General features: G+C 39.4%; 2 protein-coding genes across 2 annotated transcripts in view; one reads left to right on the plus strand and one right to left on the minus strand.

Annotated features, from left to right (window-relative positions):
- LOC121866802 (hornerin-like) overlaps window positions 1–74400 on the plus strand; it is a 96400-nt gene extending 22000 nt beyond the window's left edge. The window contains exons 2-6 of the mRNA XM_042366537.1: window positions 50773–50949; window positions 63285–63481; window positions 64701–67217; window positions 67573–69145; window positions 69187–74400. Coding sequence (XP_042222471.1) covers window positions 50869–50949; window positions 63285–63481; window positions 64701–67217; window positions 67573–69145; window positions 69187–74109 — 9291 coding nt within the window. The 5' untranslated portion in view covers window positions 50773–50868 and the 3' untranslated portion in view covers window positions 74110–74400. The remainder of the gene's footprint in view (window positions 1–50772; window positions 50950–63284; window positions 63482–64700; window positions 67218–67572; window positions 69146–69186) is intronic.
- Window positions 74401–98031: 23631 nt separating this feature from the next.
- Window positions 98032–219277, minus strand: LOC121866803 (hemicentin-1-like). The gene is made up of 7 exons (XM_042366539.1): window positions 219228–219277; window positions 175235–175422; window positions 135779–135855; window positions 133492–133628; window positions 113346–113514; window positions 106807–106943; window positions 98032–98837 (listed from the first exon to the last, which is right to left on the minus strand). The coding sequence occupies exons 1-7, from the start codon at window positions 219262–219264 to the stop codon at window positions 98716–98718; spliced, it is 867 nt and encodes a 288-aa protein (XP_042222473.1). The 5' UTR covers window positions 219265–219277; the 3' UTR covers window positions 98032–98715.
- Window positions 219278–287500: the final 68223 nt, after the last annotated feature.

Here is a 287500-nt window from a genome sequence, read left to right on the forward strand (position 1 = left end):
AACTCTCCCCTCCTAAGCTCAAAGCCTGACTCACTCTCACCCTTCGCCGCAGTGTTGGTCTTCTCTCTGTTATATACGAGGGAGTGATGGAGACTATTGCCTTTTGATTTATATTTCTAAAACTGGATGAGATATTACAGAAGATTATGTAAAAAAAAGTTAATTTTGTTCCATAGTTTGACCTCTACTTCTTCATCTCTACGATCCACACACCTCTGCCAATGATCAAGTACTTTCTTTATGTCTTGATACTCACGTCATCACAATTTCCCCGTACACAAATTTTATTCGCTGATCAGTGCCGATAGAAGGAATATTCTCTGTAGTCTGAAACTCAATAACTGCTCGGTATTTTTTATCTCACTAACAATGTGTTGCCACCCTCCGTCATGTTGATCGGCCTGTCTCTTGGGACCTCTGGTGATATATCTAAGAATCTTCGCAACAATATGTGGAACGTATATAATGTATGTATTGGTTTCACTTCAGTTTATCTAGCTATGTGAACCTGTTTTGGTGGAAATAGGAGGCATTACTTTTCAACTCTACTTTCTTTCAACTTTCAAGAGCTGATTTCATGCTACCGTTCTACAGATGCTCCACAAGCCTCTCAGTCACGCAACACTTCGGTGGAGGAGGTTAAGCAGCGTCTTACCCTCCACTGCTAAACTTTTCCCCCAACTCTCTACCATCTTACGTATATCTAATCAACTACGACTTATCCTCCTTTTAGAGAGCAACAAGTCTCCCAACACACAAAGATCCCCTAAACTATTTCAATCCAGCAGACGACGAGGATATATGATCGTGTCTGGAAGTATTTATGATAAAGAAGATTTAAGAACAACAACCAAATAACCCTGAGCTGTCAATACTACTTTTCGTGTTAGTTCACCTTGTTAAGTTCGCTCTAAAAATGTGAATGGCAATTGGCCTTCCTTAATACATCTTCTTTCATGTCAACAAAAGCTCTTGCGAAAGTTACCGAAAATTAGAGGAAGCGACACGAAACAGGTAGCTGAGCCCAGGTAAATAGCTCCCTATTGTTGACGAGAGAGAGAGATGGCAAGGAGGAAACAAATTTATAATGAAAGGATGCATAACAGTAGCTAGCACAAATGTATAAATTCTTCTCTTCTCTCTCTCTCTTCTCTCTCTCTCTCTCTCTCTCTCCCCATAAACTATAAATAACATAAATGATGGGACACAATAATGGAAGGAGAGGGGAAGGAAGCGAGGAGGAGCGAGGGTATATGAGTAAATGATGGGAGAGGCAGAGGGAGAGCGGTGAGAGGCCAACACGAAGGGGAGAGAAGGAGGAAAAACGGGGAATAAGTGTGGACACAGAGATAGACGGTATAAGGGAACAAAGTCAACAGATAAACATAGGATGATGGAATGGAACGAAGGCGGTGATTCTATCCAGCCAATCAGTGATTTACTCGTGTAGTCAGTCAGCGAGTCAGTAAGTCAGTCAGTGAGTCAGTGAGTCAGTGAGTTACCCAATCAGTCAGTGAGTCACCCAGTCAGTCAGTGCGTCACCCAGTCAGTCAATGAATCACCCAGTCAGTCAATGAATCACCCAGTTAGTCAGCGAATCACTCAGTTAGTCAGCGAGTCATCCAGTCAGTCAGCGAATCACTCAGTTAATCAGTGAGTCATTCAGTGAGCTACCCAACACACCAACACCAGACAGTCCTTCACTCCTAACCAACACAATGCACAACCTACGACTCTCTCTCTCTCTCTCTCTCTCTCTCTCATAATGTCTGGTGTAAAGCATTAGTGTTGGGTAACAGGTTCATGAGAAAATACTTAACAACCCAAATACCGTTATTTCCTCGCTTCAGGTTACGCTTGTCATTAACTGTTTTCTGAAGCAGGTATCTTAATTCACTCACCGATACTCCCACGGGGTGTGTGTGTGTGTGTGTGTGTGTGTGTGTTATGGGCTTATGTTCCTTATATGGAGTTTAATTTGGGATTTATTGATACGTAAATACACAGACAGACAGACAGACAGACAGGCAGACAGACAGACAGACAGACAGACAGACAGCGATTACTTTTACTCTATGTTAATATTCCTCATCAGTCGCCTTCATTGTTAATCTTCCCCAGCGATAATCTTCCCCACTGACACTCATCCTTACCGACCTCTCCAGGCAGTGAGTCATAAATCTTTATAACCTTACGACATAAAACACCTGTGTAAAAACTAATTAATAGAGAGTGAGGTGTGTTTACGACAGGTTAGGAGAAATTTTTATGTTTACCTTTCTCTTTTCGTTGTTTACTTCCGCCTCTCCTGTCCTATTGTTTACGTATTATTATTATTTATTATTATTTTTTGTTATTATTATTATTATTTGTATTATTATTATTATTATTATTATTATTATTATTATTATTATTATTATTATTATTATTATTATATTATTTAATCGTCGTTTTCTTCTTATTTCTTATTCCCTGTTCGTCCTCCTCTCCGCATTTCTCTCTTATCGTTGAAGACTTTCCTTTCTCCCTTCCTGCTCTGTTGTTTATCACCCATTTAATTATCGTATGTCTCCTTATTCCTTCTCACCCTCCTTCTGACTTAAATATCCGGCTGTTATCAATTTCTTATCTATTTATCTTCTTTATCTGTATTTTGTTGCGATTTTGTTTCTTTGTTTGTGGTTATTTTTTTATTATTTATTATTATTATTAATTGACTTGTTTTATTTGTGTTTATTTTAATAATTTCTTTGTTTCTTTTGTTTCATTTCTTTTCTTTGTCTCCTCAACATACCTTTTAGTTGTTTTATTTCATTCTATTCATTCTATTCTTATTTACAACACAGGTTCTTCCGACTCCAACTTCCCTCTTCTTCCCTTCCTCCTCTACCTCCTACTCCCCTTCCTCCTCTACTCCGTCTCCTCCTCCCCCTCCTTCTCCTCCTTTCTCCAACAAGTGACAAATGTATGAACACAAGCACTAGTAAGTAAGTCAACCGGAGGAGGAAAATTTCTGACAGACCGATGAATAAGTCAATATTGTCTCCATGCTTTAAAAAACTCCTGTCATGAACGAGCGTCAGTGTAGGCAGAAGGCGGGCGAACATTCATCTGTTGTGGTTTTTGTAAGTGTGTGATTTCAAGGTCGTGGGTGTTCGCCAGGCGCTGTTGATGTCTTAAATTGGTGACTTTTTCATAGTGGTGGCCATATTGTGAATTATCTTTTGGGGGTGTTACTGTATTATAGACGATCGCCAGTGTAAGCAGCAGGCTGGAGAACGATCGTCTGGCATAGCTGTTCATCTCTCGTGGTGGTGACGACCAGAGTTTTGTATTTAGTTGATAAAGTTAATCGTTAAGTTGATGTTAAAGGGATAAAAAAATATGAAATTATATAATGGATAAACTTAATACCTCGTAGTCGAAAAATAGTAAAAATACATGAATTTGTTGAAATGTGAGGAACATACTGAGAGATACAGTAGATAAACAACCGATGTGTCTCACTCAGAATTTTCCTCCTTGAGAAACATTGTGTTTTAAGGTACGCATTGTAGTGTTTATATACTGTGTGTGTGTGTGTGTGTGTGTGTGTGATTTGTAGGGTTTGAATAAATCTTTTACTGACCAAACCTCACTGTCACACACACACACACACACACACACACACACACACACACATATTTAACCAGGAAACTAATTCAGACTTTTAATAACGTGTGTTCTTTTAATTCCAGGTAAACAACAGGTGTAGGAGCCCAGGTACACGAGTGCAGGTCAGGTAGGAAAAGCTGTGGGTTGAGGTGCTTGTAGTAGCGGGCTATCTCAAGGAGCACCTCGAGCACTCTCCCTCCCTCTGTCTCTGAGCTCTCTCTCTCTCTCTCTCTCTCTCTCTCTCTCTTAGTGTATTGTTACCACTTTCACCTTTTCATATATAACATTTAACGACTGCAGTTGTATTGTAATATGCTCTTATGCGTTTAGTTCTCCTCTCTTGTAAATGTTCTCGTATGGAATAACTGTTTACATCCTGGTGCACACACACACACACACACACACACATATTCCAGTTTAAAAAATATATATATTTATCCCAAAAATCTGTAGCGAGTTTGTTGTATATTTGGCGAAAGGATTTACCTCATATCAGAACATTAGCACTAAAAAAAAAATATTCCACAACAGATAATATCTCTCGGTATTTTGATGAAAGTGAGTTCATTACACCCGCGGCCTTGGTGGAAATACGATCTGCCTTTTTGGGGAGGGGGCAGTTTAATGGGACACTGCCAGCCTTGTTGGTGTCATAAATCACAACACATTTTTAAATCCGGTTATAAAGCTTGTTTGTCTCACCAGTTGGTTGTCATCTCTCTCTCTCTCTCTCAAGTTGTTTCATTATATTTTCACTTGATCAAACTCGACTAAATATGTTAACCTGTTGATCATTGTTGCCTGTTTATGTGTTGACGAAGATATATGATGCTTCTTACACCTCTGATCACTGTGGTACGCTTGTGTCTTATGCAGATACACTTAATGGCCAAGAACAATCGTTGTGTGCTAGGTGAAGTCTAAGTTCAAAGGGCTGATATTTTAGCCTAAACTTTCTGAGTAGATTTAGGCCGTAATGACCCAGGTGTTGACGGTCAATACATCATGTAAAGAGGAATTGAGGAGAAGGTTTATAAAATTCATCTCTGGGATCTTAAGGCTAAAGATGGGGGTCAGTCACAGCTCGAGAACCAAGTCACCGTTTGTATCGCCAGGTCAGAGATTACTGGAGGGATTATTATACTATCTCCTACACAGTTTATGTTATTCTCTTACAAACTTCACATCGCATATATTCGGTCGACATTTTTGTAGATTATTTTGTTTCGTCATATTTTTCTGAAAATAAAGTATACACAACGGGTAGATTGGACAGCCTGTTGATATAAAACTGTTTCCTGTCACCATATATATAAAACCCTTTATTTATTTTTAAATCACCAAATTTTGCTGACTGAAATGAGATCAAAAAGTAGAAAACGAGAATCCCACCAGTTTAGGTCAAGTGTGTGTCGGGAACAATGGCAGGGTCTCTCTCTCTCTCTCTCTCTCTCTCTCTCTCTCTCTCTCTCAGACACATACACACTGTTAGGAGTGGCTCTCTCATGCATTATGCAACCATTACACTACCCAGGATATTGCTCTTAAAATTTACTACGACACAGATAAACTGTTGTTAAATCTATTACTACAACACGTGAATTAGGTAAATATGTTACTAGCTATTCTTTAAACCTGTGTGTCGTATGTTGATGACTCTATTATTGAAGATACTTACATATTTATATATAAACGTACGTGTGTGTGTGTGTGTGTGTGTGTGTGTAATCCGATCTTCTGTGTATTAATACTAAAATAAAAAAAAATTAAAAGAAACATTGACGAAGTTTAAATATTCGATAACTATTAAGAAAATTAATAAAAAAAAAGTCAATAAAATAATGAAAATGTATATCCTCGATTTTCAATGACAGAAAGTTGAAAGGCAGAAGAGGAGCCAGGTGGGAGACAAGTGAGGAGAACAATGTCTGGAGAGAGAGTGCCTGGGGGGAGGTAGAAGGGGGAGGAGGGGGTGATGGGCTGTGTGGCTCTAGGATAGACTACTAGATAGAGCGAGGGACGGGAGGGGGAGAAGGGGAGGGGGTGAAGGAGGGGGGGTAACGAGTCCCAGAGTACTATAGCTGAGATAAGAAAATAAATGAGAGATAGTCACTAGGAAGAGAAAGCGAGAAGGAAAGAGAAAGGTGTTGTGGACTCTACACTGTGAGGGAAATGACCGGCAGTGGAAGGAAGTGGAGTGACAGGAATGAGTGAGAATGATTATATACTTGAACTACTTACAGAGAGAAGATTAAGACAAATTAATGTGGTTCAAAAAGAATAAAATCCATTTGTAAATATATAAATATGTGACGATAAAAAACCTACTGTGGTTGTTAGACTAAAGTGTGTATGTCTGTGTTGGTAGACATATACACGTAAAATGTCTGTCAATTAGGTGGTAAAGTAACAGCTAATGGAAGGTTCAAGGGGAAACAGATTCAAGAGACGTAAAAAAAAATAAATAAAAAATAAAAAAATAAGAAAATGTGGGAGAAAGATTTAAAGAAATTATTGAGATAACGTGGTCGGCGGGGGGTGGGGGGTGACATGGCAGTAGCTCAAGAGTTGAAGTCCAGCTCCTCTAACACTCCCACTCACCTCTTCTCTCCTCTCACTCGTCTATTTTCTTTTAATTTCTCTTATTTTTTTGTCTCTATATGCGAATAAAGTCCTTTTATTGATACACAATAAGATCAACATACAGTACCTCTCTCTCTCTCTCCTAATATCATCCATTTTTATGAACGATATCCTGTAACCTAACCTAACCTAACCTAACCTAACCTAACCTATCAACAATTTATGGTAACTTGGTTTTCTTTCAGTTAGTATTATTACTTAAACTGTCATATTTTCTACAAACAATTTCTTCCGTGTGTTTCTGGTCTTTTAATCACAGAAATGGTCACTAACTCTTTGTAGATAAAAGGAGAATCTCAGACAATATTTGAATCGGGTTTTAATGCCTTTCAGTTTTTTTGTTAAAGGTTTATTACAGAGAAGAGTATCGTTTGAACTTTTACCTGTGTGTGTGTGTGTGTGTGTGTGTGTGTGTGTGTGTGTGTGTGTGTGTGTGTGTGTGTGTGTGTGTGTGTGTGTTGAGTTGCCTCGTAGATGGATGTGTTTGTGTCAGTCTGTTTGTATGTAGTATTATGGGTCTTAGTTATACGTGTTCCTTTAATATATATTTGTGTATTTTTGGGTAAGGTCTTATGGGTATAATGCTGTCGGCTGTTCCTTTCTCTTTCACTTTTATGTTTATCCTGTGAAATAAGACATACATACATATATACATACATACATACATACATACATACATACATACATACATACATACATACATACAACGTGCCTCGACAATTCCTCTTTTTTATTGTCGTGTTTCCTCTTTTCTCACTTTTCTTTATCGTCCGTCAGCTTTACTCACTGTGACTAGTTGCATTGTTCCGTGTTATCCCGACGAAATAGTTTACCTCGGTGAGTTGGAGGGCAGATGTGGTACCAGGCTCACTCTTCCCTCTCTCACCCCCACCAACAGACGTCAGCTGCCCCCCCGCCCGCCGCCAATGTTCAGTTCATTGTTAAAGTGACCAGCTTGCCTTCCCTAAATATTTGTTCTGCTCTTGCTGGGTCCTATTGCTGTGTTCCCTGCTGTTGCTACCGCTGTTGTTGCTGTTATTGGTGGTGGGATTGTTGTTGATGGTGATGCTTTTAGGGATGAGAGTGGTGTGTGGCTGTGTTGCTACTGCTGTTGGTGATGGTATAATGTTCCTGTGTTGTATTACTTTTTATTGCAGGTTCTGTTGTTATTTCTGGTAATGCTGCTGCCTTTATTTGCTGTTTATTTCTACTAATGATGTCCTCTTGGCCACACACACACACACACACACACACACACACACAAACACACACACACACACACACACACACCTCGGCAGTCACCACCACCACCGCATTTGTGCTTTCTTTGCCCTGGGCTCCGCTCCCTCTGCCGCAATGGTAGCATCATGTTTGGTTGGCTCCTCGCCTTCCCAAGTCCTTCCATGTGCCTTGGATCTCCACCATGATAGGGGTAAAAAGAGACCTTCCTGTTACCCATCATAAGGTCCAGTATCCCGCACTCCCTCACGGATCCACTCGCCAATAGCTTAAAAGTGTAATCCTGTAAGAGAGAGTTGTTGGTGGTGGTCGGGTATAGAGGTGCCAAGAAACGTGAAAATTTGTGACTGCGTTTCCTGGTGGTACAGGGTCATGCCTCTCTGAATATACACTAAAAATCTTCTTTATTTTTTTTCCAACGCCTTAGGATCATAGGAAGATAATATAGCTATATCTATGAGTTATATTTCTTCCAAGTGGAGATATTTTATTACACTGTTCTAACATATTCCTATAAGGATATATTTGACGTCAGTATATAAGAATGCATACACAAGGGCCTTGCACTGCGTCCCTGGGAGTTATTGAGGCTGAATGACGACATCTACATATCCTGTTAGAGGGCATTTCTATTACCATATCTATAAATTCCTCTTGAATGAGGTTTGGGGGGCAGGCAATACACGGAGAAGATTACCGAATATTGAGGTTAACGAGAGAATATCTAACCCAATATCTGACTATTTATCTACAATGTGGCTGTGGGAGAGAGAGATAATATGAACTTTTATCTTTTCTCTGTAAGATAATGTGGGTTAATAATGTACATTGTTCTGGGGTATTGTTCTGTACTCTGTATAAAGTTTCCTACTGTACAGGATGATGGTACACGATAATGTACATCAAATCAGATCACTGTTTACGTAGACTCATATTGTAGTTTGAAATCTCTTTACTTGTGCTTGTAATTTTATTTGTACCTTTACTGCTGTTTATATGTAAACATGTAGATGAAATAATCGAGGATAAGGTAATGTGTTAAACCAGGTTTCGTAGTTTATTTAATTTTACGTAAGTTGAATTTCTCCCGACGCGCGTGTGTGTGTGTGTGTTGGCATAAAATAGTAATCTCAAAGAAAACTTAACGTAAGAGCCTTTCAGATTCCGAGTCTCTAAACTAAGAGTCTCACAAGGCCAGGAACTGTAGGAACCCTTGTAACTGGACCACGTAAGGTACCAACACACAGCTGGTGGCCAAGATGCTGCTAAAACTCCTCCTAAGACTGTACTTTTACCAGATGCGTTCTCTTAATGCTACTCACGAGAGAAAATTAACCGTAAGAACCATTTAGAATTAGAGCTCAGATTGTTGGTACAGCAGTAACAGGAACAATAGCGTGGCATTATGTTGACTTAGTGAATGACCCGCCGCTGTGTTGTGAATTTGGACTTGGAGGAGAAATTTTCATCTTTGTTTTTCGTTTCTTCGATGGGGAGATGTAGATGATGGCTTATAGGGTAATATCTCTATATTTTCATTGTTAGATTTATCATTTGTTTTCTTATTTTCTCTGTTTATCTGTTTCTCTGTGTCCTTATTCATTCGTCCCTTTAAATTTATTCCTGTATTCTGACTGGTTCAAGTCTCTTTCGTGAGGTCAATGTTAAGAGGACCTACAGTGTATTCCCTCCTGCACCACACAAGAGTCATGACATCATAACCCATTTGTCTGCCGGATGTATGACCCCCATCATGGAAATGTGGCCACGCCTACTTCCACAACCACAACCACGCCCACACGCCTCTTAACCTTCAGTCACACACACACACACACACACACACACACACACACACACACACACACACACACACACATACACACACACACTGAGTAATCTATCTCAGCAGCTAACGGCATGCAAGGTACTTCTCTCTCACTCGTTCCTAGACCTTGTATGTATCTCACGCTGTCTCTCAGAGAGGAACACAGTGAGAGGCGTGCCACACCCTCCCTCACCAGATGGATGCCCTCGTATCTCACCTGACCAACTGCACTGTGAAGGGATAAGAAGATGGGCACACTTACCCTACCCTGGAAACCTTTTATATGACTTACGAGTGACTTATGAGTGTGTTATGAGTGTATTATGAGTGTATTATAAGTGTTGTGGGTGTATTATGAGCATTATGAGTGTATTAAGAGTATTATGAGAGTATTATGAGTATATTATGAGCATTATGAGTGTATTAAGAGTGTTATGAGTGTATTGTGAGCATTAGGAGTGTATTAAGAGTGTTATGAGTGTATTATGAGCATTATGAGTGTATTATGAGCATTATGAGTGTATAAAGAGTGTTATGAGTGTATTATGAGCATTAGGGGTATATTAAGAATGTTATGAGATTATTATGAATATTATGGGTGTTTAGTCGTATACGCTAGACCTCTGTACCCCAGTTGACACACATCCATGAACCATAACCAAAAAATACATACTCCTCCCTCCTTCCCCCCCTCTACACCCAGTCCTGCCCTACCTACACCCATCACTTGAACTCATATCACACCTACACACGACATCCAACACCGATCTCACTAAAAACATTGTCGTATACCTATTTACACCCGCCCCCTTAACTACGCTCACACTTTCCCATCATCCCCGTTCACCTTTCAACCTAACCTAACCCACACCCATACAAGGTACCAAAACCACCGTCATTAAAATGTTCCTTCGGTTACATCCACATTCAGGCTACACCCAGGGCTATAATGGGTGTAGCGAGGTGTTCCCTGGACTACCTTATGTAACCCACCACAAATATCCGCCTATTGTTAAGGATTCTCACAAACCTGCCCTGAACTCTCACCCCACCCCACCCCACCCCACCCACCCCACCCCACCGACACATCCTTTTCACCCCTCTCTTTTCCTTTCGTTATCTCACCTTTCCATTCTCCCTTTTATCCCTTCCTCTCTTACCACATTCTATCATCATCGTTAAGTCTGGTATTCACCCCCATTATTCTCCATTCCTCTCCGCCCCAACCCTTCCCTTCTGTCCACTTATAAATGCGATCTGGCAACAGTGGGGAGTAGAAATCATATTTAGTAATGGATGAGAAGTATTGCCAAAGCGCCACGCCCCCCCCCTTCCTACTTCCCCTCTTACCCCGGGAATAAATGGACCTCCCTCCTCCCTCCCTTCCCCTCCCTCTCCTCTCCTCTCCTCTCCTCTCCTCTCCTCTCCTCACGTGACATGTAGTTTACTCTGCCATTTTGTGAAGTAATTTCTTAACGCTAGATCACGGCAAACTTACTGTGAAAACAACGCCAATATGAGCCATCAACAACACCTGGAAGTAACAGACGTATAGAAGCTACAGTACATCCAAGCAAATGTTCTCCCACCTTTTGTGTTCATCGACGTTCGTATAAGTAGCGAGAGCAACAAGATCATTCAATTATAACCTTTATGCTGCATTAAATATCTGAAAGTTTTTTTTTGTTAGAAGTTAAGATTTACAGAATAGTGCTTAATGACATTGGTGGTGGCTGCTGAACCACAATAATTAATAACAAGGTATAAAATCAACGGCACAAATTGGCCTGGTCTTATGACCCTATAGAACAACAGATCAAATAAATCATCCAGAAATAAAACTCATCCCTAATGACGAATCATGTCGAGGACGTGTTGGAAAGTATTGCCAATTTAGAGGAACAACCTTCATTCCTGCACTATTTATATTATCCTATTACTCGCCCCCTACGTTTTATTTGACAACACTGATGGACACAGACCTTATTTATTACTGACTGGAAGGATTAATCTTGACCTAAGAATGAGAAACGAGAGACAGAGTCAGAATATACTCAGAGGTTCCTACGTAAACTTTTTCCCTTAACTAGAAATGTAAAGAAGACTCAATCTTCATTTTACGGCACAAAGTTCGATGCTGATAATAACATAAAAAAATTTCCCCTGAAACTTTATCGTAAATATGCACGTTTGTGAACTTTCATTTAGGGAAAAATGTTAAAACTAGGGAAATAAATATGAGAACCCCGAGAGTGGCGGGGGAATTTAACCAACTGTGTTGATCTTAAGCGATTGGGAACTTTAGGGAGTGACGGAGAAGACGGACTGAGGTTAATGAAAGTAGCCCACAGCTGTTGAGAATGGAGGGTGGTGGAGGATGGGGGTGAGGTAGGATGGAGGGTGACGTAGGATGGAGGGGAGGTAGGATGACGGATGGAGGGTGAGGTAGGATGGAGGATAGTAGGATGGAGGGTGGATATGGAGGATGGAGGATGGGACGTAGGATGGAGGGTGAGGTAGGATGGAGGATAACGTAGGATGGAGGGTGAGGTAGGATGGAGGATAGTAGGATGGAGGGGTGATGGAACGTAGGATGGAGGGTGAGGTAGGATGGAGGAGGATGGGGGGAGGTGGGATGGAGGATGGGATGGAGGGTGAGGATGGGATGGAGGATAGGTGGGATGGAGGGTGAGGTGGGATGGAGTGTAGGATGGAGGTGAGGTGGGATGGAGGGTGGTGGAGGATGGGGTGAGGGGATGGAGGGTGGGATGGAGGGTGGGGTGGGATGGAGGAGGGGATGGAGGAGGGTAGGATGGAGGGTGGTGGAGGATGGAGGGTGAGGTAGGATGGAGGATAACGTGGGATGGAGGTGAGGAGGGTGAGGTAGGATGGAGGTGAGGTAGGATGGAGGATAGTAGGATGGAGGGGTGAGGTAGGATGGAGGGTGAGGTAGGATGGAGGGGTGAGGAGGTGGAGGATGACGTAGGATGGAGGGTGAGGAGGGTGGAGGATGAGGGTAGGATGGAGGGTGAGTGGGATGGAGGATGGGGGATGGAGGGTGAGGTAGGATGGAGGAGGCGTATGGAGGTGGTGGGATGGAGGAGATGACGTAGGATGGAGGTGAGGTGGGATGGAGGTGGTGGAGGATGGAGGGTGAGGAGGGTGGGTGGGATGGAGATGACGTGGGATGGAGGGTGAGGTAGGATGGAGGTGAGGAGGGGTAACGTGGGATGGAGGGTGAGGTAGGATGGAGGTGGTGGAGGATGGAGGATGGGAGGATAGGATGGAGGGTGAGGTGGGATGGAGATGAATGGAGGGTGGTAGGATGGAGGGTGAGGTGGGATGGAGGATGGTGGGATGGAGGGATGGGATGGGTGGTGGAGGATGGGGGTGAGGTAGGATGGAGGATAGGATGAGGATGGGTGGTGAGGTAGGATGGACGTAGGATGGAGGTGAGGTAGGATACTAGCGTATGGAGGATGGAGGGTGAGGTAGGATGGAGGTGGTGGGGATGGAGTGTACTGTAGGGTTGGATGGAGGGGGGGGTGAGGTAGGATGGTAACTGTAAACTGGGCAACACTAAAAATATGTATTTAACTTGTGACAGAGAAAATATAAGATGCTCCTCCTGCACCGATCGACTGTCATTCGAGGTGTGGGTCAGGAGGCATTGCTGGGAGACGTCTTAGTGCTAACTGCTGTCCTAAAATTCTATATACCATTGAAACTGTTGACGAGATAAAGTATGATATGTAGTTGTATGCGAAGACAGGTATACTCTTTGATATAAATTAATGACCGATTTTACCGATTTTTTTTCGATTTTTCACATTAAAACAAATAACTTTCTCATTACTGAATCATTAACCCTAAAAAAAATACGTAACATTTCTGTACTGTATTAATGATCTTTCGTTTTGGGGAAAGATACACCAGAAAAGAATATAAATTTCTCACTAATTAAATAATGATGCAGGAAATGAAATAGTAATCACAAATATCATACTATCCGAATTTTTTCACATCAAACGGAAATTAATAAATGAACAAAAAACATAAAGTTCTTATCACCGAATCATACCTCAGAACACACACCAAAAAAAAAATCATAAATATGGGACCTGTTTACGTGGTATAATTTCAAAGTAGAATCTCTCACGGTATAAGAGTGTCTTTCAATTAACGTTACTGAGTCTATGATATACATATTCATCGTCTGGTTTTTTTTTTATGTAGAAACCACAAACTATTTTTTTTAATGCATATGATTTTCCTGATGAATAGTGCGCCATTACAATCACGTGAGAGGCAAGCTTAATTATTTTTTCTTGTCCCGTGAACATAAAAAAAAATGTTTCTCAATTAGGGCTTTCTGAGGTGTGTGTGTGTGTGTGTGTGTGTGTGTGTGTGTGTGTGTGTGTGTGTGTGTGTGTGTGTGTGTGTGTGTGTGTGTCCTAGGTCATTTTGCCCGGTTTGTTTAATGGGCTCCTAACTTAGCCTTGGTTAAGTTGGCTTCGGTTCGGTTAGGTTAGGTTAAACATATGCAGTATTTCGTATCCAAACTAACATGCCCTACATTCAATACTTCACAGCTCTTGTATATATCCAACCCAATCCTAATTATCCCTTATCCAAGCTCCTATACACTCGCACTATATCCAAAATCCATGTAAATTATACCATACAAATATACACATTAGTTATAGACCGTTTCCAGACGCTATATAAATCGTCTCCAAATTTATATAGTTTAATAGACAGAGCCATATAGGTATGTATAGGATTAGTGTCGAACCCGTGATCCACCAGAGTGTATAGCGGTCACGTCTAGCCCAGGGTGTATGTGTGTGTGTGGGGGTCGGTGAACCTGTTATGAAACAAGGCACACACACAGACACACACACAGACACACACACACACACACACACTATGTTGAAATGAACTGTAGTTTGAGCTTTTCCACATCTAGTTATTATATGTCTTATTTGTGTCACTTATGTTACTTGTATATTATTTGTAATTCGTAACCCATTCCCCAAATATGTAACTGTATATTTTCAGCCTTCTGGCTGCCAAGCTCTTTCAATAAACCGTTAGTGTTATGTATTATTGTACACACACACACACACACACACACACACACACACACACACACACACACACACTTAGAGCCAAGAGTGTGTGGTGCCTCAGTATAAAGTGACTGGTCAGTGTTCACGAGGCGAGACGGAAAAACAAGGGGTAGTTTTACAGTGAGTAGTGAGGTTGAGGCCAGGTGAGGAAGAGGAGGTCAGGTGAGGAAGAGGAGGTCAGGTGAGGAAGAGGAGGCCAGGTGAGGAAGAGGAGGTCAGGTGGGAAAGAGGAGGTCAGGTGAGGTAGAAGCCAGGTGAGGAAGAGGAGGCCAGGCGAGGAAGAGAGGAGGTAACTCAAAAAGAAAAAAAAAACTGGTGTTCTATCTGTACGTCTGTTTACGTCGGTGTCTGTCTCTGTTTACGTCTGTGTCTGTGTCTGTTTACCTCATGTCAATAAGAAGTTTTATCAGGACTGCTGGCATGTCACTTAGTAATAAAGGAGTGATTAATATTTCCGAACTTCTGTGTATACTAGAATTGAGAGAGAGAGAGAGAGAGAGAGAGAGAGAGAGAAATATTGGCTCATAATTTAACCACGTTTAATTACACAACCATCCTCCCCACCCAAAAAAAAATCCCCCTCCACCCCTTACCCCGCCCCACGTACAACCTCTCGGGGAGTCTGGTGGCCCCCAAAAGCTAATAGAAGTTTAAACTCTCGCTCTATTTGAAGTGCTGACGAAATTGCCTGACGATGGTGTAAAGCTAAAAAAAATTAAGAAAAAAAAAGCAAGGAAAAAAAAAGCTTTCCCCTCAGGTAGAAACTGTGGACCTGATCAATCTATTTTACTTTTCAATGAAGGTTTCCCACACGGTAAGTAAATTGGGGGAAGGGAGGATTAAAATTGGCAATGGGGGGGGGGGGGTTAAATTTAGGAATATTAGCTAAAATTTGGGATAGGTTAAAATTGGTAAGGGGTTAAAATTGGATGGAATAGTAAGCACTTGGACGAAACATCTAAAATTGGGAAATGTGATTACAAATTAATAGGATAGTACTGGTATGGGATGAAACCATTGGAAGAGGAATAGAAAATGAGAGAGAAGTTAATATAGAGAAAATTACTTAAATAAAACACATGGATAATTGACTGATAATATAGGAAACAGCACTTGAGGGAAATATGAATTGTGTGATCTTTAGAATAGGGGAAGACGTATAGGAGAGAGAGACAGACGGACGGACGGACGGACAGACGGACTGACTATATAAATGTGGAAATCGAATAGTAAAAACAGAAGAAAACTAAATATAATATGAACGATAATAAACAGCTAAGGATAAAATGTAAGAGTGTAGAATATTGTGTGAAAGTATTGGGTGCTGGTTGGACCTGCCTGCGGTAACCTCCAGGTGAAAGAGGTAGTTTTTTCCTCGTTTTTACACCTTTGGTCAACTTTCTAATTAACTTTTCCTTTGTTTCCCCTTTCCCGAGGCTAAGAATGTTATACGTTTTAAGGATAATAAATAAAATAATCCTAAAAAAAAAAAAAACCTAACCTAACCTATTTGTAATAACTGTTAAAACTACATATAGAGTAGAGCGTACATTATGAGTTGCTTCGTTATTTTAATCAATCGCTGGGTTGTATCGTTGAAGGCTGTGTTTACATATAAGACGTTCAGTGTCCTAGCGATAGTGGAGTGCTGCTTACAATCTTGACAGAGGTCGGTACTTCGTCAAAAACACCTTCAGTATATCTTAAGGTGTTGTCTCATGGTAACGAAAGGCGCTCAGGTATAGGCAGATAGGACTCTCAGTATCATTGGAAATATCAACAAAATTGTGAATAATTTGGGTTATATGATATTTGGGTTTTGTACCATGACGAATGATAGTTTTGTCTCGTTAATAATGTTGATGTGACTGTGTGTGTTCGTGTATGTATGTATGTACGTATGTATGTATGTATTTATGTATATATGTATGTATGTGTCATTTCTCTGTGTGTGCTCGTGTGTCTTTAATATTTGGAAGAGGGATAAAAATATAGAACCGACGCCGTTCAGTTTAAATGGAAGATAAAAGACAAACACGTGAGGAAAACGAACAGGAAAAGTAAACAAGTGTAAAAACTATGAAGAGAAAGAAGGGGAAAAATACTATAAAAACAGCGAAACAATAACAGTTAGAGGAAACTATCAGAAAAAATACACCCCGTTATATTTGTATTTAGTATATCAATAATTTCTTTCTCAATCAGTGAAAAATCTATTGGAAAAGGAAATATGAATATAATGTGAATGACAGTTTGAGGAAAATACAATGAGTCTTATAGTACCAAAATAATGTATAAATGAATAACTTCGTAAATAAATAAAAAATGTGGGCAGTTTATATAAAAGATAGACGATAAAACACAGACACAAAATAACACAGATAAAAAGTTATTTTATTTAAAGATCCACCAATGGTTTTAACTCTTTGATGGTGATGGTTTGTGTTATAATCCTTTAAGAACGATAGCTGAAGATATAAACATTTATAGAACACAATGGTTTAGATTATACTTCTTTGAGCTCGATGGTTTTAATTATTATTGCCAAGAGGTTTAACATGTCGTCATCAAAGGGATAAAAAAATCGTTTCAGAGTCAACATGAATCTGTAAAGCAATTTTTTCACAAGTGTTTATCGCCATCACGTCATCTCGTATGCCCAGCAACTACAGATGAAGCTTTTATTGTCTCCTTTCAAAATTACTCACCAATCGTTCGTCTCTCTTATACCTTCTAGCTGTATAATGAACCAACCTTCCTAGACCTTAGTACTTATTCTATAATGATTTATTCTATCACTTCATCATATCACTATCCTCTCTCTTAAGTAAACATTCATCATTTAACCAAAACCACTTCCTTTGCCATCCCCCTTTACCTCTCATACCTTCCCTGACCTCCCTCACCTCTCATACCTCCCGTGACCTCCCTCTTCTTTAACCCTCATACCTCCCGTGGCCTCCCCTTCCCTACATCTGAGTCCACCCCAGGCCTCCTTCCCCTACACCTCAGACCTCCCCGCCTACGTTCTCACAGTAGATTTTAACCCTTTTGCACGACGCAGTTCACCTTGAGTCAGAGTAGCTCATCCCTTCACCTGGTGCCTTAGTACCTGACCACCACGCTGACCTTGTGTTGGCCCAGAGGATGATTGGGGACGAGGAAGACGTAAAAGGTAATGGGAGGGGCTAGACATGGGGAAGATAGGGTGGGAGAGAACGGGACGTCGTGGGAAAGAGAGAGGTATGGATGGATGGGATTGAGCGGTGGATGGGAAATAATGGGGAAGAGAGAAGAGGTGGTGTGAGAGATGGATGATATGGAGAAGATGAAGGGGGAGTTGAATAGGTGGGGGCAGCTGAGGAGTTGGGGACCAGGTGAGGGGGGCTAAAGTATTAATGAACCTAGGTTCCGGGACCAGTTTGTGGCGGTGACCTCAAGTTGGCGTGGCGCATCTTCGAGGTGACCTTCTGACTCTGCACGACCCGGAATCCTTCTTCTTCTTCTTCTTATTCTTATTCGTATTCGTATTATTATTCTTATTATTTTTCTTCTTCTTCTTCTTCTTCCAAACTAAAATAACACCCTTAAAGATAATAGGTTTAAATCACACATACAATAAAACAATTAAATAGATCAATGCCAAAAAATCTATATAATTAAACTGAAATAAAGTCAGAAATCAAATAAATTTCCCCATAATAAAAATCAGCTGTTCATTGACGGCTAAATAGGAATCTCAGTTTCTCGTAGTCAAATTCTCAGTGAGTCTGGTCTCGTGGCGGGCGGCAACGGTACGTAACCTGGCTTTAATCATCCCCAAGTCAACAGTCGGTCTCAGAGGGCCCCCCAGCTCGCTAAATCCGGGCTTGACTTTGGTTACCTGAGGACTCTGAGCTCATTGATTTCTCTTTGTGGTGATGTGACATGTTCTGAAACCTTATCTCCAGGGGGTGAATATTATGCTTGTGGCAATACCCGTATACCGTGAGCATATTTGTTTTGTATCTATCATGTTAGTATCGGCTTGGTTATATTCGATATTTTCTCAACAATAGATATTTTAATTGACAGTCTAACAAGCCGTTATATAAGCTGCAATAATGAACTTAATGAGTTAATTAATAAGGGTTTAGGTGATTAGTTGGTTTGCAGGTGGTTAAGTGTTTGTTGATACCTTCAGTGAAAAGTTTAATTAATTTATAAGATTTTCAGGTGTGATGTTCGTAAGAAATTTAGTATGATAATGGATGGTTCAGAGACCTTCCACCGCCATGAAGATCTGCTATACAAAGGGATAGATAGATAGACAAACGGACAGACAGACAGAGAGATACACAGACAGACAGAGAGATACACAGACAGATAGAGCGAAGCAGATCTGTAGAGAAACACACACACAGAAAGAGTCAGAGATGAAGAGAAGGAAGGAATAAACAACACGGAGAAAAGTAAACCAAATATTCAGTTTCTTGTAACGAGGTACAAAGAGAAACCAAAGAAATTAAGACGAAAACACAATTCGAAATCTCTCTCTCTGTCTCTCTCTCTCTCTCTCTCTCTCTCTCTCTCTCTCTCTCTCTCTCTCTCTCTCTCTCTCTCTCTCTCTCTCTCTCTCTCTCTCTCTCTCTCTCTCTCTCAAAGCATTACCTGCTACTGGTGTGTGTGTTATGCCGCTTTCCACAAAGGTGTAAAGATGGATGAAGGCATCAGAGGTAGTTACGGGTGACAGTCTATTCTGATCGGTGAAACCTCTCTGTTTGTCGAGGGTGTAGGGCTGTACCTCTGAGCGAGACGATGGATGGAAGATAATGTGAATGAAAAAGAACGAAAGAGAGAAGAAAATATGAAAAAAATGGACGAAGAAGGTAAAGAAATATATGAGAAGAAAAGAAGAATAATGATCAGCCTCTTGTGGGAGGTTCCACCAGCCTGGTCTTGACGCTACGGTATAAATTTGGTGGAAGCAGCAGCGACCATCCAACCCTGCTGGGCAAACTTTTAATTGTCGTCAAGGAACTCGGCTCTAACTTTTCCACCCGCCCCCTCCCCTCCCCCCCCTCCCCTCCCCGGACCTCCTTCTCTCGTCCTTCCCTCCCAAGGGTAAAAAAAAAAAATATCCAGGCACCTGAGCATGATAAATTGCTAATGAATGTATTACTTTGCCTTCATTATGATAAATAGAGAATGGTGAAAAAAGTCAAATTATTTTTTTCAACCAACATTTTATGATTCTGAGAAATTATAATGACTTTGTTTACCATGTTTGAGGTCGCTGATACTGGCTTATATGTTTGTTGTTTACTGTTGTCATAATCCACAGCTTCCTACTTTTAATTCTTCTGCAAATGTTGATATAAAACATCTAGGACGGCTTCAATTGTTTATTTTGTTATTAACCACTCAAACTGGAGGGTGTGTGTGTGTGTGTGTGTGTGTGTGTGTGTGTGTGTGTGTGTGTGTGTGTGTACAGTCGTCAGTAGTGTACATTCACCACAACACCCTCACAGATGACACCTTCATTGATGAAATTTGAATTCTGTCTTTATGGCATATTTGTTTTTAATTTTCTAGTAGCTTGTATGACTGAGAAAATAATTTGAGGTGATATGACAGTCAGACTACATCCATGGCAATGTTATCTGGATACTCAACGCCTTGTATTGCTAAAAAAAAATAATCCCGTAGCTTGGGTTTAGACAACGTTTTTAATTACAATATATTCTCAGTACAACTTTAACGCTATATAGCCGACCATCTCTGTGTTGCTGCCTTAGTGAGCCAGTTGGGTATATAGAACTAGTGAGGAAGAGGAGAGTTTGGGAACCTTTGATAATCCCGACTGAGTACATCAAGCTAGCTGGCAGACCACTTGATCCCCCACCAGGAGTTGTGTGTTCCAGACTGTTGTATTTTAGAATCTAATATAATAACTTTATTTTTATTTTATTGAAATTTTAACTCAACATCAGTAAGATAATTCACATTCTTCAGAGAGTAATGTGAGATTCTTCATGCTTCACTCACAATAAAGACGATCTGTGTGAGTAATAGAGACGTGTATCTGAAGGTCTACGTAATATTATAATGTACAGTTCAAGCGTCAAGGTGTGGGTTGAGATGACTAAGCGTAACCAGAACTCGTACCAGTATTTGAGCGTTTAAACCACAGTGCTAAAAATAGTGAGGAAAACAGGAATTACCAGTTGTGTGTGTCCCTCACCCTGACACTGGTAGTGCTCGTGTTTATGACTGTTTGTCCTTGTGTGTGTGTGTGTGTGTGTGTGTGTGTGTGTGTGTGTGTGTGTAGGTCTATGGCTGAGTGTTGGTGTGTGAGTGAGGGAAGCGAGTCTTCAATTCCCCTCTCCCGGCAAGTTTACTGTGACACTGCAACACATAAACCGTGTAATTAGACGTGTAACATAATCTGTGGACACAATATATATAGGGTGTCGCAGAAAAATGTCTCTGCCTCCCTTCCCCCTGCTTCCCTCCCTGCCTGCTCTGGGTGCTCCCTTCTCCCTGAGACACTGTGAGGGAGGCAGGGGCATTATTCTGGGACACCCAGTATAGACCTTAAGTCTTTCCTACATTATACTATGCATCATATTTACTCTTGACTCTCTCCAGTATGTTCATTACACAGTGCCAGTCAGCCGTAATTAAACGGGTGAACATTAAAATAACACATTACATTCTTGTTTGATGATGACTAATGAAATGCTGAGTTAGGAAACATAGCTAATTATACGACTCCCTGCTGACTACACCGGCACGCCATTTACACACAGCTCATTAAGAAAAAAAAATAAAACCTTTTTTTTTTAATCCTGCTGGAAAAACTCACACGTAAATATATTGGGAAGCGACCAAATATTAACCCAGGTAAAAACCAACAGAATATTAGCGAGGCGGACATCAGAGGGGGAGGGTGTAAATTACCTTTTGCTGAAACTGAAGGATAGTTGGAGTAAATCTGGAGGAAACGTCGGGGATGTCTACTTGAAATGGATGGAATAATTGAAAGGGAGAGAGAGAGACCCGAACATTAACACTGATCTAGAACACAATATTAGTTAACCGCGGGAATGGAAGGCGTAATTAAGCATTTATAATTACATGCTTCATATGACCTTATCAGATAACCGGAAGTAGAATATTGATTACCGTCAGTTTAGCCGTACATTACCGGCAAGATATAATATTTAATTACCAGCCTCAGCATTACAGGTGTGAGGTGTTTCTGCTAATAATCTTCCATTGTTATTTGTTTAAAGGAATGCAAGACTTATTTTTTGTGAATATAAATAATAAGAAAAGAGTAAAACACTAAACATAAAAACAGTAATTATATAATGACAACAAACGTAAATAATAAAAACAAAAGGAAAACGAAAAATAATAGAAAAGAACAAAATGATGATGATGATGATGAATAAAAAAATAGACAAAATATAAAAGCAAGACGAAGAAGTTTGTTAAAAAATAAAAATCAGTAAAACGAAATCGTCTTTGGTCATGTGGCAAATTTAAGCGAAATATCGACACTACAGACGCTGGTGCAAGACAATAGAGGTCTGTCTGTGTGCAGTTATGGCTCCCTTCATGTTGTCATCTCTCAGTACATTTCAAATATATATAATTTAGCTGATAAATATGTATTTGTTTATACATCCAGATATTAAACTGTATAAACAAGCTGGGATTTTCGTATTCAGGAGTAAACACATAAATAAGACGGTATACACGCATGCGTTACTGTAGATGTTAATATTGAACTTTATACATGATTGTGTTTATATTCTCTGAACACACACGGCAACAACAGGTTCCTCAATGTATCCTTGGCCGCTACACCACCACCTGGCTCACTGCCCTCACCTGCCACAGGAGGGAGGGTGAAGACGTACTCTGAGGCCACGACTATCGTGTTGAGTCCTCTTACACTGGAGGTCTTGCCGCTGAGTCTTAAATAATCTTACTTTATTTTTCCCGTAACTGTAGGCGTGGTGACATAGTTAACTAAGTCACTAAAGGTCCCAAAATGTCGTAGTTGAGATTGCAGAGAAAGTTTTCATTAACGAGACTACTTTAGGTCATCTTCTCTCCCTCGGTGTGGGGCAAAAAAAATTAACGCTCGAATCTTTGACCGCGACCTTTGGCCGGGTTACAGGACCTTGGGCCGGGATTTAGGAAGCTGTATGCCATTCAACCATATCCTGTTTCAACAGTGGCTGGACACTTCTTATAACAGGTTCTGTTACTATGGGGTCGACATGATAGTCTACCATGTGTTACTGGTAGATATATATTCCTTCCTCGATAATATTGTGAAATATCTTCGTATACTTTGGTGACACAACTTTAACGCCAGACACCTGCGACCTGCAATATTTCTCTCCACTTCCCTGATTCAAAGGATTTTATTTTCCCCTGTAATAAAAATGAAGATTTCCTTAAGCCAGCATTTAACTCCAAGATAAATATTTTTAATTAGATATACTTTTTGACGACTGATATACGATAAATCTCTTTTACTTCCTTGAAATTTTAAAAGGAAAACAAAGGTCTGAGTTTTAGCGTTGTTTAGCTTGTAAAAATGTTTAAAGGGCTAATTTCTGACATTTGTTCGTAATTATGTTTACTTTTAACCTAGAACACACACTTCCTCCCATCTCTTATTTGTTTATTTTTCGCATTAGATTCTCTCGTCAGGTTAAGTTAGGTTTGTGTACTGATCAGTGATGGAATAAGGAGGCCACAGATTGACACATGGCCAGTCCGACATACTGTATGGGAGGGAGGGAAAGGAAGGAATGGATGAGGGGGGGGGAGATGTGAGAAGGAGAAATATAAGTATAACTAGAGAGAGAGAGAGAGAGAGAGAGAGAGAGAGAGAGAGTTAAGGGAAACTAAGAATAGGGGAAAGGAAAGGGAGAGTGAGGTGGCGAGGGAAGAAAGTGGGACAACAGGAAACGAGAAGGAGATGCTTAAGATAGAAGGAGCAAAAAAAGAAGGAAAGAAGCGAATGAGGGAGAGGGAAGTAGAAGGAACGAGAAGTAAGGGAGAGGGGAGATTACGTGTAAATTGTAAGAGTGGGAAGGGAGAAAAGGACTGATGAGAGGGTGGAGACAGAGAGAGAGAGAGAGAGAGAGAGAGAGGAGAGAGAGAGAGAGAGAGAGTTAAAGTGAATGTATTGATGGAGAGAGTAGAGAGTGAGAAGAAGAGAGGAGGGAAGATTAAGAACGAATAGAAGACTAGAGAAAATTGATGAGTGATAAGGGAGAGGAGAGAACGAGGACAACTGCTGAAGAAGGAAGGAAGGAAGGAAGGAAGGAAGGAAGGAAGGAAGGAAGGAAGGAAGGAAGGAAGTGAGAGAGATAAGAAAATGGGAGATAAACAAGATGTATGTTGAGGAGAAATGAAGATTGATATAATAGAAAGAAGAGAATTAAAAGGGTGAAAAAAAGAGAAGAGTGAAGGAGAAGAAGAAAAAAAAAGGATTATTGGTGAGTAAGAGGGAAAGGAGAGTAGGGAAGGAAGTTAGATTAAAAGGAATGTGGGAGGAAGGGAGAGACAGACAGACAGAGAAAGAGGGTGAGAAGTGATTAAGTAGGATTACCTCAGAACGTGATGCAGGGAGATTGAGGGAGGATCATTATACAAATAAATTAAAGGGAGGGAAAAAAAACTACTAATGATCAGGCATAGTCAGGGAGAGTACGTGAGAGTGAAGGGTAAAGGGGGAGTAGCGCGTAAGGGAGATTGACGAGTAAGGGAGGGTAGCAGGAGACTAGTTATAAAGGGAGATTGGTTGTTATGGGAGAGTGGTAGTAGTTATTTAGATTACACCAATCCTTGATAGTGAGTCCAAACAATCCGTCGATTGGATGAGACAAGTCATTTGATTTAATATATCGACCAATAAGATGTCAGGAACGTTGTCTACCTCTCCGCCGATTGATGAAACCTCAACCAATCACCTGATGGCTCGCGTGACGTCATTAAACCACAAAAATGAATTAGTTTACATAAATTTAGAATTAATTTATTATATTCTCGTGGTTAATTTACATTCTAATAATGTTTAAAAAGATGCGTAACCCAATTAAGTGACTTACAAAGGAGAGGACAGAGAGAGAGAGGAAAGAGGTGATGAATGAGGGAGGGAATGGTTGAAAAGATATGAAAGGAAACTGGATAAGAAAGAGAGGGATAGGGGAAGGTGTTAAGAGGAGAGGAAGGAAGGTCTTTGATAAATGAATAAGAATATAAGGCGAAGAGAAAGAAGGTCAGGAAGAGGTTGGGTAGATAGAAGAGTGTAGAGAAGTAGAGGAATAATAATAATAATAATAATAATAATAATAATAATAATAATAATAATAATAATAATAATAATAATAATAATAGTAATAATAATAATAATAATAATAATAATAATAATAATAATAGTAATAGTAATAATAATAATAATAATAATAATAATAGAAACAAGAATAAGGAAAAAGGATGTTATATAATATTTAAAAAAGAAAGAAAAAATAAAGTAGAAAAAAATAGTGATAAGTGGTAGTGTTGCTATTGGTTAAAGTAAGATTAATAGTAGTAGTAGTAACAGTCTTAGTAGTGATAATAGTAGTAGTAGTAGTTGTTGTTGTAGTAGCATTAATTGTTGTTTTTGTTGTCTTAATAGTAATAATAATAATAGTAGTAATAGTGGTAGTCGAGGCAGCAGCGGTAGCAATAGCGATAATACTAGTAGTAATAGTCTCAACAAAACATAAAAGAACTAGTGTTAATAAATAAGAACAACAATAACATTACAATTATCAGCAAGGAAACTAGCCAGGCGGGTCGAGGGTTAAAACACACTAGCCAGGCGGGTCGAGGATTAAAACACACTAGCCAGGCGGGTCGAGGGTTAAAACACACTAGCCAGGCGGGTCGAGGGTCGAGGGTTAAAACACACTAGCCAGGCGGGTCGAGGGTTAAAACACACTAGCCAGCCGGGTAGGGCCAGCCAGGCGGGTCGAGGGTTAAAACACACCAGCCAGGCGGGTCGAGGTTAAAACACACCAGCCAGGCGGGTCGAGGGTTAAAACACACTAGCCAGGCGGGTTGAGGGTTAAAACACACTAGCCAGGCGGGTCGAGGGTTAAAACACACTAGCCAGGCGGGTCGAGGGTTAAAACACACTAGCCAGGCGGGTCAAGGGTTAAAATAGACTCACAATCTCCGTATTTGATGTAACTCTAGCCTGTAACCTAAGCCTCATATCCTTGTCTTGTGGTTAAAATCTCATCTACGGGGCTATGTCGCCTCTGGAGATTGAAACAGATGTGGCAGATGAGACAGTATGCACACCGTCAGTAGGGGGAGCCTCCAGTCAGGTCACACACCGTTTATTCTCCTGCCGGTGCTAAGGGTTTGTGGGTTAGGTTAGGTTAGGGTTTGTAGATTTGTTGTTTATGGTTCGAATAAGGGGTTTGTAAGCTTAATTCTGGGTCAAAGCTTTATAGTCTCTGTCTGGATTACATACATACATACATACATACATACATACATACATACATACATACATACATACATACATACATACATACATACATACATACATACATACATACATACAGACATACATACATGCATGCATACATACATACATACATACATACATACATACATACATACATACATACATACATACATACATACATACATACATACATACATACATACAATTCTTACAACCATTTCGACTCTTTTTTTCAGTCATTTGTGTGTTTTAGCTTCAAGTGTCTCGCCATCTATGGAGGAAAAAAAAATAATCGTATGAATGTTTAAGATTCAGGCATTCTCGTATGTATAACACTGTATTCCTGTGTATTCCTATGTATTCATGAATTACAATACGCTGTAAAAACACACATTAAACGTTCATAATTACCCACCCATGTACCACCTTCACTCCTAACTCGTCCAACATAACGATAAAAAAAATCTTAACTTACGAGTATTTGAGAATCTGGATGATGTGATGTTTGACTCCTGATGTTATGGACGATGTTGTCTTAAGTTAACAAAACACTTATCACTTTTTACTTAATATGTCTCCTTTTGTAAGTGATTGTCTACTTATATTTATCTTATTTATTTTCTATCCTGTATTTCTAATTTGGTTATTTGTGATTTATTTTATTATACACTAATTCATATATTCTATAACGAAAAAAAAAATCATTATATCGAGAACAGCAAGAATTAAGGATTTACTCGCAATGGTTTACTCAGAAAAAATCCCAACTGAGGGTACGAGAAGCCATTTAATTGACCCAGTTAACACAATGTCATAAAGCGAAGGGTAAAAATGTATTTTAAATTGCGTTGTTAAATTGAGTTGTTCTATGGAGAGTCTGTAAAGGCCTTGATATTGTAGGTGAAAATCTCTAAATTGTTTTCTTAAAGGAGAGAGCCTCATGTGTTCAGCCTTAATGATCCCTGTGTTCTCCAGGATGAACGACTCAACCTTATAAAAACATAAACTTTACGTTGGATTCATTGTAATATATTTTCTTTTTTCTTTTCCCAGGTAAGATCTCGGTGGAAGGCGTTGTCAGGGGAGTAATGGAGGTGAGATAGTGAGAGAGAGAGAGAGAGAGAGAGAGAGAGAGAGAGAGAGAGAGAGAGAGAGAGAGAGAGAGAGAGAGAGAGAGATTTTCCTCTTACACAATGAACGAGAAAAGCTGAAACTAAAACCAAAAGGTCATTAGGATATTACAATTATATTTAGAGGTCAAAAGGTCAACGGGGGGTCAAGTGGCTATTATAAGGTTTAAGGTGTCTTGAAAAAGGTCTTTAGGTTTTTAACATTATTTAACATTCGAAATTAAAGAGAAAAACGTAATCTTAATATTCCCGTGTTAAAAACTTGTTCTCAGCTGACCGACTGGAGCAACAGCTTAACTCACTCATAGACGCCTATCGTGAAGCTAATAGCAGCTTAATGAGATAGTCGCGTCAATGGTAATTAGACTCCAATGACTTTATAGTTTGGTAATTAGTTTATAATCATGGGATAAGTGAGAAATTTATTAGAGGCTGTAGTGTTTAATTACATTTTGTAACTTAGAGAGAGAGAGAGAGAGAGAGAGAGAGAGAGAGAGAGAGAGCTTGGTTTTATGCAGGTGAACAGGTAAGAAAGACACTTGATCAATGGCCGCCTTAGTAACACCGACTTCACACCTGGAGAGAGGGGGGGGGGGGTAGGATGGGAGAGTGATTAAATAGGTAGAGATAGAGTGGAAGGGGAAGACAGCGAGGTGGAATGACGACATTTTTGTGGTTTTGTGATGTAACGACACAGAATTATTCCTCTGTAGCCTTTATATAATGACTGAACTTTAATGTAATGTAATAATGATAAAATGATTATTATAATATAGACGATAATAATGATCGTGATAATTATATTAGATATTTTAATGACAAGGATAACTATAATGATATTGATAACGATACTACTACTACTACTACTACTACTACTACTACTTTTTTTTTAAATAGTGGCCTCCAGCCTGCCCCAATAGCCACACCTTCGCCACCATTTAATTACCTTAATATTAAATATCCTAATACATAAGTAGCTATGCTATCTGTGTTAAATTAGTTGAGCCGCAGATCTATGCGGCATTCAGTGACAGTAGCCTACTACTACTACTACTACTACTACTACTACTACTACTACTACTACTACTACTACTACTACTACTACTACTACTACTACTACTACTACTGCTTTATTATTATTATTATTATTATCAGTAGAGCTCAGGCCGTGATCCTCTCTGCCGTGGGACTTTGCTCAGGAGTTACTTGTGGGTAATTTAAACTTTTAACAACTTTAAGGAGTTTATATTACTTATTGAGTTACTTGTGGGTAATTTAAACTTTTAACAACTTTAAGGAGTTTATATTACTTATTGTTTAGCCTTGTCATGATGCTGGACACACACACACACACACACACACACACACACACACACACACACACACACACACACACACACACACACACACACACACACACACACACACACACACACACACACACACACACACACACACACACACACCTGCCTTTGCTTAATATCTATGAAACACTTCCTCTTATTCCTTCAATAATCACCAACCCTCTTAACTCTCTCTCATCCCTTCCCCCATCTTCCACTCCTTCATTTTTCCCTATTCCTCATCATCCGTCTATGGCCAAATTAGCGCCCCCTCTAACGATAAATTACTGATGAAAGGAGGGCGTGTAATCTAAACAGAAGGGTCCTATGTCGCAAAACTCAGAGACAAACGTTACAGGGAGGGAAGGGGAATTCAAATTGGATGTTGTTAAGCCTTGTTACGGGTTCCTTTTAACGTGTAATATGAGATGGTATTTTTTGTATGGCGTTTATTCCCGGGTTCTGCTATATAGTCCGGGGAGTTCGTGACGGTGTTGTGTTCGGTCTATGTAAGGAAGCTTGTATAGGGTCTTTATGGAAGTGGTAGGCGTAATGTATGTTGTAGTGGTCCTGAGTTATATTATTTTTTTTGTCCTTCCTCTTGAGAGTGAGTCGTAAAGTGGTCATGTCTCTCTCTCTCTCTCTCTCTCTCTCTCTCTCTCTCTCTTCAGCTTGGCAGGGGGTTGTGTTCGGGAGGGCGCTATCACATGTCTCTCAGCTCGTGTCTATGTCTAGTTCCCTGTTGCTATGGTAGCCATTTGTCTATCAACACCTCCTTAGGAACAACTTCTTTCTTTTTCCTCCAGGATGAACATAGACGTTGTGAACCTCTTAACACTAGAATGACATGTGTTCTCTCTCTCTCTCTCTCAAAGTGTCTATGAGTGTCGTTCCTTTATTTCCAGAGCCATATATATTCTTTTAGTTCATTAGTGACCTTTCTCCAGTACCCCACAAACTCTCCCTCTCATTGTTTTAGGTTTCCATTTAATTTCAGGAGTCAGAGGTGAAGCCAACAGAACAATGACATGAGTTGTTTGTCTTGTTTACACGCGTTTAACAGGAGGGTAGAGTAACATAACTTGGGAAGACTATGAGTAGTTACTAAAATGATACCCTTCCACCTTGACCTCCATTGATCTCCCTTAACCCCGTTTACCTCCCCTTAACCCCCTCTTAACCACCCTTAACCCCCCAAACCTCTAATGTTTTGTATCTCTCTGGGGACTCAGTTTTTAATTTAATTCATCCATCCCAGTTTTTGTCTTCCCCTGGTCCTCTTACCATCAACTTTTCAAATTAATAGTGATGTTATTATCCCCTATCCCTAATATTATAACTAAAGTATCTCATTTTCTTTTCTTTTTTTATGAATTGTCTATAATTTTTCTTTGTCTATATTGGTACTTCATTTGGTTTTCTGTCAGTGTAACTTTTTTTGACAGCCGCCTATAACACCACATTTCAAAGGCCTCTAACCTCTTTCTGGTGTGTGCTGAAACTGTCCACGCTTCTGACCCATACACCAGACGTAACCATACATAGTATTTCAGCAGCCTATTCCTCAAATTGAAGTTAATGCATAAAGACACAGGCTCTTACAGATCAATGCAGAGAAATTGATGGAATTTCTGTAGTTGTATGATACTGGATGGCTGGGAAAAGTGGGGAAATATCTTTACTTTAATCCAAAATATCGACATCTGGAGTTACGGTAAACACGTGTAGTAGGCATAAGAAATAGTAAAAATAAAAGCAAAATATATTATGGAAAAACGTCCTACAGTAAGATATAAATTTCTAAAACACAATAAAAAAAATCTAAAATCGTGTGGATATGTGAAAAGAGAGAAATGAAAACGATGCAAAATATTCAGTGTCTGAAAGTTGGAATATTTCAAAAACTCGATGGATGGGCGTTTGTACCAGCAGGTGTAAAATCTACGTCGAAACCCTGAAAAATCCTGACAAAGGCGGCGCGAACAGGAAGGTTTTGACGCCAATTAATCCGGATTTGAAAGACTGTTCCCGCACCTGGTAGAGTGACCGGGGGGCTTACTATGCCTTCATAAACTCCTCTTCCACATTGTTCTTTCTTTACGTTCACTCTCCTCCTTGTTCTCTGGCTCGTGTCACTGGTTCGTTTTTCCTTTCATTTCCTTTTCTATAGACCTAATTCTTTATCCTTTGTTCGCTTCTTTAATCTTTTTCCTTCAATAACTTTATAGTTTTTCTTTGTGTGCACGTGTGTGTGTGTGTGTGTGTGTGTGTGTGTGTGTGTGTGTGTGTGTGTGTGTCAGAAGCTCCACAACCTTGCCAATAAGGAGACAAAATTGTGATCATTGAACGGCAAATAAATTAATAAAAAATCACGTATGGACGGAGGTACGGACGGACGCATGAAAAACACGAACAAAGGCAAACACACGGACGTATAGGTACAGCCAAGTACACGTGGGAGAAAAGCAAGCAATCCTACAACCCTGGGATGGGAGGCAAGGAAGGAGTAAAAAGGATTGACTCTTCTATAATCCTTTCCAAGTCTCAGAGGAAATCAATGTCCATCTATTTCATCCCTATTAAACTCCCTGTTGGTCGTAAATAGTGTTCTTTTATGGGATGGAGCCTAATGGAGAGGTAACTATGGGGACTAGAAATTGTGTCTGATACATCTCTCCTTCACTGAATTAAAGGAAAAGACAAGAAATTTTTAATTAATCTCACATCTCGGTAGAAAATTGCAGGCGTAAATTTTTGCGACGGAGAAATGGAGAACTACGTTTGACTTTCTCGGACTGGGAGAATTTCTTAAACTTTTGGGTTGGCTGGGTAAATTAGAGAGAGAGGAGGAGAGAGAGAGAGAGAGAGAGAGAGAGAGAGAGAGAGAGAGAGAGAGAGAGAGAGAGAGAGAGACTTATACGCCGGGCAACATAATACAATACTTAGAAACAGAGAAAAGATGTATGTAAAGGTGTGTGTGTGTGTGTGTGTGTGTGTGTGTGTGTGTGTGTGTGTGTGTGTGTGTGTGTGTGTGTGTGTGTGTGTGTGTGTGTGTGTGTGTCCCTATATAGGAATAATCGTGGGGTTTTATCATGGACAAAAAAAAACTCTCCTCTGCTCAAGAACCATATCTAAGATTAATCTACTCAATAATCTTACTACATTAAGGTGGTTCCATCGGCTCCCTTCATCCCCTGTTTTACTACACATATCCCGAATTGAAATAAAAATCCCAAACTTCTTCCCAAGATTTCCCGGAGCATTTGGTATATTAAACGGGGCCGCCGCTCCCTCACCGGGTATAAACCTTTCCTACACCTCGGCTCTAAATCTTTCCCTCAGTCGTTTTTTTACGTCGGCTGTAAATAAATTCCTTTATCTTTATTCTTCAGTGAGATGTGACGTAATAACACACAACGATCCAAACTACTGCTGCATCTGTTAAAATTTTTTAAGTATGTATCTGTAATTGATTTTATGCATATATATTGAGACCTCCATATAACGTACTTCTATCTCCATATATTCCGTTAGATGGGGATTTCACATTTAATTGACCTTCGATATAACGGATTTTCATCTCCATATCGTCCGGTAAATAGAGGTTTCACTGCACTGTAATCCGCAAACAGTAACCTCACTTGACGGGAATCGAACCCTGGACTAATACGTGTAATCTGTAAGTGTATTTGCATTTCTTTCTTTAACGTTACGTGTGTGTGTGTGTGTGTGTGTGTGTATGTGTGTGTGTGTGTGTGTGTGTGTGTGTGTGTGTAAAAGTGTGTGTGTGTGTGTGTGTGTGTGTGTGTGTGTGTGTGTGTGTTGGTAAAGGGTGATTTTTTTATCCGAGAACCCTAACTAATTCCCATTACACTAAAAACTACATCAGTTAAGAACCTAATATATTGGGGAAATGTAGATACAAAGAGCTAAAGAGGAGAGACAAGAGAGATAGAGATGTCTCACTGTCAGAAGAATTATCGAAACATGTATGAATGAAAGATAAATGTATTAATGCGTCATAAACTTATCATACGTAGATGAGTTAGAGAATTAAAGAGATATGAGAAAATGTATGGAAGTGAGAATTTTGAATTTATCTCACGAACAAACGCAAGAAGTTATGAACCAGAAGAGGAAGTCAAGATGTCTCAAAAACAGAAGAAAGGAGGCTTAAAATACTTAATAGTGTAAGAAAGAAGTCAATATATCCCAGAAAAAACGAAAGAAGTCAAGATTAAAACAAACAAAAAGTCAAAATAAATCAGGAGCAAAAAGAAAAGTCAAAACACATCCCAGAAACAAAGAAAGAAGTCAAGACATCCCAAGACGTGGAGGAGACACTCTGAAAAGGCAAATTAGCAAGATTAATATAACAATGAAAGGCCCTTGAGAGATGCCCTGGTGAGCTGTTTCTTCCCCACCTTGTTTATTCCGAGTTCTTCTTCTTCTTCTTCTTCTTCCTTAACCCTCTTCCCCCTTCCTTTTTACCCTCTTTGTTTTTCCTTTTCAACCCTTTCCCCTCTCTCCTTTCTTTTCCTTAAAGCATGAACCGATGAATATGTGGATAGAAGAAAGATAATCAAGGATAAAGAGAGGGGTAAAAATCCACAGAGGTTGAGAGGGAAAATAGAGATTAAAATGGAGGGAAAGGGAAGAGGTGAATGAATAGAGGGGTGAGGAGAACGGATGAAAGAGAGAGGGGGAGAGAAAGAATCTGAAGGGAGACCGAATAGAGATGATAATTTAGGTGCAAAAGAGAAAGAGAATTGAAATAAAAGAAGAAAAAAAATAAATATATGTATGGGTGGATGGGAGGGAGAGATGCAGATGGGTGGTAATGGGTGGAGGGGAGAATTGTAAATGGGAAGTCAGGAGTGGAGGGGAGTGATATAGTACATTGGAAGTACAGTACAGAGTGGAAGGAGAAGTACCAAGGCAAAGTAATGGGTGGAGGAACAGCCACAAATAGAGGTGTATAGAATGGTAGGTGGGATTGACTGTTTCCTTAAGTGACAACAGATAGAAATAAACATATGACAAGTGACAACACGAGCAACACATCTTAAGGAACATGTTCGTATAAGTTTTACCAGACAGAGACTGACAGACAGACAAGATGATCTCAACCCCAGCCCGTAATGTCGTTCTTTAATGGTCGAGGAATGGAGGGCAAAATACCAGTGGATTCTTACGTGATACTAAAGTTTTACTCAAAGTGTGCTACAGGCCCTTTAGAACCTTTACTGCAACGGAGAAGTAACATGGACAATTTACAGGAGTTTACAAGGAACTTAGATCATTTACAGCGATTTACAACTCATTAGAAATTGTACACGAAAATGTAAAAGTACCATAAAAGTTATACAGAAGGTTGAACATATTATGAAAGCTTTACAGGTGTGTACAGGTAATACAGACGATTTACAGAAGTTACACGTGAGTCGGATTTGTTTATAGAGAGTGTTGGGATATACGAGACCACTTCAGTATAATTATATGAAGAACTTGACACATGATATAACAATTTACTTGGAATATGCACTTTTAATTGACACTGTTAGGACACTTGAAACACACTTGAATACGCTTCTCGTCGCGAACCACTGGGAAAATCCATTATGGTGAATCAAAGGACAATTGTTTTTTTGTTTTTTTTTCCTAATTACTAAATGTGATTCATTCTACATTTTCATGGGCAGATAAAGTCGTTGAGTGAGCTGACAGACTCATCAGTAATTAGGTCAGTGGGTTTTTCTACTCCGCCTGGCTGTCCAATTATTTTTTTTATTATTTTTTTATTATCGCGAGATTATTTTTTTTTCATATACCAGATGGATTTCCTGAAGCTCTTGTTGTTTTATCTTTAATCGGTAATTTATTTAGTGTTGTGAATTTCTACCATCGTTTTCCTCTCTCTCTCTCTCTCTCTCTCTCTCTCTCTCTCTCTCTCTCTCTCTCTCTCTCGTTCGTTTATTGCTCTGTCGATTTTAATGACGAGCAAATACTGTCGTTTTTATTCGTCCATGTGTGAGTTACTCCATGCCTTTGTCCTGTCATTGATTCCCATAACTCAGACGAATCAACACTTCCTCATTACATAATTTTTGTTTAAATATTTAATTCTGTTCTGTTTTCCCCTGCTCTCACCAGCACAGTTTGGAGTCACCTAACCTAACCTAACCTAACCTAACCTAACCTTACCTTACCTTTCATACCCTGTCATACAAACCAATAACAAAGCGAAAACAATAAGTGTTGCTTCTACAATCCTATCACTTCAAATCCATGTATTCTGAATCCACAAATAACTATTCTTTTTTTGGTCAGTACCCGAGTCATTTTTCAACAACTTTTTCTAAGCCCCCATTCCATTCCCTTTCATCAGTCCTCAACTTAAAAAGAAAATAAACTTCAGAACTTAAGATAAAACTGGTCCTTTAGTTTCCACAACTGCCCAGAATTTTCAACCTTTAATCACGATAACAACTTTTTCTTACTATCTACAACATCTCTTAACCACCTAAACTTTATACCTATATAGTAATCCTTTTCTTTCTTTCCATTCTACTCCCATACGAACTTCCAGGAGCTGATGGTATTTTACTTCTTATATCTCCCCCCAAAAAGTATCGGGACCCTTTTTTTCCTACCTGTTATATGTTTTTCCTTTTCTTTTCCCCTCATAATTCTTCCTCTTTTGTGTAAATTAGCCACTGTTCGGTCTATTCTTTCCCCTTCCAACCTCCTTGTTCAAATCTCAAGACAGAGCTTTCACTTATACAATGGATGTCTGTCTCCAAACCTGTGGCTGTACCTGTAGTAGTGTCTGTGTCTATGTCTGTGTATGTCTATATCTGTGGTACTTATGGCTATCAGGAACTATACTTTTGTTTCTGAATTAATATAAACGAAATAAACCGGTATAATAAAAGTGGTGATGAATGCGTGAGGAATCAGCATCAACAAAAGGCCAGACGATTCTTCTTATTTTTCGCTGATTAACAAGAAATAAATCCGTAATATGGCCGAGGAAAAAAACAAGGAAGAGAGAATTAAAGACTCCCATACCTGTCACTGCCGACGTTGTAACTCTGATAAACAGGGATTTTTTTTTTTATCTGACTGATAGTAAATAACAGCTGAGTAGGGGAGGACCAGTCACTAGCCGTCCACTAGTTGCCCACTAACCTATACTAGCTTCCGTAGAGAGAGAGAGAGAGAGAGAGAGAGAGAGAGAGAGAGAGAGAGAGAGAGAGAGAGAGAAAGATTCCTCGTACTTAAAAGAGAAACAGAAAAAGACCTAGATCTCTCCTACATAGAATAAGAACAAAAGAGAACTCTAACTCACCTCGGTTCACCAAAGAGACGTAGCCACCAAAACTTATGTAGTAGAGTCGACCAAGGAATATATCCAACTCTCTTAAAGGAATTAGGTTTGGATCATTTTACTGTACTTTTATCATTGGTGGTTCATCTGGGTCTCTGGTGTTCATACATAGACACTACTACTACTACTGCAGCTTTTACACTACTCCATTATTATCTGTTCCGGTTTTTATTCCTCCACCTCTCTCCTTCCCTCCATATCTACCTCCATTATCTAGTTGTCATCCCTCCTTCCCTCCAACTCACTCCCTATCTACCTTCACCACTCCCCCCTCTAGCCCTTCCTTCCTTCCTTCCCTCCTTCCTTCCTTCCTTCTCACCCGACTTCTCTCCTTCTCCCTCACCTCTCCCAGGTCAGCACAGACGGAAGGTAGACGAGCCAATCCAATTTTCCGGCATTAAGGTGTGTCACTGACGCCTGGACCTGTGGGTCTTGTTTACTGCTGCCACGACCTTCTTGAGAGAGAGAGAGAGAGAGAGAGAGAGAGAGAGAGAGAGAGAGAGAGAGAGAGAGAGATATTAAATGATGTTAGAATAGAGACATTTGGAAATACACGCAAATTACTGTATATCAAGGAAAAAATTATCATTACTTTTTATTATTTTTTTCTTTATATATCATCCTTCAAGCAGATCAGTCACCAGGAATCAGAATATACATTAAAACACCTTCATCTCAACACACCTTGAACACAGAACAATTTATATACTACAAAAGCGGCCCTGAAAGAGTGTGTGTGTGTGTGTGAAATAATTAAATCTTTCCACTCAATGCATTTATCTCGTTCACTTCTTGTCCCTATATGAATTTGCCTATTTATTTATTTTTATTTCTCTCTTATCTATCTTCATTTATTTCCACCTTCATTATTTCCCCTTCATCAACAGTCCACCAAATCACCCCAGAAAATATTATCCCCTTGATGTAGTTCCCTCACGCTCTGCCGCCGTTCACCGTCATCGATCTAGGATGCATTTTCGAAGCCTAAACGAAGACTCCCCCAAGAATATGAGATGATTAAGTGAGCGCTAAATGAGGAACCTCTGTGTCAAATAGACGCAATTACCCAGCTGGCGTAGGAGATCTGGGGGTAGTTAAGGCCAACTGATGTACTGTAATTGTCGCCCCATTGGTTTAATAGTGGTTATAGAGGGGGAAATGGCGGTGAGGGATCGCCTGCGCCCAGCTGATATCACCTCCTGCCGCCTCGTCACACACCGAGACGCTCCGGATCATAATATGAGACAGTGAACCAGTGAGGATTCCATATGATACCGTGAAATACCTCGACTTCCATACGTGATCATTAACAGGGTGGCGACAGCCTTATGCAGTAGGGATTAGTTTCCAATCTTAAATTATTTCAAAGCTCATTAATTAATGTCTATTACTCGATTTTTAACAATCTGAACCCAGATCCTTAACCAGCATGTGAAAGAGTATTGTATTAATTTTGAACATAATCCACGTGTGTGTGTGTGTGTGACTAACCAGTATCATTTTTACAGGCAACAGTTTAAGATAAAAAAATCGTAAAAAATGGTCATAAAAAGTCTCTCTCTCTCTCTCTCTCTCTCTCTCTCTCTCTCTCTCTCTCTCTCTCTCTCTCTCTCTCTCTCTCTCTCTCTCTCTCTCTCTCTCTCTCTCTCTCTCTCTCTCTCTCTCTCTCTCTCTCTCTCTCTCTCTCTCAGAGCCTAAGTCCCTCACCTTTCCAAAAGGCTCTTTCTCTTCTGGAGACTCTTCCGTCTGAGAGCTATTTCCTCTCTTGCTTTCCCTCTGTTTGATAGATGTTCACTCTTTTCTACACCTCCAGGCACTCTCTCTGTTTCTTCCCCCAGACCCTCTCCTAGATTCTCTCCCTGTCGCTCTCCCTTCTATGGTGTGCACTAGTGGTCCGGAAACTCGGAGGAGGCGCTGACGCTGAGAAGGAAGTGTTAGGTTAACTGTGTGTGTGTGTGTGTGTGTGTGTGTTGTGGAGAACGATGAAGTGATAATATACAAGAATACAGAATAATGATATTTAAAGAACTTTGGTTAGGAATTTGTTGCTCCAGCGTAAGACTCCAGGATACTGACCTAACCTAAACCTTAACCTAATCCAGCTATTATAATTTAAACCTATTAGACTTTAGTTCCAGATCTGATGGTTAGGTTTTTTATGGCCTATTTGGTCTGGAACTCATTTGACCAGTCACCCAGAGAGTTCACCTTTGAGTGGCAGCTTCGGCGTCCCTGTCACCATCACCTCCTGCACACGTTATATTCCGAGACAAAACTCCCGTCACAAAAAGAGCACAGAAATCCACTAGGCATTGTCAGCTATCCTAAGACACTATGTGAGGGGTGGTCAGGGGTTTGCCAGGGCCAGGATTCTCAAAGGTTCTCACGTTCAGATTTTTTCCTTGCCTGGAGACGTGAAGCAGTGTGTAAGTGGCTCAGTTAAGCAAAGGCACAACGATAAATTCTCAAAGGTTAATGACTTAATTGTTCTCATAATTGCATGTGTAAGACTGAATAGTTACTGGCTCGCTGAAGTTAAGGCACAAAATATGGCAGCCAAAAAATGGAGTGAGAGTTGTATTGAGACTGTAGTGAAGGAAGAAAGGTTAGAGTATCGAGTACTTAACGTACACCGACCTACCTATAGTGGCGTCTATCTATCTATCTATCTATCTATCTATCTATCTATCTATCTATCTATCTATCTATCTATCTATCTATCTATCTATCCTGGCTAATAATAACCTTTTCCACGTCAAGCTATCAATAACTCTGACCAAATTAAACCTAACAGCACTCATTCATGCTAAAACACGTCAAACTTACCCCCAACAAGCCTTAAACAACACACCAAACCACAGCAACCCTTCCTGTAATAAACCACAGCAACCTTACCTACATCAACCACACGACCATCCCCCCCCTCCCACGGGAAACCACGACAAACTTACTGATGCCTAGACATAAATCGTTCCAAAGTCTCAGTGCCTACTTATGACCTGGAAGGGTAAGGCATCGGAATGACCTTTGACCCATTGACTGCACAAACTTTAACCCAGGTCACACGAAAGGTCAACGTCAGAATGGGTTGTCTCTTTATGCTCTGTCATGGTCAGGAGAGGAGGGGGAGGGGTCAGGGTTGAAGAGGGAGATGAAAAACAGGAAGAGGTGAGGGACAACTGGAGAGAGAGAGAGAGAGAGAGAGGATGATCTTTTCTTTTTTTATCAAGATCGATGGCTCCCTTGCCTGGGGTCACTTATTGACCAAGCTTACGTTAAATTAGATTAGGTTAACTAAGGTCGTCTTAGTTGGGTTGGGTTAAGTTAGGTTTTTCGAGTACATTACATTGAAAAACTCAATATTTACTGAAAAAAATTACTCAATTTTGTACCTACCAGGACCAGGGTCTCGATAGATCTGAATAACTTTCCTTGTGAAGTTTGATGAGAATTAAGTTCCATAACAACACATGGATAGTGAGGAGGGTGTGGAGGGAAGAAAAGGAGGAGGAAGAGGAGGGAGGAGGAAGGGAGGAGGAGGAAAGGGGAGGTAGAGGTGAAGGCTGTAAGGAGAGAGAGAGAGAGTGTGATGTAACGGTAATAAAGAGTGATGGGATACTTCATGGAGGGGAGGACAAGTGGAGTTTGTAGCTGAGAGGGAGAGAGGTGATGCTCTCTCTCTCTCTCTCTCTCTCTCTCTCTCTCTCTCTCTGAAGTTTATGTTTTCCTTCCATCTCTCTCTATGTCCTTCTCTTATTCCCCCCTCCTCATCCCATTTCATCTTAGCTTACTCTTCTTATCTTTTCCTCTCTGCCTAAAATAACCTATTCCTTTCCATTCCTATCCTTCTTCCTCTCCCCTTCACCTATCCCATCCTTGCCCATCTCTCTCTTCCCTCCCGTTCTTCTTTTATTTCTCCTTTCTTTTGCCTTTTTTTTCCAGGGCAATATATTCTTTTCTCTCAACTTTCCCTCGCCTTTCTCCCTCTCTTATTCCAGCCTACTCTCACTTCCCTGTCTATGCTTGAAAGTGATCCAGTTAGATGCATTAATGGTAGACACGTCAATAATTATAGCAGTGAGGTCAAGTTATTATAGGTTCGAAGGTTATTTTGTACCTCTACTAAGTATAGGTGAAAGAAAATCTCTAAATGGCTCACTTAAGTTAAGACACAAAGTTGATAGACCAGATGAAAGTTGATAGATCAATTAGACTCTACCATTAAAGTACAGTTAATGGGGAAATTTTAACTTGCTAACTTCTTTTATTTTACGAATCCAAGAACTGAATTCCTGATTAACAGACGTCGTAGGAGGGAGGAAGGGAAGGAAGGAGGAGGTGGGTTGCTGGCTAAGTTACGTTCGTGTTTTATGATGCAAATCCGTCAGCTTCCAGCGTTTTTGTAAATCTGGCAAGTGCTGTGTGTTCTTTTTAATACTTCTATATTAATTTTCATATATTATTGTATTATTGTATTGTATTGTGGGGGAAAGTGTATAAATTTGTTGTAGTTTGAGTTTATTAATTGCCTTCTTTCTTATCTTCAACCAAAGGAAAGATGTGTTTTAATAATCTTGAGCAATTTGAGCCGAGATTTCAACCAGTGTTCATTTTTTCAGTTTTTTAGTTTTCAATGTTATGTATAGCTCTATCTTGCCTTACTTGATCTCCATCTGTCTGTATATCTGTCTGTGTTTTGTCTGTTTAATAATATAACTTTAACTAAACTTCTTTAACTACCCAACCCATTCTATAACCTTTTAAAGTATTCTATTTCTTACATCATAATTTCCTATCTATACTCATTTACACCAATCTCTTAAACACCCTCTTTAACCCCATCCCCACTAATGACCTGACCTACACCTTAAGTATATACCTGTAGAGTATAGGATCGAAACGTGAGTCTTTATATATTATTCTCACTTCACTGTACAGGGTATGTGAGCTTCCCTAACCACCACTTTAAAATATGTGACCTTTGCCACTTCTCTATGGCATGGATGACCTTTTGACCTTCTTTAACCTCTCACGATTATCTTCTCTGCCCAGTTGTGTCTCCTGTGTTACCTTACCTGGTCTTTATTACTTATTCTCCCGCCGCTGGTTGGAAGACACATAGGTAACAACGACGTTCGGTAATGATGATAACAAGATGGAGACGTGAAAGGTTTACTGGATATAACTTGTTTGTTTGTTATTCTATGCGTCATCAGCCCCTGGAGCCAGTTTTCTTCAGTCTACCCTCACCCCACACACGTTTTCCTTGGTTACCTGCCTCACCTGTACTCTAGTCCCCACCCCGTCTTCTTACCGAGAAAAACACACACACACACACACACACACACACACACACACACACACACACACACACGGGTATACTGAAGTGTTTATCTGTTCAAATACTCGATTCTGTCAACAAGTTCCCGACATGAACAAATATCAGTACAGACCAGGTGGGCGGCGCGACATTTACACTTCATTAGTTTGCCACATATGGAATATTTACAGGTAATTATCTCTCTCACATAATACACCATGTCTTCCTAACGTGGGCTTCATTAACAGTTATTAATATTTCTTTGTAAACAATTATTAACTAAAGACATTATTTCACTTTTAATTGATATTCAGGTAACTTTATTTGTGTATTCCTTTAAGGTTAGGTTAGGTGTCAGGAATATTGAGCTTCTGTGATAACCAACATCTTAATCCGTGGGTCAAGACAGGCAATACACTAATCAAACCGGGTCTTATTTGTTGTTCCCGGTTGTCAGGACGCTCGGCCAGTCGTTTAAAAAAAAACTTAACGATTTTAAGAGATTTCATGTACTGGTCTGTTAGTACAGTGAAACCTCTATTTAACGGACTATATAGAGACGAAAATCCGTTATATCGAAGGTCCTTTGGATATAAAACCTCCATCTAACGGATTGCATAGAAAAGAAAGTACGTTATATCGAGGCTTCACTGTAGTTGTTCCCCTGTCGCTCGCTGAATGGAATAAACCAATTGTCCAACACAGTAATGCACGTGGCACAGGTCAGCAGGAAGGTCACCAAATGTCCTTCATTACGCGGGTTTACCATTTACAGTGATGAGAGTTTATTCAAGCCTGAAATTTCACTTGCAATTACAGTAGTGGATGAAGGACACGTGACGTTAGTTGTCAGGTAACTCAGCCAAATATTACTTGATGACAGTGAATAGATTATCATTAGTTTCCGGAAGGTTATGTGTGTGTGTGTGGGGGGAGCTGGTAAACATCTTCGCTTGTAATCATTTCGACCTTATTAAAAGATATACAATAGAAGGCAACCACGAATTTATTTCCACCAGCCGCGTGTAGCTCCATGACTCATCTCATTACAGTCCCAAGGTTAAACGCGACTTATGGTTCAACAGCAATTTTACCCATTAAACAAAATACAATGGGAAATATTACGAACAGTGAAACCATAAACACTGTACTTGTAAACGCACAGCAGTATGTCAGCGTCTAAAGTGAGTTACACAAATTACTGAGACATTACAGAATAAGATAATATACATCATTATCTTATCCAGGTAAATGTTATTAGAATACGCTTAACAAGATCCCTCTGAGAAATATATCCTGGGTATATTTAACAAGAAGATGCGGCTAACAGTCTATGAATATATATCACGTATTGTGTTTTAGAGGCTATTTGACTCACAATACAGGTTTAATACAGGTTTAGTATAGGTTTTTTTTAAGCAAGTGGAAATTTACTCACAAACGTCTGTTCTAATCTGATATAACGTGTAGTTAGCTTATACTACACTCAGGGGTTTATCAGGCTTATCTCTCTCTCGATGCTATACACGTAAGGAATAAACCTCCAAGAGAAATAGTGTCAGTGAATGGACAACATAGCATCGAGTGTTTGTTTTCTTTGGGGTCTTAGTGTGTGTGTGTGTGACCTTGATTCCGATCTTGACTGTTACCTCTCTCCTTCACATCTTCCTCGTCAATCCTCCCACGTTACCAAAATCCTCCCCTTCCTTCCTTTTCACATTCCACATCCTTCCTCTTTTCTCTATCTCCTAATCCTCCTTTAGACTCCATTATCTCCCTCCTTCACCTTCCTCACTCTCCCTGCCTCTCCCTCGTAAATTATTCTTCTTCACTATTTACCTCATTAATACATCACATGAGTATGTTGTATGCTGTATATACATGTACATATAAATACACATACTTTCACATATATACGTACAAACCTACACACACCATAATAAACTATACACGTATATACTGTAAGCATGCACAGAAAACCATACATACTCACAAGGAAACACACACACACACACACACACACACACACACACACACACACACACACACACACACACACACACACACACACCACACACACACACACACACACACACACACACACACACACACACACACACATCAGAAGCGCCGACAGCTTAATCTGGGATTAACCTGTGCGTAAGCCAGTGAATGGGAGGCCAAGTGGGGCAGGTGGGAGGAGGAGGTGGGGGGTGGAGGTAAGGGAGGTGGGGGTGGAGGTAAGGGAGGTGGGGGTGGAGGTAGGGGGTAGGTGGAGTGGAGGGGATGAGACATGACTTTGTTTACTCCACCGTAATTACATCCTACAGGGAGGTAGAGGTAGGGAGGGAGGTAGGGAGATAACAGGGGGAGAAAGTATGGAGAAGGGTGGGACCTGTTGCACCTGAGAGAGAGAGAGAGAGAGAGAGAGAGGAACCCATGCTTAGAGAGAGAGAGATAGAGAGAGAGGATTCCAAACTTAATAAAGCTCTCGAATGGACGGGAACCTAATGTGTCGCTTCTGTGGCTCTTCTAATTTCACCCTATTAAAACTCACTAGGGACGGGTTGTAATGGGATGCTAAATGGTGGCGTTTGAGGGAAGGGAGAACCGTTTAGCTGCCCGCCTACTCAATGGGTAAATTGAAAGAAAGTGAACGGAAAAGGAAATTGGTGGAAATTGACGGAGTTGAGGGTGGGGGGTAGGGGGTGTGGAAGGGGTGGGAAGGGGGGGTATGATGGTATTGGGTATATGGGAGAGTAAAGGGAGGTAAGGGGTTTTAAGGCAGCTACAGTAAATGGGGTGAATGGGGAGTAAGATAAATGATAATTAAAATAAATGGTTAATAAAGTAAATGTATTAAGTGGTTAGTAAAGTAGTAAAGGCTAATTAAGTAAAGGATTAGTAATGTAGATGGTATTTAAAGTAAAAAAATAGTACTAAAGTATATGTGAAGTAAATTGTTAAAAAAATGTGTTGATTGGTGAAGCAACTCGTAATTTTTCCAGTTAATGAGTCAGTCAGTCAGTCAGTCAGTCAGTCAATTCATCGGGTCATGATTCTAAATAGATAGAATGGTGTAAGATACAGCACGTGAGTAGGCCAAGGTCGAGGGATAATTATGTCTGTCTGTCTGTCTTTCTGTCTGCCTATCTGTCTGTCTGTCTGTGTCTATCTATCTATCTATGTCTCTGTCTGGCTGTCTGTCTATCTATCTATCTATCTGTCTGTATGTCTGTCTGTTTTTCTGTCCGTTTGTCTGTCACTAAAGGCATTCAAAGAGCTAACTTAACCAACTAAAGAATAATATAGAAAACGGGAGATGGGAGGAGATGTAAACATAAGTCTTGAGTCGAGGGAAAATTTTTGAAAATTTTGTCAGAGCGAAGGAGAGAAATTCAGAGATAAACTGATTAGCGGTGGAGGACGTAATAAAGATAGTGGATGAACGAAGGAGGCAGACGAGAGAGAGAGAGAGAGAGAGAGAGAGAGAGAGAGAGAGAGAGAGAGAGAGAGAGAGAGAGAGATGACAAAAACAAAGGAGCCAAGTATAAAAATAAACAGTAATAAGAGAGCGAGAAACACAAAAGAACAGACAAAAAAAAAAAAATCCAAACAGATAGAATGAAAGATATAGAAGAAATTAAAAAAAAAAAGGCGAGATTGAGTTGCAGTGCTTCACCTCCTTGCCATTAAGGAAAGAAAAGGAAGACAAATATACGATTGAGTTTTAGGTAAGAGCCATCATGAAGAACCAGTCCATTAGCTTGGCTCTCTCTCTCTCTCTCTCTCTCTCTCTCTCTCTCTCTCTCTAGGATAAAGTTATAGCCTGGGATGCATTAAAAGGCCAGTAGGAACCACCAGTCGTATCTTATTGAAATTTTTACCGATAATGTACCGTCTTTTGCTTGGGTTAATTTATCGCTTAAGTTTCCTTTAAAAAGAACTATCATTCATGAGGCCATATTGGGTGGGTGGGTGGGTGATGGATGTGGGTGGGTGGATGAATGGGTGGTTGATATCACTGGTGGATAGGAGGTGGGTGGCTGGGTGAGTAGGCGGATGAATGGATACGTTATTCAATGGGAGGGTGGATGAGTGGGTGGAACTAATGGCTGGTATTACTGGTGTGGTCGAGGGAGTGACTGGGTGAGTTAGTGACCGAATGAGAAAAGAATAAAGGGAATGAAAGGAATTGGTGAAAAGAAAATAGAAAAGAAAGATCACAAGAAGGAACGAAAAATGGTAAATTAGCGTGAGGAACGGAGAGCAAGAAGTGGAAGAGAGAAGTGGGAAGGAAAATAAATTGGGAAGGGTTTAGATAGGAGAGAGAGAGAGAGAGAGAGAGAGTTTTATAGCGAATAGAGGAATTGTAGAAGAGAGAAGGAAGGGAGAGAGAAGAGGATGGCAAGAGATTGGAATATGAAGAACAAGAAGAAAGTAGAAATGAAAATACGAAAAAGCTTACACACACACACAGACACACGCACACACACACACACACACACACACACACACACACACACACACTTTCTCCGCTATTGGTTGTATAATTCCCTGGTTAGTATTCGCCTGACCATGACAGTACACACAAAATAAATAACCGGCTCAGCAAAAATAAATAAACAAATATACAATGACGATAATAGTTAACTCTGGCATAATGAGTCTCAGCAGCAGATTGTGGTGAGGCATTTTTACACCGAAATATATACCTTAATTTTTTGTTGGATAATGTGGAAAGACGATGACCAGACACCAAATGTTTACTGATGGACGAACGCATCATCTAATAAATTATCATTCTCTCCCACCTTGCCTTTCGATGAGGGAGTAATAATAATAAGGTACTACTGATGTTACCTTATTAACTCTACCTGTTGATTAAACTAATACCTGGACTATTGTTTCGAAATTAATCTGAATTCATATTTTCACTCAACGGTAACAAAAAATAAAAACACAACGAAAACAAATGAAAATCGTATAATACACAAGACGAGAGCCGCCTCCAGCCGCCTCACTCTTCCTTTAGGGAAAAAAAAAGGAATAATTTGACAATGTGTACTTGTTATTTTTTTAGATTCTCTTTCAAGTTATATCTCTCAAATTGGACGTATGCAAACAAAGGGCCACACTATTATTATCTTGGAACTGGATAGGCGTTTTAGTGTGGGTGTGAGAAGACCAGTGAACTGTGGGTGGTAACGACAGCTTTCCAGGGGTGAAGGAGGGTGTTGGAGGAAGGGGAGGGGATGTTTGGAGAGGGATAAGGGAAGGGGGTATTGGAGGAGGGAGAGGAGAGGGACATGTTAGGAGAGAGTAGTGGGAGGTCAGAGAAAGTTGGAGGAGGATGGAGGTTACGGTGGAGAGAAAGAGAGAGAGAGAGAGAGAGAGAGAGAGAATGTGTGGGGATGGTACAAACTATTGAGAGAAGAAGGGAAGAAGCAAGGCAGGAGGGGAGGACGAGTGGAAATGGACAAGTGATAAGTGGTAGAGCAGTAGTTAGGGAGTAAGGAAGAGGTGGACAAAAGGAAAATCGGGAGAATTACTCGGAAAAGGGAGAGGGAAGGAAGGAAGGGAAGATACAAAGTGAATAAGAGGGACAAGGAGGAAGACGGGAATTAAACCGCAATGAGGAAAGTGGAATACGTATAGTAAGTAGTGGGAAAGAGGATGGGAGATGGGGAGGATAGGAGAATAAGAGGGTATAGGTATGATAATGAGAGAGAGAGAGAGAGAGAGAGAGAGAGAGAGAGAGAGAGAGAGAGAGAGAGAGAGGTGAAAGTTGACAGTCAATGAGGCATGGTAAGGCTAGAGTGGCCCCCGCGATGACACCTGATCTACCACTACTACCACCATCATTATTACCAGCACTGCCATGACTACCACCACTGCCAATTCTACCATTTCCACTATTACCACCACTGCCACCACCATCGCTACCACCACCACCACCATTACTTTTACTAGCAATATCATTAATACCACCAACACCAACTGCCACCACTACTACTGCTACTATTATCACCACTACTATTACCACCATTGCTACCACCAACACCACCACCTCCACCCCTACCACCATCACCATTATCACCACTACCGCTTGACCTGCCAACCTCCAACTCAACCTGAATGTTATTGTGTTTACAGTAGTCACCCATTCACCCCCCTCGCTCCCTACCTCGTAGATTTTAAGGCCTACGGTATTTACTCAGAGGAAAAAAACAAACAAATATATTTTCTGGATCTTCTCATTCTCGACCCTGATCTGTAAAATAGATAAAATGTTCCCCTAAGATTGAGATTGTATATTTTTTCAAGTAATATTTATCCCAGTTCCCGTTTTCTATATCCCCTCACTACCATGGAAAAGAAAATGAGATGAGGGGCTCTGCTCTTAATGCTAACATAGTGTTCATATTGTTTCCGTAGTTTTTTTAATATATTCGGATTGATGATATACTGTCCTGGAATTATTTAGGTGATATTTTTGTTATTCTACGATTTTTCCTGTTTTGTCCAGATGATTAGGGAAATTATAAGAGAAATTTCCTGTAACATTAAGTATAGTCTAAACCCATCTGTCGTGATAAGCTAAAACATGTGACAAGGTTAAAGAGAATTATAGCAGCAGCAATAATAATAATAATAATAATAATAATAATAATAATAATAATAATAATAATAATAATAATAATAATAATAATAACCTCCGGCTAAGTGGAAGTAGGAACTTGAACTTGTAGCATTTTAGGCATTTTAGGTCGAAACTCTCATAAATGATTAAGAATGATAAATTGGGTTTAAATTGTTAAATGTGGAAAGAAAATGTATTTAATTTATTCAATCCCACCACAAGAAATATATAAAACAAATATTTAAAATTTATTCAGATAATGAAATTCTCATAAAGAGTAATATTATTTTTTTTTCCGAATTTCTTCTTCTTCAGAAATTCTCGGAAGCAGTCTTTTGAATTTCGCTGTAAATGGGAGAATGACTTTGAGTGGGAGTGATTAAGATATTAGGACCTAGTAATTAAGTTCATAATTGATGCCCAGGCTGGATGATGAGAGCTGAGAGAGAGAGAGAGAGAGAGAGAAGATGAGAGAGAAAGTGACAAAGGATATGGAAAAAGAGAGAGAGAGAGACAATGAAGGATGAGAGACAGGGTGAAGAAGAAACAGAAGGAGGGAACGATTGACATAGAGACACAAACGAATCGATAGACAAAGAGATAAAATAAAAGATAAAGGGAGAGAGAGATAGTGAGGAAGACAGAGAATAAGGAAGAGACAAAAAAAAATAACAATTACGGTCCCTAACTTTCCTCTCTCTCTTATGCCCTCACGACAAAACATGGCAACAAAACGGCCAATTTTTCAGACAAATTGACTATCGTATCGGGAAAAAAGTACTGGGCCATTGGATGAAACGACCGACCCAGCGGAAAAGACGACTTAATCAGACCTGACCAAACGACCCACCTAAGAAGACGACTAACCCAATAGACAAGACGACCAACCCCACTAACAAGACGATCAAACCCATTGGACAATACGACCGACCATCGGACAAAACTGCCATCCCACCGAACAAGACGATTTATCCAACCGGAGAAAACGATCAACCCATCGGACAAAAGACCACCCCCTTCTGATGACCAACCCCAACCGGACAAAATTAACTGCCTATTGGACAAAACGACCAGCCGACCTCTCAGATTCAGACAACTATATTGTGTTACGTCACTACTATCCTCGATTACGTCAGACTTTCTCAACTAAACGTAATTTAATGTTAGCCCCCACACTGTACCGATAGTTGATTGACGGTGTCTGTCTGTTACTCTGCCAGATGTCTCTCTCTCTCTCTCTCTCTCTCTCTCTCTCTCTCTCTCTCTCTCTCTCTCTCTCTCTCTCTTTTAGCCATATCTCACTTCATTCTTTCTCTCCCATTTTCTTTATCTCTCCTTTCCTTTTCATTGTTTATTTTACCTTTTTCTTTATTTATCTCTCATATTTTAACTTTCTCTGATTTTCTTTGTCTCTATCTAACACGTAATCCGTCGAGAGAATGAGAACAAGAGTTACGAACATTGGCTAATAAGCACACAGACAGACAGACAGACAGACAGACAGACAGACAGGCAGACAGACAGACAGACAGACAGGCAGACAGACAGACAGTAAAAGAATAGACGAACATAGAGAACGTCGGTCGGCAGTAAATAGAACGGAGGACTGAAGTAAAATTAGGTTTAGTAGGGAGCGTCTGGCGTAACTACGGGCATTAACGACACAACACCGTAGGGGTGGGGGAGGGGAATTCTGATCAGCCAGCTGGTCATTATGTTTTCAGTGGGCTGGTCATTATGTTGTGTGGTGGGCTGGTCTCATTATGTTGTGTGGGGGCTGGTCATTATGTTGTGGGGGCTAGTCATTATGTTGTGGGGGCTGGTCATTATGTTTTTGGTGGGCTGGTCATTATGTTGTGAGGCTGGTCATTATGTTGTGTGGTGGGCTGGTCATTATGTTGTGAGGGCTGGTCATTATGTTGTGGGGCTGGTCATTATGTTGTGGGGCTGGTCATTATGTTTGTGTGATGGGCTGGTCATTATATTTTATGGAGAGAGACCAACCCTCCTATTGCCACCTACTTTTCCTAATGACGTCACATCCGGTCACCTTCACCACCATCGTGATCAACCAATCGTGGCTCACCTGTTCCACCTTGACTCCACCCCCCCCACCTACCCATCCTCCCACCCTTTCCCTTATCCCACCACCCATGAGCCCACCTACCCAGTCCCTCCCTTCACCCATAGCTATATCACCCACCCACCTGTTATTAACCTCAATTGTATACAAAACATTTTTTTTATTAATATTTATTTAAATAGACACGTGTAGAAATAATTTATATTTAACTACAATAATGAAAATAATAGCAATTTTTTTTCGCTCAACAATATATATACGCTTTTAGTATTCGCTTATCGTCATAATTTTATTTTCGTCAATATAAAGAATTTAAATTTCTGTTACTCTCTAACTATTAAACTTGTGCTCAATATAATGATTTTTTGGTGTATGTTGAGTGATAAGATTAGAACAGACAGACAAGTATACATACATGCATACATACATACATACATACATACATAGGCTACATACATACATACATACATACATACATACATACATACAGACAGACAGAGATAAAGAGCAGTCATTATCCCCCTCCTTATTGGTGGACTAATAATTCCACATCTTGTTCACCTGCCTCTCTGAACACCTTGAGACACTAATGACTAATAAACCTCCTCTTGTTCCGATGATTCTTGCACTCCGTCACATAGAGAAAGAAAGAAAGAAAGAAAGAATTACGGACAGGATGAAAAATGAAGATAAAATTGAATAAGGGAAAATGGGAGAAAAATAAGACTAGGAGAAAAATATAATAAACTAACATATAGGAATAAAGAGAGATCGTGTATCAGGAATCACAGGTTTCCTTCATAATATTCCTCATCTTGTCATTTCTCTTTTCAGGTTCCACTGGGCGGCTTTTCGACCTCGTCTTGACCTCATCTGACCTTTTCTTCACATTTCTCACGGTGTGGTGGTGGTGAACCCGGGTCAGCCAGGATGACGCGGGTGACCTCAGCGGTAGTGGTGACGACTCTAACCTTGCTGGTCAGAACCGCCTTCGCCAACTCCAGCAGGAGGGTGAGTAGAGGAGGTCAAAGGTCAATGTTGTTAGAGATTCTCGGGGTCAGGGATAATGAACAGGGGTTATGAGTAACACGGAGGAATATGGTGAGAGAGAACTGATATGGTGTTTGTTTTTAATGTTATTTTCTTCATTGTTTTATATCATTATAACATCTTATATAATTGAAAAAAATGTAATTGTGTATGTATTTATGAGTTTGTCCTTGTCTGTGTTTGTGTATTACAGTATGGGGCTCTACTGGTGTTGTGTATTACAGTATGGGGCTCTACTGGTGATACTGTAAATATAATTAGATAAGGATTGAAAAGAACCCAGTGTAAAATATATCTTTCTCTCACTGAAAATTTGACCCAACTTTCTACCCCCTTTGGCTGGTGCTGGTCTGACCGTAGTTTTAAACCTGTTAGGTAATGAATATGTAGGAAGGGTCGGGGTGCATGAGTAATACAGACACAAATGAATGAATACAGTTGCAAAAACAAGTGAGCGTTCTGGTTTGACTAAATTTATCCAGCAGGAAAATACTGAGAGAAATGAAAATAAATGTACATATATACGAATATTTGTAAAAGGTGTGTTCATAATGGTATACATCAAAATATGTATACCAGTAAACTCACACACACACACACACACACACACACACACACACACACACACACACACACACACACACACACACACACACACACACACACGGTAACTGTGAGGGGTCATCTCATCATCATCGCCATCGTAATAATTTTCAGTTAGGTTTTGGGTCTTGATTCACCTAAATTCGTTCCATAAAGGTCTCCTCCTCCTCCTCCTCCTCCTCCTCCCTTCCCCCGCTGCCAGAACTAGAGAGAAGAGAACATAATTAGTTGAAACAGTCTCAGTGTAATTAAGACACCATTTTGGCTGAAATATTTGTGCCATAACCTGATGTATTGCGTTACTTGCGTTCTCAAAACTCTAATTAGATGGAGACATAGACGAGGTTGTTATGGTAGCGGGACCAACGACGACTTGTAGAGTAGTTTTCTCGCCGGGACAACCCCTCACCCTCACCCTCACCCTCACCCTCACCCTCACCCCCCCCCCACCCCCACCCCTACCCTCACCCTCACCCCTCACCCTCCACCCCACCCCCTACCCCCTCCCTCACACCCCTCACCCCACCCCACCCCTACCCTCACCTACCCCTCCACCCCTCACCCCTCACCCCTCCCCACCCCTCACCCCCACCCCCCACCCCCCCCTACCCCCTACCCCTCATCCCCACCTCCCCCTCACCCTCTCCCCTCCCACCCCTCACCCCTCACCCCTCACCCCCTCACCCCTCCACCCCTCACCCCTCCACCCTCCACCCTCCCACCCTCTCCAAAATTTTATATATATTTATTAGTTTGTTTTTTATCTTCAGTAACACACTAGGATAGTGACCCCATAAACAGTTGAACTAAAGCACTTGCTGTCATGGCCAAATCCGTATGATTACGTCCTACAGTAACTAATGTATCCAACTGTGCAGTACAAACTTTCATTCCTTTATATTTATTTATTTTTCTACAATATTTATTTTATGTGCGTTGTGTTGTTCTTGCATGTGGTAGTTTTTTTTATTTTTTTGTAACGACGATTTTTTTCCGCACTCTTTGGAAGACTTTTCGCCACACTGACAAGTTTAATTATCGTCTGTTGACTCTGTAACAAAACAACTAAGATTATCAACAGTTTGGTGACACAAGTATGGCGGGGGGAGGAGCACACAGACCCTAGGAACAGTACGGCGTGACTGTATAGAGTCTACACCACTACTTACTAGACAGCTGGATGGTGCTCTCTCTCTCTCTCTCTCTCTCTCTCTCTCTCTCTCTCTCTCTCTCTCCTCTCTCTCTCTCTCTTAGTGAGGAAGCGGGCAACTGTCGCCAGGCCTTGCTGCAGTAATGTAATTGGCTGACATGTTTATGGGGGAGTTAAGCCTGCAAAAATAAGAACAAATTGTAAACATCTTCCTTGTAGAATAGCATTATCTTAACCCCTTTATTACTGGGTGCTACTTTTTAACACACACACACACACACACACACACACACACACACACACACACACACACACACACACACTGCCGTCATTGTACCTTCATTCTTTTTACTTGAGAAGAGTCTATGTCAATGTGTAGATGTTAGGTGGCCTGCGGGTCCCAGCCTTGAAAAGCCACAGGTTACATTTAAAAGGAAAAACAAGTAGAGGGGAGGGGGGGGGGCGTTCCACTGACAGGAGGTAGGAGGAGGAGTAAAGGACACAAGAGACAGTAGTTATCATCATACTTATCATCATTACCTACATTATTATCATAGTTTTTGTTCATTGATCCGATAACAACGTATGAGTCCTCAGCATTATTAATACTCTGTTGTAAATGTGTATAATAACTGAAGATCAAAGCGGGAAGCACATATAGCTTGCAACACTTCGGGCGCTTGAAGTTTGTCGTTGCCGGAGTGTTCACTTGCAGAGTTAATGGCGTTTCTCCCCAGCGGCCACAAGTCTTGGGTGTTCTCAAACTGCCGGCAGGTTGTATGAATGATGGGCCGTCTGGTTGGCCTGTCTCAATCAGTTTTCTCCAGGCCTTGTGGGTTGAGATCACGCGCAGGTAAATATTGTATCTTAGACAGTCCTGGTATAACTGTGTGAAGGCGGCGTCTATACAAGATTTCCATATTGCATCGCTGATCAATACTGTCATATAATGATCAGACTGATGTGACAGATAGAATATTATAAACTTATGTAAATTACAGTCAATTATCATGAGGTAATGAAGGCATAATGGGAATAAAATAGTCGTAATATACACAGGCCGTCAGTGTGGCAGAGACATAGCACTCTAATCTGCAATAAAGTCGAGTTTGACATGTATATTGACCAGTAAAGTAGACCTAACAATGGCGCGTTGGTTAGCCGTGTATTACCCAGACTTACGATGACACGCTCGCTTCCTGCAGTAATAATAATAATACCTAGACTTGAGTTGGCAACCCTACCACTCTTACCTTACTCTTATTACTCTACACACACACACACACACACACACACACACACACACACACACACACAGAAATCTAAACAGAGATTCTTTAGATAAATTCTACGGTAAATTTTCATCATACCTTAACGATACCTGTCAACAGTAAACTAATCACAAAGCTGGATTCTCAAAACCTCGTATCACGATGTATATAATATGCTTAAATAATTACAATAAAGCCACGATGATCTCAAATGGCGTTCAAATCGAGTTAAGACTGACTAATTTTGTAACCATAACAAATAATCCTAATAACTCCTGTGAAAATTTTACTACTGGTTACATCAGGTAAAAGGTAAATGGCCAAACAGGTGGACCTAAATTGTATTAACGACTAGATTTCTTCAGCGTGTTCTTCTACAGCAGAGTATGGCGCTATAGGCCTCAAGTTTGTGGATAACAAGGCAAGCTCTCTCTCTCTCTCTCTCTCTCTCTCTCTCTCTCTCTCTCTCTCTCACTTCGTGTTCTGTGGGGTTTTCAGTGAGGGGATTTTTGTCCAATGTAAATTTTGTTTAGTGGAAAATTGCGTGGTAGAATTTCCTACTAATTTTGTGTACCTGTGCTGCCTCTCCTCCTCACTACCACACCTGTTTGATCATCTGATTTACATATAAGTCTTATTATTGCTCTCTCTCTCTCTCTCTCTCTCTCTCTCTCTCTCTCTCTCTCTCTCTCTCTCTCTCTCTCTCTCTCTCTCTCTCTCTCTCTCTCTCGTGTTAGTATGAGCAACAATGCTTCTTGGTCCTCCTTGTCTTCAAAGCCTTTGTTGGGTGACGGTGATCCTCAGTCGGGAGTCCTCTGTGGGTGGCATCCTTTACATGGGAGTCCTGTGTGGGTGGCTTCCTCTTCCCTGTTCTTATTCATTTCACCTTCCACAGTACGTTAGCCCCTTCTTTATATTTCCCTCTCCCCTCTTCTCTCTTCCTCTTTTATTTCTCTCTTCCTATCCTCCTCCTTCTCTTCTCGTATTTTTCTGTTATCTCTTCCTCCTCCTCCTCCTCTCTTATTTACCTCTTATATCTTCTTCCTCCTCCTTCCTCCTCCTCCCTCTCTCCTATTTCTCTCTTTTTCCTCCTCCGCCTCCTTCTCCTCCTCCTTCTCACTTATTTCTATTTTTTATCTTTCCTCTCCTCTATATTATTTGTCCTTCCTCTCAGTGGATCTTCATGCACTCTTCATCGTCTCTCTCTTTCTCTCTCCCCCCTCTCCTTTTTTCTTTACTTTTCTTCTATCTCTGTTTCTCCTTACCCCTCTTCTCCCTCTTCCTCTTTCCTATTCTTTACTAATTTTCCATTCACTTTTACTCCTCTCTAACCTTTACCATTTCTCTCTCTCTCTCTCTCTCTCTCTCCCCGTTACATTTTGCACTTCCTCTCCCTTCTTCCACCTGTGTGTGTGTGTGTGTGTGTGTGTGTGTGTGTGTGTGTGTGTGTGTGTGTGTGTGTGTGTGTCCTCCTCCCCAGAGACTATTACTGTTCAAGCACAATGCCAATTTGACTTTGTTTACCTTGACTCGATCTGGGGAGCTTTGCCAACGGAAGCCAACTTGAGAACCACATCCCCTTCCTCTCCCAGGACCCCCCAAGGAACCCCTCCCCCAAGGACCCCCAAAAAACCTCATCGCGAGGCAAAGTCAAAGGCGTGTTCTCTCTCTCTCTCTCTCTCTCTCTCTCTCTCTCTCTCTCTCTCTCTCTCTCTCTCTCTCTCTCTCTCTCTCTCTCTCTCTCTCTCTCTCTCTCTCTCTCTCTCTCTATATATATATATATATATATATATAAATTGTGTGTGTCGCTTTTATTTGGAGCACCAAAAGTTGGTCTTGCTGTGTGTGTGTGGAGCTCCCGGGGGCTGTTAGTAGAGTAGTGTAGTTGTTGCTGACGGTGGTGGTAATGTGATGATGCAGTAATTGTGTTTGTTTACCTAAGCTGGTCGTCGGTAGCCTGCTTTGTTCCCCCCGAGACACACACACACACACACACACACACACACACACACACACACACACACACTTCTGTTATCATGACTTTCTCTTAATAACTAATCTGCTTTAATAGATTTTTTATAGAGTTAGGTTAGGTTAGGTTAGGTTAGGTTAGGTTAGGTTAGGTTAGGTTAGGTTAAGTTAGGTTAGGTTAGGTTAGGTTTGGTTAGGTTAGGTTAGGTTAGGTTAAGTTAAGTTAGGTTAGGTTAGGTTAGGTTGAGGCCTATATGAGTTACGCTGCTATGGTAACTGGTTATTTTAAATGGATGTAATATTTATGTATCATACTGAATATTAAGTAGAAATAGAGCAGTATTATTTTTTTTTCTGAATCCTAAATCATTAATTGTAGCTTTACCTGCCCCATAAATTATACTCTGAGTCTAAATAAGATTAAATATCGACTGTATATCTGTATTAAAATTCACATGTTCAATATTTAATTATTGCTTCTGCATATATAACATTTATTCGGTTTTTTTTTTACATTTCATATTTATTATTGTTTGTTTATTTACGATTTGTTTTATTTTTCATCAGCATTTTCTTAATCCACTCAGCGAAATATTCCTTAATTTTCTGTTGATTATTATTATTATTATTATTTATTTTTGTCATTCTTCTTCTTCTTCTTCATAGTAGTAGTAGTAGTAGTAGTAGTAGTAGTGGTGATCTTTATTTAGTAACACCCACAACATTAGTTTCCTTTTATTCTTACTATTTTATAATTAAGTGAAACACACAACCATTATCCAACAGTGTGTATCTCTTATCAGTGTGTCAGAGGTGATGGTTAAGTGATGTTATAACCTGGATGATCCAACTAACAACAACATGGCGACGATGTCTTGTGTCTGTCTGTCTGTTGCAGTTAATGAAAGTGTTTAGTTATACCATAATTGACTGGAATTCGGCTTTAGACAGAGAGACAGGCAGAGAGAGAGAGAGAGAGAGAGAGAGAGAGACCATAATTATTCTTAGTCAAAGTATACAGTACACTCCTCTCTCTCTCTCTCTCTCTCACCACAGCTTCACATTGCAATCTTGAAGTAATTCCACTACAACTCCTCCTCCTCCTCCTCCTCCTCCTCCTCCAAGACGTGAACACAAAATATGCAAATGAGACAAGGAGATACATCTGAATCGTGGACAGAGATACTGAGAGATGATGAGAGATGCTGAGAGATGCTGGGACATATTGGGATATACTGAGAGATACTAAGAGATACTGAGAGATAATCCAAAGACAATACAAAAGTGGGTCAAGGAACATTATTAATCAAACAATGGAAAGGGTTTATCCCGTGCAATTTCATCAGTGAAGCGTAATCTTGTGGAAATTGATGGAGTGGAGGGTGAGAAAAAGGGAGAAACTACTTGGTTGAGATTGATGGTAGGAAGTGATCTGTCGGTTGCTTCTTCCACCCCCTTCTCCCCCTTCCCCCCACTGGCTCTCACCCCTCTCCCCTGTGCCGGCATGATACACTGAGGCAAAAGTATGGGATTATTTATTATTTTTTTCGTATGGGAGTAAAAATTTTTAAGTATTTTCTTTTTTGTTTTTGTTTGTTTACTCTCTCTCTCTCTCTCTCTCTCTCTCTCTCTCTCTCTCTCTCTCTCTCTCTCTCTCTCTCTCTCTCTCTCTCTCTCTCTCTCTCTCTCTCTCTCTCTCTCTCTCTCTCTCTCTCTCTCTCATAATTCCTCTTTCGTGTTATTCTTCATTATCGTTCTTCCTCTCTTTACTCGCCTTTCCATTTGTTTTCTTAATTATTTTCTTGGTTCACCTCTTTTTATTTTCTGCGTCTTCTCTATTCTTTATTCTTTGTCTGTCTGTTTATTTGTACTTACTCCAACTTCCTTCTCCTTATATCGTCTTCCTCCTCCCTCATCTTCTTCCCCCTCCCTCCATCTCCCTCATCTTCTTCCTCCTCCCTCATTTTCTTCCCCCTCCCTCCACCTTCTTCCTCCTCCCTCCTCCCTCCTCCCTTCTTCTTCATCTTTCTTCTTCTCCCTTCCATCTTTTTCTTCCCTCTCTCCTCTTTCATCCCTCCTTCTACTCCATCATTCGTCTTCTTCCTCGTGCTACACCACCTCCTTCCTTTCATTTTTCTTTTCCCTTCTAGCATGTTTTTCTTTCCCCCCTCCTCTTCCTCCTCGTCCTCCTCCTCCTCCCCACCCCACCCCTCCTCCTCTTCCCCCACCCCTCCCCTCCTCCCACCCCTCCTCCTCAGCCCCCCCTCCTCCTCTTCCCCCCCCCACCTCCTCCTGACCACCGCGGCGAGTCACCATATATTCTTGGGAGTTGGGCGCTGCGTCACGATGTTGCCATCACCCTGATTGCTCAATTCCACCAACCCGCTACATTTGAGCGGAATCTCACCAAGTTTCTTCCTCTCCCTCGTCGACCATTGACTGTCTTCGCATGTCGTCTTCTATTGCTTGACCTCTATTTTTTTTTTTTTTCTTCAGCAGTTGATAGTATTTTAGTTCTCTCTCTCTTTCAATCTCTATTATTTTTTGTCTCTTTCTCTTTCGTTTATTAATATTTGACTGATATTCCCTTTCTATTTCTATTGCTTGATATTCTCTCTTTCTTTGTGTTTTCTTCTTAGTTTCATGTTTATCTTGACCTCTGACCCTTACCAATCTTGACCTACCTTTCCACCAGCCTCCAGCTAACCTATAACCTCACTCAACCTAACAAAGGGTAATTCAACCTAGTCTGACCTCTCGCTTACCCTCACCTGACCTTATTCAAACTCATCGACCATAGAAGATACAAGGGGATGGAGGAATGTCGATAAAGCAGGGAAGTGACATTGCGTGATGAAGAGGAAAAACTTGTCTTCTTTTTCACACGTTGGAAAGTGACATTTTCTTCCTCAATTGACGGTCAGTTCCAGCGCCGGATACATTAACTCCTTGTGTACTGAATATTTGTCTTCTATATGCTGTATCTAGACTGCCCCTAACACGCCAATGGGAGCGACTTTCACTTTTCCAGGTACATTTATATGATATTTACATTAAAGCAACACCTGTATGACTCTGTATTACATGAAAATTAAGCATTCGGATTTATTTGACCTAAAGATTAATCACCCTAACGCTAACTGGGCTTTTTCATTAGGTTAGGTTAGGTTGCGTTACGTTATGTTGGGTTAGGTTAGGTTTGGTTAGGTTAGGTTAGGTTAGGTTAGGTTAGGTTAGGTTAGGTTAGGATGGTTAAAATTAAGGTGAGATAAACTTGGGTGCCAGATCTTCACGTGATCCCCCCAAAATTTTTATATCGGTGCATTGAATTTTACCGAACCATTGCAGTGAACGAGAAACAAAGTATATTTTATTTTAAACCTCAAGTGTCATACAAAGCCAAAATAACCAAACTTTTTTCTCCAAAGTATTAAAAGTTTTGGTCGTCTAGTACAGATTATGAAGACCAGGGTATTAAGTATGAGTTGAGTCTCTCTAGCCCCCAGTGAATGAACCTGAATATATATTAAAGAATAATAAAATAGATAAATGACTAAATTATTAATTTTTTATAGTACATCGTGTTAAATTTATTCGGATTTTCTTACCACAAATTTCTAGTTTTCTGAATCATCGCTTCAACTAAATAGAAGGAAAATTATTGGCACTTTTGGATTAATTCTGATTTTCTTTTAACTTTTGGTTCATCGAGGGAAATAAAATCTCTCGGAGGAAATAAAATCCCGAATACTTTCTTGGGATCCATTTAGCTGCCAAATCCAAAATCAATTATTTTTCCCTCAGTCTTCACAAACAAGAAAATATCGAGTCTTTTGCCAAACTATTGAAACTTTTTCCTCGTGTTCTGCAGTCGACAGCCCACAGTATCAAAATTTGGCCAAGTGTAACCAAAATGATATCATTTTCCCAGTTCATTTAAAAGTAGGTCGAGAAAAAATTGTAAAACTTTTCACATGCTTTTTAGAGGATGAAATATTAAGTATTTTCCTGGTGCTTTGTCGAGGCTGAGGCACGAAGTATATAAACTTTCCCCATGCTTGGCGGAGTATGATATGTAAGCACTCAAAACTTTTCTGAATTGTTTGTTGATGATCTAACACACAAACCTTTTCCATGTCCTCTAGGATTTAAAACACAATACAATATTAATACTTTTTGGGGTGATTATTTTGCTGAATATTATACATAAATTACCGAGAGAGAGAGAGAGAGAGAGAGAGAGAGAGAGAGAGAGAGAGAGAGAGAGAGAGAGAGAGAGAGTTCTTTCATAATATTTCACCATGGAAATGTTCACCATACCAATAACTAATATATAAATGTTATATATATACTACACTCCCTCAACTATTTACCTGCATCAACTTGATAATTAGGCATAATTACTGCACGCGCCAATAAGTTATATTATTATTATTATTATTATTAATCATTATTACTACTGTTGTTGTTATTGTTGTTATTATTACTAGTAGTAGTAGATATTATGGTCTTGCTACTATTATTATTACTATTATTATTATTATTAGTAGTAGTAGTATAGTAGTAGTAGTCGTACAAAATTAATATACAAAACAACGTCTGACCATTTAAAGAACTAATCGATGACTATTTTTCATGTTACCGAAAATTATTAGAGAAAACAATTGAAGATTGACGTTTTACACTAACTCGTGTTCATGAACCACAAACATGAAAACAATGAATAAGGTTTAACAAATATCTAAATAATCAGATGATATATATAATGTATTATTCAATAGTTCAGGTCTTTTTTTGGTGTGTAGTGAACTGTAGGAGAGGTCACACGGTAAGTGGGAGGAGTGACCCGGGAAGAGGAGTGAATAACGGGATAGCAAGAAGACAAAAGGTCAGGCGAGGTCACAGTATGAAGGGGTAATAGGTCAAATATCTCTCATTGTTAATATACCCGAGTCATAATGTCTCCCTGCTGCTTAACCCAATATAATCATTAGTCTTGGTGGTAATTAAGTGTGGAGTTCATTAGTATTAGGACCCATAAGACTTGAGACAATAAGGAGTAGAGGTCATTAGGTGGATAGGTTTGGTCCCATTAAGACTGGTGGTCCGTGTGAACTGCCACCACATGAAGGACTCAGTTCAGGAGGTCACTGAACACTCCGGTAGTTGGAGGGATTTTCTTTTTTTTAGTTTTATTCGTCAGCTTTAAGCTTCATATCTATGTGTGTGTGTGTGTGTGTGTGTGTGTGTGTGTGTGTTGGATAGATAAATTAATAGATTTAGCCATTCTCTCTCTCTCTCTCTCTCTCTCTCTCTCTCTCTCTCTCTCTCTCTCTCTCTCTCTCTAAATTGGGTTCTTAGACTTTGTATTAATTAACGGAAGAAGAAAACAAAATAAATTACAAAGGAAAACTTAAAATCTTAATATGGAAAACTTGGGAAAACTAGTGAGAAAATTTATAAACACTCACGGTCATAATTTTCCACGCAGTTGGAGGAGAATTTTGAGACAAAAAGTTTGGGGAAAAATTCAGAAATTTAGAGAGGAAATTCGACAATAAGTAACTCCCCCCGCAGCATTGCCTCCGCCACAGTATAAATATCAGGGAGGAGGCGGTGAAGAAGGCAGTATTGGTCCAGCTCTCGCCTCCAGTGTTGACTCTACGTGCACGGGGAAAAAAAAAAACCTGACTCGGATTTTTTTCTTTTTCCAGCTGAACTTTATAGCTTATCTCTTGAAATTTGGTGATAACTTGTTAGGATTGCAGAGCTGTTGGTTCATAGAGATATTTTACGAGTTTATACAAGTAATGGTATTAACTCACTCTTTTATTATTGATTCATATATGGGAATTTATTTGCCTGATCGAGAATAGTAAATTTAGAGTCGATGGTTCACATTTTTTTTCACACAAAGTTTTATAATTCTGTTTTCTACTGCTCACACCCTTACTCTCTATCCTCTGGTTTATATATTTGTAAATATTTAGATATTGTTTACCTCATTTGTATAACTTTCGTCATTAAACTTTGGTAATTTAACTAATAATTGACATAAATACTTAAATGAATGTATAATATGTACCAGTCTCTCTCTTGAGTGTCTTATTTTCCCTGACGTATCGCCTTAATCAACGGGACGTCCCTACTCCAACCATCACCCCCCCCTCCTACCTCTCACACTCCTCTCTCTCCACTCCCACGCTCTCCTCTCACCATTTCTACAGTCTCTTCCCCTTTCTCTCTTACTCTCATCTTTCCTCATTCTTATAGATTCTTCTTGCAAATTTTTTGATGTCGTTCTCCTGTTCTATGTAAATTCCTCTCTTCTCTGTCACTCCTCGTACTTCTTCTTCCTCCTCCTCCTCTCATAGTTAAACTCTCCTTCTCTTCTCTCCTACTGGTAAAAAGATTCCCTTCTCTATCTCCTCTCAATAACAGTGAGTGTTTACCTTTCCTCTCCTCTCTCTCTTTTACTCCCTGTTTTCTCTCCCCGCCATTTCACTCTCTGTCTCCCCGTATCTCTAGATTTCTCACTCTTTTTCACACCTCTTTTACTGATGCGTTATTTTTTATCTCTAACCTACATTTATATCTCCCCCTCCCCCCCACCTGTCTCCCCCTCTCCCCCACCTGTCCTCCCCCTCACCTGTCCTCCCTCCTACACCTATCCTCCCTCACACAAGCACATACACCCATTTCTTCTCACTTCTCTACACCTTTCCCTCACTAACCTATACATACGTCTCTCTCTCTCTCTCTCTCTCTCTCTCTCTCTCTCTCTCTCTCTCTCTCTCTCTCTCTCTCTCTCTCTCTCTCTCAGCAGTTATCTTGGGCAGCAACACGGGGTTAGTTCACTCGGTTCGTGAGGGCGGCTCGTTCATCTCGCCCTCCCTCCATCACTGGTCTCTACTCAAACAGTGTACACGTTCTCTTGACTGTGGTGGAAACAAGAGAGATGGTGTGTGTGTGTGTGTGTGTGTGTGTGTGTGTGTGTGTGTGTGTGTTATAAGAGAAGGAAGATACATATGTGTATATATTTATGTGCTTTATATATGTGTATCTATATATATCTACATTTTGATAGGTGAGATCTATGCTATCCATATGCCCATAGTTGCTGACACCTTTATTGACATTTTTCTACTCGGCATAGATCCCTCACCTCTCACATCCCTCACCATCCAGTTTTCTCACCTCACATCTCTCACCCCACAACTCTCTCATCCTTTACCACACAGATCTCTCACCTTTCGCCCCTTTACCATACAACTCTCTCACCTGCCACACTTCCTCAACAGTTCAGCTCATCACGGCCGCGAGCGTTCGACTTCGCGGCAGAGGCTGAGTCCGTAGTTGGTGAACTGAATGCCAACTTCAGCTGTGATGGGAGGGAGTATGGTTACTACGCCGATCAGAGCCACAAGTGTAAGGTCTTCCATATCTGTATGCCTGTCAAGACCGCCACTGGCCGCATCATGGACACGTTTCAGTTCAGGTGAGTTTTTTTTTTAATAATTATAATTAACGATGATTGATTAATGGTTCTTTGTTATGGTAAATGATGGGAGTTTTATGGTGTTTTTGACGTTTCTACGGTAAACAATTAGGTGTTGTATGGTTAATATAATATGAATTGTATATTATTTCATAGTATAAATAAAGTGATTTCAATAACTTGGAATACACAAAGTTAGTTCATTTTGTTTGGTAAAAATGGTAAATTAATTTCATGTGAAAGCATAAGTCTTGAGCTTCAAGTTGAAGAGGTTCTTAATGCTACAAATTTCAGGTGATCAAGGTAGTCATCATCAGGTCACACCTAAATAGGAATTAACCTGTAATTTTAATGACAAATACGATTTCTTGAAACTCTACGGTATTTTCACTGACATAATCATATTTTCTATAGTTTACAAAAATATTAACCGTAATTTCATACATGCTTTCAATTCAAAATTACTGGACAATTATCTTTTTTATTACTGAAGTAGATGAACGATTTTTTTTAGGACACTGTAGCAGGTTTAATAGTATAACACGAAGGGAGAAAAGTTAAATTTCCTTCTCAATAAATGATAAATTCGGTTAAAAGCATTAGATTCTTTTAAAAAACATCCATCTCACCATCCCCCTGATTCTACTGTTTCCCTGATCGCCTTCTTCTCACCAGCCGCCACACCAGTACAGTTGTGGGTGGTTTACTAACACTCCTTCCTCATCAACGCTGGAGTGCCTCAAGGCTCACTTATTTCTCTTACTTTCTTCTGACATCATATTAATAACCTAGTCTTCTCCTCCAGCGATACACTTTCTTTTATGGATGATAAAAATATTCATCAAAGTCTTTTTTACCTCTTCATCGTTCGCACTCAGTCAAAAGGGTCTTAGTAGATTACTTAAATACTACAAGTACAGCGATAAAAAACAACAACACTTGAGTTGCTGTTGTGTAGATAATAGTGTAGTAAATTTTTTGTAGATGTTTGTGTAGTTGATTTAATGTAGATGATAGTGTAGTAGATGTAGTATAGTCGACAGGGTTTGTTGATAGTGTAGTCAAGGGCATTGATCTATCAGATGCCCATTAGAAACAAACTGGGCAGCACCGGGCTCCCCAGTTACTGTAGTTATAAATATACCTCCGGTTTGTATCTTTAAGGCATACAGTGTGAGACCAACATGATGGTAGAGTAACAGCATCTTCTCTCTTGCAGTTTCTTCTGTCCAAATCAAACACGGTTCAGCCAAGACTCACGCACCTGTATCGACGAAGACCGATCGTACCCCTGCATTAAGGCTCACACACTCTATGACCTCAACAAGAACATCGGCAAACGCGCCCGTAATAAGAAGCGTCCTATCAACCCGAAGGCGGCCGTCACAGGCGCCCACAAGTTCAGCGCCGCAGCGTTTTCAGGTTCAGCTGATGCTAAGTTATCCTTCTCCTCAACGGGGTTTTCAAGCTCCGAAGAAACAGACTCGTTGTTTTCTTCTCAGGCCCCCAGTTCGGACGTTTCTTCAGGTAATCGTCAGGCCTCTGGAGCAACATCTTCAGTGACAGGCAGAGGAACACCTGACCAGGTTGATTCAGAATTGCAAATCGGAGAACCAGTTGTACCGATTTCCCATTTTTCTCACTCCTCTGGATCATCTGGAGCTCAGCCCGCTTCATTCGTTACTGGATCAACCGGGCACAATGTTGCAATTGGTTCAACAGCTGGAAGCCAATTTTCGACGACCATATCTGAAAACACTGAGCCCATAATACCTCCTGGATCACAAATATTTTCCACTGTGTCAGTCAACCATCAGAACTCTCTCTCTCGAGGAACACAGAAAGATGATAATTCAGCAGCGAATGTTGGCACCTCTACCAGGGCCGGTGCATCTTCCTTCGGTTCCTCTTCCCGCGGATCGTCTGGGTTCTCTGCTTCCGGGACACCTACAACTCCCGGGTCCTCACAACTGTTTACGAGTTCGGCCTCATCCACCACCAGCAGCACCAATGGCACTCCAGCTCCATCTGTAAGACCAGGACAAAATAGACAGCAAGGTAACACAGCGACAACAATCAACTCGGGAGCCTTTCGTATCACCGTCAACGGTATACCTATATCAGCTTCAGGCCACAGTGGAACAACCTCGGTAAGCAATAGAGGGTCCAACACTTTCTCCTCTGGCTCAGCTGTAACCAACATTCAAGGCTCACCGACAGGCTTCACACAACATGCCACAACAACAAATGCTCACGGTTCGAAATCTGTTGCTCATAATGAAGAATTCGCCTCCACAAAATCAATAGACGGGGCTTCCCAGGACACGTTATTCACAAGCAGTCAAACACTCGGCGCGGTCTCAAGCATAGGTGAGACGATTCCTGGGTCTTCTTTCACATCAAGAGGAAGGACACAGTCTTCTTCCTCAGGATCCGCCAACAGCTTCAACACTAATCGTCTCTCAGTAGGATCCAGTAACAGTGGAATATCAGGATCAAGTAACCGCGGCTCTGCATCTTTTTCACAGAACGCTTCAGGAAATCTCGGCTCATCAGCTGTTACACCTCAACCAGTCATCCATATCCACCAGCAAGTTACTCCAAGTCATCAGCCAATCTCTCCTACCCACCAACCAGTGTCTCCTGCCCACCAACCAGTGTCTCCTACCCGTCAACCAGTCTCCCCTACCCGTCAACCAGTCTCTCCTACCCGTCAGCCGGTTTTTTCTACCCGTCAACCCGTCACTCCCCGTCCCACAACACCACCGAAGACCTTAAGTTCCGCATCTCCTCTCCAAATCCCTGGTTTCTCTTCTGGTATAGTTCACCTCCACGGAGAGATCCAGAGTGGAGGCGTATCCCCGACCGTCCACCATCCCTCCACTATCGGAGTCACCATCCCAACTACTACCGAATATTACACAGAAGAGGAGAATTACGACGCCTTCATCACCACCGAGTCTGCCTTTGAATCCGAAAGAGACTTCAACGACGCTCCATTTGCCGGGTCCCATGATGAATTTGGCGCCTCGTTCTCCAGAGGGTCTACGGCATTCACAGGAGGAAATTCTGTCGTGGTTTCCCCTACATCATCAACCGGGTCCATAGGATTCACTCTCTCCCATAATTCCCTCGGAGCATCAAACACACAAGGGTTATCTGGATCATCTGCGAGTCATGGATCAACAAGAAAGAGAGGATCAGCCGCATCAGGAGGACATGGATCGTCATTTTCAATAAATAACCAAGGGACATCTGCATCTCGTGGGTCTGGTGGACGTTTCCAAGGATCCACTGCTATTGTGAGTAGTCATGGATCATCAAACTTCCAAGAATCTGGTGCTTCTGGAAGTGGCCATGGATCATCAAACTTCCAAGGATCTGGTGCTTCTGGAAGTGGCCATGGATCATCTAACTTCCAAGGATCTGGTGCTTCAACAGGAGTGCGTGGATCATCTAACTTCCAAGGATCTGGTGCTTCTGGAAGTGGCCATGGATCATCTAACTTCCAAGGATCTGGTGCTTCAACAGGAGTGCGTGGATCATCTAACTTCCAAGGATCTGGTGCTTCTGGAAGTGGCCATGGATCATCTAACAGGATCTGGTGCTTCCATGGATCATCTAACTTCCAGGATCTGGTGCTTCAACAGGTGCGTGGATCATCTAACTTCCAGGATCTGGTGCTTCTGGAAGTGGCCATGGATCATCAAACTTCCAGGATCTGGTGCTTCTGGAAGTAGCCATGAATCATCAAACTTCCAAGGATCTGGTGCTTCAACAGAGTGCGTGGATCATCTAACTTCAAGAATCTGGTGCTGGAAAGTGGCCATGGATCATCTAACTTCCAGGATCTGGTGCTTCAACAGGAGTGCGTGGATCATCTAACTTGATCTGGTGCTTCTGGAAGTGGCCATGGATCATCTAAAGTGCTTCAACAAGATCATCTAACTTCCAAGGATCTGGTGCTTCTGGAACTGGATCATCTAACTTCCAGGATCTGGTGCTTCAACAGGAGTGCGTGGATCATCAAACTTCAAGGATCTGGTGCAGTGGCCATGGATCATCTAACCAGGATCTGGTGCTTCTGGAAGTGGCCATGGATCATCTAACTTCCAAGGATCTGGTGCTTCAACAGGAGGGCGTGGATCATCTAACTTCCAAGGATCTGGTGCTTCTGGAAGTGGCCATGGATCATCAAACTTCCAAGGATCTGGTGCTTCTGGAAGTAGCCATGAATCATCAAACTTCCAAGGATCTGGTGCTTCAACAGGAGTGCGTGGATCATCTAACTTCCAAGAATCTGGTGCTTCTGGAAGTGGCCATGGATCATCTAACTTCCAAGGATCTGGTGCTTCAACAGGAGTGCGTGGATCATCTAACTTCCAAGGATCTGGTGCTTCTGGAAGTGGCCATGGATCATCTAACTTCCAGGATCTGGTGCTTCAACAGGAGTGCGTGGATCATCTAACTTCCAAGGATCTGGTGCTTCAACAGGAGTGCGTGGATCATCTAACTTCAGAATCTGGTGCTTCTGGAAGTGGCCATGGATCATCTAACTTCCAAGGATCTGGTGCTTCAACAGGAGTGCGTGGATCATCTAACTTCCAAGGATCTGGTGCTTCTGGAAGTGGCCATGGATCATCTAACTTCCAAGGATCTGTTGCTTCTGGAAGTGGTCATGGATCATCTAACTTCCAAGGATCTGTTGCTTCTGGAAGTGGCCATGGATCATCAAGCTTCCAAGGATCTGGTGCTTCTGGAAGTGGTCATGGATCATCTAACTTCCAAGGATCTGTTGCTTCTGGAAGTGGCCATGGATCATCAAGCTTCCAAGGATCTGGTGCTTCAACAGGAGTGCGTGGATCATCTAACTTCCAAGGATCTGGTGCTTCTGGAAGTGGCCATGGATCATCTAGCTTCCAAGGATCTCGTGCTTCAACAGGAGTGAGTGGATCACCAAACTTCCAAGGATCTGGTGCTTCTGGAAGTGGCCATGGATCATCTAACTTCCAAGGATCTGGTGCTTCTGGAAGTGGCCATGGATCATCTAACTTCCAAGGATCTGGTGCTTCAACAGGAGTGCGTGGATCATCTAGCTTCCAAGGATCTGGTGTTTCAGCAGGAGTAAGTGGATCATCTAACTTCCAAGGATCTGGTGCTTCTGGAAGTGGCCGTGGATCATCAAGCATCCAAGGATCTGGTGCTTCAGCAGGAGTAAGTGGATCATCTAACTTCCAAGGATCTGGTGCTTCTGGAAGTGGCCGTGGATCATCAAGCATCCAAGGATCTGGTGTTTCAGCAGGAGTAAGTGGATCATCTAACTTCCGAGGATCTGGCTCTTTTGAAAGTGGCCGTGGATCATCAAGCTTCCAAGGATCTGGTACTTCAACGGGTGTGCCTGGATCACGAAACTTCCAAGGATCTGGTGCTTCTGGAAGTGGCCGTGGATCATCAAGCATCCAAGGATCTGGTGCTTCAGCAGGAGTAAGTGGATCATCTAACTTCCAAGGATCTGGTGCATCTGGAAGTGGCCGTGGATCATCAAGCATCCAAGGATCTGGTGCTTCAGCAGGAGTAAGTGGATCATCTAACTTCCAAGGATCTGGTGCTTCTGGAAGTGGCCGTGGATCATCAAGCATCCAAGGATCTGGTGCTTCAGCAGGAGTAAGTGGATCTAACTTCCATGAATCTGGTGCTTCTGGAAGTGGCCGTGGATCATCAAGCCTCCAGGATCTGGTGCTTCAGCAGGAGTAAGTGGATCATCTAACTTCCAAGGATCTGGTGCTTCTGGAAGTGGCCGTGGATCATCAAGTATCCAAGGATCTGGTGCTTCAGCAGGAGTAAGTGGATCATCTAACTTCCAAGGATCTGGTGCTTCTGGAAGTGGCCGTGGATCATCAAGCATCCAAGGATCTGGTGCTTCAGCAGGAGTAAGTGGATCATCTAACTTCCAAGGATCTGGTGCATCTGGAAGTGGCCGTGGATCATCAAGCATCCAAGGATCTGGTGCTTCAGCAGGAGTAAGTGGATCATCTAACTTCCAAGGATCTGGTGCTTCTGGAAGTGGCCGTGGATCATCAAGCATCCAAGGATCTGGTGCTTCAGCAGGAGTAAGTGGATCATCTAACTTCCAAGGATCTGGTGCTTCTGGAAGTGGCCGTGGATCATCAAGCATCCAAGGATCTGGTGCTTCAGCAGGAGTAAGTGGATCATCTAACTTCCATGGATCTGGTGCTTCTGGAAGTGACCGTGGATCATCAAACTTTCAAGGATCTGGTGCTTCTGGAAGTGACCGTGGATCATCAAGCATCCAAGGATCTGGTGCTTCAGCAGGAGTAAGTGGATCATCTAACTTCCAGGGAACTGGTGCTTCAACAGGAGTGCGTGGATCATCTAACTTCCAAGGATCTGGTGTTTCAGCAGGAGTAAGTGGATCATCTAACTTCCAAGGATCTGGTGCTTCTGGAAGTGGTCACGGATCATCTGACTTCCAGGGAACTGGTGCTTCAACAGGAGTGCGTGGATCATCAAACTTTCAAGGATCTGGTGCTTCTGGAAGTGGCCGTGGATCTGTTTCTTCTGGAATTGGCCGTGGATCAACAAGCATCCAAGGATCTGGTGCTTCTGTAAGAGCCCGTGGATCATCAAGCATCCAAGGATCTAGTTCTTCAACAGGAGTGCGTGGAACATCAAACTTCCAAGGATCTGTTTCTTCTGGAAGTGACCGTGGATCATCAAGCATCCAAGGATCTGGTGCTTCTGGAAGTGGCCATGGCTCATCTAACTTCCAGGGAACTGGTGCTTCAACAGGAGTGCGTGGATCATCAAACTTTCAAGGATCTGGTGCTTCTGGAAGTGGCCATGGATCTGGTGCTTCTGGATTTGGCCGTGGATCAACAAGCATCCAAGGATCTAGTTCTTCAACAGGAGTGCGTGGAACATCAAACTTCCAAGGATCTGTTTCTTCTGGTAGTGGCCGTGGATCATCGAGCATCCAAGGAGCTGGTGCTTCAACAGGAGTGAGTGGATCATCAAACTTTCAAGGATCTGGTGCTTCTGGAAGTGGCCATGGATCTGGTGCTTCTGGAATTGGCCGTGGATCAACAAGCATCCAAGGATCTGGTGCTTCAACAGGAGTGCGTGGAACATCAAACTTCCAAGGATCTGTTTCTTCTGGTAGTGGCCGTGGATCATCGAGCATTCAAGGATCTGGTGCTTCAGCAGGAGTGAGTGGATCATCAAACTTCCAAGGGTCTCGTGCTTCAGGAAATGGCCGTGGATCATCAAATTTCCAAGGATCTGGTACTTCTGGAAGTGGCCATGGATCAGTTCATATTCAGGGATCTGGTGCTTCAGCAGGGGTACGTGGATCATCAAACATCCAAGGTTCCAGTGCTCCTATAGGTGGCCATGGATCAAGCTTTCAAGAATCTGGTGCTTCTGTTAGTGGTCATGAGTCATCAGCAGCAGTCAGAGAATCAACTGTATCTTCAACCATAAGAGACTCCATGCCCTCTAATGGGTTTACAGGATCAAGAGGTTCTTCTTCTATTACCACAACTGGAACGTCAACAATAACGCGTGGAAACATTCTAAACTCGGGACGCAAGGGACACGAGACTGCCTTTTCAGCAGCAGCAGCGGCCAACCGAAACGCCCACTCCGCCCTCGCCGGTAATTCCAACTTTACTGTAACTAAAAATCGTGGAAAGAAGAAATTCCAGCCTCCACAATACCTTCTACAGTCCTCACTTTGGACAATCCAGTCTTCTGCAAACAATAAGAATCTTGTTCCGAGGGGTAATCAGCGTCACAGTAACAGACGAGGAAGCTCTGGAGCCTTAAGAACGGCTTCGGCCAACACGATCAACCGAGATGTATCGTCATCAGCAAATCAAGCAACTTCTCGGTCTGAAAATAAAGTAGAAAAAGATGCTGGCACTGTCTCAAGTTTTGGATCCAACATTGTGAATTCTGCTGGAACGGAGTCTGGAAGCACATCACATCTACAAGGCTCCTCAGAAGTTCATAAGCTATTAACGTTTTCTGACAGAGAATCATCCAGTTCCTCAGGATTTCAAATATCATCCAACACTCAGGCATCACGAGACTCTTCTGGGTTCCGTGGACCAGGGAACACGCAGGTATCCGATGGTTTTGTCAAGAGCCATGAGACAACAGCTGCACAACATTCAGAGAGCTCCTCAGAGTTCCCTGGGTCGTCTAACACCCAGGAGTCAAACTTTTCTTCCCAAAGATCCAGTGCGTCTTCAAGGATTCGTGGCTCGCCCGGTTCTTCAAGCTTCCATAAATCTTCAAATTCCCAACAACTTACTGGTACACTGATGACTCAAGAGTCAGGAGTGTCTTCAAATACTCAAACATCGTCCTCCTCAGGAGCCAATGAATTGAACACTCTAGGACATAGCTCATTCCACGAGGAATCAAATGCTTCTTCAAGGATCCGTGGACCATCGCTGGCTTCTTCCAGAACATCTAGTGGGGCTGCAAGAATTCAAGGTTCTTCACACACCGGGGGATCTAGTTCTTCCTTCCGAGGATCAAACACCCATTCAAGAATTCGTGGATCATCAGCGTCCAGTAGTACTACACAGTCAAACACTGGCGTTCATACTCAAGACCTGGTGAGGATCAATGCCCTTGGAGCCTCTCGCAATAATTTTGATAGCAGAATTGTTGTTGGTATGGAAGACACCACAGAAAGTGAAGTCTTTTACACCACAACAGAATTTGCGAATGAAGTGACAACCGAACCAAATATTGTGGAAGACTATGATGAAATTGTAACTCCTCTAACCACATACAGACCTGATATATCAAGCACTTCTACATCTAGCCAAGCAACTCAAAACACCCGTGCAAGAGCATTCGGATCCCGAGGTTCTAGTAGCTTCTTTTCAAGCAGTTCATTTAACTCAGTCCAGAACAGTCAGACGCGAGGTAGAGGCCGCATAACCCGCCCCCCAGCCACCACCACTATTGCTCCTGTCGTCACTCAGGACTCCTCACATACGTTTTCAAAGACAAATATCCAAGTTTCACAGCCGACCACTCCAGCACAAAGGATAAACACAGCACCAGTAAACACTAGAGTCACTGCAGCTGTTACTACTACAGCGGCTCCCGTGCGCATCAATCCCTCGACACGAATTAGCAGTCGTCGACGTGTGAATACGCCAAGAACACAGTCTGAAGGGCAAGTAACTACTCAGAGGGATTCAGCTACTCACTCTTCCGTTTCCAGTACTGAAGGCGACCGCCAAGTGAGAACTGAAAGTGGACAGAGTAGTCAGACCTCAGGAACCAGGAAAGTGATAAGAAAAAAGATTATCATAAATGGTCGGCCAAGGTCTCAGGGTAATAGGGAAGCTAGCACTACAGAAACACCAGCACAAGCCAGAATAACCCAGGACGAGGAAGAAAATAAAAAGCATCAAAGAGCACTGGATGCTTTAGCAAGGTTCAATCCTGGTCTTGCAAACTCCAGACTTTTGTCAGTTCAGTTTACACCAAATGTTAAGACAAAATCAGATAAAAGTGCATCAGAAGCCAAGAACACTAAGACAACTACCACCGAGTCTTCGCAGTCAACTGGATCCTTCAGGTCATTTGGTAGTCGAAGAAGAAACTCTGGGCGCGTCAATAATGTAGTTACAACCACACCTGCTACTACGACGCAGCCATCGATTATCAGGTCTAGTAGAAGGTTTAGACCCTTGACAGTTCGTCCTTCTACAGCAGCAACAACAACAACAGAAGTTCCAACAACGGTGACACCCATCCCATCTCCATCACAACGTAACAGGAATAGCGGGCGTCGAAGAATTTCCCTCAACGAGACTCCTACTACAGAAGAAAATGTGGAAACAACTACAATATCCTCGCCTTCTGTAGCCGAGTCAACTGGTTTTTCTTCAAGGAGAACTGGGAGTCAGACAAGAGGGATTCCGAGGAGTGGCAATACTGCAAGTGTTCGCAGGAAAGTCTTGAAAAAAGTAACCCCCATATCAAACAGCAATGGCCTTCCTGTAACTAATACAAACACAAGGTCGTCATCGGTTTCAGCTTCAAGGTTCTTGTCGAACTCTGATTCTGCATCGTCGTCCCATTCTTTTTCTTCATCTTCTAACTCTTCCTTCTTGTCATCGTCCTCTGGTGACCATAACTCCAGTAGTTCTGTTAAAAGCTCCAATATCCCGACAGGACTCAAGCTTAGAGTTGTAGGGACGAGTATTAAATCCAGTGTGTCTACTGTTAGTAATGACAATAATAATGCACATGACTCCTCTCTGTCTTCGTCTTCAGCATCGTCATCATCTAGGTCATCCTCCGGCAATAGCAGGAGAGTAACCAGACTAAACACAGCCATAAAAACATCCCGACAGGATACTACTGCCGGCAGCCACGACCCTCTGACCGACCTGGAGTTGGAAGCTCTCTCAGCTCTAGCCAACGTCAACACTGGTCTCGGCTCCCTCCAGCACGAATCTGCCCGTGCTACTCCGGAAGTCCACCCTGAAGCAGAGAGTGAGACCAGAAGAACAAACTCGAGACGCAGCAGACTTCTGACCTCTCGTGGCAGGTCGAGATCATCTCTCAACTCTTGAAGTCAAAACCTGTGATTATTGCTTTTTTATACTTCATTTGTCGCCATATACAGTATGTATGGCACACCAAGTGTGCATTAAGTAGACGTGTAAGTGTTATATTTGTTTTGTCGACAGTCTCAGCACTGGTGAGCTGAGCCGTGTAAACTTCAACTACGTAGCTTAGGATTTTTGTACTGATAAATTCAGTAAAGACTTTCTCCAGCTTTTGACGTTTAGTTTGGTACTTGAAACGTCTCCTCTTCAATGTAAGATATTTGCCAATTTTTATTAATAAAGAAAATGTTCTGAGTAATATATTTTTTAACCCCCTTGCTCACCTTCCCTTTTTTTTCACTTTTATTTTTATCTTAACTTTTACTGTCAAGTGTCAACTAATAAAAACAAACTTTTAGCGTTAAGACGTGAAAACTTTAACGTTACGACTCAATTTGTGGACTACTAAAAAAGTCAAAGAAATAGAGGCTATGAGGCAATTAAAGCTCACAACACAGACTATAACACACAGTATTATTACACATATATATTATGCCACCACCAGTTTATTATAATAACTTGTTATATAAATGCAGTGAACAAAGACATTCACTGTAAATATATAAATTATTTCAACCGATGCACTAAGTCGATTTTTCCTGCACAAGTTTCCCTCATGTATTCTTGAGACTCGCTACAGTGTCAACAAACCTTAGAAAACGTTTGTAAACAGAGAACAACTTCATACAGGTCAGACAACATTTAAGACCATCAGCAAACGACAATAAGAAACAAAAACACCATTTTCATTTGACGGCAATGGTTCGATATCTGAATCTTCATTGTACGTACCGAGAAGATTGCAACAATCCTAGGAAATGGTGTTACTTGTTCTTGACTTATATACCAATATAAATAGTGTCCACTGAATATTTAAACACAAATTAACAACATGAAATTCTGCATAATTTAGCAGACACACGTATAGTGTATATTTCATAGAGGTAATATCAAGAGTTCAACACAACCATCACTGCTCTTTGCTTCTGGGACATTACGATCCACTTTTGATGTCTACAGAATGGCGTTCCTCTTTTTCATCTACTGTCAATACCAGGGAGTTTTCTTCAGCTGAAAATATGTCGTAAATAATGAAAGAAAGTCCTGTAAATTACCAAGTGTCTGAGTAAATCTAGAATACAAGCTTAAGAGACTCACAGCCCAGGATGTTTTAAATACCCGTGAGGCAGGTGAAAGGCTTAACATGTTCTGATGTCACATGAAGAAGAATTGTCCTCATCTTCTTTTAATCAAGAGTCGGTGTTTACGAGGTAGGAGTCAAAGCTTTATTGTTTCCTTGTTTGTTTATTTTGTCTCTCGTCGGTTCTCGTTGTCTCTTAGTTCTCTTTCTCCCTCTTGGCTAATTACTTTCTTCTCCTCTCATGGTGAAAACGTAAAGCAATTTCCGACTAGAACAGTGCAGTGTGCCAGGCTCGATCTTTATGTGTAGTGTTGGTGCCAGTACAGGTGAGGGCCAGTGTGGAGAGAGAGAGAGAGAGAGAGAGAGAGAGAGAGAGAGAGAGAGTCCACTCTGGATGAAGTTCCTCGAGTACTTGAAACACGAAACTCGTTGAATTTCTCTTCTGGTAAACAAAAATCTTTGACGAGAAGAGTAGTAGTAGTAGTAGTAGTAGTAGTAGTAGTAGTAGTAGTAGTAATAAAATGGCAGCGAAGGTGTGGCTATTGGGGGAGGCTGGAGGCCACGTTTAAAAAAAAGTAGTAGTAAGTAGTAGTAGTAGTAGTAGTAGTAAGTAGTAGTAGTAGTAGTAAGTAGTAGTAGTAGTAGCAGTTATGGGTTAAAATGTGTGAAGAAAGTATGGATATGAGGGAAGGTTGGATGCTATATCGAAAAATAAGTAGAACATGTAGTAGTAGTAGTAGTAGTCAAAGAAGTAGTAGTAGTAGTTAGTAAAAGTAGTAGTAGTATTCCCTCTTTTACTGTGGATCTATGAAACACACGCTGCTCTCTGCTCGCCCCACAGCCCTCCTTCCCGTACTCCTCCTCCTCCTCCTCTATCTCTCTCACCCATTCTCTACTTTCCTCTTTAGCAATTTCAAAATATCCCTCCACTTATCTGTCCATTGTTATTTGTCTTCCTCTCCTCTTCCTCCACATTCCATGCTCTCCTTGCCTACCTCGCCTCCTCCTTCATTCATTGTGTACATTCTGTTCACGTCATACCATCTAGCTTTCTTCTAAAATACTTCCTTCCAATTTCCTCTCTCATCTCCGTCATCCACTTTCTTTCCTGTGCTTTTTTTTTTACTCCACACGCGTAATATTTCCAGAACATTTAAACCCAATTTAACTTTTAATATTTTCACAATTATCAATATCACATCGTCTACCTGTAAAACTGAACCCATATCATTCAATATTTACAATTTATTCAATACCTTCTCAAGCTTCTACAGTGAATCTTATGACAGATTTTTTTATATATGTGAGCAATGCAATGATCTGGGTCTGAGAAAATCAGTACGTCATTAAGTCGGGTAAAAATCTCTAAGGAAGGAGAACGTCTGAAACTGAATAAAAAAATAAGTTAATGTACTGTATAATATTTGGATCATCAACATATATGAAGGAGTTATTACAAATCTAAACTACCATTACTGGCCTTAGGAAGATGTAGTGTTATGTTAGATAAAGGTTGCGCAGTATAATACAGCACCTCCAATAATAATGATATTCTGAAATGTTAAAGTTGTAAGTAACGATGAAGGAATAGAAATAATTGAAAAATCTATATTAAATAATCGCTATGCAGTTGATATTTTTTATTTCAGATAATGAAGAGGCACTACGAGAGCTGGTCAACAGGTTAGTACCACATACGTAAATGATGATGTATAAGGCGGTAGAGTTATCACAGACGGAAACAGAACTGAAGCGTAAGTCTCGTCTGTCTAATATATTCAGCTCCTGTATCCCGTCAGGAAAGCCTCTGTCGACCATTGCTCGTGTTCCGACTCACTCCTGGTTATGATGCTAGTTAGAATTGCCTTTTTCCTTATGATTTGTTGATAAGAACAAGATTTGTGTAGTGGAGGGTGGGGCTCTGCTTGAAACCTGATGTGTAATTGATGCACCCCGTGTCAGTGTTTGATCATGGCCGAGTTAGACACAGTTGGTCAAGAGTGAGTTGTGCTTTTGTGTTCTGTTCATGTTACACAAGGTCGTAGAGGGTTGGGAACTATTTCATTCTCTTGAGATAATGGGCGTGTATAGGGATTTCTTACTTAACATAGAGAATGTGACGAGTTTTGATGGCACGTAAGACTTTGTAAATATATTCTGCGTTATTAAAATTGTGAAGCGTTCCGTTATGTGTACCTGTATTTTTATTTCGTTATTATTATCATTATTATTTTTATTATTATTGTCATTAGTAGTAATATTTTTTTAAGAATCGAAGACAAAACAAGCCATCATCACTCGCCCGTAAACACCGTATCTGAGCGTCACGACACTAGTTCAGCCTTCCACCTGCGACTCCCTCCTGGCCACCATCCCGAATGATTATTGTATTCTTAATATAGACGTAAATGACAACATAAAAACTAGATTATCTGCTCGTTTAGTCACGACGGAAATATGGCGGCGAAATTGGTTCTGAAATTGTCTCTATCGTATTTAAATGGATACTTGTTACACTTATTTACTGAAGAGAAAGTTTAAAGTACAAGACTCAGAGAACTCCGTATTCCACCCCTCTCCACCACTCTTGGCTCCCCGACGACCACTACCCGCTACAGGTAATGTTAATTAGGGCTACTCACCTCTAGGTGTACATGACAGCCTTTGTGCTGCCCCAGTGTGTTGTGATCTCAGGGGAGCACTTCCTTAATGAACCAGCAACCATTACACTGGATTTTATCTGACGAGACTAGATTATATATATATATATATATATATATATATATATATATATATATATATATATATATATATATATATATATATATATATATATATATATATATATATATATATATATATATATATATATATATGGTGAAATAACTTACAAACAGGCAAACCAAAGTTAAAAAAAAGGAACTGGACCACTTAACTGTGTATCAATCTACACGAGCCATCCTAACCTAACCTAACCATAAGGTTAGGTTGTCTGTTTGTAAGTTATTTCGCATGCCGGGAATGTTGCAAAATAACTGATTTTGCCCCCCAAAATTAACATATATATATTAGTCTTTGTCATCTAGCCTGTTTGACTTCCATCAAAATAGATAATTTGAAATAAAAGTTGGGTCTTACAGGGATACAAACTCCGGGATCAATGAACAGGTTAACCTGAAAACGTTGAAAGGAGGAACGTGGTCGCCAACCCTCAGACATGATGCTGGCAACTCGAGTCATTTATTGATTAGTGACCTGAAAGAGCTGACCGCCACTCTGAATTGACCCTTTTCATCACTCCTCTCCCCCTTCCTAGGATACATTTGTAAGTGTTATTACATAAGTGAGTTCAGCAATACCCGATAACTTGATGAACTTTCACTCTTGAATGAATCACGGAAACTATCCCCCAGTTGTTGGCTGACTGTGAGAGAAGAACATTTTTCTTTGTCTATAACTTTGTGTTCATCCCCTCGTGGTGCTCTGTTGGTTCAGTAACACGCCCCCTGTCTCCGAGCGTGGCCTTGTAATAACTAGATAAATTAATCACTGGCACCAAACCCATGTATAGCTAATTCTTTATTAATATGATGTAGCGCCTCCATCATCTTGGAAAGTCACGCATGTTGACAAAATACGCGAAAGTACCTGAAATATATATAAAAAATAGCGTATAATACCCGAGAAGTGATAAGAACTTCACATGTAACACTGAAAAAAAAAATGCGTACAGCCGAACTTCATCTATTTTTTTTTCCTTTAGATGTCCAAAGTTCGAAATTGTGTGGCGCCCCAGGCATGCACAATGTCATCAATGAACCAGCTTGTACAGTAGCGGCCTTAGAATTAACTCTTAACCTCTGAAGCACTAAGTTATGAATAGACTGTGTGTGTGTGTGTGTGTGTGTGTGTGTGTGTGTGTGTGTGTGTGTGTGTGTGTGTGTGTGTGGCAGCAGCTATGATATACAGTCACAACGCCCGCTTCACAAAGACGTAAGAGCACTAATATTTGCAACGGGCCAAAGACTCGTTTAGAAATTCTTAGTCACAAAGGTGTCGATAACCAAAGCACGTACAGGTTTCTAAATCCATGCTCAACTTCCAATGCACAAGAACATTGGGATACGCAGAATGTAGCGACTGTGGGACTCATTCATGGATCCCGGCCACCAAACAGATGACTGGGCCGGGAGGGGATCATCCACACAAGCTGCCTCACACCACCATGCTAGTCTGAACACCTTTGTTATATCAGTAACTAAAAGAAGACAATCACAGTCGAAGAAAATAAGTAAATGGTGAGAAAAAAAAATAAGCTAACTACTTTAACTAACGAAGAAATTTATGGCGCAAAGGATATGAATAAGAAAAAAAAAAGTTGTTTGCGAAAGACAACACGTGTAACAATTAAAACAATCTTTATCGTCAACAACAAACGCTTCCGGTAATAACAGTGTACAGCTTCTGAGAAAATTAAAACACCAAGCAAGTATTTATATTTCCATGATATTAAATATTGTTTGTAAAAAAAATGTGGATATTTACATTCAGGTAAATACATTTGTTCTCTTTGATAATTTAAAGATCACAAGGAAATTAATTATTATGTAAGAATTTTTTTTCGTCTGTGTGTAAGTTTGTCTCCAGTTATTAGTCTAAATATTATCAAGAGAAACATTGACTAATTTAGAGTCAAATTTGAATATTATTTTTTGTGTTGTGCATTTTCCTAGAGAGACCTGTAGTGCTCACCCAGGAAGGGCTGCACTCGTGGTTATGTCCGGAAGGTGAGGGGAGAGGGAGGGCCGCTACAGGAAGCCCAGGTGAACAGAACAGGATATACTACGCAGTACACCACACAGGCAACATTTCTTATACCAGGATATATGTTTTTATTACCGACTATAAGAGAACACCGTGCCAATTTGGAATATATGGGTCTTGGTCTATATAAAAGGATATCAAGGTATATTAGTCACGTCTCTTTAGGCTAATATAGTTACCTCTTAGAAGGAATAAACCACAAGATGCGATAATACCTTCACTACATCACCTTCTTGTTATACCGACTCTCATTTTCTACGACTGGATGTTTACTATTTTTTATTGGTTTGTGTATATTAAATCTCTTTGATTAGATTGGCAAATTATGTATCCTTCAGCGATCATTATGCACCCCTCAGCGCCCATCATACACCCCTCAGCGCCCATCATACACCCCTCGGCACCCCTCATGCACCCCTCGGCGCCCATCATACACCCCTCGGCACCCCTCATGCATCCCTCAGCGCCCATGATGTACCCCTGAGCGCCCATCTTGTACCCTTCAGCGATCATCATGCACCCCTCAGCGCCCATCTTGTACCCTTCAGCGATCATCATGTACCCCTCAGCGCCCTTCATGCACCCCTCAGCGCCCATCATGTACCCTTCAGCGCCCAACATGTACCCCTCAGCGCCCCTCCCATGGTGGATCGCGGTATACTCAAGCGGCCAAATGAGCAATACTAATATAAATATCCACTCGTTCTCCTGGTGATCTCTGAGGATTATAGCGAGCGTCTGGTTCTCTTCACGGCTCAAGTCTTAATTAAACTAATGATCTAATTAATATGCACGTGATAGGAACCCAAAGGAAAAATTATACAGAGTTGAGATGAATCAAAGGCACAATAGAGCCTCACCAGATCACAGGGATTGACTGTTACCACCACCAGATCACCAGTACCAGTATCATCACCAGCACTGACTGTTACCACCACCAAATCACCAGCACTGACTGTTATTATCACCAGCACTGACTGTTACCACCACCAAATCACCAGCACTGACTGTTATTATCACCAGCACTGACTGTTACCACCACCAAATCACCAGCACTGACTGTTACCACCACGAAGTCAACAACAAAATTTGGTCATGGTTTTGCCCTCTGGTGACACGTTTTTGAGAAGCTTTGATATCGTCATAAACCAAACTTGATTGACAGTGAAAACTTTGACTTTGAATACAGACAACACCCAAGACTCGAGCCAGATGAATAATTAATCCAGACACTCTACCTGCTCCGTTGATCATGTGAAAGGACTTCTACATAATACCGTGAGTGTAAAGTATGGCTGATGAATATATAAGGTGCCCCAGAAAAGTGTCCCTCTCTCCCTGCCTCCCTGCCTCCCTGTCATAGTGTCTCAGGAAGCAGACAGGGAGGGAGAAAGGCAATGACGGAGGGAGGCAGGGATATTTTTCTGGGACACCCTATAAATCGATGATCCAATTTAAGAGTGAAGCCTACAATACAGACTGAAGGCACAGGTTAGGTTTATCAAGTATCTTCAAAAAATATTATTTCTATCAGGGACAGGTGTATTAAGGTGTTTGGTTAGGTGAGATGGTTTTGTTTTCGATACAGATGTAAATATTGTACCCTGACGATGTACTGTAATCCTCAAGTTTAACTCTCATGAATTTCTGAAGTTGTGGTGTACTTCACCACAACATACACCAAATGTTTTTTTAATTTGAGAATATTTATAGTTATACCTGAATATATACCTTTTTTTTCCATTCACTGATGCCTGTTAATACATCAGCGGTTTTACGAAAATTCCAACACTCAGTAATTCTACAAAAATATTCCAATGTTTTTTGTTCAGCTCGGGAGTATCATTAACATTACTGGATAAAACATTACACTAATGTTTATATCCTTTTTACCATAAATGTTAAGGCCTGATTGGCTAACATATTAGAGTTATACTTGATGGACATATTGTCAAACATTAGAACACACACTTTTCCTCTTCTACTTTATATTGTTCATTCTTTCCTCTAAGCCATTAAAAATAGTTTTGTAGTCCACGGCTGGCATGAGTATCTTCTAATGCATTCATAATTGTTGTAAGTGACAGTAATGTGAACACGGGATACAAACATTTGTAAGTTGTGGGTAATGTAATTATATTCCAGCTGTTTATTTGTTTAGTCATTCACTTTCAGTGTTGTTTTTTTCTGAAGCAGCTGACAGTTGAGGTGGTGTTAGCGTTGCTGTGTTAGGTACTGCTATGCATCTCGTAGAATCTGTTGGTTCGGCATTATTACCAGCGTTAGTTGCAATAAAATAACACATTAAATTAGTAAAAAGGTGTAGCTGCCGTTATTACAATCCCCCGTACACTATCGCGAAGAAATTGAGAGAAGTGAGCCAATCTGTACTGAGTGCTGCCACTTCACAGTATACCACCTCAAGGCCTGGGGGAAATATACCAGGCTACGGGAATTTCTAACTAAGCCGCCAGGGGAGTCGTGAAGAAACACAGACTTCATGACACGAGACAAATTGGTCAAGCACGGTATAGGAAAATTTGCTTGTCAGTCAGTCAGTCAGGAAAGGCAGGCATTAGGATGGCAACGCAATCAGACATACCATTTTGGTGATATTCGTCTGTGTACAAGCGAAAGAGAGAGAGAGAAAGAGATGTGTATGCTTGAATACATACATACATACATACATGACTGCACTGCATTCCCCCGCCGTCGTCACATGGGATCCAATCAAGCCCAACGCGTATCTTTTCTCCCTTAGTGACCTGATAACACAGCTGGTGAGATCAAAACCTCACCTCACGTAATTCTCGGGTTTTTCATTCCCTCCTTTATCATCGTCTTTATTTTTCTCCTCCTCCTCCTCCTCCTCCTCCTCCTCCTCCTCTTTCACTCTGTTTAGTTGAAGTGTTTAATTCTCCTCTAAACGTTGATCTTTCTTATTTGTGAATGATGAGAGAGGAGGTACTGAGTCAGGGGTTTGAGAACGGTCAGTGGAAGAGGAGGGTAAGCAGATAAATTAGTGAGTCGTTGTTTACAGATATCTCTCTCTCTCTCTCTCTCTCTCTCTCTCTCTCTCTCTCTCTCTCAAATAAAACACCTTTCCTTTTCAGCTTATAACTCCGTGTATTCAATTTCAATTCAATTTCAATTGTTTATTCCTGGATAGAGGAAGCGGGATCCTAGTGCTGTCACTAGGTACCCCTGTACAATAACACCAGAAGCATATGGCAAGTGTGACAAGTATATACAGTATAAATATTATAAAGGGGCTTACTAAAGCCTAAGAAAGGAAGGATATTCCTTTAACACATAATCATTGTTATTTACACAATAACTGGCCAGTATGGGGAGGATCATCGTGTCTCCGTCAGGGGGTCGTGGAGTGGTGGTCCAGCAGGCGTCACGGAAGCGTTGTGTGTGGGGACATCTTAGGAGGTAGTGGATAAGGGTGCGGCTGTCGGGTCTTCTGCATAATGCACAAGAGCGTTGCTCAGGGGATGCGGGGATACCAATCTCCCAAGCAAAGTCATACCCAATGATGATACGGGAAGCAATCACGTCCCCTTTCCGCGACCCTTTCCCGTAGACGTACGAGAGGTTCCGTGTATTAAAGTCTTTGTTGTACAAGAGAGAGTGACGGACAGGACTGACTTGCTGTGAGCGAGTGAGTGAGTTAAGTGAGTGAGTGAGTTGAGTAAGTGAGTTTCTGGCTGTATGTGATATTCTGAATAACCTTTTCGAAATTTAGTTTTTGTGGGGATTAATCTGATACCTGGGGTTGTGTTTAAAATGCCAAGAGCTAAGACTTGTTAATATCTTCTGCTGGATTAAGTAATTACTGCAATGTGTTGATACTAAATGAATGAATCAGTTGAGAAAAAGTTTAGTGGTTTTATTTTTTCATCTCGCCATTAACCCCTTTTGTACGGTGTCGCCTTTGAGCTCAATAAAGTCGGCTCTGAGCTCAATAAAGTCGGTTCTGAGCTCAATAAAGTCGCCTCTAAGCTCAATAAAATCATCTCTGAACTGAATAAAATCGTCTGTCGTAACCCAAACAAAATATTACAAGTGGCATCTTTGTAATGAAGGAATTAAAGGTTATAAGTCCATACAGAGTGGCATTTAATTTCCGGTGTCTCGTCTTTGCTTAAATCCTTTTCCTGTCTCGTGGAAAAAATTCTAAAAAGTTCTGAGTTAGTAAACGTTCTTCAAAAGTTAGCGTTATTATATTACCAATCAATCCAGTACTATTCCACTCAGAAAGTTTCAAATGGATAAGTTCCCCTCTTTTTGGGCATTCAGAAATCTCTCTTTACATGCGTGATAAGGAGAGCTATGTACTGTAGTTCCTCGGGTAGGTTTAATACTGATTTCGATGATATTACTGCCTGGGTCTGTAAGATGTGAAAAAATTTACCTGTAGATGAGCATACATGAATATTTTTTTTACAGTAAATTATTATTGTTAGTGTTAATATGTCATACTGTAGTCGTATATATCTACATGATAACAAATACCTCTGCATTATATCGTATATTTCAGCAGGATAATTTGTTTTAAAATACTGACAAAATACGTGTTGATTTTTTCTTCACTTTTTATGTTATTTATACATTTATTTATCACTCAAACTGTTTATCTATTTACAAGTATCACAGTTTATTTATTTATCTGTCTCTTAAGCTCACTGTCTAGCCCTCTATCTCTCTTGTTATTCGCCTATCTCTCTCTGAAACTAGTTATCTATACATCCATCTATTCCTCTATTTGCTGTAGTGAATTATAGAGAAACCTGTGATGAAACCCATTGACACAGGGGCATAAAACACCCGCCAACCAGACTACTACTTTGTCAAATCCGATTAAACTCACCATGAATTATCACGGTGCGTCGCGTAATAACAGTATTGAATTTTTCTGAATGAAATCTCGTCTCATTTTAATGTTTTCAGGTCATAATTTTTTCTTGTGTGTGTGTGTGTGTGTGTGTGTGTGTGTGTGTGTGTGTGTGTGTGTGTGTGTGTGTGTGTGTGTGTGTGTGTGTGTGTGTGTGTGTGTGTGTGTGTGTGTGTGTGTGTGTGTAAAGGGATTGAAAATAGACAACCCACAGCAGACATATAATTTACACCTGTGGAATAAACTTAAACACCTTTGGAACTCGACATCTATCGGACACTCGACGCCCATAGAATCACCCAGAGGACATTCGACTGTACGGGGAAAGTCTATAGCAAAAAGACTTCTCGAACAACCGTAAACAGATTGTACACGTCAATCAAGTATTCAAAATTGCAGTTCACACCCATCATCAATTTCTTAAACCCAATCAGTGTATTCAGCTGTATCAACTGAAGCTTAGTACTTAATCATCTGTGGTTAAAAGGTAAACACCAATATCAGGCTATACCAGATCAACGCTGTGGGGAAGTTGTATGTACTGTATGTGTGTTTTGTTCAAATTTTCAACAATACGAAAATTTTATATCATAATAATAGCACTCCAATGATATGTAACAGTTCCCTTCACTAGTTCGTTTATAGGGGCTCGTCATATAAACATTCTACAAATCATTACATTGAGATATTTGTTTTATTCTTGTTTTACTTTGATTCCATAGTATGTTTATTGTTGTGAGTTTCCTTCTGTCGAACATAAACAAACACAGGGCTGCCACACTGTACACAATCAGACGAGCCCATGTAAACTCACAAGTGAAGGGGACTGTACCTTTCGTCCTGAGGCCTGTTGGTGATGTCAGAGATCAGGAAATAAAAAAAAACAAGAGAAAATGTATTGGATGAAAAAACTAAAAGAACAATTGGATATAACACATGAAAATAAAACTAGGGTTATATTATGGAGGGAAAAAGTTAAAGTAAAAAGGACTTGACGTGATAGTTATCTGGCTTGCTGCTGCTGAAGTTACCAAAAGAAAGAGAGAGGCAGAGACATGGTGTTTGTGACAGGGAGGAATGAAAAGTGTCAAACTGAAGAACAAAAATATAAAACTGAGGCAGAATGTGAGCCAACTTTTAAATGGTTAGGTGTCAGGAGTATAGGAACACTGTACGCACTTTAAGGGAGGAAAAAACGTGACAGGTTGGATTATTAAGACGGTACAAGTTAAGGATAGCGGAGGGAAAAAGAGTACAGGAAGAATGGCAGAAATCGTGTAAAGCATCCCATAAAAACTACACCGAGTAGTATCTGGACATTTCCGACTTAGAAGAATCCTGTAAATGTTTCAAAATCCTGATAAATATGCAAAAGTTAAAGAGTTCTTTCTTAGATAAATTTCTGTAATTTTCCATAAAAAGTAACCAGGATTTACCACTTGTGCATTTTTCTTGCTGCAAACTTAATTTTCTTAACAAATTATCAAGTTTTAGGGAGAATGTTTCATATCTGTAATAGTTTCCTTAATTTGTTTGAGGATTTTTTGTTTATTTGCATCTGTTGGCCGTCAGGTGGCGTTCCTCGTCTCATTGATTTTTGGGAACAATTTATGATATTTCATGAAAGTTATAAAAAAACATTAATAATAACATGGAGTCGAGAAAAGCTCCATAGGTCATCATCTACCGGAGTACCAATAGTGACCCTCATTTACACCTCATTTAGGGTCATTTAGCCGATGACATTATTATTCCCATGGGTAGGTATAGCGTCCTGTACTGTATAAACACCAACAGTCCTTATCGAGACTTTCCTCCGCTACACTGTGTAAAGTGAGGATAATAATGCTCTCTTGGTGAACAAAACTGCATACGAAAAGTTATTACAGAGATGATACTCAAGCGTTTGTTTCCTAAAGCAATAGGACGTCCATAAGGAGTCTGAGGCATTCTGAAGTAACACCTTAAGTGAGTTATTACTTGATCGAATAACACCTTGTACCAATCTCTCTTGTTTGTTTACATCCATCACAGTACCACATGAACACAAATTTGTCTGTGGGAAGTCACACATTGTTATCGTCCGGGTAAGAGGAGGAAAGGTACCACAGGTGTTTTGTTCATCCTGTTCTGATTTGTTCTTCTTTGTGTCTGTCTGTCTCTCTCTCTCTCTCTCTCTCTCTCTCTCTCTCTCTCTCTCTCTCTCTCTCTCTCTCTCTCTCTCTCTCTCTCTCTCTCTCTCTCTCTCTCTCTCTCTCTCTTCACATCATCTCACATGTCAGCATCAACCTAACGGTGACAATATTCCGTCACCTCTTCACTCTGGTTTCACTGCCGCCTGGTACAACACCTCAGGGACACTCACACCGTCTCCAGGAAGGCCCTGGGGGGTATGGGGGGACTACTTGACGTAATTTTGACATCTTTACCAAAAGTGATGCTGAATGGGATTGAATGCAGTGTGTGTGTGTGTGTGTGTGTGTGTGTGTGTGTGTGTGTGTGTGTGTGTGTGTGTAAAACTAACAATCTATACATACTTTGTCCTTATCGTTATGATTTTATTCAACAACTGATACTTGCATAGCGTTACCTCGTAAAAATAAACTTATATATGCAGATATTTGCTTCATAAATACACTTATGTATGACTAAACACACTTCACCATGTATATAAATACATACAAACAATACAACGCACAACAGACTCAGAGAAAAGCTCGCTGGTAATTGAAACATTAATATTAAACACAAGTAGAAGATTACAATTCCATTTACTTGTGCACCCCGTTGGTGGCCAGACTAGACTGGCAACCCTCGTCTTCCCGGAGGTGGACCAGCAACCCTTGAGCTCTCCCTCCAGCTCTGACGAGACGTGCCTGTCTGGCCCCAACCGGAGCGCTGGTGGTGAATGGTGCCATCTGTCCGGCACTGCGGGTGGCACCAGGAACAAACATTGCACCGCCTGGAACAAGAAGCCTGAGCAAGAAGACATATACTCTACACGCCGGTGTTTGGTGTCTCAGTTTATTACCCAACACATATCAGGTTTACTTCATTTTATTTCGAAACTTAAATCAAATAAAGACCTCAGTTCGTTTCGTTACCCGACTTTAGCTAAAATGATCCTCAGTTTTCTGTTGTTACTGATATAATGGCCGGTACTGCACTTAGATACCCATTTACAGCTGGGTGAACCGTGGGCGCCCGGGAATCGAACCATCGACCCCTGGGAAAGGAGGCGAGCGCAGTAGCCACTCGACCCGGCGAATGACGAAATAACCCAAGTTAAATCGACCCCTGGGAAAGGAGGCGAGCGCAGTAGCCACTCGACCGCTGCGCGCCTAAGATGACATGAAGGAGAAATATACCCAAGTTAAACTCTATGCACTTTACTCTCCTTATAAGTCGTCAGTGTTTCTGGTAAAGCTGCACTCTCTCTCTCTCTCTCTCTCTCTCTCTCTCTCTCTCTCTCTCTCTCTCTCTCTCTCTCTCTCTCTCTCTCTCTCTCTCTCTCTCTCTCTCTCTCTCTCTCTCTCCATTCATTTCAAGTGCACTGTAAAAAAAAGAAGAAAATAATCACGTGCAAGGAGCTGGAGTTGAAATTCAATATGCGATGTTTCTTAAGATTATTTCTGCAAGTAAGAGAAATATTCACGTCTTTACCTCATACACCGACTACCTCCTGAGTCCATTACGCTGTGTGAAATTTTGAACTTTGAGGGCGCTTAAGATTTTTGAGGAAGAGTTTTATATACATTTTACATCATAATTCTCTTCGAGTTAGAAATAAAATTGGTTGGAATTTTGAGTTTCTCATTCATGGGATTTTTATTTATTTATTTATTTTATTTTTTCGTTTTGAAATTATTCTCTTCAATGTTGTTCCAATTTGTGCATTTTTTGGGGGGGTCATATTACGTTACGTATATTTTCTTATCTCTATCCCTATCTCTATTCCGTTATGTCTCTCCCCTTATTTATCATTATCTTTATCTCTCTACTGTTTTCGTTGCGTTACATCCCAAAGACTAAATAATTTCAATACTGGTGCCAGAGTGTAAAAGACTCAGCCTTTGGTCTCTTGTGTACTGTTGAGTGTGTGTGTGTGTGTGTGTGTGTGTGTGTGTGTGTGTGTGTGTGTGACTTCATTATTTTCTCTCGATGGTGACGGATTTATCTCCCCACGTCCCCTGTGTCGACGATGAATACAAAGGTCTAGTTCAATAGCCTGGCAATCTCTTTTAAGACATTGACTAATTCGCCATTGCCTGAGAACTACGAATTGCCTGAGACTAAACCTCCTTCTTCTTCTGGACATATTTAGATTCTTTGGCATCTAATTTATTTTTCAATATATATTTTTTGCTGTGTTTTCTTGGAGGGCGCCTGAACGTCTCTCTCTCTCTCTCTCTCTCTCTCTCTCTCTCTCTCTCTCTCTCTCTCTCTCTCTCTCTCTCTCTCTCTCTCTCTCTCTCTCTCTCTCTCTCTCTCTCTCTCTCTCTCTCTCTCTCTCTCTCTCTCTCTCTCTCTCTCTCTCTCTCTCTCTCTCTCTCTCTCTCTCTCTCTCTCTCTCTCTCTCTCTCTCTCTCTCTCTCTCTCTCTCTCTCTCTCTCTCTCTCTCTCTCTCTCTCTCTCTCTCTCTCTCTCTCTCTCTCTCTCTCTCTCTCTCTCTCTCTCTCTCTCTCTCTCTCTCTCTCTCTCTCTCTCTCTCTCTCTCTCTCTCTCTCTCTCTCTCTCTCTCTCTCTCTCTCTCTCTCTCTCTCTCTCTCTCTCTCTCTCTCTCTCTCTCTCTCTCTCTCTCTCTCTCTCTCTCTCTCTCTCTCTCTCTCTCTCTCTCTCTCTCTCTCTCTCTCTCTCTCTCTCTCTCTCTCTCTCTCTCTCTCTCTCTCTCTCTCTCTCTCTCTCTCTCTCTCTCTCTCTCTCTCTCTCTCTCTCTCTCTCTCTCTCTCTCTCTCTCTCTCTCTCTCTCTCTCTCTCTCTCTCTCTCTCTCTCTCTCTCTCTCTCTCTCTCTCTCTCTCTCTCTCTCTCTCTCTCTCTCTCTCTCTCTCTCTCTCTCTCTCTCTCTCTCTCTCTCTCTCTCTCTCTCTCTCTCTCTCTCTCTCTCTCTCTCTCTCTCTCTCTCTCTCTCTCTCTCTCTCTCTCCATTCATAACCCGTGTAGTGTAAAAAAGAAATTCACATGAAAGAAAATCAAGAGAAAGGAACTGGAGCTGAAATTCAATAAGCAATGTTTCTTCGAGTTATTTTGGGGGTATTAGAGAAATATTTACCTCTTGTCTCATGAACCGAAAGCTGCCAGTCCATTACGCAGCGTGAAACTTTAGACTTTGAGGGCGCTAAAGGTCTTAATTAAGGGTAAAGGCTAAAAATAGTGTCTTATTTAAATTCGGAGATCAGGTGATTTTTTTTCCAGATCATTGATATTTTTAGATAGAAGATATTACGACTGTGTTTGTTGTTATGTGTTTCCCGGATAAAACATTAAAACTGACTTTTTAATTTCCAGAGCTTAGGTAGATTAGAGTTGTTGTGTTTTGGAATTACTAAATAAATTATACCATGGCGGTAATAATTCACGTCGACAAACAGCATTAGTTATAAATTAATAGATATTTGGTTATAACACAAATATGAAATGAGGGATTATCTAACCCTTTTTGCCGTCAGAACTCCAACCCGTGACACATAATATTTGGTAACGATACACAATTATGTAAACAATGGTATAATAATAATGTTATTAGGTATCCCTTCATATTATGCATTCCAGAGAGCATTATGTTTCATCGCCGCCATGGAAATTAAAAACACAACCTGGTTTATGTTTGGTTTATATCTGTGAAATTACTCCTTATACAAGGGAGCCAGAAAGGTGTTATGATAGCTCACACACATTACATACCAATCATATTTTACGAGTTAATGTTTCTTATATAAAAAACACTACATTTTTTTTTTAATTCCAAGTTTCTTAGACGTCAAAGTAAAGATCAAATGACATCCCGAGGCTTTCATCTCCTGACCTGTTGTAAGAATCTGTATAATTAAACATTCCTTATTATTGGAAGTTGATTGGATTTATATAACGTTATCTGTCTTTACTTCATGTGTATAAGGTCCCTCAATATAAGTCTAACATCACAAACCAACATTTGTCAGTATTAAAAAGAACATCAGTGAGTACTATTTATAATGCAGAACTAGGATACAATATAGTACCTCCATTCAGATTCACTGTAGTGCATATATTAGCGTAACAGAATTTTCGCTCGTAAAAATAGTGGAGTAGAGATTTGTAAGCGGTTTTTCATAGGATTATTTCTACACGTACAGAAGTAATTACCTTTTTTTTTATCATAAACAAAAATAACTTTCTGACGTTCCATGAATACTCTTATGTCAGTTTCAGAATTTAAGTTTACTGTTTATTTAAATATTATGTAACATCTTCGACGTTATTACTTGAGTAAATGTTCTGATTTTTTTGTATAACCACTTCATTATTATTATTATTATTATTATTATTATTATTATTATTATTATTATTATTAGTCTGTCCTCGTGATGTAGTTTTCTGTTATGTGTACAGTGGGCTTGTATACCTGTCTGTCTTTAATTATAGATAAAGTGTACAAGTTGTTGATAAATACCTGTAAGAGAATCACAGGTGTGTGTGTGTGTGTGTGTGTGTGTGTTATCAGGCGTTGTGTGTTTTAATAATTGTGTGGTAGATATTGTTGTGCGTCACAGTGTTCGTGTGAGGGAATTCTTTCACATGTCACTGACGCTTTTATTAATTGATGCACTTTTGTTTACCAGCACGTGTCGCTTTTGTTACTTGACAGGGGTGGGGGGGGGGAGGGGAAGGGAGGGAGCGAGCGAGGAGAGGAAGGGGTCATGTGTTTTTTGTGAGGGTTTCCCTGTGTTTGTGAGACCATACATTGGTGGTTAAATATCATGTTGGAAAGTACACTGTGGGTTTTCTAGTTGTGGTTATCAAAGGTTTTCTTCCTCTTAATCGTTGTGTGGCATAAACCTTCCCCTTGCCTCGCACTACCTACCTCTTACATTACCTTAATGAAATGAATAGAAAACTACCTTATAATAGTTTGCACTATATTTACGCAGACAGCCGCACAGTATCCCGCAGACACGTGGAACAAGATGACCCACTTTTTGCCAGACTTGTCAGTAAGGTGTTGAAAAACACCGACGTTTGTAAAACACAATTTTCAAACTATTTTTATCTCAGATAAAACTCGAGTTGTGGTGATTTCATATTCGCGAGGAGTGGCTGGAGTTACGAGGAGAAAGATTAAAATTTGGGATAAAATCATCATTCTAAAAATCTCATTTCCATAGTTGGAACTGAATATCAGAGGAAACTAAATTCTGAGTCATTCGTCAAAGAATTAAACAACTTTTTTTATTAATATGAGCTTCATATATAGTATGGCGCCTGAGTCTGCCCTTCCTAGAAGGACGAATCTCTATCTTTGAGAGTCTGCCTCATAATGTCTACATGAACATGCTGGATGCGGTACAAAATCGTGGAGAAAGGCTGAACACGGGCGCTTGTCAGGAGAAAAGGAAAGTTATTGTCATGAATTGTCTCCTGAACGTCGCAGAAACGTATCTTTATGGACAGTGTTATGCCAGACTCGGTCTGTCTCATATCACAATGGATTAAGGACTCGTACTTGAGACTGGAGACTCACAGTGAGGCAGAACACCGCGCTCCCGTGGGTGTCTGGTGGTCGCCTTTGATCCAACAGTAGACAACAGAAACGGACACTAACCTCCTTAACTATAAAACTCTGGACTAATTTAATAATAGTACCCCTCAACCTCTGGTCCACTAACAGCGCCGGGGTCTTTATAACATACTCGATCGACTTAATCCCCTGTTATATCCGCAGTCTGTAGTATAACCATTGTCTTTCTTTACTGATACTATACCAATTTAACTCCAATCCTCTGTAATCTCCTCATCTCTCTACACTTCCCTTGGCAGATCTAACAGCTTCTTTATCTTTTTTTTTTTTTTTTTTTACCATCACTTAGATTTTTTCCTATCATCTCCTCTTCCTCCTCGTTTATGATAGTCCCTTCTTCAGCACACTTCACCCATTCCTCACACATCGTAATCCTTCATCAGCTTCACCTTCCCGGCTCTGTCTCTGGTTGATCATACCATTACTGTGCCGCTCCCTACATCGCACTGCCCATCGATTAATCTTTTTTGTTTATCGCAAATTTTCTGACCTTGGAGATGATCGAGGTGAGGGAGAGGATGGATGGGGGGGGGAAGTTTGTTGGATGTGATTAATATTCAGGATGAGAGAAGAGTATTAAAGGAGTGAGGGAGAGTGAAAACTTTAGTGAAAACAGGAGAAAGTTAAGAGTTCACATTTAAGGATGATGGATGGGTTGTATGTAAATAAGGTCAAGAGATAAATGACTATGGAAGTATAATTATTTTGTATAAGAACTGTGTGAGATGAGTTTCTGGGACCTATAGATATTTATAAAGAAGGTTGAATTAAACCTCCAGGTACTATAAGTATTTTATTGATTATCATACAAAACACCAACATACCACACATGATGGCGAGACATGGAAATAACAGGACAACACTAACGTTAATTTACGGCCAGGAGACGTGACTCTGAATCCGGATTTTCAGAGATTTTTTTATTTATTTTTTCTCGTAATTGGACATGAGGACAAAAAAAAGGAACCCAATAACTGTAAAAAATTTGTGTAATTCCGACGTTATGTTGAGTGTCATTAATGTGTCATATAAGTGTAGACAGTAATAGATTCTTGTGTTACCAGTTAGGGGAAATTTTTTAACTTAAGAATCTATGAGAATCCGGATCCCTGATGGCCAGCGTTGACATCCCTCGGGTTATGTGGCTGGGAGAGGAAGGGTCGGTTCATTGAGCACTTTATTATTTTTTTATTTATTTTTTGCTTCGGGTGGTATTTTACATTTTTTTTTCTTTGCTTAATGTTGTTGCTTGTGTTACTGTTGCTGTTGTTGGTCTACACTTTTAAAAAAGATTCAGCATATAAAAAACATATCGACAAACATTCACACACGGACACACTCACATGCAGTTGATTAAAGATTTATTTTTTAGCGGTCAGTGTGTTTGATCTACTTGACAGGTGCAAAAATTGTGTCCTCCATGCATGTCCAGTAGCAACCCACCGTGTCCAGCACCTGTCTAGCGGGAAACATTGGTTGCTTTACGTCATACTCTTAGGAATGCATTTGTTTATATTTGGTCTCTTTTGGTCTGGTGTCCCTACTCAGTCATAACACCTGATACATCTGGAGGTAGAGGTGTCGACATGATTAGTGTATTCTAAATTGATATACGTTCTCTCACGATTCGCTACTTATGCCAGTTTTAGATTTGATGCATTACAAATATATATTTAACTCAGAGAACTTTATATATTTCATAAACAATTTGAAATAATATTTACAATCTCGTAATTTGACTTCACCCGTTGACCTAACTGGTGCTGGTGGTGTGTGTCCGAATCGTTGTTTAAGTTAGTGTCTACGACCCATAGAAACTGAAGTACAAGATCAAAAAAAGTATCTGTACACACTTCACACGAAACAATCTGACACCACAGACGATAGATATTGGAAAATGCCCAAACTCGCTAACGACATTTCCTGTTTTATCCATAGTAAGTATTGTTTGTTATTATGTACATTCAGAAGAAAATAGATTAATCTTGTGAACAATGTGTAGTGTGGTTCATGGTGGTGGTTACGTAGTGGCCATAGGTGTAGTGATCATTGAGGAAATCATCGGACCTAAGGTGTACAGATACTTTTATGGTCGTGTTTGCAATAAATTAGAAAGAATTATTTTTTTAAGATTCAAGAAATAATGGTAATAATAATGATACATGACTATATCTCTCTAGTCAATTAACCGGACGCTAGATAAACGGTATTGGTGCATCGTATGTATTCAGTACAAATGGAGTGTAAATATTGGACAGACACAGGTGTTCCCAGAATGCAAAAAGTTGTTGTTGTTGTTCGTGTTGTTATTGGCAGTTTCTCCCAAATGAATTCTGTGATTTTTTTCCGCCTTTGACCAGAGCGTCTGGCACCGCGACCATAGGTATATTTTGTACAGACGACACAGCGTTTTAAGGCGTTTGAAAAAGGCTTCCCCGTTTACAGAAAATGTATTGTGTAATTTTAATATAGAGAGACAAAGGGAGATGGTGATATACTAAGTGATCTGATGAACAAATTGGTAAATAATTGTTTGATTATTGTGTTGCATAATTGACAATATGATTAAGAGTAATTGATGCTGGGGAATTATTGGCTTTCATTAATATCATATTGAAATCCATATATTTATTAAAGTGGCTGACGTTGATCGACTGGTTTATTTATTACAGTAATTGATCAATTAGTTGAGTAATTGATTCATTCTACAGTTGACGGGTTTATCTATATACTGTACGGTACATATTTGTTGAGTCAGTGTTAGTATGTGTTCAAATGCGTACATGTAGAATCTGGGAGTTTGATGCACTGTGTCTTAAAGATTTTCCTGGACATAGCGTGAATATTTGTACTACAACATTGTCCTCACCTGACCTGACACAGCAACAGGTGAGGACAAATTTTCCTGTCATAATACAAAACATTCATCTGATCTCCACCAAAATAAGACAGTGTGTGTATATATGTTTCTGAGACACATTATATTATTTGTTCTGACACTATAGCCAGAAAAAAATCACATAAAACACATCTTAATCTTGAGAAAATTTCTACCTCTTGAGAGAAATAGATTTGATTTTAGTTAGTGAAGCTTAATATTAATAGAACCCCTTTATGGTGATGCTTGATACTAATAGAACCCCTTTATGGTGATGCTTGATACTAATAGAACCCCTTTATGGTGATGCTTGATACTAATAGAACCCCTTTATGGTGATGCTTGATACTAATAGAACCCCTTTATGGTGATGCTTGATACTAACAGAACCCCTTTATGGTGATGCTTGATACTAATAGAACCCCTTTATGGTGATGCTTGATACTAATAAAACCCCTTTATAGTGATGATACTAATAGAACCTCTTTATAGTGACGCTTCATACTAATAGAACCCCTTTAGAGTGACGCTACATATTAATAGAACCCCTTTATAGTGACGCTTCATAATAATAGAACCTCTTTATAGTGACGCTTGATACTAATAGAACCCCTTTATAATGACGTTTGATACTATTAGAACCCCTGTATAGTGACGCTTCATATTAATAGAACGCCTTTATAGTGAAGCTTCATATTAATAGAACGCCTTTATAGTGACGTTTGATACTAATAGAACCCCTTTACTCTTCAATGTTCACCTGATAGTTAGCACTCGTTTGTTTAAATGTAAACGGCATAGAGTTACATGAGATAATCAATACGTGTTAAACTGTTATCACATATTGCGGTACATAGAATGGATGGTCAGCTACGTGTGCCTAAAGTTATAATTACATGGTGGAAAGACCCTGGCGAGGAGATTTATTGGTGATGGTAGTTGGTTAATTAGTAATGGCAATAGCTTGTTAATTGATGGAAACAGTAGTTGGTTATTTACTAATAGCAATAGCTTGTTAATTGATGGAAACAGTGGTTGGTTAATAACTAATAGCAATAGCTTGTTAATTGGGGACAGCAGTTTGATAATTGGTGGAGACAGTAGTTGGTTAATTGGTAATAGCAATATCTTGTTATTTAATGAAACAGAGATTTGTTATATATGAAGCGAGTAGTTTGTTATTTACGAAGTTACTATTCTGTTAACTAACGCAGCCAGCAGTTGTTAATAATTGAAGAGTAATTTTATTAATGAGAACAGTATTTTATTATTTAGTGAAAACTGATTTATTAATTAGTGAAGAGTAAGTATTTAATTATTTAATCGTACTGTTTTCATCTCCATTATCAATGGTCGTATGGGAATCTCTCTCTCTCTCTCTCTCTCTCTCTCTCTCTCTCTCTCTCTCTCTCTCTCTCTCTCTCTCTCTCTCTCATACAGAACGAAGCTACAACAACCTAGGCACATCGTTACTTCAGTTAATCTTACATTTTTTCCTTTATTATTTATTTGGTTTTGGAATAACAAAAACATTAGATAAATAATAATTGGAACGATAATATAGAATAATTATATAAATTATTAACAATTCTCTTAAGGAAAATTACTACCGTTAATTTCCAAGGGTAATTTTTTTTATATGAAATCTCAAAGAAATTTCATTAACGTAATGTGGAGGAAAAGTTATTTATTTTTCCTTTCGGGGAAATTTGTATCATTTCTAGTGAAGAGATTTAACATAAACCTCTCTTGTATAGCCCATAAATACCACCTCAAAAAGACTCCTTCATATATGGTATCAAAGTCATATGCATATATATATTTTTTTTTATCATAACATCAGTCACATATGCCATTAAGACAGCCAGATATGCACAAAAACCCCATATGTACACACGTGTTCTCTATGTACACAGCCATATATATACAGTACTTTATTTCACCCAAAGTCACATGTTTGCTTGTGTCCTTAGGTAGTAGTGTAAACAAGGATATAAACATGACAATACAGAGGTACAGTATTTACAGGTCCAGTCTTACCAAGCCTTGTTTACAGCGGAGGGGGGGAGAGGTTGTTTGTTTCATAAGAGTATAAAGGTTAGATTCTCGCTGTGGTGGTGAGGGCTTAGAGACTAGTAGCTAGCACTTAGTAACTAGCAATCGGCATCCGGCGACTAGAATTCAGTTAAAGTAGCACTCAGGAATAAGTTGATAGTATTGAGTACTTAGCATCAGGCATCAAGAGCTTGTTAGTGAGTACAGTCATTAAACAGTTAGTATTTAGCACTCAGGAGTTATCACTTAGTGCTCTCTCTCTCTCTCTCTCTCACACACACACACACACACACACACACACACACACACACACACACACACACACACACACACACACACACACACACACACACACACACAGTATTCACCTTTTAGAACTCAGCGCTCAGCCACTAGCACATGTTGCTTTAGTCCTTAAAGTCAGCATTGTGTACTCAGCACCTAGCACTCAGCACTTGGCATCCCGTATCTAGCCTACATCATCAAGACCCCACCAACTAGCACTCAACTTTTATCACTCAGCACCTAGCAACTCATCTCCTAGCACTCACTATCATATATTCCACAGAGAGTACTCAGTACTTTGCACTCAGCATCTAACAATCAGTACCCAGAACTTGGTGTCTTACAGTCACCTCCTAGTACCGAGCATCTTGAAACCAGCACCTAGAACCTAGTACCTACTCTCTGCAACCAATACCTACTGTAGTACTCAACCCCATGTACTCAACACCCAGTACCAAGTCTCAGTACTCAGTATCAAACACTTAACATTCAGCACCAAACATTTAGCACCAAGTACTCCGTATGTATCCCTCAGCACCAAGAACTTACTGCCCAGTAGCTAGTACTCAGCACCCACCACTCAGCACCTAGTACTCATCACCACCTAGTACCCTAGGTCTCAGCATCTCCCATTCAGCATCTAACACTCTTACCAAGTGCTAGACAGTCGAAATATCTAAGCACCCAGCACCTACCACTCAGCACCCAGCACCTAGCACTTAGCACTTAGCACTATAGACAAGCTGACGAGGACTATTATAGTATGGACAGTGGCTCTGACAGCACTGGAGGCTGATGAGTTGGTGGAGTGCTGCATGGCTGCTGAACTCTCACCTGTGGGGATAATTAGAGAGGATTAGACAGGTGGTAGTAGGTGATTAGTGCATATAAATGAGTGTAGTTGGTGATAGATTGTGGTTAAAGAGGTGATTAGCAGTGTTTGTGATTAGCAGTGTTTGTGATTAGCAGTGTTTGTGATTTGCAGTGTTTGTGATTACCAGTGTTTGTGATTACCAGTGTTTGTGATTACCAGTGTTTGTGATTACCAGTGTTTGATACATCGAGGTGAAAATTATATGTGATTAGGGGTGAGTTAAGTGATTAATAGAGAATAATAAAACAGATAAAACAATCGGGTAATTAGTTGTGATTAGATTGATGTTTGGGAATAATAGATACATCTGAAAGAGTAAATAAGTGATTAGTAAATGACTGATACATCAATAACAATCACAAATTACATGATAATTAGAAGGTATTGGAATATTTTTACTCTATTTAAAACAATTAATTACCTATGAGAGTTATATCACATGAATGATAGAGGCGTTATTACCTGTGATTGATTGCGTGATTGATTATAGTAGATAAGTACCAGTGATTTAAGTGATGATGAATAAACCACCAGAAAAAGAAGTAGGTAAGAGTGCGATTGATTCGATGTTTATCCCGTTATTTTCTGTATAATGCAAAAACTAATACAAACAGACGCCGATACAGTTACAGAGTCTCAGGATTTGTTTACTGTATTATGTAAATTTATTTTACGTACATGTCTACATCATCTTGTACACATAGGACGTACACGTTTAATGTTCATATTATATCTACGTGTGTGTGTGCGTGTGTGTGTGTGTGTGTGTGTGGTATAATATCCTTACTTATAATAATCATTGTTAACAACCATGATTTTTTTAGTTAGTTTGTTAGTTAGTTATTCATTTGTTTATTTATTTTATTTTTTATTTATTTTTTTTTTGCCTTACAGATCATGTGACTGATTCACTTAAGAGTCATTCCCAGATGGTGTCGTCAAGGCCTCAACAAACAGTGAGGTAACTGTGATGAATGAAGGAGGTAAATGGTGATGAGCGTCAACAAAGGGAACTTGTAGGTAGTGAGGCAGGAAAATAATTGATACGTGTAGCGACTGAGGAGGATGAGAGAGAGGTTTTTCCCTACAAGCTGTTGACCATTAATACAGAGATATAAACAGTATATGACGTGTTGTATCGTTGTATCGTCTGACACTGTTTCGTTCATCTTCTTGACACTCAGATTTCCTTTCAACTTTGACAAATGTTTTCTGGTTCATTTATATTTTAGTTGGTTTTCATTGTTATGTACAGTCACTCAAAAACTATCTGCACTTGGGGTGATCGATGGATTTCAGAACGAACACTGTGACTCCTGTTGTCTCGGTAGGGTTGTCAAAATCCTTCGTCCCTTGTGTCAAATTTTTTCAATTCAATTTGGTATAGATAGTTTTTTTTTAAGTGACTCTACCTTGTCATAATCACTGAATATTTGATAATTCATAATGTGTTCTTAGATTATATTATTCTTAATCTCACACTCATCCAGACAAAGAACGTTGGCATTTAGTTTCAAGAAAGGAGATTGCTTTTCTATTAAAACCATATGGCGAAGTCTTATTTCATAATTCATTATTGGCCATAATTAATATCGCCCATTATTAGAAGGTGGCTATGATTAAATGCCTTTACACTACCTATTAAAGAGCTCGTAACCTATGATTTAAAAGATAGTTACAGGATTCAGATATTAAGTCAACCATTAGAGAATTACTTTGTTTAATTTTACTCTAGTTTTGATTCTTAAAAGATATCAAGTTTATTTACAAATTCAGAGTAAACATAGGAGACGACATTCAACTGTTCATCCCTGTGGGTCATCGCGGTATCAGTAGACGAGCTATTTACACTATCAAGAGTTTGTGTTGGATGATCAGTGTCTAATGTTTATATAGCCTCTGTCCCCACTGTGAGAGGCTGTACTGAGGGGATTGGCTCTCTTGCGCTGTTACTACACTTATCATGGGACACTGTTGACGCACATGGGACACTTCTGACACCCGAGGGACACTGTTGATATCCAGGGAATTTGTTGACACCCGAGGGACACTGGTAACACTCAAAGGACACTTTTGACACCCAAAGGACACTGTTGACACTCAAAGGACATTGTTGACACCCGAGGGACACTGGTAACACTCAAAGGACACTGTTGACACTCAAAGGACATTGTTGACACCCGAGGGACATTGTTGACACCCGAGGGACACTGGTGACACTCAAAGGACATATTGTTGACACCCGAGGGACACTGTTGACACTCAAAGGACATTTTGACACCGAGGGACACTGGTGACACTCAAAGGACACTTTTACACCTAAAGGACACTGTTCCACACGACAAGGACATTTACTGGTGACACTCAAAGGACAGGACACTGGTGACACTCGAGAAGGACACTGGTGACACTCAAAGGACACTGTGACACTCCAAAGGAACATTGTTGACACCTGAGGGACACTGGTGACACTCAAAGGACATTGTTGACACCCGAGGGACACTGGTGACACTCAAAGGACACTGGTGACACCAAGGACATTGTTGACACCTGAGGGACCTGGTGACACCCAGGACACTGTTGACACTCAAAAGGACACTCTGACACCCGAGGGACACTGTTGACATCCAGGGAATTGTTGACACCCGAGGGACACACTGACACCCGTAACACTCAAAGGACACTTTTGACACCCAAAGGACACTGTTGACACTCAAAGGACATTGTTGACACCCGAGGGACATTGTTGACACCCGAGGGACACTGGTGACACTCAAAGGACATATTGTTGACACCCGAGGGACACTGTTGACACTCATGAGAAGTATTCATTCGACCACTCAGTCTCCTCCTTTGATCAGCTAATGTACAAGTTCAGTCAGTCAGGTCACTGCTTTTGCCGATGTATTAGCTTGATCAACACACACACGTCCATGTGAGAGAGAGAGAGAGAGAGAGAGAGAGAGAGAGAGAGAGAGAGAGAGAGAGGGGGAGAGAGATTAACCTAACTTCCTCCCTCAGTTTGTCTAAGCCGGTCACTCGATATACATGAATATACAGTGACTAGTGAGCACTTAGTATAGACACAAGCGTATGTATGACTGGAGTGTGTCTATATTGCTGTACCATGAGAGATGTATGAAGGCAAGAATAATATCAAATAACTGAGTATATTAGAATATTTACCTTGACTGATTTGAACATTACTGGGTGTTTGAGATTACCTGCCCACTCTGTCTACACCTGGGGACACTACCATCATCTGAAGGACATTACTGACACATTTGGACACTGTATATATCCACTCAACCCTGCCAATACGCGTTTAAAAATATTAACACCCGTGAAACACCAAAACACCTGTGTGGTATTATCGACTCACATAAGAGTGAGTCAGTGTCAACATAGGTAAAACACGGCCGACATCCCTGTGACAGTGTCGACATCCGTGCATCAGTGACTTCTTCCGTCGCACACACTCATACGACACCTTTGGATCTCGTGGGATTTTACTGAGAATTTTTAGGGGGAAGGCTTGTATGTGGTGGGGGTAGGGGAGAATAGTGGGGGGTGGGGGATGTAGAGAGAGAGAGAGAGAGAGAAAGAGAGAAAGAGAGTACTGTCAGGAGTGTTTGGGAGGCGATACCTACAATATTCCTTAATGCACAGACAACCATTGGGCGTAATTAGTGTTGTTTAGAACGAAGAAACAAAACTGCCATATATGTTAGGATGAAATGATAATAACAATAACAATAATAAATTATCCCTTAAACTAAAAAAAAAGAATAAATCAATACATATAACAAGAAAAGTTAAAAAAAAATGATAAAGTTTAAAAAGTTAAAACAAATGACAAGAGAAAAAACTGAAAATCTTAAGGAAACGAAAAAGGTAAACAATAAAATACTAGGAAACATTTTATTGAGGGAGGAAACTTCCGGGTGATATCAGGTCACAATTCAGGGCTCTTTAGGGTACGAAGTTAAGGAGCAGGATGCCCCCACCTTGTCATGCCTTATTAGAAGTGAAATATCTTGAGAAAAAGTGTGTGAGAGAGAGAGAGAGAGAGAGAGAGAGCAAAAATAATGTCTATGCCTCCCACATTGCCATTACAGTTTGTTTGCCATTACTTAATTTATTTTGTAATTCCTTGTTATTTTTTTTTAATTTATTGTCTTTTATTTACTCACGTTTTTTTTTCTCTTTTCTTCGTTTTATTTTGTATTTTCTCTCTCACTTCCTTTCCACCTTCAGTGATTTATCTCCCTACCACAATTAATTTTTTTCTCGGTTCCATTTTCATCGAATTTGCTCTCCTTCTTTTTCTTCCCCCTTCGTATTTCTCATTTTATTCCATTACCTCTTCGTACACTTTGTCTCCTGTTAACTCCTTCAATATTTTCCCCTGTACATTTATTTCCCTTGCTATTTCTTTTCCTCCTCTATTTCTTTCTTCTCTATTATCAATCTCTTCTAAATCCGTTAGTCCCTCACTCCCTCTATTATCCCATACATCGCCTTCCCTTCTTCCTATCTTTTCTCTGTCAAATTTTCAGTCTTATATGAAGGGTTAATGCGAAATCATATTCATTTTAAAGCCTTGTGTTCGAGGTCCCTATTTGCTGAATATAATCGTCTGGCGTAAACCAAATATTAAAAGTTGCATCTCCCAGCGGTGAAGGAGTTAATATTTCATGGTATTTCAGTGGCGCGAGGATGTTAAGGTCAGGAGGGGGTTGAAGTGTCTGTTTTTTGCTGTCGCCAGTCTGTCTCTTTGTGTAGGAGGAACAGGGTGTGTGTTTACCATGGTCTCCCTATCCTCAGTTTTACACATTAATATCTCTTTTATCACCTCCATAACCTTGATTATATGACTAAATTATCTGTTCTTGTTTTTTAAATCCAATACGACCATCAAGTCCAGTCAGTTTGAGCTTCATCTGGTAATCTTGTGGTCTTATACGCGGCCCCAGGAGTCTCGAGTATTTTATACACTTAAACATGTATGTATTTCCCACATTTTATATTTAATTTGTAAGACTTGTAATTCCACTGATGAATGTATAAGTATTTTTCATATATATTTATAAATACATTTTGTTTCATTCTGTTAATAATCTCTTGGCCTACTTAGTGTTTCATATTGCAGATTAATTTTATATTCTGATTTTTTTTTAACTACAACATATTATTTCAGTACATTTGAAGTGTTTTATTTTTTTTTTATTCTACTAGTATGATAAGATTTTTTACTGAACAGATTCTTTTGTGCTCGCTTGGGTTATAAATGCCTATTACGTAAAAGATACATTCAATTCTCAAATCATTTCTTTCTTTATATTCTTTTGATATTTGTGCCAAGGGGATAGGTGTAATGACCTGGGGGTAATGTACGCTACACATCTATCGTTTTATATGTTATAGCAATTTTACGCTTTAACATTTCTGATATATGAGAAAAGTTATATATATATATATTTCTGTCGTCTTTCATGACCCCAGACGAGGGACCAGGTACTTATCTCTTAGGGTCGCCACGGAACACTTGCTACCAAATTTATCCTTTTTCTAATATTAAATAGTACACGTTTTTATTTATCTTTTCTAATTTATTTTACGTTATTGTGGTTATTATCTTATCACCTTAATTATACTTTTACATTAAGAGGCACGAATTACAGGAAGTATGTTTTATAGTTTTAACTTTATATAAAATTATCGTTACTAGACATAAACCCCAGCGTGATAGAGGTAGGGACCAACACACACACACACACACACACACTTAAATGTTTAAACCTGACAGATATTCACTACAAAGATGAACAATTATTAACCTAGAAAACAGGATTATTGGATCGTAGGTCTGTTAAGTGTATGTGAACGTTGATTGGACAATATGGATGAAGGCGGGGAAGGTCATTTGATAATTGTAGAATAGATAAAGTAATTTGAATGTTTGTTTTTTGTATTTCGTCTTTGTAATTTGTTCTTAAGTTGTTTTGGTTGTAGAGGTAGTTAGTTGTGATGCTGAGAAACTGCCCATGGATGTAATGAAGCTCCTGAGATTAATTCCGGGTTGTGGGGTCCTGAGAGGTAGACGTAGAAAGGAATATCAGAGTCTGTTACTTTATCTCTTATTTTTGTATCGAGTTTTCTCCGTTTTGAAAGAGATGTGAGAAGAAACTGGAATAAAGACAGGAGTAAGGAAAAAGAATGGTAAATAGATGCACTAAAGATGATAACAAAGGAGAGAAGTTGTTATTGATTCTTTTGTGGAAATGAGAATGAAAGAGTGAACAGTGAGAGTAATGATAAATAATAAAAACTGAAGAAAAGGAATAATAAAGATCTGAAAAGGAAAAATAAGTACAGCGGAGAATGAAAAAGACGACGGAAAAGAAATAATGAAATAAACTGTGAAAATAATTACATCCTGTTCCGACAGCCCCGTAAACAAAGACAAGAAAATTGGAGAGCAAAGAAAGAAGAAAATGATAATGGTGGAAAGTTCAGCGGACAGAAAAAGACGAAACCATGAAAAAAAAAATCACTCGTTCCTTTTCAACTTAAAAAAAAAACATACAGTGGAGTTGAAAGAAAAAGGTTTATTGTCAGATATGAATGTGTAGTTTTCTCACTATGAAGAGGACATGTATTACTGTCTAGCTGCAGTGTGTGTCTCCGTGAGTGAGTTTAAACATTTACCCAGAGTGTAAAAGTCGACTAGCACCCAGCCAGAGGTCCAGGAAAGCAGGAGTAACCATCCTTTCAATATACTCTAGTTAATACTTCTCCTCACTCTCTTGGTCGGGGTTTTGGGGTTATATAAAAAAAATGACGCACGGGAGAGTAAATTAAAAACTTGGATGAGCTGCGTATCTCCTGAAGGCACCTGGTTTATACTGTGAGAGGAAAACCCAGAGGAGGCAAGAGCTGACCCTCTCAAAGAAGGATTTAAGGTTCCTCACTGAACCTCCTGTCACTCTCACTCCCTGCCTGACACCGCTGACACAGTTGGCTGGATGAGGGTTGATCACCTGACTGACTGATGAGTATTATGTGTCGCTTGTGAGTACACCATGTTAAACACACACACACACATACACACACACACACACACACACACACACACACACACACACACAAACACACACACACACACACACACACACACACACACACACACACATACACACACAAACACACACACACACACACACACACACACACACACACACACACACACACATAAACGTACATATTGTCTTCAGGTCAGAGTATTTGGTCTATCTCTTTGTGTCCAATATGACGTATAAACCTGAAGGACCTGTATAACTCACCAGAAGGACCTGTATAACTCACCATCAAGGACCTGTATAACTCGAGGACCTGTATAACTCACCATCAAGGACCTGTATAACTCAAGGACCTGTATAACTCACCATCAAGGACCTGTATAACTCACCATCAAGGACCTGTATAACTCGAGGACCTGTTTAACTCACCATTAAGGACCTGTATAAATCACCATCAAGGACCTGTATAACTCGAGGACCTGTATAACTCAGGGGCATCTGACCATCAAGGACCTGTATAACTCACCATCGAGGACCTGTATAACTCACCATCAAGGACCTGTATAACTCACCATCAAGGACCTGTATAACTCGAGGACCTGTATAACTTACCATCAAGGATCTGTATAACTCACCATCAAGGACTTGTATAACTCGAGGACCTGTGTAACTCACCATCAAGGACCTGTATAACTCACCATCAAGGACCTGTATAACTCGAGGACCTGTGTAACTCACCATCAAGGACCTGTATAACTCACCATCAAGGACCTGTATAACTCACCATCAAGGACCTGTATAACTCGAGGACCTGTATAACTCACCATCAAGGACCTGTATAACTCACCATCAAGGACCTGTATGCGGACGGTGGCTGTGTCGGCTTCAGGAGCGCTGCAGCTGTAGTTACCCGAGTCGGAGGTGGCGGCCGCCTTGATCCTGAGCCAGGACACAGGACCCATCCCTCCCGACGACGTCTCCACACTGTAGGGGGAGGAACCAAGGGCGTCAGTGAGGAACCAAGGGCGTTAGTGAGAAGGTTTTGTGGTGAAGGTGGAAGGTCGATAATCTTGAGGAGGTGGATAGACATGATTGAGAAATAATTGTAATCTGAAATCGAAGAGAGAGAGAGAGAGGGTGGGGGGTAGGGCGTCAGATATCAGTTGCTTCCACGAGGATTAGGTTATATTAGGTGTCTTTTCTTAGATAAAGTGAAAGTTTAAAAGAAAAAGAAAAATACACATGAAAAATCTTTGATAAATTTACTATACACTAACATAATCTTTTTTGTGGTTTTCTTTTAAACACAAGTGTTTACCGAAGCTCATAACACACTTATTACACCAACGAATTATTACGGCATCAATGTAAACAACAAAACCAAACAAACAAAATTTCGCGGATGCACAGTTGGGTTTCTACTTGCTGGTTCACATAAGCAAAGCTGGATGGAGGTAAACAACTAACTCAACACACAGGTGAGTGTATATACGCGAACAAACATGGAGAAGCAAACACTCTGGCTTTCACGGACACAAGGAAGCATAGTTTCTGTGTTGCCTTGTGTATATCTTACTTAACACGTTTAGGGTCGTAAAAATCTCGTAAAACACCAAAATAAACACAGGAACGTGACCGTGGACGTTGAAATATACCGTACGTGATAATGTACATAAACACTACAATACGCTCATTAACATTTATAAAATCTACATACTTTAACATTATATTTTTTTTAGTTCAAGGACGGGGTGACCAAGAGAAGGTTATAATTAGTCGTACCTCCAACAATGCCACACCTGTCTTAATTAACACCCAAACAACAATAAGTTTCACCAAACTCTACAATTCTCATTATTTTTTATCATTGTGAGACATTTTATTCCTACATTTGTAATCAGACACACAGATGGAGCCATTGCAATAATCCCTGGCCTTACCATTCATTCATTTGCAATAATTAGTTAGCTATTCGTGTGATTTCCTATGTCATAAGTTTGGCAGGGGATAATAACAGAAATATTAATGGATAAAGTTGTGGGTTGGAGGGCCAGAGGAAGGCAGAGACTTGGATGGATGAATGACATTAAAAAAATAGGTCCCCAAAGAGATGCAAAGCCTTAGAGGATTGGTAAAAACAGCCCGAGAACGATTAGACTGGAGGACTGTGGTCGCCAACCCTAAGATATAAGGACGGTACACTGATTGGTTGATCCCAGTAGTAGCGTCCCTGACTCCCCACCTCGTTGGTCAGATTTGTGCCTCTCGTCGGTGGGATTTATTAGATATATAAACTGTAGCACGTTCTTCTTCTGAGACTATTTCTAATGATACAAAGAATGGTGGAGACGGACAGGTTAGGTTAGGTTAGGTTAGGTTAGGTTAGGTTAGGTTATTATCTTCATATTTTTCACCAAATATTCGTTTTATACAGATAGTAAATGAGATCTGTAAGAAAATAATACTGTTAAATTTTTCGCCGTGTAATGGAAGCATCTAGTATGTGGAGCAGAGGCAACATGTTACTAAGGTACAGATTATGATAACCTTATGCTAACTCTACACAAGGGTACAGTACTTACTACGGTATAAATTGCTTTTACCCAGTATGCAAGAACACATGATAAGCTGGTCCTATTATCATTGAAATTAAAACATAATTTACAAATACATTTCTTGCAAGACTAAATTCCTTTGGTTATGTCGTTGTGTTTAAGTGAACAGCCAAGGGTTAAAAATTTGTTGTTATTGTTATGTTTTTATGGAGTTACTTTTTGCTTCTCCTGTTGGCCGTGAACCAGTTAGTAAGACTTCCATGAATAAAATCTACTCACTATGATAAAATATTTATAAGCTGAGTGAAGCTACGGTTGCGACGTCACCTGCTAAAATCTGTCACTGGAACAATTTTCATTAGAGTAAATATTTATGTTGAGAGTTTTATAAAATTTACCGCAAAATGAACCTTCACTGAGTAATTATTTTTTTGTTTACAGTAAAATAATAGTTTACTGTCGGCCTCCTTCCCCTTACCCCCCCCACCCACATCACCTCCCCCCCTCCTCACCTCCCCCTTCCCCTTTGCTTCTTTTAATATATAAACCAACACCTTAAACCCGCCCTTGGTGCCATAAACCTCCCAGGATGCAGGACTGGTCATCTCAACTCCAGTATGATGAGAGGACTCGGAAGAATAGGTTGTTTTAAGGCGTATGACTGTAGTAAGGATGATAAGGAAAGTGTGATTAAAATTCTAATTAACAAGAAAGGAACCCGGATGTCTTGGCCTCGAGAAACAGAAAATTGTAATTAAAAAAAAATGGGTTTAGTTAGGTTAGGTTAGGATAGTGATAACAGAGGGTTATGTAACTCAGTATAAAGGGTCACTCTCTATAACATCAGGATAAATGGGATAATACAGGATAGGTTATTGGAGAATTAAGATAAAACTCCAACAGGCCGAAACAATAAGTGAATAAATTTAAATAAAAGAAATCTATCTCGTATATTTGTTGAACTTGGATTCTCTTTATCCCGGAAGAAAGATCTAGCCTCCTTTTATTGCTCGTATATCCAGTTAAACTCTTTAATGCTTGAGAAAAAGGGGGATTGAACTCCAAGATGGGATATAAAAGGAATTCAAACTTTTGTGAAGTATTTATTTTACTTCTATGTTATCTTAACTTGGCGGGAAAGCTAGAAACTTGATCACTGATTGTGGTTCCTGGTTCTGTGCTTTGAGGTGTTTATACATGAGTGTCGTGAAGATTCTGTAACGTTGGTCGTGAAAAAAAGTAAAGCAAAAGAAAATCTGAGTTCTGACCCCCATAAGACACTGTTTCCTGGTAGTTGTATTCACAGTATTTTGATAAATTACTTCCAATTACGACTGTATAACTTCATACGTCTGAGATGCTCTCCATAACTGTCCTCTGATCACCACCATTCCTTTTTCCGTTTGATACAAGAGCCAATCCTGTTTATAAACCTTCCTCAGTAAATATGCTGTTAATGCAGCTATATAATACGACATAGAAGTCACTCAGCTGAAATGTTATACAAAAATGTTTTATGAAATTATCATAAGAGTGTACTGAGACTGTCACTCACACGTCAAACATGTTATGGTCTTTCATCGGCCTAATCTCCACAGTGAGTGATTGTGTGTCAGTCAGGGTGTGTAATTGTTCATTCACGTACACATAACTTCTTCGTTATAATGAGAGGTCATTAGTTGCAACGTTTGGTGCAATGTCTGCCTGACCGACCAAACACAAGCGAATCTCCGCTAATGATCCTCACAAAATAATCGTCATATATCTTGCATGTATCTGATAATCCTCAAAGTCAAGATCAAATAGCTCTGCCACTGCCCAGGGAATTATTAGATACATGCTACACACGGGTTCAGCAGTTACCAATTTGACCAACTGATTTAATGTTTAATATTTTTGTTTAAGGTGAATTTCCAGGAAACATATTTAGTATTATGCTGCAAATATTTTCATGTCAGTTTCGCAATGTTGATAACACAGGTGTCAGTACGTGTTACCTACAATGTTGCCTTGGTAGGGATCCTCCTTTAAATGTGCAGTAGTGACACGCGGTGACGTTAGAGCCTTCACAACATTTCAAATAGTGTTCACAGCCAACTGTCAACACACTTGGAGCCTCCAGTGACTGTCTCCTTAGTCTTAATTCCACTTGGATATCAAGAAAGTCTATACTGTTTAGGAGGCGGATAAAATTGTCAACACTTATTAAGGGTAATAATGTTTGAGACTAACTCACCCTAATTGACCCTGAGGGCAAAGTTTAGGACTTCAGGGTTATGAACAAACTTTGAGGGTCGTAGCTATCTCGGTAACGAAGCTGACCGAATCTTAAACGACTGATATCTGATGCCATTGGCAACCTTATGTCAGGTTCACTCCCAGTTTGTGCGTCGCTTGGGTGTTGCAGTGTGTGTCATGTGTCAGCTGTAGCCTCTGTGTCATGTGTCAGCTGTAGCCTCTGTGTCATGTGTCAGCTGTAGCCTCTGTGTCATGTGTCAGCTGTAGCCTCATGTGTCAGCTGTAGTCTCTGTCTCATGTGTCAGCTGTAGCCTGTACCATGTGTCAGCTTTAGTCTCACCCACATAATGGAGGCTAATGACTTCTGTTCACACGTGTATTTACCAGGTGTTAATTGTCAGGTGAGTTTCTCCAGTACAGCACAGGTGGGTGACTGTGGTCTTGTTTACATACAGTACACCTCACCAGATGTCACCACCCTTGATAGTGTTGCTGTAGATCCCCGTACTGTCAGTGTCATATGCCAGTTGGAATGAAGATGTCAAGTGTTGGCTAAAGTCTCAGTGTCAAGTGTCAGTTATAGCCACGGTGTCAGCTGGACTTTAGTGTCAGCAGCACACGGGACTGCTACTGTGCGTTATATACATGAGGAAACTTTGCCAGGCACAAGTTAGATCGCTATTAGCCTGTACAGCCCACAACACCAGCTGGAATTAATGAACAACTTTATGCATCTATTACACTCACCGAGCGTATATATATATATATATATATATATATATATATATATATATATATATATATATATATATATATATATATATATATATATATATATATATATATGACGTTAAGGTTATTAAGTCTAAATTATCTATTGCATCTAACTGAAAGAATGATTCCCGCGAAGGTGAACATTAAGGATTAATTGCTGTATGTGTTAACACCCGGCAGAGGTCAAAACATTTTTATCTTCTAGGTTAAGTTAGGTTAGGTTATGTTATGTGCTCTTGATGACCTCTTGTAATCAATACCGTCTGCTCCACCACACTCCCTGAGTACTAGTACAGTACGTGTTGTTAATTCTGAGAGAAATATCTTTACTTCATTTATTACAAGTTAATGGAAATAGCAATTAATCAAGTAACAAATCATCTTTTAAAAAAATATTTCACTAGCGTCATATAAACAAATGAAAAGGAAGGGTGTCATAGGCCTACACCCCCCCCCCACCACCACCACCTACGCTCGACAGTAGAGTTAGGAACCCATTCACAGCTGGGTGAATTAAGGGTGCCCTGAGCGTGAACCAGCTGTGTCCACTCGGCCACCGCACCCCTTAATTGGACAAAATTTTTATACTAAAATATGCAAATATGATACAAAACAAGGCTGGGAAAATGAATTAAATAATATTTGATCTCATAAACCAGACGACTGAGGGGAGTTATGGCCAGCTATAAATATAAACAGTACAATTAAATGTAGGGATGTTAAAAGACAAGTAAAAATAGGACAATTAAATGATACACACACACACACACACACACACACACACACACACACACACACACACACACACACACACACACACACACACACACCCTAGAGGACGAGGTCTAGTGTCACGATCACTTCTTGACCCTTGCGTTACCTCGTGTACATGAAGGTTCCTCACGCCTCACCGTCAACAGAGAGGCTCACACACAAATACCTTTATTTTTCTAATATTTTGTCTTATCTTCATCGAGTTTAGATGATTCGAAACCTTAAGTTAGGCTTAGAAAAACTCAGTCCAGTACAGGTAACGATCATGTTCACCTGTATTATGAATTACGAGAGATATTGAGCTAATAATGACAAGTCTGTGTACTGCATGCAACACTCTGAGTGATTAGTTTCAATACAAGTCAAACTTTCAACTTATACTAAACCGAACTCGAAGTTAAACGCGAGCGATCCATTTTTCACAGGAGCTCTCAACAATTTACTTTGGAATTCATGGCTTTATGATTTTATGATGAAGTCAAAGCGAATGTTGCATCATATATTTTAGCTATACAGTAGAATATAAAAATTTTTCTTGCATTAAAGGAGAGAAGAATCCACATTGTTGAAACAGCTCAAATTCTTAAATCTGATGATATTTAATTTATATGTTTATTATGCGAGTTTTTATTTTTCTGGTATTCTAATTTAATGCGATTAATTTTTATTTCGTGGTGAGTAATTAATATCATCTGTATTTTTTACCCTTTAGAGTTTTTGTTGAGTTATATTTAATTTCACAAATATATTCACTCAAGTTCCAGTTTTATTCAGTGATATATTATACTCGTAAATGTCAAGCGTTTTAGGAAGGATCAAAACATAACCTCTCATTAGACTTCACTATCCTCACCTTCACTTGTTAATTAACACCTTATCCTAAAATTACATAACCTGTAATCCCTGCATCACACTACAGTTACCCACGTCATGCACACACACACACACACACACACACACACACACACACACACACACACACACACACACACACACACACACACACACACACACACACACACACACACACCCCCTAGGACCTTACCTGACACCGGCGTCGGGGGCGTGGTACACCTTGACGCCGCCCCTAGACCACACGACGGCGTCCTTAGCTACATGGTAAGCGTTGCAGCGTAAGTCGATTCCTGATCCAACCTCGTAGAATTTCTCCTGTATGGCTTCTCCTCGGGCGTCATAGATCTCCAGACGAGGAACTGAAGGAGGAGAAAGAAAGGTGACGGTAGAGACAGGCACAAAAACAGACAGAGACACGGACACACAGACAGATAGACAGACAGAGTAAAGGTCTTGTAGAATTTCTGGATTGTATCTTCCTGGGCAATGTTGATCACCAATAAGAAAACTGATTGACTGAAAGAACATTGGGCTGTGTTGTAGTTATTCAGAAGTGAAATGGACGTTGGAGGAGAGAGAGAGAGAGAGAGAGAGAGAGAGAGAGAGAGAGAGAGAGAGAGAGAGAGAGAGAGAGAGAGAGAGAGAGAGAGAGAGAGAGAGAGAGGTCATATTCTGGTTAAAATCATCTACGTTCACCGCTCCTCTGTGTTAGATGAGGACAAGAGACATTAACATCGCTTCTGAGTTATATGGAATTATTGAGTTGTATATAAATTGTGAGTTTTATAGAACTTATCACTGAAACCCAAGTCGTAGTTCTTCTCTTGTCTATATTTAAGGTAGAACTTAAGTGTTACTCCAGAGCCATTTATGTCATTGCCTTTATACCTGTGCTTGAGGGACAACTCTGCCCACACTTGTTATAAGATAGAACTGAAAAAAAAAATCGTAAATCGTAACACCCGGTAATAACCTACAATAACAGCGAGCCTTAACGACCATCTGGGTGGTTAAGTGGTGACGTCAGGAAGATAAATAAAAACAAATATGATACAAGATAACCAAGAAACGTTTGTAAAGATCACACCACAAGTAACGTTTATGAGGAACAGTCGAGACTACGGATGGACAACAAACGTTCACCTAACCTGACCTAACCTGACCTAACCTGACCTGATCTGACCTAACCTGATCTGACCTAACCTAACCTGACCTGATTTAACCTGACCTGACCTGACCTAACCTATGTAGGTGATGGTTATTTATCGTTATTTACCTCTTCTTGTTTGTTCAGTGCCATAACAGGAAAAAATAAAACCCATTATGTTTAGTCACAATCCTTGGCTGGAGGAAACAATATAATCTGGAATAAAAAATAAACTTTGTAGCAAGAAAACTAATTTTGGAGGCCATTGAGTAGTGGCCTTTAGCGTTTGTCCCTAGAGTGACATTTTCTGTGAAGTTAATTATTTTTCAATTTAGTTTTCTAGAAGTGATTATACTTTTCATTAATTTTCCGCCGTGAAATTGTTCAACTAATAATAAACTTGAGTCCTGAGGGCGGCAGTAATAAATAACAAAACAATTGCTACAAACCAAAATGACTTTGTGAAATATCAGAGAGGAGAATTACTCGACACTTCAATGTTATTAAAAAAAAATTTTTGTATTTATTGTGAGAAATATTTATCTACAGAAAAGGTAAATAATTTAGATGAATATATTTTTGATATCCCTGATGGAAATTATATAAATATCAAAATATCTGTGATGAAGGTAACACCGGATAAATATCAACATCCATATCAGTATTTTTTTATGGTGTATAAACAGGCGAGGGTGTGAGGAAATGACAGGTGCTTCACTGATTATATACAGGGAAATCTTTTGTTGTTACCACAGGTATAGTCCTCACAGGTGTAAACTGTGTGTGTGTGTGGTAAAGGGACGTATTCCCTCACAATTAATCACAGATAAGATCGGAATATTACATAAATATTTACCACCATTACACCCGGAATAAAACTGCAGATTAATATTACAAATATTTTTCATAGGCGAATCCTTGGAAAACTGTTAATCATAAATCATTTTTTTCCGATTTTTCCGATTTTAATTTTAATTTAATAACACCTTCGAGTCTATAGAAGAGCATTTCGTTAACAAGGAACAAATATGAGCATCACTCAACGTCACTGCTCCGTTTACAGTCAACACCAATACATCGCATGACGTCACCTGAATTAATGTTTATATTTCCTCGACTGAAATTAAATAGTGTACTGTATATTAGGATTTAATATAGGTTAATAAATATATATACTGTAATATAATTCAGTATGTGTGTGTGTGTGTGTTAGGGAAAACCTATAATTATTAGACGATTATAGTAGTGAAGAGTACTGTATAACAAAGCCGAGTTATAGGTCTCATATCTCCAAAGCCCAGCACATCACACAACTGTCTACTCCACGACACAATGCACACCTACCCAGCCCTCCACCTAACCTAACCTAACCTAACCTACCCCTCCACCTAACCAAACCTAACCTAACCTAACCTAACCTAACCTAACCTAACCTACCCCTCCACCGAACCTAACCTAACCTACCCCTCCACCTAACCTAACCAAATCTCGATAATTATGAAGCTTCTACTGATAAACAACTCCAATGATAACGCTCTTCTCCCCCATGTCTTCCTGTGTTGAGTGATAGGCGGCAGTGTTAGGTGTGTCAGTATAAGCCATCAGGTAAACTTGTCAGGTAGGTGAGTGTTGTGTTAGGTTAGGTGAGTGTTGTGTTAGGTTAGGTGAGTGTTGTGTTAGGTTAGGTGAGTGTTAAAGAAGTTAGGTGAGTGTTTGTGTTAGGTTAGGTGAGTGTTGTGTTAGGCTAGGGTGAGTGTTGTGTTAGAGGTGAGTGTTGTGTTAGGTTAGGTGAGTGTTAGGTTAGGTGAGTGTTGTGTTAGGTTAGGTGAGTGTTGTGTTAGGTTAGGTGAGTGTTGTGTTAGGTTAGGTGAGTGTGTTAAAGGGGTGAGTGTTGTGTTAGGTTAGGTGAGTGTTGTGTTAGGTTAGGTGGTTGTGTAAGGTTAGGTGAGTGTTGTGTTAGGTTAGGTGAGTGTTGTGTTAGGTTAGGTGAGTGTAGGTTAGGTGAGTGTTGTGTTGGTTAGGTGTTAGGTGTTGTGTTAGGTTGTGGTGTTAGGTGAGTGTTGTGTTAGGTTAGGTGAGTGTTAGGTGAGAGTGCTGTGCGTTAGGTTAGTGTTAGGTGTTGTGTTAGGTTAGTGTTAGGTTAGGTGAGTGTGTTAGGTTAGGTGGTGTTGTGTTAGGTTAGTGAGTGTTGTGTTAGGTTAGGTGAGTGTTGTGTTAGGTTGTTAGGTTAGGTGAGTGGTGTGTAGGTTAGGTGAGTGTTGTGTTAGGTTAGGTAGAGTGTGTGTTAGGTTAGGTGGAGTGTTGTGTTAGGTTAGGTGGAGTGTTGTGTTAGGTTAGGTGAGTGTTGTGTTGGGTTAGGTGAGGTGTTGAGGTTGTGAGTGTTGTGTTAGGTTAGGTGAGTGCTGTGTTAGGTTAGTGAGTGTTGTGTTGGGTTAGGGTGAGTGTTGTGTTAGGTTAGGTGAGTGTTGTGTTAGGTTAGGTGAGTGTTGTGTTAGGTTAGGTGAGTGGTGTGTTAGGTTAGGTGAGTGTTGTGTTAGGTTCGGTTATTGGCGGAGATATGAGTGATTAAATTGATGGGTCACAGGACAGTAAGACATTAGTATCTCTATAAAACTTCCATTAATTAAAAAAAATCATAATAACAAAGTCAACTCGAGCTCCACATTGTTAGTTATTTTCAACACTTTTATTAAACAGCCTGTGTGATATCAAGTTGATCAGACAATTAGCTAATGACTGCACTTAAAGGCTGTTTGAGTAAACCGCAATAAAAATGAAAAATAAATATATCACTCAATTCCAACATTAGTGCACATTTGGAGAATATAGTTTATTACTTTATAGATTGGCAGTATGTGTGTGTTGGGGGGGGGGGGGGCTGAATACCTGACTGATGTACGTACACAGGTGAATAAAAAAGCCACTTTTGTGCACATGTGTGCTTGTACCTCTGACCTTCTTATTAAACTTCTCTTACCGTCGGCTGGTCCAGGACATTGACGGTGTATTAAATGTTTACCTGAACAAACGCTAGCATTGGGTCTGCCCTGGACTGTGTACATGACTCACAGGCGGTGCCATCACAACACTGCCAGATATATTACTCAAGGGCCTCATATATCTTGTTCCAAAGACTTTAATTCTAACTGTTTGACTTTATCCCTCGAACACAAATGCACATAGGTAGTATTAAATGATGATAGCCCCAGTTTAAAGTAGAACTCTTTGATGAATGTGATAATATGTATTTTTTCTCTTTTAAACAAGTTCCTTTCGTGTCCATTATTGCTGCTTCTTTACCACATAATATACATAATAACAAGCTCTCCTTAACAGACTAGGATACAAAAATATGATGAATTCAGGTATAAAATATATATATATAAAATTAAACTACTTGATACAGAGTAAGAATCATCAGTACGTCTACCAATTGATCGTAACTTTACACCTTTTCCTGCTATAACTACGTAACTTCTCTACTTGGCTGTTACAAGACATAGTTTATCGAGTCACTTGACGTTGAGGTACACTAATGATGGCTGGGGTGTATGGTATATTATCATTATTATAGATATTAAACCTCTGTGAATAATTCCTTTGTTTTTTTGTTTTCATTGATTGGTGATAGTTGTCTATTATTTTTGTGTGTGTATATGTAGTTAGTATATTCTCTCTCTCTCTCTCTCTCTTACCCACTGACTTCCACTCACCGCTATTCTCTTTCTCTCTCCCTCTTAGACTCTCACTCACTCACTCCCTTCCTTGGTCGCCCTCTCTCTCGGTCGCCAATAGGACAGACACCCCCGATAATCTCCTAAAATACTAAGGTTTACCTTCCCTAATTGCCTCGCCAGGAAGAGCCTCTCATAGCAGCTTATTACGCTAAGCTGCCCACCGTTTGATGCTTCCCACTAAAAAAAAAATATGTGAAAAGCAGAAGCTGGAAGGAGGGGAGAGCCTGATTTAATTCCACTAAAGTATCCGTGAGCCTTATCGCTTACTGGAGGCTCTTTTAGGGAATTTTATTTTGATTTTGAAAGAAACACTGAATATTTTCTTTTATATATCTATAACATTTTGTATATATTTGCTACAACTTATTGAAAATATTTTTGTTATATGGTAAAATTTTCTCTATTTCATCTAAGTCGTTTACCATCATAAAATAGCCAAATTATGTGTAAAAAAAGGGTTAGTTAGGGTTAGGTTAGTTTAGGTTAGGTTAAGTTAGGTTAGTTTAGGTTAGGTTAGGTTAGGTTAGGTTAGGTTAGGTTAGGTTAGGTTAGGTTAGGTTAGGTTAGGTTAGTTTAGGTTAGGTTAGGTTAGGTTAGAGTCTTTATATACTGTTTTACGTCAGCCATTATAACCGGTTTAAGAACACATATATCACACATAGGCGTTACTCCTCTGTTCAGTATAACAGTATTTACCACCACGGGATATAAGGCAAGAGAAAGTCTGTTTTATTTACCGTGAAGAAGCTTTCCCCATTCTTTGGCAACAACTACACTCTATATTGGCCAGCAGAGAAAGTGATATAAGCATCTGAAGTTCATTTATCAGATTATACCCCATAAAGGCTGTCAATTACTTCCAGTTACACACAGAAAGTTGGTCTGTTAGATGGCTGTTCTTATCTGGATATTTACGTTTAATTCTATTATATTTCATATCCATACAGTGAAATATACTGTATGACTGATGATGTATATTATTAAATTATTAAGAAAACAGTCACTGATAGATAGGTGTATCCTTTCACAAATTACTATGTCAACCGGAAGTTAATATACGGATTAAATTACCGAATAAATTTGGTTATATAATTTGGACTCAGATGATTATAGTATGAATCTATGTATTATATTTCGCTCTTTTAGGAAATAGTTAGATCATTGGGATGGACGTAAACAGATACCTTACCTTACCTTACCTTACCTTACCTTACCTTACGATCAGAATATCTCAATGTTATAACTAATCTGTGTTTTTTATCCCCAGGACGACCAACGTGGAAAGGGACAAGAGTTCATGAAGTTAGGTGAGTTAATATTATTTTTTTCTTAATGGGAAATTATGAGAGTTTATCCGACTTCCTTTACCTGTGAAAAAAAAAATCGTCTAGTGTAGTAAGGATATTTTACTTACAGTCTACGGTAATTAGTTGCGTTATTTCACATACAGAGCATTAATTAGTTGTAAGTTGTGTGTCAATGTAACGTTTTGGTGTTGTTGTTTAATAAGTGAGTGAGTGAGTAAATATACGTGATCGATTGAGCAATTAAGTCCCAAATTAATTAAAAAAAAGTTATCTAATTCACAAAGACAACCTGAAGAAACCCACAGCCTCATATATTTCGTTAATGAAGGACTAATTAAGCCATTTACCTGTTTCCTAACTCGTGAAAGGTATCCGCTGTAATGTATCACATACGTAAGAGATATATTTCAATATATAGTAAGCATATGAGGGACTCGGTACAGGAACAGGATACAAAAACCTTTTCCCCAAATGCCTGAAACGTTTGCAAAATCGGATTACGCTTTGGATAGGGGAGTTTACTTTTACTAATTCACCAACAACAACACGGTAATCTGATAAAGGCGCCAGCGTTTTGTGGTTTGTCAGAGGAGCGCCAATAACACGACACGGACATTAATAACAACACGACAGAGGAACATCAATAACACGACATGGACATTAATAACAACACGACAGGAACACCAATAACACGACACGGATATTAATAACAACACGACAGGAACACCAATAACACGACACGAACATAAATAACAACACGACAGGAACACCAATAACACGACACGAACATTAATAACAACACGACAGGAACACCAATAACACGACTGGAACGTCAATGACACGATCAAATTCTAATAGCTTTAATTTAATTAATAATATGATACAAATAATTTTTTAAAAAGTCAACGGCAAAAATTATTTATAAAGGGCTTGTATAAAGTTGTTTGAACCGATTGATTAAAATGAAATAGAAAACTTAAAACATCAAACGGTAATCTTTAACAATCCAATATATAAAAATAGACGTGGAATTAAAAACTTACAAGAGGACAACACGGTATTTTACATCACCAATAGGGAAAATATTTGGAGTAAACGACAAGGTATAAGCGTTGTGTTGTTGTTGTAGTGGTTGTTGTTGTAGTGGTTGTTGTTGTAGTGGTTGTTGTTGTCGTAGTAGTAGTAGCAGTAGTAGTAGTAGTAGTAGTAGTAGTAGTCTTAGACGTGTTTACCTATGGACTCAAGTTTCTGTCTCACCAAGTTATATATAATGGATGTTGTCATAAAACGTGTTTGTCACCCCCAGCAAATTTTGTCAACACATCAAGTTTTGGTCATGAATGAAACTTGAATATTACTATACATAATTAAAGTCAAAGGTCTACGTCACTATTGCTGAACAAAAAAATTATCCATGTAGTTTACTATTATTAACGCGGTTATTCCTTGTTATTCCGAGATTAGGTCAACTATAGTATATATAACAGAGTCAGTAACTTTTTATCAAAGACAGCAAAACGAGTCTCTCGGGACGAGGTCAGACCCACAAGAGCAGGTCAGACACACGGGTGCTCTGACCTGGGAGATGTTATTTCCTGTATATAATGTTATTCTGTGCTGTTAAATACACAGATACACAACACTGGATCTGACAACATATGATCAAAAAAAAAATCCACGTTTTATACACATTGTAAATGTGTTCTCGAAAAATATATGTTTGCCATAATTTACAAAAGTTGTGATAATTTGGATTTTTTAAATTTTCATAGACCCACATATTATGAAGCTCAAATGTTTATAAACTTTGGTGTCATGAATTTATCTTTTGTTAAATTATTTGACATTTGTTAGAATATAGAACTATGATATTGAATTAATTTACAGACTAGTTATATAATTATTTCCTATCTAAAATAAGCAGTTTTTTGCTTCTTGAATACGTCGTTACCAGATTATATTAAATTGACTCACTGAATACGGTATTTTGACCCTCTCATTACCTAACCTAACCTGACCTGACCTGACCTAACCTGACCTGACCTGACCTATCCTAACCTTTCAAATTCAACACCCACTTCCAGAATACAGTAATTAAACACAGTAATTACGATGACTCAGCGCTCTCTGCTACCATAACGCCCCTTGAATACAATGATAAACATACTGACTACGATAACTTGGCTCTATAAACATTCGACTTGTCTAATCTAACAATTTCCTGTGTTTATCGGACAAAACATTCAAACATTCATGAACCTCACCATTAAACACATGATCATTTTACTATTATTAATATTCAAATTACTTAAACATTTTACATTTACATTCAACACACCTCAGAATTCAAAGAACCAAAGTATTAGTCAACCTAAACATTCATTATATATTTACATTTAAGATGACAGTAAACATACTTTAACATTCATCAGTATGAGTATAGCTTTCAATATACTTAAACATTCAGTATTTTTATAACTTTCATCATAAGTAAACATTCATTATAGCCATACAATTCACATAGATATCCAACATACTTAATGTTCAACGTCGCTAAAAAACATTGAAATATCCTAATAAAAATTCAACATACCTAAACATTTATTATACCTTAATGTTTATCATACCTCTAAACATTCGATGTACCTTATTATATTCACCGTGGATAACAATCAAACTTAAACATTCGTAACTTCTACCTAAACCAGTAAACATTATTAAACCATCTGTACTCTCTCACATGGATCGTTCCTAAACATCGAATCTTTACCAACTAACATAATGCCCAGTGACAAGCAAACATCAATTATAATCACTGATGCAAATTATAGATTGGCGGATACTTATGTGTAAAGCAAATATTCATTCCATCACTGTTTGTTGCATGCAAATATTAAATTGGCCTATTTTTGTGCTGACTAGGATCTCACCCATTTATCGAGCATCCACCGTGTTATGTGTCTTGGTAATTGTGTATTGATGTGCTCTATTGAGTTTGCTTGGGTGAATATATTGGTTATTTAATTCTTATACTTTATCGGGACTGATTTATGAGAATTTATTAATGGTCTTTTAGGAATTTAGGTCATATTGCTTATACTAATTTATTTATATGACATTTTAGCTTAAATAGACTACAGTATGTCTGAAATCATTTGGACGTAAATGTACTGAAGTTTGTCTGAAATTTAAGCCAAATAGTATTAAGGTATCAAGCTTATCTTTAGTAAAAATTTAATGAAAATGTGTTAACGAGAATTACCAGGGGATTCTATGTTCAATTGTGTATTCCTTGTATTCATTGTGTGTATATTTGTTTTAATATGTGTTTGTTATACCCATGGAGTGTTCCCGAGATGCGTGTAATTGTGTATTTCTTTGTAATTTCCTGTGTATTACCTTAAGCACGAGTAAGTACAGGATTTATCATTAATATCAGTGTTTCGAGAATTAGTTTCATTTGTTGTGTAATTTTGCCCGCTCGTTTCTTTAGATAATATGATGATAGCATAGTTTACTTGTCCCTTAAATTTCCTTTCTTACTACAGTTGCTCATGAATGTAAACAGCGTTGTGTCTCTAATTATGTTTATTTGTTGAGGGAATAGTGTAATTACTATCTTTATTACACACTTAAAGACCTTAGTTGTTGAAGTGTAGGAGTAATATTATAAAGTTAATGTCAGAATTGGCTCAGAATTTCAACCTATTCTTTAGGGTATTGCTCAACACATCACGAGCTTCCTCCTCGAGAAAAACAAGTGGGACTTCTTCAGAGATATACTGTACTGTAGTCCTCTCTCTCTCTCTCTCCCTCTAGTCCCATCTTGTATAGTTTAGGTGTAACTCTTCACCCCTGACTATAGTTTTTAGGGGAGTGATAATTTAATTCGTTCTATCTGATTTTTTTTTCGTTCGTTCGTGAAAATTGTCAGTTGTAGATAAAGTTTTTTTATGAGTTGTTGTCGTACTGGAGTTGTTTTACCTCCCACCAGTCTTTGGCTCGGCTGGTGTTAAACTGCCTGAGCGCCAATATATTATGAATTGACGACTTTCCAGTTGCTTGCTGCCTACTGGATGATAGACGATAATTGCTTCCCCTGGGTTGGTAACACCCTGTACGTCAAACTACAGACCAGTACTGCTTGTTAACTGTACCTGTGACAAATTATTATGAGTGGTAAAACCAAATGTGGTCATTTTTTTATGTATTATTAAATTAATTAGATGAGGAAACACTTCAACCCTTCTGTAAACACTTACTTGTTTATAATGTGACTTATATAATATATAAACTTCAGGGGAAGTCATTGACGTATTTCCCATCAAATAATATAAAACTATTTCATTTTTTCTTATATATATATATATATATATATATATATATATATATATATATATATATATATATATATATATATATATATATATATATATATATATATATATATATATATATATATACACACTTGCCTCACAAGCAAATGGCCTCTGGCAGGATGAAACTATTGTGAGTTCTTTACTTCATTTACCGCTATCCAGCCAGCAGTAATTGGGGGCTTGGATGTTAATCGATTAGCGGATCGCATCCCGGGTAATGGCTAGCTGGTGCAGTTGGTTAATTAACCAGTCTCCCTCAGCCATACCTTGACGCTGGGGTATACACTTCTCTTAATTAGGTGTAATTATTATGTCTATGGTAGTTTGTACAGCACACGGGGACCAAGTATCCACTCGTTTGTTCTTATAAGTACCGCAGATGGACGACATAGAGACTTGGTTCAACTAACTACCAAACACCTTTGTGCTTGAGCGATAGAACAGTACCAGACAAAAACTTACTTTCACTTGGAAGAGTTTAGGCTTTTGGGCGCCATATCTGGTAATGACGGCAGCGAAAAGTTGTGACTAGAGAGAGTAATGTGAGGGAGAGTTGGAGATGGGTTACGAGCTCAGATGTTTTGTAGAAGAGACAAAGTGAAGAGGCCATCTTGTTCAAACCTTTCTGTATGGAGGAGATGTCTAGGTATCCCGTGTAGGTACAGATAAAGATGATAGTGTTATGAAATAGGCGAATAATTGTCCTTTGGAGATAATTGAAAGATGAGGTGACAAACGCAGAATAAGTTACGTAGATGAAGTCAATTACGACTGTTGGCCTTAGTAGATAATATGACGATAATATTGTACACTGGTTGATTACAGTAAGAGCACCATCAACCCGCGCCCCCTCCTCCCTGTAGCCCACCACCATCAGTACACGCCTAATATCCCTCATTCCCATCCTCAATATGCTACGCCCACCATCCAAGCCGTCCACCCCTATTATCACTGTACCCCACGCCCATCATCCCTGCAACACACGCCCATCATCCCTGCAACACACGCCCATCATCCCTGTACCCCACGCCCATCATCCCTACACCCCACGCCCATCATCCCTACACCCCACGCCCATCATCCCTACAGGCAACACCTATCATCTCCGTGGCTGCATGACAACACCTGCCTAATCACTGCGCACCGTTCTCCTACAGGCTCAACAGATGCGAGAAACATTGATTTTTGAGAACAGATGAATTCTCACTTAGCGAACACAAACCCCGAAGGCTCCCATTAGCGGACAAAAAAACGGATAAAGACGTTCAGGTGCAAGTTGGTTGACTTTAAAAACTTTGCTAACGATAGACCTCTTAATAGCGGATTCTACCCTTGATGGTCTCCCGTTAGAGAACATTAGCGAATTGAAGTTCGTCCGTTAATGAGAGGTATTTGTTGGACATGTTCACTGTTATTATGTATGTGTATATAATTATTTGTTTGTTTTGTCCAAATTTATATGGAGAGAGTGAAGTATGTGTGAGTATGTTGATGAGAGAGAGAGAGAGAGAGAGAGAGAGAGAGAGAGAGAGAGAGAGAGAGAGAGAGAGAGAGAGAGAGAGAGAGAGAGAGAGAGAGAGAGAGAGAGAGAGAGAGAGTTTATAATGCCGTCATGATCATTCAATATTTTCATGGTGGGAAAAGAGAGAAGTGAAAGCCAATCTGTCGAAGAGAGTTATAAGATTAAAAGAAAAAAAGACACCATCACCACAGCCGCCATCACAACACCACCATCACAACACCATCACCACAACACCACCATCACAACACCATCACCACAACACCACCATCACAACACCACCATCACAACACCATCACCACAACACCACCATCACAACACCACCATCACAACACCATCACAACACCACCATCACAACAATTACCACAACACTACCATCACAACACACCATCACAACACCACCATCACAACACCACCATCACAACACCACCACCACCATCACAAATAATTCACCATCACAACACCATCATCTCAACACCACCACCACAACACCACCATCACAACACCATCATCACAACACCACCATCACAACACCATCACCACAACACACCATCACAACACCACCATCACAACACCATCACCACAACACCACCACCACAACACCACCATCACAACACCACCCATCACAACACCACCCATCACAACACCATCATCACAACACCAACACCACAACACCACCACCACAACACCACCATCACAACACCACCATCACAAGCCCATCATCACACACCACAACACCACCACCACAACACCACCATCACAACACCACCATCACAACACCATCATCACAACACCACCATCACAACACCACCATCGGCAAGCACCATCATCACAACACCACCACCACAACACCACCATCACAACACTACCATCACAACACCACCATCACAACACCATCATCACAACACCACCACACAACACCACCATCACAACACCACCATCACAACACCACCATCACAACACCACCATCCATCATGCAACACCACCATCACAACACCACCATCACAACCACCATCACCCACAACCCATTCACCACACCACCACACCACCATCACTGCACCACCACCACAACACCACCATCACAACACCACCATCACAACACCATCACCACAACACCACCATCACTAACACCACCATCACAACACCACCATCACAACACCACCATCACAACAATACTACCACAACACCACCACCATCACACCACCATCACAACACCATCAACAATCACCACCACCACAACACCACCATCACAACCACCACAACACCACCATCACAACACCACAACACCAACAATATACACCACAACACCACCACCATCACAACACCACTATCACAACACCAACACCACCACCACAGCACCACCACCACAACACCACCATTACAAAAATACTACATCACCCACAACACCATCACCACAACACCACCACCACACACCACCATCACAACACCACCACACAACACCACCCACAACAATACCACCACAACACCACCACCATCACAACACCACTATCATCACACCAACACCACCATCATAACGCCAACACCACCACCACAACACCCACCACCAAAATGCCATCACCACAACACCATCACCACAACACCATCATCACAACACCATCACCACAACACCACCACCACAACACTACTACCACGACACCACCACCATCACAACACCATCATCACAACACCATCACCACAACACCACCACCACAACACTACTACCACGACACCACCACCATCACAATACCACCATCACAACACCACCACCACAACAACACCACCACCACAACACCACCACTATCACAACACCACCACCAACAACACCACCACCACCAACACCATCACCACAACACCATCATCACAACACCATCACCACAACACCATCATCACAACACCCCACCACAACACCACCACCACAACACTACTACCACAACACCACCACCATCACAACACCATCACCATAACACAACCACCATCACAACACCACCACCACAACACCACCCCACCACAACACCATCACCACAACACCATCATCACAACACCCATCAACGCACAACACCATCATCACAACACCATCACCACAACAACACTACTACCACAAACCAACCACCACCATCACAACACCATCACCATAACACCAATTACCATCACAACACCACCACCACAACACCATCATCACAACACCATCACCACAACACCATCATCACAACACCATCACCACAACACCACCACCACCACAACACTACTACCACAACACCACCACCATCACAACACCATCACCACAACACCACCACCATCACAACAACACCACCATCATCACAACACTACTACCACAACACCACCTTAATCATAGCACCATCATCACAACACCATCATCACAACACCATCATCACAACACCATCATCACAACACCACCAGCACTCCCTAGTTACAGAGGATCTCGTTAAAAAGTTTAGCCTACGTCCACAAGCCAAAGTCACAAGCTGGTGTAACTTTCCCCCGACTTTCTCTTATAAAAACGAAAGTAAAGAGAAATATGTGAGATATTTTGTACACGAAAGAAAAAAATATAGAAGAAAAAATTTATCCCTGTATATGACGTGTATTTGTGGGCTATGATGAAATGACAGTGATTTATATGTGATTTTTTCTTTCTCTTAACATTAGTTTATATTTTGAATATTTTAATGTAATGATAATACGCTCTATGGGTTAGTTGCTTCATTATCTAACTTAATCACCAGTAGTTAAGTAGTGGTTTGTTATATTATGGTTGTTATTGATGTCTTAATTTTAACCTGAGTTATAGTAATACATTGGAAATTATCCCTATTTGGCTCAAAACTCCATTGCAGTCTTAGTTTTAATGGAACGAATATCCCAAATTAGTGAGATATATAATATGTCTTAGTTCCAGGTTACATAACACGATTATCTCACTCGAAACTTATGATCATTGTATATCACTAAGGAAAATCTAGCAAACTGAGAGAGAGATTTCGTAAAATATAATAATGATTCACAAAATTGAGAGAAATGTATAAATATATCTAGAAAAACCTCAATAAAACCTTCAGAAAGATGTTAATGATTGATGGAAAAAATATCACGTACTGCAAAAAAAAATCCTTGACAAAAATTAAACATCTAGTGAAAAAAAATATTTAACAACAAGAAAAAGTGTTTATATAAATGCAAATTATTCAAGAAAGACTTAAAATTCTTGTGGGGGAAATTTTTTTGTAAGTAAATCATGGACTCGTTGATGTAACAATTCTTTACTGAGAGAGTGTGTGTGTGTGTGTGTGTGTGTGTGTGTGTGTGTGTGTGTTCCATAGTTTTAAAATAGAGTTGAAATTTGGTAGGGAGGTGTGGGTGACATAGAGGCTAATCATGCCTAGTTGTATATAACTTTTGGGGCAAATGACAGTAATGAACAGGAAAACTTTTCATAATATTAATAATTCCCCAAAATATATTCCACTAAAATAATACTTTTGGCGAAACAGAAAAATACATCTGAAATAATATCTCATCATCCTGTGAGTGAATGTGCGTTACGAATTTTTATATATTTGAATGAAATATATGACGAAAACATAATTTAAAACAATAACAATAGGTAAATGATACAAGAATTATATACCAAATAATAATACAAATAGAATTAAGAAATTAAACACATGAAAATATAAACAAACAAATCAACATTACATAAACAAGACTAACAACAAACAAATCAAGATAATAAATAATAATAACAACAAACAAATCAACATTACATAAACAAAAACAAAGACAACTATTGTAAAAGAACAAAAATATGCACCTTCAACACTCAGCCGAAATTCTATATAAAAAATGCAAAGTTGAAGCAGAGACCCAGCGTGAGCCACCAGTGTAAATATGTATATGAATCTGAAAAAAAAAAGTGTTGGGTGGTGGTGGTGGAAGTGGTGGTGTAATATATTTACTCGGAGGGGAACCACTAGATATTTGTAGTCTAATTCAGTTATATACAATGGAGAACACTGAGAAAGGCCTGTCTAGTGGTTAGGTTAGGTAGAAGTTAGGTTGTACTCATATAATAATAAATTCTGAGTATCTAAAATATTTACCTGATGTAAGAAGCTAAAATTGTGAGCTGTGTTTTCGTCAGCTCTCACTCTTTATATAGTAGACAGACACCAGTATCAACACATTTCATACAATTAATGTATTTTATATTTATGTGGTGTTATAGTGTCAGTCAGAATTAGTCTCCGGTTAAATTTTTTCTGGTAAATATAACTAACCAAACAATAATATAACTGAGACTCTTATTACCATAGTGGCTATTTTATGACACGTTACAATGTCTTAGACTTGTTGGCATATAAGTCCTTCCTGTAGAGCTCTACTGATTGGTTAGAAATATTAAGAGAAAGTATGCGCTTTGGCCTTTGATCCCAGTTGACTGAAAACAATTACTCGTGGCTTTAGGTATTTGTGGACATAACAAGCAGGAGTGTTCACCTTAGGGACGGCTCATAACGAGCAGGAGTTCACCTTAGGGACGGCTCATAACAAGCAGGAGTTCACCTTAGGGACGGCTCATAACAAGTTGGAGTGTTCACCTTAGGGACGGCTCATAACAAGCAGGAGTTCACCTTAGGGACGGCTCATAACAAGCAGGTGTGTTCACCTTAGGGACGGCTCATAACAAGCTGGAGTGTTCACCTTAGGGACGGCTCATAACGAGCAGGAGTTCACCTTAGGGACGGCTCATAACAAGCAGGAGTGTTCACCTTAGGGACGGCTCATAACAAGCAGGAGTGTTCACCTATGGGACGGCTCACCTCAATCACTGTCATGTTATTTTGAGGACGACAACGACAGTAGAGACAAAAATAAACAAACGTATATTTTTTTCTGTACTTTGTGAGGACAGTTTCCAAAGTATTAGTTTTGGGGGCAAGTTTTCGGTATTATTAATTTAAGTATGAGGCAAAAATCATCAAAAGGACTTTAATTCTCGTGTCTTTTTTGTCCGATTTTCTCAAAAAGGACAAAAGCCTAATGTGGGTAATTGTGTATCTAGCTGAGTGGCGGTAAGAAGGTTTAATATTCAGTTGCTTTAAAAAAACAAAAAAAAAAACAAGTCAGTTGTATGTAATATTGAACTAAGGTACAAACTAACTTTACCCATTTCAGTACGATCTACACAGAATCACATGCTAGGAGAAACTAATGACTAAAACGTTATATCATTTAATATACATACCATTTTTATGATGCATATACAGTATGTCACACACATACACACACACACACACACACACACACACACACACACACACACACACACACACACACACACACACACTAAATTGTATTCATTATTAATTTTTGTTCATATTTGGAGAATTGGAAAAATAACGCCAAACTGAGAAATAGAGATAATAATATATAAATCGATAAAAATATACATGGAAATCGAGAGAGAAATACATAAGTAGAGAGACAGGAAGAGAGAGATACCGTATACGACTTGAAAAGATATTTGGAAAAGGGAAAATATATATGTTTCTCGTAACCTAACCTAACCTAACCTTTACTTGTGTCGTGTGGAGGAGGAGTTTCGAGGTCACTGGGCAGATGTTCCTCCGATAATGCTATTTGAAACAACGGGCACACAAGAAACTCAGGTGAACATTCTTAAATTTTTATAAATATGTTTGGCCGAGGAACATACCCAAGAGAGGAAGCAACGTATTTTCCTGCCTGTAGTACACCTTCAAAACGTTTTTAAGGAAATACTGACAATAATTAACTATTTATCTTTAGAATTGGAATTTGTAATGCTCAAGATGATGTGAAGTCTATGCGTTCTCCATTATACAAGGTTAGGTTAGGTTAGATTAGGTTACTTTAGGTTTGGTTAGGTTAGATTAGGTTACTTTAGGTTTGGTTAGGTTAGGTTAGGTTAGGTTAGGTTAGGTTAAGTTGAACAGGAGTGAAGAAAGAATAACGCGACCAACGAATAATTCCCAAGTGTGTAAATGATAACGTTAACCAGATTTCAATTGTTTATATTATCATAAGCTAACACACAGTACCTCTCACGTCAGCACACTACACATCACACAGTTTAGTTACTTTAACACAATACACTAATTACTTCCATTTAGTTTCATTACATTTAGTCGTTTATCATAACCCACCTGTCAAGTCTTATTCGATCAACAGAATAATTAATACTTTGTTGTAGCTCTGAGGATCATATCTTTATACTATACAGCTTGTTGGTGGTGATCAGACAAACTACCAGGTTGTATGTCGTGTCACGTGACGAGGGTGAGTGGAATTTTTTTTTTCAGTTACGTTACACAGTAAATGTTAACACAATAGGTATGGCATTTTTTTTTTGAGGGGGAAATATATTATGATTTATATTCATTGAAAAATATTATCTATATGAAAATGATGAATAAATATTGGTGTTGCTTAATGAAAAAATAACATTATTTTGCCGAGAGTTAATATATGAGAGAGTTATCTTTCATTTTCATCCTGTATATTTTTTTGTCGAAAATTTGTTAGGTTTATGGACGATTGATTTTTGTATTTACTTTTTTTGGTGCAGTACGAGTTAGGTTAGGTTAGGTTTGCAAAAATTGAGCGCCCGACATAACAATGGATAGTTAGGTTAGTGGTAGTGGTGGTGGTATAGGAAACTGTATACAACTTCTCTCACCACCAAACTACAGTGAAGTCTATGTGTGTTTTTAAAGTATTCAGAGTAAACGTCTTGAGTGGAGAGACTCATCTATAGTTCTCTACAGCACTTTATTGCCTTCAGTTTCACCATATACAGTACACTATTAACTTCTCTACAGTCCTCTACAGTGCTTTATTTGTCTATGGCCCACTATAGCATCCTACAACTACTATCTATATTTCTCCTTAGCCTTTAACACCTCTACACTCTTCTACATCATGCACCAAACCTAATACATTCTAGGACAGCCTTATAACAACCATCTGTAGTAGCTTTTAAAACCACTTACAGCCATCAAACTGTCTTCCCCCTTCTCCTCTTCTGTCCTCTTGAGCTCTCACCGACCCCTACACTTCTCTTCAGTTCCTCTCCAGACCTTTGATGGCCTCTCTTCACCCACAGTCTTTATTCAGATTCCTACATTTATTTTTACTTGTCTCTACAATTTCTACTTTTACGAGTTTTCTCAGTTTTAGGGCATCGTGTTTTGGGAAATATTCTCGTAGTCTTTATCAGCTATTTAGAGTAGTCTGTAGTCCTCCAAAGGTCTCTGTAGTATTCTAGGTATCTGTCTTTTACCTGCCACAGCGTTAGTCTCTCGCGTATAGCCCTTTACTGCCTCCTACTGTTTTTTAATCATAGCTCTCTACAACTCGGTATAAACTTCTACATATACTTCTACACTCATCTACAACATTCTAAAAGTTTATAGCAGTTCTTTTTAGTCTACTACAGCGGTCGAATTGCCTCTACAGATCTCTCTATCTCTTTATTGTACAGTCCTCTCCAATGAACGTTAATTCAATACAGTTAACTACAGTCGTCTGCAGCTCGTGGGAGTAACTGAACATTGCGAGCATTGTAACCACTCAGCCACCGCATCCCTTTTCCACCGCATCCCTTTTCGATCCATCTAAAGACACACACACACACACACACACACACACACACACACACACACACACACACACACACACACACACACACACACACACACACACACACACACACACACACACACACACACACACACACACACACACACACACACACACACACACACACACACACACACACACACACACACACACACACTATCAGCTACCTACCTAAAGCCTTTTGTGGTCACCTAAAATTACCCAAATCCTCGAGAGATTTTTAAAACCCCGTAAAACTTTATTCTGTCTTATACATTTTCCCCCGGCCCTCTACAGCACCTCAGAGACATTTTGTAGAACCTTTTATAGACTCTAAAACACCACACAGAACTTTTTACAGTAGCTCCCTACAGTTCCATCTTCGGTCTGTGCACCACCAACAGCCCACTACAGTTTTAATCATCTCAGTTCAGTATTCTACAGCGCTGTATAACTCACCATAGTCATATGCAGGAACCAATAGTCCTCTCCAGCCCTGTACATTATTTTACAATCATATGCAGGTCTCTTCAGCTTCTCTCCAGTCCTGTACACGTTCCATACACTCACCATAGACGGAGAGGAAGACTTTGCGTATCTTGGGGGGGTGAGAGGACACTTGGCACTCGTAGGCACCTTGGTCTCCCTCCTCGGCCGCCTGGATCACTAGCTGCCAGTTGTTAGGCTCCACGAACTCCAGCTGGTATCTGAGAGGTGACACTGGTTATTATCTGCTAATAAGACATGTCCTAGATAGTTATGTTGAGAGGTGAGGTCAGCGTAGGTCAGGGGAGATGTCACAGCGGTTAGAGAAAGTCAATCATTAGCTATCAGTTTGAAGGTTAGGTTAAGTTAGGTACGGTTAGGTTAGTATTAAAGTCATGTTGGTTATCTAGATTGCTTACACTGCTACCCGAGGGAAATATAATTCATGGTCAGGTCATTTGAGGTCACCGAGAATGTCTAGTTGGTTCCTGAGGTCAACTATAATTGTTAGAGTTTATTGACGTCATATCTTAGTCATGCACAGGTCACTAGAGGTTATATTAAAGGATTATAGACAGACAAATAGACGGAAAATTAGTGTGTGATAAGATTACAACCAGAGAGAGAGAGAGAGAGAGAGAGAGAGAGAGAGAGATTATAAAAGTATTCTCACAAAACACCTTATCTATGGAGGTCATCCTGACTCTCCCAACAGCCACCACAGTCATTATGGGATCATCTAGACACAACACTAAACCATAGAAGATCACCATTATTTTCATTAAGGTTAGTTTGGCGTAATAAAGGGACAGTATAGAGGCAGGTAATGACAGGTAGGAGGCCGCCAGCTCATTATGGATAACTTATTAGAGCTTGTTTTCGTTGTTTTCGTTTTATGGAGAGAAAATCCAAGAAACCTGCCAGTCATTAGCAGTTGAAAAAGGTCACCTGAGAACCACTAATGGGGTAGTTCAGGTGGGTTATGACCTATTATATGAGGATAATTATCTGGGTATTGAAGTTAGTTAGATAAATTATAATTAAAGATGTTTTATTAGGGAGTTATTTAACCCTTTAGTGGGAGGAGTTTCTCAGGTAACTTAAAATACCTGAGGGATATTTTTTGGCCTCTAAAGGGTTAAAGATTCCCCAAGGTCAGGTTTTCAAAGGTGAATTAAGGTGATCTACTGCTTAATGATGTTCAGGGTTTATTTAGAGGTCTTAAGATAGTCATAATTACAGGAGTATATTCAGCCATAAGGGTCATTTGAGAGGGGCAAAACCTACGTAACATCATCCCGAGTTATCGAGGTATGATAAGGTGCCATTTTAAGGAAATTGGAAGAATCGTATAAACATTAAGGTAAATTGGGACGATCAGACGATGTTAATGGGATTTCAGAATTGGTTATTTTGGGGACATTAACACAGGTTAGGGTTATTAAGGTTAATATGGGGATAATTAAGGTTAATTTGGTGGTAATATTGTGATGATATTGAAATTTAGGGATAATTTTTATAATTTTAAGGGTATATATTATAGTAATTGAGGAGTGCGGTGGTCAAGTGGTTAGAGTGTTCACCTCGTGTTCCAGGGGGTCGGAGGTTCGATCCCCGGGAGCTTACAGTTCACCCAGCTGTAAATGGGTACCTAACGGCCAGTCATGCCTATGGAACCGACATTCACTTTTTCATAATATTTCAGGATCATTAAACGTCATTTACGATTCATAGGATGTCATTTTAGGGATTTTAAAGTCATTTGGAGTCATTATGCGTTATAAAGGGAACAAAAGGCGTCATTAATGAGTTTAAATGTCATCATCGATCATTAGGAAAAATATAAAACATTTTCCGTGGATGACTTATAGTAATTAATAGTCAATAGTAAACAATAGTAAATAAATGGTTAATGAGAAGCTATTAAATATTGGTTTAGGGTCATTAGAGCGTAATTAAGTCTTAAGTGTCTCGGTATGGTTAAATATTAAGAAACATGTATGATAAAATATGTAGGTTCACTATAAGCACGGATGAATAACACAGACAGACAGAGAGACATACATATATACTTTATGTAGTTACAAATGTAGAGAAACAAGAGAAACAAATACATAAAAGAACAATTACTCCCTCCCTCCCTCTCTCCCTCCTCCCTTCCCTCCCTCCTTTCCCTCCCTCCCTCTCTCCCTCCCTTCCACACTAACCAGCCAGCAATCAACTCCTTCCATCTACACATAAAACCCAATCACTTCCTCCCAAAACACAAAAATAATCCTTCACACACACACACACACACACACACACACACACACACACACACACACACACACACACACACACACACACACACACACACACACACACTCACCTGTCGTTACTGTGGTAGGTGCTGGAGCCGAAGGTCAACAGGTGAATCGTGTCACCTTGCCTCCTCACCCACGACACCTGTAAGAGAAGGTGACGAGGATCAGACAGGTTAATTAACAGGTGAGGTAGGCATATTACAGGTGAGGTAGGCATATAACAGGTGAGGTAGGCATATAACAGGTGACCATAAACAGGACAGGTGACGCAATTAGCAATCAGGTGACAATTACAGCTCTCATGGGGTAAAAGAGCTATATTGTACAGGTAATTACAAGGTGAGAAGTTATACCTAGAAAGATAATTAATATCGTAAAATAATACCTGAAATTAGCATATGATAGTTAGTAGAGATGCATGCTTTATAAAACAAACATTAGGAGAGACTATTACTCCGGGATATAGACAATTAAGGCATGATATAGCCAATAGAAAGGTGATATAAACGTAATGAGTGACATGACCAGGTAGTGGGTGACATGACCAGGTAATGGATGACATGACCAGGTAATGGATGACATGGCAAACTACTAATTGATACAGAGAGCTGACAGGTGACCGATAATAGGATACAATGATACCTAATATGTGTCGTAGATAGCTAATAGACAAGAGACAATAGATGAATAATAGCTAATAGGAAACAAAGTTAAAAAGTGAAATAAGTGGTTAATAGGCGAGAGAAAGTTATAAGAATTGACTAGGTAACACAAATAGCCAATAAAAACAAAAGTCTACGGAACATTAACTCCCGTACTAATAGAAACCACAGGAACACATTCAAGTAACACAAATCGTCAATAAATAGATGAGCAAATAAGGAACCTGGTGTGATTAAGAACTAAATATATCAGTTGATGAGATCTTGGTACAGGTGAATCATTATATCAGTTTACCTTGCAATAGGCCACAGGTAGCGTTCATTAGCGTGTTGTTGACTTTGTAATTAAGTTGGTAATATTATTAGAGACAGGTTGGCATATGAGGTGAGATTATATTAGAACTTATGGTGGTAGGGATGATGGTAGGGGTGGTGGTAGGTATGGTGGTAGGGATGGTGGTAGGGATGATGGTAGGGATGGTGGTAGGGATGGTGGTAGGGATGGTGGTAGGGATGGTAAGGATGATAATGGGGTGGTAGTAGGTATGATGGTAGGGATGGTGGTAGGGATGAGTGGTAAAGGGATAATAATGATCAAGTAGGGTTAGTGTTAAAGGGATGGTGGTAGGGATGGTGGTAGGGATGGTGGTAGGGATGATGGTAGGGATGGTGGTAGGGATGATGGCAGGGATGGTGGTAGATGGTGGTAGGGTTGGTGGTAGGGATGGTGGTAGATGGTGTGGTGGGATGATGGTAGGGTTGGTGGTAAGGGATGGTGGTAGGGATGGTGGTAGGAATGATGGTTGGGATGGTGGTAGGGATGGTGGTAGGGATGATGGTAGGGATGGTGGTAGGAATGGTGGTAGGGATGGTGTGGTAGGGATGATGGTAGGGATGGTGGTAGGGATGGTGGTAGGGATGGTGGTAGAGATGGTGGTAGGGATGATGATAGGGATGGTGGTAGGAATGGTGGTAGGGATGGTGGTAGGGATGGTGGTAGGGGCCTGTATCCATCTCGGGTTTGGTACTTTTAGGGTGATAGTAGAGTCATCAGTAGGGTCAGGGTGGCGTCTGTATTCACTCTGGTTATTGCCAATAGAGCTTTGGATTTAACCTTAATTAATTCCCTCTCCTATATTCATTGACCTAATTAATATGAAAATCTTATTAGCCTAAGTAATATTAAATGTGTGTGTGTGTGTGATAAACTGAATGGTAATAATTTTTGATGGATAATATAACATTAATATAGTTCGATGTATTGGGCGTGGCGTAATTGATTGAACTGTTTCCTTTGCTCTTAGTAATGTGGCGTATAGTTTTCATTGTGTACCTGGGGTCGCTACCTGCTCTCTTGGAAGATATAGAAGTACGGTTAATAAGGATAAGACACTGCCATAGAACGGTTGTTTTAATTGTGTGATCGGTGTGATAGTTGAAGACGATATCCCCTTCACCAACTACCTACTACCTTCCCGGCACCTGTTCCCCGTAATGAAAACATTGTATCACCTGGAAGCACAAGTTTTCGGAGAGTATGTCGGCCAATATTGCGGCAGAGAGATTTGCTTAAGAAAAACAATAATTTCCGCTTTAAAATTGTTTTCGTGGCTGGAGTTCATGGTATTATTAGCAAAAACTTTGTACATAATAAGCAAGAAAATGGTGCAGAGGACATCGTCAAAACTCATTTTCTAGTGAAAGAAAGAAACTCTTTTGTGAAACAGTGCTGAGAATTATCACTAAACACCACCAACGATCATCGTTCTCGGGTCACAACCCCACAAAGAGGAGCTCAGCCCAGGTGAACGCGTCCACACTTACTTGAAAAAAAAAATAGTTTTTAAGAGGCATTTCTTCCTCGCCTCTCACCAGACAACATCCCAGAAGAGACAGAGGTCGTGCCACTTACCTCTGTATCTACAACACCAAATGATTTTCTGTCTCTTAGGAATACATAAACATTGATAAACCTGATCCTGAAGATAAGCACACACACACACACACACACACACACACACACACACACACACACACACACACACACACACACACACACACACACACACACACACACACACACACACACACACACAAAGAATGAAGGCAATAACCCGTTGTGGTCTTAAGGCGGAGAATGATGAGGACAAGTGACCTTACACCCGGGATATTAAAGACACCAAGCTATCTATTAGATGTAACTCTTGATAGTGAAGATATAGACCAGGAAGGGGGAGTGGGTGGGGGCGACAATAGGAATGGGGGAGTGGGCGTTTGGGAGCGAGGGAGTGAGAGTTGTGGAGAGATATAACTTGGGAGGAGCATTGGAGCGTGTGAGTGAGAGAGCTAGAGAGGAGTGAGAGAGAGTTGTGGACAGATATTTGCCAGGAGGAGCATGGGAGCGTGGGAGGAAGGACAAAAAAATACTTCCTGACCACATAGACTATACTGTAACACCTTCAGGAGTACTGCCCCGTCTACTACCGTGTTCAGAATGATGTCAAGAAGCAGATAGAAGAGAGAAACCGGTATGGACTATTCTCAAGTATTTTTTTGTGTTCTAGTTTAGAGAATAGCTATAAAAAGCCTTTTCTGGCTCACCTCTCACTGACGCACGCCCTCCAATTAATGACGCTACTTATCTCGCAATCTTCTACAACAACAAGGAGGTCAGGGTTGGCCAACAAAAAAGCCTTCACGGTGACAATGATCGAAAAGAGTGAGTTAGAGAGAGAGGTGTCAAAGAGGCATCTATTTTGGGGAATTACAGATATACAATTATAATTTTGAGGACAGATGTATATTAGTAATAGTTGATATGTACACTGTTGGTTTTACTGCTGTTGGTGTGTAGTAATTAACTATTATAGGTCCCCAGTGATATACACTCGCTATAGTCCTATCCTATGCAGTGATATTAATGTCAAATACTATTCTTGAAAAAACTCAGCAAAAATATTACATGGAGATGGGCCTGCAAGGCTATAGCCACATTGCTAGGCTGCTCACTTTTCAGGGACTTTTTTCGAACCTAACCTAACTCAACATAACCCAATCCCAATCACCTAACTCCAATTCCAACTATGAAACTCTGAAACTCTTAGTCGCAACTAATTCCAACTTTTGTCTTGGCACAGTGACTGTGATCGCGTCAGAGGCAGTATTCAGGTTGTTGGATGTGTAGAATGATGGAAATGATAGTGAAGATAATTATGATGATGATGATTTATGAAAGAGACAATGATAATTTACGATAATAGTGAAGATAAAGGTGATGATGTGATGACCAGTGAGGATAAACGTGATAATGATGATACAGCGAAGACATAAAGGCATTTACTATGGAAGTTATATTAATCTTATACATTTATACACAAGAAACAGAAGGCTAGCTATTTATTCCCACCCTCAAGCTGGTATATTTTGGATAGCGCGTGTGTCTATCTGTGTCATGACCATATTTAACACTTTATTTCTGTATGTAAACTCAGAAATTAAAATCACGCTTCGACGAATGCTTTGTGTTTATGCATATTTTCTTGCCTTTTGTATTTTTCAAAAGTTAGTCTTCGCAAGCTGGGTAATGACACTTCTATCTCGTTATAATCTTCCTCTCTTTCATACTGCTAAACCAGATCACATTTTCTTACATCTTCTTCTTCTTCTTCTTCTTTCTTTCTTTCTTTCTTCTTTCTTCTTCTTCTTATACCTTATTCTTCTTCCCTTTACGAATTTATTTTCGTATTCATCTCCTTCATCTTCTCATACCTCCTCTCTCTGCGGCAAATATTCAACTCTCGACGACTTTGTAAAAATGTAAATCTCAACTTTGCCAGTGCTACAAAGCGGCTGTCTTCGAAACCTTCTTCTGCACTGATCCCAAAGTTGATGTCTGGTCTTGTTCCCGATGTGGTCTCTATCTTTATTTTATTTATTCATCTATTATTTAAATTAATTTGATAAAGGTAACTTTCTATTGGTTTATCTATTTGTGGTTGATAGCGTATTCAATATGTATATAAATATTAAGGTTGATTTAAAGGATCAACGTTGAACTTGGATCTTTAATGACAGTCTGGATTTTCTCATCATTCTTATCATTCAAATTTTATTTCCTGACTTCGCTCTGAGTTGTAAGGTTTTTCAGGCCAATAATCTCCCCAAAGTATCGATATATTTTTTGTTCATAAATTTGGAAACACTGGACGAAAATGCAAGCTTTTGATATATTTTCCAGTGTGTCGTTATATGTGTTGAACATACACAACAATTATAAAATAACCATAGGAACAAACTAAATTTATTGGTTATTTTGATGTCTAGCTGTTATCTATAAGAGTATTTTACCCATAATTTAATCCACGTAGATAATAGTTTATATGTTCATTCCTGGGGCTTCACTCAAAATTAACTGACACTGCTCACAAAACCACGAACCAGGATTACGTTTTGGAGGACTGTTCCAATTTTTATCGCAATGAGAAACTACAAGATCTATTGGGAAAAAATATATGTAGTAGGATTAGGAGGTAGATAAAGGGATAATTAGAGAGAAAAGATATGTAGAAATGAAGATAATTAACGAGAGAATTAGAGAAATAAAGTGATGAAACAATGAGAAATAAAAAGAACGATCGTCACAGAAAATGGTGTAAGAGAGAGAAAGAGAGGAGGATTGTAACGAGAATTAGACACACATGAGCCTGACCTTACCTCCATATAAACAAGGGGGGGGCAACTAGAGCAAGCATATGACTTCTTTCATCTTCCTGAGCTCCAAAGCCTCGAAGAAAAAATACCTGAAAAAAAAAATATATATCTTCCCCAAATCCGCCCTGAAATTCCCTAGACATCTTGCCATTTACGATTAGACACGTTTGTCGATGGCTAAATTGGCGGGGGGGGAAAAATGGCCCGTTAGGGGAGATTCTTTTGCAGGAAATATGGAAAAAATATTTTTACTTTTTGAGGCTGAGAGACGTGATCTTGAAGTGTCTATTGAGATGGTGACGGTAAAGGCATCCTGGGGGATATTAACACCAGTGCGGCTGGAGAGTTGAAGAGAGAAGAGAGGGAGAGAAAGAGGGAGGGGGGACAGAGAGGAGAGAAAGAGGGAGAGGGGAGAAAGAGAGGGAAGAAAGGCAGGAGGGGGGGACAGAGAGGGAGAGAAAGAGGGAGGGGGGGACAGAGAGGGAGAGAAAGAGGGAGGGGGGGGGACAGAGAGGGGAGAGAAAGAGGGAGGGGGGGGACAGAGAGGAAAGAGAAAGAGGGAGGGGGGGACAGAGAGGGAGAGGAAAGAGGAAGGGGGAGGAAAGAGAGGGGAGAGAAAGAGGGAGGGGGAGAAAGAGAGGGAGAGAAAGAGGGAGGGGGGGGGACAGAGAGAGAGAAAGCAGGGAGGGGGGGGACAGAGAGGGAGAGAAAGAGGGAGGGGGGACAGAGGAGAGAAAGAGGAGGGGGGACAGAGGAGAGAAAGAGAGGGGAGAAAGAGAGGGAGAGAAAGAGAGGGGAGAAAGAGAGGGAGAGAAAGAGGGAGGGGGGGAGAGAGAGGGAGAGAAAGAGGGAGGGGGAAAAAGATGGGGACAGAAAGAGGGGAGGGGAGAAAGAGGGAGGGGAGCAGCAAGAGGGAGGGGGGAGAAAGAGAGGGAGAGAAAGAGGGAGGGGGGGGGACAGAGAGGGGAGAGAAAGAGGGAGGGGGGGGGGACAGAGAGGAGAAAGAGAAAGAGGGAAGGGGGGACAGAGAGGGAGAGAAAGGGGGGAGGGGAGGCCAGAGAGGGAGAGAAAGAGGGAGGGGGGAGAAAGAGAGGGAGAGAAAGGGAGGGGGGGAGAAAGAGAGGGAGGAGAAAGAGGGAGGGGGAGAAAAGAGGGAGAGAAAGAGGGAGGGGGGAGAAAGAGAGGGAGAGAAAGAGGAGGGGGGGGGACAGAGAGGGAGAGAAAGAGGGAGGGGGGGACAGAGAGGGAGAGGAGAGAGAATAGCATAAATTTAGAATGTACAAAGAAAATTATCACGTAACTTTTTCAATTTACTTCTATTCTCTATCTTTCAGTATATCTCAATTAGCTTCTATCTATCTATCTATCTATCTATCTATCTATCTATCTATCTATAAGTTAAGTGTAGTAGTTAAGGCAGTATATATCTCCGTCCTCTCACTGAAGACAACATGAGTAGAGTTACACGTATACTTACTGATAAGAGAGAGATCCGTCGACCTATGAGTGGCAATTAGTGAGGTGGACAGGTGTGCAAGCCAGCTCAGGTACACACTGATTACAACAAGGTGCATTTGGCTTGGTAATCCTATATAACCTAACCTGCTTGCCTATTACTTCTCTACTGACTTGCCTATCGAGTTATGTACCTGCATGTTAATTACCTGTATTAACTTACACTTTCCCTTAATTAACTATCTACCCATCTACCTGTCTACCTTCCTATCTCAATAATTGCCTTCTTATTATTTTTATCTATCCTCCTATCCACTAAATACCTATCAATCTATCTAACTTAATGCCTTGCCTATTGACCTATTTTACTACCTATCACATCAATCATTCTCTTTTCCTCTCTCATTTAACCATTTTGTTTAAGTCTTTAGCGCATTAGAGGTAAGAAAAACGGTAATAATAGAGTGATTTCTCGATACAGACACACAGAAAGACAGACACAGACAGACAGACAAGGAGAGACGAACAGATAGAAATATAGAGAGAGCGATTGAACAGTCGCCGAGAAAAGTTGGTAGACACAGAGCCGGAATAATATGGACATTGAATCTCTTTAGTTTTTTTTTTTTACTCTGAAGCTTCATAAACAAGTAACAGATGACGCACTTTTTTGAGTAGTTTTTCGTTGTGTGTGTGTGTAAGTGTGTGTGTGTGTGTGTGTGTGTGTGTGTGTGTGTGTGTGTGTGTGTGTGTGTGTGTGTAATATAACAATGTTTCAGCCGTCATCAACACAGACGCCTCGTACCAACATCATGGATGGAGTGAGCCGCCTTAGTGCTCAGGAACGCAGGTCCATTCATTATAAATTGCAGTGTCTTTTTTCATGTTGTTTTATTTATTCTTTTTATTATTATTATTGTTATTATTATTATTATTATGTGTGGTAGTAGTAGTAGTAGTAGTAGTAGTAGCTTCACTCCTCTAGTGTTCACAACCTCTGGTGGGATGAAAAGTGCAAGATGTTTCTACGCCAGACTCGCGGAGTTGATCTCGAACAGAAGCAGCAGCCAGAAGTTTATGTACAGCCTGGATGAGATGTCGACTGTTCTTCTCTCTCCTTCGGTCGGCTTTGCTCTGCCTCAGGGGAACGAGAGCTTCTGCCCCTACTCCGACAACTGCTGCAGATATTGACTATGAGGCTACAGTCACTGAATGCCGCATAGATCTGCGGCTCAACTAATTTAACACAGATAGGATAGCTTCTTATGTATTAGGATATTTAATATTAAGGTAAATAAATGGTGGCGAAGGTGTGGCTATTGGGGGAGGCTGGAGGCCACGTTTAAAAAAAAAAAAAAAAAGTAGTAGTACAGTAGTAGGTGTGGCTAGTGGGGGAGGCTGGAGGCCACATTAATAGTTTAAAAATAAGTGGTAGTAGTAGTAGTAGTAGTAGTAGTAGTAGAAAAGAAGAAATAAAACAACACGATAAAAGACTGCCGAGTTGGTAATTATCGAGGCCAGATACCACAACCAGATCCTTGGTTTATGGAGACCCGACTATCTGACTTATTCAGGCAAAAGGTCGAGTTCTTGAGTGCATTGCTTTGGTGTTTATCCAAGGAAGAGTTCAGATAGTGATGTTCCTTTTGTCATCTCCAGAGTCCAAGGCAAGAATTCAAACCATATACCTGAGTTTTGGGGATTGTGTTTTATCCAGAGTTGTTGATGAGAGAATTCAGATGTTTACTTACTGGGATTATGGAGAAAACATTGAATTCAGTAATTATGGTGATTTTAATGATCAGACTGACGACGACAAATGAGACACGAACGCAACACAGTGAAATGATGGCATAATAGCTTATTTCACTGTGTCATTAGTCATAATTAACGTCTAATTATAATTTACAATGGTTCATCAGGTCTTGCGAAATCATTTGAATTATTTTTTGTTTTCACTTTTACTTCCGTATTTACAAATTAGCCACATTGATCATTATTCTTTATTACATCAAAATTCATTCCAAAACCAAAATTAATATTATCACCAAAATATATTAATAATAAAATACGTTATAACGAAATTAAATATCAGAATAACAACATAGTAAAATAAATTCATTATAAATATTGAGAAAATAATTGGTCATATAGGAATGAATTGTCAATTAAGAATAAACTTTAAATCAGGACTAAAACATTCACGTATGCTAAGCTGTCAATAGATCTCAAATTAAAAAAAAATAATAATATTCTGACTAATATACAAAATAATGGTAAAACGTGATGTCACCAAAGATATTAAAATTATGATACATTCTTAGATCAAACCAAGACATACTGTTTCATATCTAACGGACCTTCGATATAACGGATTTTTCTCTCCATACTGTCCGTTAAATGGAGGTTTCACTATAAACATATATTGATAAATGTAAAAAAAAAATATATCTTATAATTATAGCAAATGTTTAGAATCTGTAGACATATTATAAATCGAAATGTTAGAATTATATAAAAACATCAAAATAACATTCGTGTTAATGTTAAATTTATTGGTGAGTTGGAACGAGTAGTAAGAATCAGTAGTCAGGGTTCAACAGGACGACAGGTAAGTGTATCTCATCGTAACTTTTGGCGGTAAATTTAGGGTAAGTTAATGTAAAGTCGACAAACTTTAATGACATGAAATATATATAATGTACTGGAATACTTGTGAGTAATATTAGACTGAGCTTAGTGACGTGTGTGTGTGTGTGTGTGTGTGTGTGTGTGTGTGTGTGTGTGTGTGTGTACTGAAAGTTTATTAGACGCCAACCACAAGTTTATGAAAATATACACAACTACACATAATTAACATGCAGTACACACACACACACACACACACACACACACACACACACACACACACACACACACACACACACACACTCACTCACTCACACACCACTAGACAAAACAAACAAGTCATCTATACTCTAAGAAATAAATAACTAAAACAATTGAGGAAGGAAATGAAGCATCACTCACAGACAGAGATAAGCAACAAGCTCTCAATGTGATCACTGGAGTAAGATGCTCACAGGAGGACACACAAACACTCAGATAAGGACGTTTATTTTATTTCAATTTCTGATAATGTTTCGTGGCCTGAGTGAATTTCATTGGCGTTAACCCTCCCTTCCCCCAAGAAAAAATTCACATGATAATTCTAAGCCTAGGCCTATTTCATCGGCATTAATCCCCTACTCCCAAGGAAAAAAATCATATGATTATTCTAAGCCTATTATGCCTAAGATATTCTAGACGTGAAGTTACAAGACTAAGTTTACATTACAAGGTGTTAAGTTAATGTTGTGAGAGCCTATTGAATTATTGAGATCTTCAGAGTCATTCAAAATTAAATTAAAGTTTGTGTGAGTCGAAGTTTAACCCAAAGTACGAGTTTGAATTGTACAACTTGATCTTGTCTTGGGTTACGGTGTTAATAGACCAACAGACATCAAAGTTATTCCATTGTATAAGTTTGAACACAATAGCGCCATCCCTTGACAGACAAATAAACAGACTAATTAACTAACGAGTGTAAGCAGGTCAGAATTATTTCAATTATAAACATTATTTATATACATTAAGTCTTACAGTCTATGAATATTAATATATTTACAAAAGATGGATAATTTTTTTTATTTTTTCCCCTTTTTGGGCCAAAGTATTAAATATTTTTGTTCTTGTCATCATTTTGTAACTTTTCCATTTGGTCAGTTTACATGAAAATTTGAAGAGGTTGGTCACCGATTTTGTGTGTTTGATGAGATATATATACATAAAATTCAGCCACTGTTTGAAGGATATCAAGTTGAATAAAATATCTATGAAATGTATCTATGTATTTTATTCTTGTCTATGTATATATCATCATACATGAAATAACTCATACATATGGTTGATGTAATTGTATTTGGTTTGTTAATTAGTTATCATGTCAGTCAGTCTGTTTCTTGGGTTCACAGATTGTAAAGGAAAAATTAAGTTGTGGAGGGTTTTACAGGTTAATGATACACGTAAAATACACCTGTTGTTTTCCTTCGTGTTGCCGGCCCTAGGAACACCATACCTATCATCATCATCATCATCATCATCATCATCATCATCATCATCATCATCATCATCTGTTCTCATAACACTGATGCTGAAATACCTGCCCAGCATATGTTTGCACGTCACGTATAAACAATTCCTGAATAAACATAATCATGCACCTGTAATGTTTTCACAATTACATTTCTAATTATACTCGACAAACGCACAATCATTTAGACACAGAATCCAGAATCATATGACGGCATTGTAAATATCCGCTAGGTGAATTATTGTATAGAATTGAATGAGTAATTGTACTTTAATGACACAGGTGTGATTATACCTGGAAGCTGTGTTGTGTAATTAATAATATGACTCAGGTAATGTAGACAATACCTAGATAATGTTTAGTATTGAGCCTTTTACTCTTACTGGTGAATAATAATAATAATAATAATAATAATAATAATAATAATAATAAAGAACAACATTAAAAAAACTAGCATTATTATTATTATAATTATAATTACGACTTCTACTAATATTATTATTATTATTAATATTATTATTATTATTATTATTATTATTATTATTATTATTATTATTATTAATATTATTACTTCTACTACTACTACTTTTTTTTAAATGACCTCCAGCCTCCCCCAATAGCCATACCTTCGCCACCATTTTATTAACTTAATACTACTACTACAACTACTATAGGTATATCCTATTTTTTCAGTATAGATAACTACAGGTATATTAACAGTAGTCTTCATTCGTTAGTGCAAAATATATCACGCGAAAGTAGTTCTTGAAGATACAAAAGCAGATGTACTGTAGGTAGTAGCTATAATATATTTATCATGTAGAAGTAGTAGTTCCTATAATTCACGATATATCTTAAATATTTTCTGAAAATATAAACAGGTATTTACATATTTGTTATCAAAATACATTGGTTTATGAGTGTCCAAATTTTTTTTTATATAAGTTATTTGTGTGGGTTTGTTTTTGTATTGTTCCGGTCGTTATATTCACAGTATATGTAAGAATCTGTAATTCATTCATCTCTCTCTCTCTCTCTCTACTTCTTTTTTACCCTCCTTTCTCTTATCATCCCCTCATCTCCCTCCCCTTCTTCCCGTTTCTCTCAAATCTCTTTCTCTCTGTTCTCTCCCCTGCCACCTCATCTTCTCCCTCTGTTCTCTCCCCTGCCACCTCATCTTCTCCCCTCTGTTCTCTCCCCTGCCACCTTATCAGCTCCCCTTCCTCCCACATGCCTTCAAATTCCCAACACAACATAAGCATTAAACTCCCCTTCACATCAGCCTCAATAATGTACAATAAATATTTTGTATTCGGATTCCTGAACGATTCTGGAGAGAGAGAGAGAGAGAGAGAGAGAGAGAGAGAGAGAGAGAGAGAGAGAGAGAGAGAGAGAGCCACACGTCTTTTCAGTAACCGGCCTATATCTCTCCCAGCCTGTCCTGAATTTCTAACACTAGTTCAGCATCACAATAGTGGAATAAAATGGCATGGAACCCTGACTTTGACCTTAACCTGACCTTTACCTGACCTGACCTTCAGCCTCTGATCCACTGAAGCATGATAGTAATCGCATTCTGAAGATCTTGCAAAATTTAAATCTATATGAGCGATGACATCCACCTTGAGTACATTGACTTAATTCATCATACACAAATGCTAAAGTCATCATACTCAAGGGGGTTAAGTTATGGTACTTCAGGGGTTAAATAATGGTACTCAAGGGGTTAAGTCATCGTACTTCAAGGGTTAAATCGTCGTACTTCAAGGGTTAAATCGTCGTACTTCAAGGGTTAAATCGTCGTACTTCAAGGGTTAAATCGTCGTACTTCAAGGGTTAAATCGTCGTACTTCAAGGATTAAATCGTCGTACTTCAAGGGTTAAATCGTCGTACTTCAGGGGTTAAATCGTAGTACGCAGAGGGTTAAGTTATGGTACTCTAGGGGTAAAAGATTATTACGGAGACTCACATTAAATTATACCTCTAACCTTATTTTTTACCTTAACTTTAATCTACTTACCTCAAAGTTTAATTAATTCCTCACCAACCTAGAAGAAAAAAAGAACCTCTTCCCAAGTTTCATCAGAAATAGTTGACACGTTTTTGGGGGGGGAGGTCGTTTTAATTTTTGTCATCAATTCTTTCCATAGACAACTGCTACACCACAAAAGGTTATCATACGACTTTTATTAAGAAGAAAACTCACTAAAACTAATACATTATACACCGACGAAAAATTTTAATACACAAAAACAAAAGTCTAAACTCCCAGTATAACAGAAACAAAATGCCGCGTAAACAGCTTGTATAAATTCCGAAACAATGTCCCATTATAAGCTGATTAATAGTCATGGCCTCCATAAACCAGTAAACCACGCCTCATGACAAGCACACTGGCGGGTTTAATATCGAGAACCGCTTGTAAATACGTCATCCAAACCGATACAGGAGAAGTTCATAGAGCACCTGAGTCGTATATGTCCTGCCAGTGGTCCTAACTCCGTTCTAGAGTCCATTGCTCTCCCGGGAAACAAAATAGCATCGTTTCGTAACTCGCGCGCCTTCATCGTCGACCTTAAAGTTGCAGGTGTATTTCTGAAGTCTTAATGTGAGTATAGAGTCCAAACCTCTTTAGCTGTTACGCTGTTCTTTTCTTTCTGTATTCAGTATTTTATTTTCCTCAATGCCATAAAGATTGTTATTCTCTATTGGTTATGAAATTTATAGGGAAGATAAAGGGGGAGTACACACACACACACACATACACACATACATACACACACATACATACATACACACACACACACACACACACGTGGCAGGAGCCTCCGAGAGATAAGGTAAATATTACACTCATTATAAACACTGAGCCAGAGTTTATACACCAGCCTGCGCCACTTTCTCTAGAAGCAATTTCCTACTGTTGTAAATTTACCAAATTATAAAACAAACTATTTTTTTTACTGTGTAATTATCTTTGGGTATAACAATTTAGACGTTATAAAAAACTCTACATTAAATAATATTATAACCGAGGAAAGTCATCACATAATAGAGAGTAATTACACATAACAAGAAACTGTAAATCCTGATCATTTAAGTCCAGAGGCTCTTAGTGAGGAGCATAATAAGGTGTATTAGTTAACAGTGGATATTTACTTGAGCTAAACTATTGCTCGTGTGTATTACTGTATAAAACTGAAGATGGGGCAGCATGTATATATATAAACAAGTTAGGTTAACAATATTTGTATAGTGTTCATAGAATGTGTCTAAATACTGTCGGTGTTTCCTTGTTTTTGAGAATTTTTAAAGATAAGGCCACCTGAAGTCTTGGCACTTCATCCTGTTTCTAATAACACAACTTCAGGGGAGATGGAAAGGGTCGTAGTAAATATCGGAGGAGTGTACACGCCACAATTGTCACTCTAAGAAGGGGTAGACTCGCTAATTCCCAATAAATTCCCTGAAAACAGTTGTGAAAGATCATGTTTTCGTGGCTCAGAATGGTCGGCTGTATACCTCTTATTATCAAGGCTTCTGTTACTTTGAAGCATTTGGTGTTGCAAGTATGTGTGAGTTATTTTTGTAGATTTACCTACTGTAGTTGTTTAGGTTTGTCCAGTGAGCTTTGCTTTATGGCTCTCTTGGGCGAACATGTTGGAGACACGATGTATGAAGGCAGTGTAGTGGTGGTGGCTGCCAAGTAATCTTAGTGGCTCGCGCATAACACATATTGTTAAGGATTGTGCAGCCTCTTTCCTGACGAGTAAATTCATTAATGACATTAGAACTCTTAGGTGAGTTTTTCCTCTGGTATACTGTGTTAGTTAAAGTGAAGTTTCTCGTTTTTACATCTATTCAGTGCAATACTCGCTCGCTTTCGTCACCTGCTGTAGGAGATGTTATGTAATGCTCTTTTGTTTGTCTTTTGCGTTGCTGGTTGTTGACGTCTGTGTTGGCGAAACCATTGATCACTCGGTAGTGTTTCATGTGTCCAGTTACAATGTTAAATGAAACAGATTATTTTATTTATTTTTGTTTTTTTTTGTTTTAGGCGAAATGCTGTAGTGACAACCCTTGAGAATATTTTTTTAATAATAGCAGTGTTAAGTCAGCAGCGGTGACCTGTAGGTGTCTGATACAAGCGTCACGCAGTAAAATCAGAGATATATCTTTCTTAATGTTTAATATTTAATAACAAGTGCATCTATTAAATTATTATACGCTTTTACTCCATTACCCTTAATTAACTCACTACCTTCAACACTGCCTCACAATCTTTGTTTTATATTCACTTATTCATTGACGCATTTAAATATTTCAACGTGCAATGACAGCAGTTCAATACCAGGGACTGACACCAACAGACCAAGTTACTGATTATTTATAGATTGTCACTTGTGTCTTTTTCTTTAATCTCGTCATCAGCTTCCTCCCTCCTCCGTTATTCTGGTAAAAATGATCAAAGCTATTACTGGTGTGTGTGTGTGTATGTGTGAGTGTGTGAGTGTGTGTGTGTGTGTGTGTGTGTGTGTGTGTGTGTGTGTGTGTGTGTGTGTGTGTGTGTGTGTGTGTGTGTGTGTGTGTGTGTGTGTGTGTTAAATCATGAATATTTAGTATTATGTCATGTAATACGCTGTTTTAATTTATTCTAAACTATTGAATGTATAATAACAAATATCAATATAATTTCTTCATTGGTATTAAGATAACATTCCGTTATTCATGTCTTTATCAATAACATCACAAAGCTCTATTCTACATTGTAAAATATATAACAAAAGCTTTAAGGCAATATTTATACATCTTCACTTTATTCTTTCACTGATAACAAACAATTTATTAACAATTTTAATTAAAAGAGAGAGAAAATAATTTGTGGGATATTTATTGGTTAAGTTTTCTATCCTCTCAGTGCTCCGACAAGACTCCTAAGACACAAATCGGATTTTTCTCTCAGTTTGTAAGTGAAAGAGGACTTATTTGAGAATTGTTTCGTGTTAGTTAATAGTGTTTTATATTTTCTTTTTTATTCCCTCTCTCTCTATCTCTCTCTTCTTCTTCCCTATCTCCATCTTTCTCTTTCTATTCTACCTCTCCCTTTGTGATAGCTTAAATAAATTACATTACATTACTACAGTATATGTGGCTGAGACTATCAATCGTCAACATCCTCCGTGGCGCCAAACCCTCACTACCCCCTGCCTTCCTTTTCACTGTCGTATTAAATAAAAACAAATCGAAGCTCTGAAGTAGTTTATTAGCGTTAAGAAAGATATTATATTTGATATATTCTGAGAGAGTTAATGACCATATGTCCTTGAGGTGTAAGATGAGTGGTGTTGATATGATATATAACCCACGAGAATCAGACGAGTTCACCTCAACAGCAATAAATATCCACAAGGAATCGATGATCACTACTCAGACCATTCTTGACCTGACGACAGCAGAGTCAAGGTTGATGGTTAGTAAAGAATGGTTGTTGTTTTATCAAAATAATATCTGTGTTTATATATTTCAATACAATATATCTCAAGAGTTACGGTGCCTCCTGCTTCATTGAGTTGGCAATAAATATGGATAACGTAGACACAGGGCTCCATTCAGTACTCCATTTCTCCCTTCATTTCCTTCGCTATAAATCTGGAAAACGTAGACGTCAGCTTCATCCACTTTATTTAAAAAAAAAAGTCTTGGAAACCTCTCGGGGAAACTTGGTGAGCCAACAGGGACTGAAATTATAACTATGGAGGCCAACGCTCGACCAGTTATCAAAGAAAAGAGGAAAGTTTTGACAGTGAGTGTACAAGACCCACAGCCAGGGCTCCTAAGTTTCCCTGTTCAGGTGTGTCAGTCGTTCATGTCACTTGGGAGAGGCAGTGAAAGACAGTGAAAAGTGAATTAATAAAGTCAAGTTGAAGTTTACTCAAAGTATCACAGAAGTCGGTCAACTGTACGCCGTGCCCCCCAATGGCCTGTGACCCTTGATATGATAAAAGTGGTAATTAAAGGTCAGGGTCAAATCCATATATGTTTCACAATTTTAAATTGTTTACTTGTTCACTATGTCCATGATCTTTGACATTAAATGTGAAAATGAGGTGTGAGGAAAATTGTTCATGTGTGTGTGTGTGTGTGTGTGTGTGTGTGTGTGTGTGTGTGTGTGTGTGTGTGTGTGTGTGTGTGTGTGTGAGTGAGACTTAGGCTGAGCAGGTCGAAGTAAACGGTGGAATTTTACTTTTTTTTCTACAGTAAGCTGGACTTTTTTCCTTACCTGTTACCTGGGTCCCACTTGTATAACTTTATTAACATAGATAACCTTATCACCCTCAATTATTCTTATCAAACTTGGTCTAATTTATTAACTCGGGCTATTTTCTTAACTGGGCTATTGTATTACCCAGAACTACAAGATTAAGGTAGACTATTGTATTAAGTTGGGACCAGTAATATAAATTAGACTACTGTATTTTATTGCCTTGGAGAACTACATTAGCCTGGATTGCTTTATTATCCTGATAAATTAATCATGATTATTTCCAAATCATTAAACAGATATATAGCATTAGTGTGGGTTATATAATCAGTCTTAATTACTTCAGACTCACTGGATCCAGGTTGTAATTTGGACTCACATTCAGTAGGCTCCCGTCCTATTGAACTTTGACCTAACCTAACCTAACCTAACCTAACCTAACCTAACCTAATATAACATAACATAACACTACATAATAACGTAACATAATATAACATAACAACACACACACCCGTACCTCATTGTCCTTGAGGTTATGTAAAGTGGAATCATTCTCTTTCGGGTCAGAGGTCAAGTGGCATTAGAGAGTCTTGTTGATGCCTCCTGTCTATTATAATTGATACCAGGCAAATGTTGTTGGACGGGGGACAAACAGTCACGTGAATATGTTATGTTAGTCTTAAATCCTGGTGAATATAAGAGAGAGAATGGTGACTTCTACATGGTGGTAATTTCCACGAATTATTTATTTAGTTGTGTGTCTAAATTTTTACAAAAGTTTCAGCTTATACCTCTCATATAGTTTGTATTATTATTATTTATTTACAATTAATCTCTGCTGTATGGTGGTCATCCCTCTTGCATAAAACACTAACCTAACCTAACCTAACCTAACCATCTCTACTTCACCTCTTTTACCTTCCAGTGCTCGGTTATAAATTCCTCATTATTCACCTGACCAGATAGATATCTCAGGTTCTCATCTTAACCCTAAGTGAATAAATCTTCCTTCCACTTCATTATTTCTATCTTCAAACTTTGTCTTCAATCCATTACATTTCACACACTGTTAATTGTAGGGAACTCCATAACCTGATGTAGCTGTCTAGACGTAGGACTCCCTCGTAACTCGGCACAGGACCCTATGACTAGATTAATGACTCCTGTGATAACCCTACACCCGGAGAGATTGAGGTGAAGTCTTGGTACACTGAGAGTTCCTAGGGTGATGATAGCAGATTACGACTTAGGTTAACCCACGGCCATCCTCCCTGTCTGAGTATTGGCTGGCATTATTCCTTGAGTCTATAATGTTGAAGGTAGAGCATTAAATACTCGGCCAGGTTATTTTGTTTGTCTTGGTGTCCATCTACGTTAGCCAGTGTAGTGAAATGTGAACTCTTATTCAATATTTCCATGGACGTATTAGTGCGAATTTCATACCATCACCATATTTCCATTGGGTATATTGATGTAAATATTATCGTACTCTGTTGGCAGTATAATGAATAATGAGTTTAATTATGAAGAGATATGGCCTCCCTTGTCGTGGTAGGTACTTAATATTGGAAGAACAAATACTTATAATGTATACAGCCTTAACAACATCAACCTAGAGAAGTCGACTTGTGAAAGAGACCTAGGGGTACTTGTAAGCCCGGACCTACGGCCTAGAAAACAGTGCGTTAATGTTCTAAATAAGGCAAACAGAGTATTGGGTTTTATATCTAGAAGTGTAAGTAACAAGAGTGCAGAGGTCTTATTGCAACTATATCTTGCGCTAGTCAGGCCGCACCTCGATTATGCGTTTCAGTTCTGGTGCCCTTATTATAGAATGGATATAAATTCACTAGAGTCGGTGCAGCGAAGAATGACAAAAATGATTCCGGGACTTAGAAACCTTCCATATCAGGATAGGTTAAAGAAACTTAACTTGCATTCCCTAGAAAGACGAAGAGTGCGGGGAGATATGATAGAAGTATTTAAGTGGGTGAAAGGAATCAATAAAGGGAATATAGATAAAGTTCTTATAATATCCGAGCAGGATAGGACTCGGAGCAACGGATTCAAGTTGGATAAGTCTAGGTTTAGGAGGGAGATAGGAAGAAACTGGTTCACAAATAGGGTGGTGGACGAGTGGAACAAGCTTAGCAACTTTGTAGTAAGTGCGGGAACTCTGGAAAGTTTCAAAAGGAGGTTAGATAGATTCATGGATGATAGAGAGTGGTAGTAACTCTCGACAGGAGCTGCCATGCACAGGCCAACCGGCCTATTGCAGATTCCTTATTTTCTTATGTTCTTATGTAGGTCATCAGTCTACCCCCTACGGCCACAAATAGTTAAAATAAACAAAAACGACCAGACACGAGACATCAGGAGGCTGTCACTTAGTTATGACTAAGCTGACAACTACCTCAACTGCCTTAGCGATCGTCTTCTTTATTAATTAGCTGATATATCTCATAGTGGGATTACAATGTATGTATGTATGTATGTATGTATGTATGTAATAATAATAATAATAATAATAATAATAATAATAAACTGTTTATTGAAAAAGTTCTGCAGCCCGAAGGCTGAAAATATACATTGGACATAAATTACTTATTACATACATTGGTGGTTTAACAAAAGCCTTCATTAGAGAAAGGTGAAGGAACATACAGTGAACATACAGATTAATGTTTACACACGTAGATCATGTGAGCTGAGGTGTTGAACAGCAGACACGTAGTGTAGTAACTCCCTCACAGATGGCGTTATGAGGGGCCTGATGTGTAGTAATTCCTTCACAGATGGAGTATGAGGGGCCTGATGTGGTGTAGTACTTCCCTCACAGATGGTGTTATGAGGGGCATCACGTGGTGTAGTAATTCCCTCACAGATGGTGTTATGAGGGGCATCACGTGGTGTAGTAATTCCCTCACAGATGGTGTTATGAGGGGCATCACGTGGTGTAGTAATTCCCTCACAGATGGTGTTATGAGGGGACATCACGTGGTGTAGTACTTCCCTCACAGATGGTGTTATGAGGGGCATCACGTGGTGTAGTAATTCCTTCACAGATGGTGTTATGAGGAACCTCACATGATGCTGTAGCAACACATTCACTACGTGGTGTCGTAGCATCATGGGGACACCACGTGGTCTGTTGTCACAGGACTTCACTCACTCAAGTGGGTGAGGTGTGGTCCCAGGCTTCTCTATCGTGGAGTCTCAGGGTATGTATGTATGTATGTATAATACTGACATTTTTTAGAGAAGATCAAAGTAACGGCGTAAAATAATTGACCAAATATATATATACTGTGATTTATTTAATTTTTGGACAAGAACACTATACCGTTTCATTCCAATATATAGTACTGTACTGTACATCCTTCTTTCCTCACACAGCCAAACTGTGGAATGCTCTGCCTTCTTCTGTGTTTCCATACTCATACAATCTGTCTCACTTTAAAACGCTGGTTTTACGGCATCTTCGTGGTGTAGATTAATATGGTCTTCTTTTATATTTTTAATTTCTTTTTATTCTTAGTTTTTCGCCCCCGAGGCCCCGTTGTGGATCGATGACCTGTGCCCGGGTGGGCTCTTCCCCGTAAAAAAAATGTGAATGTGTTGATATATGAACAACAAAGGTTTAACACGACTATAAGTATGATGATATACAACAAAGTATTGTTAAAGTATCATACAGGGAATAATACAACACCCTCAGAAATTTCATATTAATTTTGCCTCACTAAAGAATATAGTAAAACTTGGACCAGAGTTTATGTTAGCTTTCATGTTTTAATACATGTTGTAGTGGGGTGTAAAAGTCTGCTGCACATTAATATATATTTTACCTCCCTCACTTTATTCAGTAAATATTAGGATTATTGCCACATGATGAATGTCAACAAAATAACAAGCCAAAAAATATAATTTGTTGGTAAACAATTGGAAGTGATCTTATTATTACGGCTTAATTATACCACCAGCTTTACATTACGGCCGAGATAATCTAATTATTTGGGTGTTGTGTCAGTATTGATAATAATAATAAACATGTGTATACATTATATGGTTAACTTTCAAAGATGTGACAACTGGTAGAGTAACACCAAGTATCTGTGTCTTACACAAAACGGAATTACTTAACAAACAGATGACGATAAAGCTTCACGTCACACAACAAACTCAACAACGCTCTCGCCTGTGAACATAATTCAGCAAGGGCTAATTATGCACACATTATCACAAATGACGGTAATTGTGTCATTATCAGAACGCGTAAACTAAATGCAGCAAAATATTGCGCACTTAATAATGCATTCATTAATTTTAAAACAATATAATTATGGACGCGAGGCATTGTTTGCCGTAATCAGCACTAGAGTGTAGAATATGTTAACTTCAACGGTCGTGCAAAATAGCAATATATATATATATATATATATATATATATATATATATATATATATATATATATATATATATATATATATATATATATATATATATATATATATACACATACATACATATATCATCAGTCCATATAGCACGCGGCTTTCCATATACAAACAATACCTCACTAGTCGGGAATTGAACTCTGGACCTGTGCGTGTCAACATACAGTACTGTAGTTGGCACGGGCAATCCCCAATGGAGGTTCACGGCGCTTAACAAGCACGATGAACAGGCTTTGTGTGGAAAATAACATAGCCTAGGATTGTTTTTGTTGTCCTTGTGGCGCGGTGGTAGCGATCCCTGTTCACACGCAGAGATCCAGGGTTCGATTCCCGACTAATGGTAACGCCAACAACAATATAAGAACAAGAGACACCAGTTTCAACAGCCGCCCACAACCCACACACTCGATACAGCCACAAGCAAGAGCTGGTGGAGTGCCTTCATAAGACCGACTAGTAAGAGCTTAGCCAAATACAGCTGGCAGTAACTTATATGACTGATGCTAACACCACCTCCACCTCCGTCACTGTCCTCCACCTCCGTCACTATCCTCCACCTCCGTCACTGTCCTCCACCTCCGTCACTGTCCTCCACCTCCGTCACTATCCTCCACATCTCACCTCCACTACCTTAGGCTCAACACCTGCTCATGACTGAAGGAGTAAACAGTACTCAGGAAGCATCCCAGGAGGTAGTGTGTGTGTGTGTGTGTGTGTGTGTGTGTGTGTGTGTGTGTGTGTGTGTGTTTGTTCTCACTGCTGCCTGAGTATAATTGAAGCTTGTGTTTCCAGCCTCCCCGACCGCCCGTTGTTCGCGCTGGAAATTCTAGAGGCAAATTAATTACCTTCTCTATGGAGGTATAAATGAAATTGAGCTAAACGGTCAGCTGCAGCGAACAGTTGACAGTGAAAGTTCAAAAAGGTTAAATAGAAACTTTATTGGAGACTTTTCTGTTGTTCTCTATTGTTAATATCCAGGAACTTTAGGCAGATGTGAAGGATATTATACATGATGTTTTAAGGGAATGTTTACTTTAGGTGTTTAAGGCATTATTTAGGTTTTAAGTTTGCCGTGTACATAAGTTTATCAATATTCACTGTCTTACATTTGACTTAGTAATTTCTTTAACAACTCCAACGTTCATTTAATTTGTTTTTCTTTTCAGTTATATCTGCCGTAGAATATATTACCATGTTACAAATACAAGTTATAATACTGTTAAGCTTCCCGGTATAAACTTTCAGCCGGGTGTAGTGAGGCGGCTACAATATATGAAGTCGCTACCTGACCCCTCAAGCCAGGTGATGAGTGTTTAATGGTGCATGGCGTCCCTGGGCCCATGTGGAGTGCCGGTGTGGCTCTTGTACTGGTTATAAAAAGAATCCCCGACTTTTTAGGAGGTAGGATGGGGAGGGTGTTATAATAGTGTTATACTGACAAAACTGTAGTTAAGGATTCTCTCCTAATTGGTTATCGCAGGAGGTCCGGCCATTTTAGCATGACTGTAGTTTGTTATGGCTGGGTGTTAGGAAAGGACTATATGGCTGGTTTCTACGGCTCTCTGTTGTTCCTCCTTCCCCTTACTCCATTATCCCTTCCCTGCTCACATCTTATCCCCTCCCCTCCCCCTCTCCCCCACTTGAGAGTGTTGGAGAAGAAGGTCGACATTGACTCGCACTTTGCTCTCCCACCGCCACACACACTTAGGATCTACATAGTTTATGGCGCCAACTCTTCCATAATCTGTGAGTGAAAGTTCCTGAAACAGACTAAAGACTAATGTATTGTCTTATATCGCGTATATATACATTTTCGTGATATATACAAGGTTGTGAGTTGTTGTTATATAGGATGTATTTATATACCTAATGTATAACTCGAGCGTCGGGTTAAATATAACACGACTTAAAATATTTCAACAGTTGCATGAAATTGAGAGACAGGAAGAGAAGAGGCAGGTGAGGTAGAGGTGAGGTGGTGGTCAGGGAGGCAGGTGAGGTACAGGAGGAAGGTGAGGTACAGGAGAGGCAGGTGAGGTACAGGAGAGAGGTGGGGTACAGGAGGCAGGTGAGGTACAGGAGGCAGGTGAGGTCTAGGAGGAGGCAGGTGAGGTACAGGAGGGCAGGAGGGGTGGGGAAAGGAAGGTAGGGTGAGGGTACAGGAGGGCGGGTGGTACAGGAGAGGCAGGTGAGGTAGAGGTGGAGGCAGGTGAGGTGCAGGTGAGGTACAGGAGGAGGCAGGTGAGGTACAGGAGAGGCAGGTGGTGAGGAAAGGAAGGTAGGTGAGGGGTACAGGAGGGCAGGGGTGGGGGAGGGGGAGAGGAAGGTGAGGTAGGAGTGAGGTGGGTGAGGTACAGGAGGCAGGTGAGGTACAGGAGGGCAGGTGAGGTGGGGAAGGAAGGTGGGTGAGGTACAGGAGGCAGGTGAGGTACAGGAGGAAGGTGGGGAGTGGGGTGGGGTGGGTGAGGTACAGGAGGCAGGTGAGGGTACAGGAGGAGGCAGGTGGGGTACAGGAGAGGCAGGTGAGGTGGGGAAAGAGGTGGGTGAGGTACAGGAGGCAGGTGAGGGTAGAGGAGGCGGGTGGGAGGTAGAGGAAGGAGGTAGGTGAGGTGGAGGAGAGGGAGGTGAGGTGGGAGGAGAGGCAGGTGAGGTGGAGGAGAGGGAAGGTGAGGTAGAGGGAGGGTGAGGTAGAGGAGGAGGCAGGTGAGGTAGAGGAGGAGGTGAGGTGGGAGGCAGGTGGAGGTGGGAGGAGGCAGGTGAGGGGTAGGAGGAGGCAGGTGAGGTAGAGAAGAGGCAGGTGGGAGGTGGGAGGCAGGTGAGGGGTGGGGAGGGAGGCAGGTGAGGTGGGGAGGAGAGGGTGGGAGTGGGGTGGGGGCAGGGTGAGGGTGGAGGAGGGCAGGTGGGGAGATGGGGGAGGCAGGTGGGGTGGATGAGGGAGGCAGGTGAGGTGGGGAGGGAGCAGGTGGGGGTAGAGAAGAGGCAGGTGGGGTGGGAGAGGAAGGTGAGGGTGGGGAGGAGAGGCAGGTGAGGTAGAGAAGAGGCAGGTGAGGTAGAGGAGAGGAAGGTAGGCAGGTGGGGGTAGGTGAGGAGGTGAGGTAGAGGAGGAGGCAGGTGGAGGTGAGGAGGGGGGAGTGAGGAGAGGGGAAGGTGAGGTAGAGGAGAGGCAGGTGAGGTAGAGGAGAGGCAGGTGGAGGTAGAGGGAGGCAGGTGAGGTAGAGGAGGCAGGTGGAGGTAGAGGAGAGGAAGGTGAGATAGGAGGAGAGGAAGGTGAGGTAGAGGAGAGGAGGTGAGGAGGTAGAGGAGAGGCAGGTGAGGTAGAGGAGAGGCAGGAGGTAGGAGGAGAGGCAGGTGAGGCAGGGAGGGAGAGGAGGAAGGTGAGGAGAGGAAGGTGAGGTAGAGGAGAGGCAGGTGAGGTAGAGGAGAGGCAGGTGAGGTAGAGGAGAGGAGGTGAGGTGGAGGTGAGAGGCAGGTAGAGGTAGAGGAGAGGAAGGTGAGATAGAGGTGTTGTTAAGATTCTTATGTAACCTAAACTCTTAGTACCTGGGGAGGGAGGGAGGGAGAGGGAGGGAAAGGGGGAGTGTTGGTGGTGGTATAAACAAAGAAAAATAATAGTAACTGTTTGTTGTTGTTGTTGTCGTTGTTGTCGTTGTTATTGTTGTTGTAACACTTGGGAATTGAACGTACGAGAATGGGTACAATGTTTGGTTAATAGGATGAAAGAGTAGGGAAGAAGACACACACACACACACACACACACACACACACACACACACACACACACACACACACACACACACACACACACACACACACACACATACACACTCAGATAGACAGACAGACAAATAAATAAAGGAAACGAACCAGACCAAAATATTTTCAAACCTTAAGAAGCAGAAAACAGCAATGGTAAAAACAGACAGACACATAGACAGACATATGAACATACAGACAGATAGACACTTCAAGAGGACGTAATCTATAGCCCATATAAAAAAGGATAAAGAGATAACTAGAGAGACAGAGATGGATAGAGAGAGGTAGAGAGACACATGACTTGTTGACACCTTGACGACACGACCCATTTACCTCACTGAGAGACAGACAGGTAGGGAGGGAGGGAGATATGGGTGAGAAGGATAAGGGAGGAGTGTCAGGGGAAAAGAGAGAGAGAGGAATAGGTGAAGGAAGGGAGGCCGCACCTCGATTATGCGGTTCAGTTCTGGTGCCCCTATTATAGAATGGATATCAATTCACGAGAGTCGGTGCAGCGAAGAATGACGAAAATGATTCCGGGACTTAGAAACCTTCCATATCAGGATAGGTTAAAGAAACTTAACCTACATTCCCTAGAAAGATGAAGAGTGCGGGGAGATATGATAGAAGTATTTAAGTGGGTGAACGGAATCAATAAAGGGGATATAGATAAAGTTCTTATATTATCCGAGCAGGATAGGACTCGTAGTAATGGATTTAAGTTGGATAAGTTTAGGTTTAGGAGGGAGATAGGAAGAAACTGGTTCACAAATAGGGTGGTGGACGAGTGGAACAAGCTGCTAGATAGATTCATGGATGATAGAGAGTGGTAGTAACTCTCGACAGGAGCTGCCATGCACAGGCCAACCGGCCTATTGCAGACTCCTTATTTTCTTATGTTCTTATGAAAGTGATGGAGAGAAGAGCTGTCATGGAGGGGGGGAGCTATTGAAGAAGAGAAAGAAAGAAAGAAAGATATAGGAAAGTTATGATCAGAAAAGGAAAGCAAAGTGATTATGGGATGGGAAGAAGGAGAGAGAGAGAGAGAGAGAGAGAGAGAGAGAGAGAGAGAGAGAGAGAGGACAAGGAAATGCTTCAGAGAGGGGAGAGAAATTACAATAAGAGGGAAGGAAGAGACCGGAAAGAGGGAGAGGAATAACTGGGTGAGGGGGAGTGAGTGGGAGGATGGGGAAAGAGTGGGATTACACAGTTAGATACAGTTTAAGCTAAAGTCTTTATATTCTTGACGTTGAGTAATAAATGTGTGTGTGTGTGTGTGTGTGTGTGTGTGTGTGTGTGTGTGTGTGTGTGTGTGTGTGTGTTATTCAGAATATTTTCTTTGTTCTATATACCTCATCCCACGTCCTGCCTCCATTTTTTGATCGGGATAATTAATTAATTATATCTTTCTAACTAATTTCCTTTTATCAATTTAGCCTCCAGTAATTATGTTCATCAGAAGCGTCATAATATTTTCTATATTTTATAATTATTATTTTTTTTTTTTTACTTTTTCTTCTTTATTATTCACAATTTCCTTATTTTTATCACGTTTCTTTAGACGATATTATCAATTTTCTTGTTCTTCCTCTTCACTTCGTCTTTTCTTGTTATTCTCATGTTCGTCTTTGTTTAATCTGTTATTTCTTATTTTTTTTCTGTATTATATAATTACATTTTATCAGTTGTATTTGTTTTATCATTTTATATCACGTTTCCTTCTTCATCTCTATTGCTAAATCATTTAATTTCGTCAATTACCCTTATTCCCTTCATCATCACTACCTACGTCACTTCCCTCGTTCTGTCGTCATCCTTCACGGTGTTAATGGCGCCCGAGCAGAAGGTGTGTGACGTCACCTACCTAATAAAGCTTCTAAATGGCGCGGAAACTTTCTCCCCTTCACCGATACTTTCACTTTGGGGGGAGGAGGAGGAGGGAAAGCAATTAGAGATAAGTTATCATGGCGGAAGATATATTAGACTCAAAAAGAAAGGTAGGGGGGGGGCAAAGGCGATGATATATAGCGAAAGTTTGGTAGAGAGAGAGAGAGAGCGAGAGGTGTGTGTGTGTGTGTGTGTGTGTGTGTGTGTGTGTGTCTCTGCTGAAGGGAGGTATGTGGGATAGAGGAAAGTGAAAAGGAGGAATAGGTGATAAAAAGGTGATGAGAGAGAGAAGTTAAACAAAAAAGAGGAAGGGGAAGTGTGGGTAAGAGGAGGAGGAGGAAGGAAGGAAGAGAGCGAAAAAAAGGCAAGGAAAGGCAGGGAGGGAAAATATGAAAAGATGGAGGGAAAGGGAGAGAGGATGGGGAAGGGGAAAAGAATGGCATAGGAGAAGTGGTGAGGGAAATAAAAGAGGAAAGGAGAGGATTATTTACGTAGAAGAGAGAGAGAAGAAAGAGGGAGAGAGAGAGAGAGAGAGAGAGAGAGAGAGCACGGTCGTTCTTACAAAACATGAACACATTCAGTCTGTCCTTGTCGGAAAGAATAAAACAAAAACAAAATCAACATTTCTTCTCAACTTGGGTAAAAAAAAAAACATTAAAACTAGCGACATAAAAGGAGGTGTTTGTCTGACTGGAGGAAAAAGGGCTCAAAAGGGGAGGGAAAAGGGCAGGTAGAAAATAAAGGCTATTAACATATTGCCTATATACCCCACCCCCCACCCCCAACCAACCTTTTAACGAAGCGGAGAACAACGAGACTTATCTTTACTGTACTTAACACTGGTCTGATTTCCTATGATTTATATTTGATAAGAACAATAGGATTTAACTCCACTCGAGGCCTTAATTAAGTTATTCAGTGTGAAGAAAATTAGTACAGGTAGACAAGAGTGAAAAACAGCTTCTTATTTACATTATTTATATATACTTTGGGCTTCAACAACTATGTACCTTAAACACGTCTTGTAAATGAAAACAATGAAGACAATTTTACCAAGATACACACTACTGATTGCTCACATTATTCTCTCCTAAGACACGACACACACACACACACACACACACACACACACACACACACACACACACACACACACACACACACACACACACACACACACACACACACACACACACACACACACTGGTGCCTCCATTAACTACGAGAGCAGCGAACTGAGACAGCGGGTGGGGAGGGGGTAGGTGAGAGGGTTGGTGGGAGTCTAAGGGTAAGTGAGAGGGTTAAGTGGGAGTGTAGGGGTAGGTGAGAGGGTTGAGTGGGGGAAATGGATAGAGAAGAAAGTTGGGTGGGAGTGTGGGTAGAGGTATAAAAGGTAGGAATGAAGGTTGGAGTGGGGGGGTAAAAAAAGTGGGGAAGGAGTGGAGGGGAAGAGAAGGGTGATGGGTAGGGGTGGGTGCCATAAGCGATTGAGAGCGTAGTGGTGAAGAGGGGAGGGGGGGAGGAAGTGAGAAGATTATGGATGGTTGACTTCTTCCTAATCATCCTCCTTCCTTCTCTTCATCCCCTTCCTCCTCTTCATCCCCTTCCTCCTCTTCATTCCCTTCCTCCTCTTCATCCCCTTCCTCCTCTTCATCCCCTTCCTCCTCTTATTCCTCCTCCTCTTCCGTGGCATCATAATCCCTTCTACTCCATTGTCCTTGGTGGCAATAAGGTTAAGCCTCATATGGTATCAAACTTTGGTACTGAACTTCAGTGACATACAAGGCTATAATAACGCTCTTCCCAAAGGCTCCGTGAATAACCCTCAGCTTCAGTTTGCCGTCCACACGAGACACGATTAAATTCTGTGGTCTAACCTAACGTGATTAACTTACAAATAACAGTGAAGCCAAAAGGTGCATTTAATTTCTATATCTCATGGCTGCTGGACTCGGCTTAAGTGATAATTACCAGCATAAGAGAGACGAACAATGTTTACGTAAGACCAATGAGAGGCTGAGAGGCACATCTGCTTAGTCTAGTCTTGTGATACGAACAGATTCATAACTTTTTAAGAAATTGTACGTTTTAGTGTGAATCATTATCTTGTGTATATATAAACCTCAAAATCATTTCCTTAGTCTTTTTAACTCAATTTCAGAGACAAAATATATAATAATTTGTAAGATATGTTTTAGATATATCATTGAAAATACGAAGTGAAGCATTAAATAACAGGTGTGGTAATCCTCTGCATATGAACCATCCACATTAATCTATTTTTACTCACAAGACCAAAGTTTCTGACAGACTATATAAAGTTTGTTCTCCCTTCAGGACTATAAAGGTACGGGGTCTCGCTAGTACTCAACATCCCCAGTTTCTTTCTATAGTTCGTCGTGTTGGAGTGATTTTGTAATCTATTTCCTTCATATTCCAACATATATTTTAATTCGGGAGTTTTGATTTATTGTTCATGTATTGTTTGTTACATCACTAGTCGGGAATCGAACCCTAGATCTCTGCGTGTGAACATGGATCGCTACCACCGCGCCACAAGGACTAGTGAGGTATTGTTTGTATATGGATGTCCGCGTGCTATAGGGACTTATGAGACATATTGTTTATTAGTGTTTACTTAGCCTCTGGTATTAATATATTGGCGTTTATGTAATTTTTTGTCGTATTTCTTTCGTCTTTTTACCACAAAATATAATGAAGTGTTAAACCATAATATTTAATTTGGTATTTAATCTTGTGTATCTAACCATTTATTTGTTGATTAAGTCTTAGATTTGCTAGTTTATATATTTATTTTGTGCATCTAGTCCCCAAGTTAAAGAATATTGGAATAATTATATACCAGACACTACAAAAAACCACGCGCCCATTTAAGTCTTTATTTTTCCCTTGACAAAATTCAGGGTTTTGGAAGGGGGGTAACTTTTCCAAGATTTTGTTGATGCATCTAGAACAGAGTGTGAGTATCCAGTAAACTGATGGAGAGAGATTGCCGCTTTAATGTTCTTTGTTGTTTCTGAAGCGACCCACGTGGACTAACACATACAGGTATATTTGAACCTTGCACCATTTTGTTGACTTTACTAGAGTGAAAAATTACTTACCTTCTCCCCCTCAAAAAAAAATACTCGAAAAGTCACTCCTAAATGCCTCTGCCTCTGAACTCTCTCTCTCTCTCTCTATCTCTCTCTCTCTCTCTCTCTCTCTCAAACTACAACACAATAAGAAAAGTGAATAAAAAACAACCGTATAAAAGAACAGATGTGTGTGTGGGGTAGGCAGCCTGCTTAGTGAAGGTCAACACCCACCACCAGCGCGTCCTGTTCCCAATGTCCTGCATCCAACGTTGCCTAATGGGACACAATTTTCTGCTCGGACATCCATAAAATCACTTGTTCGCCTACAAAGTGATTCTACTTTTCTATATATTATAAATTTCACGCTGGGGAAAAAAATAAAATTCATTAATATTCTTTTACCTTCTGATTGTCATTACAAATAAGCAATTAGCAATTACGATTCCCGCCAATTAATGCTTTGAATTATTGTAAAAGGCCATATTTTAACAATTTCCTTTAATTCGACACATTTTGGAAAATTTCCGACAGACATTAGTTGAGGTGAAACTGGAATCCACTGCACCATTAAAAAAAATACCGACAGAGGCGCTGAAGGACATAAAGCTCTATATACCCCTTAGTAGTGAAGGACACGGCGGGGATAAAAGGTAATAGATTCATGGTCAGTGTGTGAGGTTCAGGCTAATGTATTATTATTGGATTCTTTGTGTTGACTCATTCATGGCTGGTGAGGATGATTCATGCTACTCGGTCACTGTCAGAATTTGTTCCAGTCACAGGGAATAAATCTTGTGTGTGTGTGTGTGTGTGTGTGTGTGTGTGTGTGTGTGTGTGTGTGTGTGTGTGTGTGTGTGTGTGTGTGTGTGTGTGTGTGTGTGTGCCCTGCCACCTTCATCATTTTCATTTCTATCATCATATTATATCCTTCACTGCTTATTTCTCATCATGTAAGAGATTTTTTCAAAGTTTACTCCATTTACCGTGATTATTGTTGCGACTAACTCATGCGACTGTCGTGTATTTCTGTGTAATATTATCAGTGTTTTAATTAATAAAATGCAAAGTTCAATCATCAGGTTTATTCCCGGATACAGTCACTAAGAATAACTCAACAGGAATAAATATCAGTTGTTTTCAGTGTGTTAGAACTCTAGAGAGGAGATCTGTTCACTAATTTATGTTCCTTTAATCAGAACATAACAATGGTAATGAAGCCGCTTTATTATTTCCAAAGAGTAATTTCTAATAATGACAAACACGTTAACACTGTCACTACACGTGTCAGTCATCATCAAATTGGTTTAGAAAATCATTATACCGTTTCAGTCATCGTCAAATTGGTTTATAAAATCATTATACCATTTGTCATCATCAGTATGTTGGTAGTCATACAACGCTTCTCTAAAAACGATTCTATAATGATATTTGAGCTTCGTGCATTATAACAACGTTTTCGTTTCACCAATGATCAAAGTCCAGTTATGATGGAAACGCTTACCACCAAATCGCTTAATTTTAGTAGCGTCAAATAGTTCCATCCACGACCGGTCACCCCTCGTAATTAATAACAACATTTTGGCAATATTTAACTACTGTCAAGAATTTTTTAACATATTCAACTACTGTCAATAACTATAAGAGTTCACCAGTAACGACAAAGTTCCAATCACCACAATTATGTCTCGTTAAAATTAATTCTCAAGAACAATAACATTATATTATAACAAAATGTCAACAACAACGCCAAAGTTATCGCTAACCTAACCTAACCTAACCTAACCTAACCTAACCTAATTAATAATATCTAATTACCTGTCATACCGATCATGTCATTTATATATATTTTCTCAACAATTGGTGATGTCTGCGTTTGACTTCTGTTTTAATAAATTTCATCCACAAATTCTTCAACAGCGTAAATAAAAAGTAATTCCCCCAAAATTATATAATTTCGTGCAAATATTTAGCATTTTTTTTTAGAATTCATTATTTTTCATTCACTTTCCATCATCTATCTCAACCTTCATCATATAGGCCTATCATATGTTAATCCGTAAAGCAATCATCCAATTTCATCAATCTGGTAAAGTCATTTAAATCATCTATATCATCCCAAAGCAAATCCAAACTAATCATACCTAACAAACCTTTCTAATCATCCAACCTACTGTACCTTCCGACCTAATCATCAATACTCATTATACCTTCCAAACTACCCTAATCATCCAACCATACTATCCTCCTCAATCATCCGAGTTCATCATACGTGTCACAGAGCCTAAATGAACCGAATTAAACCTTCCTGAAATCATTATCGAAACTCATCATACTTACACAAACACCTCGCCCCCTCCCCCTCCTCCCCCCCTCCCCCAACGCTCATCACCTGTAATCAGACCTCAGTTGTCATCATCAGGTGTAATTTATCTCTCGCAGGTGTCAATGCCAACAGGTAATCCAGGTGAACTGTAAGCGTGAGTGGAGATTAATTTTGTACCGTGATCTGTGTAGCATTAATATCTATTCTTGAGCTAGGGAATATCCTGGTGTGCGTGTGTGTGTGTGTGTGTGTGTGTGTGTGTGTGTGTGTGTGTGTGTGTGTGTTTCAATGTGTCTGTGGGTATACATGTAGTGTAAGTGTATGTATGAAAGCACTCATACACACCGGGACAGTCTTAATAAATCATAAGTACATTCACGATATACTAATAAGAACATACATACATACATACATACATACATACATACATACATACATACATACATACATAAATACATTTCAAGTCTATTTAAGAAAGACATGTATTCTTTCGGTTAATATATGCTACGTTAACTCACCTATTGTATTAAATGTCACTATCTTTCTTGCTTCTAAATTCTATATCAATTTTATCTATATCATCAGATCTATGTACAACTATATATTTCACAGCTATGATAAGGCCTGTCTTTGTTATCACTGGTTCTTTAAAAGTTGATAAGATTGGTGTAAATCTGATAGAAATCGGAGAGTAATGCCAGATTTGTATTATAGGAAGCCAGTTACCGATATAAATCCCGATATAAATGAATCAAACTCTGAGATTGTATATACCACAACTAATGCCAATATCCGATATTTATTTCTGTGTCAATTAATATCGGACACACCCACCACCTGTTTTGTAATATCGGTAAAATTCGGGAACTAACACCATAAGGTTGAAATATCGGGAAAAAATCGGGTATGCAGATTTAGTTTTACGGCTGATGAGTTTGTGAATCTGATATGAACCTTCCCTCAGTATGATCTGGTTGAGGGATAGTTCACTGTTTAAAGGGTCGAAATTTAACTCATATGACAGGTAAAATTAATAGTAATTCAGGTATATGGTGTATGCAAAGTATTATGTGTACATATCAGGTGAGGTAACTTGAGTAAATTTGAGTGCGTGAGTGGAGTCGTGTGTGCTTTTTTGTGTTTGAGTGTTTGCATACACACACACGTAGGTACATATATCCCACTCACATACGTACACATACATACACACATTCAAATATATATATATATATATATATATATATATATATATATATATATATATATATATATATATATATATATATATATATATATATATATATATATATATATATATACTCACTCACACACATATTTGAGTGGGTGGTCAACATAAAACTTAAATTACAAATAGTAAAATGCCTTCCCTAACACCAGTGATCGTCCTCCTTCACTGCACAATAATTATTGATGGGACGACAAACCTGCCCTGTGTAGTTTATTTCCTGCCTTGAGCAACACTGTCCATTGCTATCTTCCACAATCTCTCTCCAAACTTTGTCAAATCCTTCTTTTTTTCCTCAAACTACAGAGTACTGACCCGTATTTGTTCTAACTCATAAAATAATCTTGACTTTATCATTAAAATACACGACTTCTCCGGCATCTTGAAAAAAAAACTGTTAATCTCTGACATATAATTAGGATTCCGTCGAGGTTGCCCTTCAGTTGCTCTCCTCTCTTGCCATCACTCACAACTTTGTCTCTCCTCTCGATAACTTTGGTGAATCTTTTATTGCTCTTCTGGTTATCTTAAAAGCCTTTGGGCAAACTTTGGCATCGGATTGTTTTTTTTTTGTTTTTTTTTCTTTTGCTGAATTTCTTATGTTTTGTTTCTCTGCTTGTCCCGTCTCGTAAAATCTGTCTTTGTGTTCTTTACCCAAGCGTATTATTATTGCACGCGAGGATGACTCTTGCTGTGACCACGCTGCCATTAATGCTGGGTGGCTGTTTTTGTTTCTCGCTTTTTTTCTCGTACGTGTCAATATTTTTTTGGCCAGTTAGAAGAATATGTAAGAGCTTATATACAGACAACACGACTTTTCATATCAATTCCTGGGTTTTATTTCGTCATGTCTCTCGTCATCTTCCTGCCGGCCGCATAAACCACACTGCCTCTTTCAATTTTCAACTCCTCGCCACTGCCAGTTGAGAAAACTTGAACTTGGAACACAAAGGCTAACTCTCCCTCACTCAAGGATGACAACAATCAATCGTTAATTTTCTTTAGCTGTGAATTGTCTGTTACATTTTCCGCAAATCAAAAGTCTAGACAAACCAACTCACAAACGCATTGGTGATTTAGTCAACTGCTTTTAAAAAATACATATTTTTACCATTTTCCTCCCTATCACAGTCTGCCACTCAGCTTTTCATTCTTTGCACCAGTCATGTCCCACATTACATAGAGCACTTGGAGGGAGGATGACAGCCAGTCCTTGACCCTCTATGACAGCAACAGGTATAAAGCCACACGCATTATTTTTTTAACTTAACCTAACCCAGTCCTTCACCCTCCTCGGTCACTATACTCCCCCTCCCTATAGTCGTCTCTTGCTGTACAGTAATGCTCAATGTTCTGACAAAAAAAAAATCAAACCTTTCATCCCTCGCCTATTGCACCCCCGATGCTCGGGTCTCTCTCCAGTGATTGTCAACACTTTGTTCAAACAGCACACGTACCACTATTCCCCTCTCTTTCATATTTTCTTCCTCAAAACCTCGCGGGAAGTGGAATTGTCTCATCGTTCACGTCTCACAGTCTACGTGCACCGTGAAGCTTTGTATATGTCGGGTATAAGCTTGGATTATAATTTATAGCCATTTAAAATCTGGGTACTTTTTATTCGGGGGGGCCTCTGTGTGTGTGTGTGTGTGTGTGTGTGTGTGTGAGTGTGTGTGTGTGTGTGTGTGTGTGTGTGTGTGTGTGTGTGTGTGTGTGTGTACAGATTCTCCCTTCACTTGCAGGCATTCGCTCTTTCTGTATCTTTGACAGTCGTGTGTTCTGCTGTGGTGTTCCCCTCCCTTGTACTAGAGTGTTTCCTCTACCCGAGTCTCCCCCATCACCCTTTCTAGTACATTTCTCCTCCTCCTCCTCATTCCTCTCCTTCATATCTCTTCCCTCTTAACCTCCTCCTCCTCTTACACTTCCTTTTTCTATGTCTCTTACTTTTTATGTCTTTTCTTCGTCTTAATTATTTTCTTTTTATTATTTTCCTCCTTGTTATCTTCTTGTTTGCTTCTTCAGTCTTCCTTAGACCTTTCAACTCCTCGCATCCATCCTCCGTATCCCCCCCTCGCCCGTCTCAGCCCTCATAATGTAGCTTCTCTCATCTCTTCCTCCTCTCACGTCTTCCTCTCACCTTCCTCTCTTATCCTTCCCTTTCCTCCTCCCACAGACCTGAGTTGAGGCCAAAGATTTTATCTCTGGAACAAATTCCCTTGCTGACTGAGTTCCTCCTCCTCTCCTTCCTCCCTCCCTCCTCTCCCTCTCCTCTCTCTCTCTCAAACTTCTTTCTTCTTCTCTCTCCCCTCCATCCTTTCCTTCTTATTCTTCTTAGTGTCTTATGCTTTGTCTCCATTCATTCTCTTCCTCCTTACCTCCCTTCACTTACCTTCTCAACCATTCCTCCTTCTTCTCCATAATCCTTCCCAGTCATACCTTCCCACTCTCTCCCCAAACACCCCTCTCACCTTTTTTGCATCCCCTCTTCCCCTTTCTCTCTCTCCCCTCTCCCTACCACTCTTTCTCTCCCCACCTCCTCATCTTTCCTCAATCACAATGGCTCCCCCTCCCCTCACCTGTACCTACTCTCCCCACTCCCCACCGCCTCTCACCGTTCCCCACTCCCTCTCACCTGTACCAACTCTCCCCCACTCCCCACCTCCTCTTCCCATTACCTCTTAATCTCTGTCGGGAAGTTCCTCCTTGAACTGCCGAGCACACACCAGGGTACAGCCACTTGCTACTATGATAACATCGTAGAGGAGGATTCATCGCGTGTGTGTGTGTGTGTGTGTGTGTGTGTGTGTGTGTGTGTTCTTCATCTTTTACACCACAAAGCCACATCAGTCGACACAAAATTACCCGAACTCGGTTAGATATTCCACATATGATATTCTACGCTGTTACCTTTGTCGGCTGGCCAGAAAAATGAAAACTCTAGATGGCCTGTGGTAGGGAAATAGCGGGAAGGAGGTTACACATCTTTCATCGGTAGGTGCTGGGAGGAAGGTTAGTAGATGTATTATTCATTGTTCGTGTAAGTAAAGATAAAGTGTTACTCCTTGCTATCCCTTCATTCTCCCCCCCTCTTCATCCTACCCCTCCTCCCTATTTTTTCAGTCTCTTGTGCCCTTCCTTCTTAACCCCCCCCCCCCAAGTTCTCCATCCTCATCCTCCCTCCCTTACTCTCTCTTTATCCCTCATTTTCTCTTCATAATTTTGCCTCTGATGATATAGTCCACACGCTCCACGTTCCTCTTTTATCCTTTTAAAGTCTCAAAATCATTCTTGGAAAATAATTGTGATAATGAGAGAGTTTTTTTTGTCACTACTTCACTCCAACCTGCAGAAGTCACCGACGAAGGCTTAGAGGGTGGTGAGAGGTCAAAGGCATCAACAAAAGCTCTCTGGAGTTGATGGTATGAGTGTGAAACAAAAGACCTCCATGGGGCGTCATAACTTGGAAAAATAAAAGACACAATTTTTTCCTTTAAGCTCAACTGGACTCAATAGATCACAGCAACGTTTGATCTTGGTGAAAAAAAAAGTTTTACTGGAGGAAAATTTTTTTTTGTGATTCGACTGTGAAACAAAAGAGCTCCGTGATGCGCCGAACGTTTAAGGAATCTACTGTATATAGGGACTCGGTAAACCACAACAATATTTGCTTTATTTTGAGGACAATACTGTTGGGTGGGGCACAATCACTTCCTCTGTTTTCACTCAGGATGCTCTGGTAAAGGAAGAAGGATCACTCTTCTTCAGATCAACACGTGACCCTTCTTCAGATCAACACGTGACCCTTCTTCAGAAACGTTATAATCCCTGGGATGAAAAGTGTAACGACCGCTTTGCTCACACACGCGCGAGAGCTCCTCTATAAAAGGGACAAGGATCACTCAGCCGTTCTTCTCACACTACTGGAAGCGTTCTGTGTATGAAAGCAGCAAGCAGCTCCTCCCCACCGCTCGTGACCTGAGAAACAGAATATCCCCTGCTGGCCACACGACTCCACTACTTACATGGTTACTACGACACTATGACATTACGATACTGTGATACTACGACACTATGATACTACGACACTACGACACTACGACACTACGACACTATGATACTACGACACTATGACACTATGACACTACGACACTACGACACTATGATACTACGACACTATGACACTACGACACTACGACACTACGACACTACGACACTACGACACTACGACACTACTAAGGTAAAAAATATGATTCGAAGGAAATATTGACCTTTAGAAATACAAGGAAACAAGACAGGGAGACAACAGATTCCTTTCTACTGTCTACAACTTCAACCAAAAAGTGAATACAACAAAAAAACAACGAATCAATTTGCAAATAGATTCAGAAAGTCCAATCAAACGTATCAGTTAGCAGAAGAGATTTGGGTATAAACTCTACACGTAAGGAATTATTAATAATATTTTTTTTGTTACTGACAGAAGCTACGGATACGGAACTAATCTGTCAGCAGCTCACACACAAGAGTATAGCTTTCAGTTATGGCTTGTTGGGCTTATTGAGGCTAACTATGTACTTGTCTATCAGCCATTAGTCATGCAGCTTAAAACATTATGTGTTCATGACCATCAAACTCTCCATTTATTAGTGAAAATTTCCAAGGCATAAAACATTTTCCAGTGAACATTTTAACATCAAAACATAAACATCGCTGCAGAACAATTACTGTATCGCTGAAGAAAGAAAAAAAAAACTCTTTATTCCACGAGAGTAAATTATTAACCTAGAACGAGAAAGCTGATGCCATTTTTTTATTTTTGATAGCGTCAGTTTTGACTCTCTGGAGTCGTTCTGCCGAGATATGTGGTAGGTGATGGACTGCGTGTGTCGTGCTGCTTCTGTCAGCCAACACTTAACGCCAGCTGTTATATGGCTTGATTGATATTATTATTTATCATTCCTTCTGCTTATTTTTTTCTCATTCTTTTCATTGCACTAAATTTCTGTATGATTTCATCTTATTTTTCACCATTATACTTGTCAAGCATCTTTACATTCCACTTAGCTCACCACAACCCGCCGTCACAACTCACCACAACCCACCGTCACAACTCACCACAACCCACCGTCACAACTCACCACAACTCATCACAACATTATAATCCCTTCAAGATCATCACCTCTCGTGGCTCCAGTATAGTCAGTAGTTAAATTTCTAAGTCGTCAATAACAGGTGTAGAATTTGCTCACAACAAACAATTACACCTTCAATTAACGTGTTACCTGGTGTGAAGGGATACACCTGAGAGATGGGTTAATTTGCCAACCTCACCTGGCTAGCTACTATACCCGTAACGAGAGCCACCAGTTGCTTTTCACCGAATTCCTTAATCACTGGTGGGTAGACAAAGGTAACTGGCACGAAGGAATCTGATGAGAGCTCTACGCCGGTGTCCTGAACGTCCGTCTGTCTGTCTGTGGAGGCGAGGAGAGTCAGCATCACTAAGACCCACAAAACCGTCATCGTACTCACCGTTCTGTCTCTGAGCCTGAAGACCTGACAGTCAAGCGTCGCCGTCCTTCCTCTGCTGATGGTGACGTTGGTGGAGTTGAGGTGGTGGAGGAAGTAGGGGAGTGTGGCGGGGTCTGGCGTGGTGGGGGGCGGCTCAGTTGTCGTGTCGGGGATGTCGATACTGGGAGCGAACCCCCCCACCAGGCACGCTGTAGGAGGGAGGAAGGTCAAGGAGTTATTTATTTGGTTAGTTTTAATGAGGAAAATTATATTTTTTTTTATATACTGATAAAAAAGTGGAGAGTTTCGACTTGCAGTGTGTGTGTGTATGTGTGTGTGTGTGTGTGTCTGTGTGTGTCTGTGTGTGTGTGTGTGTGTGTAATCATTAAACATTCAACATTATTAATCAACTAAAAGCCAATCGATGAACGCTCACATTACCAAGACTTCTAACACCATTCATTATCGTTCTCCCTCCAATGAACCTTGACCTTCACCACGACACGACGTGGGATGTAACGAGGTGATTTACACCTAAAATTGCTTTGAAGGCGTGATAGGGTCATTAGGGGTCGACTACCAAAGAGAACTACTCCCCGGAAAATGACCCGTCGACCCATACCGTGAACTCTTTTATATAATCAACCAAACGTGAAGCAATTTACCTTTACCTGCATAATAATCTATCCAACTCATTATGGATGTTTCATGAGCCAGCTGGTTTAATATTATCCTAATTACGTGGCTGGATACTTGAGAACGAGGTGATTAGAGGTATGTGGCAGGCGTTAAATCGTCGAGTTAAAGACCTTGTAGGTAACTGGGTGGTATAGAGGAATGGCTGCAACCTAATCTTCAAAGGCTACCTGCGTTAATTTTTTTACCCTCGTAAGTGAGAAGAGGTCACAGCCCAGTGGTTCATTGACTACACGACACAACGAGAATGGCTGAAACAACATCAACATTAATTAAGACTATCATTGTAATAAGTACAAGTAAAACACAACTAAATAAACCCTAAAACTATTTATTTATTTGTTATTTTATAGTGTTACTGTTGTATATACCTCTTACATATATATTTAAACACCTATAGTGAATATAATAGTTTGTTCATGATATCAAAATTGCCAATACATTCATAATAACATTAGTACCAACACGATTACGATATCAGAGTTTCTAATACGTTTATAATAACAAAATTACCATCACGTTCACAATACAAGGATAACCAACACGTTTACGATAACACAAGATAACAAGATTTCAAAGATGTGTACCATAACAGCATTACCGATATATTTACGAATAACACTGAATACCAATACTCTCACGATAACAGGATTACCAATACATTTATGATAACAGGATTGCCAATACGATGACCATCGCCCATCCAGGTATAGGTATGTTATTAACGCGTTACAGGTAAGCCCACGCACTCACCTGTCATAACAAGAGGGAGACTAAGGTGTATGTTTTTACCTGTGGTCCTCTTAATTATAATGAAGACCAGGGCTTGATATTAACCTCATCTCTCTCTCTCTCTCTCTCTCTCTCTCTCTCTCTCTCTCTCTCTCATTTTATTTACCCCTTTTTCATTCGTTTTATCCCTCCCTTTAATATCCATTGCTTTTTTCTCTTTCTCTCTTTTTTTCTCTCTCTCCTCCTGTTCTCTTTCCCTTTCTCTATCCCCTATAATTCTCTGCTGTCTTCCCTTTCCTTTTATCTTCTCTTTATCCTTTCCTTCCTTTTACTACACCATTTACTTTAGTTCCCTTCCCGTTTCTCTCTCTCTTTCCCCGCTTCTTTTTTTTCTCGCCTTTTTACCCAATTCATCTTATCCAAATTCTTCATTTTCTCTTCCTCTCCCCCTTTCTTATTTCTTCACTCTCTCTCTTCCTTTACCCTTCTTAGTTCTTTTCCATTTTGCCCATTTCTATTTCTCTTCCTTTCCTTCTTTTTCATTTCTTCACTTTATCTTTTTATTTCCCTTTCCATATTATCTTCTACTTCTCTAACTTATATCTCATTCCTTAACTCCCTATCTTTCTCCTCTCCCTTTCTTTCCCTTTCCCTTCCATAATCTCTCCACCCCTTTCCCCTCTTCCATACCTCTGATCTTAACTCAATCCTCATTCCCCCCCTTTCCCTTACCTCACTCTCTCTATCTCTTCTCCCTTCTTCTCTCTCTCTTCCACAAATCTGTTCCCTCTTTTCCTTTCCCCTTTCTTTAAACTATGAGACAGAGGGGTCAGGAGTTGTGAGTCTTTAAGAGGAGAGACAAGGGGTAAAATTCCCTCTTAAGTGGCAGTTGTAGTAATTGGGCCTTAGTTAAATCTCCTCCGCACCTGAAATCCTGCTTGATTTGTTGAGGGGAGGAGGTGGTGAGGGGAGAGGTGGTGAGGGGAGAAGGTGGTGAGGGGAGAAGGTGGTGGAGATTGGTGAGAGAGAGAGAGAGAGAGAGAGAGAGAGAGAGAGAGAGAGAGAGAGAGAGAGAGAGAGAGAGTAAAGCGTCAACTTTGCCAATTTTTATTCCTGAACACAAGTGAAAACTCACCCCCAGGTTTTGCTAATAGTTCGTCCATGTTGAGTACTTTGCCAATTTTTATTCCTGAACACAAGTGAAAACTCACCCCCAGGTTTTGCTAATAGTTCGTCCATGTTGAGTACAAAGCTTTCCTACCGCCTACAACTCGCGAGTGATGAGTCATATGTCTAAAAAATAGTTTGTGTTTGATGAGTGTAAGATTAGTCTCGTAAAACACTTCTCGTGTCTCAGGTTTAATTGTACTGTATAATGCACTAAAGACAGCAAATCACCATGGGATTGCTAATAATCTTCTGATACTTATTACTTAAATATGACACTGTCTGTTTCTTACCAGTTGAAAGTGTACGTCAAAGTTCTGTTCCTGATGGCTATATTTTACACACAACTCTCCTACGATAATTCAATATGTAACACAAAGTTGTGATCCTATTGACCGTCAAGCAACACATCTGACAAGTCTATTAATACTTGTCAGAGAGTTTCCTTGTGGCGTGACGCGAGAGTGAAATCTGGATATGACATTTACAATTCCCGAAATGTCAATTAAATTTTATACCTTTAGTTTTATAATTTGTTTCGTGGGTGTAAAACAAGACCACAAATACTTATATACTGTAGTTACCAGATTCATAACTAGTTCACTTCAGGGCAGAAAGAGATTCGTATCAAAATTATATTATAACTTCCTTCAGTACAAGCGTCGCCTCGTGTCCAGATGTCAGGGAACAGTTTTAACGCGAGACGATAAAAGTATTTGAGAACTAACAGTGTTCAGTTTTATTATTCATTCTCATTAAATTTATTATCGGACTCTCACAAAGGTGGTCTTTACTGAGGGTGGCGGACCTGCGCTGTGGATTTATATAAATTTATTGAGGATATTAACAAAAAGTAAATAATCTATATTGACGCGAATAAACCTGTCACCGGCGACATTCGATTGCATAGTTTGAATTATATATCGGGTGTCCCTGCCTCCCTCCCTCCCTCCCTGCCTGTCCTTGCCTCCCTCCCTGCTTGCTCCCTGAGACACTGTGAGTTGGAGGGAGGCAAGGAGCAGTCAGGGAGGGAGCAGGCAGGCTGGGAAGGTCTGGCCACATCACACACAATCTACTTCCTCTGTATAGTTGTCACGTGTCTTACAGTCTTGCCTAATGGCCAAGTTTGGTGGTTTATACAACAGGATGATTAGTTTTAAGTGAACTATTGAGGTATTCATTCAGACGCATCTTGACTGTTCTCTCTCAGTCCCACCTACGGCGTCTGGTGTGTGTTGTTGTTTGGTATATTTGCTTCTCTTACTCAATAGCTCGTACTCCAGCTAGACCTATGCACTACACAACAACTCATTGACAAGTACAATAGTGAAGTCATTCTGGTATGAAACTCTCAAATCGATCAAGACAACAAACTCCATATTTTGTTCCTTAAAAATGACATTATTTTTTATTTCTGAAAAAAAATTCCTTTAAGAAATTCAGTCAAACTTTATAGACCCACAAGGCTATATCTCCACATGTCGGTTGTAAATATATTTAGTGAGTTACATGCACTGTCGATAACACAATATTGGACGTAAACTGTAACTCTAGGTGTAAGTTACAGTACTGGGCGTTAGGTACCTTGGGAACTGATTTACTTCTGAATTTACAGGGAACAGTAGCTAATCATTCGGTTTAAAGTCCCATATATAAGCAGGTTAAAGACAAAATGTGGAACTAATTTGTCCTTATTTCTGAACTTCAATACAATGGGACAATAGCTTTATAGTTTTCTCCGATTCAACAATAAATTAATGATGAGAACTACGAGATTTGAGACGATTATAAGTCCTGTTTAGACCATTTTAATAACAGATATATCGTCAACTTATTGCTTGTAAAAAAAAAGTTTAGAGTAGAAATGTAATTGGAAGATAGAGTCGTAATGGGATGTCCTAATCGACCTAGTTTATATTTAAATCACCTTATTAAAAGCTAGAAAAACGTTCTTATCTAATGATCTTAAAGGGTTGCTGATTTTTTCTCAGCTGATTACAATTTCTGTTAGATCGACAAATTTGTATATATAAATTATATTGGTCAAAAGCTTACATCTGTTTCTCGTCTTCATCTTCTTTCCACGCAGTAGGTGTGTGTGTGTGTGTGTGTGTGTGTGTGTGTGTGTGTGTGTGTGTGTATAAAGAGAGAAAGAGAATCTCACTCTACATAGCCAAAACGACCTAAAATACCTCCTCAATACAGTACATCAACCCGTCATTCTAACATCATTCTAACAAAGACCACCTCATCGCCTCCAAAACTCCCCCGCCTCTGAGTCGCTCTTCCAGAACCAATAAAGCACAGCGCCCGGGGATAACTACCAACTCTCAATTTCTGACGGCAGCTCACTCACACTACAGACAGAAATGTAACATTGGTTGTTTGTGGCCGTTATTGTATAGACCACATCGGGTTATATATTAAGGGATGGATGATAGGTGTTTTGTATGTGGGTGAGGGGAGGGAGAGAGTAGGGAGATTGAAAAGAGTGGAGGAGGGATATTGAGAAGCGTGGAGTAGGGAGATTGAGAAGAGTGGAGGAGGGAAATTGAGAAGAGTGGAAGAGGGAGATTGAGAAGAGTGGAGTAGGGAGATTGAGAAGAGTGGAGGAGGGAGATTGAGAAGAGTGGAGTAGGGAGATTGAGAAGAGTGGAGGAGGGAGATTGAGAAGAGTGGAGGAGGGAGATTGAGAAGAGTGGAGTAGGGAGATTGAGAAGAGTGGAGTAGGGAGATTGAGAAGAGTGGAGGAGGGAGATTGAGAAGAGTGGAGTAGGGAGATTGAGAAGAGTGGAGGAGGGAGATTGAGAAGAGTGGAGTAGGGAAATTGAGAAGAGTGGAGTAAGGAGAGAATAAAGGGAGAGAGTTTGGTTATTTACTTCACTACATAATTCTAACACAATAACATCTTCCTCGTTCAGTGTGTTCTGCTGATCATTATCTTCTCCATGTATCTTCCTCTCTCTACCTTTCTCATTCATCTATTTCTCTTCCCACACACACACACACACACACACACACACACACACACACACACACACACACACACACACACACACACACGCACACCTTGGCATTAGTGTACAGGTGACAGGAATGGTTTAAAAATGTTTCTCTTGCTTCCAACTTCAACACGGACTTAAATACTTCTATTGGCAACATTTCACCAACTTTTCCGCCTTAGTGTAAAATTCTTTATCCCCGCAGTTCAGTGGTTTAACCTCATTTAACCTAACCTGACCTAACCTGACCTGACCTTACCTTACTTGATATTTTAAAGCTCATATTCAAGTCTGGCACTGGCGAATCTTTCTAAACTTTCGTATTTTGGTGATTAATTTTCCCCTTTCTCTTCCTGTCTCTCTACCCCCATCCGTGTAGTTTTGGATGGTACACATACATACTGTTCTTCTCATCAGTACTGGAGTGCCCCAAGGCTCATTTGTGGGGCCTTTAATTATTTTTACTACGTAATAATAACCTTCTTTCCATTCCATCCACCAGCACAAACTTCCATGCTGATGGTAGTAACATGGCCAACAATGTAACATGGCCAACAATGTAACATGGCCAACCAGTAACATGGTCAACCAGTAACATGGCCAACAATGTAACATGGCCAACCAGTAACATGGTCAACCAGTAACATGGCCAACAATGTAACATGGTCAACCAGTAACATGGTCAACCAGTAACATGGCCAACCAATAACATGACCAACCAGTAACATACCCAATTAGTAACATAGCCAATTAAGTAACATGGCCAACTAGTAACATGACCAACAAAGTAACATGGCCAACAGTTTATCTCATAACTCTAATACCCAAGTCCAGTTAGGATTCTCAGGACACTAACTAAATACTACAACTGCATTGAACAACATCAGATATTGAGTCCATAATATAGCTGGGTCTAATAACATCGTTTAATTTAATGCCAAGACGCAAACTCTTACACAGTCTCTCTCGCCAACAAGACCACTTCAACCGCCCGCCGCATCTCCCCACTAACACTGCTATTACCACCAACCTTCTATTTCATTATCCTTGAGTTTATTTTTTTATTTTTTTTTATTTATTTTTTTTTTTAGAGTCAAGTATATTTTCTCATTTCCAGATTAATTAGTAAACAAACTCTTACTCTTTACAGCAGTCATATAGCTCTTACGTGTTGGGTGGATTACCAATTTCTTGCTTTTGCTATTAAATAAAAGAGGAGTTATTAGTTTACTTGTTATAAAACAATCTGGTGTAATAAGTGTGCCGTTACACACTGATGGCGCATTATCGTTCAGTGTAAATAACCACCATTAGTAAGTCTAGTATTCTATGTGTTAATAAGGTTGACTGAGAATTGACGACTAATTTACCATAAGAAGAGTTGGTCTGGATGACTTGCAACCTGAGTGAAAATTCCTCTCAGTCTATTGGTTAGTTAGAGTTTTCGTTCATAGAGCTAACATACGCAGCTAAAATCAAAACAAAAGAAGACTTTTCTTTCTATTTACGATTTTTTTTGTCTCATAGAATTCACAGGATATTAAGATAAAAATAATAATTTGACAGATTGAAATATATTTAATAACATTTAATTAATATTATGGTGGAATTAATACATTACATACAATAGAGCTGAATAAATTATACATCTTTTATACATCTTTAAGAAGTGTCTCAGAGCTTACAGGAATACTTTAACCATTTACAAATAGCAGGAAACTTCATCTAAAATTCAAGCACTCATTACTCGGGCAGCCTCGGGAAGGAATAATCCAAGGTACTTTTATATTCCTAATTTCTTTCAGTCGTGATTTCGTGTTTAACTTTTATTTCAACGTTTCTTTAATATTTTGGATCTTCAGTTTATAATGGGGGTTTATTAGTGGATTAAATGTATAGTAAAACACATATATATGTATTCAGAACGAAATAAAGTATATGAATTCTTACAAACACACAAACACATCTTAAACTGTAAAATAATCATCCACACACACACACACACACACACAAAACCTTCATACATACCTTCACACATACACACGCACACACACCTTCACACACACAAACTCAAAAACACAACTTACAAACAGCTGAAAAAAATACATACTCACTCATGGTTAAAAAGCACCTCAACATACACAAACCCTCACAAACACACAAACAACCTCAACATACTGTAAGTCTTAAGAGGGAGAAATAAAGTCACCTTCATAACGTCTTAAATCAGTGTTCCCCATTAACTTTACCCCCAATTCCACATTTAATGGGGTGGAATAGAATGAGTTTGTCTATCCTGAATTCTTCTTCTTCTTCTTCTTCTTCTTCTTCTTCTTTATCTTTTTTATCTTCTTTATCTTCTTCTTCTTCTTTATCTTACAGTGGAATAGGTTTATCCTCCGTGGTTCCTCAGGGATGGGATAGAACAAGGTTATATCATGCCTCCTCATCCTCCCTTCCATGTTCTTGAAAGGATATGGAACAGATATCACAAAAAAAAATCACCTCTCCAGTCATCAGAATAACACTATATTGCTTCTGTATCTAGTGGTTGTCGCCTGTCCTGTGCTGGAATTTAGATGAAAAAAGTACACAAAAGGTTTTTCAAAAGTTCTCGTCAAAAATAAAAGATGATGGAATTTGCAAGAGAAAAAATGGAAGAAAAAAAATGATTCTGCGGGTATTGGTGTGAATGTGTGTGTGTGGGTAGATGAATGTTTGCTGTGAGATGGTTGTGGGATATTTACATTCTACTTAAAATTCTCTTTCTTTATCTCTACTTTTCTATATTTATCTACTTCCAGTTTCCTTCTCTACCTCTCCCTCTTTACTTCCGATTATACCTTATTTTTCTAACATTTATTTCTTGAAAATCATATCCAGTAAGTAACCGCCGCGGGAATCCACACCCGCTCCACAGTACACACTCCATCACTGTTGCCAGATATAAGTAATGAAGAAAGCGGGGAAAGAAAGCGGTAAGAGTCGGAGTTTTACGAGGATGAGAGAGAGAGAGAGAGAGAGAGAGACTACAATAACACTGACTCCTCCTTATCAGTTTCTTCGTATTCTAATGCCAAAATCCCTCTTGACAGGTTCTCAAGGCTGTAAAAGATATATCTCCTCTCTCCAATAAAGTTGTAAAGTAACATAACTAAATTTCCAGCCGGGAGAACCTATCCATGCAGGTATTCATAGACGCGTTTATACAATTCAATCGAAATAAAATCACTGTTTTGTTTAAAAATCTTTGTGTAAGTAATATACAAGTGTAGTGTTATCCTTATCACTACAACAGTAAGGTTACCTCTGTTTATCTCTTACTGTATCATGTTAGTAAATCATTTGACTTAATTGGACGGGTTTTTTTTTTTTAGAATAATGGGTCAAATTGTGTTAAATTCTCTCTTTTATTTTAATTTTTTGATATTTTGGTATTAACAGGAAAGATCAGTAAGCAATGTGATATCAATAATATTTTCACTTTGATATATTGTGTACTTAGGAAATCACGTCTGTAATGACTTTCAATAACATTATGAATGACATTTTAAGGATTTTTTTTAATATGTAATAGAACAACATCCTCTATACGTTTCATTATCAACATTATGAAAAATCTGAATGTTTGTTTTAAGGATAAACTCACTGTTCATTTAATTACAGTGAGATATATGATAATTTTCTCTTCAATTTACAGGAATGTCAGAGCAAGTTTGGTAGAGTCTACTGTATTCTTGTGTTGTTCCTATGAATTTATTATCACTGTTGGGACAGACTGAGCTCCGAGGGATAGCTGGAATAAAGGCACCACAAATGTTCCTCCTGTACCTGTTACTGTTTTCTATATATGGGTGGAATACTGAAATTTAGTTAGCATTAGTGTGTGGTTGTGTGTGTGTGTGTGTGTTCCTATAGCAATAATAATATGAAGCATCAGCCAAGGGATATTGGTTTAACGGATGCAAAACGATATTAACTTCGTAAATAATATATAATAGTAAGTAAAGTATCATTCAAGAAAGAAATCCAATCAAGTATTAGGAAAAAAGAACCAACGAACAGTCCTCTGTGATCATTTTTGTTTGCATCCTCTAAGCCAATCAGCGATCGTCAGCCACAGTGAAAATAATACGTCATAGAGGTCCGCCAAGATTCCTGTCGGGACTCTCTTGTGCTGTCGTATAAGTTCCTTCAAATTCACTAACTACGTCTTTTAGGTGAATATTTTACACCCAACATGTCTGGGAAACTGCCTGCAAGTGAGTGTGTGAGTAAACGAGCCAAGATGCCCAGGAAAAGCATTACTGTGGACGTGAAAAATGAAGGAGAGAGGAAGGAGGAAGAATTGGTTGGCTCGTTTGAGTGAGGCAGCAAGGGTAAAGACCACACGGCAACTGGTGAGTGTTATTAAATGTCGTCTCGTTTAGTATTGTTGGTAATAAAGTCTTCATTTGAATTGTATAAAGTAAATCATTGTTATTTATACCGATCGCTAAGGCCGTTTGTGTTGTTGTAATTGTTTCGCTAGACTCGTTTGCTTGTCTCTTTACTGTTCGTGAGGAGATGGTGCGCCGCGGTGGAAAAATCATATTTCTACATAACTGCAACTGTGTTTGTAGTGTTTAAAGACTTATTTTGGTGTATTTATTAATTATTTCGTCATTGTTTAAGAAAATATAGGAGTTAAAGGTATTTATCTAATTTTTCGACTGATTTATTGTTAATTCACCAACTATGTAAACACCATGTTATAATGACCTCTTTATTCATTATCATTTACTAGTAATTATATTTCTCATCCTTCCCACTACCCCCTTCCACCACTACCCCCTCCCTTCCACCACTACCCCCTCCCTTCCACCCCTCCCTCTCCCCCACCACCCCTCCCACCACCTCCCCACCCTCCCCTCCCCCTCCCCTCCTCCCACCCTCCCACCCCTCCCCACCACCCTCCCCCCCTCCTCCCACCCCTCCTCCCACCACCTCCTCCCTCACCCCTCCCACCACCACCCTCCCCCACCTCCTCCTCTCCCCACCACCCCCCTCCCTCCTCCCCACCACCCTCTCCTCCCTCCCACCACCCTCCTCCTCACTCACTCCCCCTCCCCACCACTCCTCCTCCTCACTCACCTCTCACCCTCCCACCACCACACACCTTCCTCACACTCCACCACACCTCTCCACCACCCCACCACAGTACCGCTCTGTCAGCGGGCTACCAGCTCTGATAAGGTCAGGTTTTTAGGTAATTTACGAGGTGATGGAGCTAATTACAGAGATAAACAACACTATCTCTGTGTGGTTTAGGGGGACAGGCAGAGGAGGGAGGAGATAGGGAAGGAGGGGAGACGGGGAGGGAGAGAGGAGGGAGACAGGCAGGAGGGAGAGGAGGGAGGAGACGGACGGACGGACGGATGGATGGAGGGAAGGAAGGAAGGAAGGAGGGAAGGACGGTTGGGACGGACGGACGGAGGGAGGGAGGGAGGGAAGGAAGGAAGGACGGTAGGGATGGAGGGAGGGACGGTAGGGAGGGAGGGAGGTACCGGAGGGAGGGAGAGAGAGACAGTATGGAAGGAGGGACGGTAGGGAGGGAGAGACGGGAGGGAGGGAGGGAGTATCTATTTCCTGGCCGTCATCTACAAAGGTCAGTGCGCCCGTAGCAATTGTTCTAACATATCGGACCTGTCTTGCCTCTGGTGTACTGTCAGCTTCGATGTTTACACTAGGCGGTCAATCAATCAAGGGAAGAGCTCAGTTAATACTCTTTTATAAGGGATTTTTATTATGCAGTCAATGATTAAATGAATTGATAGATGAATTAAATGATTGTTGTATGAGTGAGGTAGTAACACACGTTTGGTTTGTGTGTACTATAAAAACTAGTGATATTTATATACGGTGTAAGGAAGTAATTGTTTTGTGTATTGGGTTTGTATGTTTTTATATGTTTTGTATTTTGGGTTTTGTATGTTTTTATTTATTTATTTTTTTTTATTTATTTTTTTTTAATGTTTCTTAAGTCACATATGTAGACGGTATATATATATATATGAACAGTTAAGGAGGTTTCCGACTGGTCATTCACCTTCTCCGAGAAGTGTAAACCCCGGGAGTATCGACTCGTGAATCTGAAGCATTTGCCTGTCTCGGGTTGAAAGAGGATGGTCTGGAGTCAATATAGTGATTCCCTATACGACTTTCAGGACAATAATAATGAATGTATTTGATTATACTGAACATTAGCATCATAATATTAATCCTGTGTAATAATAGAAGAATGTAGGTTTCTCGTCTGTCTGTCTGTCTGTAACACCTGGACAGATCCTCGTGAGTTATATTACCAGACTACTGAATTAGGTGTGTGGGGGGGGACATGTCAATCGTTGGGGTTAAGTCTACAAATGCAACATTATTACACGAATGGGATTTATGCATTTGGCCTCTTTATACCCGACAAACACCCATAAAGGGGGTTGGATTACTTCGTTGGCAACTGTGTGTGTCCCATGCCACACTGATGTTTATTGTTTATTGTTTTGATTTTGAGTTACCATGTTTTTAAAAAGTGGCTACAAACACTCAAGGGATCCCTCACGGTGTTGTCGCCAAGTGTCATGAAAATCGGTAGAGGAGTCTTCTGACCTTACGGGCGTCTGCTTTGGAACAAACAATCCTTCACAAAAAAAATAATTCAATAAATAAACATTGACAACAATACTTGTCACTATTGATACAAATACAGAAAAAAATATCACACACAAAGAGATACAATGAATACTTCTTTTGCCAGTAAAAATAATTGTGGGACAAACATATATTTCAATAATACAACCACACGTAACTGTAAAAAAAATGACAACACATTAATCTTCCTCCAAAAAAAAAAAGTCGGTTCAGCTCGGCCACAAAAATTGATGACGATAAAAGTGTTTTTATCCCAGGACGAGAAAGACTTACGACCACACAAAGAATCAAACCTCCACACCTTCATAGAAGAGACAATCACACCAAGATGAATTTCGAGTGAGAGAAAAAAAATCGTAAGGACGCGACAAACACCTAAAAAAAAAAACTGTGCCAACGTTGCCAGACCAAAAATTTATCCCCGGCGCAGAAACTTGGCAATAGGAGCGTAAATTCTGGAGGAAGTGGTTCTAATTTCACAGTCGATGGCCAGCCGAGATTTAAATCTAAATTTGGCCTAAGAGATCAGCGGAAAAAGAAGGAGTATAATTGGAAAGTCGTTTTACTAGGCGGAGAGAAAGTGGGAGAAAGTGAGAGAAAGTGAGTAGATCGTGGTGAATATTTTGAACATGGTTTGTGAAGGTGAGGATGAACGCTCATAAATATACAGGTACAGCTGAACATTCACCTGATAGAATTTATGATGTAATTGTCTTGTTATATCCGTTAACGAGTTCTCCGCGGGGTATGGCTCGTGTTCGCGACTTATCAAAAAATCCACGCACTGTGCCTCCCGCGTCCAGATGTCTATCAATAATGTGGAGAGTTTGTCATCATATAACCAATAACCAACGTGAAAATAACCAAATTGCCTTCACAAACAATGTAATGTTCAAAACGGTATTTTCTGGGGCTATAGTTCAAATGTTCAGGGACTTGACACGAACATGTTAACTCTTGTAATGTTATAAAGGTCACGTTGAACATCTTGAACAAAACCTGGGCAAACCAAAGTGAACATTCTTGGGTAAAATAAAGGCTTTGGGCTGTTTATGATTTGAATATTTACTAAATCACTTACTTCAATTTTTAGGATTTTAAATATTTCCATCACTTGCCAATTCTTAGTAAATTCAATCATTTCTCCTCACCTTTATTGTACAAATTAAATGAAGCTTTTTAGTGATAAATCTGGAGAAAAAACTTATTCCCTTAATAATATGTCACCTAAACTACATCATTACCAAAACTAGGATGTTGTTGGACAGAGCTGTAACAATGGTATTCTTCGTCAAGTACCAGGAGGTGTTGTTTAAAGAGTCAATATTTTTATAGTTTGTAAATATTCACAGGGAATTTTTCTTCGGTTTGTAATGTCAACTGTAATCCTCTTATTTTAAGCGCTTTTTACAGCAAACTAAATAAACAAAGGTGTAAACATATTGCAATAAAATTCTTGTAATGTTTTTCGTCTGTATTACACAGCCGCAATGAAGCTCTTGTGTGTGATAGATGTCGATGTAGCTGTTGTCATGAGCTGTGTGTTGGCGGGAGTAAGTGGGATAGAGACATTAAGAGACATAGGGACGGCCGTCAAACACACACTCTCCTCGTCGGGCAGCTGGTTAACCCGAAGGCATGTATCACCCTCGGCCATGAATGGAGGTTCTCTCACCAGTGATATTTATCTGCTGAATACGAATAAACCCAAAGTCTTACAGTAGTTCAACAGCTTCCAACCAGTTCAAGAGTCATTATACCTCCTTACCTTATCCATTGACTCCCTTTGTGTAGAGACACTGAGAATAACGCTGAAAACCAGGACAACTGTACACTCGCATCACCGTTTTCTACCAATTCTTTGGCTTAACCTTTGTCTCTCACATGTACAATACTGCATATTGTGTTTGTTCTGTCTTTCCTGTCACCTCCCCTTTACACAGTTGCCCAATGTATTAAATTCTGGTTTTAAAATGTCATCTGAGCTCCGGGATACAGGATTTAACCGTGATTGATGGGTACAGAGGCAGTCAGCTAACACCAGTGTATAACACCCCGTGTATAAGGTTCAGTCATACTTCATTACCTTTTACCTTCTTCATTTTGCATTATTCATGTTTTTAATGTTCCCTCTTATCTCGTTCATTGATCACCTGTTATCACTGGCAATCATATAGTTTTTACACCTGATGCTCTACAATGAGGTCACTCACACGGGCGCCTCTCCCTCTCCATCAGAATGCTGGGCAAAAAATAAAATGTCCTTTTAATAAATTCAATATATTTTTATGTTTTTTTCCGAGTTTTATCAATCTGTTGGTATTCCATCGTTTATTTCTTTTTGGGGTTATTATGGTCATTCTGCTTTGTATTCCTCTCGTCATCTGTTCTGACGCCATATTTTATTTTATTTTCGTTTCATTTGTGTTTTAATTCTTTTTATTTCCCTATAATTGCCTTAAAAAGTGTTGGCACTCTGGTCACAGCGATATTCTCTGCTGTTTATTATTCTGTCGAGTTGTATTTGATAAACACTAAACATCACAACTACAAAATACATGTATAGAAAATGTTGATATAGAGTTTGAATGTCTATATAAACATCATATATTATTTTAGATGTAGATTTATATGACTAAGTAATGGCTAAGATATATAAAATTAGTTCTCGTTTAAAGTTAGTGACGTCATACACAGAGTTAGAAATATAATATTCAATTAAATACGCGTGACGTTAATCATCCAAATTATTAATAAATTATTTTAGCTCATTTGAAAATCATTAATTATATCCACGTCGTTACTCGCCATGTGTGAGGCGCTTGTTAATTACGATACGCCCCCCCTTATGCTATTAATTGAAAATAGCGATTATGACAGCTGATTTATCGTCGGGGCCGCGAGTGTTGAAATACCCTGACACTTTCATTACCCAGAAACGCGCTAGTGGGCTGAGGGGTCATTACCTGCCATATATGACCGGGTCTTAATGAGGGATGAAACGAACTATTTTGACCTTTATTTTATTACTGCCTAGTGATTGTTGTTTAATTCCCTGTTTGGTTATGTATGTGAGTCTTTCTTATCTATTTGCATCCAGTTTCGTTCCTTCTCGGTCCACTGTTTACATGTTCCTGAAGTATATAATCTCTCTCCTTGAAATTCGCTTGCCAGATTGTCGTTCGGTTATACCTGTTGGCCCAGATGTGTGTGTTCAGTTAATCACTAAAGTCAGATTATTGCTGCCTTTTTACTGAGAATTTGTGAACCTGTTAAGCATTAATTTTGGACACATTAATTTTAAATCCTTTTGCCCCGTCTGTTCGTGTTTATAATTCTGCTGGAGTTAATGCAAATATTATAATGTCATCAGCTAAACTTGTCTGACCCAGAATCAACGACTTAACAACTTATTTCCAGTACCGCTGTTGAGTTGTGGAGACAATGGCGAACCTTGTGAGTTATTTTTCTTAATTTTACCTGTAACATTTTGTTTTCAATATTTGTACAATCTGACTAATGAGGCGACATTCCTGTATATGTGAGAGATGTTTTCAATATTTATAAAGAATCTTATAACATCTATAATGGAGATTAACCTTTACTCGTCAGCCAGGCGAGTCGAGCGTCACTAATCACATACAACTTGATGTAGAGTAACTGTATTTCTACCTGTGATTAGATATTTATGAACCTATTAGTGTTTAGACAAGTAATATCGACCCACGTCAGGTAACTATCACAAAGTGTCTCTTTGATGGAGAATCGATCTTAGGACGTCTTGAGTACAATTACTACGCCGCCACCGCACTCGTATCGTTCTGACTCGGAAGCCTTTCAAGTAGCAATTGAAGCTTAATCATCATCTTTCCTTCTTTCAACAACTCGGCTTCGTGTAATCAAATTCGTTTTTGAATTTCTTGATATGATTAAACAAAGATCTGTGTGTGTGTGTGTGTGTGTGTGTGAGTAAACCCAATGCCTTCCAAGTCAACTACAGTCAGGGTAATATACGTCAGAGGATTATAGAGATTTCTTAGCCGATGCCAAGACCAAAGATGGATTTCGGACACAATGTAAACAAACGGATGTTGTGAGCAACCTTGACGGACGGACCCACATCAAGGCAAGATAAATGTCCACCTGACTCGCAAACTTTCAATTAATTTCTCTTTCTTTTTCTCTATATTTTTCCTCCCACATTATGCCTTAAGGGACGAACAAATATTTGGTTTTTATTAAGTTTTTAGAGTATTTGTACTTTTTTCCGATATTCACGCTATGAGAGAGAGAGAGAGAGAGAGAGAGAGAGAGAGAAGAAAAATGTGTAAAGGTGAACTACACTCAAAAGACAGTGCGTAAATGAGAAAGGAAGTAACGCAGGAATATCAACAAAAAGAAAGACAGGCAGACAAGAATAGATAAGGAAAGACTAAAATAAGAGTGAAAGGGATGGTGGAGGTTAGAGAGGCAGACAGGCACACCACCGCTTCAGATATCAGGATTGATGGTATAAATTTTCATCGTCTCCCCCACCACCCACCCACCCACCACCCACCCACCCACACGAGAGGAGGATGGTGAGATATACAGCTTCTTCACCAATCATTATAAGAACTAATACTCCCCGCCAGAGGCCTTAAATACAGTATACGTAAACCTATTCCTACAGTCGTCAATTTTATGTTAGATTTTTCCTCCTGTGTCAATGTTGTGTTAGAATTTTCCACCTGTTGTTATATTAATTGAAACTATTTGTCAGATATCGATGTAACTTTCAGTGTCAGGTGATATAATTATAGTATTTTCCGTTAATATATAAAACAATATAACCTAACCTAACCTAAACTAAAGGAGCTCATTTTTTTTTTTTTACTTTTCATAATGTCTCTTACGTATTTTCCCTTCTATGCTGCGGTTAGCTTCCATTTATTCCTTCTTTTATTATCCATTATTAACTTTTGTTTGTATCTGCTTTATTATGTCCCGCTTAGAGTTTGCTTTTGTTTGTGTGTTTGTAAATGAGTTTGTTGGTGATTTGTGTGGCGTTTGAGAGCACCAACCACTTCCCCCTCCCCCCATGACTCTTTCAGCTCATAAAAGAATCTGTAAATCACTTCTGAATCTCTCTCGTGGCAATCACCTCAACTGATATACAAATCACATATAAATCTACGTAAATTACGACCCGCACATAAGCTTCACTACACCTGTATAAATTCCGAGTGAAAATAATGTTCTAACACCTGTGTGAGTCACGAGCCGACGTAATTTCCTCGCACCTGTGTAAATCAGACCAGCTTCGTCTTGTTCCGGTCATTAGGAATGAGGAACGCCTTTGGCAGCTGCAGCCAGGTGATATACTGTACACCATCAGCCTCACTCTTAAACCTTACCAACACCCGGACCAGGAGCTTAACCTAATTTAACCTGACGTTACTTAACCCAACCTAACCTCTCGTAACCTAACCTAAGCCTAGCCAGACTTAACCCAACCTTAACTCAATCCAAAACCTAATCTAATTTAACCTCACTTAACCTAACTAAGACTAACCTAACTTAACACCAACTAAGACTAACCTAATTTACTCCTAGTATGACCTGACCCAACCCACCCCAACCCAACCCAACCCAACACGACCCACGGTCTTAAAGAAAAAATCCAGTCCTAATCCGGTTTAGGTTATTATTCCCTTAATATTCTGCTAATTTGGAACTAGTTGAAATGACCCCACCGATTAAAATAGCTATGAACGTATGCTGAGACTATATCGTTTACAGCCACGCCATCTCGTCCCCCAACAGAGAAGAGGAAATTGATGTGTGAAGCCTGAAAGAATTCCTTGGACTTGTATTTGAATTGTCAGAAGTTCGTACCTAAAACTCTTCATTCTCTCCCTCCCCTCTTCCTTACCCCTCCTCCCTCTCCCCCTCTCTCTCGCTTCCTCCCCCTCGCTTCCTCCCCCTCCGTCCCTCCTCCCCGTCCCTCCTCCCCTTCCTCCTCTCTCTCCCTTCCTCCTCTCTCCTCCTTCCTCCCCCTTTACCCCCCCCCCATGGGATTAAGGGATGGTCTCTATAGTAGTGTCTCTTGCTGTCTGTATTGTATCTCTCTCCGTGTTCTCAAGCGCGCGTGTCTCTCAGTCTCTCTGCCTGGGCGTCACTTTAGGAGATCACGTTATACCTGGTGTTAGACGCTACAGAAACATTGCACTATAACGGTAGTATTTGCTCACCTGGTATAATGCTGATAATGTATAACGCATTTGGGGAATTAAAAACCAACAAGGGCGTTGGAAATAAGTCTAAAAGCTCCAGTTGCCGTTTTTATTTAAGTTGAGAATAACAAACTTCTATTTTTCTAATGTTCTAAACAAATGTATATAATTTGTTGAGTTTTATAGTGTATAATGGTGTGTGTCTGTGTGTGTGTGTGTGTGTGTGTGAAAGAATGATGCTTATGGTGGTTGAAACATAAAACAAAAGTAATGGTATAGTTATTTTAATAAGAACGACTTGGCACACCTCCTAATCGCGGTCATATTTGGAGAGAGAGAGAGAGAGAGAGAGAGAGAGAGAGAGAGAGAGAGAGTGTTAAGGCCAGTCAACACCTCTCAGATAATTAGACCCGACACTTGAAAGAAGATAAATTGTGGGATCAAAGGGAAAAATATTAAAAGGGAATGGAATCAGTAATTTGTCTGTGGAAAGAGAAGAGGGAGTATCATAACAGACTATCATCCATTGATTGAGCTGAACAGTGTGTATGGTTAGGTTAGGTTAGGTTTGGTTTGGTTTGGTTTGGTTTGGTTTGGTTAGGTTAGGTTAGGTTAAGTTAGATTTGGTTAGGTTAGATTTACCATGACTTAGTACTGATAATAAAGTTTACTCTCAATCCACTTAGCTTACATTAGGTCAATAACAAAGGACAGTGGCCAGTGGATTAAACAATGGCAGTAATATGTGTTGGGAACTAAGGCCGAAGGTCAGGTCAAAGACTAGGTTGTTGAAAGACGTTAAATTTGCATATGGCCAGGGAGTGATAGCTGCCTCAGAAACGGGACTAAAGGAAGTATTCTGGTGTGTGGTTCTCTCTTATCACGGGAATGAGAAACGCGAAAGAAGGTCGAGCATTATAATTGCAAAATACACTCGGAAAAAATACTTATCAAAGCAGAGTGTAAGTAGAAGCATGGCTAGAGCAGACCAGCTAAGACGATGACATGATCAGAAGAGCCTGGTGTATATAGATTTAGGGAAAAATTCGATAAAAAGTGGGAGGCAACGACAGGAAGATAAATGAAGAAGTTGTGAAGGGAGATGCGTCAGACTCGTGTGAAGTTGATCATGAGAATAAAGAAAACATGGATGACGACTTCTACCGAGAGAGAGAGAGAGAGAGAGAGAGAGAGAGAGAGAGACCTTGGAAGGGCTGACGGAAGAGTCACACTAAAAACAATAAAAATAAACAATAGAGGATCAGCAGGTAACATAATATAGTGAAAGAAGACGCGAACACAACTGAGAATTGCAGTCATGTCGAGTGAACCAAACACGGCGATAGAATTAATATGAAAATTAACCTCAAACTTCCCTGGAAAACATTTTGGTCAGTCATATAACAATACCAGTTAACCTTAATCCCCTGACACTATACACGACAAGGAACCTCCCCAACTGAAGCTTAGAATATATAAACTGTTCTTGTCTACTCAAATTACAACACGGAAACAGATTAGTCTTTAAGTCTTATAAGAAAAACAACGTCAATAACAGTACAGGTAATACCTAACTTAAAGCCAGTCGAGGTGTTGACAATAATGAGAATTCCGACTAAGTCTTCAGCAATGGTTTAGTAATTAATGTAATATCTTATGGAAAGGCAACTTAAAAAAAATAAAAAAATAAAAAATTATATAAATCTATTGACGTCTTTGGAGCGTGTGTGTGTGTGTGAATAGGCGGACAAAGATAGAAAGAGAGAGGTGATTAAAAGAGGAAACAACCACGAAGATTTAAGAGAGAGAGAGAGAGAGAACAGGAAGGAGTGAAAGAGAAACAAAAGAGAAGAGATTGGAGGAAAGAGAAGAGAGGAAGACAGACACAGTAAAACAGATCCGCTCACAACTTTATTATGACCAAGGTTTATTAAGCATTACGAGAGAGAGAGAGAGAGAGACTCCAGCCGCAGGTTCCGTACTTCCTTCTCCCGAGCTATTAACCCAGCCAGCCAAATACCCCAGTTAGTCAGTCAGTCAGCCAGCCAGTCACTCAGCTAGCTAACCATTTCCCAACCATCCAGTTCCCAGACACCCCAACACCAACCATCCAGTTCCCAGACACCCCAACACCAGCCATCCAGCTTCCAGACACCTAACTCATCCAGTTCCAGCCAACCAACTCAGACACATAAATGCAAGTCAGAAGATACATAAACGCCACTGAATCACGTGTGTACAAAAGTGGGGACACATACTGTAAAATACATTTAATATAGATTATACTGTATAATATGTAGTAAATATGTGTGACAAGTATATAGAGACATTAGTTAAGAGAAACGAAGGAATAACAGCGTCACGTCATGCCATCTTAATCTTGTATCATAAAACAGCGTCCGTACGAGCAACCACCAGCGTTTACGTTCTACTGCAACTCGCAATAACATGACCGACTTACGTTCGCCCGCCTTCTGCCTGCAGTGGCGCTCTTTTATGGTAAATGTGATGATCCGCCACTGTCCCCCGGCCTACAGTAAAGTCACAGCTATTAAGAACATAACGTCATGCATCGCGTCTTCAAGAGTTAATTTTCTTTTTGGAGTCATTTACGGTGATTAATCTTTCTGTTTATTTCCATTGTAATAAAAAAAAAATTATCCCCAAAACGTATTTATTCATTTCATTGACTCTTGGAACAAGGGTCTTCATCTTGACAGTTCGAGAAGAATTTAGCGATTAATTTCACACAGCTTTTCTCTCCTCACACAACTGTCGATAAAAAACTAGCCTTAGGTTCTATTGGCGCTGTAAGCTTCACGGAGTTACATTACAAGTGCTTAAGGCGGAAGCGGTAAGAGAAGCAGCAGTTTAATACCAGCAGGTCGTGTGGATTATGTTACCATCAAATGACGTACATGTATAATTTAATTTAATCACATCCCGCAGCTCAAGATACAAAAGATCAACGTCTCTTAAATACCATCAGATCACGCGTTAGTACCATCAGATCACACAGTTTTTCAACACCATCAGATAACACATTTCACAATACTGTCAGATTACGCCTGTCCGTACCCTCAGATCACGCCTGTCGATACCATCAGATCACACATGTTAGTATCATCAGATCACACATCTCACAATACCATCAGATCAAGCTTGTTAATACCATCAGATCAGGTACCGTAACTGCGATGCTTGCCACAACAATGACACACAAGACATCGATTAACAAACCCACAGCCACCACCAAGTAGCTCCATTTAACACCCATCCTCCAGGTACAGAAAGAGACACGGGGGAGTAAAAAACCCTCTCTCTCTCTTCTACTACCTCCGCGATGCCTCCTCTCTCTCTCTCACACAGACAAACTCACTACAAGACATTAGTTGAGGAGGAGCACTCATGGTACTCAAGAAAGAAAGAAAAAAAGGGAAGGAAGGATTTTGTAGATTTAACATTTTGGGATTTTTTCGTAATGTTTTTTTTTATCTCTGGATAGTTATTCTACTTTTGGGTTTGTTGTTTTTATTTATCAATTTATTCTATTTATTCGTTTATTTAATTGCTTATTTTATCATTTTGTTCGATCGTATTGATTTTTTTATCGTTATTAGATAGACTGTCGGGTGTATATGAAATATGTTACGTCCACCTTAGAGTTCACGTCATTGTTTAAAGAGGCGGTAGGTTGAAGTCAACATACTGAGGAATTCAAACACACACATACACCCCAACACACACACCCCAACACACACACACACACACACCCCCCAACACACACACACCCCAACACACATACACACCAACACACACAAACACACACGCCATATCTCCTCCACCATGGCCCAGCTGAAACCAAAACTATCTGATATTACCAAACTTAAGGAACATACGTCACAGTCATCAATCGCCAGAGTTGACTTCTTTCTTAGCTGCGAAACGATCAATTCCCACAACTTTCGGGGGAGGAGATTAGAATGTATTGAGTGTGTCTATCAGGGCCTGGTGGACCATCCTGCCGTAGTTCTCTTAATTGATGTGTAAAACTATCTGAGTTATGTCCTCGTGCTGCCAAACTATGTAACAAGTCCTGACCCAGATTGTCTGATTGATTTGTCTGGGACCAATAAAATGGAATGGGTGTGAGGATGGTAATATTTCTAAGTTATTTTCACCGCCATCTCAGTGCTGTTGTCTGCTTGATCAATTGAGATGCCTTCGTCCCCCTTATCAATTGAGATGCTTTTGTAACTTTGTACTTTTCTACTTTGGGGGAAATTTACAAAGTATATCAGCAGACAATCAGGATAAATGTAAATAATCACACGAAAAATATAATCAGGGTAAGAGAGAGAGAGAGAGTGTGTGTGTGTGTGTGTGTGTGTGTGTGTGTGTGTGTGTCGACGTCATCACACTGAGAGACGCATAATTCCTGTGGCCACACGTCCTTAAGACCACCACCATGCGTTGCTTCACTCTTACGAACTCAAGGGCGTCTCTCTTTAGTTCTCGTCATTAACAAGCTTTATGTACTGAGGACTCGACCATCATCGTCCTCACTCCTGCCGCCATCAACAACAACAGCAGTATTTGTGTCTTTATACGACATGAATCTTTTTGACAAACTTTTAACTTATTACCACTACCACCATTAGGAACACCACCACTACTACTACTACTACTACGACTACTACTACCACCATCACCATCACCACCATCACCATCATCACGAAATTTCATATAACTCACCATGAATACCAAATAAATACACCTCTTAAAACTAACACAGTAATTATGTATATTTGTGTATACTGTACTATACACATTTACATAACGTATCATTGTGTGTATGTGTGTGTATTTTAGGGAGTATATTTGTGTGTATTCCCGCAACCTAAGTGTAAAATAGAGAGAGTTACAACGTTCATGTGTAGTTTATATAGCCTTCAAGACGACCTATAAATCTGCAGTGTGTTTACGGTCAGTAATTTTAAGCTGAAGATCATTGTTTTAAAAATGGCGTCACCCGGCACGAGTTGGCGCCTTCCTCGAGTGAAGTTGTATTATTGTTATTATTATTTTATGATTATTTTATTATTATTATTATTATTATTATTATTATTATTATTGTTATTGTTATTATTGTCATTGTTATTGTTATTATTATTATTATTATTATTATTATTATTATTATCATCTATTTTAATAGTATTGTTGAAGTTATTTATGATATCAATGTTATTTTATTACTGTTGTTACACCCAACACACCCGTCCTCGACACACACACACACACACCCGTCCTCGACACACACACACACACACACCCGTCCTCGACAAACATACCCGTCCTCGACACGCACACACCCGTCCTCGACACACACACACACTCGTCCTCGACACACACACACTGTCCCGACACACACTCACACCCGTCCTCGACACACACACACCCGTCCTCGACACATCATAGTTCCACTTCCTCTACATATGTCCATAACCTGGATATAAAAGACGTAAAATCAAAACAACAGATGACTCGTAAATTAATATATGTCGTGAAATTGTTGCTGACCCTCTCTGTCTGTCTGATAGGACTCACTGTGGCGTGGAGAGTCTCAGGGGGGGGGAGGCTTCAGGGTCACGTGGGGGAAGGCTGCGGATTCACGTGGGGGGGGGGAGGGGGGTAGGCTCCAGGCTGACTACAGAGGGTGTGTGTACCAATTATAAGACCCAGCCACATGGAACACTGGCCTTACTACGGAGCCTAGGAACCAACTCGATAGGGTTCCTACATAACAGCCTAGCAATACGTAACAATTAAGGTATGATGATAAAGAAATACTACTACTACATTATTATACTTCAATAGATGGATGGGAAATATCGAGGAATATTTAGTATTTGTCCTTTGAAAGTAATAAGGGAATGGAGACCAAGAGCGAGGAATATTGGTCTAGATTCATCGATGGATATTCTATAAATATGATTCTTGTATCTGGAGAGTAAGTTATATATGGAATTACAAAAGACGTCACCGTTTCTAAATCTATATGTGAAACTCTTGTTGTATTTTCTGGTCCTTACAGCCGCAGAGAACAGGATACTAAACGCAAGAGAAGAAATGCTCTATCTTGGCTGTAATGTACGTGATTATCTTTTGTATTTAAGGAAGACTAAACTGTATGCAGCACGTACCGCTCTCCTGCTCCTACGTACCTCCACCCTGCCCTTTCGTACCTCCACCCTGCCCTACGTACCTCCACATTGGCCTACGTACCTCCACATTGGCCTACGTACCTCCACCCTGCCCTACGTACCTCCACCCTGCCCTACGTACCTCCACCCTGTCCTACGTACATCCACCCACACCACAACCCCGTAACTACAATACATTAAATTAAAACATCTTATTTAATCCCCAGCATCCAGCATCAACACAGCCTCCCATCTTGAAATTTTAGCTGTTCACACACACACACACACACACACACACACACACACACACACAGTCAGTCATACAGTCGAGAGAAACTGTATGCAGGAGTAAATTTCTCTCTCAAAACTTTACTTACTAGAATATTCTATTATCTTGACACCCAGTAAAAAGAAAATATTCCAATTCGAATATATTTGAAGATTCTACCTACTACCCGCGCCATTAGGTTAGGTTAGGTTTCCTGGCCATGTATACTGTAGTGTCATATTACCTGGCCATATAGAGTAATATTTCCTGATCATATAGAGTAATATTTCCTGGCCATATAGAGTAATATTTCCTGGCCATATAGAGTAATATTTCCTGGCCATATAGTGTAATATTTCCTGGCCATATAGTGTAATATTTCCTGGCCATATAGAGTAATATTTCCTGGCCATATAGAGTAATATTTCCTGGCCATATAGAGTAATATTTCCTGACCATATAGAGTAATATTTCCTGGCCATATAGAGTAATATTTCCTGGCCATATAGAGTAATATTTCCTGGCCATATAGAGTAATATTTCCTGACCATATAGAGTAATATTTCCTGACCATGTAACAATTCCCCAAAGTTGAGATGTATTATTTTCCAAACATGTAATAATATTCTCCGGGTGATATCAGACCGTGTAATATTTCTGCTGTGAAGTTGTGTTGTGGACGAAGCTGCATAATTCTCCATAGTATGTGTCATATCTGGCATAGTTCCCGTTGTCTACAGATTCTTTCATATTTCACAGACGCTGGGAACACACGCTACATGTTCTTGCAGTTTTCATACATTTTTGTTTTCAATTTGCCCTCTGGTGGTACTGTCAGGGTAGGGTACACACACAAGATCAGTCTTACTATCAATGTGTAAGAATTTTTTTCGTAATTTGCCTGACTACGAAGAGACAAAAAGTTAATGAATACTTTGTAGGTTAGGAAGGGTAATGGTGTTGACAGGCTGTAGACGAAATGAGCCGCTAATTTGGACCAGTTCTCGTCTAATTGCAAATGAGGAACGAAATAATTAGGTTGTTGCAAGAAAGCTGCCTGTAAACTGTGGGATAATATCTTTATATTCATGAGACTTTAATTACAGCTTCGTGTATGGTGATAATTTACGTGATGACCAGGACTTTGTTGTTATGCAAGACAGTTTTATTTTGGTCGGAACTGGAGTACGACTTTGTGACATCTGATTTGGTTTATTTTTCATTCTTACTTATATTTTCCACTTATTAATGTAATTATGTTTACTTAGTTTATTATATGTGTTTTAGGTTTTATTTTGAGTTAAGTTAAATCATGTTTTTCTTAATGTTTTGTAATTTAGGTTGAATTAGATTAAGTTAGGTTAGTTAGAATGAATGGTTATGTTGACACGGGTGGATGCTCATCAAACAGGCCCTAATGGTAGTTCAAATAGTCCTACGTCCTTATGGGTCCCAACACTGTAGTTATTAAAGTTTTTTGGCGGCGTTTAAGAATATTGGTCGACAATATTCATACATAAACCCAGATATGCTTTTTCTTTCTGTCAGTATGGGATAAAGGTGAATGCCACTCTTATATAACGGGTTCCTCCAGCAATTAACGTAAACACACACACACACACACACACACACACACACACACACACACACACACACACACACACTTCCTGAGACAAACCAATGAACGTAATTTTGGGTTTCATTTTGCTACACAGTTCTCAAGGTGTGTCTAGCAACCACTTGAACCTCCACCACACATTTTCTTCCTCACAATGTACCAATTACATATCCAAGTTCCTTCAGCAGTCTCACCTTTGATTATTCCAGGTGTTCCGGATAATTAAGTTGTCCTATTTTACACGACAGGTGGGAGTCTCATGTGCTGTTGTGCTTCTGTTTGTTGTTTTTTTGTGTGTGTGTGTGTGTGTGTGTGTGTGTGTGTGTGTGTGTGTGTGTGTGTGTGTGTGTGTGTGTGTGTGTGTGTGTGTGTGTGTGTGTGTGTGGCATCTTGCGATAATATAGTTTTTGAGTTGCTCAGCTACAACTGGTGGACGTACAGTGGAATATAAGCTTATAATGAACAGGGGAGTATTATAGATGTGGAGTATTATAGATGTGGAGTATTATAGATGGGGAGTATTATAGATGTGGAGTATTATAAATGTGTAAGATTGTATTTTTTATCTTGACCTTTATAAACCAACTCAGGGTCACGAAGAGGGTGCTAAGTGTTGGTAGGTTTAGGTCACAGTCGTTATCTAAACACTGATCTAGTTTCCCGGCCAAACAACTATTGCCCTTTGCTCATATAGTACTAAAACCTAAAGCTACGAGACAGCTAAGTTTATTAAGAAGGTTTTGCTGAAGCTATTTTTAAGCTATAAACTCTTATCGGTAAATTTGATTTCCTCAACGCTTACTTGTTTTTACGCTTGGTTTAAGTTGCAGAATAAAACATAACTGGCGAAGGTGTTGTTCCTGAGATTGTGGGTTTATTGATTAAACCTAATTTTTTTCATCGTTCTTGGAGTGATGTCAGACAAAGAATTAAAACCCACTCTAAATAACATTAAGGGATATAGATTTTGTTATGGTTTTGTGTTCATTGTTAATATGTCAGGTTCGTACAAGTCACATCCCAGCCGAGGTCATCCAGGCAGCGGTGCATATTCTGTTAGGAGGAGGAAATTTGTGCCTCATACAGGGTTTTATAATCTAGTATGTGAGAGATGCGTCGGAATGCCATGGTCTCTCGTGTAAAATTCTCCTCGTGGCTATTCTTTCTCATCTCATAATTCATCCCGGAATATCAACTTATTTTTAATTTATTTTTTTTATTTTGTTTTTGTTCAGTCAGTCAGTCACTCAGCCAGCCAGTCAGTCAGTCAGTCAGTCAGCCAGCCAGTCAGTCAGTCAGTCAATTATGTAGTTATTTTTTTTTTTTTGAGATACTGTCAACTTGTGTATTCCAATCCCTGGGCGTTGTTTCATTCTACCAGTTAACTACCGTAATATATATGTTCTCAACAGCCAAAAGACTCTCACTATCCTAGCCCAGAGTGAGGTCATTCAAAGGCTTTGGTGGCTGCTTTACAATGTGGATGTTTTGTTTCCTGAGACAAAAGGCTTTATGTTCAGTCATCTGCCTGAATATGAGCTGAATGTTGCATGGTTTAGGAGAGGTTTCGAGTAATACCACCAAAAAGAAGGTTAAGAATACCGATAAAATTATACCTTACCTAACCTGACCTGGCCTAACCTAACCTAACCTAACCTAACCTGACCTGACCTGACCTTACCTGTCCCCGAGGAAAGACGCCCAGCACGTATGAATATTTTAATAAATTTTTAATGGCACCAGATTTAATATTAGTCATGTCAAGTATTAATAGATAGAAATAATAAGGCTTAATATTTCATAACGTTATAATTTCTTGATAGTGATTAGACCATAAGGATGAGTCTTAACATTTGCTTCACATTAAAGATTTTGTGAGTCAAGAGTCAAAGGTTAAAATATAATAACTCCTAGAAAAAATGTACTTATTTCTATTTTTCAGTCGGTATCAGAGAGACTTAAAAAAAAAATAAACTTGGCTGTAGCTTTCACAAATTTCCCGGAAATATTTAATAAGAGTATTTTCTGCTGATAGTAAAGGACCAATGAATATAAAAGTTTGTGACATTAGAGTTGATAAATATTGAACTCTGATTATTTTCCTTTTGTGAGATACTGACAACCTAAAGCTGTAAAAAAATATGGAAAAAAATACATGAACTTAAAAATCTTTCCATGTAGCTTGAATTATCTCGAGGGACTTAACAATGAAAGATTGCCACTCGACTGATAAAAAAAAAATGTGTTTCTCGTATTATTAAGGAAAAAATAAATAAAATCATGCCAATACAGTATTAGGAATATGAAATAATCAAAGATTGTGTTCATACGATGGTACATTGTAGTCCAGGTTAATACAGTCGGATCTGGAAATCGTAAATTAATTTCATATAACAAAGAGTTCAAAGGTTATAGTTACAATGTCTTTCATCCCTAACTAAAGCTACATCAGACATAAGCCATAATTATAGCCCCAGTCCTTAGATTAATTGACTCTTAACACTTGGTGAGCCAGAGGGTAAAATTTGGTGAATCGAGTGACATAAATCCTCGACCATCCTTAGTCAACACAAACAATTTAAATCAATTGACCTCGATAAAATTTACTCACGTGAAATAAACCAACGGGCTAAACCTACCCAATTTGAGTTAGTGAGTAGTTAAATCTTTACCCATATCAAGGTAGTCTCTCGTAACATAACGTCTAGAGAGAGAGAGAAAACGAACGAACGAACGAACGAACGAACGAACGAACGAACGAACGAACGAACGAACGAACGAACGAACGAACGAACGAACGAACGAACGAACGAACGAACGAGAGAGAGAGAACGAGAAAATAATGAGCCAATAAGTTAAAACCCATTGAGCCGTTGAGCATTATCGAGTACGTTGGTTCGAGTAAAAAGTTTCCGACTATCTGACGAGGGAGTAATTACCATGGCAATGAGGGACTCTAATGTGTTTGATTGGGGAAGACTTGATCATGCATACGGTGCCCGGGGTGCTCAATATGTAAAGTGTGTCTCTCTCTCTCTCTCTCTTTTCTTTTTTCTCTTTTTCTTTCTATCTTTCTTTTTTTTCTTTGCTGTGAGTTCAGTAAGGAGGGTGTGTTGTCAGCAAGGAGGAGGGCGTGTTGTCAGCAGCAGCAGCAGCTACAGTAACAAAACTTTAGATTTAGTAAAAAAAAAAGAAATGCACATTAAAATAATCTTACACTTAATAACCTATGGTCTTTGTATAGTTAATCAAGCCAGAAATTGAATACCTGAATTGCTACCCACATTTAAATGGCTATTAATACTACAATGAAAATACAGAACCGCACTTTAAATTCACAATTAAAAACAGACTTTTAGATGAATTCATTTTTTCTTCACTTTTCACAATAGACTAGAGGGATAAAATTGTAATATGTGGATAAACTAAACCATAACTCTCCCTCAACAAAGTGGAATTGGCTTCCTCTGTGCCAACCAGCCTCCGTCATATGCTAAAAATGGTACACCTAAAAAAAATGGTTCAAAAATTGGGGTTCAAAGAGTGAGGGGAAGATTAGCTTCACTCTATGTACCCGTAACAGGTGAGTTTTATACACTAAAGAGGAGCTGTATCCAAGCGTGGCCCAGACTAACCCCCCAAGCTCCATACCCAGTACATATAAAACACATAAAGAGTCTACACACACACACACACACACACACACACACACACACACACACACACAAGGTGATACACAGAGAGAGACTTTAATTTACTGTAAAAACTAAAGCCGATTCATACACTTTGCGATATTGCACAGGCTAATTTTCTTTTGTTAAATTGTTATTAGTGTTTAGCAGGTCAGTGGGCGTATTTTCTGAGTGTGTAAATGACTGACTGACTGACTGACTGACTCATTGATTGATTTACATTTTGTTTTGAGGATAAAGATCACATCATGAGGGTAATATATCCGAGTTAATGTCTTCAAAATTCCAGTCGGATTATCATGAGTGAAGAGGATTAGCGCATTAATGATCTTTGGTGTTTACATACAATTAGTGTATACTTTAGATGATATTGAAAGCTTTACTTATTTATTCGTGATTGGGTGAAGATCAAGTTCAGGTTCAGAGGTCAAGGATCATGTTCAGAGGTCAAAGTTCAGGTTCAGAGGTCAAGTTCAAGTTCAGAGGGTCAAGTTTAGGTTCAGAGGGCAAGGGTCAAGTTCAGAGGTCAAAGTTTAGGTTCAGAGGTCAAGTTCAAGTTCATAGGGTCAAGGCTTAAAAGGTTCAAGGTTCAGGCTCACATAATAATAGAAGAAACATATCAACTACTTGGCGTGTATAGGCAGAGGATCACAAAGCATCGTTCATTATTTATTTATCTGTGGTCAATTTCTCAAACCACTCGTAACTTAAGATTTAACTAATGATACTGGGAAATAATTCTTAAGTTATTACACAAAGATAAAGATAAACTGATAACAAAAATACTCAGAAATTCGACCTTTTATACATACGTCATCATACACTCACATGGGAAAGAGAAATATAACATATTTTTCATCTTTAAGGAGTCGTATCACTGCACTGGATTCTTAGAAACTCGTAAGTCGATTTTTTCCCGTAATTAAGACTGATAACAAATCCAGTTAAGATAAGTAGAGTCTTGTAGCAATTTCGTCACCATGTTGGTAGTGACGATTTTAAAATCCTTCTTTGACGTCAGGCAGTTGGGTGCGTTCTCAACATCTGAAGTTTCGGGGGAAAAAAATTTCAACTTACGAATGTTTGAAAGTCGTGAACCCAGAGAACCAGAGACTACATAGAGGACACGACTGGATGATTGATGTCCACCTGTGTTTCTTGGACATTCTGTGGGTGGCAGGCAATGTTGGGGGGGATCTGCTTCATTCTGTGTGTGTGGAGGGGGTGAGGATGGTGTTAGGGAGGGAGAGGATGGTGTTAGGGAGGTGAGAATGGTGTTAGAGGGGTGAGGATGGTGTTAGAGGAGGTGAGGATGGTGGGAAGGAGGGGTGAGGATGGTGTTAGGAAGGGGTGAGAGAAAGGAGGGTGAGGATGGTGTTAGGGAGGTGGTGAGGATGAGATGGTGGAGGATGGTAAGGAGGGGTGAGGATGGTGTGGAAGGAGGGGTGAGGATGGTAAATGAGAGAGGTGAGGATGAGGATGTGTTAGGAGATGAGGAGGTTAGGGGGTGAGGATGGTGTTAGGAAGGGTGGAGGAAGTGTGTTAGGAGGGGTGATGATGGTGTTAGGAGATGGGAGGATGATGTGGGAGGGGTGAGGATGGTGTTAGAGGGGAGGATGGTGGTGTTAGAGGGGTGGACAGATGCCCGAGAGAGGTGTAGATGACTCCAATGAGGGAAAGATTAGTGAGGGAAGGGAGAGAGAGGGATGAGAGAGAGAGAGAAAGAGAGAGATGAGAGAGAGAGAGAGAAAGAGAGAGATTAAATAACACGGTCATAAACTTAACCTGACCTGATGACCTCATGATGAAGCCATTAGGGAGAATCACTTAATGGGTCAACTCGTCCTGATGTTCCTACTTAGTTCACCATTACAAGCGCATGGCCCCGCCCCCCTTGGAACACCACATCCAAAGGTTTTTTTATTTATTTATTTTTCTTCTGTATATAGAGCTATGTCTGCGTCTATGTCTGTATGTGAGCTATGTCTGCGTCTGTATGTGAACTATGTCTGCGTCTATGTCTGTATGTGAGCTATGTCTGAGTCTATGTATGTATGTGTCTGTGTAAGCTGCCAAATGTTGATGCTTGAAAATTGGATCAAATAAATAACCAAAGATAATCAGGAAATTAAATAGTAAAATAGCAAAAAAATAAATAAATAAATAAAAGTAAAAACGTAGAATATGACCTAAATTTTCCTTTCAAATTGCCATAAAAGAAAAAAAAATATTGAAACGAGCCGATGTATTGATAATATTCCAAACGCTTTCGACAAAAAGTATAAGGATTTTTGTTTTGGTATTTTCTCTGTTGGACAAAGTAGTTCTTATGACTGGCTTGGAGAAGAGTCGACGAGTGTGTTAAAAGTTAGATTCTCACTCCACCCAAAAACAAAAACAAAATAGTACTGTCTCTTCCCAGTTCCAGATCAATACAATGAACTTTATTAAATCTATGTAAAAGGCTTAAAATGTAAATAAATTAATAAATAAAGTAAATATATAAATAAATAAATAAATAAGGTGGAAAGAAATCGACCCCAAAAAAATAAAAATATCGTATGGAATTTTACGAATATAGTTTTCCATGAGTTTCTCAACCCGGACCAGTGTGAGAAAACCTTCTACCAAAACAATGGTATTTTCTCCCGTCTAAGAGTAAAAAGATAGTTTTTTTTCCTTTATATTGGCGTAAACTGGATGTACGTCATTAGACTCTCTCTCTCTCAACGTATTGCTGGTAACTCAATACAGTATTTTCTGAATGAACAATTAGTGTAATGAATCCCGTGTTCTTTGTCAATACGGACACGTACAGTATATAGTGGTATGCGTCCGTGTGCATTATATATATATATATATATATATATATATATATATATATATATATATATATATATATATATATATATATATATATATATATATATATATATATATATATATATATATTCAATGTCCATTATGTATGTATGTATATGTATAATACCACGTTAGTGGTGATTGTATGTCCTGTGATATGTTGTCCGTGAATGTTGTGATTGTATATGACGAAGCCAGACACACACACACACACACACACACACACACACACACACATACACACACAAGAATGACATCTGTGTTTTGACCATCTCGTCTCTTTTTGCTCATACGTGATGGCTGATATGCAAGTCTGACAATGTGGTTTGACTCGTAAATGATCCAGTCACATCTTTATACAAGGGAAGGGGGAGGGAGAGTGTGTGTTTCCTGTTGCTCTTCACGCTTCATGTGGGCGGGGAGAAAACTAAACAGAAAACAATTTTATGGTCAGGTTTAATATGTTGTTTTTGTTCAGGGATGAGATTTAACTCCCACGGGGGGGGGGGGATATTTGGCTTTTATAGGCAGGGAAAATAAGGTGAAATGAAGCTTGAGTGTTACACAGACCACAGAAAGGCAAGCAGAGAGAATAAACAGCGTTCAGATCATCGAGTAAACATTTCTTTACGGTACAAATAGTATAGGAGGGGGAGCTAACGTGGTAAATAGAGCAGAAGAGGAACTGAATAAAAATGATTAAAACGTATTTTCGTTGGATATATTAAGAGGAAATGGGAGGATAGGGGAGATATAGCCATAAAGGTAGATACATAAACACTGTGCAATATTATAGATAATAGTTGAAGTGACCGGGTTATCAAGGAAACAAAAATCCCGGGTATATTGTTGTTGGCTTCCCGCACCTCCCTACCAAATTTTAGGCCCTGCTTCAAAATTGTGGAAAGGCATAAGGAACACACACACACACACACACACACATACATACATACATACATACATACATACATACATACATACATACATACATACACACATACACACACACACACACACACACACACACACATACATACACACACACACACACCTACACATACACATGTATTTTTATATACAGATAACACTTATAAGTTGTTTACGTTGTATCTTTACTGTGGATTATATGAAACGTTTTCTTTCTGTCTGTCTGAGTAAGAATATGTTTGTGTGTGAAAGCTTGCTTGTTAAAATTCGCGTGTTTTTTAGGTGTGTCAGTGAGCAGTTCTGATTTTGTTTTAGACTAGCTCTGTGTATGTCTCAGGGCTCGTTAGATTAGGTTAGGCCTTGCTCAGGTTTAGGTTAGATTAGGCTTTGCTCAGGTTTAGATTAGGTTTAGTGGGGACGCTGGAACATGTAAGACGGAGGCCGGCTTGACCAGTCACCATGAGTCCACCTTCTCTTCACTAATGGATGGTCGGACAGCCAATAGCATTACGTCTACCCCCTGGTGGCTGAAGTTCATTAATCTTAGTCTTGATTAACTTAATAAATGAAGGAAATTACTCAAGGTGATTGCTTGTATGACATGTTGTAATTTTACTAAGTGGTCAACAGGACTGATTTATTGTATATATTTATCCCTGGTGTGTGTGTGTGTGCGTGTGTGTGCGTGCAGTTAAATACATAATAATGATAATAATAATAGTAATAATAATAATAATAATAATAATAATAATAATAATAATTAGAAATAGATGTGTAAGAACTTAATATATCATTTATTAAATTCTAAAATCCGTAATTGCCTTTAGAATTTTTACCTCAATAAAAATGTTTAATCTTCCAGTTCTTTATAAATGATCATCCACCCTGAGGAATTTTTCTAATAACCTTCAAATAATGTTTTGTGCTTGCTCACCTGACGGGTTCGACAGGTGTGTGTGAGTAATGATTGAAGGTATTCTTTCAAAAGATCGCTCGAAGTTCACAACTTTCGTTCACAAGAGAAAAATAAAGTTTGATAGTTTTGGTAAAATTAAATGAAGTATGATAGAGATTTATTAACAAAGGGATAATTAATATTATGATTATTTTCATTGATTAAAAACAGTACAGGTGTGTTTGGAGGTATGTTCTTTCAGGTGTGTTTGTAGGTATATTCTTGCTGGTGTGTTTGTAGTTATATTCTTGCTGGTGTGTTTGTAGTTATATTCTTGCTGGTGTGTTTGTATTTATATTCTTGCAGGTGTGTTTGTAGTTATATTCTTGCTGGTGTGTTTGTAGTAATATTCTTGCTGGTGTGCTTGTAGTAATATTCTTGCAGGTGTGTTTGTAGTTATATTCTGGCAGGTGTGTTTGTAGGTATGTCTTCACAGGTGTGTTTATCATCACTACTGAACCATCACAAGTGTACAGCCAGTGACTTGTCTGTGTGTTTGGTAAATGTGTAAAAAATTAAACTCCTTCGCCTTTTGTTTTGAACTTTTGAGAAGGACTTTTGTTATAGATTTGTTGTAGACTTTTATGATGGATTTTTTTATAGACTTTTGTTATGGACTTTTGTTATTGACTTTTGTTATGGAATTCTGTTATTAACTTTTGTTATAGACTTATCGTTATAGACTTTTGTTATAGACTTTCGTTATAGACTTTCGTTATAGACTTTTGTTATAGGCTTTTGTTATAGATTTTTGTAATTGACTTGTTTTTTGTAGTCCAATATACCAGTTGATTTTTCTCATTCATTTGTAATCACTTGTAATCTTCACCACAACCATACCACCACCACCGTCACCATACACCATATCTTCCACTATTAGTACCACAGCCTCCACCACCATCATTAACATCATCAACATCATCATTTCTACACCACCACTGTATCACCAACACAACTGCACGGTGGTGGTAGTGTTGTGTGGGTGGTGGTGGTAATGTTGGTTGTTGTTGTGGGTAATAATTTAAATAAAGCCCTTGATGTTAAACTCTTTCATGTATAAATTGGCTTTCATAATTCCAATTGGCTTATTTCCCACAAACACACAAAAAATATGATAATTATTTTTCATGGTTCAAATATTAACTTATTATTATTATTATTATTATTATTATTATTATTACTTGCTACTATTACTTACTACTATTATTACTATTATTATTATTATTACTTACTATTATACACTACTACTACTACAATTATTATTATTATTATTATTATTATTATTATTATTATTATTATTATTATTATTATTATTGTTATTGTTATTGTTATTATTATTATTATTATTGTTATTGTTATTGTTATTATTATTATTGTTATTATTATTATTGTTATTATTATTATTATTATTATTATTATTATTATTATTATAGGAATAGTAAAATAATACGATATTAATTGATAAAACTCTTAACAGTTCTTTTGGTCCACCATCAATCACTCTCTCTTGTTGAAGGTATAATTACCATCTCTTTAGTGGCAATTAAACTTTCTCTTTCCTGATAATTTCAAATAAAACTGATGTAAAACTTTCACCATCAGATAGGCGACTCAGTCAGTAGTTTCTTATGTATCGTTTTTGTAATTTTGTCATATATTTTCGTTCATTGATATATTATGAATGTTAATATCCTTTAATTAACATTACAGGTGTCTTTGCACAGGTAAATACATTCGTGTCTTTTAACTTCGTCTAAATCTGATGTTTGTTAATTTATATTTGATGAATATTTCAGGTCAGTTTGGTGTTTTCTATACCATTGTCTTCCCCCAAGGCTCCTTTATCTCATGAAATATGGAGATTTCTTGGTATGTACGTTCAACTGGATCGAAAGTCCCATATATAAACATCGATGGGGCACCACAAATGGGATTGACAATAGGACGCGTGCATGAATGACATATCTTACCCTTATCCTGTGGTGGTAGAACGAATCAGTGGTCACGTAGTATTCCATCTAGGCCATGTTTACCTCTTCTCGACCAATCAATTACGTCGGCACATGTCTCACAGGCCAATCAGTGTACAGCATGCATATGACACAAGCCACGAGTACCAGTTTCATGTTTTATTTACTTGGTTTACAGTGATCTTACAACTTATTCTGTTTTTTCTTGTTTTTTTTTTTTGTATCGTCTGGTAGTAAGTGTTTTAGTGGTTATAGTGAGTGATGAGTGATATAGAAGCAGCTGGTGCGTGTCGTGGCCCTGAGAGAGAGAGAGAGAGAGAGAGAGAGAGAGAGAGAGAGAGAGAGAGAGATGTGAGCAACAGTAGCAGAGAACACGTACTGTATCTAGTCATCTATTGCCTAAACTTTGAATTATCCTCCCGCCAAATATTTCCCACTGCTAAACGTATCCTCCCGCCAAATATTTATCCCACCAAAATATTTCTTCTTAGACCTTTAATTATTCCTTCCACGAAATATTTTCTCCCCAATCTTTTCCCTCTATTATTTCCCGTGGCAAATATTCCCGCGTGTATTAAAATTTCTTCTATAATAAATTCCGTCAAGGAAACTTATAAACTCGGTGGGGATTTTTTTCCCCTCACCTTAACAGTGATTAATAACGTCTTGTAGAACACCTGTGGTCACTCTTCACCTGCCACCTACGTCATGAGAGAGAGAGAATCATGTAATTAAGCCTCATAGAACACCTGTGGTCAAGCTTCAGGTGTGAGTCTCCCTCATGAGTGTAAACCTTTAATGATACCTTATGCTCACCTTCTCCCTTATCTCCCTCCCTCCCTCCCTCCCTCCCTCTCCCTCCCTCCCTCCTCCCTCCTCCCTCCCTCCTCCCTCCCTCCTCCCTCCCTCCTCCCTCTCCTCCCCCTCCCTCCCTCCCTCCCCTCCCCTCCCTCCTCTCCCTCCCTCCCTCCCTCCCTCCCTCCTCCCTCCCCTCCCTCCCTCCCTCCCTCCCTCCCTCCCTCCCTCTCCCTCCCTAGGTTAGGTTAGGTTAGGTAGATGAGGGTAATAATGGTGCTATGTATGTTATTTATGATTATCTACTTTTGTCGTCTCTCAAATATGAAGAACAGATGTAATGAATAACAATGAATAACACTTGTGTCACCTCCATCTTCATCATGTATAACAAGAGTATTTTCACCCGGGGAAGAAAGAGCTATACCCACATCCCTGTATGGTTCAGTGTTTGTGTGTGGCATCTGGTAGGATCACCCTTATCACCAGCTGGATATATCAGGGTTAAAAAAGTGTTAATCTAAACTCCCCACAACGTTCAAAGTCCCTGTGTTACTATAGGTCGAGGCATCCTTATGAGCTGGATACCGCCTTAGGTGCAAGAGGGAGCTAACCCCAAATAGCTACAAAGTCGAAAGTTTTCATATATTAGCAACGATCAAGCAAACTTCTGGGTCAAGTGTAGATGCGGAGGTCAAGAAAGAGTCATTCCCGCCTGCCCACATGGTCTGACGTCACTATACATTTGCACAAATTTGGCATCCTTATGGGCCAATTTGCCGGTGGCGAGGGCAAGAAGGACGCATTATCTTCTGTCCGCATAGCCCAGATTCCTTTTATATCAACGCAGAGCGGCGACTTATTGTCTGACGGGGTGAAGGACGGAGGAAAGATTTAACCCACGCTTCACCTTAAGGTCGAAAGTGCTCGTACATCTCCAGGTGGTCAGCAGTCTTATGGCCCCCAGCGAAGAGTTAACCCCCAGAACGGTATTAGTGATCCTCTTATTTATGGCTAAGGTCTTCATTAGAGATTCTATTATTAAATCTTACAAAAGTTCAACAAATTATATTACTTTACCTTTAATAAAAAACTGCTAACGATATGTAAATGTTTATATATGTGATGCTTGAGCTGATGTGATTAATACCGTAAGTTCTCACGAGTGGGTAGCAATTTTCCAGCATAAATCGTAAAGTTTGGGTCTTTTTTTTCCTCCCACCGAGTGAGAGTTGTGATAAGAATGGTTTATGTGCAAGTGGGGGAAACTCTCTCCTGCCCGTCGGTGAACTTGCAAAAATTCTCACACACACCCCCCACCCCCACCCCCCAAAGATTATGCTATCGAGTAATTTGGCGATGTGCGGGGGGAGGAAGGGAGAGGGGGGGGGGAGCTTGTGAGATTTTTGCCAATAGGAGTCGGAGGAGATTTTTACCAAAGGGGAGAAATTTTGGCAGCAGATGAGGAGGTAAAAATTTAGCCAGTAAAATGGAGTTGAAATTTTCGCAAGCATTAAGGGATGGGTTTATAAAATCTGGTCGACTAAGGAAGTTTATTTGCCACGTGCACTCTTGGTGAAACAGTTTGGTTATAGTGAATGACTCGGATATTTACCAAGTTATTCTAGAAAGAAAACTTATCTCCCTGTTGTCTCAAACCTTAAACTGACCTGATGAGTAGCTCTTCAAAAGTTCAAATACACGTAAAACAAATACATATTAATCTTATACCTCCAACTAGAGCCAAAACTTTGACCTAAATTACTCATATAAAACTGAATAGTCATGACAACTCACCACACGACATACCACGAAATCATCTGAATCATCCATGGCAGTTGTCTAAAAGAATCATATTGTTCTGTCGTGACTCAAAACAACATTATTATTAATTCTACTTCTCCCTCTAACACCTTTATTTAAAATAGCACTAACGAAAATCAAAATACCTGGTTTATTTCCTTAGTGTAATATTGAAGTGACAACACCATTCTTTGTATCCTCTGAGGGGAAAGGTGATTATAAGCAACAGGTGACATTCATTATGTTATATCAGGTGAAATATTTATCAAAAGGGTCATTGTGTGAGCTTCAATGGGAGTCGATCTAGAAATCTTACAGGACTAATTAAAACAGACGGAGGAGATGGGAAAAAGTGTGAAACAGGGGATAGGAGACAATGAATGAGAGGTGGAGAGAGACATAGATAGATGAAGGGAAATAGAGAGACAACTGAGATATATAGATGTGGGAAGAATGATAATGAATAGATATATAAATCAACAGAGAGAGAGAGAGAGAGAGAGAGAGAGAGAGAGAATGGATACACCTCCACATGAACGTTCTGTTATATATATATGGTCGTAATCCTTTGTCTATGCTTGTGCTTATATGCATATACTGTATACATAAATACTGTATATGTATGAATATATGTCTGAGGCTAATATATGTCTACGCCTGAGCTTCCACCACATATCCAGACATAATAATTTCTAGATATATTTTTTTTTAATTGAGGCTGTTAACTCTATAGGAATGGTCATGTAGATTAGGATGATTTAAACTGACATGAATATCACAACTAACTACTTATTAACCTATTTTAGTTATAGTTTAGTTATGGTGGTAAACGACGGAGTAAATTTTAATATATTTCAACTATCCATAAGTTATAATTATAAACACAAAATTAAGCTTATTTGGAAAAAAAACATCAGTTGCATTTTATGGTTTGGTTAGACAATTATCGGTATTTAGTGTGTGTGTGTGTGTGTGTGTGTGTGTGTGTGTGTGTGTGTGTGTGTGTATTATCACCTGTACTGTACGCCTGGGCCTTATATATGACCATGGTGCACCAACGATAAATATATTCCAGCCATTAAACACATTCACCATAAATGAAATATCCAGTTCATGAAACAGGTCTCTCGTATTGTTGTGTTAAAAAGATATGACCGGATATATTTTTCAAAAGTAATGTCGGCACAACCCTTGTATACAACGTCATTATTCCACCAATGATAACTTTAATGTTTAGAATACTGAATTTTGTATGGCCCGGTAATTGATCAAGATATTAATTCATACAGTTTCAGAACACAGCCATGACCAGAAACACGCAGGGAATAATTCGTGTTTTATTTTTGTATTTTGATGTTATGTTAAAAGTGAGAAAAAAAAGTTTGTATTTTTTAAGCAGTGATATTAGTCAGTTTTATGAGAGCTGATGGATCCATTACCGTGGGATATTTCCTTTAATTTAATATTATTGTGATGATATTTTTTTATGGTTAGGTTAGGTTAGAGGTAATTGAGTGTGGGTGTTAGATAAAAGAGAGAAGTAGAGATAGAAGAGGTAATGAAGCAACTTGTCGAGTATATTACATAACACACCCACCCACCGCACCCACACTTATACTACACCAACCAACACCCCACCCACCCACCCACCTGATCTTCCCGGCAGCTCGTAAAATAACATCTTCATTCACAAATCCTAAATTGAATAGCGAATTTTATTTTGCCGGGATTCTGTAGTAGGTCATTATCCTGGCCGGCTTCCCACACCACTCCCGGCCAACAACCTCAAATTCCCGTCTAGTTATTTATTTTTTTGGGGGGGGCGACAAACTACCGTGACGACTGAGCTAATTTGTGTGGTTCTGTTAGGGTCGTTGGTATGTGTCTGTCTGTCTGTCTGTCTGTCTGTATACATGTCTATATCTGTTTATCTTTCTGTATGTCTGTGTCTTTGTCTATCTGTTTTAAGTATGTCTGTTTTCTATATCTATGTATATCTGTCTGTCACATACATGGTGTGTGTGTGTGTGTGTGTGTGTGTGTGTGTGTGTGTGTGTGTGTGTGTGAGAGAGACTTTAGGAAATACCTGTATACCTATGAAGTAAATTACTCTCTAGTAATTAATTGGTATAAAGTTTACGGGAGCCGAGTCATCAACCGAGGCAACTGTTGCGTCTCCCACAGCATGGAGAGACGAGCAGGAAAATGTCTTAATTAAGGTGGGTCTTTTATAGAACCTGTACATGCATACCTCCTAGTTGGTTCATTTAAGGAAAGGCAGGAATGAACCCTTAGATGATAGATTCCATGATTTAAGAGATACAGATAGATAGATAGATAGATAGATAGATCGATAGATAGATAGATAGATCCACATACCCATAAACAGACACAGACAGACAGACAGACAGACAGACTGTGAAAGAGAGGTTGAATTCTTAGTTCTCTTCTATGTCAAGGAAAACTCACTTGAAAAAATACAAAACCATTCTACCTTTGCATCTTTCACACCTACCCACAAAATGCATTAAGGTTGTTAAATAAAGAAGATAACACTGGCTAATGTAATATGACCTCTCCGTTTAGCTCCACGTGACCTATTGGTGACCTTTAACCTCAGAAATAGTCAGTGATAAAAAAAAATTCTTATTGATTTTGATTGGTGTTTGGGGACTGATGTATTGAGTCTCTCATTTCTCTTTATAAACTGTCCTCTCTTCCTTCCCCTCCCCATGGTCCTCTTCCCCCCACTCTCTCTCTCTCTCTCTCTCTCTCTCTCTCCCTCTCCTTTCTAGGTCTTTTTCCCTCCCATTTACCTTCTTCTCAGATGATCCTCTCACCCCTGACAATCTTTCTTTCCCATTCTTTCCTCTCTCTCTCTCTTCCCATTTTCTCCTTTACTCTCTTCTGCCCCCTTTGTTTCCCTCCCTTCTCCCTCTTTCCATCACCCCTTCTTTCCTTCTCCCCTCTCCCCCTTTCTCTATCCTTCCCGCCTCTCTCCCTCCTTACCCCTCTCACCTGTTTCACTGCCACCGACGCAAATCGCTCACACTAGTAAGGGAATTCTCCGTTGATTGTAAACATTAATCTGGCCTCAGAAATTCGGACAATCTGCCACGCCAACACACAACCCAATCCATCTTAAATTTGCCTTGGAAGTCGTGGCAGATCTTACGTGAATAAAACAACGAAATAATGAGTAAATTATGAAGGAAGATATGAATAGAAGATTAATGGAAGAATGATAGAGAATTACTGTGTTCCTCTCGTGTATATTAACTTGTGTACACTGTATGGTTTTTATAAAGTTAAGCTGATGAATGAGTGTTGTGGTAAGACAAGATAATCATAAATTTGTCTTGATTATAATGAAGAACTTTGCTTGAAGAACATCCGTCTGAAGAAATAGATGCATTGTTCTAGTAAGGATAGACACCTAACCTAACCTAACCTAACCATCTTTCTCATCGATAATCCACAGTAATTAAGCTCAATGTTAAGGTAATTCAGCAATACAGAGGCAAGATTATTAAACAGGGTTATTTGTCTTTGTTATGTTCATGATTACCTCAAACTATGTACACACACACACACACACACACACACACACACACACACACACAGGACCGTGAGAGTAGGATCAGCTTGTGGGAGAAGAGTCACGTGCCCATAACGGTTCACCTGATGCTCGAAGATGAAGCTGGCGGTGTGGAATAATCTCCATCTCCCTGCCTTCTCCCCACCTCCCCTGCCTCCCTCCCCACCTCCCCTGCCTCCTCCCCCACCTCCTCCCCCACCTCCCCTGCCTCCTCCCCTCCTGCCTCCTCCCCTCCCTGCCCCCACCTCCTGCCTCCTCCCCACCTCCCCTGCCTCCTCCCCACCTCCTGTTCCTCCCCCTTACCCCCCTGCCTACTTGCCTCCACTCCTGCTCACCACATACACCCCCCCCAACCTCTCCTTCCCTCTAACCCTACTCCCCCGCCTCCTTCACCGCCTCACCCCCCGTCGCCTCCTCCTTCACCTTTCCCCCGCCTCCTCCTCCATCACCCCGTCCCCCCCTCCTCCTCCATCACCGCGTCCCCCCCCCGCCTCCTCCTCCTCGCCCCCCCACCTACTTCTTACCTCCTCCCCTGCTCACCACCTGCCCCCCCCCCACCTCCTCTCCTTCCTCCCCCCAACCTACTCCCTTCCCTCCGCCTCTTCCCTACCTCCCCCCTACGTCTTTTAATTCCTCCATTGTCTACCTCATAAACATCTCGTCTACTTTACACACACACTTGGTCTACTTTACACACACACACACACACACCTCTGGTCTACTTTACACTATAATACAATAGAATGACGTAATTAAATAGAAAGGGATCATCGTCTAGGTGCATCATCAATAGTGTTATATAATAGTAAGAGCAGAGTACTCACCACCGAGCCAGCAGTAGGCGAGGTACAAGCTCACCATCACGACCTGCGCCTGCAACACAACCAGAGAGTCAGGTTAGGTTAGGTTAGGTTATGGGAGTATTGTTTCGGGTGTGTGTGTGTGTGTGTGTGTTTGTTTGTTGTTGTTGTTGTTGTTGTTGTTGGTCCCATCCAGCCAAAATCTGTCTTTTCATGTGTTGGTGAAACCTGCACAGTTCATAACACATTCGAGTTTTAAAAAATATATTTCTTAAAAAAAAAAAAAACTATGGTGAACTGGAGCTCGTTTCCCGTTATGCTTCAAGTTTTATGAAAGAAAATACGGCGGCAATTTTCGACCGACTCACTACCTGGCCAGCGTTCGCCTCTTGCCCTAATGGTCGGTGGTCACAATGCCTCCTTGTGACTCGAGGTAAGGTATTCAGTGTGCTGTATCCCTACTGCCCATAACAGCCCCCTCAGGCCTACCAGAACCACTTCTTTACTTACCTATACCATTCTCAGCGGCTTCGGTTCCCAGCATTAATTTTATCTTGTACTGATCTACCGGATCTTTCTCTCTTTCACCCATACTGGCCTCCGGGGATGACTGTGTGTAATGGTGTCTCGGTTCCCCCCCCCCCGTAGTGTGTGAGTTTGAGTCTCAGTCTCAGTCTGTAAATGTGGCTTCCATGTCAATTTGTTATGACAAAGAACCTTCCCCTTGACACACACACACACACACACACACACACACAAAGAAATAAGATTCCAGTGAGATTTTGAGGCCAGACGTAAGGAAAATTCCACTAAAGTACCAGATTTCAGAAGGGCAAACTTTGACAGTTTAAAGAGGCAGCTGAGAGAAGGGGTGTCGCGCCTGGCCGTGAACCTGACAGATGACACCGAACTGATAACGAGATCTGTGATTGCCGAGTTCCACGACAATTTAAATAATGAGTTACTTAATGCACAAAGGCAGAACATACCATACAAAATACTCAGATCAGACAACAATGACCCTAAATGGATAAATAATTATTTAAAGAACATCATTCGCCAAAGGAAGGCTATAGGTAGAAGGATAAATCGTGGCGAAATTTACATCCGGGATTATTATAAGGTATTGGCGAGTAGGGTTAAAACCGAGATAAGGAAAGCCAAGAGGAATAATGAGGTAAGGATAGCAAGGGAGGCGAAGACAAACCCCAAAGGATAGAGGTGTATAAGTGGAAGTCAGGGCTAAACAAAGAGGACATTACAAAGGTACTCAAACTATCCAACCAGGAGCGAACTCGTAACAATGGTTTTAAATTAGACAAATTTAGATTTTGGCGTGAAATAGGTAAACACTGGTTTGGAAACAGAGTAGTGGATGAATGGAACAAGTTACCAAATATCATCATTAACTCGAATACGCTGAATAGCTTCAAACATAGGTTGGATGCTTATATGAGCAATAGGGGTTGGGTGTAAACGGGACTGCCCAGTATAGGCCAATAGGCCCTCTGCAGTTTCCTCCATTCTTATGTTCTTATATTCTATTGTTCTGGTCGTGTGTGTGTGTGTGTGTGTGTGTGTGTGTGTGTGTGTGTTTGCGAGTAAGCTTCATCAGTGAACAAGTTTCTGTTGCTGTATGATATGGTTATGTCAGGTATCCATAAATCCCAGGTAGGTAAATGTGTTTGCTTTTGAGATAGAAAAGCAAAGGCAAAATAAAAAAGCCATATGACGCCAATATGTGACTGTTGTTGGTCATTTTGGTCGCGTCGTTCAGGTGGCGCAGCTGTGCCACCCATATAGTGAAGGGTAACGGCATGGCGTACTGCAGGCGTCTGGTCCTATACTCTGACAATTTACCTTCAGTCCGCACAGACAGGTACAGCCGTTGTGTTGAGAGCAAGACTAAAAGATCAAACCTAACCTAACCGTAACTTAAATACGTCTAGTAATGGTAAGATAACGAAGGAGATCTTAAATGCAATAATCAGATTCATCATAAATACAATAACTCACTGGTAAATTTATCCTGACATGAGTTTCACCTTCACGATTACTCACTTAACCAACAATTGTTTCCTCTGTAATTCTCATCCTTCCAACGCCTCTCTGAACGTATTCCAAATAAAACGGTGCTTATAAATGCGATCTAGTGTATTCATGGGCCGTATAGATTGGATTTTACTGGTGAAAGTAGTTGCAAAAAGTGTTAATATTGTGGCCATATTTAGCAACATAAGTTATAGCTGAACCATACGCCTGGCAGCCACTTCCAGCCGGGTCTTAAATATCGTACAGCGCACAATACCAGGACACAGGAAATCCGTTCTCATAATTTATATTTCAAGATTTTTCTTTTTAGAAGCGGTGATATAAGATTAAATCCTCTTGCGTCTTGAGAATAACTCGTGTGTCCAATTAAACCTGGGAATAGAATTGACGGAGAACTAACTACAACCAACGAGGTTTTGTAATTTTTTTTTTCACCTCATCGAAAAGATTCAGAAAATACATTACGCCAGGGACTGTAATTTTGATTATTATTAGTGTGTGTGTGTGTGTGTGTGTGTGTGTGTGTGTGTGTGTGTGTGTTCTAAGTCAGACAAAACTAATATTAAACAGAAATATAACTTACAACTGGTAACCAAATCGCCTTAATAATCACAAAAAATAAGTGGATGATACAACTGTTTGGGAGTAGAGAGAGTAGCGGACCTGATCACCGGAAGAGGAGTTAACGAGCCGTGGGAGTGGGAGAGGAGCGTAGGATGAACCCTCTTGGAAAAACTCGATTGGGTGTGAGAAAGAAGGTGAGGCAACTATGAGGTGAGTGGGAGGGAGGTGAGAGGGTAGTGAGTGGGATGGAGTGGTGGTGAGAGAGAAGTGTGTGGGATTATGTATGGTGATTGGGAGAGAGTAGTGGTGAAATATAGAGGCAAGGAATATGTTGTTGTGTATGGTGAGTGGGAAGGAGTGGTGAGCAGATGAGTGGGACGGAGTGGTGAGTGGAAGAAAGTGATAGTTGTGGTAGATGGTTAATGAAATATAACACAACAGCAATATATACACATACCTCTCATATAATATTTACAAAATCAACCTGATATTTTTCGAGGCCATTTTTATAACACTAATGGCTGACAAATCTGTGTATATCGTTCATGACAAAAAATAAATAAAATAAACAGTTTGCAATCAAGTAAATGAAAAAACAGAAGTTGTGGTTTATGGTAATAATTCTCATCTTGAAATTGACAAATAAGTTGAAGGAAAAATGAGATTGTAATCAACTAAATAAAAGAGATTATCAATTATTCGCTGGAAATTTAATGGAAACGATATTTTTTAGTCACGAGAGTAAACTGACAAATGCCGGGGATAGTTTTTTTGTTCTGATATTTGTGTTAGAGGAGACTTGTGTATGTGTCTTTGTTTGCTGTTGTTTGTTTTTATGTTTTGTATTTCTTGTTCTTAATTTTCTTGTTCGTAATCTTATTCTTATTCTTCTTCTCCTCCTCCTCCTCTTCTTTTCCTTCCTCCTCCTCCTCAGTTCACTTGAGTAGACATATTAGTATTCACTCTAGTGTGGTGAATCACTCGGGCAAGACAATATTCACTACGACATATATTTACACTAACACACATCTGTTGGGTGGGTGTGTGTGTGTGTGTGTGTGTGTGTGTGTGTGTGTGTGTGTGTGTGTGTGTGTGTGTGTGTGTGTGTGTGTGTGTGTGTGTGTGTGTGTGTGTGTGTGTGTGTGTGTGTGTGTGTGTGTGTGTGTCAGAACTGATAATAGACACAAGAATACAGTTATAATGTGTGGATAATTATACCCACATAAATAAGTACACACCCCCCCTCACACTGATACCCACTCATACAAATAGAATAAGTCAAAAATCCAACCAATCCATCCACACATCCACACGTACATGGACATACTCTTCCCACACCGCCACTCACTAGTAAAACACACACACACACACACACACAATATCCACTTGCTGTTCAGTCGGGTCTTTGGTTCCACATATTACAACCAGTGAACGTGATGACAATGTAAACATGAGAGCTGTACCTGTTGATGGAAATATCTCTCTCTCTCTCTCTCTCTCTCTCTCTCTCTCTCTCTCTTAAACCACATATCACTTTTTTCCCCTCCTTCTATCTCTTCTATAACTATTTACGACCTTGTTTCTGCATCTCCTTCTTTTGGGTCTGAGTACTTTTTTGTTTGAACAATCTGCTAAAGATAAAATCCCGTCCTCAAACATCTATATAACTTGTGTAGGTTTTCAGTCTATGGCAAAGGACGACTCATGTATTGGTTTCGTCGTTAAATAGTCGTCACACCTTTACCTGTGATTCCCTATACTCAGGTGATATGGCACGACCAGAATAAAACTCCAGGTTAATCACTTTTTGAAATTTTATATATCAATGAGATCTTTCGGTAAGGGTCACTGTGCTCACCGGGAGAAAGAGAACGTGTAATTGGGCGTAAAAATCTTCCCCACTGCACTGATGTATTCTTTGAAATGAAGTATGAACAGACAGACACGAGGTGAGGTAGAGTGTGTGTGTGTGTGTGTGTGTGTGTGTGTGTGTGTGTGTGTGTGTGTGTGTGTGTATTAGAATCCCAACCTCCCCCCAATAAAACATGACACATCAGTATTCCCTTAAAAAAGGTCAAAAAGGTCAACATTAACGAACGAGGTCAGATCCAAAACTCAAATACACAAGTTTTAGAATTACGCGGCCATATGTTTACCGCCTGCAAAGCTCTCTTGCATAAATTTTCCCTCCCACAAACTGCATTGTTAGACTCCGGCCTCATCTATTTGCATTGCTGCTCACCAAAGTCAAGCACTGAATGTTTCAAACGTTTGACGCTTTTTTCACTTCTAATTTTTTTTTTCTTTTTTTTTTCTCTTTTTTTAAGTCTAAAACATTTCCGGAAAATCTACCAACAATTCTTAGTCACATGTCCTGTACAGTCTGGGGGATACAACGGTAAAATCCTGGGTTTTTTTTGGTGGACTGCTATTTTGTAGGTAATTTTAACTCGTATAGTAGGACAGAGTTTACTTTTTATAACCGTAGATAAATATATTAAGTCATTATAGTAATTACCCACCACCATGATAGTGTTATATTTAAGTTGCTTTTATGAGCCAAAACAACCAGTTATAACACTTAGTCACAATATACAACAACCACAATAATAACAGCTATAGAAGTCATGGCTAGAAACACTACAAATAAATGTTCAACAACTACAGCTGCTATAATTACAACAACAAATACATTCACAACAAGTATAATAATTAAACCGGTCATTATAACATCATACATACATACATACATACATACACACACACCTCACCAGTCATGACGCATTATGAGCCTTGTTATACAGTAAATATCCCTTCGTGTTGACACTTGGATCAGACTGACGTTTGGCAAGGCTCATTATCATATTAATTAGGTAATTAGCTTAATGATCCCTGAGACCTCCTGTCTGGTAAACCTTGGTATTATAATGGCTCGAGCAAGTGGAGTAGTCTCATTGAGGAACAACTCGATCTCTGGGCTGGAGTGAATCGTCTTCCTCCTCCAATATATTAACCATTCACTCGCATTATAAACTAGATTGAGATGTTGATTTGATTATAGGGTCTTGTATCCTCATGTACCACGACCATATAGTGATGGTAAGTTCTCCTGTATAAATTTAGTAACATATTTATAAAGTTAGGTCTTTTTTGAGGGTGTGAAAACCTACGATACTACCATATTTGTTGTAGGTTTCCGTAAAGTTCAGTACCGATGTTGTTAACTACGATTACTTCTACGGTTGTATTACCACTACAGCAACAATAATCAACAATCTTAATAACTAATATATTTTCTCTCATCTACAACAATATAAACTGCATCCACAACAACAACAAACACAACATTTTAAAAACAAACTCGAAACCTAATTTAATCTCATCTACAACCATAACCACGACACCAAAAACACAATTAACAACCACAACTACAGTACAACAACCAATATAACTCAAAAATAACAACAAATTCTCACTTTAACCTAAATCCACTTATTACAATTCTACAACCAAAGCAGAAAACAAACACGATGAAAAAACAACAACACAGGGAATAGTTTCACGTAATTTCAACTTTGGCTTAAAAAAAAAAATCCACCTTGTTTTATATTATAGAAGGGTAGTATAATTGGGAGTAAACACCAGAAATATTATATTAAAATACCTGCCACTGTTATAGAATATTATTAGCTTCATTAGTTATGTAAATATTATAATCCTCTCGTTAAAACACAATTCAGTTTGGTGTTTTTTTTTTTTTTAGATTTGGGCTGTGATGAATTTTGTTTCATGTCCTTATATATGTTTTATCATCTTGTTATTATTATGTTTTTATCTGATTATTAGTTTATCTTTTTATTAGTTTATCTGTTTATTAGTTTAGCCGCTTTATCATAACCTGTTATTCAATGAAATGGAAACACCGTGAGTACAATAAATTAATCTTTTACGTATGATATCTTAACTCTTTGATTTTGATGGCTAATTACCCTGAGTACGATGATATTGTACTCTGGAGGTTAAATCACTGTACTCACTGGGTTTATTAACTGTTGCAAAGGAATTTTTTGTATTTTTTTCTTACTCTTCGTTAATTTATTGATGAATGTTATAATATTTGACTAATTCCTTGTTTAAAGTCACGCGATGATAGGAAAGTCACATGTGGTTATCGGAGTTCCTGTGTTATCATGATATAAGACACGATATAAGTCACGCCAGGTCATGATAGGTCACGACAGGTCACCATATAGATCACCATATAGGTCCTGACAGGTCACGGCAGGGTACGATATAAATCACGACAGGTTACGATATAGATCACGACAGGTCACGATATAGATCACGACAGGTCACGACAGGTCACCTACAAAAGATAAACTACTGGAACGAGGTTGTTAAGCTGTTTCCTCGCTGTGGTCACCAGATTACCTCACATAAATATTCCCGTTTTGTTAGTAGTAATCTCTCGTGCTAAGTTAATTAAATTGTCGTCTTATATGTAGCTCGGTCACTTCTGTCCGGAATCATTACCAAAACGAGCTTGTATATCTGTAATTTGCATATCTGCCTCACAAAACTAATTACTTTTCTGGTCTCCTGGTAAATAATTATCCCATTAGTTTAGCAAATGTCATCCTGTGCAAGGTTTAGTATCAGGTGTAATGCTATGATGAAGATTTTATGGGATTGAGATATTTAATTTATTTTACTTTTCACTTTATAAATTATTTAACACTGAGGTACAGAAGTCACATGAACATAACGCTTGCCTCTTCACTTATGTTCTTTACAATGTTTACTGAAGTTTGGTTTCGTATATTGTAAAGGAAGGAGTTTTTTTTAGCATAGTTTCTCAAAATATCTGTACAGCTCAGACAAAATGAGGAATGTTGAAAGGATGGACACGGCAGAAGGAATGAGAGAGAGAGAGAGAGAGAGAGAGAGAGAGAGAGAGAGAGAGAGAGAGGCTGACCATAGTACCAGCAGTATTAAAAAGATGTGAACGTCGACTCACGGTACAAGAGTAAGGAACAAATTGGTAGGAAAAGTAATGACTCGCTTGAGGGGGGGAAATACTTGGCCGGGAATAGGATGACCAGAATTAGAAAGACAGAATCATGGACTTGTATAAATATTAACTCGTGAGCAGAGAACTGACCATAGTCTGCTCACGTAGTATAAATATAATAAAATAATGAAGTTAATTTGAAGGTGGGAATAAGGAGTCAAGATCAAGGAGGAGAGAGGTGATGGATGCTTTAGAAGTGAGGATGATGGATAACCAGGTAAGCAGCAGGAGGAGTGTGTGTGTATACTGTATGTTTGGTGAGTTTAATGTCCAGTGATATATGGTGAAGGATGTGATGTTCCTTGGTGATGTTACAGCGTGTGGCGAGGGAACAGAAAACTAGTTGCGGGATCTTGATGTGGAAGAAAATTATCACATCGGAATACATTTTTTACATTAGTATGAATGACAGAGAATGAAGGGAAAATGTATGTACTGTATATGTTTGAGTATAAATCCATTATATATGAAAAATATATATGCTTTCGAAATACTCTAGCATGTATTCTTATTCGAGTTGCGTGAAAAAAAAGTATTCTGAATTTCCTAAAAGTCATTCACGGTTCAATAGCTTTTGTCACTACGCTCAGCATGATTCGTGGTTCACAATAGTCCTGCAAATTTTGGTTCAATAGATAGAATCGAAGTTGAGTTACCACTTGTAAAAAAAAAATAATATATGGAAAGGTATCGCGAAGTTATAAAAGGTATCGCGAAGTTATAAAAGGTATCGCGAAGTTATGAAAGGTATCGCGAAGTTATGAAAGGTATCGCGAAGTTATAAAAGGTATCGCGAAGTTATGAAAGGTATCGCGAAGTTATGAAAGGTATCGCGAAATTATAAAAGGTATCGCGAAGTTATAAAAGGTATCGTAATAATAGTTACGAGACAATACACGCGGGAAGAACAGAGACGGTCGTTAGCTGCGATACCCAAGAATATTGTTAATTATTTTGGCTCGAGGCTGCAATACGACCAGTGGTGATGTCTATCGTAAACATTTTTTTTTCTTGTCCCAATGTCTTGTCATAAACAAAATTGTCTGTCTTTTATGTCTTTCGTAGTGTGTGTGTGTGTGTGTGTGTGTGTGTGTGTGTGTGTGTGTGTGTGTGTGTGTGTGTGTGTGTGTGTGTGTGTCACTTACATCAACGTAAATAAAGGACAGATTTGGCTTCCTGAATATTTGATGATATTTGGATGGTGTTGCACTTACTTCATTAACCGCTGAGAGTTTTGAGTTATTGAAGCACTATGAAAATATGCATTAGTAACAATTACTTTATCATTTATATATACAATGGTTAAGGTTGTTGTGTTGTGTGGGGCTAAAGTATAGTGAACGGTTAAAGACCCTAGATGCTGAAGTACATTGATACATTAAACACCATTAATAATGACTTGGTTGACGACAGGTTTAGTGAAGTTGTTAATGACGAGGTTCAAGAGAATGGTCGCGGGAAGCCCCCTTGGAGGATGCCATTCTCAAAGGTTGACGTAATTTAACCCTGACTTGACACTACCTGAAGTAGTCGTCAAAACAAGCTGATGGTAAAACCTTTTAATTGCTGGAACAGACAATGTCAGGCTAGGAGGCATATTCCAGGTCAAAGGCGCGTCTCTTATTAATATTATGGAAGGTGGTGATATTTTCAGCAACGTAAAAACTCGGGTTATAAGCACTTCACCGTTTACACTGTCCACAGTGCTTCACACAGAGCCCCGCTGAGTGGGTCGTAACCTGACAAAGACTCGTTTAAAGTTATCTTGGCATCTCTTAAAGCCGGAAATAAAAAATTACTTGATATAAGAAAACGATGTAAACGTATATACGCAGAACGCTCACACACACGCCTGGTTATGTACACAGACACAAATATATTCACAGACCATTACTCCCGGGGCGGGGATGAGAGACAGTTACCCATCTGCTGCACACTGCCACAAGAGGGAGCCACAAGAAGTTCCACCAGAACAAATTTGCATGCAGGGAGAGGCACACTGCACATCATATAAGGAAAACGTCCTCCGCACTCAATTGCATCTGTCCAAACTTAATATTATGTTGCAGGAGAGCATGCAGATGCAATTTCCCAGCATTTATTGAATTCTATCACCAGTCTCCTTTAAGGGAAAAAACTGTTCTGCTCAGCCTGCGTTCACCCGGAAAATAACACGGCACTTTTTGTGTGATGATTGGAGCTGAAATAATGATAGATATTAACATTGTACCACTGAAAGTATTGTATTATTTTTTATGTTATTAATGTTCATGAAATCAACATAATTACTTTTAGAGGAGGTGGGGGGAGGGGCAGGTGCCACTGTCCGCCTTAAACCAAAAGATCTGGGTAAACTTGAACAGTACATAGACGAGAGTGTGAAGCAGTATCTCATGGGGGTTATGTACGGAAAAAACATCTCTTCTTATTGCCTGCGGGAAGCAATACAAACAACTCTCACAACGACGCGGAAAAAAAGTGAATCAAGCTATTTGGAAGTTTGGGGGAAGATGGTTGGGTATACGCAGATAAGGTCCGGTGAAAGGAGTCAATTTGTGTCGAGTGAGAGAAGTAATACTGTTTACACTCGGGCAGGTAAACTTAATAATGTGTTCAGTGAATATTGTTGTGATGTTGTCGTATGTGATAATGTGTCTGTTCGTCTTGAAGGTTTAGGCTGTGTCGTGTCGTGTCGTGTTGTGCTTCACTGTCCTCCCACAACTCCTCCAATAATCTCTGTGGTCTATTAAAAAAAATTGTCACCGGAGCATAAAATTATTATACAAATATGTAAAGTAATGCCACTGATGTTCCTCATAACTGTTGTACATTCTTGCTGACGTGTCGATAATATATCTCGCCATCATCAGACCTATAACACATGAAATAATTTACAGTAGAATAAATATTGAAAAAAAAAATCTGTAATTTAGTTTATTACATAATGGATACAATTTCTTTCTTCATTCATTCTCTTGTCATTCCTTGGGCGTGATCTATGTACTGTACTAGTTTTGTTGCTCCTAGATTAACACTAACCTAGTCTTATTGCTTATTCGGTAGTTAATCGTTGTGTTTTCCCCAGGCATACAATGTACTACTCCCCAACAACGTCCTTATTTCCGTCTCCAGAAGCATTAATTAATCCTTGAACTCGTCCACTTAACTCACTTAACCCAGCCTTAGTCACTTAGGATCATAATTCTTACATTCACTCTTCTCACTCCTAATTCTTTCTCCATCCACTTTCTAACACGCAAGATCCCTAAACTACCTCCCAGATCTACTTCCCTCCCGGTAGACTGTGTACCTGTCGTTCGTATGATTGATCTTTTGTACACATCAGACCTCGAGCCTTCTAAGGTTCAGTGTTTCCACAACCTTACCTGCATCGTACTAACACTCGGGTCTGAATCCAGGTCTGTTGTGTTGTTTAGTTTTGATCACCGTAATTTTTTATGACATTTATTATTATAGTATATGGGCGACTTTTGTAGGCCAAGTTTCAGTGGTTGAGTAGCCATGTTTGCTAAATTTGGGTAAAGAACAGAACAGGACCCCCCCACACCACCTGACCCACCACAACCAGCTACATGGAGAACCCTTCTATGCCCAACTTGGCACTAAAGCTGTCCGCGGTATTATTCGTTTGATGATGGAGAAGCCTCTCAGGGCGCTACCACTGAGTTCCGCACTTGCAGAGCGACACCCCAGAAAACACAGCGGGAACTAGGGAAAGAACACATACACAGCTCTGGTGTCCCGATTACTATAAAGCACGTTGGAGCAAAGTTTGTTCTCCTTATCGCCAACTTACAAGGTGTGAATAGCTGGCAAGGCAAGGTTGGAACTCCCTGAGATAATTAACGATAGTACACACACACACACACACACACAAAGCCACCTCTCGCTCCATTAGAAGTCCTTTACGCCGGAGGCTTCTGTTCCCTGTTGATATTGCCGTCTGAACAACATTCCTCATAACCCAGACTCATTAGGCTGTCACAACCACACATTTGAAAGACTCTCTCCCACTTATATTTACTCTCCCCAAAACCTCATATATCTTCCCCTCTTTGCTGCAAGTTTTCCGACAGTGTGAGATCCTGCTAGTTGAAAGTCCCTCAAACACGCCTCTCTTCCATCTCTACCTGACACGCTGTACTTAAGTCGTGGTGGTAACGATTTAGAACTGTCGATTTTTTGTGTTTTAGTTGTGGGTGAAAAACTTGCTATCTTATCTGTAAGTGCTCTTGATTATACATATTTGTTTTCTTTCTTTCTTCTTCATCATCTTCTTTCTTTCTCCTTCTTTCTTATTTCTTTCTCCTTCTTTCTTCCTCTTCTTCCCCTTCTTTCTTCCTCTTCTTCTCCTTCCTCCTCCTCCTCCTCCAAAGGACACATACCACAGAGGACGATAACCTAACTAGTTCAAAGAATAAAAATCATCTCTCGTTTTTACTCTAATTTTTAACTTCGAGGAGAGACCCTAGAGGACAACCTTAACTGGAGGACAACCCTAACGCTTAAGTGCTGGCTGAACACTACCATCTCAAGGGACACTTAACTCTCTGGTGCGTGGCGGTGGTCAAGGTCTGTTGGTCGTCCACTGTCCACTTATTTCTTATCGCCCTTACCATCCTTTAACCACTTAAAAAGAAAGAACACACACACACACACACACACACACACACACACACACATACACACACACACATACATACACACACAATTTTCTCCTCTATTGTTGTGAAGGTATTGTCTGGCTAAATGTATGGTGTAAGGAATTGTGTAGGGCGTGGTGTATTGTGTATAGTATTGTGGTTGTATTGTGTATGAATGTTATACGACTGTACCATACGTGTGAGTGTTAATTTACGATACAGACTTTGGTACAGTGTGAGGAAAGTAGTTATGGAAATTCATTACTTATTGGAGAGGTATTGGAAATGTGTATAGGCCCGAGGGGGGGGAGAGGGAGAGGAGGAAGGGAAGGAGGAAGAAGGGAAGGGAAGGAAGAGCAGGAGGGAGAAGAAGAAGAGGAGGAGGAGGAGGTGGGTGGAGTTACCTGTTGTGTGTGTGTGTGTGTGTGTGTAAGTTAATTAAGAAAAGTGTACTGTACTGTGTGTCTGAGCTTCTCTATATAGTTTCATTACCTTTTCTATACATTTCCAATTCCCTTCTCCACGTTCAGTATTCCTCTTTCCCCACATTTTCACACGCATATAGATCTTCCTCTTCCACATTCTAACACATTCAGATCTTCCTCCTCCACATTCTAACACATTCAGATCTTCTTCCGCATTCTAAAACATATAGATCCTCTTTCTCCACATTCTAACACTTTCAGATCTTCCTCCTCCACATTCTAACACATTCAGATCTTCCTCCTCCACATTCTAACACATTCAGATCTTCCTCCTCCACATTCTAACACATTCAGATCTTCCTCCTCCACATTCTAACACATTCAGATCTTCCTCCTCCACATTCTAACACATTCAGATCTTCCTCCTCCACATTCTAACACATTCAGATCTTCCTCCTCCACATTCTAACACATTCAGATCTTCCTCTAAGGTATTACATGGAAACAATATATAGAATTTAGTCTTATCATATTACAATTTTTTTTTTATTTCCTTTTATTTTCAAGTCTTTCCTATTCTTAATTTCCCTGAGGATTAGCTGCTTTTTTGCCCGAAGGTATGAAGTGTGTGTGGGGGGGGGGGTGTTCAAGGCTTCGAAAAGTACTGTAGTTAAAGCATTTATTGTGTTTGAGTGCTAGTTAGGACCGTGTATTGTGTATGAGAGCTAGTTAAGAGCGTGTATTGTGTATGAGAGCTAGTTAAGAGCGTGTATTGTATATGAGAGCTAGTTAAGAGCGTGTATTGTGTATGAGAGAATGTAATATGTCTTAGTATACTCTTCGTATGACATTTATTGAGGTATGCCTTACGGGGAATGTATTGTGAGAGGGAAATCTATAAACAGAGTAACTATAGAGAGCAAGAGTAAAAAGACCATTATGCTCTTGTGACGTAATGCTTGCTATTGTGACGTAATGCTTGCTATTGTGACGTAATGCTTGCTATTGTGACGTAATACTTGCTATTGTGACGTAATGCTTGCTATTGTGACGTAGTGCTTGCTTGTATAGGGGTAAAGAAATCGTTCATCTTCTCCCGTTTGTGTTATAACGTACTAATGGGGCTTTTCAACTTTTCTGGTCTTTGAAAGCAGGAATATCACTCTTTGTTTCCACCTCATATAAGAATTTGAAACATTTTAGGAAAGTTTTTGTTATGTTTAGTCTGTAATTTGTGTTTAGTTTTGGTTGAATGTTTGATATAGTTGCTTTTAATGTTATGGTTTATGTATTTTTCTAATTCGTCCAGTTAAATCATGTGTTTGATGTTTGCTTTAAAGATAGATAGATAGATAGATAGATAGATAGATCATTCTAGTCATTCAGGTAAAGAATCTAAAGCATTATTGGAGTAAATATTTTCACGTTTTTATTGCTATTAATTATAAAACATAAAAAAGATTATTCCTTGTTTATTCTAATTACATAAATAAAAACAAAAATCCACTGATACTGAATAGGCTGACATAAGGAAAAACCTGAGACATCTCCCCCAGGTTGTGTAAAAAGCGTTCAGCAATTTTCATCACAAACCTCTTTACCAAGATTAAAATTCCTTGTCACCATTACTCAGAATATTTCGTCTTTAGTCTGTATACATGAGCATTAAGACGATCTAATCCTATCTTGTTGTTTTTCTTCTTAATCCTGTGAAGTATATATCATGTTCCATCCTGTTCTTCTCGTAGACTAATGCTGCTGAGTGTATTGAGTCATGTGTTTAGTTCAGAGTCTGACGACGACCTAATGACGTCACGTTTTGATTACCATGATGCATTCTGGGAACAATAAGGCTTTTCGCTTCACCCGGGACAGCTGGAAGGAAAGTGGAGATTAGTAAAAAAGCCTCTGAGGGTCTGTGTGGTGTGTGTTTGTGTGTGTGTGCGTTTAGGGTGGCCAATAGGAAGTCCTCAGTAGGTGAAACGGTTAAGCATACATATTGTACAAGCTGAGGATGACTGAGGTACTTGGCTGTGGTACTTTACGATAGTTTGTTTGTGGTCGTTGATCTGATCACTTGAGAAGGGCAACCTCTCACCAGGTGGCTGCCTCAGCAAAAATTGGTTCATGAATTCCTGCAACGTTTCTAAAGAATTTGGGAGGATCTTCATTACAGTGTCGCTGGGTGCTTGGTAGGAGGATGGGAATGCCGGTAATGTCATCTGAGAGACACTGTAGATATTCATTCCTCCACAAGAGACCAGAAGCGTTGTTTGTTGCCACTGAAAGTCATTCAGGGAGAAATTACTGGGAGATCATTGTGTTACCGTAACTTGTGACCACCAGATAAGGTATACCTCTCATGAGGCACAAGGTATAGTGGTCATTAAGGTACACCATCATTCTCCCAACTTCGTCGTGTGGTGGACCCAGTATGAGACGTGGACCACCTGGCTGGTTCCGTCCTGAGGCAAGATGGTCACTCGGTCGATGACGGGTCGGCCAGTCGAGATAATTTAATTTTTGGAAACGTTCTGGGTGAGACCTTGCACTTCTCCCCTTGACTTGACGGATATATAAATATATATATATATATATATATATATATATATATATATATATATATATATATATATATATATATATATATATATATATATATATATATATATATATATATATATTCTGGAGTAGTCTCAAACACGATTTTTTACTCGTTATAACCACCGAGAATGATGTGGCTATTAAATTTTTATACTGATAAGTTGTTGAGTAAAAGTAATATATAGGCTATAGCCTTAGTTGTGGTTAAATCTTGTCATAATAGTTCCGTTTACTAATAACAAAAATACGTCGAGAGTTTTTGGTTCCCTGTGCACAATTTTCAGCCTGAGACGTCCACGTGTCCAGCAAGACGTGTGGCATATTTGTTGAGGGACGCCCAGGAGCTACCAGTCTGGGCGTCGAGCTGAATATTGAGTAAAACCGACCAAGTGTACTAATATATATATATATATATATATATATATATATATATATATATATATATATATATATATATATATATATATATATATATATATAACTTCAAACTATGAAGTTAAGGAACAAACGTATTAAAGATAAAGTACAAAAAGATTATGTCCTTACCTGCCAATATCAAGCGCCGCCGCATTTGAAATTCTTTGTGACGCGACAGAGGAAAATTAAATTAAAGTCAGCGTCAAAAGGATAGCGTTTGTCACTTTTTTCTCTCGTCAGGAATTTTATGAAGTAGCTGAAAAAATTCCAGATATGACAATATGAGCTGGTCTAAAATACCTCCGTGAATCTCCCAGTTAAAACAAATAAAAGAAAACCGTAAATGATGAAGGTGGAGAAGGTAATAAGGCGGCAGTACGAACGTCACTTGATAAATCAATTATGTGTAAATGATTTCTGTGAGTAACAAGCTCCTTCGCTCTTCTTGAACGACTTCGCTGTAACTCCCGGCGTGTGGTTGGTAGGAATTATGGAGTCTGCGTTCTTTTGAGTGATCACATGTCTAACTGTGGTGTTCAGGATGGCGGAACACGAGGACTTTAACTCAAATTTAACCATTTTAAAATGACCGAAACTGGTCTACAATTTTAACCCACTCTTGAACGGAGATCAAGCTGTAAATAATGCCTACGAGATGAACTACCTGACACAACTACCACCAACTACCATTTAGCTTGGCAATGCACATGTAACGTCTCTGTTGTTTGTACATTAAATCAAAAACTAAAATATGTGAATAAATAGACAATTGATGAAGCAGTTCCTCGTCTCTAGAATAATAATTAATTTTTTCATGGTGACATCAACTCTTAATGTGCTATTGGCTTTGTCTAATGTAAACTACCCTGAAATTATTTTGCTCTTTTGTAATTTTTGGTGTTAATGGTAAATCATATTCTTTTTAGTTCAATGGTATCAGCTCTTAGTGTAATGTTACCAAAAGCTACATTCCACTTCTCTTAATGCTTCAGTGTCTCCTGAAAACTATGAGTATTTGCCATTTGGAATATTGCCATCAGCGATCAAGTTAAACTTCAGTGCGCTCCAGAAGCCATCACCGTAAAACTCCATTCCATTTGCCATATTACCGTGCAGTACAACGTCATATTCCATTTAACATATTGGGCGTCATGGTAAAGTCACATTCAAATCTCGAATTACCATCAGATTCACATTCAGTCCTCTATGAACGCGTCCAGTTAAAAATTCCCTTTGGTTCACGAGCGAGATTTGCCACAGCTCGCTTTATCTAAAACAGGACTGTTGATTCTGTCTCAATGGCCCATTTACTGCCACTCTCCCTTTGTACGTCAAAAAGTTAGCTTTGAGTTTATATTAATGAGTCGCTGACATGATGAACGGCGGCGGACAAATCGCAACCCAAAGCCTTCGGGAGGAGACACAGATGAGTGCTTCAGGGTGTCATCTGTGAGCGGTAAGGTGACCCAACTAGCTAACACTACACCTGTGTATAACTCAGAAATACAGTATGTGAGAGCCTCTGTTTGTACTGTATAACAGCTGCACTATACCTTGTACTGCAGGAAGCAGCCCGTTAGCCGATCGCAATGCACAAGAGTTGATAATGTTACATAATTACTAAAATAGAATGTATTCTCACAATAGCAGGCACTGTGACACACACACGTGGTTGTGAGAGTAAGGAACACACCCAACTGCTCGCACCAAGGCCTAGACATGGACTGATTGACACACTTGCTGACTGGCTCTGACATACAACTAACACTGACGACGAGGTAGTGACGTAGTGGTGTGTGGCTGAATTCTTGTAGAAGTAATGGTACAGAACAAACTTAACATAGCTCAATATTAAGTTACAAAAGGATTGCATATAAACATGAATATTTGTTCGGAATAAAATACAACAATTGTCGCCGTCTAAATATCGTCTGGTACAATGATCTTAGCGGTGTTTGATGCTGGTGTCTCTGGTGGTGACGTTTTATATTGGTCCCCGGTTCAGTGTTCCTGGCGGGGATGTCATCTGTCACCACCAAAAGGTATATCGCTTCCTGCCGCCTTTTGAATGTCTTGACACCGAGTTTGGGGAGGAAGGGCCAGAGACTCGTTGGAAGTGGGGGGGTGAGGGTAGTTAAGGACACAGGAAAGGGAGACAAAGGAGGCGAAGAAAGGTTGGAGGAGAAGAAGTTGAGATTATTTATTGAAGTGTTGACATACACACACACACACACACACACACACACACACGCATCCTTTTTCTCAGGCTCCCTTTCCCCTTACCTTTAATCACCTCCTTCACCCCCTTCCTTCATCCCCTCCAACACCTCTTCCCTCACTTCCTCCCTCACCAACTCACACACCTCTTCCCTCACCTCCCTTCTTTACCACTTCCATCACCACGTGTGTGCCTAAGGGAGAAGCAAACCCTCAGTAGTGTCACTTGGGCAGCGGCTGCATGTCTCTCTCTCCGCTACGACGAGGTATTGAGTGTTGTCTCTCGTGTAGCAGGATGTCTCATAGGTATGCCAAGGAGTGACAGTTCCCATATTGGAGACGATCACCATCAGGGTCCACGCCACTCATCATAGAGAGTGTGTGAGTGTTGCTGTGACTCTGGCGGTGGAGACGACGGGATACAGAAGAGGTCTTTTGTCTTGAGGTTTTCGTTCAATCTGTAGCCTCCGTCGGGAAAATACAGAACGAGAAAAAGAAATACAAGTGATAATCATACGTCTGTCATATATTCTTCCCTTCAATCATACATTCTTCCCTTCAATCATACATTCTTCCCTTCAATCATACATTCTTGCCTTCAACCATACATTCTTCACTACTACCATGCATTCCAGTTAGATATTCTTCCCTACAATAATACTCTTAATAAGACATTCTTCCCAGCTAGATATCATTCTTCCACCAATCTCCTTATCACTACAAAGAAGTAATTATCGAAGAAGTATACATACTTTCTCTCCCTCACTTCCCGGAGATATTAGCACCTATCTGATTTCCTTACTGAAGTTACGATTTGTTTCATGACGTAATTTACATCGTCTACCTATCGTAACTACATACACCCTCTCATCCTTAAGTTACGAGGAGAAAAAAAAATACCATGCAATTCTCTTTGGGTTTGAGTGAAAGAGTTAAGTTTAATCAATATATAATTGTTTACTATTTCATTATTATTATTTATCACGTTCTTCTCTCGTTTCATCGTCTCTTTAAAATATACAGGTTGTGTTAGAATATACAGGTTGTGTTATCTCATTCACAAAGCCACAGGATAGTTAGCTGGTGGGTGTTTGTCCAGGGTAATTGACTTCCTTTTACACCACGTCTGTTTTCCTATGATCTTGTTTACCAATATTATAGCTAATCACTCTTCCTCAACCCACCTCTATTATTCTATGCTCTCTAACAAGCCTTTTTCTTTTATTTTCAGACTTTTTTCCGAATTCGTAAATACAGTATGTCTATCATTTCTGTTTTTATGTGTGTAAATAATGTGATATCTTAAAGTCTGTTGATTCTGAGTCGTTGAGTACTGTTGATTCTGAGTGGTTGAGTACTGTTAATATATTTTTTTTTACCTGCGTTCGTAACTATTACCTGTTCCGTAAGTATTAAATCTGAATAATGTTTTGGACTCTTTAAAACTGTATTATGTATCTGTGACTATCTTTAAGTCTGTCAATGTTATAAAGTACTGAAAGACAAGATGATTATTTAAATGTGTTTGTTAAGGCGAATATATTGTCTTAGCAGCGAAGTTTCTCCATAATTTATAGTTATTGAGTTTAATTATTAATTGTTTCATACACACACACACAGTGGTTCATTGTTCCATTCATCACTGGTTCATTGTTCCATTCACTAGTGGTTCATTGTTCCACTCACCACTGGTTCATTGTTCCACTCGTCACTGGTTCATTTACTTAAAGTACTTAAATGATTCATAAACTTATACTTAAAGTGGTTCATACGCTTGTACTTAAGTGATTCATTGATTCAGTCTCACTCGTAACTGGTTTGTAGCTTCATTGGACTGAATTACTGTTTGATTTACTTCATCAATTCTAGTTATCTGCTTCCCTGTTCATACCCCCAAGAAGTTCTGCAAATTGAGAGAGAGAGAGAGAGAGAGAGAGAGAGAGAGAGAGAGAGAGAGAGACTAGCCTCCCTTATCACCAGCCATATATAGCCTCTAAGCGCCTTCCGGACGCCGTCAAAGGGATCGAGTACCATTAGTTAATCGCTTTAGCTCGGAGTTGAATCCGAGAGGTTAGGTTAAGGTTAAGACTGTGTAGTGAACGATGTCTTATCATAAGGATCTTTGTCTTCTTTAGTGCACAAACGATCTGTCTCAGTGCACAAACGATCTATGTCTTCCTTAGTGCACAAACGATCTGTCTCAGTGCACAAACGATCTATGTCTTCCTTAGTGCACAAACGATCTGTCTCAGTGCACAAACGGTCTGTCTTCCTTAGTGCACAAACGATCTGTCTCAGTGCACAAACGGTCTGTCTCAGTGCACAAACGATCTATGTCTTCCTTAGTGCACAAACGGTCTGTCTCAGTGCACAAACGATCTATGTCTTCCTTAGTGCACAAACGATCTGTCTCAGTGCACAAACGATCTATGTCTTCCTTAGTGCACAAACGATCTGTCTCAGTGCACAAACGGTCTGTCTTCCTTAGTGCACAAACGAGACACATTGAACAAAATTACATTGTATAAATTCCCATTAACAAGAATCACCCTCGACGAACTTTCAATGTGTAGATTCAAATTGTTTAAATTCCAACTGCACAAAATTCCATTGTACTTTATTCCTGTTGACAAAAAAAAATCCCGCTGGAAATTTTCCCATTGGACGAATTCCCAAAGGAACAGAATTTGTAAAATAGGTGAAGTTATTAGATTAACCTTGATCAGCCTCTGCTTTTATTTCCCCGATAATGATTAGTCCAGTTGATTTTTCTTTTCTTTTTTATGTGGAATTTTGTGTGTAGGATATTTTTACTGTAGGATTTTGGCCTGGGTGGTTTTAATCCTACAATCAGGATTTATTTTGCCATAATTATATATTATCTTAATCAAAAGGAAAAGATAAAAGTTAATTATCTTACAAGTAATTTTGGTTAATATCTCCTGCGGTTAATTAGCGTTTTAAATAATTCAAACGCGTTAAGTTATATTCATCTTAATAATTAATATAGAAATGTTTTTATAAGAGGTTATATATAGAGAGTTTAAAGTGGCCGTGATACTTTTGGGGGAAATAAATTTTTCCAACAAATATAAAAACAGATTAGATATATATTTTTATTTCAGGTAATGACTGCTTCCTCCTCCTCCTCCTCCTCCTCCTCCTCCTCCTCCCTCCTCTTCCCTCCTCCTCCTCCTCCTCTCCTCCTCCTCCTCCTCCTCCTCCTCCTCCCTCCCTCTCTCCTCTTCCTCCTCTCCTCCTCCTCTTCCCTCCTCCTCCTCTTCCCTCTCCTACTCTTCCCTCCCACCTCCTCCTCCCCTCCTCCCCTCTCTCTCCTCTTCCCTCCCCACTCCTCTCTTCCCTCCTCTCCCTCCTCCTCCTCCCACTCCTCCTCCCCTCTCCTCCCTACTCTCTCCTCCTCTTCCTCTCCCTCCTCCTCCTCCTCTCCCTCTCCCTCCTCCTCTTCCCCTCTCTCCTCCTCTCCCTCCTCTCCCTACTCTCCTCTTCTCCCTACTCCTCCTCTTCCCTCCCTACTCCTCCTCTTCCCTCCCCTCCTCCTCCCTCTCTCCTCCCTCTTCCCTCCCTCTCCTCCTCTTCCCTCCCTCCTACTCCCTCCTCTCCTCTTCCCTCCCTCTCTCCTCTCCTCCTCCTCCTCTTCCCTTCTCTCCTTCTCTCCACCATCCGTATAACCCACCATGGACAGCTAGAGCCGATTATAATCATCAAAATTAACGTTCGAGTCAACCGGACATTTGCTAATTCGTCCATTAATCCGGACAGACATCGACGTCACATTCCGGACCACTATATTCTTACGGTAATTTACAGGCGCTATCCGAACACTTTACAACTGATATAATTAGACCGGATTATGACGTCAGTATCTCCGATAAGTGTCCGGATTAATGAGTGAATTAGCGAAATTTTGGATAGAGTTGATTATTATGTTTAATGATTATCGGGCTGCAGTTCTAACCGGATATGAAGAGAGAGAGAGAGAGAGAGAGAGAGATTAACCCACACATTACAGCACCTGTTACCTATGTCATCTTTACCTGTGTTAATCAAGATTGTTGGAGGGTTTTTTTTTCCCTGACTAACTCACCCACTGAGACATTTTTTCCGGGTCGTGAACTGTCTCACACTCAGCGCATGACTCATATTGCACGACCTGCCCGATCTTTCTCATAACCTCTCCGACCTTCCACACAACCTACCTAGTCTTCCTCATAACATTCCTGACCTACCTCACGACCTCCTTGACCTTACACTGACCTACCTCACGACCTCCTTGACCTTACACTGACCTACCTCACGACCTCCTTGACCTTACACTGACCTACCTCACGACCTCCTTGACCTTACACTGACCTCCCTCACGACCCCCTTGACCTTACACTGACCTACCTCACGACTTCCTTGGACCTGACCTGACCTTACCTGACCTACCTCACGACCTCCTTGACCTTACACTGACCTACCTCACGACCTCCTTGACCTTACACTGACCTACCTCACGACCTCCTTGACCTTACACTGACCTACCTCACGACCTCCTTGACCTTACACTGACCTCCCTCACGACCCCCTTGACCTTACACTGACCTACCTCACGACTTCCTTGACCTTACACTGACCTACCTCACGACTTGCCCCAGCATTCCTCGAGTTCACCTCACTAAGGCAGCTCATTATCAATTCCTAGTCGCCCTCATTATGCATGTTACAACACTTGCTTGAGGCAGTAACTCGAGCTCTTAACTCTTATAAATATTCCTTTTCTTTTAATTTCAATATTAACTGTTGTATTTATTAACCCAACACCTGGTAACACACGTGGTACAGGAAAGCATTTTGTAACATTTTGTAGCGTTTTGTAGTATTTTGATCATTTTGTAGTATTTTGTACCGTTTAGTAGCGTTTTGTAGCATTTTTACAATTTTGAGCGTTTTGTAGCATTTTGAGTATTGTGTAGCATTTTGAGCATGTGTAGCATTTTGTAGCCTTATATATGATTTGAACATTTTGTAGCATTTTGAGTATTTTTGAGCATTTGGGGTATTTTGGAGCATTATATAGGGTTTTGAAGCATTTTATGGCATTTAAATATTTGAAATGGTCTCGTTAATAATAAAAATATACTAATTCTGGTTTTCATCTTTAGTAAACATGGTTGGGAGAGAATGCTTCAATTACCTGTGTTGACATGAGTTCTGAACAGCTGGAGATAATAAGTGGGATTTAAAGTTTTGTTTAGGCTCGATTAGTGTTTGGTTAGGTTAGGTAAGTGTTTGGTTAGGTTAGGTTAGTGTTAGGTTACCTTAGGTTTGTGTTTGGTTAGTGTTTGGTTAGGTTAGTGTGAGGATAGGTTAGGTTAGGTTAGGTTAGTGTTAGGTTAGGTTAGTGTTAGGTTACGTTAGGTTTGTGTTTGGTTAGTATTTGGTTAGGATAGGTTTGTGTGAGGATAGGTTAGGTTTGGTTAGGTTAGGTTAGTGTGGGGATAGGTTAGGTTAGGTCAGGTTAATCAGGTGTATGTGGATCACCTGAAGATTAGACACTAGTTTATTTCACCTGAGGATTAAACACCTTAACTCTAACCTAACTAAACACTAACCTCACCTAACCTAATCTATGAACTGTTTTAACTCTTAACAGTACGATATTATTGACTCGGAAATAACATGCAAGAAATGTTTAATATTTGACAAGGTTAACAAAGTAATTATCGTCATCTTTAAGATCATCCAAGGTCATCCAGGGTCATCTTCAAGGTCATCCGCTATTTGGTGTTATGATCACATTCGATTAGAGTAATTAATAAAAGAGGGAAGAAATTAATGAACGTATGAATGGAGAGACGGGGAATGAATGAGGAAGAAGAGTGTAATTGAAAGGTGATGGATGGATAATGTGATAATGTGAGAACAAAGGCAGGGAATAAAGCAGAGGTAAAGAAGGAGATCAGAAGTCGACAAAAGTTCTAACATAACGAAGAGAAAAATATCAGAGTCAACTAACGAAAGAAATTAAGATAACGAATGAAGAGAGAGAAAAATGAGAAAATTTTAGAGAAGAAAGTAAATATAAAGAGAGAGAGAGAGAGAGAGAGAGAGAGAGAGAGAGAGAGAGCAAATGAAGGAAAAAAAACGAAAATCACAGGAAAAGAGAGAGCGAGAGAACGAAACATTGACAGTAAACAAATGGAGAGAGAAAAAAAATTAAAGTGAGGAGAGAGAGAGAGGAAGAGGGTTTGAATGTGCCGTCGGAAAAAAAAACCACTAGAAAGGATTCGATTCTCTGGGTTTCATTTCCAAAGCGATTTCAGAAGCCAACCACGTCTCTCCTGTGTAATTATCACACAGCCAACCTGCGATGAGGATGGGGTACTCGAGTGGGAGTGAGTGGGATGGGGAGTGGGTGTAAGAGTGGGGTGTGAGAGGGAGTAAATGAGAGAGAGAGTGGGCGGGATGAGACGTGGGTGTGATTGAGAGTATGATTTGAGTGTGAGAGTGGGTGGGGATAGGGAGAGGGTGTGAGAGGTGGTGGTGGCACGGGGGTGAGAGTGGGCTGGGTGGGTAGAGGGTTTGAAAGTGGGTGTGAGAGGAAATAAGATTGGGTGCGATAAGAGGTAGTTGAGGAAATGAGAAGAATGGCATAAAGTGAGAGTGAACGAGAGAGGGTGTGACTTTCAACCTAACCTAACCAAACGTACCCTTAAAATAACCTAAACTACCCTTAACATAACCTAACCTATCCCCAACTTAACCTATCCCTAACCTAACAATAACCTAACCTAACCTAACCTAACCTAACCTATCCCTAACCTAACCTATCCCTAACCTAACCTATCCCTAACCTAACCTATCCCTAACCTAACAATAACCTAACCTAACCAAACCCGTGGCTTCAGTATGGATTTTACGAGTCCGTGTTCAGGCACCGTCTCCAGCCATTAGTTCGACCTCATCACTAAGAGACTTTATCCTCACTCGGGAGACTGTCGAAGGCACTTAGTCTCTCCTCGGTGGCTTTTATGAGGCCCTCACCGACTCTCACCCACACCCTGGTCACGAGATTCTCCTCCCTCACGCCCACAAACTGCACGCCCACAAATTGTCGCTCGATCGTCAATTTAGCGAAATTACTAGATGAAGCAGGAAACTCTATCGCCAAAAGTATTCATAGTTTTATACAAATTAACGCGAAAAATATTTAAATTAACTCCTTGCTAAAAATAATGTTCCAGGATTATAGGTTCGTAATATAGCACAATTATAGATCTATCATGACGTTGATATATTAAAAATTAAAACCTTTACACGTATTTTGATAAATGAATAATCAAGTCTTAACAAATTTAACTTATTAAACTAATTCCTTCGGTGCATAAATTTTTTCTTAAAGCGCCTGAAACAAACCTCAAGGCAAATCACATTACAACCGAATCGAATCTAGTGTCAAGTCCATAGAAACAAGGAATCGAATCCCCTTCTATGACGTATATATTCCACAGACTCCACCGCTTAAATCAGTATCTCGTGTTATTCGAAACAACTGATGAACTATTTATATCTTTATAAATGATGTACAGTTCATTAATCGCATCTATTTACCTTTAGTTATATTTAATCCATTCATTTAATAATTAATTGGTGGATAATTTACCAGAAGATCCCTCGGTGTCCTGTTAACTGTGACCTGACTTGGCTTTTCTACCTGTGACCTGACTTGGCTTTTCTACCTGTGACCTGCCTTGACCTCCTTACCTTTGACCTGCCTCGACCTAATGTTACACCAGGGGATAGCTTACATCTTGCCTCCACCTTTGTCACCTTTCACTCAGGTAACTTACTAACTTCATCAAAACACAGAATCGAAACCTATGAACGACTGGTAGTGAAGATCGCTAAAAAGAATCATTGTCCCGAGTTGTATTGCTACGTTGGTCAGCATATCAATCACAAAACAGGAGAAAATCCCTTAATTCTGTGGTGTGTCGAAGTTTTGTTCCCTGAAATGTTAAACTTGCTGGAGAAACTTTGATTCATTGTGATTTAATTTGTGTGATGTTTGGCAACGTATTTTTTTGCAGACTTTATGTTCGTAGACTGAGATGGGAGGATGTGTGGGTGGAGATAACGTGTTTGTTTGTTTGTTGTTGTACTTGTTTTAGTTGTTGTTGTTGTAGTAGTTAAAGTTGTTGATGTCATTTTGTTGTTCTAATGCTTCACCTTTGCTCCTCATAGAAGTATTAAACCAAAAATACCTGTATAAAAAAAATCCAACACGAAATACCACTAAACGAAGGTAATGAATTTAACTTGCAATATTTAGAAAGAACGAAAAAGTGGATTGAATAAAATAATATCCATTGTAAAAAAAATATATCGAACATACCCCTTCAAAAATGTACATATATTCATGCGCTTTGTGATATATTGCATTTCATGGAATTCTCATTACCAACAATGAATAGCAAAGTAATTATTCTCATTTATATGCGTCTGTGTATAACGTTAACTCTGGTAATTAAACAAGCATATATTAACGAGCATATACGATCACTTCCTCCCTGTGCAATGGAGCGTCATATACAGTTGCGGTCACAATTCCCTGAACACTTGGTAATATCTGGTATTTATTTCAGTGTTATGTTTATGATTGGTTGATAATTAATGATGTTTTATTTTATTATTATTGTCTGAACTACAAAATTTAAGGGAAAAAAATAATGGCTAACTTGAAACTCCATCCAGGAAATGAACCTAAATTTCCATGTCAAATTTTGGTTTATTGTTTTAGATCGAGTTAGATTACGTCAGGGATAGATTCAAGGTTAGATTAGAGATAAGCTAGATTAGTTTGGAATAAATAGTGCCTCCAGGGATCCGAAGATTAGCGAATAGAGATTAGATTAGAAGCTAGATTAGTTTGGAATAAATAGTACGTCCTTGGGGTCCGAAGATTAGCGAATAAAGATTAGATTAAAGATAATTTAGATTAGTTGGAAATAAAGAAATGTATCTTGGGGTCCGAAGATTAGCGAATCCTTAAGAATCACCGTGAGCCAATCTCTTAGAATACAGAACCCGGCACTGGCTTCGGGTACAGGTTTACGGCACCATCTGTAACCCTGACTCTATTGTTCCCGGACACAACAGCCAACCTTTTGAGAACGCATTAGGGATATAAAAGGTAAGGCCTAATTGTTCTGCCTCTCTGTTTATAAGGCTTTTATGGCCGCTGCTGATTGGTGGGAAATTGTTCCAAGTTTTTGTATAGTGAGGGAACTGTACTGTTGTATAGTGAGGGAACTGTACTGTTGTATAGTGAGGGAACTGTACTGTTGTATAGTGAGGGAACTGTACTGTTGTATAGTGAGGGAACTTTACTGTTGTATAGTGAGGGAACTTTACTGTTGTATAGTGAGGGAACTTTACTGTTGTATAGTGAGGGAACTTTACTGTTGTATAGTGTGTTGTATAGAACTTTACTGTTGTACTGTACTGTTGTATAGTGAGGGAACTTTACTGTTGTATAGTGAGGGAACTTTACTGTTGTATAGTGAGGGAACTTTACTGTTGTATAGTGTGGGAACTGTACTGTTGTATAGTGTGGGAACTGTACTGTTGTATAGTGAGGGAACTGTACTGTTGTATAGTGAGGGAACTTTACTGTTGTATAGTGTGGGAACTGTACTGTTGTATAGTGTGGGAACTGTACTGTTGTATAGTGTGGGAACTGTACTGTTGTATAGTGAGGGAACTGTACTGTTGTATAGTGAGGGAACTCTGCTCTTACTGTTTGTAGAATTTATAATGAGTTGTTGTTCTATATTTCTGTTGTTGAATAATACAATGAGATGAGTTATTTATTGTTTATCCAGATTCATTTGTTAATCGTGAGACTTTTCTTAACCGCTAGTTCATGTTGAATGGGCTGTCGTTACTCAGAGAAACACAACATTCTCTGCCTCTCACCGGGAATGGAACCGATCCTGAATTTTCACCCTTAGTCCTTGAGCATGGTTAGGTTAGGTTAGGTTTAATCAGGTTAGCTTAACTTAGGATGAATTTGGGTTAGGTTAGGTTAGGTTAGGTTTAATCAGGTTAGCTTAACTTAGGATGAATTTGGGTTAGGTAAGGTTAGATTAAGTTACATTAAGTAAGATTAGGCTAAATTAGGTTAATTTTGGCTAAACAAGAATTGGTTAGGTTAGGTTAGGTTAGAAACGTGGTACGGATTCATAACGCAGTGAGCTATATGCCCCACATCCCTCACATAATTACATTAGTCCTATTTATCCACAGTATCTTATCAGAATCAACAGCTAATCTCAACAAAGCGTATATTAATATTCCCTGTATGTTTAAGCTATATATCTGGCTGTCTAATACACAATAATATTCCAACTGCTTAATATATTTACCATTTACATATGAATAATATTACATTTATACATTAACATATATGTATATTGAGAATAAATATAACCTCCACATCACACCAGCCATTCCGGTTATCACTGAAAATCTGAGTTGAAAATACACACTTTATCCGGTTAATGTTTGTTTAGCAAATGGGCAATTTAAAGTTTGGCAGTATTATTTTTTTTTATCTGAATTGAAATTTATGAGCACAAGCACTTAAATGGAAGAGTTTGTTTATTTGTTATTTTTTTTTAATAATTTCATGGTTTAAAGAATGAGTTTGTTGGATGAAGTTATTGTATGTGTTGTATGAGAGGTATTAAAGGTTTGTAGTGTGTGTATGTTTGTAGTGTGTGTATGTTTGTTGTGAATACTTGTTTGTTTTCTACGAGTACTACTTTATAATCAACCAAAATAATTAAAACCGCAAACACTGAACAACTGTTAATGAGACTCGCTCGATCCATACCCAACCCGCCTAAGGCTCGGGTCTCAGAGGCCTGGAAATGACACTATAGGAGCTATCAACACCTAACCTAACCTAACCAAACCTAACCTACCCTACCCTAACCTAACCTAACCTAACCTAACCTACCCTACCCTAACCTAACCTAACCTAACCTAACCTACCCTACCCTACCCTACCCTACCCTACCTTACCCTAACCTACCCTACCCTAACCTAACCTGTTTATTTGGAGAGTTAAACTAATTAATTTACCATACCTTATAAAAGACTAATTATAACAAAGAATCCCAAGTTAGGAACAAAATTTCGACAGGTTTGTAAGACACTGAATGCCGATGTGAAGGATTCGATTTTCGTGGTCTCTTTTGGGATTGGGAACCTGGGAGCCTTTAATGGAACTCAGCCTCGCATCTCAAAAACACAACACCGCTTTAGTTATGGAGTTATGGCTGTGTGTGTGTGTGTGTGTGTGTGTGTGTGTGTGTGTGTGTGTGTGTGTGTGTGTGTGTGTGTGTGTGTGTACGGCGCTACTGGGTGATGATGATGTAATACAGGGGAGCAACACAGAATTAACTTAAGATCTCAATGAGTTAATAAACAGACGATGTTGGGGTTTGGTCGAGGAAGCAGGCAGAGGCAGACAAACACGATCAGTACCTGCATAATATTATTGACTCTCCACGACGTCAGCACAACACACACTGGATGAAGCATGGGGGAATCTCTCTCTCTCTCTCTCTCTCTCTCTCTCTCTCTCAACATCACAATATACTGAGTTACTGATCAATCAACCCAGTTTACGATGATGAAAAAATACCAGAATACCGATAAAGAGTTTGGCGTAAGATAAGTCGGATTGGGTCTAAGCTCTTCCGGCATCCCCCTCCCTCCCTCCCACTCCCTCACCTTCACTTATCTGCCGCCCGTTACTGACCAGGAGGGCTCTCTAGTACTCCCGAAACTGACCTGGACCATGGACCACCGACCCCTTTCTCTCTCCTGGTAGTGCCACAGTGGACCATAGACCCCTCTCTTGCTCCTGGTAGTGCCACAGTGGACCACCGACCCCTTTCTCCTAGTAGTGCCACAGTGGACCATAGACCCCTCTCTCTCTCCTGGTAGTGTCAAATGGACCATGGATCTCACTAGTGGACCCAGTTTTCACGATGGCTTTCTCAATACACCATTAAGCCCGCACACTAACGCGATGACTCCACATAACGTACTCGTTTACATGGACTAGTGACATGAGCCGTTCTACAAGGTCATCATGCTCTCCATCTCGTGTCTGTCACCCGAGATGGGATATGGGATAATGTGATGGTGGTTGGAATTACGTCAAAAATGTATTGATATTCTAATGTGTTCTCTTGAGCATTAACAGGAGACGGAGGTAATGTAAGTGTCTGAATGAGTCTTCGTTATGGTCAGGATGGGTCTCATTAGCCTTGAGACTCGTTAATAGAGTTTTTCGTGTCCAGGAAAGTGATCTGCTCCCTGGTGAAGGCGGGAACTTGATGTATGGAACAGTTACTATACAACCTCGTCTCATCACGTCAAATATACATTTATATTTTTCTCTCGTTTATTTTTTTTTTTTTTAGTTTTTATTTCTAGTGAATGGGGAAATAATTGGCGGTGGTGGTGGTGGTGGTGTTTAGTGTCTCATTAACGCGAGTTGTGAGAGTTAGAGGCAGTTAATGAGGTAATTATCTCTGGTAATGGTAGTTGTTGGAACTACTCTTACAAAGAGGATACGGTGAAGTCAGTCTCGTATAAATCCTCGGAAGATATGACGTTGCAAATCTTACACTCAGCATGTTTTTATTTAAATTTTATTTTTATTTTTAACATGTTAATATTGGACTGGAATGTCGACTAATAGATTACAAGATAGATAATCAAGACCATAAGAGTATATTTACCCATTTAGCTGCCCGGCGTCTCAGCTGGGTGCCCAACGAGGATAAAACAACTGTTGGGAGAATATGACATAATTTCTGCAGAGTGCGTCCAACACGCCAAACCCTTCCCCTAACTCCCATTTTTATCTTACGACAAAGGAACTCTCAGACAGATCATCCGGCGAATTAAGCGTTTGTGTGTTTTGACGATGGCACTTTGGCGAGTGAGATAAAATTCCTAACATGGGATCTCCAACAAGTGAAGTCACACGGAAGGCCCCTGACATCTCCCTTACTTTCATCTCGATGTTCTCATGCACACTGAGTACAGGTTACGTCTGCAGTAGCCTGGCAGAGCAACACCTCCTCGCCTTCCTGATATCAAGGAACAAAATCACAGTTTTTTTTTATTCCTAAATCTAACTTATCGCATAGTATTCTCTTTCTCTCTCTCTCTCTCTCTCTCTCTCTCTCTCAACACTGCAGAACTATTTACAGTTGTATACGCCCTCCTGACCTGACTCAGCCTTATACGGACATACCAAAAATACGTTAAATTCATCACGTGTTGGCCGGTAAAGTGGAGGTGCGTATTTTCGGCCGCAGTTAAATCACTTCATTTATAAACGCTACCGGTCAGGAAAGTTCTGAATAGCTCGGGACCTGAACCAAGCCTCAGCTGATTACACTTTAAATAAATAAATGCTAAAAACTGCAGCCCTCCAAATTACTTCAAAATTTGAGACATTGAGTGAAAAGAACGTCCAAATTAGTAGCCATGACGCCCAACGGATAGACCAATCACCGCCTCCCTTCACGGTATATAAAAAAACCCCACCCAAATTACTTCCAGTTTCCGACATTGAAGTGATTAATAGACCAGACTATAATGAGAGTTTAAAAACTGACCGGTGATTGTGAAGGTAATGGTAATTATCCCGTGTTAATAGTGCTATGTTGGCCGTCTAGTTTATACCTGTCTATGGCTGTTCGTCCGTATCACCACCAGCCATGTGTTATGTATCCTTCATTCCCTCCCTCCCTCCTTCCTATGTTTCTCTACCCCGTTTCTTTCACTCTCCTCCATATCTCACTCTTCTTCCCCCTTGTCTCTCTCATCCTCTCGTCACTTCCCCATTCTACCTTCCTTCACTTATCTGTCTTGTGTGTCGTTCTCTTGTCTTATCTCTCTCATTCTCTTTACTCCCTCTTGCCTCCTTTCATCTCTCTCTCTCTCTCTAAGTAAACAATAGAACACAGCCATAAGGAAGACCCCTCACGTAATCCTGGTCAGGGGGGATAACTTCTCTTTAACCGGGTAATTCCCTTACCAAATAAACTCTGCCTCTCTCGCTCCAGAACCCCCCCCCCTTCCTCCCGCTGCTTCTCTTCCTACTCTCCCTCTTCTTCCCTCCCTTCTTTCCTCCCCACTCACTCACTCACTTCTTCCCTCTTCCCTCTCTCTTTCTCTCTCCCTCCCACCTCTCCCTACCACCTTCGCTCCCCTCTCCTCTCTCTCACCCATCCCTCCCTCCCTCCCACCCTCCCTCCCTCCCAACAACTGCAAAATCCCGTCCCATAAATCTGCCTCACTAGGGAAATTTTTGCAATCAACAGTTCCCCTGAAACCACGATATTTCCTTTGTAATAATGTTTAAAAGTAAAGAGTGTCTCTGGCAGCCTGTGGTACTGTGTTGCCTCACTACCACGACCACTTTGGGGAGTAAATTTTGTGTTTTTCTCATTAATTCAGACAGGACAATATAGTTACAGCTATACACACAAGTCAAGGTTACAGTAATTACAAAATGATGTTAGTTCAAAGAGTTACAGTTACAGGTAAGAGTATAAAGAGTATAAATTCAACTACAGGTACAGATATACATAGAAATATAGACACATAGATTACAAAAATTGTGATTATACAGTATTGAGGACACAGTACAGATACATAAACAGGTACATAGATTTCAGAAGTTACCCCAGCTCTAACACACACCAGGTAACGATACAAACAGAGTTATTATAAAGAGAACAATATGGTAAAGGTTTTAAGAGCATTAATACCGTCGTTTAATCTACTCTGTGATGAACCAGGGCAGGACAAGGTAGCTTCTGAAGGCTAAAACAGATACTCCATTGTTAAGTTACGTTTCCCTCGTACATAAACACTACAGGAACAAGTATAGGTTACCAATACAGTACAAGTTTAAGGGGGATTAAAATCACTGATATCGATACATAGTTATGATACAGGTTACATAGATGTTTCAAAATAATATTATATAAAGTCTGTTCTCTGGATCACTGTACACACACCATCCTCACTTGTAAGGAACAAATACATCAAATAATAGTAAAAAACAAAAACAACAACAAGAACAACAACAAGGACAACAACAAGAATAAGAATAATAACTGTCCCTTGGTCATTTCTCCAGCAGTACAGATTAAATACTTCAATTTCATAAAGAACGGGGTGAAGAAGCCGGTCCAAACATTGAGTATATTTTGGGTCTAAACTGCTGTATATATCAGAGCAAACTGGAGCCCCACACACCGTAGGATGTTATAAAGCCGAGGACTCACACTCACCCTGTAGCTACGACCAGGGGATGACTTAGGGGTGCTCTAGCTTTCAGTGGTTCAAGCGATGGACTCTAACCTTTGATGCTTTAGTTACTGTGAGGAGCTCGTGTCAAGAGGAATGGGTTTGCTCAGTGTAATTCAGTCGGTATTTGGGGAATATTGGTGTTTCTATAGACTATTAAACTTAGTTCCCGTGTTATGCTTTCACTGGTGATATTGTTCTACGTTAAGTAATAATTATGCCTCGTAATTTCATGTATCTATCTCGTGTTGTCTCTTTCAAGGGACTTTCATCGTCTCGTGGAGTGAAATACAGAGTCACCTTGATGCTCTGTTGGTCAAGTTGATATCCAATATGGCCTCCCACAGTTATTCTACTTTCCTTCCATGAATATCTTTCTTTGTCACTTGAATTTCTAGTTTCTTCTTGTAAACATTCATTGTCCTCCTTGTCTTAGGTCCTCAATGTATATGTAACCGAGACAAGATTTACTGAGCCCAAGAGATTTTCATAACTTTAATCTCTCTAGAATACCTATTGGATAACTTGGTAATGATCTGTGGTGGTATAATTAACCCTTACTATAGTATTGACCATATAATTAGGAGTTTCATCTCATTAGTTCTTTGTAGATAGGAAATATTATATCACTAATAACAACATCAATTAAAGTGAATAACATCTTTCTTCTGGTATCATTAGTGGAGGTTTTATCATTAATAACGAATAATAACATTTCAGAATTATAATGCATCTGATTTTTTTTCTTTAATAACGTAAGCAGAATTTATCATCCACTGATTATAAAAAAAAATGTCTTGAGATAATTAAAAACAACTAATTTCGGGAAAAAACTGATATATTCCAGAGAAGTTATTAAAACGTTTGATTGTTCTACTATAACAACAAAACAGTATGAACAAGAACATAGATTTAGAACTTATGGGAATCCTAATAATGTTCTTCACGAGGAGAACATTCAAAGTATATTTCAGTGATTAGTGAGAATGAAAACAAAAACAAATGAGAAACAACGCAAAATAACAACAAAGAAATGAGAAACAAACGCAAAATAACAACAAAGAAATAATAGGAAAGACCAAATAAATACGAAAAATCAGGAAAATACAAGAAATAAAATAAATCCCTCGAATTTTCAACTTATTTTTCACAAAGAATATCAAATACCTGGCCTCCATCTCACCCCTGTATCTGCAACTAATCAATTTCAAAGTTAACCTCGTCCCCTTCTCATGGTATAATCAGTGTTTGTCCCTTAAAAGCAATTTCAGTTTTTACTTCACCTGTCCAGCATGTTGAATGTTTGTCACCCACCCACCCCCACACACCCACTTACCCAGCCACCCACACACACCCACCCACTTGCCCAGCCAGCCACACACACACACACCCTTACCCAGCCACACACACACCCAGCCACCACACCCACCCACCACCCCACACACACCCACCCACCCACCCACACACACCCAGCCACCCACACACCCACCCACACACCCACCCACCCACTTAATCACCCACCCACACACCTGAATCTTCACCGCTATCTCCCCACACCAATTATAAAGTTTTCATCGTCCTTTACGTATTCTCGGTGTTTATCTCCCCTAGTATTTTCACCCCTAGTATTTTCCACCCCTAGTATTTTCTCCCCTAGTATTTCCCCCTTAGTGCTTTTCTCCCCTAGTATTTCCCCCTTAGTGCTTTTCTCCCCTAGCAACTATCAGGCTTTGCTTCCTACTTTCGTTGATTGGCCTCCTAACTTTGTCTATATTTATCTCGTCAAAGTCCCTGTCTACAATGTTCACTATCCACGTCTGTTAGTCTTTCCTTCCTCTACAGCCAATTCTCCCCCTTACACTCTCTCCACCTCCGGACAGTTCTAATATTTGTGTCTTTCTTCTGTGTTTTAACTTTCCCTTCCCCTTTCCTTTCCCCGTTCCCCTTTCCCCTTCCTCCTCCCCCTTCCCCCCCTCCTCTTTCCTCCCTGAATTAAAGGTCTCCCTGCCAACAACATCAGTGCTCGCATCATCCCTCCCCCTGTTGGCTCGGTGTTTTCATGCGTTTTCCCCCCTTATACCTTCCCTGGCTTTACGTCCTCTAACCAACAACACACAGGCAATAAGTATGGTGTGAACATAAGAGGACTGACTGATCATTCCCTAGGGTAAATATTGAGTAATTTTCCTCATTTTATCTAAGTTTCCCCTCCCTCCCCCCCCCTTCCCTCCGATTTCCCTGTGGTGCAACTCCTTATCTGGTTTAATAGGATAGCCGCCCCTGGTGCCTCAGTCAGCCTTCTGTGGCCTCAAGATGTGAAAACGACGAAGAGAAGAAATAGAAATGAAGTTGAACCCACATTTGGCCGAACTGGTAAATCCTGGGGTTAGGTTAGGTTAGGTTTAGGTTAGGTTACGCAATAGTTCAGTACCTCTTCTTATTGTTGAGGGTTTTGGGACATTCTTTAGCTTATCTGCGCATTTTTTTCTTTTTAATTCGCATTTTCTCGTTTTAATTCGGTTTCAATCGTTTTAATTCGTTTTAATCGTTTTTATCCATATATAATCGTTTCTTATCGTGTCTACTCACTTTAAGTTCTGTCCACTTGCATTTAATTGTTTTTACTCATCGTTACTCTTTATTTACTCTTTATTTACTCTTTATTTACTCTTATTTATCCATCTTCACAACGTTTAGAATTTAGAACAAGAGAAGACTAAGTATTAAGGAGGAAATAAAAATTTACATTAAACATTGTTAAATATTCAGTATGCAAATGGTACTGCTCTTATTGCAGACAGTGAGGAGGCGTTACAAGAACAAGTCGACAGATTAGTTGATTAATGTGAGGAATATCGGATTAAGGTGAGGAATATCGGTTTAAGGTGAGGAATATCGGATTAAGGTGAGGAATATCGGATTAAGGTGAGGAATATCGGATTAAGGTGAGGAATATCGGTTTAAGGTGAGGAATATCGGATTAAGGTGAGGAATATCGGATTAAGGTGAGGAATATCGATTTATAATTAATACTTTTTAGAAAGGGAAGTAGTTACTGTTTTCAAATTATAAATCAATCGAAATATATATAGTTTGGTAAAAGGTAATTGTATACAGGTGAGGAATTTCATTTATTAGGAAGTGTTAGGAAGTAGATATGAAAGACGAAGTATAGTAGCAAAAAAAAGTAGACGAAACAAAAGTAACATTAATTTATAAAAAAAAAATCTGCTTAAAAGGGGGATTTAAATTTTAGAGATTCATAAACATTTTTAAAATATAAGAAATAGTCAATTATTTGTGGTTTATAGACTTGGATACTTTTAATAGACACCAGAAGGGGTTAAACGCCTTTATAATGTGCCACTAAATGTAAGTTACAAAGAAAGATGAACGCTAACTGGAATAATAAGAAAAATACTGAATATTTATAGAACCAGAAACATTTGGTATTTTGGCCACATGAATAGGGATGAGGGGAGACAATGATAAATTAATGGGTTAAAATTTGACTAGGGTTGGGAGGCCAGGGGAAGGTCGTGACTCTGGGATGGATAAATGAAATTGTAAACTGAGTCGCTGGAAATATACAAATTCTGGGATGATCGGTTAACAGCACAGTCATGGTGGGGGTGTGAGGGGTTACATCTTCATTATTGGGTTAATTCTTATTCATTTACTTTCACTTCTACTGAATTATTCATGTTTAGTTTTACTCTCCTCTGTTTTACTCGTGTTTACCTGATTAATCGTGTTTACCTCTATATTCATCGTGTTTACTTGTTGTTTATATGTGTTTAACTCTGCCTCTGTGTGTGTTCGTGTTTACTATCGTTTATCTAAGCTTATATATGACAGGCAGTGTGTACAAGGCACTCTAGTGGTAAATGTAGAGTAAACTATAGATGCTCTGTATATTATAATGCTAGATGATAAACACCTATAGCTGGATATATTAAAAACTATAATGGTTAATGTTTTTGAACTAAAGAGGTAATTGATAGGTAAATTGAAGTAACAGGTGTAACAGGTGTGAGGACCATAGGGTAGCATACCTGTTGTTATTGAGAGTAACATGAAGGTACTTACATAGACAACACACACACAGGAACTAAGTCAATAGCCCCCCAGTACTGACGCCTTTTACCTGTAGGGAGAAAGAAAGATAAATTATAGTAAAGTTTCAAAGGTGTTTAATTAGTTGAGGTAACTTTAGGAGGTTGCTGTAGGGAATGTATTTAAAGAGATAGTTAGATAAGGAAGGAGAGACAGGGAATGATTGCCTAAATACGCGAGGACAGAGTAGAGGAAGGAGTTTGATCCTCACGTGTGTAATATTTGAAGGGCGTGTTGATGGCAAACAGTAGCGCGACGAGTTAAGCCATCAGGGTGAGGGAGTGAACCACGCTACTCTCTCTCCTGTAGTGTAGTTGGGAATCATAGGGTGACGTGCTTGTCTTCCTTATATATCAATGATTTTATGTAAGAATCTTTAAAGAATGAATGTTACTTGTTCCAGGAAATTGATGTATGTTATGTGAATTTTGATGGTGTTATATAGCGTAGAACTCTATAAAATTATATATATCTTGTGGAAATATTGGTATTTTTGATGAGTTTATCGGAATTATGTAAGATAAACATTATTAATATCAAGAAGCTATGCAAGCACCCATAAGACACACACACACACACACACGCACACACACACACACACTGATTAATTATCAAAGAGCCAGTAACAAACCAACATTGGTTCAGTTCAGCTGGTGGTTGCTATTAAGCTTAAGTCAGGCAACTATTTACTGAGCCTTATAGTATGCTGAATGTCAAGGCTACAGCTTAGTCATATAACTTTATGATGGTGAAGCATAATAGGACTGAGAGAGGTGGTCTAATAACTTCGTCTCTAGTTTACATGAATTCAACAAATCTTCCGTCGGCTCCCGTTAACAGATTACTGTACGTATGAAATTATTAGATGATGTAACACTTTTGTATTTCTGATCCTCTGATTGTTATAAGCCGATTGTTATGTTGAAGTCAAATGTGCCGTCATTCTCTCATTTTATCGTATAAAACAAATATTATGGTATTGGGCTTTGTGCATCTATCCTTGAATGTGTACAAATGGTAAACCCTACAAAATGTTATAGACATATTGTCATTAAAACAATATTGTAATACATTATCAACACAATGCTGCGGCACAAAACAAAACAAAACAGATTTTTTTTAATTTTAACATCATAACATTGAAATTATGTCTGATAAATCCTGACAATAACAGTGAATATTAATCCTTGGGTACACACGGAGGCGCTAAGGTCGTGGCAATACACTATCTAACCTTCATTTCTAAGCCCGATGCCCAGAGAACAAACCAACGAACCAACGACTCTTAGGACAGGAAGCGAACGGTGTAGCTACTCGCCCACCGCAGCTCTATAATGATAAACTGCCGAAGGAAAAATAAATATGGTAAATATCAAATTTTCGTACAGAAATATTTTTAAACACAACAGATCCCGCTTGTAACTGTAAAGATTGTTTGAGAGGTAATGTGTTTTGATATCATATTTCTTGGACTATGTTCGAGACAGAGAGACAGACAGATTGCGAGAGAGTGTGTGTGTGTGTGTGTGACTTAACCTAACACAATCCAATCTAAACTAAGGCAATTTAACACAACCTAACCTAATCACAAGATAGCCTTACAAACACACTCACCAGAGGGTCGTATAATAGACTGATAAACACCGATCCTCAGTTTCATTTTCTCTTCAACTCCCAAAACAGTCGCTTGGTTCCCTCTTCTACTTATTCATAGTTATTAAAGTATATATACAACTGGATCAACGAGCCATTGTCCTTAGCTTGGATATATTTCCTATTTTACAGTCCAGTCTCCTTAGCTCTCCAGACACTCACAAAAGAATCCATGAATCTGCAGCCATGAAGTAGACAGTGGTTTATGTTGGGAGTATATTTCGAAGAATACCAGAGCTTTTATTACTCACTACTACCAAGAATTGAAGCCACATCTCGCTAGGACATAATTGGATGTATTTTTCCCTCTCGGCGTAAGCATTATATTACACACACACACACACACACACATGATAGTATAGTATATCATAGCAAAACATAGCATCTCATAGCATAGCATAGCATCTCATAGCATAGCATAGCATCTCATAGCATAGAATAAAACACTGTCCTAAGCTCAACACGTTCTATAAGTAATTTTATGTGATTATTATAACTTAAGGACAAAATATTCTCCGCTCTCTTACGTTAAAATCGTCTTGTCTGGGGTAAAGTAAATGGTTGAGACGGTATGGCCTGGAGCCGGTACCGTGAGACTATGTTAAGGCACGACATATCTTTCCAGCCAGGACTAATCTGACGTGTAATGGTACTTGATGTTGAGGCTGACAATACAGTATGAAGTTATTCTCAGTTTAATGTGAAAAAGTGAGCGTTTATGAGTATTTCCAATTGTAAAGAATAGGCGGAGGGGGGGACATGGTAATGGCTTACTGATGTATGTGTCTGAGCATTTATAACCGCCACTACACTGAATTCACACGAGGGAAAAATGTAGTTGTGATGGACATTATGTTATGGTCTGGTAAACTCACTGAATGTAGGATAATGCATTGAAGAAATGTATCATATGATTCTGGGCTTCACTATAGACATTCACTGTCATATAAATGTGTTGAGAATGTATATACTTTGATGATGTGATTTAGAATTACGAGGTTAGGAAATCTTACGATATTATAAAATTCAATGCATATAATTTTATTGTAGGTTAAGTTAACATCCATTTACATACTAGTAAAAAAAATAGACAATCGACAACCTGACAATATATTTCCATTAGAAACTCAGTGGAAAAATAACAACAAATTCCCATTATTAAAGACTTAACCTTCAAAATTTATATAATGATAGTCAAATAGGTTCATATAAAGGCATACCAGTGAGATATTTACACGCTTAGAGCCGAGTTGGATGACCTATTGAAGTTCCTTAGAAACTGACTTGACGCTGACATTTGCCTTATAGATAGACGCTTGATAGCTTTTCATTTATATCCAATCTATGAGCAGTTAACTTGGACCGACCTGCAACAACAACCCCAGAGATAACAGCTATCTATATGATATAGTGAAGATAACAACACAAGTTTACTCTCACTTGTAACAATCTAGTATTTTGTGAAGATCATTTTTAGGTTAGGTTAGGTTAGGTTAGGTTAGGTTAGGTTAGGTTAGGTTAGGTTAGGTTTTTCTTCGTTCTAGTGAGAAAAAACAAATCATGAGTGTTGGTTTATCACAGAGTAAAAATCCTGGCGAGAGATAAAGATCTTTAATATGATTCGGATGCGACGGTGACTTGTGATAGTGACTTGTGACGGTTTTGTGACAGTAAGTTGACAGATACGACGAAGATATAACAAAGGAGTGACGGACATGAGGCAATAATGTGACGGATGTATGAAATAGAATTAAGAAATAACCAAAAAAAAGTCATAACAGGTCTCAACTAACCAAACTCCCATGACAGGTATTACGTATAATTAATACTCCCAAGATGAAAAAAATTAACAAAACAAAAATCTCTTGAGTCAAATTCACCCCAAAAAAAATCTTAACTGCCCATCTTCAGACACAAAACCAAGATGGCGACTAAATTGGCGTCAAAAGCACTCTTGGATTTTACCGTAAAGTGATGTTTCTTTCATCTTTAGTTGGAGAGAAAGAAATTAACGAACAAAACTTAAGAGAGAGAGAGATATTCCTCGCTGGAATACCTAACAAGGTGAGAGAGTTCGAGGCACGTAGGTTACCTGTCAGTCGAATGGAGAGAGAGAGAGAGAGAGAGAGAGAGAGAGAGAGAGTAAATGAATAAAGAAAACGCGGGAGGAGAAAGATAAAAAAAGTAAGAAAGAAAAGAAATAGAGAGAGAGAAAAGAAAGTGAGATAATTACTTTGCTTCGTGCATTTCTATAATCTATACATTTTAAGGAGTTTAATATCAATGTAATTATCCTAAGTAATAACCCCCGAAGATTTGTTTGTTTACATCTCAGCCAACACTATACAGGAGCGAGACAGTAACCTAAAACATGACTTGAATTTTACATTATAAATCAAAGGGAAAACATATAGCTGAGGTCCCTATGCTTCGCCCGAGTCACTAATTAAATAATATCCTGGACTCGTCTTCAGAACTGTGGACCGACTAGGGGAGGGGGTGGAAAGAGTGTGGTAGAATAGCATCAGTATTTACTCAGGTGGTAAGGATGTATTGATAGAATGGGAATTTCTTCATCATCTGACACACTTCCTTTCTGTGTGTGTTTGGTGGCGTTAACTACCTCGTGTGGAAGACCGATGAGAGATGCTTTGAGAGATGTCCTTAGCTCCTCATTCTTCCCCAGTTATATCCTCCTTCGGTGTCTCCTACAACCCTCCTTCGGTGTGTTACCCGAGCCATATCCTCCTTCGGTGTCTCCTACAACCCTCCTTCGGTGTGTTACCCGAGCCATATCCTCCTTCGGTGTCTCCTACAACCCTCCTTCGGTGTATTACCCGAGCCATATCCTCCGTCGGCGTCTCCTACAACCCTCCTTCGGTGTGTTAGTTTCTTTCCTGACGAAGATGATGTCAAAATTTCCATTTTTTTTCTTTGTGAAATTATTTAGCAGTTATATCTCCACCAAGCAGTAGTTATATGACAAATTATCTGCCATCACATTTAACTGTTTTAAAAGTTATTCATATGGTAGATTTCTGTTGCATGAAATATTGTTAACGAAACACTAAATAACTTTTAGGAGTATTCGGTATCTGGTAACGGTCCTCAACAGGAATCCATTCTTCGTAAAAGTAACTAAACACGAGGTAAACACACGGCTGTATTTAGTCGTAGTAATTCTCAGCTAAACTTTTTTCAACTTTTTCTGTCTCTCTTTCTCTCTACTTTCCTCCTTCGCTGTGTGTCCGAGAGCTCCATTGTGCGTCAATAAGCCAAAGAAGTTTTCGAGTCTTTTCTTCGCCTCTCCTACAAAGGTTCTATCGTATTTTATCATTAAGCTGACGACTTGCTGAAGCCAGAAATTGCACCAGTTCTCCCAACGCTTAAAACTGGATCATTAGTGTGAGCCATCAGAGGATCGACCAACTCTCTCTTTTAAACTATCCATAATTACCCGTCTCTTTACATGTCTGTATAACTACCCGCTGTATCTCTATGTATTTACTGTATGTATATGTTGGAAAAATGAAACATCACGTTTATACAATATTCTGTAGGTAAGTATGAGAGAGGTGAAATGTAAGCAGAATATGTTGTGACTATTTATACTAAAGTGAAGCGTAATCATCTCCTCTTCATCTGTGATATATCAAGTGACCTTCAGAACAACAAACGCTGAGGTTAGAAACATTATATTTATTAACTGTGGAAACATCAGGTATAATGGGAACACAGTGAAACGTCTCCTTTTAAGTCTTAACACTGGTAAACGTAAATGGGTTTGTAAATTTGTAACTCACAGTGCAGGTGTGTGGGAGGGGGAGTGAGGGAAGACCATCGTCCATATATACCTTCCCCGCTGATGGTGACTGTTGGGTATAGTGTGTATGATACAGTGTGTGTGTGTGTAGAGGTGGTGGTATAGTGTGTATGATACAGTGTGTGTGTGTGTGTGTGGTGGTATAGTATTAAATCATTACCAGAGGGAGAGAACTCAGGCACACCAGATTAAATTAAAGTCTCGCCCTGAGCTGAAGACTTTTCCTGGTCGAATTATGTCCTCGGGAAGTTTCTTGTGCTTTTTCAGGGATGGGTCAAAGGTCATACCGAGGTTGTGAGTTATTGCTTCCAAGTTTTAGATTAGATTCTGGCCTTCATCTGAAGATTTCCGGACAAAATATAGCGGTTCTGATATTTTCATTCCTAAAGATAATTTCGTTTTAATATGGTATTTTTGTTTTGTGGTTTTGGGTGTTTTAAGTGATCTTGTTTTTGATGTGTTTTGCTCAATAGTTTTAATGTAAGTGGTGTAGATGGTGTGATGTGAAGCAGCTGGTGTTATAGGGTGTGTGGGTGGTGGTAGTGGTGTCTAGTGGTGTGATATCCACTTAATACCACCCCATACACACCCTGACACACACACACACACACACACAATACATATAAATATCAACATTCAACATAAAATGTTTTAACCTAGATTACACTGACATGATCCATGTTCATATTTAACATTATACACACTCTCTCTCTCTCTTTAATTTACGGAAAACAGAACAATTCACATTATTCCCGTCTCCTTGGTAACAGCGGCCACAGTGCGAGGTTCATACAATTTATTTCGCTATTAACCGATATATATATATATATATATATATATATATATATATATATATATATATATATATATATATATATATATATATATATATATATATATATATATATATATATATATATATATATATATATTCCCAGGTGGTAATACAGGGATCACCAGCGGGCATTATAAATATTTATATCACTATGAAAAAAAAACATTTTGACCCAACGATATTGAATAAAAATTATGATTCATAGTTCTCTACCAGGGAGCATTAGCGCCCCACTCCCCCCCCAGAAAAATATATTAGCTTGGGTATAATACTTAAAAAAAGCTGATGGCATGATAGAGGTTGGTAATTAAGGCAATGAAACAGGAGAACCACCAGAGAATGATATGGATATTGGCCCTCATTACCTCTCTCATGTGTAGGTGTCGTTAATTACTCTCATTCCTCAATCAAGAGTAAACGGGACATGACAGTCATTACAGTGGTGGGGGAGGGAGGGGGGGGGTTGTAGGGTAAAGGAATACTAATTGATTACAGTTATCTAGTGACTAAAAGAACGTGTGTGTGTGTGTGTGTGTGTGTGTGTAGCGGTGAGAGTGCTGCCGTCGAGTAGTTGTCACACTCAAAGAAAAACTACGGAAGAACTTTTGTAGACGAGACGAAGATACGACTTAAAAGTTTCTTCAGGCTATTGACGAACAACGGAGCTCCCGAGTAAACAGAGTAGGAGGAGGGAACAGAGACAGAAAAAATTGCCACGACTAAAGACAATTACCTATATGTTATTCCTACTCTTAAGTCCTATTGTGTGACTTTAAACAACATCTTGGATTTTATTAACTATAATAATCAAAGTTCTAAAGACTAAAGATAAATTAGTTATATTAGTGGCATTGTCTTAATAGTTCATTACACAAAAGTTGGGTTATTTTGGCCCGTATTTATGCAGAGGAGAACATTTTTATACCAGGTGTGTAGGGTCGCTCGTGGGCTGGGTGACGCGCCAGGCTGGTGACGGGAAAGATTAATGATACTAAGTAAATACTCGAACACTTTTTGGTGAGAAAATTATAATACCCGAGGATCATTTTTCCACCACTTAGTCAAATACCCAACAAATTCTTCTAAAAAACAACGCCACTGCCTCTCACATCTTGCCACAAAATACCCAGAGCAGTTTCTTAAAAGTGTCACGATATTTCTCGGTTCTGGAATTGTAATAGCAACTAACGCCTTTTCTATATTCAAACAAACATCAACTGGGACCAACAGCAGATAACATTAACCGCTAAAAACTGACTCCCTGACGTCCGATTGAATATATGTGGGGTATTCTGGCCAGAGGTTGACTGTATACATTTTACTCAGTTGCTCTGGGAGTTCAAAATAGTTTCGAAAATCTTAGAGGGATGAAGTTAGGGCAATGGGGCGATAGTTAGAGGGATTAAAATGGTCACCCTTCTTCGGGATGGGCTGAACCAAGGCATGCTTCCAAGAAGAAGGAAAAGTTTGGGTTTTGAGGCAGAGGCGAAAGAGGCGAGCAAGCACAGGGGCCAGAGCTTCAGCACACTAGGGGGTATTCCGTCAGGTCCATGCGCCTTACTCACATCCAACCTGGATACCACACTAGCAACCCTGCGGGTGGAGATACAGGAAAGTGCATAGGTTCAGTAGGAGGAGCAGGGGTAGGAGGGATAAAGTGGGAATCGTCTAAGGTGGAGTTAGAGGAGAATAAGGTGCCAAATAGATTGGCTTTGTCAGGGGGAGAGTTGGCTATAGAGTTATCAGGTCGGAAGAGAGGAGGAAAAGAATGAGTGCAGAAGTTGTTAAAGATGTTTTTGGTTAAGGACCAGAAGGATTTACTAGAGGAAGAATTAGTCAGGACAGCGGTCTTTCTTCTTATGAAATTCCGTTTGGCCCAACGAAGAATAGCCTTGCAACGATTCCTAGAAGTAATGAAAGAGGTGTGGGTAATAGGAGAAGGAGATAGTTTCATAGCTCGATATGCCCTATCTCTCACCCTGCAAGCAAGAGAGCAGGAGCGATCAAACCATGATTGTAATGTGAAAGTCTTGGTAGAAGATGGGATAAATGCACTCATAATGCCCTGTATAACCCCAGCAATGCTGTCAGCACATACCGAGGCGTCCCGAGTGGAAAAGCAACATTCATTCCAAGGAAAGTCGGTGAAGAATTCTTGCAAGGATTGCCAGCTTGCCCTCCGATAGTGCCATAGTTGACGTTTAGAAGGGGGTGGGGGAGGTGGTCGTGCCCAGTTTGATTTAATAGAAATAAGGTTGTGATCAGAAGACCCTAAGGGGGCAGAAATTGAGTATGAATAGTGTGAGGGGTTATAGGTAAAACAAAGATCAAGAATGTTAGCAAGTTGATCGTGTCGATCAGGAACGCGAGTAGGGTGTTTGATTATTTGTTCCACATCATTAAGTAGGGAAAAAGAGAGTGCCTCAGCTCCTCCTGGGTTATCCCTTGCAGAGCCAAGCCACTCTTCGTGATGTACATTGAAGTCCCCTAGGTAGAGGATCTCGGTGTTGGGGTGTGTGTGTCACTTTCTTAAATGACACCAAACACACCTTTTTTTTATCATCTGAACACTTTCTTGTATAGCGAAGTCCCTTTCTTGTGTCAGAATTAGAGAGTCCCAGATTTTCCCGATTTTGAAAAGTTTACAATAATACTTTGAAATTGTTGTTGGTTTGACGTATTTTTAGTTCGTTTCTCTTAAAGGATTCTAAGAGATGGATGGAGGATATCGTAAGAGACCCTGCTGTTTTGTTTTTTAATGCTATTGGATACACTTAGGGCTGACTGACTGTGTGTGTGTGTGTGTGTGTGTGTGTGTGTGTGTGTGATGAAATATTCGTCCGTGTATAACATTCTCTTGTTACTTATCTTATTTAAAAGTAGTTGTTGTTTTTATGACAATTGTATACTTGCAGCTCAGCCGTGGCGTTATATTACTTTAACTTCACAATTTACATCTGTGTTAAAGTTTGGCGAATGTAATGCTGTGTGGAACTGAAATGAATATATGAGGTCTCTCTCTCTCTCTCTCTCTCTCTCGAAACTTGAGCTAGACGAGCCACTGAAATTACTGACGTATCTTAAACAGTTCACCCAAATGACAGAATAAAACAGAGAAAATGAAACTTCAACTAAAGAGATAAATCGACCGTTGGTGGGCAGTTGGTCTCGTGTAACTGGTGTCGGGTCGTGTAAAAATTTGTGTTCTATGTTTAATTAGTTTTTGCATGTAGTATTGGTGGACATGTCCTTTGAAAAATCCGAATATATTTTTGGGGGGTTGGCTGTGACACACCACACACACCCCACCTCACCCCCCAACCCTGTCATACTACGAGGGAAGGGGTATTATTGCTCCTCCTCCCTCTCTAGCCCCGTCCGTCCGTCCGTCTGTGCGTCCGTCCGTTTAGTACGTAACTCTTCAGAACAAATCTCACCATAACACACTACTCTCACGTATGGGTGAAGACAGTGTTAATCAACATGACCTCCTGGACTAAACTCCACGTAAAGCTCAAAGTCTTACCTGAGATACAACTATACTCACCTTCAGCTAACTCTCTACTACTCCCTTATCAGTATATCTCTCTCTAATACTCCACATCAATATCATATCAATCACCACCACCTCACCCTCCACCACCACCTCATCCTCCACCACCATCTCACCCTCCACCACCTCATCCTCCACCACCACCTCACCCTCCACCACCTCACCCTCCACCACCACCTCACCCTCCACCACCACCTCACCCTCCACCACCACATCACCCTCCACAGCACCAAATTGCCTCACCTCACCACCAAGTAAGAGTAAACGAGGCTACATATGACTCCATTTACTTTTTAATCTCGGGGTCTTTATGTCCTGTAATGAGCGCTGGCGAATTTTATTATGTAAAAAGTCATCTGTGTTCTCCCGCTGGGTCGACTCCATGATCGTCTTATTATATAGAATTTGGGGGGAGACATAACCTCTCCTGTGTGATGTTTACTCCTGTGTGATGTTTGTTTACTCCAGTGTGATGTTTACTCCTGTGTCATGTTTACTCCTGTGATGTTTGTTTACTCCTGTGTGAGGTTTACTCCTGTGTGATGTTTACTCGTAGCCTCTCTGTACAGTTCTATGTTTAGTTTCTTTTTGGCTGGGAAAGAATTATAGCGGTTTCTTGTGTGTTTGTGTGTATGTGTGTGTGTGTGTGTGTGTGTGTGTGTGTGTGTGTGTGTGTGTGTGTGTGTGTGTGTGTGTGTTTTCAACATAATTTATTATTTCTAGTTTTTTTATCCCGAATTGATTACTTATACGTATAACAATATAAATTTCATTATACTGTTATACATTTACATATATAATCTGCTGTAAACTGTAATAACCTTTTTGTAATTCAATTAATTCGTATGACTGAGAATTTACCTTTTTATATATAGAGAAACGCAATTTGATATCGGTGATTTACGTGAATTAGTTCCAATCATGAAAAACAGAACAAAATAATTAGTGTAAATTGTACTGTACTGTAGCTGGTGAGTTATAATCATTTACAACTATATTACTGTAGCTACAAAACTATACAAGGATTTTAAAGTACTCAGGGAGGTCAAACCTTTACATTTTGCCAGAATTTTTAAACCATTCTCGGCTTAGCTTTTTACAAGAGTCTTCATGATCTTGGCCAGATGATTGTGATGTGTTTACTTGTGGTGTAATTAAAGTCTATGTAATCAGGACTGCAAATAGTAAATCAGACTTTGTTGTGTTGTTATGTCAGTGAAGAATGTTAAAGCATATATTGAATCTGTTCTGTTGATATGTTATTAGAATCTTAGAATTTGTTCAATTTCATCATAGCAATTTCCATTCTAAATAAGAATTACTGGTAGAGGAATCCTAATCTTCACATTAACATAAAGACAATATCTCAACCAAGTTAGGAATATAAATGTTGCTGAGAGGTATTATTGATCTCAGGTACATACACACCGTAATGGAATCAGGTTTCTTCATTATCATATCAAACAAAGTAAACACCAAGCTAAATGAATTTCTCCATCAAGCTAGATTAGTGACTGGTAGACCATCTCTCTCTGGCAACGATTCCGCAGTGATATCAGATTTCCAGACAAGGATTTCGTTTTTCTCAAGACTTTCATCCTTCTGAATACACCACAGTACATTGACAAGTACAGTCCCCTTCACTTGTGGGTTTACAGGGGATCGTCAGTTTTTGTGCAGTGTGGCAGCCCTGTGTTTGTTTACATTCGATAGAAGGAAACTCGCAATAGTAAACATTCTATGGAATCAAAGTAAAATAACATTAAAACAAATATCTCGTTGGAATGATTTGTGGAATGTTTATATGACGGCCCCTGTAAACGCACTTGTGAAGGGGACTGTACATCACTGAAGGTAAAGTAACAGCTGGGTCTCGGTACATTATGTATAGTGTAGAGTTAATAAAATCTCATATCAATATTCACACTTTAGTTGAATACTTAGATAGGGAAGTAACGTATCCCCCTCCCCTCCTCCCCCTTCCTCTGCCCTTCCCCCCTCCCTCCCCCTTCACCCCGTCACCTCTTCCCCCAGGGCCTTTTTAGAAGCTTTAATATCTGCCCCCAAAATTTTCTCAATTATTAACATTGATACAAACTAAACAAAACACCGTCATTGTGTAGGCTTCTTTTCAAACTGGTGTGCGTGAATGAGTGGATAGCATGTAAGCATCGCGTGTTTTTCTTGGTCAAGATGCGCAGCTGACGGGTCACGTTTGGCTGTGTAAAGCGAAACTGTAAGCCAAATGGGTATATATGGCCAGGTTATAAAGAAGACCGTATCATACCAGACCATATATATTATAGCAGTAAGACCCAATGACTGTCAACGGGTGAATGGAGAATGTGTATTGCATTTGCTTTTAGTGGCAGTAAACCTGTATTAAACGGGAAAAATGTATGAAAGAGTAATATTTATAATTATATATGTCAAGGATGTATGTATGTCGTATGGAATTAAGCTCAAGAAATCCCCGTAGTTCTCCTCCCCATCAACTTGTGCACTTAAAAAAAAAAATCCCTTTATAGAGACTTTGAGAAGTTTGGGTAATTACAAGATATTAAGTAAAATGTTTCTACCCAGACGAGGCAGTTAGGTTAGGTTTAGGTTAGGTTATATTAGGTTAGGTTAGGTTTGGTTAGGTTAGGTTAGGTTAGGTTAGGTTAGGTTAGGTTAGGTTATGTTAGGTTAGATTTGGTTTGGTTTGGTTAGGTTAGGTTAGGTTAGGTTAGGTTAGGTTAGGTTTGGTTAGGTTAGGTTAGGTTAGCTTAGGTTATATTAGGTTTGATTTGGTTTGGTTAGGTTAGGTTAGGTTAGGTTATATTAGGTTAGGTTAGGTTTGGTTAGGTTTGGTTAGGTTTGGTTAGGTTAGGTTTGGTTAGGTTATATTAGGTTTGGTTAGGTTATATTAGGTTTGGTTTGGTTTGGTTAGGTTACATTAAGTTAGTTTAGCTTTATTTACAACTAAGTCGCGACATATGTATTTAATTATCACGATTGAGGGATGAATGAGGCTAGGAAATGGCAATATAATTTACCCGAATTGTTTTATAGGAGTAATTATACCTATAACTATAATATGTTATAGGAGTTATAGGTGAAAGGTATAAATACATAGATGGATCATTAACTCTGGTTTAATGGAGGTGGGGAGGAGGAGGAGGAGGAGAGAAGATAGGGAATAGAAGAGGGAGGATTGAGGGAGAAGGGATTGAAGGAAGGGAGAGGGAAGGTAAAGGGGGGAGTAAAGGTACAGACAGGGAGTAAGAGAGTGAGAAGAATGTTTCAGGGAAGAGTAAAATGAGAGAGAAATGAAGGAAGATGGGAATGAAGGAAAAAGAAGATAAGTGAAGAGGAAAGGAAAGAGAAGGGAGGTAATGGGTGGAAGAAAGGAGGAGAGAAAGTCGAGAAGAGAGGACGTAGAAGGAAGACAGTATAAAGAGAGAGAGAGAGAGAGAGAGAGAGAGAGAGAGAGAGAGAGAGAGAGAGAGAGAGAGAGAGAGAGAGAGAGAGAGAGGTTGCCACATTAACTCACCTTTATGGGTCATTTGTTAATTAATTTATTGAACCATCAACAGTGACTCACCTGCCATCACAGTCCCCCAATGTCTTAATTTTTTTCCTAAACATAACACTATGGTCTATATATACATGATACAAATTTAAGTTAGGTTAGATTAGGTTAGTAAGTAAGTAAGGTTTGGTTAGATTAGGTTAAGTTAGTTAAGTAAAATTAGATTAGTTTAGCATAGTTTGGTTAGTTAATTATGGTTAGGTTAGGTTCGTAAGTAAGGTTTGGTTAGATTAGGTTAAGTTAGTTAAGTAAAATTAGATTAGTTTAGCATAGTTTGGTTAGTTAATTATGGTTAGGTTAGGTTAGGTTAGGTTAGGTTAGGTTAGGTTAGGTTAGGTTGGTTTTGTTTCATATACAACTGAGACACTACATTACTCTTCTCGCTCATGGATGTGTAATACAATTTAAACTCACAGTTACAGTTGAAACCCTGAGGAAATTCTCTGAAATTTAATTCGACTCTTCCTGTAAAGTGAGAGTTACTATCAACACCTTTAAGTCTATTAACAAAGTCAGATACTGAAAATTAAATATCAAATAAATAGGTTTATATAATGAGAATAAATTGCTAATATATACGGTATATTAATGAACTTGTAAATAATAATATACTCTTAAACTACCATTATATTATACTAGGGATATATCGTAGGTAGTAGACAGCTACCAAACAGGGAGGTACTACCGCCTGGGAAGATATTGGAAGCAGGTTGCTCATCTGACTTTCTGCCTCATTTACACACAATTGCAGGGTCTCAATTGTTTTTCTTACTATATTGACAACACAACATACATATATATTGTTTCTCACTTTTGATCTTATTTTAATTTTTGTATTTATTTATGGTTCCATATTATAATTATTACAGTATTATTAATATTATCATTATTATTTTATTACATTTTCAATTTTATATTTTTTATTATAAATTTTATTTGGTATGAATTATTATTATTATTATTATTATTATTATTATTATTATTATTATTATTATTATTATTATTATTATTATTATTATTATTATTATTATTATTATTATTATTATTATTATTATTATTATTATTATTATTATTATTATTATCAATTATCATATTATCATTATCATTTGTTATTATTACATTTCAGAAAGTCTTGATGTGTTACTGACCTGTGCCCGTGAGCTAACCCTGTAAAAAAATAAATTAAAAAAAAAAAAAAAAAAAAAAATATATATATATATATATATATATATATATATATATATATATATATATATATATATATATATATATATATATATATATATATATATATATATATATAATGTTCTATACTTTTCATAGTCTGTACTACCCTTAAATTACACGAAAGCGCTTGGGAACTGTGTTTTTCTTTTCCGTGGGTTATCAGTATATACCTGGGATCACGCGCAATTTATATATATATATATATATATATATATATATATATATATATATATATATATATATATATATATATATATATATATATATATATATATATATATAATCATCGTTTATATGAATTATAATAGAATCGTGTATGTTAATCTATGTAGCCGTGTATGTTAATCTGTAGAGTTATGTACGTTAATCTATTTATTAAGAAAAAGCAAAAGGAAGTTGACTTAAAAAAAGCTTATACAAATAAGAGGAAAATAAGGATATTAAACGAAGGAATAAGGAACAATAAGAAGAGAAGAGGGAATAAGAGAATAGACACAAAAAAGGAGAATAACTTAAAAAACATAAAATACAAGAGAATAAGGATAATAAACGAAGAAATAAGGATAATAAACGAAGAGATAAGGATAATAAACGAGAGAATAAGGAACAATAAGAAAAGAATAAGCCCACAGGTAAGTCATATCTCAGGTAAGTGGGCGGCTGTGTCTGAACCATTAATGACTCGTAAATAAGATATATTCGCCGTGGTAAAGTGGTCAGGGACTGGAACGCGTGACTGGAGAGCAGAGGTTTGCAACAGAGTTAGAGGGAAGAGAAAAGAGGAGGTATTAGACTTGTTTTTAATGTGTGTGTGTGTGTGTGTGTGTGGTATTTGTGTGTGTGTGGGTGGTATTTGTGTGTGTGTGTGTGTGTGTGGTATCTAAATTAGAATTATTAAAACACCAGAGTTATCAAAGCTAAAATTCTCCAAGTTAGAATTATCACAGGCATAGTTATCAAGGCCAGAATTCGTAAAGCCAAAATTCTCAAAGGTGAAGCTAACAAAGTAGTTTTATCAAAGCAGTTATCAAAATCACTTAACAAAGCCAGAGATATGAACACCAAGAGTTATCGAAACCTCAGTTAGGTGTCAAATTACAGCAGAATTATCATAACTTGTTACAAATTAATGTTTGCAGAGACAGTTATCAAATTAACTATAATATCCTGGGTAATTAAAGCATTAAGACAATTAAGTATATCAAAACAAACGAGGCAACAGAGGTTATAAACGTCATTAAAGTTATTACATCAATTACGTGCAATGTAGGTTATTAGGTCATTAAGAGTCTGACCAATCACTGTTGAGTTTTCTTGGAGGTAACCATCCCCAACTCTCCTCCTAGAACCATCCAGTCACTCCATCTTTATCCTTCCTCACCCATCACCCTTATTTCATCCTATCACCCCAAATCCTTCCTCATCACTACTCTATCCTATCAATTCTCATTAAGGTGAGGTATAGGATATCGAGTATAGGATATCCGTATGTGAGAGAGAGAGAGAGAGAGAGAGAGAGAGAGAGAGAGAGAGAGAGAGAGAGAATTATACCACATTCATCAATAATAATAATCTACAGTCAAAGAGTTTATAACAGTCCCGTCCTCCCATATAATAGAAATGCTATAATTATCCCCTCTATAACTCGGCAGGTCACAGTATAATTTGTTAGTAGCATATAACAATACTTTGGTATTTAGTTTATGTCAACGGTGGAGTTGCCGGAACGCTGTACACACTTCAAACGCTCAGCCCCGCGGGGTTTGTCACAGATCATAATAGTTGTTATACATCAAGATACATATATAGTTTATTGTGTGTGTTCCTGTGTGTGTGTCTAGGTATGTGTGTTTACTTGTATGTTTAGTATTTTTAATTTTATTTTTATTTTTATATTTCTTTGCGGTTCTCTATTATTATTATTATTATTATTATTATTATTACAGTGTTGTTATTATTTTTAATTTTGTATTTTATTATACATTTTATTTACCATGAATAATTATTATTATTATTATTATTATTATTATTATTATTATTATTATTATTATTATTATTATTATTATTATTATTATTATTATTATTTCGCCCCCCCAGACCCTGCTGTGGGTCAGTGACCTGTGCCCGGGTGGGCTAACCCCCTTAAAAAAAAAAAAAGCACTTGACTGTGTGTAATACTAATAATGATAATATTTTTTTGTGGTTTATCATGTGTATTGAATCTCAGAAGTTTTTTTTTATTGAATAATGGTTGTCCATCGTGTAACGAGGATGGCCGATTGGCCGGCCCAAGGGCCACCTAGGCGTGAATTTGTTTAGGGTGTAGAAGCTGTCGTCAACACAACAACCACACCCTGAGTTAACGAGTTGCATGACCCTGTGTCAAGGAATAGTCCGAGAAGACCGGACAACTCGCCAACTGCACTGGCTAACCATTACCTCATTACACGATCCACAAATCGATTAACATCCAGGTCCCCAATTACTGCTGGGTAAACAAAAGCAAATGACGTAAAGAAACTTACCCATAGTTTCCCCCTGCCCGGGGATCGAACCCGGGTCCTTTCGCTTGCGAGGCGAGCATGCTGACAATTATATAAACCACCTCAACACAAACAAATTATGTATATCGTTATTACACAATCCAGCGAATATTTCCTGAACCAGCGTACACTCCCACTACTAAACCGGGGTTACAATATGTTATGATAAGGATCCGATAACAGATAGACGTCTTAGAGAATATATAAATAATTAGGTACCGTCTTCGTGTTCATAGGTAACTAATTTTGTGTTATTTTTCCAGGATCGAAAATGGTTCTCTTAAGATGGGAGGAGTCTGCCTAGAACTACTGATCACGTAAGTTAATTCTTCTACAAATTTGGTCTAGTGTAGTGTAGTGTTGAGTATCCTTTCAGGGAAGTTAATAAGATTTGGTTTGATTTCCAAGTCTCACTCAGCTACATATAATTTTATTACTTTACTGAAGACTAGGATTTTGGAGACGGGGTGTGTTGACCTATTTATGTCACCGTGAGGCGTCTGGGACAAGGTTTGCATGGATTATTGTGTGCATATCAGGAAAAAAATACCGAAGACTAATGAATCTCTCTTGATTAGTGTAAGAAAACAGAGCTCTATGGTAACTGTGACGGTGCATTAAAATTTCCCTCAGTTAGTATGCATTTTTTAAAACGACATTTGCATACATACAGTTCCTCCTTTCAAAGATATAAAGAACTTGTATATTCTCTTTTTAGACCGAAGTTTTTTTTTTTTCTTGATCTCACCGTGTAGTTCCCTCACTGTGTCCCTGCTGCCTCCCCCAGACTCACGGCCTCAAGCTGGGACTCTACCATGACTCACTAGAGATGTTATAACGTTCCATAAGTCGTTTTGATATTTCCTGCCACAACCAAACTTCATCCCAGGCTTTGTTCACCCACCCATGAGGCTAGATGTCGTATAAATATGTTGAATTATGATCGACTTAGGCAAGTTGAGTGTGGACAGTGTATATAGCCGCTTACTCCTGGTTGTATAGCTGGACCTTCATCGTAAAAGTCTTCTGCATTGTAATACTCAGATCGTGTGTGTGTGTGTGTGTGTGTGTGTGTGTGTGTGTGTGTGTGTGTGTGTGTGTGTATTTTTTCCGTGCCGCAAAGTCTGTATAAATGAAAATTCCCTTTAAACGTTATCACAAAAGGAGATATATTTAAGTAAACCTAAAGCTGCTCCTTTTACCTGCCTACGTACACAATCTCCACCACCAGTAGTGTCTCATCCTTTCAAGAAATTAAGGTGCGTAAGATAAGAGGATTCTGAGAGCGAGAGAATGGTGGAGAATCCTTTGGTTTTTTTTAGCTTTGGGTGCGGAGTCCCATCCTTCTCGTGTCAGAAAGAGAAAAAAGCAGATTGAAAGTTGCTGGGAGAATTTGTCCAACAAATTGCGGAAATTTATGATTCTGAGGTTATACAGCAGCTGTGGGTGCGACAGTGACTAAAGTGTCGGTGAGAGAAATGGTGGAGAGGGACAGTGACGGAGTGAGGGAAGTGTCGGTGAAGGAAGTGCCAGTGAGGGAAGTGTCGGTCAAGGAAGTGTCGATGAGGGAAGTGTAGGTGAGGGAAGTGTAGGTGAGGGACGTGTCCGTGAGGGAAGTGTCCGTGAGGGAAGTATCCGTGAGGGAAGTGTCACTGAAGGAAATGCCACTGAGGGAAGTATCAGTGAAAGACAGTCATGTAAAAGGACAGAAATAGTTACTGAAAGGGAGAGTGAGTGAGAGAGAGTTATGAAAGGGGCAGTGACATTGACATACACTGAAAGGAAAAGTGAGAAAGAGAGAGAGTGAGATATATGACAGGGATGTAACAGATGATAAGAGATAGAGTGAGAGATACAGTGGACGGGAGACAATGAGATAACGAATGATGTACACAGGGAGAGAGAAAGAGAGGAGGAAGAAAGAGAAAATGAGACAGATGATAAAGTATTCAAGATGGCGTAGTAAGTAAAGTAAGGAACCGCTTTCATTACAGAATTACCGAGACAGTTATATATTTCTTAGTTGGTAGTTATTGATGATAGTTACGCGCTTAAAGACCTTAGTTATTGAAGTACATTAATAACATAACAACAATAACAACAGCCACAGCAACAACTACAACCACAACAACAACCACCTCCACAACAACAACAACAAAAACAACCACAACAACAACCACCACAACAACAATAACAACACCAACAACCACAATAACAAAGCAATAACAACAACAACAATCACAACAACTACAACAACAACAACCACAACAACAAGAACAACCACAACAACAAGAACAACCACAACAACAACAACCATAACAATAATACAATGACAGTCTTCCAAGCACAAGGTATTTATCTCAAGTCATTAACCTGTCTTAACCTCTTAAGTACGGTGACTTAACCTTATGAGCAAAATAAAGTTAATGATAAATTAACCTTAACCCTTTGAATATATTAACCAATACCCATTAAGTATTCAGCCATAACTATTTTATTATATTAACCTAATACCCTTGAGTACGATGATGTATATTGAAGGAGTTACGTCATTGAACTCAAAGGTTTAAAAGGCTAGGGAAAAAAAACTTACTTCAGTGATAAGGAAAATTTTTATGGCTGCCCAGGAAAGAAGGCGAGAAGCTGAGGAGTGATGGATTTTGTGGGAATTATTTTTTTTAGTAAAGATGTACGTAAGAAGTTTGGTCAGGTCAGGTCAGGTCAGGTCAGGTCAGGTCAGGTCAGGTGTACTGCGCCGATATATCAACAAATGCTAACTAGACAAAAATGTTTAGGGACAAAAAATATGTAGAAAATGTTTAGTAAAAAGATCGTCTAAAGTTTCAACCTTGTGTGGATGAAGTTAATGTTTACTGAAAGTTTGTCGATAATTTTATGATGGAAGTAGTACGTGTTTGATGATGAAGTGATGGTAAGTGTGGGTGTTTTGATGCAATTAGAGGAAAGGGCAGTGCAAGTGTGGCGTTAAAGGGGGAAAAGAGACACAATGGGTGACTTAATGCACTTGAGACATAGTGTAGATTCTCTTATTGACTCTTATTGACTGTACAAATGGCAAGGTTCCATTAGCCAAATTTGAGGGCAACATGAAGGCAAATACAGACTATTTCGATCAAGTTTGGAGGTGAATTTTTTATGTAAAGTGTTTGGAGACAACATAGATGTGGTATTTAATAGGAAAACTGTTAGTAATTAGTCAGGAAAATAATGCTAAACCCAAAGAGTAATATTTATTAGGAAGAATTGGTATCTGAATCTTGTATCTTATTTATCTATATCATATGTATAAACGTGGAGCTAGTTATAACGAGAGCAACAGCAAAGGCGAACAACAGTCGGTATATTATTGAACTTCGGAGAATAGACGAAATAAAAAAGATAATTTGTGAGAAGAATCCAAAACACACTGGAGAATTAAGTGAAAAAAAATCTAGATTTAAGGTATTGAAGCACATGACCGGAGAGAGTTTCGCTGGGAATATATATGACCCCACAGTTGAAGGCGGTGAGGTGAGAGGAACAGTGAGGAAACAAAAAATAAGCCAAGATTTGTAGATGTGAATTGGTGATCTTTTAAAGGTAAGTTTGTAAAGGTATCGTATATAATAATGCTATTGAGTGAATGTAGACCTCTAGTGGTGTTCCATCTTAATGTTAACGGTAGCGAAGTTGATGATTAATACCAGGTGTTCTAAATCAATGTGTAAGGGGAGGTGGTTAGTGTTGCGTGTGGTGGTGGATAATGTAAGGTTAGGTTAGGTTAGGTTTCGTTTCGTTTCATTTGTTTTGGTTAGGTTAGGTTAGGTTAGGTTAGGTTGTTAGTATGTTAGGTTAGATTAGTCTTGTTTAATTTGTTTTAGAATTATTACCTTGTGTAAAAATTAAATATAGCAAACATATTATTTTAACAAATATCATCTGTGGGAGAATTTATAAAACATTCCTGAACTTTAACTTTTGATAGATGAAAATGACATGAAACTTTGACTAGTAATTTCATGGCCAAACTTTTAATCTCTTAAAAGTTTGGAAAACGAGTAAAGAAAACGGATCTGGGTGTGTCTGAACTGGTTACGTATACTCACAAAGTTCTGAATAATGATTGGCCGAATAACAAAGGGAAATGGCTCGTAATTGTAACTTTTTGAGAAGTACGAAGAAATAAAAAAATAATAATGCTTAATAAATAAGTAAATAAGTAAGACATACTAACGAAAGCCACACACACACACACACACACACACACACTTGAGTGGACTCCCCAAAAATCTTGAGAATTAGGGTGACTATATACAACACATGATAAAGAACATACTTAGAAGAGTCTTGGCGATAAAGGGGAAGAGACATAAACACAAACAAGATAACTAAGACTCACAACAGCGCCGCTAAAACCCTCGTAAGTAAGGTGTCTCAAAAGGTCTTTATTACGAACAGAAAAACAAAAATAACAGAAATAAATTAAAATAAACTTTCTAAATTTAAATATCCTGTTTGAGATTAAAGTGACTTGAAGTGTAGATTAATTTATATAGAGAGAGTTGAAGATAGATATTATATATCAATTACTCGATAAGTATATAGAGAAACAATTACTTTATAGAGACACTTAAAAAGAATAAATCATAAAAAAAAACAGGAAATAAACACCCAAGGGAATAAACACAAAACCAGAGGAACTTTAACCTTTGCTTAGGGGACAAAATTTGGAAAATATGAACTAACGTGATAACTTTAGGTAAGAGTAAGTTTAGAAAAATAAGAAGTTTGCGAAGATTGTGTTTGTGCTTGGAAGAATTTGGTCATGTCGGCCAAGGGCAAAAATGTGTGTATAATAATAATAATAATAATAATAAACGGTTTATTAATAGAATTGCAGCAGGTGAGGTGTGTGTGTGTGTGTGTGTGTGTGTGTGTGTGTGTGTGTGTAATAGGAATTGGTTATAACCGTATTAATGTATATCTCAATGTAGTAAGAGAGAAGTACATCAGAGGTATAACAAGTGTAGTGAGTTAAGTGAGAATTATATCACCATAGGAATATAACCGAAATATTTCCTTCAACTCCTCGGACACAATCCACTACACAGATAAAAACATGAACACGCCTCTGTATGGAAACGAGTAATGTACACTATCAGCTTTATGCTCCAGGTAGAGGGAAGGCAGGTGTATATTTGTTGGAGACTGAAAATCTTAATTGTGTAGGAAATATGCTGTAGACAGTATACTTCAGGCGGGTGAGGGAGAGGGGAAGCAGTGTAGGAATATGCTGTAGACAGTATACTTCAGGCGGGTAAGGGAGAGGGGAGGCAGTGTAGGAATATGCTGTAGACAGTATACTTCAGGCGGGTGAGGGAGAGGGGTGGCAGTGTAGGAATATGCTGTAGACAGTATACTTCCGGGCGGGTGAGGGGGGGGACAGTGTGGGAATATGCTGCCAGACAGTATGCTTCAGGCGGGTGAGGAGAGGGAGGCAGTGTAGGAAATATGCTGTAGACAGTATACTTCAGGCGGGTGAGGGAGAGGGGAAGCAGTGTAGGAATATGCTGTAGACAGTATACTTCAGGCGGGTAAGGGAGAGGGGAGGCAGTGTAGGAATATGCTGTAGACAGTATACTTCAGGCGGGTGAGGGAGAGGGGTGGCAGTGTAGGAATATGCTGTAGACAGTATACTTACTCTTTAGGCAAGTGATAGAGAGACAGAACAAATATACGAGTATATGCTCTCAGGATTATTACATCAGGTAGATTAGGAAGAGAAAGAGTGAATATATGAAGGTAGATGTAAAATTCAATCTGGTGAGTGCTGGTGTTGTTGGTGGTGGTGTTGGTGGTGGTGATGGTGCTCTTGGGGTTGCTGGTGTTAGTGTTGGTGTTGTTGCTGGTGCTGCTAGTGGTGTTGCTGATGGTGGTGTTGCTGGTGATAGTGCTGTTGGTGGTGGTGTCATGGGAGGAAAAAAGAGCGAAGGAGCAGGAAAACTCAACCCAATCGAGTGATATACAGTGTAAATAATATAACTGTGTGTTAAGTTATACGTCTTGGCATAATTTCAAGTACCCAGAAATTCTTTTTAGGTGGAAACAATTTATTCTATACACGAGGAAATGATAATAGTCGTGGGGAAATTAGTTAATAGTAGTATGGGTTTTAGTGATAAGGTGAGATGATGGGTGGGAATTGTTTCAAGCTTTTATGATACTTTTTTGGTGGAAATATTTGTGTAGTTATAAAGGCGAGGTGTAAAAAAGTATTATTTGTCATAGTGTTATAGGAAGAGTGTAATTATACATAGGTTTTTATAATCATCCATGTCATCATTATTATCATTGTCATTGTCGTTATCATCATCATCATCATCATCATCATATTTGACCTTATTATATACGAGTTTTATATTGATGTTCATTTCTTATTGTTGTTCTTTTATTTATGTTTTATTTTTCAAAGAACATTTATCTTTTTTTTTCCTTTTTAGCTCCACTTCATACACCAATACGGAACACCTCCAACACGACTTTCCTTTTATCTCTGAATATCTCCAACGCGTCACGAGTTTTACAATAAAAAAAAGGAATTTTTATGTGAACGTAAATTCCTGAAACAAATTTATATTCTTATACATCTCCTTTAGCATTTCTGTTCTGGTTGTCGTAGCTTGTGTGATGAGTTTTTTTTTTTCAATTAAATCACGGTCCTCAAGGGGTTAAATCATCGCTTTCAAGGGGTTAAATCATCGTCCTCAAAGGGTTAAGTCATCGTCCTCAAAGGATTAAATCATCGTCCTCAAATGAATAAATCATCGTCCTTAAAGGGTTAAATCATCGTCCTCAAAGGGTTAAATCATCGTCCTCAAAGGGTTAAATCATCGTCCTCAAAGGTTAAAAGACGAGACTCGCATCAAAGAAACTGCCAAGAGACGAACAGAAAATAAGAAATATTCAACAACAATACTTACAGGAAATTGCTAACAACTGTCAAGGCATCTAACTTTATCTTATTAATTATTGAAGCATTTATAGACAGAGAGTCGGTACATTACCCAACAGTTATTTAAAGTTTTAATGACAGAAACCAGATAATGGTAGATGTTATAGCAAGTTATTTTTTTTTACCCGATAAGCTTTTATTTATTATTGAAAAAAGGTGAGATTTGTTCGTTTAAAATTGAGTTAAGGTATTTATAAAGGTTTCTGCCGCAGGTAAGTTTATGTTATGGATTTTTCTTCTTTTGATGTCATATTCCGGTGAAATATCTGTATTGCTTCAAGAGACTTACTGTAGATAATACAATTGTACAATCATATTCGTCATCATCATCACCACCATCATCACCACCACCATCATCACCATCATCATCATCACCATCATCATCATCATCATCATCATCATTAATATCATCTTTGACCTGATAGACCTTACCCTAGACAGGTATAGCCAAGTGTTATAGGGAAAAAAATGACTTAAATAGGTAGAGAAATTAAGAGATGTGGATAATATGCGGATGGTGGATGGATAAAAGGTGGATGTAAGAGTCTGTGGATTGAGGATAGCGTGTGGATGATCGATGGGTGATGAGAAAGATGGATGTTGGATAGCGTGTGGATAGTAGATGGATTTAAAAAATGGATATTTGATAAGACTGTGAATGATTTGTGGTTGAATGTGGGTGCGCCAAGTCCGTAGAGTTGCTAGTAATAATGTGTAAGAGTCATATGATTACCTCTTGGGACCACAGCAAAACTAACCCATAGTCTTACGAACCAGAGTAAGAACACATAGATGATAAAAGAGACACAAAACAGAAGATAAAAAGAAGAAACTGAGTGAAAGAAATGTATAGAAAAGGAAAGATAAATAAAGAAGCGATACAAGAGAGATAACTAGCGATAAATTGACGATAATCCTAATATAGTTGAAGATAAAGATGAAATAAAAGAAGTATTAAATTCTCACTGACGAAAAAGGAATAAGTAAATTAAAGAAAGATGGATAATGGTTATAGGATGGTAGGTGGGGCGTGATAAATGAAAATGGGTAAAGTTCAAACAGAGGATAAATCAGGAAGAAAGATTTGTGGATAATGATGGTGAGAGAGAGAGAGAGGAAAAGAGGACTGGAGACACGAGATAAAAGAAAGATGGAAAAGAGGTTGAAAGTGAGAAGAATTGAGGGAGTTATGGAGAATGAAAGGGGGGAAATATGTGAGAATTACAGATAAAGTAGGAAGGAAAGCAAAGGAGGAGACAAGAAAACAAAAGGAAAGATAAAGGAAGAAGAAGAAGAAAGATAAATACAGAGATGGAGACGATAATAATAATCAAAACTAAAAAAAAAAAAGAACAGGGTGTGAGAGAGTCAGACAAGACACAGGAAACGAGAGAAAGAAAAGGGACATTTATGGGTATATACAAAAGGAAATAAATAAAAAATATAATTCGGGGGAAATCTTAACCTCGAGAAAGATAATAGGAGAAATATTACAAAAGTCAAGACTAAGGAATATTGGGAAACTTGAGCATAAGATAAAAAAAAAAGAATTGGGATAACGACGGAGGAACGGAAGAAGGAATATTGGGTAAAATGTAGAGAACTAAAAGGAGAGGAAAGTCATGCGGTGGAGGTAACATGGGACAGTGTTGTGGCTCTTGGCGGTGTGGATCAGAAGAGGACGGAGTGAGGAAGTGTTGGGACGGTGGTACACACACACACACATACACACACACACACACACACACATACTGTACAAACACACTAGGTCGGGGAGTCGTGATCCTTTGAGCTGTGGGGGATCTTATAAGGATCCTGGAAACTCCTAAATGTCCACAGGCATTTTAGTAAGTACTTGTGTCTTGTGTCTTCAAGTAGGAACACCTCGTCCACTTACAGCCTGACCCTGCAGATGACCTTCAGTACAGAGATGTAGGCTAGAAGGTTGAGCGTATAGTGGTCGTTAGCAGGAAATATTTTACGTTAAGTTGTTTAAAAAAATACTTGATACGTAGAGGATACAGTGAGAACAACATAGGACACGTTATTTCCATCCCACAACAACAGCAAACATTCACTCTCGCCTCTGTCTGGCCACCGTCTTCCTCTACACTACATTCCGCCTTGTGTTATGTGAGAGTTTCACTGAATCTTATGCCAGGTCCGCTGAAACAGTTCTAGGAAAGGCAATCAACAAAGTGTCTGGCGTTTACACTCTAACTCATAGCAATTACACGGTTATGGAATCTACGCCAAGTGAACGTTCACTTTCATCTGTCAGCAGTGGCACTCTGTTATGATAAGAACACAAGTTTCATAACGCTAAAGCATCCTCTTCCCTATCCCTGCCACCAGACACCTTCATAGAATCATTTAGAAATATTTGATGCTGAACAGATAACGTCTATGAATATTTTCTATACGTTTTTTGGAGTTAGTTGTGAAGGGCTGGGTTCCTCATGCTCGGATAGGCGTCGACTGTTAAACCAACGTGTTAGAAACTTTAGAAGTAGAACCTGATGCCAACACAATTCGCACACCCATTGATGGTGAGCTGTATACCACGGTGTTAAGGTGTATAAATTGACACCAACACCCTGACCCTTAGTTGCTGAGCTATTGTGTAGTGTAATCGATTTCAGGTGATATTCGAGGAAGACTGGACAATCCTTCTGCTTAGCCATTACCCCAAAACACCACCCACAAATCGATTTACATTCAGGCTCCTATTAAGGCAAATTGAGTTAGGAAACTTGGCCAAAATTCCATGTTGCTTTGGAATAGATTACCAGCCACCTCTGTCTTGTGGATGTGTTGTGTTAACCATCAAACTACAGCCACAACAAGTATCGATCAACACACACACACACACACACACACACACACACATCGTTTTCTCTATATTTTTAATCTGCTTCAACTCCCTTTCCACCATGGTGCCTGTGTGTGACCTTCCCCACCACCGTCAGCGTCACACTATACCTGTGAGGGGACGTCAGGTGTGTCTCCCAGTAGCAAATGAGGTTCACCTTGACAAAACTTAGACTTCAGGTGATCATCATCTCTCTCTCCAACATGACTATTTATTTCCATTTGCGAAATACTGACAACAATTATCTAAATCTTTCTTTTTCATTAACATACGGAGTGGAAAAAATAATCAAGTAAAAGACAAATAAATAAATAAATTAATGAAACCACGGAATTAAAAAGTATCTAAATGTCTAAATGTAAGTGAAAATAAAATGGTTTTCTCGTTTATAAGAAGACGAGCCAAAACCCCAAAACAAAAAACAAAACAGACAGACAGACAGTATTTCACACACCAGAAAGAAAGAAAAGCCAATGTTGCTTACTGCTGTGTCTCAGACAGGTCCCAGGGTTCTGAAGGAAGTAATTAAGACATTGAATCAAATAGTGTCTGTGGAAGGCGAAGCCGAGGTTCTGTTTTGGAAAATGAGAGAGTAAAGGAAACGCGGCCTCTGAACACATGAGGGAAGGGATGACGAAGGGGATAGCCTCATAGCAAGACGCGCAGTGGGGTAGCTTGGCCCCCTACAGTAAAGTGAACGATGGGAGAAGTTTAGGAAGTAAAACATATCGAAGTTTGATCTGAAGAAGTCAAGTCTGTAAGTTGGAGGAAGAGAGAGATACAGGAAGCTGCTTGTAGAGCCTTGTTGTGTAGAACGTCTTGGTTGATATTGTAGGCATAACACGAAGTCAAAAGGAAAGTTAAGAATTGATCGGTGTTTGAGAGGAACATCAACTATGGATAAAAAAGATGGTAAAACAAAGAGGAGGAAGATCTAGCATATTGGACCACCAGTTTTGAAGGTTGGAGGTAAGTAAGCCGCCATTACTAAACCTCACGACTCTTAAACCTGTGGGTGTGGCCGAGGAGACTTGAGTTTACTGGAGGAGTTAGATGATGAAGCACCTAGAAGACGTGAGAGAGCGATGTACGGTCTCAGGCCTGATCAAAGATTCGCACTGTGTGAAGAACTGATTGGATGTGAAATATTTCTTGGCTCTGGAGAGAAACCCACCCAGACTTTGGGATGCATTCCTGGCAGTCGGAGGTGAGACAGCCACGAGAGGTAAGAAGAATGTAACTATCTTGGAGAAAACACAATGAAAGAAGGTGGAAATAAACGAAAAAGAGATTACAAAGATAAAATAAATGAAAACAACACCAGAGTTAAAGGAAAGAAAATAGAGATATAACAAATGGGAATACAAGCAAAATGGAAAAATACATACGAAAAAGAACTAAAGAGACAGAAAACAAGAGAACGACACATTACAAGAAACCAAAGAGAGATGTGACCATAAGTACAGCTGTGAGCAAACCTGACACCTCCCAAGACACGATACAAAAACAATGTACAATTAAACACTCAAAAGATACTGTTGATGATTTCGAGTAAGACGATAGCTGACTTTTCCTCGACCTGATATACAAATAGGCTAAGATTATTCACTCTGTATCAGTTTTAGTTGAAATTTAGCTGATCTTAAGCTATTTCATGTGATTTTGTCTGTATAAAGTGACAGAGGAAGACACGAATTCACTTATTTCATCAGAGTTTTAAGTTTAGCTGGTTGTATGTTTTAGCTGATATAGACTTTATATAGCTGATGTTGACTTTATATAGCTGATGTTGACCACCTTCATATAGAATGTTTATAGATGTTATTGACATTAATGAGGGAATCTATCCTGTTTTGCAATTGCATTTACCAAGAGTTGAATTGCTTCGTGCTGTTCTGTTGCAGTGGAAGTTATAATGATGTTAGGTCAGGTCAGGTTAGGTTAGGTTAGGTTAGGTTATTTTATTTTAATCATCTACTTTTGTAGATGAGATTTAGCTTTTCTTTCCTCTTATAGCTTTCCTTTTCTATCCCTTACTTTCTCTTTTCCGTCCATTTCTGTTATTTGTCTATATTTTTCCCCTTCCATAACTGTCCTTTTCCTTTCATAACTTATCCTTTCCGCCCATTCACCGCTTTCTTTTTTCGTTCTCTTTTCCGTCCATTCCATCTATTTCTGTCCATATCCCCCCCCCCCCGCCGTCTATTACTGTCCTTTTCCGTCCCGTCTTTTCCGATAACCTTTTGGCTCTCCTCAGCCAGAGTTCAGCAGGAGTCTCACTTGGCCTGTCACCAACCTGCTGATTCACGCTTCTGCTGATTCACTCTTCTGCTGATTCACGCTTCTCTCTAAACAGTCTTCAGTCAGTCTCCTTTTCCACCCGAATCCACTTCTTTTTTCCTTCTTCCTTTTTATTGAGGCTATCTACGTCTCCTGCTTCGCTCTCACTTTTCACCCCCCCCTTTCTTTCATCTTCTTTCTGTTTCTCGTTTTCTGTTTTTTTCTTTGGGGAAAGGAACGAGTTGACAATTTTTTTTCTCTCTCTCTCTCTCTCTCTCTCTCTCTCTCTCTCTCTCTCTCCTTATTTTCAATTTTCTTTTTTGTCTTGAGTTTCATAACGTAAGTGTGCGTTATTGTCTCACATTTTCTGCATTATCTCCAACATTGTCGAGTTATTCTTCCTCTTCCTCTTCTCCTTCTCTGTTACTCTCTCTTACCTCCTCCTTCTCTCTTCCCATGTTTCTTTAATTTCACTTTTTTTTTATCCTTGGGAATTGGGAAAAAATTACATATGTCGTTTTTATTTTCAACTTATAAATTTTTGTATCTAAGTAAGTCTACGAGAATTTCAAGCAAAAAATCTTACGACGATAAATTCAGAATAAAAAAAAAAGCCCTCAACACTAAGTAGAGACATTACTTATTCACAGTTGAGTTTCAATATAATAAAGACGCCATTTTGACTTCCATGTTGTGAGTCTGTACTCACCCCTGAAGATGTGAATTACACGAAAGCGCTTGGGAACTTCGTGTTTTCTTCTTTCCTTGTGGTTATCAGCATATATATATATATATATATATATATATATATATATATATATATATATATATATATACCTCTAAAAATCCATTTTCATTAATCTCTAACGATAAACCATTCAGTCGTAGTTTAATTAATCCAATTAGTTGTGCTTTTTTGTACTGTCGCATTCAGGTGAAAACAAATTAAATATACAAACCTTCCAGAATAAATTATAGCTCAAGTCAGTAAGTCAAGGAAGTTTTTATGTTCCGAGTCAATAGAGAGAAAAATAGATTGAACGAATTTCTTAGAGGTAGTTGTAAATAGTTGTTTAATACATTCATCTCTTAGTTATATATATATATATATATATATATATATATATATATATATATATATATATATATATATATATATATATATATATATATATATATATATATATATATATATATACGGTCTACAGATATTTTAATTAACATTGGCGCAAGATTCAATACCGAGAATTGTTGGAAATTAAGTAACCTGTATAATATTAAAGTTTATTTTTTGATGTGATCATTTGTATTTATGTGGTCTCTCTCTCTCTCTCTCTCTCTCTCCCATCATAAGAGCCTCAGCCTCAGGTAAGGTTGTGTC

This window comes from Homarus americanus, unplaced genomic scaffold (genome assembly GCF_018991925.1).
Source record: "Homarus americanus isolate GMGI-L3 unplaced genomic scaffold, GMGI_Hamer_2.0 scaffold35864, whole genome shotgun sequence".
In the NCBI taxonomy this organism is placed as follows: Eukaryota; Metazoa; Arthropoda; class Malacostraca; order Decapoda; family Nephropidae; genus Homarus; species Homarus americanus.

Excerpts from the sequence above, each read along its gene's own strand:
- LOC121866803 (XM_042366539.1), bottom strand. The coding sequence starts at position 219,264 with ATGGTGAGCTTGTACCTCGCCTACTGCTGGCTCGGTG. Across the intron at positions 175,423-219,227 it reads CGCCTACTGCTGGCTCGGTG|CGTGCCTGGTGGGGGGGTTC; the intron begins GTGAGTACTCTG and ends TCCCTCCTACAG. Across the intron at positions 106,944-113,345 it reads GCCCCCGACGCCGGTGTCAG|TGTGGAGACGTCGTCGGGAG; the intron begins GTAAGGTCCTAG and ends CTCCCCCTACAG.